Source organism: Lepidochelys olivacea, assembly GCF_965140295.1.
Source record: "Lepidochelys olivacea isolate rLepOli2 genome assembly, chromosome: 1".
Classification (NCBI taxonomy): domain Eukaryota; kingdom Metazoa; phylum Chordata; order Testudines; family Cheloniidae; genus Lepidochelys; species Lepidochelys olivacea.
Genome location: NC_140411.1, coordinates 12,813,648 through 13,073,207, shown reverse-complemented (window position 1 = coordinate 13,073,207; position 259,560 = coordinate 12,813,648). Strand labels below are relative to the sequence as shown.

General features: G+C 46.9%; 5 protein-coding genes and 2 long non-coding RNA genes across 14 annotated transcripts; 3 read left to right on the top strand and 4 right to left on the bottom strand.

Moving 5' to 3' along the window:
• Positions 1 to 5,318: 5,318 nt before the first annotated feature.
• On the bottom strand, positions 5,319 to 23,802 carry UCP3 (uncoupling protein 3). The gene is made up of 8 exons (XM_084647865.1): positions 23,726 to 23,802; positions 20,862 to 21,104; positions 19,217 to 19,427; positions 18,061 to 18,258; positions 11,159 to 11,260; positions 10,079 to 10,259; positions 7,707 to 8,246; positions 5,319 to 5,359 (listed from the first exon to the last, which is right to left on the bottom strand). Exons 2-7 carry the CDS (start codon positions 20,985 to 20,987, stop codon positions 8,132 to 8,134), a joined length of 933 nt encoding a protein of 310 aa, XP_084503991.1. The 5' UTR covers positions 20,988 to 21,104; positions 23,726 to 23,802; the 3' UTR covers positions 5,319 to 5,359; positions 7,707 to 8,131.
• Positions 23,803 to 32,340: 8,538 nt separating this feature from the next.
• On the bottom strand, positions 32,341 to 124,404 carry C2CD3 (C2 domain containing 3 centriole elongation regulator). 4 transcript variants are annotated; one of them, XM_084620152.1, is made up of 35 exons: positions 124,269 to 124,404; positions 122,961 to 123,038; positions 117,611 to 117,880; positions 114,795 to 114,952; positions 114,224 to 114,438; positions 113,254 to 113,489; positions 111,496 to 111,628; positions 110,536 to 110,664; positions 108,301 to 108,445; positions 107,736 to 107,914; positions 106,941 to 107,165; positions 100,651 to 100,763; positions 99,905 to 100,023; positions 98,720 to 98,842; positions 96,822 to 97,289; positions 95,611 to 95,762; positions 93,669 to 93,912; positions 90,518 to 90,701; positions 89,137 to 89,320; positions 87,659 to 87,831; positions 83,148 to 83,271; positions 81,584 to 81,852; positions 80,196 to 80,285; positions 78,467 to 79,087; positions 76,801 to 77,127; positions 71,133 to 71,271; positions 69,420 to 69,484; positions 69,025 to 69,090; positions 65,084 to 65,289; positions 64,206 to 64,336; positions 62,968 to 63,129; positions 62,143 to 62,360; positions 59,076 to 60,141; positions 56,747 to 56,855; positions 32,341 to 33,369 (listed from the first exon to the last, which is right to left on the bottom strand). In XM_084620152.1, the coding sequence occupies exons 1-35, from the start codon at positions 124,330 to 124,332 to the stop codon at positions 33,226 to 33,228; spliced, it is 7,329 nt and encodes a 2,442-aa protein (XP_084476278.1). In that variant the 5' UTR covers positions 124,333 to 124,404; the 3' UTR covers positions 32,341 to 33,225. The 4 variants fall into 4 exon arrangements, with proteins under 4 accessions (XP_084476278.1, XP_084476279.1, XP_084476280.1 ...); XM_084620153.1 differs by lacking the exon at positions 69,025 to 69,090 and having other exon boundaries at positions 62,968 to 63,132; XM_084620154.1 differs by lacking the exons at positions 69,025 to 69,090; positions 122,961 to 123,038 and having other exon boundaries at positions 62,968 to 63,132.
• Positions 124,405 to 124,659: 255 nt separating this feature from the next.
• PPME1 (protein phosphatase methylesterase 1) lies at positions 124,660 to 177,997 on the top strand. The gene is made up of 14 exons (XM_084611356.1): positions 124,660 to 124,816; positions 151,939 to 152,033; positions 155,518 to 155,609; positions 158,856 to 158,913; positions 159,575 to 159,626; positions 164,526 to 164,680; positions 165,381 to 165,471; positions 165,935 to 166,000; positions 166,794 to 166,929; positions 167,815 to 167,944; positions 168,626 to 168,670; positions 169,875 to 169,939; positions 171,006 to 171,073; positions 172,667 to 177,997. The coding sequence occupies exons 1-14, from the start codon at positions 124,719 to 124,721 to the stop codon at positions 172,683 to 172,685; spliced, it is 1,170 nt and encodes a 389-aa protein (XP_084467482.1). The 5' UTR covers positions 124,660 to 124,718; the 3' UTR covers positions 172,686 to 177,997.
• Positions 177,998 to 191,543: 13,546 nt separating this feature from the next.
• P4HA3 (prolyl 4-hydroxylase subunit alpha 3) lies at positions 191,544 to 224,829 on the bottom strand (the record flags this gene model as incomplete). Of its 4 annotated transcripts, none has more annotated exons than XM_084631282.1 (13): positions 191,544 to 193,377; positions 195,932 to 196,028; positions 199,614 to 199,682; positions 200,573 to 200,635; positions 202,519 to 202,753; positions 206,438 to 206,502; positions 208,001 to 208,177; positions 208,838 to 209,001; positions 210,719 to 210,766; positions 212,654 to 212,807; positions 216,940 to 217,163; positions 217,817 to 217,959; positions 224,651 to 224,829. In XM_084631282.1, 13 exons carry the CDS (start codon positions 224,827 to 224,829, stop codon positions 193,307 to 193,309), a joined length of 1,689 nt encoding a protein of 562 aa, XP_084487408.1. In that variant the 3' UTR covers positions 191,544 to 193,306. The 4 variants fall into 4 exon arrangements, 3 of the variants coding, with proteins under 3 accessions (XP_084487408.1, XP_084487409.1, XP_084487410.1); XM_084631283.1 differs by having other exon boundaries at positions 202,519 to 202,678; XR_014712081.1 differs by having other exon boundaries at positions 193,325 to 193,377; positions 195,932 to 196,257.
• Positions 224,830 to 224,997: 168 nt separating this feature from the next.
• On the top strand, positions 224,998 to 227,852 carry LOC311522228. Its single transcript, XR_014712084.1, has 3 exons — positions 224,998 to 225,133; positions 226,012 to 226,232; positions 227,264 to 227,852. It is a non-coding gene; the product is annotated as an uncharacterized lncRNA (long non-coding RNA).
• A 6,907-nt stretch (positions 227,853 to 234,759) lies between these two features.
• On the top strand, positions 234,760 to 243,293 carry LOC311528786. Its single transcript, XR_014713697.1, has 4 exons — positions 234,760 to 235,124; positions 238,822 to 238,942; positions 240,092 to 240,167; positions 243,102 to 243,293. It is a non-coding gene; the product is annotated as an uncharacterized lncRNA (long non-coding RNA).
• Positions 243,294 to 249,705: 6,412 nt separating this feature from the next.
• On the bottom strand, positions 249,706 to 258,821 carry LOC311517936 (sialidase-3-like). Of its 2 annotated transcripts, none has more exons than XM_084623260.1 (4): positions 257,530 to 258,821; positions 256,534 to 256,666; positions 255,873 to 256,103; positions 249,706 to 255,039 (listed from the first exon to the last, which is right to left on the bottom strand). In XM_084623260.1, the coding sequence occupies exons 3-4, from the start codon at positions 256,074 to 256,076 to the stop codon at positions 253,951 to 253,953; spliced, it is 1,293 nt and encodes a 430-aa protein (XP_084479386.1). In that variant the 5' UTR covers positions 256,077 to 256,103; positions 256,534 to 256,666; positions 257,530 to 258,821; the 3' UTR covers positions 249,706 to 253,950. The 2 variants fall into 2 exon arrangements, with proteins under 2 accessions (XP_084479386.1, XP_084479387.1); XM_084623261.1 differs by having other exon boundaries at positions 257,797 to 258,821.
• Positions 258,822 to 259,560: the final 739 nt, after the last annotated feature.

Here is a 259,560-nt window from a genome sequence, read left to right as displayed (position 1 = left end):
CCCTCGCGTTACCCCCCCCCACCGATCGCCCCACTCCCTGCCCTCGCGTTACCCCCCCCACCGATCGCCCCACTCCCTGCCCTCGCGTTACCCCCCCCACCGATCGCCCCACTCCCTGCCCTCGCGTTACCCCCCCCCACCGATCGCCCCACTCCCTGCCCTCGCGTTACCCCCCCCCACCGATCGCCCCACTCCCTGCCCTCGCGTTACCCCCCCCACCGATCGCCCCACTCCCTGCCCTCGCGTTACCCCCCCGACCGATCGCCCCACTCCCTGCCCTCGCGTTACCCCCCCCCACCGATCGCCCCACTCCCTGCCCTCGCGTTACCCCCCCACCGATCGCCCCACTCCCTGCCCTCGCGTTACCCCCCCCACCGATCGCCCCACTCCCTGCCCTCGCGTTACCCACACCCACTGCCCTAGCCAATGGGGGAGCCGTGCTAGGAAGGGATCCCCCCCTTGCTGGGAGCAGCAGGGGCGCTGATGAAGGTTAGGAGGCTGATGGCCCCTCCCTGGTGCGAGGTGGGGCGAGTGTTATCTGTCAGCACAGCTGAGTTGGCGATCAAAGGTTGCAGAGGGCGACCGGTCCCTGAGGCGAACAGGTGAACCAGCTGGAAGCAGTAAGTCCCTGGCAGGGAAAGGCCCTGCTCAGCTGCTCCCCTGGGCCCCCCCCTGCTGCTGCTGAAGTCAGAAACTAACTGACCCTGACACGGAGTGTGGCCTCTCTCTCTTTCTCGGTTCCTCATAGTCAGCGGGAGAGTTCAACCAACCAAGCAAAAATGAAAACATCCCGCAAAGAACCACAAAACAATGGTCAGGAACTTTTTGCCCTGGGGCTTGGCTGGCTCAGGGGGCTGCTAGTGGGACAATAAGTCTTTTGCTCTACAGCACTGGTGCAGATTTGGTGTAGATTGGTAGGCCCCCAAAGTTGCCACCATCTGATGGCTACTCAGTGGCCTATGCAGTGGACAAAGAACCCAAGGGACCATGAGAGGTCAGCTAGTCCTGTCCCTTGTAATGAGACAGGACCAAGTAAACCTAGACCTCACAGGTGTTTGTCCAAGCTATTCTTCAAAACCTCCAGTGATCGGGGCTATACAACTTCAGCTGGAGGCCCCAGCCAGATGGTGATACTAACCAAAAGGCTGAACAGACATGGGGGATAGATGCTCCTTTGAACCCCGGAAATGGTCCTTTCCAAGTCAGCTGTGGAGGTGGGAGGTGATGCTCCTGCAGGTGAAGCTTGCACTGCTGCTTCCCTTGGTCTATTGTTCAGTGGGGGACCCAGCACTTGTCAGGAACGTGGAATTCACTTGGAACCCCAAACAAAATGAAAAGGGAGGGGACAGAATGGAGATAAGGGACTGTGTAGCCGGCAGCCTCTAAATTCATATTTCCACTGTTATTCCAGATCCTCAGAGTACACTTCTGTTTCCTTGTGGATTGTCTCCTTGATACAAACGTGGCACCATAAACCAATGTCAACTAGAGTTCTGTGTGTAAAACGGGCACCAGAGGCAAAAAGACTAAAAATGACTAATAGTCTATGCTACGGAGACTTCCCAAATGTACCCTCCTTTCTATACAATTCATCCTTATGGGATAAGATCTCTCTGTTTTCCGTCAGTCTCTTCAATTATAAAACGCACCCACGCTGTTCTTATTTCTCGACTGTGCTTTTGGCTGAGCTTCTGTGGCTCAAATAACCCTTGGTCAAAACACAGTCCTAATCGGGTATCTTCCAAGTGGAGAGGATTTATTTGCTCACACACTTTCCCTGTTTAAGAGGTCTGGGAAAGATCGGTTTCCAGGGGATTGCTGTTACAGAATTGCCTGAAAAATGGAGGTAAGATTCTGTTAGCCATTTAAAATGATTTGTCTCATGCTACATGAGACACAGGCAAGAAGTGGAGGCTTATGTTCAACTAACTGCATCTTTCTAATCACCAGAAACAACCCCTGCTAAGACCAATCCCTGAAAAACAAAATGATTTTGAGACATCTGTGAACCTTTTCATTGAGCTTGGACCAAAATCAGCCCTGACATAAAGGTGGAAGACAATACGAACTGCATGCGTTCAGCACCTAGTTGCTTTTTTAGATGCCTAAGTATGGATTTGGGTGCCTCACTTTAGATGCCTCGCCCTGCTCTACATCCAGAAATGGCGCCAGTTTAACTAAATTGGTTTCTACATTCATTCACTTAAATCCATGCAAGTGAGGACACTGTTTAATCAGTTCGAGTGCCTTAGCTGCATTCACAAATTTGAGACTATTGGCCTTTCCACCCAGTCGTTAAGAACAGTAGCAATTGTTTTAATTACCTGAATCCTCAAAGGAATATTCAATCATTTGCATATTCCAATCAGTCTTATGAAATAGCCTGTCAAACGACTGCACCATCAGGACACGATAATGGGACAAAATGAGCTGGAGTTTCCTGGTCCATGGATCAGCATTGTCAAGGTGAACAAGGGCTCATGAAGTCTGAGGCTTGACAATGAACAGCCTTTTGGGTTGCATAAGGAGTGTTCTCATTTCTTTGTGCTGTTTCATTCTCTTTCCTGATCCCCTAAAAGGCAGTGGTTGCATTTGAAGGTTCCCTTTATAACCAGAAGGGCTGGACAACGTATAAGGTTTGATGCCGTAGAAACCAGGAGATTGAGTATTCTGGCTTCTTTTGCCTCTTCCTTTGAACTCAGGACTTTAGTAGCCTCTCTGCTGGGATTCGTTGAGGAATATTGGATTGGAAGGTTACTTCATCGTGCTTCAGCGCAGGCAAAGGACTAGCTGACCTCTTGACATCCTTTCCAGCCCCGCATTTCTCTGGTTCTGTGAAAGTTGGGCCTAAGCAGAGCTGGGATAAATTGCACAAGGAGCTTTGTGTTTTAAAAAGGGTGAATTAAAGAATGTGCATTGAAACACACCCAGCAGATTTCAGAGTAGCAGCCGTGTTAGTCTGTATTTGCAAAAAGAAAAGGAGGACTTGTGGCACCTTAGAGACTAACCAATTTATTAGAGCATAAGCTTTCGTGAGCTACAGCTCACTTCCTCAGATGCATATCGTGGAAACAGCAGAGTGCAGCAGAGTGCAGCAGCGTGAGGGATTTCAAAAAACAGGCGACACTTTAAAAAACGAGGGAATCTCATTCCACTTGAATTCCACAAATGGAGAAACTGAGGCACAGAGCAGGTGATTTGTCCAAAGTAACAGCATAGCACACTTGGGACTTTAACCCTTGCTGACCAGACTCTGGTTCCAGTCTCTGACCCAACCTCTGCCTCAGAATTAGTGTTCTGATTGGCTGGTTGGCTCCAACACCCAGAGGCTCACATCTGGGGACTGATCACTGAAAAGGGCCACAAATGAGCTGGGACTCACTAGTGCTTTGCTTAGCTTTAGCCAAAATATCCCCCCACTGCTACATTTTGAAGAAACCTTCTAAAAAGCATCACTTTGCTCCACAAGGAAAAGGGACCAGATCCCATCACATCTGTTAACTCCTCAATGCTTCTTTGAATGGTTTGATGCTATCTGTTATATTGCTTCCCACCGCTGCAGAAGAGGGCAGCAATAAAAGACACACTCTGGTGTGGCTTAATTCTTTAATGCTATAGTCATAGTCCAGTTAGAAGTAGAATTGAATGTTGATGTATCTGTGTTAGAGTTTTCTATTGTGCCCGTCACAGTAGTATCTAAGGTAGTGGTTCTCAACCAGGGGTACTCAGAGGTCTTCCAGGGGGTACAGCAACTCATCTACGTATTTGCCTAGTTTTAGAACATGCTAGATAAAAAGCACTAGCGAAGTCAGTACCAAGTAAAATTTCATACAATGACTTATATACGATACACTGAAATGTAAGCACAATATATTCCAATTGGTTTATTTTATAATTATATGGTAAAAATGCGAAAGTCGGCAATCGTTCAGTAACAGTGTGGCTGTGACACATGTATTTTTATGTCTGCTTGTGTAAGCAAGTAATTTTTAAGGTGAAATTTAGGGTAGGCAAGACAAATCAGACTCTTGAAAGGGGTACAGTACCCTGGAAAGGTTGAAAGCCACTGATCTAAGGCCTGGTCTGCCCTTGAAAGTTATATCAGCAGAGCTACATCAGTCAGGGGTATGAAGAAAACACCCCGACTGATGCCCACCTAACCCCCAGGGTTGATGCAGCTATGTCAACGGAAGAATGCTTCTGTTGACATAGCTAATGTCATGGTGGGAGGTGGTGTTCCTGCACCGACAGAAAAACTCCATCGTCGGGTAGGCTGTGTCTGCACCAGTGGGCTGTGCTGGGCTAATCTTTATGTGTTATGAATTTCAGTGCTTGCAAAGAGCATGGGGCTGTGGCTACAGAGCAGCTGTGCACGGAGGGCGAAATTCACCTCTGCGCAGCAAATCACCGCAGGGTATGCAGCATGTATCCCACTTGGCCTGGAGGGTGCATCCATCCCAGATGAGTGCTGCATAAACCTTGTACTGACTGCACAGGGATGCCCTGCTCTGGCTGCAAGCTCTGAGTTAGCGTTGCTATTAGGTGTAGCTCAAGCTGGTGATTCTGCTCTGCAAAGCCCTGTATCATTTGGGATGCCATTAACTGCTCCACCGGGACAGTTAAAGGTGACCTGTGAAGGGTGTTTTTAAAAGACTGACCGTGTGTCCCTTGTTGATCCTTTAGGATGTGAACCAAGGAAACTGGAAAGGGGCCGGTGCTGCTGGATGAGACTTCCCCAAATCACTCCTGTGAGCTCAGCACTGAAGGGGAAATTCAGCACAAGGTTTCTGCACCTGGACCGGGATAAATTCCACTCCACTGCTCGGGTGGGGGCCTGCCTGCTGTAGTTGCCATTGTCGTTCATTGACCAGAGCGATGCTGTTGCTTTGGTCTCAGATTAGTGCTTTCGGTGAAGCACGGGGGCTCATTCGTCCAGCTCAGAAAGATGCAGGGTGAGCTGATCCCACTCTGATTCAAGCACTGGGATCATTCTAGGTATTTCTAACCCGATGCTTAGATCCCTCAGCTGTCCCCTCTGGGTTTGCACCACAGACCTTTCAGCATGGGCCAGATCGGAAAAAGAGAGAAAGGACTAAATCTGCCAAAGAAAAGACAGGAGACCTGCAACGAGATCCCCAGGGGGCTGTCTGAGTCCTTTTATTAGCAATGGCTGCAAGGCAGCAATAACCATGACACAGTTTAATGGCCACTTGTCCCCTGTGACACAAGTGATCCAGGTGAGGCGGGCAATACTCCTCCAATAATTCCCTCTCAGTGCAGCTCCAGAACACTGACTAGTATGCACCGCAGGCAGCTCGGGCCGGTGTCCTGCTGCAGATCCATCTGTGGGCGGTCGGCTCTGTGGGAGGGAGAGAGGATCTAAAGTTACCTGTGTCTTGGTAGGCGTTTCTTTTGCATTATTTATCCCACTTCTGCTTCCCGGCACATCAGCTGGGCTGGTTGAATCATACAGAGACCAGAGATGGAAAAGACCTGGCAGGTCCCAGCTGGTTGGTCCTTTCACTGGGCTTGTTCCCTAAAGTCTATTAATCAGTGAATAATCCAATCTAAGGCCTTGGCTACATTGCAAAGGGTTTGCCAGTAGAGCTATGCCGGTAGACCAGCAAGAGAGTTCTTTTCCCAGTACACCTGATACCTGTTCTCCAAAGAAAATCAACTATACGAGCAACAGGACGTTTTTTGCTGGTAAAACTGTATCTGCGGTGGGGCTTTTGCTGGCCAGTGATTTAGCTGGGAGGAGAGCTGGGGGCACTGGAATAAGCTACGCTGCCAAGGCATAATTTTGCTGCCTCCACATTAAGAGCGCTTTGCTGATCTAGTACGCTGGTATACCTGTGCCGGTAAAGCCTTCCAGGTGTTGACTTGTGTCACAACTATAAAGGGAAGGGTAACCACCTTTCTGTCCACAGGGCTATAAAATCCCTCCTAGCCAGAGGCAAAACCCCTTCACCTGTAAAGGGTTAAGAAGCTAGGATAACCTCACTGGCACCTGACCAAAATGACCAATGAGGAGACAAGTTACTTTCAAAGCGGGGGGGGGGGGGGGAAAAGGGTCTGTCTGTCTGTGTGATGCTTTTGCCGGGAACAGATCAGAAATGCAAGCCTTCCAACTCCTGTTAAGTTAGTAAGTAATCTAGCTAGAAAATGCGTTAGATTTCCTTTTGTTTAATGGCTGGTAAAATAAGCTGTGCTGGAGGGAATGTATATTCCTGATTTTGTGTCTTTTTGTAACTTTAGGTTTTGCCTAGAGGGATTCTCTATGTTTTGAATCTGATTACCCTGTAAGGTATTTACCATCCTGATTTTACAGAGGTGATTCTTTTACCTTTTCTTTAATTAAAATTCATCTTTTAAGAACCTGATCGATTTTTCATTGTTCTTAAGATCCAAGGGTTTGGGTCTGTGTTCACCTGTACCAATTGATGAGGATTATTATCAAGCCTTCCCCAGGAAAGGGGGTGTAGGGCTTGGGGGGATATTTTGGCGGGAAGAAGTCTCCAAGTGGGCTCTTCCCCTGTTCTTTGTTTAAAACGCTTGGTGGTGGCAGCATACTGTTCAAGGACAAGGCAAAGTTTGTACCTTGGGGAAGTTTTTAACCTAAGCTAGTAAGAATAAGCTGAGGGGGTCTTTCATGCAGGTCCCCACATCTGTACCTTAGAATTCAGAGTGGGGAAGGAACCTTGACAACTTGGCTCTATTCAATATAATTAGGCTAGCAATATTTCTACGTGTAGACCAAGCCTACCTTTAAACAACTTGAAGGATGGGGCTTCCACCACTTGGGAGCCAATCTTGACCCTCACTGTTAGGAAACCTTCCCTGATTTTCCTCCTACGTTTTCCTTGGTTTAATTTCATCCCCTCACTCACAGTTACCTACTCCTCTCAGACCACCCTTACCAAATCATCCCCTTGATGGTGTTATCCAGCTCCCGGCCCCCAGCACAGTAACATCTGAGCACCTCACCACACCCCTGTGAGGCTCAGGAAGAATTATCCCTGCATCCGCAGCAGACCAGGGAATTGAACCCACCTTGAATCTCATTGGGGTATTTCTTTCTAGAGCTGTCAGGAAATGACTTTTTTCCACTAGAAGATTTTTAAGGTTTTTTTCCCCCAAAAAACTATTGTTTTGATAAAACCCACGATTTTTTTTGACAAAAACAATTGGTTTTTTTGCAAAAATTTCCATTTCTTCAAAAAGTTTGGATGAACATTTTTTGACTATTTATTTCTTCCCATGTCCCAAGTGTCTCTAAGTTCCTTTGAGTTATTGCTCTGATCTTGTGGCTTGCCAGAAAACTTAAAGAAATAAGCATAAATTTTTCTAAAAACCAGCGCAACTGGTGGGGGGCCAGGGCTAGAGAGCAGCATGGGGCAGGGTTTGTGTCATCAGGCTGGGCAGGGGGCAGAGCATGGACCATGCCGCGTGCGCCATGAAAATAAAAAGTCCAGAGAAAAAGTGGCGCCTAGAGTTAAGCAGAAAAACCCACTTGGGTAAAGAACCCACCAATCTGTAAAAAGCTAAGCCCCGATCACTTTCTTTAACTACATTGGCAATTTCCTCCCTATTTGCTATCACTCATGAAGGCTGTTTATTCCTTCTGAAGATAGTTAATAAGACTAAACCTAATCCTGACCCCTGTGCTTCCCCATCAAACTGCTCTCCCATCCGTCAGAGTGTACCTGGCCCTCTATCATCACCCTTGGATTATGCTCCAGTTTCCTGTCCACATGGCAGCACCTGGATCCAAGACGGTTCGAAGAGCTCAGAGGCCGTATCGAAAGCTTTACTAAAGTTTGGCTTCATTGATGGTTTTGTTTTTTCGAGTCCTTTTTTGTCACTTCAATATCGTGCATCCCTTGGGCATGTTTAAATAACGTAATTTACGTTGGCATCTCACCAATTGTGACAAGTGGGTTTTGAAAAGCCAGCTGTCTCCGGACAGTCCATCCAAAGCTGCATGCCCCCACCTCAGTGGCTGGGAGCGAATGTCCCAGTCAAAGTTCAGCAGCAAGAGCCAGCTCTGCAAGCTTTGCCTGGGAGAGGAGAATCCATGGGAGCCCCCATGCTGTCCTCTGTCGTCTCATCCCAGAGACCTCCCTGGGGCTTAGGATGGAGATGCCCACGTCTCCTGGGCCAGCATCATGGCGCGTTTCAGCTGCTCGTAGGTCACGAACATCACCACGTTCCAGGATCCCAGCCGCAGGAACGAGGGCATGAACCTGAGGGAGGGGACCATAGATATTAAGAGATCCAATAGCATAGAGGCTAAGGAATTTCCCCTTCATCCCCAACCAGGGTACTCCATGCCCCTGGCAACCAACAACAAGCTGTATCTCTTCCTGCCCTTGGCTGGTGGATCCCCCATCCACTAGCTCCCTCATGATCCCTGCTATCCATGGGTTCCCCTCTGTTCTCTCCTGCCTGGCATCACACACCTTCAGACAGCTCCCCCTGCCACTCCTATTCTTTAACAGTAGCCTTGATTCCTGCCTGACCTGACACGGCGCCCACCCCTGGCTGGAGACACCTTACCAGTTGCTCTGCGCACATATGGTGCTCTGTAAATAATGAGACCGAGTCAGGTGGGCTCGACTCTTTCCCGTGTTTCGCAAGCACAGCAGAATATGAAACCAGACTAATAATCTGTAATACTTAGCCCTGGTCTAGGCCCAGATTCGCAAAGGCACCAAACTCCCACTGATGTCAATGGAAGTCAGGCGCCTCTCTATACCTGTGAGCATCTGGGCCCTTGCGCCCATCAGCTGCAGATCTCAAAGAACTTTACGGAGGTGGGTAGGTATAATTCTCCCCATTTTACACACAGGGAAGTGGAGGAGCAGAGAGCTTCAGGCTCCCATGTTGTAAAGGCTTCTGGGCGTCTTGTGTTTCAGATGCCCGTGGTGAGAGCCTCACGCCTGCTCTGCAAAGGTACTAAGCATCCACCACAAGCCAGCTGAAGCCAACAGGTGCTTATGGGACAGACTGACAATGTCCTGGACCAACCTTGTGGAATGAAGATAAGTGGATAGCAGACTGGATGAGGGTTAATGCCTTTGGGGGCATTGTGTTAAAAAGGCAATGGTGTCTGTGGCACTGTGTGGTGCTCCTCGAGGAGGAGGAGGATGCTAACGTCATTCCTCCAGCTGGGTGTTTGGAGCTACCCCGGGGAAGTGGAGTTCAGATGGGATTCCCCAGGGACCCACAGACAAAGGAAGGGTTTGGGGATAAATAGCCTCTTACAAACCGGCTCAGGGCCGTCTTCCTGATCCAGCAAGCGGAGGCCCCAGTCCTTTGGGGAGGGTTGGGCCTACTGGGCGCTTGTTCTGAGGTAAAGCTGTGATGAACTTGAAACCCCAAGGAAACCCCATGGGTGGGGTGTTGCAGGACTGCTCCTGCCCGAGCCCATGCAAGGGCTGGGTTGATCTCTGATGAGGTTCTTAGCATGTGTGCAGGTTCTTCCCTTGTTTTTAATGTGTTTTCTCTGTAGTGCTTTTACCTCAAGAATAAAATAGACGTGCACAGAAAGAGCGGTGGGATATCTATAACCGGGGCCGTCACACTGTTAAGCATCTCTGAAGAGAAAGCAAGCAGGCCTGTTTGGGCAGGCTGGGAATAACACAGTGAAGGCAGGGAACAGCTCTGCCTGGCAGAAGGGAAAGAGATGCATCTCCGCCCAAGAGAGGGGACAGCCAGGGGAGCCGGAAGCCTCTGAGCGGGCCCTTGCGGGATCACTGAGGGGAACTAGCGGTGGAGTTGCCCTGCCCTGTGCTGCTTATCACCTTTGAAAATCGCAGGCTGAGGGGGCCACGGACCAAGCCACCCATCAGAGGCTGCTTTGGAAAAACTGGCCCGAAGTGACTTGCCCACGGCCACACGAGCTGGTAGTAGCGTGAGGATGAGAACCCAGGTCTCCTGACTCTCAGCCCAGTGCTCTGCCCCTGTCAGTCTCCTCTGTAGACTTGTCACCTGCGCTGCTCCTTGAATAGGCTATAGGCATGGTACAGGCCTGGACACAGATTTGTAGCTGTCTCAGTGCTTAAGCGCCGCTTACCCCTTGTAAAATGCTGTGGGTCCTTCCAGGATCACCATGGTGAGCATACAGTTCAAGGCATTTCTGTATTGGCCGGGGGTGGAATTCATGTATCTCGTCTTCACGACGTCGACGGGAGAAGCCACCACAGTGGCGCAGAACCCAGCTCCGAAAGCAGCGAGGAAATGGCAAGGAAAAGTGTCTGGGGGTGGAATATGGGTAATGGGTTTTGGGGTAGTGGAATTTTCCATTGCCAACGGGATGATTTCGCCTTTACGAGCCACTTGCAATTAGTCATCAGTGCCATGCCCAGCTAGAGCGCATGCCACCCAAGGACCTCAGTTCAATTTACAGACATCAGTAAACTGATCCTCTCCCCGAGAGAGTGGTAAGTATCTCCATTCCCCACATGGGGGAAACGGAGCCATGGGAGGTTTGCTACTAACTTTGGGACACATACCTTGAGACTCTTTGGGCTTGATTTTCAAAGCTACAGAGCCAGTTGTAATGCCAGCTGAAGTCCATGAGAGCTGCGAGGTCTCCGCACCCCTGAAAATCAGGCCCAAGATGCCCCAAGCTGGATGCCCCCAAACTGAAGTACGTAAAATCAATGAGTACTTCTGAAAATATGGGCCTAAGTGCCAGGTTCCCAAAGGGATTTAGGCATGTAGTGGGATTGCCTAAAGCGTGTAGGCACCTAACTCCCAATGGGGGTTTTTGGAAATCCAACTAGTTGCCCATCTGCACCCCTAGGTGCCTGAATCCCTTTGAAAATCTGGCCCTAAGTGACTTGCCCAAGGTCATGCAGGGAGTCTGTGGCAGAGCTGCGAATAGGTCTTATGTCTTCTAAGGTCTAGTGCTCTGTACTAGACCATCCTTACCACCATGCTGCTGAAACCTCCACCTGATGTCTGAAGCAGCATTGGTAGCTGGCTACAGCCCTCTTTGCAGAATGAGGATGACCCATTGTGGAAGGCCATCAGGGAAGGAGAAGCAATGGAGAGGGCTCAGTGAGACAGAGCTCTAACCACCAGGCTCCCCAGACGGAAAGGAAGAAGGAAGGACACCCTCACTCACTCAAGGCCTTGGTCCCCTCCTCACCTGTCATTAGATGATATTTCAGCAGCATCTCCTTGAGGAGGTCATAGGTAACCATCTCTCCGCAGTTCACGATGGCGTTGCGGGTGATGTTGGGTAACGTCCCTGAGGCAAAAGACGCAAAGGATGAATGGTTTAGAGAGTGACTCTGACCATACGAGATCACACTGCTCTTCTGAAAGCAGAGTAGGGCTGGTGATGACCATGACTATATTATTATTAATCGTGTTTATTACACCTGTGCCTAAAGGAGCTCTGTTAGGTAACAGGAGTTCTATGATACCAGGATTTTAAGGGATAATAAGAATAATACTTGCCATTACGTGGCATTATTTATCCACAGCGGTCAAAGCACTTTACAAAAGTGGCCAAGACTCATTATCCCCATTATACAGCTGGGGAGAGAGAAGTCCAGAGTTGCATAGCAATTCAATGGCAGAGCAAGCAATGGAACCTGAGAGCCCTTGACTCAGTGCTGGGCTCGGATAGTTGGATCACCATTCCATCTTGAGCACACAAGGAAATGGGGAGAGAGTAAGTGATGAGGCAAACCTGTTTATTGCAGGTCTGTGGGCTCGCCATGAACCTTACTTCTGTGATGCAAGAGGAAAAAGGACTGTTAGGATATAGATATTCAGGCCTGTCTGCAAAGGCCTGTACTCTAAGAATTTAGGTGTATTCTTATCACTTGGCTAGTTCTAGAGGTATAAAAGAAAGAATCAAAATCACTGTCTGCTGGTGTAAGGGCCTTCTCTTACTGTGACAGTCTGAGGCCCTGTTCTTAGGCTAAGGCCTCTGGCTAAGCAGCAGAGGCAGCCATAAGCTGGGAAGCGAACGGTCACATCCTCACATTCCAAACTAGTCACACTGAAATAAGGTGCTATTGGGCTGTTAGGCACTATCAGGACAGGATTGTATTCCTATCACCTCCAGAGAAAGGGAAGTGCCTAGAAAATGTAAAAGGAAACTTAGTTTGATAGCATCCTGTCTGGCAAGAACTCACTTATCAATAGCTGGGATGTGAAATCCTCACTTCTGTATTGTTTTGTCATTATAGTTCCACTTTGCTGTTGTTTGTCTGTATAATCTCTGTCTGGTTCTGTGATTGTTCCTGTCTGCTGTATAATTAACTTTGCTGGGTGTAAACTAATTGAGGTGGTGGGATATAATTGGTTACATAATCATGTTACAATATGTTAGGATTGGTTAGTTAAATTTCAGGAAAATGATTGGTTAAGGTATAGCTAAGCACAACTCAAGTTTTACTATATAATCTGTAGTCAATGAGGAAGTGATGGGGTGTGGGATGGGAACAGGGAATGGGGGTAAGAAAATTGGAATCATGTTTTGCTAAAGGGAGAGATGGGAACAGGGAATGGGGGTAAGAAAATTGGAATCATGTTTTGCTAAAGGGGGAGATGGGAACAGGGAATGGGGGTAAGAAAATTGGAATCATGTTTTGCTAAAGGGGGAAATGGGAACAGGGAATGGGAGTAAGGAAGTTGGAATCATGTTTGGCTAAGGGCAGGAATGGGAACAGGGACACAGGTGTAAGGCTTTGTGGTGTCAGAGCTGGGAAGGAGGATACTAAGGAAGGAAACTGGAATCATGCTTGCTGGAAGTTCACCCCAATAAACATCGAATTGTTTGCACCTTTGGACTTCGGGTATTGTTGCTCTCTGTTCATGTGAGAAGGACCAGGGAAGTAAGTGGGTGAAGGAATAAGCCCCCTAACATCTTGGTGCCGGTGACTCGGATGCATCGCATTGGATAGGTGAGTGGCAGCCTGTAAGTCCCCCTCCCCAACAGTCCTTGCAGCTGCTTGGAGTGATGGTAGTTGCGGGTTCTGGCAAGCCAGGGTAAAGGATTTTTTGGATAAATGGATAAGGGAGGACCAGGGCCCATACCAGGTACAGGGGTCAACCTGGGATAAGATTAAAAAGGAAATGGAGGAAGTGTTAGGGGGACCCAGAGGTATGGGGGGTGGCTGAGGAGCCCACCCTCCTTGGTATATGGGTAGGGGAAGAAGGTCCCTGCCCATCGGGACTGAATGCCTCCCAGGGAAAAGAGGCACTTCAGTCTGCTTGAGAGGTTTGAAGTAAGGGCAGCATTATGGGAAGCTGCCAGAAATCTTTCAAGTTTGGTGCTGCTTCAGCAAGGGCTGCTGAAGGGTTGTAAATTAGTTAGGGGTAGTGAAAGATGATTTGGCACAAAAGGGTTTAAGGTCAAAAGCAGAGTTAACAGACCACCTTTAGAGACTGGATCTGAGACTTGGTCCTGGGGGAGTGGAGGAAAAAAAAATAAAATAAAAGTTTCAAAGTGCAACCTGCCTTTCCACACTCTTTTGTTTTTCTGAAGTTTTAATGGAGGGTACTTTGGATACTTATGTGAGATGTCAAGAAGGAAGTTTTTGTTTAATGATAAAACCCAGTTATATACATGTAACTGTATGTGCAACTCTGTGCAGTCACATTGGATGGAAGCTTGGTAATTAAATTATCCAAGGGGGTCAGGTAGAGTGGCTACTATCACCACTATGCTTCTGTCCACAGAAGCCTTTATAGCTATTCTGAGGGAAAATGGGCCCTTTTCCCACAGAAATGGTCTATAAGGGACTGCTGCAGGCAGCAGGTAGAGAGAGAATCTGAGCAAAATTATTTGACTATTGGGTAATGTAATCAAAATCACTAAAGGATGGAAGAGGTTTCTTTTGGAACTTAACTTGGCTGCCCCTGGTTGTGTCTAGTTGTACAAGATGGAAGTGTAATCGGGGTACAGTTATGTAAAAAGAGTTATGTAAAAAGAGTAATTACAGTGCAAGGGATGTTAGGCAAAACAGAATTTTGTGTGTATGTGTGCACAGGTAAAAGAAAAGGAAAAGGGGAGGAATGATGGGAACACTGAACCTTGGGATGGCTCTGGGGGATCAGATTGTTGCTTTGGTGGGTTCTGCATGAAAACTCTGTAGGCATGGGGGAGGCAGTTATACCTTGTGTAAAATTAATTTGGCTAATATGATGTTATGGAGGTTAAACTATATGGAAGGAATTTGCATTTTCCCAGGACATGTGCAGTGTATATTGGAAAAGGAGTAAAAGAAATGCAAATAAAACATGGTACTTCAATAAATCCTAATAGGGCTCCAAAAGGAGCCACAATAGGTTGTGCTTTCTTTTTCAGATCGCTGTGTTTTGGAGCAGGAGATGAAAGTGGAAAGTAATCAGAACTCTGGTGGAAGTAAAATGCTTCCCTTTTAAGACAGTGTCTGAGCTGCTAACAGCTTTGGATCCAAAAGCAAGCTAGTAAGCCTCTGTGTGTAAATGCAAATTACCTAGCTGATGGGCACAAAGGAGCTGCAAATAATGAATACATCCAGTCAGCAAACAAGCTACTAGAAGACTCAGATTATGGCCCTTCAGGAAAGGGAGGTGAAAAAAAACAAGTCAAGCTTGAAAATAAGGGGGACAGGTTAACCTTAAGGGGTGTGTGTGTGTGTGTACAGTGCTAAAATCTGAAGCTGTGTCTCAGCTATTACCTGAGAATAAACTTAAAGCTTGGTACAGCAGAGAAACTATTGCAAACTTGGTCTGTTGTACAAGAGGGGAAACTGAGGTACACCATCTCATAAATTTCATAAATGACCAGTGAGTGAGGTAATTCACTAGCCTGACTATAGAACAAAATAAGGACAGTCTGGAGGTAATTCTTCTGTTTTTCCTGCAAGTAGCAAGGACATTTGTAAAAGAAAGTGGTATTATTATTAAGCAATAATCTGTCCCCACCATGGGGAAGGAAACTGTTTCTTTTGTTTTTCAGACACTCTACAAGCAAGCTGGCGCCAGCGGGAAAAATAACCCAGAATACCATGGATCTATGTTTTGTGTTGTTTGTCTGTGGTGTTTGTCTTGTTGCTAGCATTGTTGTGTTTTAATGAACAGAAAACCTCATGATGTGGGTGGGGGATGGCTTCCAAAGGCTGGCCTTGGGGGGGAAGATGTGTATGGGAATGCAAATTCTCAACTAGGAGGCCAGCACCTGTGTAATAGCTACCGTGATACCTGGAAATGGAATGGCAACTAAGGTGGCCCCCACAAGCCCTATGGAAATAATGAGAAGGGGAGGAGCTCACTGGAAATCAATGGGGGTGTGTGTAAAATAGTGTAAATTAATAGAAGATGTTTGGATGTGCCCCTCTCCTATGACTATAGAGGAGCGGGATCAATGGCCTATGCAAGGGGTGGACAATTGGGTGTACTGTGTATAAGGTGTTTTGCTGGGAATGTACATATTACTGGGGGCACAATTACACCAGCCCATAACCAAACTATACCCATCTACATGCTGCTATATGGACTTTGGTGCACAAATGGATCTGTGAATCTTATTGCTGTGAATAAGCCAGGGCTTACTGCCTGATTCCATACCAAGTGGTCAAGCTGGTTTGGACAATATCCCATTTCTCTGTGAACATTCAATGGACTTGTGATATGGACAAAAGCATACAAAACTTGAAGGAGCAGCTTGTTGCAACTGCCAGCAACTGGACACAAGATCGTGACCCCATCGAAGGAGGAGAGGCAGTATTTTGGGGGTGTCTCGGATGTTGGACCATACTGCAGTGGTCAGGACTCGGTGTTGCTGTGGATTTTGTATTGTTAACTGTACTTGTGCTACGTTGCATAGGGAGATACATTCCTAATAGGTTAATAAGCCCTCCAAACCCTGCAGTGTACTAGACAACCCAGACCCAACCTTCTCAGGCCCACTCTAATGGGAAGTCTGGAACACTAATTGGAATAGGTGTGGTATGCCCGTATGAGAGAAGGTGCAGGGCACAATACTACACAAGGGGCAGTGGGACAAATGGAATATCAACACCTTCCACCTTGATGCCTGGCCCTATCAGGAAATGTGTCGCCATATGTCCTAAGCTTTTCCAGGGATACCTGGGCAGGAGGATCCCAAAAGAAAAAGAGAAAAAAAAGGGGTGGACTGTTAGGATATAGATATTCAGGCCTGTCTGTAAAGGCCTGTACTCTAAGAATTTAGGTGTATTCTTATCACTTGGCTAGTTATAGAGGTATAAAAGAAAGAATCAAAATCACTGTCTGCCGGTGTAAGGGCCTTCTCTTACTGTGACAGTCTGAGGCCCTGTTCTTAGGCTAAGGCCTTTGGCTAAGCAGCAGAGGCAGCCATAAGCTGGGAAGCGACCGGTCACATCCTTACATTGGAAACTAGTCACATTGAAATAAGGTGCTATTGGGCTGTTAGGCACTATCAGGACAGGATTGTATTCCTATCACCTCCAGAGAAAGGGAAGTGCCTAGAAAATGTAAAAGGAAACTTAGTTTGATAGCATCCTGTCTGGCAAGAACTCACTTATCAATAGCTGGGATGTGAAATCCTCACTTCTGTATTGTTTTGTCATTATAGTTCCCACTTTGCTGTTGTTTGTCTGTATAATCTCTGTCTGGTTCTGTGATTGTTCCCGTCTGCTGTATAATTAATTTTGCTGGGTGTAAACTAATTGAGGTGGTGGGATATAATTGGTTACATAATCATGTTACAATATGTTAGGATTGGTTAGTTAAATTTCAGGAAAATGATTGGTTAAGGTATAGCTAAGCAGAACTCAAGTTTTACTATATAATCTGTAGTCAATGAGGAAGTGATGGGGTGGGGGTGGGTGTGTGAGATGGGAACAGGGAATGGGGGTAAGAAAATTGGAATCATGTTTTGCTAAAGGGGGAAATGGGAACAGGGAATGGGAGTAAGGAAATTGGAATCATGCTTGGCTAAGGGTAGGAATGGGAACAGGGACACAGGTGTAAGGCTCTGTGGTGTCAGAGCTGGGAAGGAGGATACTAAGGAAGGAAACTGGAATCATGCTTGCTGGAAGTTCACCCCAATAAACATCGAATTGTTTGCACCTTTGGACTTCGGGTATTGTTGCTCTCTGTTCATGCGAGAAGGACCAGGGAAGTAAGTGGGTGAAGGAATAAGCCCCCTAACAAGGACATTCACCCTTGCCCTGGATGGGATGTGTCCCCCATCCATCGCAGGTGAGTGGTGACGCTAATGATGATTTTATGTCAACATTGTTAATGATTTTATCTCTGATCATTTGGGCAGAAGCATCCCACTATTCTGGGGTCGGGGTGGAGTCGGGGGTTGTGAGCAGGGCCTGAATAGAGCACCTCAATTTCCTTTTTCTGACCAACCAGCCCCCACATTTGGGAGGGGGGTGGCATTTTGGTTTGGTTTGCTCTGGTCCATGATTGGTTGTGATCTGCCCTTTTGGGTCTAATAGTCAGTGTGTTTATTGTGGCTTATGCTGGGATGAGCCAGTCTGGGAAATGCATCCCTCTCTCTTGTCTCACTTTAAAAATACTACACAGTGGATTATACATGAAAGTCCCAGCCTGTGCCGAGCCAGGATGAGGGTTAGGTACCACTCAGGTCCTATTTTAAGCCCTTTTAGGGCTGCCCTAACCTGCACAGGGGCAGCCAGCCCCAGGATAGAGGAGCAGGCCTCCTCCCCACTGTGCTGGAGCAGAAATGAAGATCTGGGAAGCAGGGAAGGGAATGCTGTCTGGTCACATGGACCTGCTGCCAGAGCTGTCGCATGGCCACTCTAAAACCAGCTGGCCCTGTCCTCCAGGGATATCTGCAGAACCCGAGGGGCCAGAGCTGAATTCTGTTAGCTGGGCTTGCTCTGTTCACTAAGGGCCATGGGAATTAGGGGCCTACACACTTTTGAGGCGCTGGGCCCAGATTCTTAACTGGTGTAATTTGGCGCAGCTCCATTGACTTCCAGAGACTGACCTCAGTGGAGCCACCCTGCTTTACACCAGCGGGTGATTGGTCTGGGAGGCTCTCTTGCTCCACACAGATAAATCCTGTACCTTTCCAGAGGCCTCTGACCCCTTCCTCCTTGGCGATGGTTTTGTAGGCATCCACAGTCCCGCTGTATTTCTTGGTTCCCTCCGTCAGCCTCACTTGGGCTTGGAATCGCACCTTGACCACGTCGGTCGGCTGGGCACACGTGACTGCCATGGCTCCGGTGGTGCAGCCAGCCAGCAACCGGGTGAGAATACCGGCATCTGAATGGGAGCGAATAAACTGGGTAGCAATCTCTGGTTTGTCTCTAGGATCGACAGCTAAGTAGCAACGCACAGAGCTGAGTTTTTCTCAGCCTCCCCACTAAACCAGAGTGCCTTTCATCCCCCTTGCTAGGACTGGGCGCGAGCACGTCCCCTCTATCCAGCACTGAGGCCATAGGCGAAGGCCGACTCCCTGCATGGCCTTGGGGAAGTCACTTAGCCTAACTTTTCAGGTGGCCTCTAATTTGGGGGTTGGTCTTAGTTTTCTGGATGCCCAACTTTAAACTATCCTGGTCTGGTTTTTAGAGGTGCTGAGCAGCACCGGAAATAGCAACCATCAGGAGGTTGTGAGTAGGGTAAGAGAAGGCCCTGCTCACCTTGTCCCACTACACCGTCCCTTTGCACTCTGACAACACTGACCTAGGCCTCCCGCCCCCACGCTGATCCAGCTGCAGACTCTGGCTCCAAAGGGAGGGAACTGCTTGTCACACATTTGGTTCTAATATGTAGTTTTTAAATGGGAAGGACCACGCTCTTTAAACCTGGCCTGGATTTTTGGGCCTGCCATTGTTTGACGGGGCAGTGGCTGTCAACAAGACATTGAGGTGTCTGATCATGCCCCAAAGCAAGTGCTCAAACATCTAGTTTAGCTGTAGTCAGGGCACTGCAGGACCTGGATGAGACTGGGATCCTACGTGTAGCATGTATACCCCATTCGTCATTTGGGATCTCAGGTTATTCAGCTCACTCTAAAGACTGGTTGCCTGTAATTTTTTTTTTTAAGTGGCAACATCTAGGACAATGGGCCAGAGCCTCAGCTGGTGTGAATCAGCGTAGCTCCATTCATGTAGTTCATTGACTTCCATGAGCTGATTCATGCCAGCTGAGGATGTGGCTCGACGTTCTGAAATAGAGGCCGAGAACACCGCCCCTGGAAGCATGTGGTGCCGACACTCACTCTCCGATCCCGTGGAGGTGTAGAATTGTTTCACGGAGTCGTACAGCCCGATACGAATGGAAGCAAAGCTCATCTGACGCTGGAGCCCAGCCACCAGGCCATTGTAAAGGCTCTTGGGACCTTCCGTCTTCACCATGGTGGTGATTGTGCCAAAGACACCCTTATAGTGGATGGTCTTCATGCTCTTGCTAGGCTTGGACTCTCCCTGGATCTTCAAGACGGACAGACAGACATCATTATTAGCAGATGGCAATTCACCTCTAGTGCAGCCAGCTAGATCCTGCTCCTGAAACCTTTATTCATGTGAGTAGTTCAAGTAAAGTCATCCATGAGTAAGGGTTTGCAGAGATGGGCCCATTAGCTAGGAGAGTTCATAAGCAGTAAGCTCAGTTCATGGTAGTTTGGGGCATGTACTGAGCTAGGAAGGTATTAAATTGTCATTTATATATGCATTCAACCTGCAGTTGCGTTTTTGATCAGTGAACTAGTTGCAAGGCTATAATTGTCATACATTTACACATCAGATTCCATCCAGCTGGATACCAAAGCACTTTGCAAAAGGACTGTGCCAGCGATATACCATCGTCATCTCTTTGCTCACCACTGAAATGCAGCCACCTCTGGGGTAGAGTGTGGCAGCTGTTTATCAGTCTACAGCAACTTTACAGGCCAAATCAAGTCAGGAACTGGAGAGGCCTACCGTATCCAGCTGAAAATGGTGGAGCACATAAGTAGCCTAGATGTAATTATCAATGATGGAGTTTGGCCAGAATGCCAGAGTGATGGTGGGAGGCTAAATTAATTCATGTTCGTAAAGTGCTTTGAGATCAGATAGAAAATGTTCTCCAATATCAATGCAAAGAGGGTGAAATTCACCCTGGTGCAGGGGGACAACACAAGGCCTAGGTACCATTTCAGATCCACTTTGAGGGCTTGGGACAGATCCTCAGCTGGGGTAAACTCTCACAGGCTCATTGACTTCCAAGTGACAGTCTATGCCGGCTGAGGTTCTGCTCTCTTAAGTGCTCCCTAGCTCTTGTGCTGGGGCCTCTGCATGGGGTGGATTTCACTCAGAACTATAATCAAGTCATGTCTGTAAAAAAAGTTATCCCTGGTTTCCGTTAATCACATTACAGCAGAAAAACAACCTGGACTTGCTGAGAAGAATACTACTGAGACGTCTCTAGGCACCCACAGATCTGCAGGGTACACAACAAACATCATCTGAAATCAAACCAGATATGTTAGAGCCTGATCCAACTCCCGCTGATGTCTTTACATTAACTTCTAATGGGAATTGGATTGACCCTTAAAGGTAACAGATGGGAGGAAAAAAGACCTAGTCTGTTTCTCAGCAAGTGCTGGATTTGTCCAATGATTTAATATAAAATGCCTTTCACTCAATTTGAGAGACCACATGGGTCAGAGGATTGGGACTTGGATTGGGACTTGGGAGCGCTCGATTCTGTGCCCAGCTCTGCTGCTGACCTGCTATATGACTCAGAACAAATCTCTTTGTCTTGACTATTTCGACTGTTGTCTCTTTGGAGCAGGAACTGTCTCCCACTACGCATCTATACATTGTGCCTGACACAGCTGAGTCCCAGTATCCTTGTACTATAGTAATACCAACAAGAATGTTTACCTGCAGTCTGACTTTCGCAGTGTCCAGAGGGAAGGTGCAGAGATCTGCTATGCATGCTGCTGTCCCAGCACCCAGGAACTTAACAGTAGCAGTTGGAGGGATTTCTGTGGGCTTCAGTCCGACCATTGCTTCCCTGGGTTAGCAGGAATCACAGTTCAGCAAATAGATGCTCCTCTGGAAGCAGTGTTCAATCAGCAAGTGATGGACCAGCAGTGATATTCTCCTTGGAAGATATGAATGAAGCTGTAAATATATTAGGGCTGTCAAACGATTAATTGCAGTTTTAATTGCCCTGTTAAACAATAATAGGATACCATTTATTTAAATATTTTTGGATGTTTTCTACATTTTCAAATATCTTGATTCCAATTACAATGCAGAATACAAAATGTACAGAATGGCATGGTGGCCGAAGCATGAGGGGCGTACGAATGTTTAGCGTATCTGGCACGTAAATATTTTGCAATGCCAGCTACAAAAGTGCCATGTGAACATCTGTTTTCACTTTTAGGTGACATTGTAAATAAGACATGGGCAGCATTATCTCCTGCAAATGTAAACAAACCTGTGTATCTTAGCAATTGGCTGAACAAGAAGTAGGACTGGGTGGACTTGTAGGCTCTGAAGTTTGACTTTTTTTTTTTGAGTGCAGTTATATAACAAAGAAAATTCCTACATTTGTAAGTTGCACTTCCACAATACAGAGATTGTACTACAGTACTGGTATGAGGTGAACTGAAAAATATTATTTCTTTTGTTTATCTTTTTTACAGTGTAAATATTTGTAATTAAAAATAATATAAAGTGAGCACTGTACCCTTTGTATTCTGTGTTGTAACGGAAATCAATATATTTGAAAATGTAGAAAAACAACCAAAAATATTTATCAAAAATTTAAGTTGGTATTCTATTATTATTTAACAGTGGGATTAAAACTGATTAATCATGATGAATGTTTTTAATCATCATTAATTTTTTTAATCAAGTTAATTTCTTTTGAGTTAATTGCTTGAGTTAACTGCAGTTAATTTACAGCCCCAAAATATATATAATGCCTCTCTGGATCTCAGTCAAATGGATAATAATAGATGGATAAGGAGAGAAAATATTTTACACCCATTTATTTATTTAACAACAATGACTGATCGTCGCTTAACTCTGCATATAGGGGGAGCATCCTTTGGAGTTTTCTATCTCAGCTACCTACACACTGGATGGATTTGGACAAGTTACTACTGTCCCAGATACTATTGAGCTTAGGGACGTCTGTGGCCCCCATCACTATGGTATCTGAGCACCTCACAATCTTGATTGTATTTATCCTCACAGCCCAACATACCTGTGAGGCGAGGCAGGGCCGGGCTATTAACCCCATCGTGCTAACAGGGAACTGAGGCACAGAGAGGCTAGGTGCCATACCCAAGATCAGACAAGAAGTCTGTTGCAGAGCAGGGGATTGCACCCACGTCTCCCCAAACCACAGCTAGTGTCCTAAGCTCTGGACCATCCTTTTCCCTTCCTATGGTGCTCATTGAAGAATGGCATGAAGAAAGTAAACAAGGAGTGTTATTTACCCCTTCATGTATTACAAGAACCAGGGGTCACCCAATGAAATTAATAGGCAGCAGGTTAAAACAAACATAAGGAAATACTTCACACAATGCCCAGTCAACCTGTGGCACTTGTTGCCCGGGGATGATGTGAAGACCAGAAGTACAACGGGGTTTTAAAAAGAATTAGAGAAGTTCCTGGAGGATAGGTCCGTCAATGGCTATAAACCAAGATGGTCAGGGATGTAATCCCATGCTTTGGGTATCCCTAAGCCTCTGACTGCCAGAGGCTGGGACTAGACAGCAGAGGATGACTCACTCAATAATTTCTCTGTTCTGTTCATTCCCGCTAAAGCACCTGGTATTGGCCACAGTTGGAAGACTGGATGCTGAGCTAGGTGGACCATTGGTCTGATCCCGTGTGGCTGCTTTTATGTTCTTACGAAGCCAACGGGACTGCTCGTGAGAACAGATCCCCATCCACACTAGCAGTACCAGCTTGTTTTTATAACCACCCAGGCTATGAGACCCTCATCTGACCCGGTTACTGCAGCTACTCTTGCTCTTAGCCCTCTGGAGAGCCAGAGAAACCCTGCTCCAGATTCCCCACTGGTGGAAGCAGATGCAGCATTGGTGACTCTCGGCGGCAGGCCGGAGCAGTGAGATGTGAAGACTAATGCGGGTGTCGCCGAAGCCAGAGATGCACTCACTCCAAACGGGACAGACAGCATGAGGCTTCTCACACCTGGGTGCTTGGAGGGACGAGGTGTTTGGGGATGACAGAAAGGGAGCTGCATACAGCACAAACCCTAAGCCAGCCTCTGCCCTGCACGGTCACTCTTAGGACCTGGTCAAAAGCTCCTTCAAACCAATGGGCTCCTTCAAATCTCCATTGCCTTCAGGGGGCTTTGGAGCCGGCCCTTTCTGCAGTGGGGCTGCTGAGATGTAAATGGGGGCACTTATTTAGTCAGCCTTCACATAGGCAACGCTCTCATAGAATCATAGAAGATCAGGGTTGGAAGGGACCTCAGGAGGTCATCTAGTCCAACCCCTGCTCAGAGCAGGACCCATCCCCAATTTTTGCCCCAGATCCCTAAATGGCCCCCTCAAGGATTGAACTCACAACCCTGGGTTTAGCAGGCCAATGCTCCAACCACTGAGCTATCCCTCCCCCCCAATGGGACCGAGAGCAGCACCCGCACCTAGGTAGATAGATCCTGGTGGCAATGGGTGAGGAATGAGGACGCAGAGCAAGACCTGCAGGGTTCGACCCACTCATACTAACCCACAGCAACTGTGAACGCTTAGCCTTACCTTAGAGATGCAACAGGCTGAGTGCACGCCGCTCCTTGCCATCCTCTGTGAGCCGAGTGTCTTGGCTCCTGATTTATATATCCCTCGTGGGCTGCACTCTTCGCTGAATGGCAAAGGATAAGGACAGAGATCATTTACCATCAGCAAGTTCACAAGTACCAGCCTCCCTCCCGAGGTTTAAAATAGATCAGAGAAGAAAAGTCATGAGACCCTGGTGTTTTTCAGAAAGCCTCAGGCTGTCACACTAGTTCTGGACAGTGCCGCTCCACCGCTGGGAGGCAGCAACGGTGGTAGCCCTGGAGTGCGAGTGCAAGGCTAAAGTGAGAGACGTGATGGGGAAAGTGATCTGGAGGGGCCACAAGCAAGTGAAGAGAGCAGCACATTAGAGATATACGGTATATTTTTAAAAGCTCATGTACTCACTTGCTGCCCAGCCATCTCGTGTTGTGTTAAGGTGGGCTGCCTAGCGTACACGGTCTTTCCCAAGGATGATTTTGTGGTGAAAATCCTGGGCTGGGCCTCAGAAAATTGGCATTCAATTCTGCTTCATCACAGCCTGTGTGTGTGTGAGACCTTGGGCAAGTCACTGCAGTCCAGACCCACAAAGGTATTTAGGCTTCTTTCCATTGAAATTAGGGGAACTGGGAGCCTAAATACCTTTGTGGATCTTGGTGTTAGCCTCTCTGTGCCTCACTTCCCCTATCTGTATAATGGGGATATAACTTCCCTTTCCTTGCAGCAAAGCATGGCGCCGCCTCGCTCTCAGGGGTGGGTAAGCAGCACTCGCCCTGCTGCTGGGCTGGTGCAGTCACAGCTCCCCGGCCTGTGTCAGTCTACTGTAACCGCACCTTGCAACGGTGTTGTGAAGACAAGCTTGTCACTGTCTGTGAGGTGCTCAGGCACTAAGGTGTGGGCTATATAAGAACACATCCAAGCAACTCAGTGTAATTAGCTCCATTGGGAAGCTGAGTTAGCGGAATAGGCAGGGTGTATGGATCGAATTTATACCCCCTTATGCATCACTACTGACTTTGGCCCCTTGTCTTTGCCTGGCCAGAGAGCACCTCACGAGCTCATTGTGCTAAGCAGAATACAATGTCACTGCCATTTAAAAATATCAGGAAAACGTTTCCACAACTTTAGTTTTTGTACCTCTAGATATGGGGCCCAAAATGAGTCACAAGTGCCTGCTGTCCGGCAGCACAGTTAACCTCAAGCATTCAAAAATCACGAGTGAGGCCCCAGAAATCATGAGATTGTTTTAAATCTCAGGATTTTTAAACCTAAAATAACGTGGTGTGGTTTTTATTTTCCCTCTGGTTTTCAACCCTTTAGGATGCATTTGTGTCACATTTCCAAGTTCTCTCTGCAGGCATCAGGGCTAGAACATTGCCTTTTCTTTTAAATGATGGCTGAGGTTTTCATACAATCACATGATTCCAGGAGTTGGGGCTTTAAAGAAAACACTAAATAGTGTGAGATTCATGATAAAATCATGAGTTAGCAACACTCTTTAGGCTACAAATTCTGGTTTTGTGTATAATGCCCAACCACCCCTTCTTGCCCCCAAAAGTGAGGTTTTTAGCCAAACCTAAAATTATTAGACATCTGATGCCATTAAAAAACCAACAATAAAACATTTTTGTTTTGGTTTAAACTTTCTGCTGCTATCTTTGCAGCAGAAACATTGCAGCCTTGTAGTAGTGCATGAAACCCAGGAAGGGAAACTAACAACCAAAGGGAAACTGACCTGCCTCATTTCTCTGCCTGAGGTCAATGACACACACAAGGTAGACAAACAGCACAGCTTCTGATGCTGACAAACCTGAAGATCCAGCAGGGAACTGATTGCTCTCTATAAATACATGGGGGGGGGGGGGGCAACACCAGGGAGGGAGAAGAGCTATTGAGGCTAAAGGATAATGTTAGCACAAGAACAAATGGGGATAAACTGGCCACAAATAAATTGAGGTTGTCAATTAGAAGGTTCCTAACCATCAGAAGAATCAGGGTCTGGAACAGGGGAATTCCTCGCCCCCCGAAAGTAGCAGGAGGGAGGGGGCAAACAACCAAACTAGTTTTAAGATGGAACTTGATCAGTATATGAATTGGATGATATGATGGGATTGCCCGCAATAGCTGAGATTGGACTCAGTGACCCAAGCGGCCCCTTCCTGTCGTAGGTCCCTACGTAAAGCAGGGTAGTACATAGTCTCTGGTGGAACTAGCGTACAATGCAGCTGTTTCGGCTTTGCAAACCTTGGAGGGTTTGGGTTTACGTGAACCCTTGTGAATTTAACTCTCTGGTGACGACAGCTGGCTCGGAGCCTGAGTTGGAACGTCTACGTTGCATCTCTCCGTCTGCAGCTTGAAACCAGAGCGGCCTGACTGGGCTGGGGTAGCCTCTAGTTGTATGAAAATAGATACTTTTATAGCAAGTGAGCCTGGAGTTAAGCAAGGACTCACCCCAGCAACTGTTTCAGCTATTTGCAGAAGCTGTTTCTGTAAAGTGAGCTAAGAAGCCTACGGATGATGTGCTATCCAAAATGGATCAAGTGACCCCAACTCACAAGGGAGGGGGGAGAAACTGCAAAGGGCTACAAGTGTCAACAGGGATATGTGTGAACATTCACACCAGTCACCTGCTCTCCTGGCCTGGGGAGGGGACAGCTGGGGACACTTGAGCTTCCAACTAAAACACTGCAGGTAACTTAAAGGAACATAAATACTGCATCCCAGGGGCCAGCCAGCGTTCCATGTAATGCTAATGCAGCTCAGCTGCCCCTGCCTCAGTTTCCACATCTGTAAAATGGGAACATGCTTTGAGGTCTGCTGCTGAAAAGTGCTATATGAGAGCTAGGTGTTGTTATTATTACCCTATGCGTGTTGTGAAATTAACCGAAGCACATGTGGATGCTGATGTGGCATGCGAGCACACAGTACGGGGAAAGGTGGTCTTGTGCCTAAAGCACAGAGGAGAGGATGAGGAGAGCTGAGTTCTAATCCTGACTCTGCTGCTGACTTGCTATGTGATGTTGGGTGAGTTGTGGTTGTCCATCTGTGCCTCAGTTTCCCCATTTTTAAATTCGGGAGAATAATACTTGCCCACCTCACAGTGTGAGACTAAATTCACTGATGTTTGTAAAGCACTTTGATGGAAGTTGCTCTAGGCGCATGGGCTAGGGTACATCTGTACCACTGCCCTCAGATGGATTTATTATATGTTGCTCATCACTACAATATGAGAAGGAAAGTCACTCTCTGCCCCAAGAACTTACAGTCCAGAAGACAGACACATAGTATTCTAAATAGAAAAATGGCCTCTATGTTCTGGGGCAGGGACAGTTCTTTTATGTCTGTACAGCACCTAGCACTCTCTGGGCACTATCAATAACAAATACTAAAGTAACAGATATTTTACTGGGAAATCCAAGGGTGAAGATAACGTGGAATTTGATTTCTCCCTCTTTCCTGAAATGGTAATAAATTCACCACCTGTGATTACTGGAGAGAATCAGAATTGCATAATTGTGAGTCAATGCCCATATACTGCTAATGGAGATTCTCCTTTATGTCAAGTGGTAGGGGCCTAAGCTTTAGGAGGAGGAACTGGGTCCCATCCCTGCTGTCACTGCAACACACCAATTGGGGGTGTAGCTTAAGGACAATGATGAAGCTCATAGGTGACAATTAATTTCTTAGGATGTTGTTAGCAGCTAACCAGGCAGTCACGCACCTGTTTGCTCCTTTCATTGGTGCAAGAGGTTGAGGGATGTGTGATGTTGCACCCCATAATACTTTATAAAAATATGCGTATGAGTGTAAATATGACATAACTGGAATATGTTTTATGCTAGATATGCCATGTAACATATCTTTGCAAAGGTTATGATCTACTGAATATATTCATCCTATTTGTATGCATGTATCATTTTAATATTTGAAGTTATGAGCATTGGCTCTATACTTGTATTAAAAGTGTTTGCTGTAGGAAGCACATAAGGCTAATTTGGTCAACATAGCATGAAGGGGTTATTCAAGTAATTGGGAGTACTTAACTAACAATGGACACTGAGAGACTCCAATCCACATCTGAGCTTTCCTGGGAACATTCAAACTAACATGTAAACAATGGCGTTGGCCTGCAAAAAGCTGAATCATTCATAGACATAAAAAGAAAAGGAGGACTTGTGGCACCTTAGAGACTAACCAATTTATCTGAGCATGAGCTTTCATGAGCTACAGCTCACTTCATCGGATGCGTATGCGTGAGCTGTAGCTCACGAAAGCTCATGCTCAAATAAATTGGTTAGTCTCTAAGGTGCCACAAGTCCTCCTTTTCTTTTTGCGAATACAGACTAACACGGCTGTTACTCTGAAACCATTCATAGACATGTGACTTGCCCAGGTGGCTAGAGACTCCTGCTTGTGGCTGTGATGTTGCACCAGAGAAAGACTATATAAGGCCCTGGGAAATTCCTCCATTTTGTCTCTAGCTGGCTCAAAAGGTAACCTCTCCACCCCAAAGAGATGCCTGAAAGAACCTGCAACAAAGGACAGTAACTACAGGGGCGTGAGTGATTGCTGGACCCAGACTAGGAGGAAGTCTAGTCTGTAAAGCTTATTGGAACATCTCTGAGGGTGAGATTTACCTGCATTTAGTTTCCTACTGTATTAGGCTTAGACTTGCATATTTTATTTTATTTTGCATGGTAACTTCATTCTGTCTGTTATTACTTGGAACCACTTAAACCCTACTTTTTAATATTTAATAAAATCACTTTTTACTTATTAATTAACCCAGAGCAATTAATTAATTCCTGGGGGAGCAAACAGCTGTGTATATCTCTCTATCAGTGTTATAGAAGGCGAACAATTTATGAGTTTACCCTGTATAAACTTTATACAGAATAAAATGGATTTATTTGGGTTTGGATCCCATTAGGAGCTGGGCATCTGGGTGGTGGAGACAGGAACACTTCTTAAGCTGTTTTCAGTTAAGCCTGCAGCTTTTGGGGGAATGTGGTTCGGACCTGGGCCTGTGTTTGTAGCAGGCTAGTGTGTCTGGCTTAACAAGGTAAGGTACTGAAGTCCCAAGCTGCCAAGGAAAATGGACTCAGAAATAGTCCCAGCACATCAGGTAGCAGTCCCAAGGGGGTTTCTCTGACCCAACCCATCACAGGATGGAGCTAAGAGCCAAACCCCAGAGAAAGCAGACATGACAGACCACTTTGCCCCGCAGTGGGGAGCAGGGGCAGGGACAGCAAAGGAAATAGATGGCAAGACCAAACTGTCAGTGGGCCAGGGCAGCGAAAGGGCACTAGCAGTCTTGTGCCTGTGATGATGCAGACATGCAGCATGAAACCCACATGTCAAAGTCTGGCCACCTGTCCCAGTCCTAGGTTAACCCTGCTGTTTATTTATGGGAGGCTGCTTTGGGAGCTATTTCCCACATGGGCATGTGCAGATTTCAGCTCCTGGGTTCACGGGGAAGAACCACGATGATGTAATGTTCTCTCTGACCCCAGGTGTGGCCAGCTGTGCCAATCAGAAGGGGCGGGGGGTGGGAGGGTTTGTCAGGCTATAAGAGCATGCTCCTCTGCTGATTTCCAGCCCTGGTGGTGTATTCTCCCTCGAGCTTCTGTTTGGGAAAAATGAAAGGGCTCAGCTGGTTGGGGCTCTGTTGGTCACTACTCAGGGGAGGAAGCTGGTTTGAGAGGGAGCCCTCTTCGCTGCTGGGGGAAGGGCGGCAGGCAGTGAGAAGTCCCCGCTGCCCAATCTCTGTTCAAGTGCAGAAGATGGAGGGACAAGAGAACCCTCACTAGTCTCTGACCTGCCAAGGGCTTGGTGCTGGGAGGATCTAGGCCAGGAAAAACAACACTCCTCTCCCTCTGCCCATTCAAACAGAGCGGGTTAGAACAAGAATCCAGTTGGGACAGAAGGTCATGCCGCTGGAGGCTGGCCCCAGGCTTCCATTCAGGTGAATGAGAGCAGCAGCCTCTTCCTATGGCTTTGCTGCAGACAGCTCACTGCCGTGTATCACCTCAGCAATGCACACTGATTTAGTACAATGACAAGCCCTGGAGAATCATCAAGGAAACCAGAGAGATGTCTCACAAGTGGAACCTGATTGAGAGGAGCGCTTTTTATTCAGACAGCTTAACGTTTACGCAGCGATGCTGTTAACACCTACCTCTCACATGCAGGAGAAGCATTAGGGAGAAAAGACGTCATTGTTAAAGATTCAACACCCCAAAAAAACTAGCAGGGGAAACCCCCCCCACTTGTGTGTGTATGGTGGGAAATGGACTTTCTGGCTCTTTTTATACCCCTCAAGGGGCATTAACCCATTTATTCCCCTTTGCAGCTCACATTTAATAGGAGTTAGTCTACTTCTGTAGTGCAGAGACACTGGATCGCATTTGTGCCTGACGCCCCCGTCTCAGCCTGATGAGCACACACAGAGCTTTTCCTCACAAACGCTGCACGAACTGCAGCCCTCAGCCTCTCCAAGAGTAACGCATGCACCTGCCGTCAAGCAATTACCGGCTGCCTCCTGCGCTCGGTCCTGCTGCAGGTATTTCCGTGAATTTAGCTCAGGCAAGCAACAGGAACTGCTTGCTCTACAGGTTACAGCTGATGATATAAAGAGGAAGAACGTTTGTAACAGTGGCTACGGCAACACAGCCATCCTTGCACACACTGTCAACCTTCCTCTGGTCCTTTGCTCAGTGACGGTGCTCCTGTTCCAACTGGTATTTAGCAGCCTCTCAGGACACACACAGCCAACATTTGTCCAGCCAGCAGCTATTGAGTTGCTAGGTTCAGGACATTTAGTTCAGGGTAAGGAACGTCACTGGTTTACAGAACTCCACAATGCTCCATCTGGATTATTCACCTGTGTCCACAACAGCACCAAAGACATCCAAAAATGTAAACACAATTGCACCAAGCATGTTGCGTGAATGGGAGGCAGAGGCTCAGATCTCTGTGCACAACGTAGCCAGGTTTTCCTGGTGCTGCCCAGTGTTACAGGAGCTGAGCAAGAAGCTGTTGCATAGCTGTTGCTCTCATGGAGGAGGAGGAGGAGGAGAGGGTTGTGCGTATCAGATATTTACACAGCTATGCTCCCTCTTGACCTCCTACCCATTCATTGTGGCTGGTAATCTGGAAAATGGAAGTGTGTGTAGGACAGGGGATTGGAATGGTTGGGACTTGGAATTCATTTTACAAAGGACCAGGGCAAGGTTGGCTCAGAGTAGAAAGGCCAACCTGATGCACTGTGAAATAGGCATGTAAATTCCTCTCTGTGCTTGTTCTATTCATTGAACTCAGTGCTGATAAGAAGCGCTAGCCTTGAAGATTAAATGTCCTGACATTTCTCCATCGGAACAGGTACGATGTGGGGAGCAGCAATGCCAGCTCCCTACAAGCTCCCTTCCACATTGTGCCTAAACCACATCCTGCTAGGGTGCCTCCCCATGGGCCAAAATCATATTACACCTGTAACCATCCCCCAGTGGAAGAAGTAACGCAAACAGGCCACAGGTCACTAGTGACCGCTTACGGGGGTGCTGGAACAATTTTTATAATGCGGGTGCTGGGAGCCATTGAACCAAACTGTAAACCCTGTATGTAACGGAAACCACTTCAAGCCAAGGGGTTTGGCAGCGCCCCTAGTTCCAGCACCTATGACCGCTTAGGCTAAACCAGAGCAAACCTCAGCTGTAGACAAGAAAAAACACCGTTTGACTGGGGAAAGCTTGTCCCTGTGTGTAACATGGGTAAGTGTCACCAGTGCAAAACACGGCAGGTTTGCAGTAGTGCAGTTCCACTGGTTGCTAGCTGGCGATTGCAGAAATAGGGACTAAGTCCCAATAGAGCCGTGGTCTATTATCTAACCTGGAGACCTGAAACAGTGATGAATTACACAGCTGATTTTTCCTGGTGTAGACAAAGTGCTAGAGGTGAGGAGAGGGGATTCCTGCCTTTTTGGCCCGTTCAGTCCTTGGCCTCCTTACTGAGACTGCCAACAAGGGGGTCCTTCGTGGCAGTTCAGATTAGTTTGGAGACCTGGACATGTGTCCACTGGGAACTCTGAGGGTCACAGACTCATTCCTTGTAGACACCCAAACTTCATCATATAGTAGTTTTTGAATACTATGGACCTAAATTAGATTTCAAAGGAGTCGTCATTGCTTGTTTCCAAGCTAACCAGTTCCCTGGGGCTAAACATTTTCAGGGAAAGGCTCCCACCGACAGATGACTTTTACAAAATCCTCTCCCAGCAAAGTTACTAAGGCCCAGACCCTCAAAGGTATTCAGGCACCTAACTTCCATTGATTTCAATGCCCATGGGACTTAGGAGTCTTTAAGGTTCTGGGCTTAAAGGCACAATCCTGCACCACTGAAGTCAATGGGCATTTTATCACTGACTCCACTGGGAGGATCAGGCTCTAACTTTTTAACATGTGAACAATAACATTTCTAAAACAACATCTTAAACAGCAGGAAGGCATAAAAATACAAGTTTTATTTTATTGAAACAAACTTTATCATTCAAAATAAGTTAGCATGGTTTGTGTTTAGGTCAGTTATCCAGAGACACTTGAAACTTGTGATTTTTTTAAAATTAGAAATGACTACATAAATTAATAAAAATAATTTGTCCACAAAATTCCATACTTACTAGCAAAACAGTCTTGCATAGATAATTTATTTTACAGTATCTGTACATTTTACTTACAATCTACCCAACCCGTGTAAAAATAAGCCTTACTTCAGTATTCAAGGCAACAGATTTGTCTTACAAATCAACATGTTTTTTAAAAAGGTCATTAGCATACAAAACAGTGACTGTAGCTTCCCAAGTCTGGGTTGTCTGTGCACATTTGCATGGAGACTGCAATTGTGTGTCTTGTTGCAAAGGATTCTAATGCAGTTTCTCTCAGGGAAAAAAAATAAATGGATATTTCATTTTTCTTAAAACTGAAACAGCTTCTAACTTTCCCTCCGTGTGTCAAGAAAAAAGTAGTGTCCCCAAACAACTGGATGTTCCATTACCTAGCAGGCAAAAAAGGGTAATTAGACGAATTTCCCACAGATGAGATGACACTGTTCAGGTTACTAAAGTCTATCAGTGCCTTACTCCAGTGATCTGATCTTGCAAGATGCACAGCACCCTCAGCTTCCAACAGACCCAGGCGAATAGAGGATATTCTGCATTTAAGATTCCCTGTTTGACATGGGTAGTTAACTCCCATTTAAATGAGGGGCAATTACACACATTAAATCAATGAGAGTAGAATCTACTTCTCTTTTAGGAGAGTGGTTCTGTGCTGACATGGTGGGGGCGGGTAGGATGACATTTTTCTTTTGAAGTCAGGAGAGTTAAAGTAATTTCCTCTCCCCCTCCTATTGAAAGTGTCATAGTTTCCCCAAAATGTAGAGCATGAGCACTAAAGCAGTTCCTCTCTACACAGCTACTCTGGTTACTTCTGCTATTCTTTTTTGGACAATTGTGCAGAAAATATCCTGGCGATTCTTTTTGTTTCTTCTTCTGGCAGATCGGTTGATGTCAGGTTTGGTTTGTGACGGTTCTGTCTTCGATAGGGAATTCCCCCGGCTGCGGCACCATCTCCTGTCTAAGGAAAAGACAGTGACATAATATTAGACACCACTTAGAACTTACACTGAAATGCTTTACTGATCATGAGGAAGCACAGCAATGCGTCTGGGAAGTGCATGGCTGATACTTGGGAATCCAAAGAGATTACCTTTCCTGCTCTTCTTGCTTCCATGGAGGATATAACCTACTGGAAGTGCTGTATTTTCCATTGATCTCTCATTCTCCTTTAAATGATTTTCCTCACATTCCATACACCAACAAGCATAATGGCTCAGTATGGCGGACAGGAGCCCCAAGTTATCCATCTTCCTGTAGCTTCTAAAAAAGCTTTTAACACCTCCCTTTTCCCCTCCCCCACAAAAACGATTAACTTTAAAGGGACACTGCCAGGTTAAAAATATATTTTAAAGACATTTCCTAACTTTTGTTACTAACATCTTAGATTACAAAATCTGAAATTTTTTTAAAATTATAGTCATATTTTATCTATTGCTGTTGCTTGCTTACTTTCTGCATTTCTCGATGTTGCAGTTTAGTCAATGTCACTTTACGGTTCTCACATATTAACACAGTGCTGCACTATCTGGGTTGGAAACCATATCTGAGGAGTGGATAAGGGAATGTATTTGTTTTAAAAATGCTATAGACTTTGGGATTAAAAAGAAATGGAAACATTTCTATGATTTCTCAATAGGGGGCCAAACGTGAGCTGTCAGTGGCCCCCTTCAGTGGCTTGAGTTATTAGATTCTTTAGGACGATGGCTTAGCTCTAGTGTGTGTTAGTATCACATCCAGGTAGTGGTGGACGACTGGTCAGAAAACAAAACACCAAGGATTTTATGGTTGACAGCAACCCTGTAAGTGGGTGGAGGATCCACTATATGGGGGTTTATTAGGTCTTTCCCATCTCTAATTTCTAGGATTCTCAAAAATCCACTTGTTCTCCTTTCAGGGTTGCTGGAACAATTCGTATAGTGGGGGTGCTGAGAGCCACTGAACCAAACTATAAATTCTGTATATAATGGAAACCACTTCAAGCCAAGGGTTGCGGAAGCACCCCTAGTTCCAGCATCTATGTCTCCTTTGGAACTAATGCCACCTGTGAGCTGCATTCAAGCTGTCCACTCATGGATCCTAAGAACAAGTGTCCTCTCCAGATCTTGAACCCTTCTCAAAGTATTTGCTCTCTGAATGTCACACTTACAATAGTTGGTCTCCAAGCGCTACACTTGGTCCTCTCCATTATTCTAATAAAAGAAAAGGAGGACTTGTGGCACCTTAGAGACTATCCAATTTATTTGAGCATGAGCTTTCGTGAGCACTGTGGAAACTGCAGAAGACATTATATACACAGAGACTATGAAATATAATGTCTTCTGCAGTTTCCATAGTATGCATCCGATGAAGTGAGCTGTAGCTCACGAAAGCTTATGCTCAAATAAATTGGTTAGTCTCTAAGGTGCCACAAGTACTCCTTTTCTTTTTGCGAATATAGACTAACACGGCTGTTACTCTGAAACACTCTAATAAAACTCCTTACCCATCTTATTCTTTTCTCACTTGGGAAGCAATGGTCCCTCCATATTTTAAATAGTTAAAACTCAAATGGATAGTTTTTTTGTAAACATCTTCAGCTTATACAGCATCTCCACTTGCCAAATGTCCGCTTATCTCTGTGCACCAGCAACTGTTCATTTAGGTCAGCATAGGGTAACTCTATCTGGCAATTAACTGCTGTGGGGTTAGGGAGGACCCTCCGCCAAAGGCATATTTGTTTCTTAACCCAGTTTTTGAAAATTACTTCACAATGGAAGAGCCTATTTCTTCCTGCCCAAAATGATAAGAGTCTGAGCTACAAAATTCAGATATGGATTTTAACTCTCAGAAGTTTGTGGATGGCACATCTGTGGGTTCAGGTCTCTCTCTATGCAAACCCTCTGCTACTGAAGTCAGTGGAGTGAGGACAGATGGTCCAGACTGTAAAAACTAGCATTATAATCCCTAGACACACCTGCTATACTTCCTTTCCTGTAGTCAGACCTCTCCACACAAAAATTAGTCTAGTAACAGAGACCCTCAAAGTTTGAAGAAACCCTTTAGACATAAAATGCATATTCATTTAAATTATTTTAAAAAGCAGCGTACATTAAAACACACGATTAACATTGACCCCTCTGGGGCCTTCCTCCTTCACTCAGCCCCATTATACACACCGAAAAGCTGAACACTAGCAGAGGGACTTAGGGAAACTTTCTCTCTCCAATAAGTTCAGAACTAGACCAATTCTGGCAACCACAGAGATATTAAGAGATCAGAGTTTGTCCACTATTGAACATTAAGAATTGGAAGTAAAACTGAGTGCTTTAGGAGCACATAGCTTGGCATAAACTGCACTTCTCTTAACTCTGGTTGAAGATAGACTTATCATACTCTAAGCACAGACCAGCCTGTGACCTTTCACCCACATAGCTGGGCTCTTTCTCTTGAGGAAGGTTTTGCAGACTTAGGCTATGTCTACGCTACGAAATTAAGTCGAATTTACAGAAGTCGGTTTTGTAGAAAGCGTTTTTATACAGTAGATTGTGTGTGTCTCCACGCAAATGCTCTAAGTGCATTTAGTTGGCATTTAGTTGGCGGAGTGGTCCACAGTACCGAGGCAACTGCCGACTTCCAGAGCGTTGCACTGTGCGTAGCTATCCCACAGTTCCCACCGCCCATTTAAATTCTGGGTAGAAATCCCAATGCCTGATGGGACAAAAACATTGTCGCAGGTGGTTCTGGGTACATATCGTCAGGCACTCCCTTCCTTCCTTCCCTCCCTCCCTCCATGAAAGCAAGGGCAGACAATCGTTTCGCACCTTTTTTCCTGGGTTACCCGTGCAGACACCATACCACAGCAAGCATGGAGCCCACTCAACTCACCGTATGTCTCCTGGGTGCTGGCAGACGCGGTACTGCATTGCTACACAGCAGCAGCTCATTGTCTTTTGGCAGCGGACAGTGCAGTATGACTGGTAGCCATCGTCGCCGTACTCCAGGGTGCTCTTTTAGCCGACCTCGGTGAGGTCGGTCAGGGGCGGCTGGGCAAACATGGGAGTGACTCAGCCAGGTCATTTCCCTTTTAAGTTTCGTCTCATGGCGATTCAGTCCTGCCAGCAGTCCTACTGCACTGTCTTCTAATGAGCACCCAGGAGATGACGATGGCCAGCAGTCGTACTGCACCATCTGCTGCCAGCAAGATGTATAAAGATACATGAAGTGGACCAAAACAAGAAATAGACCAGATTTGTTTTGTGTTCATTTTCTCCTCCTTCCCTCTGTGAATTCAACAGCCTGCTAAACCCAAGTTTTGAGTTCTATCCTTGAGGGGGCCATTCTGTTTCTCCTTGATGCAAAGCCACCCCCTTCGTCGATTTTAATTCCCTGTAAGCCAACCCTGTAAGCCATGCTGTCAGTTGCCACACCCTCTGTCAGAGCAACGGCAGACAATCATTTTGCGTCTTTTTCCAGTGCAGACGCCATAGCACTGGGAACATGGAGCCCGCTCAGATCACCGTGGCAATTATGAGCATTATAAAGACCATGTGCGTTATCCAGCAGGATATGCAGAACCATAACCTGCAAGAAAAGCGAAACCAGGCGAGGAGGCGGCGACTGCAGCGTGGTGACGAGAGTGATGAGGACATGGACACAGACTTCTCACGAAGTACAGGCCCCTTCAATGTGCTCATCATGGTGTCAGTTGGGCAGGTTCATGGCGTGGAACGCCGATTCTGGGCCCGGGAAACAAGCACAGAGTGGTGGGACCGCATAGTGTTGCGGGTCTGGGACAATTCCTACTGGCTGTGAAACTTTCGCATGCGTAAGGGCACTTTCATGGAACTTTGTGACTTGCTTTCCCCTGCCCTGAAGCGCAAGAATACCAAGATAAGAGCAGCCCTCACAGTTGAGAGGCGAGTGGCAATAGCCCTGTGGAAGCTTGCAACGTCAGACAGCTACCGGTCAGTCGGGAATCAATTTGGAGTGGGCAAATCTACTGTGGGGGCTGCTGTGATGCAAGTAGGCAATGCTATCACGGAGCTGCTGATATCAAGGGTAGTGACTCTGGAAAATGTGCAGATCATGGTGGATGGTTTTGCTGCAATGGGATTCCCTAACTGTGGTGGGGCCATAGACGGAACCCATATCCCTATCTTGGCACCGGAGCACCAAGCCGCCGAGTACATAAACCGAAAGGGGTACCTTTCAATGGTGCTGCAAGCACTGGTGGATCACAAGGGACGTTTCACCAACATCCACATGGGGTGGCTGGGAAAGGTACATGATGCTCGCATCTTCAGGAACTCTGGTCTGTTTCAACAGCTGCAGCAAGGGACTTACTTTCCAGACCAGAAAATAACCGTTGGGGGATGTTGAAATGCCTATAGTTATCCTTGGGGACCCAGCCTACCCCTTAATGCCATGGCTCATGAAGCCATACTCAGGCACCCTGGACAGTAGTCAGGAGCTGTTCAACTAGGCTGAGCAAGTGCAGAATGGTGGTAGAATGTGCATTTGGACGTTTAAAGGCGCGCTGGCGCAGTTTACTGACTTGGTAAACTCAGCTAAATTATTATTCCTGCTTGCTGTGCGCTCCATAATATCTGTGAGAGTAAGGGGGAGACGTTTATGGCGGGGTGGCAGGTTGAGGCAAATAGCCTGGCTGCTGATTACGTGCCGCCAGACACCAGGGCTGTTAGAAGAGTACAGGAGGGCGCGGTGCACATCAGAGAAGCTTTGAAAACCAGTTTCAGGAATGGCCAGGCTATGATGTGAAAGTTCTGTTTGTTTCTCCTTGATGGACCCCCCCTCCCCCCAGCCCAGTTCATTCTATTTTCCTGTAAGCTAAGCACGCTCCCCTCCCTGCTTCAATCACCGATTGCAGAGGCAATGAAGTAATTGTTGCTTCACATTCATGCATTCTTTAGTTGTATGGTTAAAAAAAAAAAAAGCTGTTATGTGAACGCAAACTGAATTATTTTACTGCAACCAGTGAACATAAGAATGGCTATGCTGGGTCAGACCAATGCTCCATCTAGCCCAGTATCCTGTCTTCCAAGAGTGGCTCATGCCAGATGATTCGGTGGGAATTAACAGAACAGGGCAATATCGAGTGATGCATCCTCTGTCATCCAGTTCCAGCTTCTGAAAGCAGAAGCTTTAGAAACACCCGGAACATGGGGTTGTGTCCCTGACCATCTTGGCTAATAGTCATTGATGGACCTATCCTCCAGGAATTTATCTACTTCTTTTTTGACACAGTTAGACTTTTGGCTTTCACAATATCCCCTAGCAACAAGTTCCAAAGGCTGATGGTGCATTCTCTGAAGAAGTACTTCCTTATGTTTCTTTTAAACCTGCTGCCAATTAATTTCATTGGGTGACCCCTTAGTTCTTGTGTTATTGAAGATAAGTGTCAAGACTCAATTATAACATGATTGCACTTAAAGATTAGACATTTACCAAGTTATACTAGACCCTTGTGCCAATCACTATGTCATGGAGGACATGAAAATTGTCAAAATGCCCCCAAACTGTGATCTTTTAAACACTTTAAAAAAAAAAAAAAGGAAAATGTCTACAAAGTCTTTAATAGAAAATACCTACTCAATTTCAAGGACAGAATGAATTTTCATTCTGTTTTACTGTTACTTGTAAAATTAATTCTATGCAAACTCAATGAAATTCAATACTTTGCCATTTACACTGTCATTAATTTTCTGAAAGAAAATTGTGCTTTATACAGGGCCTTTGTTATAACACTGCAGCTTCCCAACTGTGTTGCACCAGATCAGAACATTTACTCTGAAGGGGACCAGTGTCAGGTAATAATGCTACAGCTCTGCAAAACCTTCAAATGATGTCCTCTTTAAACATACTGAAGAACAAATATTCAAAGGGGTGATAGATTATTTCTGCTAATACCATCCATATACAGCTTCCTGTCTGCTCTATGTCCCTCTCAAGGTTGCTCAAAGACCAAATCAGCAGCTTATTTGCCTCGCTCTCCTCCCCCTGCCAAGTGTCTGAGAAACAGCTGAAACATTAACACTGGCTGGAGAAACAGTAACCAGTTCAAACTGGCTCTGAGCTAACTCTTTTGACCTATGCACACGATTAGTAAGCAAGTTATCCTGAAAACGTAAAACGGAAAGCATAAGTGGTGCTGTTGCTCTGACTCCAGATTAATGTCTTACCACAAAAGTTACATATTTGAAAAGTGTTAAGTATCTTTCTCAAAAATAGCTTGTCAGGATGTCACCCTACCCGACTCCTATATAAATTAGTTTGATCCGTTCATACAGGTCCTTCAGCTATTATTAAAGAACCCATGGCAATCTGGGGTATTAACCCTACTGTTCTGGCCAAATTCCACCTTGGATAACTATGCTGTGCTTCCCTAAATTTCTTCTGTAGCTTCAAGTGGATGCAGTATTGTTCACTTCCTGTTCTAAATTGTAATGTTACTGTGGGCTGTTTGACAATTGGCCTGTTTCTAACCTAGAGGTGCCTGCATTTCAGGGGTGGGTTCCATCATCTTTTATATATTGTTTGTACATCACTTTACATTTTGAAGTGCTTATGGAACCTTAAGAATGAAAGGAACTAAATGTAAGAATATTGAAGAAGTGGATTTACACTATAATAATGGCAATGGGTTTTTCAAGTGAATTTTCAAGCCAAGGCTATGATTCCACATTTCTGAATATGTTGTGTGGTTGGAGATATAGGTAACAAATAAGTAAGATTTGAGTAGAGGCTTCATGAGAATATTTCTCTTTAAAACTTCTCAAATCTTACCCCATTTGTTCCTATATCGTCTCTAATTTATATTTTTTTTAAGAAGTGTCAGAATGGTAACAGTCCCATTTAATACTCTGTCATTCCACTTCTTATAATGAATTCAACATGAGCTGTCTGTGGATCTGGTATGTACAGAACTTCTATTTCTATTGCATTTACCTTTCTACTTTGGTATCTCCCCTCCCTTAAAATGCTGCAACTCCTCAGCCAGCATGCCTGCTCCTCCCAATGTATTCCTTTTATTAACTCCAAAGCTGCAAAAAGGGTGGTAATAATGCAACCAGATTAAGAGGGGATATGATCAGAGTTTACAGAATAATGAATAGTATAGAGAAGGTAGATTGGGAGCTTTTGTTCTCTCAGCAAAAAGAAAAAAAACTGCACTCAATGAAACTGAAAGATGGCAAATTCAAAACTGATGTTTCAAATGATGTGTGATTAGACTGTGGAACTCGTTGCCACTAGATGTTGAGGCCAAGAATGTAGCAAGATTCAAAGGAGGCCTGGACATTTATATCAATAACAAGAATATCCAGAGCTATAATAGTGCTAACGAAAATTTTGGAAGGGATGTCAAACCTCATGCTTCAGTACTTAAGCCAATCTAAATATTAGGGAACAGGAAGAGACCTTCATGGGGAACATGTTATCCTACGTTTGCCTGCTGTAGGGTTTCTGGAGTCTTAGAATCATAGAATATCAGGGTTGGAAGGGACCCCAGAAGGTCATATAGTCCAACCCCCTGCTCGAAGCAGGACCAATTCCCAGTTAGATCATCCTAGCCAGGGTTTTGTCAAGCCTGACCTTAAAAACCTCTAAGGAAGGAGATTCTACCACCTCCCTAGGTAATGCATTCCAGTGTTTCACCACCCTCTAGTGAAAAAGTTTTTCCTAATATCCAATCTAAACCTCCCCCACTGCAACTTGAGACCATTACTCCTCGTTCTGTCATCTGCTACCATTGAGAATAGTCTAGAGCCATCCTCTTTGGAACCCCCTTTCAGGTAGTTGAAAGCAGCAATCAAATCCCCCCTCATTCTTCTCTTCTGCAGGCTAAACAATCCCAGCTCCCTCAGCCTCTCCTCATAAGTCATGTGTTCCAGACCCCTAATCATTTTTGTTGCCCTTCGCTGGACTCTCTCCAATTTATCCACATCCTTCTTGAAGTGGGGGGCCCAAAACTGGACACAGTACTCCAGATGAGGCCTCACCAATGTCAAATAGAGGGGAACGATCACGTCCCTCGATCTGCTCGCTATGCCCCTACTTATACATCCCAAAATGCCATTGGTCTTCTTGGCAACAAGGGCACACTGCTGACTCATATCCAGCTTCTCGTCCACTGTCACCCCTAGGTCCTTTTCCGCAGAACTGCTGCCTAGCCATTCGGTCCCTAGTCTGTAGCGGTGCATTGGGTTCTTCCGTCCTAAGTGCAGGACCCTGCACTTATCCTTATTGAACCTCATCAGATTTCTTTTGGCCCAATCCTCCAATTTGTCTAGGTCCTTCTGTATCCTATCCCTCCCCTCCAGCGTATCTACCACTCCTCCCAGTTTAGTATCATCCGCAAATTTGCTGAGAGTGCAATCCACACCATCCTCCAGATCATTTATGAAGATACTGAACAAAACCGGCCCCAGGACCGACCCTGGGTCTTCTTCTGAAGTATCTGGTGTTGGCCATCATTGGAGACAAGATACTGGACTAGCTGAATTGTGAATTTCTGATCCAGTACAGAAACTCAGAGTCATAAAGTTTAATGTCAGAAGGGACTACCAGATCATCTAGTCTGACCTCCTGCATATCACAGGCCACTAAACACCACCCAGCATCTCTGCACCAAAACTGACAACCAGAATTATACCCAAGTATTGCAGCCCTCAAGAGACCAAACTATTGTGTGCCATAGGCAGAGAACAGGAGGAACCAAGGGACACCAATATCCGAAGACCCTGCAGTGGCAGGGAATGGATTAAATGAGATCTATGCAGATGTTCCCAGCAAGTGACTCGTGCCCCAGGTTGTAGAAGAAGGCAAAAAATCCTATGTTCCCTTCATGTAACCTGGGATCTGGCAGCAGGGGGCTGTGAAAATCTGCCTGTTCAAGAAGTCCTTGCATCCCCACTTAATGGAACATTTCTCCTCCCTGCACAAAGACCTCACCTCACTGTGCCCAAGTACGAGGAATCAGCTGAGCTCCCTGCAAAACTCAGTTAATACTGGTGGAACTTCAATGATGGGGAGCGGCTGAAGAGGGACTTTGACCTGGTCTTGGGGTTTTCCCACTTTTTGGCATACCTCACAAGACCGGACATAGGTAGAAACATCCTTGCCCATTCCCTCCAGTGGAATGACCTCCCCAAATGGTCTTTGGTCCTGTTCACCCCAGCATGGCGACTAGGATGATCATGGGCTAAGCTCAAGAGCTGGACCTGGTACTTAGTTGGAACTACCAACTGTCTCTGAGGATGCCAGTCTTTCTGGTGTCCACCAGAAAGAGTTTCCTTGTATAAAAGTCCTCTTTTGACAACAAACCTGGATCAATTAGAAGAGCTGAGAGATGGTGGGTTGCTCTGTGCCGCCGTCCAAGCTCTCTGGAGGCTTTCATCTGCTTCCTGTTCGGTTTCAAACGGTTTCCTTGATGCTGGAGACATCAGTTCCTCACTGGATTGTGGACCTATGCTTGGTCCTTCTGGAAGCGATGTAGGGGATGGGACTGTTTCCGTTGACTGTGAACCGCTCTCCGCTGGGGCACTATGTTGGGGTTCAGGCTCCAGCTGAGCCTCTTGTGTAGGGTTATCGGCTGCTGCCGGTTCAGGTTCGGTGGGGCTCTCTGGTGTTGGGGTTGCAAGTACTGGATTCAGTGCTGGCAATGGTCTGGTGCTAGTTGTTCCTCCGGTTCTGGGACTGGCTCTGTCTAGGTCTCTGGGACTGAATCCACTACTGCTGTTGCAGACATTGGCCTGGGGTCCGGGTCCATCACCTCTGACCGGGTCCTGGTAGAAGTTTCCGGAACAGAGCTAGGCCTCACGGCTTGTTTAGCCTGGCTGCGGGTGATCATTCCCACCCTCTTTGCTAGCTTCACCTGATTGGCCAAGTCTTCCCCCAACAGCATGGGGATGGGATAATCATCATGGACTGCAAAAGTCCACGTTCCTGACCAGCCCTTGTACTGGACAGGCAACTTGGCTGTAGGCAAATTGAAAGAGTTTGACTTGAAGGGTTGAATAGTCACTTGGATCTCTGGGTTGATTAAATTGGGGTCCACTAAGGAAGCATGGATAGCCAACACTTGTGCTCCGGTGTCCCTCCAAGCAGTGATCATCTTCCTGCCCACACTCACAGTTTCCCTTCGCTCCGAGGGTATCTGGGAGGTATCTGGGCCCGAGGACCTCTGGTGTGATTCTGGTACAATTAACTGTAATCTGTTGGGGTTCTTGGGGCAGTTGGCCTTCACATGCCCCGTCTCGTTACATTTAAAACATCGTCCAGCTGACGGGTCACTGGGGCGAGGTGGGTTGCTGGAGAACGGTGTGGTGGAACAATAAGGCGTCTGGAGGGTTCCTTGGGGCCTTGGGCTGCCCCTGGTAGTAGGGTGTGGTCTGAGGTTGTCCCTTCTGGTATCCGCTCTAACTGCGACCAGTTTTTTTCTTTTCTGCCACCTCCACCCATTTGGCTCCAATCTCCCCCGCCTCGATTACAGTTTTGGGCTTCCCATCTAGGATGTATCTTTCTATTTCCTCAGGAACACCCTCCAAGAACTGCTCCATTTGCATTAGAAAGGGCAAATCTTCTGGAGATTTAACACTCACTCCTGATATCCAGGCATCCCAATGTCTCACAGTGTGGTAGGCATGTCGGGTAAATGACACGTCTGATTTCCACCTTAGGGCTCTGAACCGCTGAAGGGAATGCTCGGGTGCTAGCCCCATTTTGACTCTCTCCTTGGTTTTAAACGGTTCATACTTGTTCATGTGTTCCTTAGGCATTTCAGCCGCCACCTCAGCTAAGGGTCCACTGAGCTGCGGCCTCAGCTCTACCATTCTTGGACTGTAGAGATGCTGTACCCAAGGCAGGCCCTTTCGAAGTTTTTTAAGAAGGCCTCGGTATCATTGCCTGGGATGTGAAGCGGTACCTGGAGAAGGATTGCTATTCTGCTGAGCCTTTGCCTTCTCCATCTCCAGTGCATGCTTCCTCTCTTTTTCCTTTTCCTCCAGTTCTTTTTCCCTTGCCTCCATAGCTCTCCTGTGAGCAGCCTCTTGGTTCTTTTCTACCTCCATAGCTCTCAGGTGGGCAGCCTCTTGATTTTTTTCTGCCTCTTTCGCTGCCTCTATATCTTTGTCCTTTGCCTCCATAGCTCTCCTGTGAGCAGCTTCTAGGGCTTTTTCTGCCTCTTTCGCTGCCTCCAGTCTGGTTAACTCCAATTTGTGTTGTGTCTTGGTTTCTGTCATGTTTGCCTCTCTGTTTTTAACTAACTTTACAACCGAGAGTTAGAAATAAAACGAACAAAAAAATTGGCTTGTAAAATTTTGCTGTGCTGTAACCGGATACCTATGATCTCTGATAGTGATTGTAAGCCTACAGAAAAATCCTTAAAAAAAACAACACAAAACCTAACACCTTTGTCTCCAGGCAAATAGACAGAAAACCCCTCTAGTTGCTCTTAGGAAAAGAAAAACTTCTTCAGGTCTGTGAAGACTTGTGAATTTCCCTGAAGGAGGTTAACTACCCTGCCTTTAGGTAGAGAAAACTCCAGCTCACAAAATGCAATTCCCTTTTGTCTCTGCTCTGGCCCCAAAGCAGAGACAAAAAAAAACTAACTGTTTTCAGCCGAAAACCTGCTTTCCAGCAGCCCAAAGGAAAAAAAAATTCCTTTTTAAAATCTGTGCTTCTTGTTAAAAAAATCAGAATCCTTAAAAAAAACAAAAACAAAAGACTAACACCTTTGTCTCCAGGCAAATAGCTCTTTATCAACAGAGGCCAATGCAGGACACTGTGAGGCTAACTCCAATTTGCTCCCAGAGCTGAACCTGCTTCTTAGCATCTGTGGCATTCCCAGTGAGCCATCAACCCATCCCCATGTCAAGTTCCAATGAAACAGTATTACTGTGTTAAAACAACGATTTTCATGATCGTTCTCCCTACAAATGTTAACTCTTGTCCATATTCTCTGTTGATCTAAATGGCAAGGCCTTCACAAATGCATTCCCTTACTCAGCTTTAGAACCTGTTCTGTAGCTGAAAGAGAACATCAGGTATATAGGCTCGGTCTTAAAAAAATATATATCGAGACTGGCTACAGAATTCCATCCACTTGGTGTTAAAGGATTTTTAGCTTTCTGCTGCGTTTGCCATTTTTGTGAGTACATTACAACTGACGCAGGTCAGTTTAGTGATCTCAAACATACAAACTCATATCTTGTACTTAAGCAACAACTACAGCCTGATCTCACTAAAGCCAAAAGGAATTTTGCCACTGACTCTGCTGAGAGCAGGATCTCACACTAAGACAGGATAGTAAACCTTGGGTGATATTATAAAGGCATAAAAGGATATGATTATCTTGAAATCGTTATCTGGAATGCTTCATTGCTATTATGCAATGGACTTTATACTTTTTAGACCTGTCCAAGAAATGAACATGACAGAAATGGCTGACTCAGAAATCACTAGCTGTGCCCAAAATTCTAAAGTCATTCCATTATTATAGATTTTATGATAGTGACAATTGTTACAATTATAGGGGGACTTTGTTGAGTATGTGAAAACAGGGTTGTAATCATTCTGAAAAACTCTCCTTTGGGGCTGAAGTTTTCCATGTTAGAGCTTAGCCCCGAAGTAATTTCTTTTTAGAAAGTGAAGCAAGTTTTTTAAATTCTTTGTTAAATTATTAAAGAGCGTAGAGAAAATTATTTAACGACTTTTTTTTTTGCTTAAAAGTAACCCAAAGACCACTGGAAAAACCTTATTCTGCATGCAAATAGACCTTAAAAGTTACCCTGTTATGCTGGCAGACCACTCATGAATGTGAGTGCCAACCTCAGGGCAGACTGTTACGTATCAGGGCACAAATCACTCCAGACAGCCCGACACATGCATCCAACATGTAGCCCAACACGTAACTGTTAGGTTTGCAACATCTGTGTGTCCTGAAGTGAAAGACATGTCACAAACAGCCGTTTCAACTGACATGTCATCACCTAGGAGAGGAAGCTGCCTCAGCAGAAAAATACAGTACAAGATGCGGCAGGTCTGCTGTTACGCATCACAAAAGACTGCTATTCTTGGTCATAGAATCATAGAATATCAGGGTTGGAAGGGACCTCAGGAGGTCATCTAGTCCAACCCCCTGCTCAAAGCAGGACCAATCCCCAATTAAATCATCCCAGCCAGGGCTTTGTCAAGCCTGACCTTAAAAACTTCTAAGGAAGGAGATTCTACCACCTCCCTAGGCAACGCATTCCAGTGTTTCACCAACCTCCTAGTGAAAAAGTTTTTCCTAATATCCAACCTAAACCTCCCCCACTGCAACTTGAGACCATTACTCCTTGTCCTGTCCTCTTCTACCACTGAGAACAGTCTAGAACCATCCTCTCTGGAACCACCTCTCAGGTAGTTGAAAGCAGCTATCAAATCCCCCCTCATTCTTCTCTTCTGCAGACTAAACAATCCCAGTTCCCTCAGCCTCTCCTCATAAGTCATGTGTTCCAGACCCCTAATCATTTTTGTTGCCCTTCGCTGGACTCTCTCCAATTTATCCACATCCTTCTTGTAGTGTGGGGCCCAAAACTGGACACAGTACTCCAGATGAGGCCTCACCAATGTCGAATAGAGGGGGACGATCACGTCCCTCGATCTGCTCGCTATGCCCCTACTTATACATCCCAAAATGCCATTGGCCTTCTTGGCAACAAGGGCACACTGCTGACTCATATCCAGCTTCTGTCACCCCTAGGTCCTTTTCCGCAGAACTGCTGCCTAGCCATTCGGTCCCTAGTCTGTAACTGTGCATTGGATTCTTCCGTCCTAAGTGCAGGACCCTGCACTTATCCTTATTGAACCTCATCAGATTTCTTTTGGCCCAATCCTCCAATTTGTCTAGGTCCCTCTGTATCCTATCCCTGCCCTCCAGCATATCTACCACTCCTCCCAGTTTAGTATCATCCGCAAATTTGCTGAGAGTGCAATCCACACCGTCCTCCAGATCATTTATGAAGATATTGAACAAAACTGGTCCCAGGACCGACCCCCACTTGACACCGGCTGCCAACTAGACATGGAGCCATTGATCACTACCCGTTGAGCCCGACAATCTAGCCAACTTTCTACCCACCTTATAGTGCATTCATCCAGCCCATACTTCTTTAACTTGCTGACAAGAATACTGTGGGAGACCGTGTCAAAAGCTTTGCTAAAGTCAAGAAACAATACATCCACTGCTTTCCCTTCATCCACAGAACCAGTAATCTCATCATAGAAGGCGATTAGATTAGTCAGACATGACCTTCCCTTGGTGAATCCATGCTGACTGTTCCTGATCACTTTCCTCTCATGTAAGTGCTTCAGGATTGATTCTTTGAGGACCTGCTCCATGATTTTTCCAGGGACTGAGGTGAGGCTGACTGGCCTGTAGTTCCCAGGATCCTCCTTCTTCCCTTTTTTAAAGATGGGCACTACATTAACCTTTTTCCAGTCATCTGGGACTTCCCCTGTTCGCCACGAGTTTTCAAAGATAATGGCCAATGGCTCTGCAATCACAGCCGCCAATTCCTTTAGCACTCTCGGATGCAACTCGTCCGGCCCCATGGACTTGTGCAAGTCAAGCTTTTCTAAATAGTCCCTAACCATCTCTTTCTCCACAGAGGGCTGGCCATCTATTCCCCATGTTGTGATGCCCAGCGCAGAGGTCTGGGAGCTGACCTTGTTAGTGAAGACAGAGGCAAAAAAAGCATTGAGTACATTAGCTTTTTCCACATCCTCTGTCACTAGGTTGCCTCCCTCATTCAGTAAGGGGCCCACACTTGCCTTGGCTTTCTTCTTGTTGCCAACATACCTGAAGAAACCCTTCTTGTTACTCTTGACATCTCTCGCTAGCTGCAGCTCCAGGTGCGATTTGGCCGTCCTGATTTCATTCCTACATGCCCGAGCAATATTTTTATACTCTTCCCTGGTCATATGTCCAACCTTCCACTTCTTGTAAGCTTCTTTTTTATGTTTAAGATCCGCTAGGATTTCACCGTTAAGCCAAGCTGGTCGCCTGCCATATTTACTATTCTTTCGACACATCGGGATGGTTTGTCCCTGTAACCTCAACAGGGATTCCTTGAAATACAGCCAGCTCTCCTGGACTCCTTTCTCCTTCATGTTAGTCCCTCAGGGGATCCTACCCATCCATTCCCTGAGGGAGTCGAAGTCTGCTTTTCTGAAGTCCAGGGTCCGTATCCTGCTGCTTACCTCTCTTCCCTGCGTCAGGATCCTGAACTCAACCAACTCATGGTCACTGCCTCCCAGATTCCCATACACTTTTGCTTCCCCTACTAATTCTTCCCAGTTTGTGAGCAGCAGGTCAAGAAAAGCTCCCCCCCTAGTTGGCTCCTCTAGCACTTGCACCAGGAAATTGTCCCCTACGCTTTCCAAAAACTTCCTGGATTGTCTGTGCACCGCTGTATTGCTCTCCCAGCAGATATCAGGAAAATTAAAGTCACCCATGAGAACCAGGGCGTGCGATCTAGTAGCTTCTGCGAGCTGCTGGAAGAAAGCCTCATCCACCTCATCCCCCTGGTCCGGTGGTCTATAGCAGACTACCACCACTACATCACTCTTGTTGCTCACACTTCTAAACTTAATCCAGAGACACTCAGGTTTTTCTGCAGTTTCGTACCGGAGCTCTGAGCAGTCATACTGCTCCCTTACATACAGTGCTACTCCCCCACCTTTTCTGCCCTGCCTGTCCTTCCTGAAGAGTTTATAACCATCCATGACAGTACTCCAGTCATGTGAGTTATCCCACCAAGTCTCTGTTATTCCAATCAGGTCATAATTCCTTGACATCACCAGGACCTCCAGTTCTCCCTGCTTGTTTCCAAGGCTTTGTGCATTCATATATAAGCACTTGAGATAACCTGCTGATCACCCCACATTCTCAGTATGAGGCAGGAGCCCTCCCCTCACAGACATTCCTGCCTGTGCTTCCTCCTGGTATCCCGCTTTCCCACTTACTTCAGGGCTTTGGTCTCCTTCCCCTGGTGAACCTAGTTTAAAGCCCTCCTCACTAGGTTAGCCAGCCTGCTCGCAAAGATGCTCTTCCCTCTCTTCGTAAGATGGAGCCCGTCTCTGCCCAGCACTCCTTCTTCATGGAACACCATCCCATGGTCAAAGAATCCAAAGCCTTCTCTCCGACACCACCTGCGTAGCCATTCGTTGACTTCCACGATTCGACGGTCCCTACCCAGGCCTTTTCCTTCCACGGGGAGGATGGACGAGAACACCACTTGCGCCTCAAACTCCTTTATCCTTCTTCCCAGAGCCACGTAGGTCACATTTAGGACAAGTCATTAATAGACGAAAATTGCCCAAAAGAGAACACAACTCAGATCTGAAGAATGATAGAAATCATATGTAGGCTGACCATTCCCTATTGGGCTATGTGGCGATTAACTTGTGTGTTTCTGAGAGTATATGGACTATATTATGCTTGTAAAACATGCCACTGATCTGTGAATATCAGAGAGATGTACGTAAATTACTGCTGGGTAAGTCATACTATGCCCCTTTTGAGATGTGTCAGATACATGTATCTGTACTAATGCACCTTTTGGAGGGCACACATCCTGCCATAGGTACAGTTGTGGTGCAGAGATGGCATCTTCTGAGATGAGGAAGTTCCATATTTGTTGCTATACATGTGCAGATCTGACTCAAACCCTGAGAAATGAAGGGCACAGTAAAGATGTTCTCAACTCACATAATATACTAGAAGTTTGAGTATTAGGTTAAGCAGGGTGGTTTATCTTCATTGTACTTTTGGGGATAAGCATATAGACAATGTATCTACTTTTATAGCTAGCTCTGCACAAAAACATTTACTGTTTAAAATACGTTAGTGCCTTGCAACGAGTACGCAACTTAGTGAAGCATACTGAACCAATGTGGCATTTTTATGATGCACCTTTGACATCAAAAATTGTGACTCCACTATAAAAACAATTTTAACCTCCTGCATAGTTTCCAGAGCACACACTTGAAACCACGCTATGTTTACTCCATTCCTGTCCAGAGAAACTGCCTGTGCCAGTTCAGTTCATGGCCTGAATGTTGGTTGACACCTGCTCTGGTTTCCTCTTTCTAGGTCTCTGAGCCAATAAAATCACACATGATCTGTGAATACCTGATGCACAGCCTTATTAGTGTACATCTTTAATCTGCAAAACAGTAAGAGGAAAGAGGCTCATGTATAAAAAGATCATGCTTTGATTTTCCTTTTATAGAAATGACCATGATTTTCCAGGACACTGCAGGCGAACTCAGGATTATGTAATGACGGTGTGCCAGGGATACCAGTAAAGTGACCACTCTTATGAATATTTTATTCAAATCTTGAGGCTCAGGCTGTTTAAATGTCAAAGAAGTCTGGATAATAGAGAGAACTTTGAAAACATTATGTACCTTGGTGCTGTGAGTTTGTTTGGCAGCCGATTTTATTCTTGCATTAGTAAAAGTGTGAAAACAGTTCTAGACTGCACAATTACATGTTCAGAAAAGTGACATTGCACATACTTTTGGTGCCTGTGCAGTAGAAGGTTTGCGTGAAGCCATGAGTCTTGGTGTGTGTTATGCCTTCTGAATTCAGATTGATTACAATAATCTGCATGGACTGTAGAGCAACCCTTTCTACTCTTTCTTTCTGGGCATCCTTTCCTTGGCAACAAGGGAAAGAATGTCAACATTTCTCTCCAATACACTATGATGACAATTTTGACAGTATAAGTCCCCTAGCCCAGGCTCTCTAAATATCTTGAGCATAGGAAAATAAGTCCCTAGTTGTATAGAATTGGGGGCAGGAAGTGGTAATTGGTATGGAAGCATTAAACTAGGAATAATCATAAGAGGCAAGAAAGGCTGATTATATTATTGCTAAGGAGTTCCATCCTTGTCATGAATAGGAATATAATATTTTGAGGGTCTGGTAAGAGACACAAGAGGCTGTGTTGCTTTGATGGTAAATGGGTTTAGAATATGAATGGAAAAGATATATTCTGGGTAGAATCCTGCTTTCAGTATAAATTACCTATCCCGTTGGGATATTCTTGGAGGCAAAAATAACAAAGCTTATTTAACTGTTCGGCTTTTAAAATATGTTTTCAATAAGGCCTCATACTGATGGGGTGATCAGTTAACTATGAAAGGAAGAGAACTTCAATTTGCATTTCATAGCTCAGATCCTATTCTGGAATCTCCTTACTTTTTATTATTCTATCACATCAGTGTCAAAAAAGCCACAGGGTGGTAGATGCTGCCAAAGCATATAGGAATGCATGATTCCTGTCTGGAAGAGTTTCTGATCCAACTTAAGAGAAGATGGAGCAAGCGAATGCAAGAAAGAAAAGGAGGGAAGGGAAGTCAAGAATAAATGTTTGTGTGGTTATGCAGACTGGATATGTGCAAAACTTAATGGTTCTGAGTCATTTAAAAAGTAGTTAAATGTTTAAAGTAAACAAATATCAGGCAACACTGGCTGTTGCTCAACTTGCAGGTCATCAGAAATGGTCTTGAGAAAGGATTTGAAGGAGAGCATATGACATAGATCAGTTCATACTATGTTGAGGCAGAGTGGAAGAAGGCATGGAGATGCAGAAGTTGACAAATGGGGGGTCAAAGCTGGCATTGTTGGTAGATCAGAGGGGCAGAGGATGAACTGGTAAGAGAAGACCAGAGAAGCATGGAGGAGAAGACTTGGGAAGGGCCTTGAAGACTGGAAGCTGGAGCCTGATGTGGTGAAAATCTGAATTCAGTGTTTTTTAAATTTTTTTATATGGCTCAGCAAAATTCAGACACCTGGCCCGTGATGCCAGGCTTCAGGCTGAAATCTGAGCTGCAGCCTCCATTCAGTAAAGATCACCAACCTGTCCTTGGACAGACTCCTCCTATAGTGCCTTTGCCTCCTTCCATGTTGACAGTCAAGTCCCTCTACCTGCTCATCTACTCTCTTATATCACCACCATTTTGGGCAGGAAGGCAAAAAGCAGCTCAATCAGGAGAATGGATGGTGGCAGAGGCACTTAAGAGGCTGGGTAGGGGGTATTTGCCAGCTGCCATGTGAGAAGCGGGGGGGGGGGGAAGAGAAGGAGGGGGGTGGTGTTGATCTTCAGTAGAAAGCCACACCTGCAGCTTATATTTGTGTCTCTGAAGTTTGATGAATTCTGAAAAAAGCCTAAAACAAAGCTAGAGTTCAAAACTGACATTCCGAATATCCTAATCAAGACCACACAAAAATGCAGAAACCCCATTGTTTCAAGCTCTGCAGTTCACCTTTATATGAATTCAATCTACATTTAGAAAAGTTTGGTTTTACCCATACTGGTCACAGGTGCTGAACTTGCACTGTAATTCCTATACTGTTAACTGAAAGGACCTTTATGTTTAAGGGCCCAAATTTGCTCCCACTGTAGTAAATGGCAAAGCTTTTGTAAACATTAGGGAGAAGGACTGGGTCAGAACTTTGAAAATCTGAAAAAAATACTAACCTTTTTTTCCCTCTTTATTTACAAACTTCAACCAATATCCTATGGTATAAAACTGACATCCTTCCTTGTTACAGAAGCTAATTTTGTCATTGGTTTACATACCCTATAGTTATGTTTTCATCCTTGCTAAATTCCAGTGGAGGAAGGAGAGGGATGATCTTGTGGTTAAGGCACTGGACTCAGGATAACTGGGTTCAATTCCCAGCTCCGCCACAGACTTTCTGTGTGACCCCTTTGCAAGTCACTTTCTCTTGGGCTCCATCCCCAATCTATAAAATGGGTACAATGCTTCTTTTCTGCAACCCTTTTGTCTGTCTTGTCCATTTAGATTGTAAGCTCTCTGGGGCAGGGACTTTCTGTTACTAAGTGCTTAGATAGTATATAGCACAATCGGGTGAGGCCTGCATGCTTACTGTAATATAGAAATACTACTGTTAATGCTAATAATAAAATACCCCTGGAATTAACCTTGTTTAAAGTGAGAAAAATGACTAATTCAACACTATTTGGTTAACACCCTTCCTTATTATTATTAGTCATTTCTAGAACTGTAGTGGCTGAAAGGACTCATTCAGGCTTGAGTTTTTATGTTCTAACTTTAACTACTCATTTAGTAGCTGGATAAAGAGGAGATTCAAACAGTATTTTATTATTTATGAAGCCAAAGTTGTGGATCTCTCTCTATGTATTTGTAAATCACCAAGAGCGTTCCCCTGAGGAATTTACTGCCTAAGGTCTGATCCTGTGAAGACAGGAATCCCCTCAGCCCTCACTGATTTGCACTGGTGTTGCAGATATTCAGCACTTCCCAGGGGTGCTCAGCATTAACCATTGATCCTTTCCCAGTGAATTGTGGGAGAACTTGTTTGTCCATCTGGGCACATCGTGGGATTTGTGGGAAGGCACTAGAGAACCACCAGCACTCAAATGATTTAGCCGACGTCCTTACTGCAAAATGATGGGTTACCAACAGGAGTGAAAGCTGCACCCCCAGCCGAACCAGCCAGCCTGAGTTTAAAGCAACATCAAACTGGGATGTGAGATCGTGTATGTGGACAGGAAGTGGGTTAGGGGCAACAGCTGAGTAGAGAGCAGTTCTTCAATTTCCATCCCACCATCAACCTCAGCCTGGACCAGTCCACAGAAAAGATCCACTTCCTGGACACTACGGTGCTAATAAGCGATCACATAAACACCACCCTATACCAGAAACCTACCAACCGCTATGCCTACCTACATGCCTCCAGCTTTCATCCAGACCACACCACACAATCCATTGTCCACAGCCAAGCTCTTCGGTACAACCGCATTTGCTCTAACCCCTCAGACAGAGACAAACACTTACAAGATCTCTATCAAGCATTCTTACAACTACAATACCCACCTGCTGAAGTGAAGAAACAGATTGACAGAGCCAGAAGAGTACCCAGAAGTTACCTACTACAGGACAGGCCCAACAAAGAAAATAACAGAACGCCACTAGCCATTACCTTCAGCCCCTAACTAAAACCTCTCCAACGCATCATCAAAGATCTACAACCTATCCTGAAGGATGACCCATCACTCTCACAGATCTTGGGAGACAGGCCAGTCCTTGCTTACAGACAGCCCCCCAACCTGAACCAAATACTCACCAGCAACCACACAACAGAACCACTAACCAAGGAACCTATCCCTGCAACAAAGCCGGTTGCCAGCTGTGTCTACATATCTATTCAGGGGACACCATCATAGGGCCTAATCACATCAGCCACACTATCAGAGGCTCGTTCACCTGCACATCTACCAATGTGATATGTGCCAGCAATGCCCCTCTGCCACGTACATTGGTCATACTGGACAGTCTCTACGTAAAAGAATAAATGGACACAAATTAGATGTTAAGAATTATAACATTCAAAAACCAGTCGGAGAACATTTCAATCTCTTTGGTCACTTGATTACAGACCTAAAAGTTGCAATTCTTCAACAAAAAAAGTTCAAAAACAGACTCCAACGAGAGACTGCTGAATTGGAATTAATTTGCAAATTGGATACAATTAACTTAGGCTTGAATAGAGACTGGGAGTGGATGGGTCATTACACAAAGTAAAACTATTTCCCCATGTTTATTCTCCCCCGCCCCCCCCCGCAACCCCGACTGTTCCTCAGATATTCTTGTCAACTGCTGGAAATGGCCCACCTTGATTATCACTACAAAAGGTTCCCCACCCCCACTCTCCTGCTGGTAATAGCTCACCTTACCGGATCACTCTCATTACAGTGTGTATCGTAACACCCATTGTTTCATGTTCTCTATGTATATAAATCTCCCCACTGTATTTTCCACTGAATGCATCCGATAAAGTGAGCTGTAGCTCATGAAAGCTTATGCTCAAATAAATTGGTTAGTCTCTAGGGTGCCAGAAGTACTCCTTTTCTTTTTGCGGATACAGACTAACACGGCTGCTACTCTGAAAACTGAATCAGAGATTAGCAACAGAAGCTAAGTGAAAGAGAGTTTCGGGGATGGATTCTGAGCAGAATATCATTAAGATTCTTCCAGATTTCATCCAGAATATACATAAACAACACAAAAAGTAATCTTGTTAAACAATAAGGGGAAATTCATGCCCACTCATTACAATCAAACTCTAAGTTTGAGTCCTTGAAGCATCCTATAACCGAGAGGCTTCTTTGATATTTATTTATATGACGATCAGGAATGAGTTACTCTGGAGAGTAAAAAGAGTGCTTAGCTGAATGCAAACAGCTTGCATTCAAGTCATTCATTAATTACAGAAATAGAAAGTCAAATCAAAGGATACCTGACCCTAAAAACTTCTGAAAGCTCCAGAGAAGGAGAATTTTTAATTACTTCAGGGAAACAATGTTTGTAACACTGGTAAAGAAAATTTTACTCCTAAAAATAGGCTAATACATGGAGAGCAAACTTCAGAAAAAATAAATACTCAAATCAGCAATCGCAGGTGTAGTGACAATACTGTAAACATGTTTGCCAATTTCAGGTAGTTTATTACTTCAGGTCCATTAGGTTCTGCCTGTTTTTGTTCTGTTTAGCTAAGCAAGATGTTCCTTGTTACGTAAACGTTCTGTTCCGCATTGGTTTCAAAGGGAGAGGAATGACCACATTACTTCTGCTGGAAGTGGTAGCAAATAGCCCATCTGTTGCAATACCAAGATCTGCACCAGTGAAACTAACACTGATTTCTTGTGTTCACTGCGAGATGCAAACAATATTTAGTCCCCATAAAAAAAAAAGAGACACCCTAAAAATTTCTGAAAATTATAATGCCCCTATTCCCTAACAAAGCAGAACATCGCAAGCAAATACGTTTTTGTGCATAGAATTTTGAAAACACAGCAAAAGCACCCAATTTTCAGAGCTAGGTATTTAAAGTTAGGCACCTAAATTCATACTAAGACACATAAGTAGGAATGGTCTGATTTTAAGAAGTGCTGAGCACCTGCAGATCTCAAACTTCAATGGAGTTATTTCTGGTTTGCCCCTAGGGGACAGGAGAATCAGATCCAGTGACTACATAGGCAAATACAGCAGCTATGATATATGCTAGAATACCATAACTAACACAGCCTTGAACACTGGAAACTGGTTTCACTGAGAGGGGAAATGTTCATCATGAACAACAAGGTTCGCACCTACCCTTTTTGAAAACTGCTATGGGATCTCTTATGTAAAACCTGAAAGCCAAAGAAGGAGGAAGGAACTTCCATTTAACATCTTCTCTGGGAGGAGGGCAGTCATTTAGATAGGACTGTAAAAGATTAAGAGTTCACCATACTTACTTTATTAGCTGTGGCAGATGGGCAAGAAGAAGAAATATTGAGCATTCTCATGGAGACTTCCAAATGTTGGGGTGGAAGAAAGAAGTTAGGAAGGACAATAGGATCTGGCCTGAACAGAGCTGTTAAGCAATAACATTTTGCAGTGTTTTACAATGATAGAAAACTCTGTAGTTATGCATTTAGATTCAGCATCATCACAGAAGCTGCTCTTAATGGATCCATGATTTTCTAAATAATCCTATTTATTTTTAATCTCTGAACGTTAGATAATTCAGATCACTCAGCTCTGCTGCATATTTCCACAGAGTACAGAACATTAACGTAATATGACACTCCTGTAGATCCTTATTCTGAAAAATCCAACATGCTTTACAAAAGGTGATATGTGAAATATAGGTATTACTTTGACCATTACTGAAATGTGGCAATTCTCTTTAATTAATTAAAACAATAAAGTTATCTAAGTCTCTTTTAAAATGGAATCATACAATCTGGGTTGGTGGGGACCTCAGGAGGTCATCTAGTCCAACCCCCTGCTCAAAGCAGGACCAATCCCCAATTAAATCATCCCAGCCAGGGCTTTGTCAAGCCGGGTCTTAAAAACCTCTAAGGAAGGAGATTCCACCACCTCCCGAGGTAACCCATTCCAGTGCTTCACCATCCTCCTAATGAAAAAGTTTTTCCTAATATCCAACCTAAACCTCCCACACTTCAACTTGAGACCATTACTCCTCGTTCTGTCATCTGGTACCACTGAGAACAGTCTAGATCCATCCTCTTTGGAACCCCCTTTCAGGTAGTTGAAAACAGCTATCAAATCCCCCCCTCATTCTTCTCTTCTGCAGACTAAATAATCCCAGTTCCCTCAGCCTCTCCTCATAAGTCATGTGCTCCAGCCCTCTAATCATTTTTGTTGCCCTCCACTGGACTCTTTCCAATTTTTCCACAACCTTTTTGTAATGTGGGGCCCAAAACTGGACAGAGTACGCCAGATGAGGCCTCACCAATGCCAAATAGAGGGGAATGATCACGTCCCTAGATCTGCTGGCAATGCCCCTACATATACAGCCCAAAATGTTGTTAGCTTTCTTGGCAACAAGGGCACACTGTTGACTCATATCCAGCTTCTCATCCACTGTAAGCCCTAGGTCCTTTTCTGCAGAACTGCTGCCTTTTCTGAAGAACTGCAGAAAGGAAACATGGCAAGCTGCAATAGTGCACACCAACATCACACAATTGTTGGCAAGAAGTGAAAAATAGCTTTCAGTTCAAGCTGTTCAGAAAAATGCACGTAGGCAGGATGTAATTAGCCAGACTGAAATGCGATTGAGACACTGTGATTAATACGCCTAATCCCTGCACAAAGTGTCATGGGAATTAATGGCCACAAATGGTCAGGAACCAATTACAGATCACTTGACTGATAGCAGAACAATGCTTCCTAATAACGCTGCTGGGCCATCAATTCTGGTTTAAGAGGGAAGAATGCTACATACTGAATCCCCACTTCCTACAGCCCCTAAGTATTCCCATTCAAATAATGGCCAGGTCCAAATTGTGAAGTCTCCTGGGATCACAACACAAGGTGGTACTGGCTTCAATAAAACTAAATTTGATAATTTTGACAATTCCAAAAGTAATACAAGTTAGGACTAAAACTGTGACCCTAATCCATTCAATTGTGCCCAAGTATTACAACACATGCAGTTTGTAAGATGACCCTTAATTGGGGGACTATTGCTAAACCTATGCACAACAGAGTTGTTCAAGACACAATTTTCCAGTTAAAGAAAGCTGCATCCAGTTTGCTCCATGTAGTGTTTGGGAAGATACCGGTGGAAGGGGGCAGGAAGGGGTGGAATTGATCATGTATTAATTGCCAACTGTAATTGAAAATTAAGTTTTTGATTAAAATGGACTAACCCTCTGGTTAACTAACACTAATTTGCTTACAAGTGACAGACCAACATGGGATCCCAGTGTTCGGGGATCCATCAGTTTCCATCCAGCTTTAACATTAATTTAAATTAATCAGAAAAAATGGAACAGTTTAAACAAGAAGCATTTTGCCAGACAATGGCTGAAACAAGAGCTTGAAAGTTCACACATAAAAATTGGTAAAACACACAATTGTGGTTAGGTTGAATCCTTGCCTGTTAAGTTTTACACCAGCAGATACTTTTACAATCCCCCCCGCAAAAAAAAAAGAGAGGTTTAAAAGGAAAATGTAACCCAGTCATAGTGGTGATCACCAATTATGTTCTAATAGAGCCACTCACTATTTCTTAGCGTGCAAACTGCACTTGATGAAAAAGACAAAAAAGGATACAACACAATACTAGATTTCACAGACTTTTCTGACTCTTCAGGCAGGTCCTCATGGCTCTCATCAGAGCAGTTCCCGCTATTTCTTGTAGACTCTGACTGCGCAGATAAATTCTGAATATGCATCCCTTCATCAGACTCATTTCCTTCCTCACCTTGATAGTCTGCATCTAAATACTCACTACTTTCCTCCTTTCTTTCTCTAGCAATGGTCTTGACCACACCAAAATCTCCACTGCCTGGTAAATCCAATGGTTCTCCAGATATTGCATGAAACTCTTGGTCTTGTTCTGCTTCTTGGGCTTCAATTGCTCCATTGTGATTGACATTCTCTTTTTCTAATGATCCAACATTTGCTTGATGCATTTTGGGTAAATGTGCAGGCTGAAACCTCTCTGAATCAGTTGCTTCAGTATCGCTATTTGGACCTTCAACGCTTTTTTTCATTACACATGCAGCATTCTCTTCAATATAGGGACTAGCATAGGATCTAGCAGTGCTGGGCATACTTGGGTGGCTGTTCTCTGGTATACTGGACAAAGAGCTACTTCTTATACTCTCTCCTTTTTGTAAATATTCAGTAGCCACTGAGTATTGGTTCTCATTTCTCAAGTCTATTGGCTGTCTGTCAGGACCCTGCTCCCCTTCAGATACAATGCTGGACCAGGGACTGGTTTTGTCAGTTACAGTAGTTATTTCATTCAGAGTCCTTGGTTCTATGACATCCTCTTCATACTCTTCATCGCTGTTGGACCGGATGACATGTGTATCCCCCTCTGTCTGGATGTGGTCCAATGACACAGGATGCTCATTTTCAGTGACTGCTTGGTCTAGAAATTCATAGAGCATACCTCTCCTAAATGCAGACCTTCCAAGAGAGAATACAGGTGGTGCATCTGTGTGGACATTTGGCGATTCCATTCTTGATTGGTCTTGGTGCATTTCAGTTCTCACTGCTCCATCCTTTTGATCTGATGCAACATGAAGGGCATGTTTAGTGCCTGAATTTCTGATATTGTCTTGAAGCACATTTGAAGATTCTTTGGTATTTTTCGTTATAGTCTGCAAATCTGATTGATGGTAAACAGCATCAGTACATACAAGAGATGAAGGCTTCAACTCTGATTGTTACTCTTTATAACTACAGTAGTGCTATAGCTGCACTACTTGTGAATAACCACATATGCAGTGAACGACTAAAAGAGCTAAATATGTAAAGCTTGGGTCAAATAAAAATGGGGACAACTGGAAGGGGATGGTGCTTGATAACAGTTCACAAATGTCAGAAGGGCGCAAACACTGAGAAGGGGAAGGAATTTGTTTAGGGTAGTGTAAGGCAGAATAATGAAAAGCATTGTGATGAAATTGAGGAAGAGAAAAGTTGACTATGAGGAAAAGTTTCTACACTTTTTTACTCACTGACTTTGAGGCCTTTTAGTGGAACAGTCCCCCAAGAGAAACTGAACAGCCTCCATTGCTGGGACATTTAAAACCAGTCTGGACAAAAACCACCAGCAACAAGGGAACAATCCTACATTGGACAGAAACAGGAGATGGGAACTAGATACTTTTTCTATCAGTAGCTTCGACAATCCTATGGAACAGGGCTAGAGGACATAGCTCTCACTGACACTCTTTAGTTTTGCATATCTGATGGTAATCTGCATGCTTCTATCTATTTCTATATTAAAAATCATATGAGAACCCACTTACATGATTGTCAAATATTTATACTAACTGAAAGGCACTAGAGAACACTGATTTGTTACAGTGCAATAGTTGCAAAATATATATATTTCAATATTAAAAATGAAGAGTTGCATGTGTCCTCTATATAAGGTAGGAAGCAGGGGAAAGGAAAGGTTGATTGGCCTAGGAGTCTAAATATAAATAGCCTCCTGTGATACAGCCATGTCTTGGCCATTTACGATTTATTTTAATAATAAGGAAATCTATTTTTAGTTTCTAGTTTCCAGTCAGATGTACCTTATTTCATCAAAATCCTTCAGGAATTAGGCCATTGGCATTTAGCTGAACTCACCATCAAGGTAAATGTCAAATTAGTGCTCTTGGAGACAAACAACAGGTTTAAAATAAGATGTAAAGAGGATGCAATAAGTGGCGGGGGTGGCGGCACTGGGAAAAAGGGTAAGAAGAGAGTTTCAGATAGATATGTGGAGGAGAGGGGGCAAGAGAAGCAAAGAAAATAGTACACTGAGGTGAGCAGGACAAAGATGGCAAAGTCTAGAGAACAGGAATAAGTGGCATCAGAATCAAGATGCTAATACTGTATACCAGAAGGAATGGCCCTGTACCATGGGAGATGGTGGCACAGTACGAATCCTAGAGGGCAGACAGAGGTAGATACTGCAGACAGCCTGCTTCATACTGATGACAGTCTCTCTTCTATCCACTACTTTATTATAAAAAGGCACAACAGACACTTGGGATTCCCAGCCAACTTGCTAATCACAATGTACTGGAGCTGGATCAGAATGGTCACAGACGACTAGTCTAATATGAAATTAACTGCAAACAGGCTAGTGCCAAGGAAGGGCAGTAAGTCGATAGGTGGTTTAAGGGGCAGGGTGGAATGAGGAGATGGAGACTTTAAAATCACCATGGGAAGCAAAGATATTTCACTTGATTCACTACTGCTACATATCCGCTTCTGTAGATAAATGTGGCACAAAATTTGTCAGTACTACTAGTGAAGAACAGATGCACGTGAAATTATGTAGGGAAATTTAGGTAGGCTAGCATATAATTAACAGGACAGAAACCAATCACTAACTACTATTTAATCTCATCTTCCTAATGTTATATTTAAATATACGTTACTTAATGGGCGTGTCAGGTAAGATTCCAACACTACCACTACAGAACTGGAGCAATCGCCTCTGGGACCAGCACAAATTAGTTGTCTGTTAGAGGTTGGTCTTCTTAAAATTAAAGATTGGGAAAAACTGTGTCAGGAGTTTTGGGGCTACTTTAAAGAGGGGATTTAAAACAAGGGATTACCTAGTGCCCGTGGCTCTTTGTAAAGTATTCCAAACAAGGTAACTTCTTACCATTGATCAGAGTGCTGACTTGAGAGATCAAGTGACTAGATTTTTCCAGAAGATGGTGTCCATCAGGATCTACCATTCTGGTCCCAAACTCTTGGCAATCCCCATCCTGCTGTTCCAGATTTCTCTTTAATGTGCTGCCATAGACATTGTCGGGGAACGAGCTGGTTAATTTCTGACTGAAGTATCTCTGAATCTCATCCAGCTCAGTCAAGTTGCTTCTGTAAGCCATGTAAGAGAACATAAAGATTCATAATATATAAATACCTGACTAATTAACCTTGGTTTTCCTAAGGTTTAGAACTAGGCTAAAAAACTATTATCCTGCCAAAAATTTAATCCATGAAATCCCAGCTTAGAAATGATTCTTTCTGAGCCAAACAGGAAAAAATAAAGGGAACCTCATGTAAATCAGTTAATGCTTTGAATTTTGTGAGAGATCAAAATGCTTACAGGGTTTGTTCATTTTCCTGTCTTAGCTCAGAGAGGTCTTTTGGTAACATAGAGTAAGTTAAGTTACAGGATGACAGAGATGGGTAGTGCTAAGTATTCAGTCTTAATTTGCAATCACTGCTGCTATCCAGTCCTGGGGCTTCTCACAGCTCTGCCAAAGCGGGACAAATCTAACCTGTAGCCACCCTCATTATTCCAGTCTTGTTTTAATATTGCTGTTAAGTTACACTACTATACCACTAACCCCCAGTTTCATAAGATTACTATATTAATTTTAGTTTATTTGAAAAGAGGATGTAAGAATTGCAAAATTTCAAGATTTACTTTGTGAACCTAAAGCCATATACCACACTGGTAGCCATGGGTTTGCTTTACCTGAGAGCAGTTAGAAGTGAAGTACGTGATGAATGTGACAGGGAATCTAATCTTCCAGCCCTTTGTGCATTCCCTTCCACCTGCTGCAAGGACTCATGAAATCTGCGGACATTTTGCATGTGCTCTTCATGACGAGGTGTCCATGTTTCTGTGGGACTAATTCTGCTAAAAATGGGTATATATTTATATACATGCACCAGCATATCTATGAAAAGATCTGCCAACATCTGTTAAAAATACTCCCTCTGCATCATTAAAGAAACATTAATGGATTAAGCCCAAAGCATGCAAAATTTGGCAAGAATGACATTAGTAATTCACAAAAAGCCTGAGAACTGCACCTAATTTGCATCATGATAGAATAGATTGCAGGCATCCTCCTTTTTAACACAGAAGTGCCCACAGACATAGGTGCCAGCGGTTGTTCAGATGAAGATGGACCACTATATGCTGGTGCTGGTACTCTTTGCAAACTTCAACAGACAGAGCTAATAAAACCTTGCCTGGCAGGCTGCTTCTAGGGTCTATGTAGAAGGATTGCCCTCCACATACTCTAAACAAGCAAGCCATGAATTAATCCTCTTTCTTACATGTCACTCACTGTGAGCTGCAGTTACTGCCAGTAACAGCTATGAACAAAAGGGATGTTCCCATAGCATCTGTTTTTAGCAAGAGTAAGCAGAAATTACTGCAGGGTTTCTATAAAAGCTGGTCTCAGGGATGTGCAATATGGGCATGCCTCTTCATCCCTTATTTGGTGACAACGAAAAGAAGTATGACAAAATACACAGAGATGTCACAGGCACACATCCCTACCCCACTTCCCACTAAGTAGGGCAGAGGAAAACAACAGCCTGTATTGGCAGTGGTACAGGGAGTGAAAGAAGCAGCTGGGTGCCTCTTTGGGGAGAGACCATGATGTTGTGGTAAGGAATCGGTACCAGGACATTAGGAGATTGGCATCTCTTGGGACATTCACTCAAAAGTATATTTCGCAGAAAATTGATTTGACAGTCTTACAATTAAATGCAAGTACCGCACAAAACTGTTTTGGTCCTTTAAATTGGAGGGGCGTGGATCTGGAGCGAGAGGCGTGGCACAGGTCTATTTCACCCTGGTCAGTAGACTTAGTATTTGGGCTGATAGGTGTCAGGTAAAATTTTCAAACTCTGGAAACAATAAATATTTACTTTTACTATTATTTTATTCCAAAGATATTCTTTTATCAGTTTTCTTACCGCTCCTGAGTAGTAAAATCAACATCCTTTGATGAAGTATTAAACAATTGTCCAGAGTGTCTTGTAACATAGCTGGGGAATGCAGTACACAAGGCCCTTGCCTGGAATGAAAAAGGACTGTGTGCAGGAATCTGCAACAGCAAGATTAAGGAGAAATAAAATGTGAGACTTCACTGAGCTAACCAATAGCATAAACTTAACTTTATATACTGCTTTACATTTTCAAAGCACTTTACAAAGACTGACCAACGGGACAAACCAACTTAAAATCTGGATTGTTTTATAGACTTTAGTTAAAAGTGAGACAGGTACTAGCACCAACAAGTCCTGCGGCCATTTTTTATGGTTTTACAATCATACCTTCAGAGTTAAAAAAATGACTCTCTCCCCTGCTGCTGTGTGAAAAGTTCCACACAAACAATAGGAGAAACTGACTAACCGACTATGCAGGGGAAACCGTAAATTGACTACATGCAGAGTGCTATCAAATATACCGGTAAAGAAACTGAAAATAGAGAAAAATTATGTTTTTAATTTATAGTCATCTTATATGTTACATGTAATAATTTCATACAGGTGTGTCTTTTCACTTAAATTTCAAGCTCTGTGGGGCAGGGATTTTCTCTGATATATGCTTGTACAACCCCTACAATAATGGGGCTCTGGCCTCCAGGTAAATTTATTGTAATATAAATAAATTTTTAAAATTGAGAATTCAGGACTTTCCAGCATTTGTAAAGCCATGCTCAATCCACTACACAATGCTGCCAATCTGCTGTATGTACAGTTAACTTTTCACTGTGTGAATCCAGAAAATTCACTGTTGGTTATTAGGAACTAAATCAGACTTGTGGATAGAAAGAAACTGGAGTACATACTGAAGAACCTGGTGCTCTGGTCCGAATCCTTGCCTGTCTTACTTCTTTGAGATGAATTATACTTTCCAGAGGGGAAATAGCTACTTTAATCTGCCCTCTGCATTGTCCACTGAAGTCTGTAATATTGTACCACCCACAGACTAACTGGAAGCCAGAAAGAAGGGGCGAGAGATCCACAGATGCAAATCCTATCACTCGTTCAACATCTGTGGGGAAAGAAGATTGTAAATCATGCAGTTAAAACTAAGGTGTGCAAGCGTAACATTTGCACATTTTAAAACAGTTACACAACCCTGAAACTTTACACAGCTTTACAGAGCAAACTTCAAAAAGCATATAGTAAGTAGAGAACACCTAAAAGGCAAAGGACAAGTTCAGGTAAAAAGGAAGTGGGGACTATGGAGTCTGAGAACAAAGTAGAAATGGCACCTGGAAGAAATGGGTTTTTAGGAGGGATTGAAGGAAGAGACAGGAGAAGAAGAGGAAAAAGGTTTCAAATGTAGGAGAGAATAGGAGTGTTGACATAAAACCAAGATGGTGAAGGAGGAAAAGAAGGAAGCTGTAAAGCAACAATATAGGGATGAATGGAGGGAGAAATGTCAGAGACATATGTGGTAGTAAGATTACATAAAGCCTTAAAGTTGAGGACAAGGAGCCTGAATATGATGTTCTTAAAAACAGAAGGACAAGGAAGGTGTGTGAGGAAGCAATGATGTGACTGGAGTGGTCAGGGAAAGAAGTAGACTTTTGGATAGAACACAAGAATGAGCAAATAAGCAGGGTGGTCATAAAGCAGGTTACAGTAATCAAAAAGAAAGTGACCCAGGCCCAGACAAGTGGTTTTAGTGGTGGGGACAGTGAGGAAAGGGCAGACTATGGTGATGAGGAGTAATGGGACCTAGTAAGAAATCAGTTATAAAGGGGGAGGAGAAGAGAGATGCCAAGATTAAATCAAAGCTGTGGAGCTGGTGACAGTGATAGAGAAGGCAGGCAAAAATCAGGGATTCAGTTCTGGAGAGATTGAGTTTGGGTTGAAGGGGGCACATCCAAGAGGAATAGTCAGAGAAGCATCTGAAGACTATAATAATTCTCTCCTTCTGTCTAGTTTAACATCACGTTAATTATTCTATTAAATATTTCCCTTGTTCAAAATAGCAGCAGTGTTAAAGAAATTAAAACAGATATGGTGAAGGACTCAATGCACTAAGGATTAAGTAATAAATGCTATCGCACTCACAAACCCTTTCCCTGCCTGGCAGAAAGTCTAGGTGAGGCTCAAGGGTCTTGCAGATTTAGTCCAAAAGAAAGTCCAGCTTTCCTACTCCATCCCAGGTTTCACTCTGTGGTGGGCTAACAGTGTCACACAGCATGCCACAGTTCCAAAACACCTATAAATGATTTGTTTACATAGAAGTGTATTAAGGCTGCAAGTAACATAGATGGTTAGTGATATGAGAGTTGTAGGCTGTCAAGGTTCCTCCCCCACTCTGAACTTTAGGGTACAGATGTGGGGACCTGCATGAAAACCTCCTAAGCTGACTTTTACCAGCTTAGGTTAAAACTTCCCCAAGGTACAAATTAATTTTACCCTTTGCCCTTGGAATTTCCACTGCCACCACCAAACTTTAACTTGGTTTACTGGGAAACGTAGTTTGGACAGGTCTTTCCCCCCAAAATCCTCCCAACCCTTGCACCCCACTTCCTGGGAAAGGTTTGGTAAAAATCCTCACCAATTTGCATAGGTGACCACAGACCCAAACCCTTGGATCTTAGAACAATGAAAAAGCATTCAGTTTTCTTACAAGAAGACTTTTAATAGAAGTAAAGGAATCACCTCTGTAAAATCAGGATGGTATATATCTTACAGGGTAATTAGATTCAAAACATAGAGAATCCCTCTAGGCAAAACCTTAAGTTACAAAAAAGACACACAGACAGGGATAGTCATTCTATTCAGCACAGTTCTTTTCTCAGCCATTTAAAGAAATCATAATCTAACACATACCTAGCTAGATTACTTACTAAAAGTTCTAAGACTCCATTCCTGTTCTGTCCCTGGCAAAAGCAGCATACAGACAGACACAGACCCTTTGTTTCTCTCCCTCCTCCCAGCTTTTGAAAGTATCTTGTCTCCTCATCGGTCATTTTGGTCAGGTGCCAGCGAGGTTACCTTTAGCTTCTTAACCCTTTACAGGTGAGAGGAGCTTTCCTCTGGCCAGGAGGGATTTCAAAGGGGTTTACCCTTCCCTTTATATTTATGACATAGGCCTGTGCTTTTCTACTTCACTTCAGGTAGGAACAGTTGGAATGATGCTGTGGGACACTTCAGCAGGCCACCAAGGAATCAGAAGCCAAAAACATAAGGAAATGAGCAGTGGTGCAGGCATAGGTTTGAAATACCAAATAACTATACACATTAACTTGAGCCCCATTGAAATTATTTTTAAAACAGACGTACCAGAAGCCATTCAAGATGTCTAATCATTAGTTAGAGACATGTTTAGACTTGAAAAATCCCAAATGCATTTTAAAACCAGTTCTTCCCTCTTTTCCTTAGCTGCCAAAACTCACTGTTGCTCTTGCAGTTGTTGATATTACCAGCACTTAGATCAGTGTAAGAATTTAAAGTAACTTGAAGGCCCGAACTCACGCTTTGGCAGGTACAATGCCTTCACTTCACCTCTGTTATTACATGAAGGGTTATACACTTATGAACTGAGACACCAGAAAGGCTAGTGATACAAGAGACATGGATAGCTTGAACAGATGGAGGGAAAAGTAAACACATTTCGAAAAAAACAGGGGAGTAAAGGAAAATGAGAGAGTTGGGGAAAAAAAACTTAAGACCAATCTGTGTAGCTCCATGACCTCCCTCTAGGATTTCTTTTGTTTCTATTTACCAACTCATATTCCCTTTTCAAAAAGCTTTTAAAATGCCTGTGTGTGATTATTGTTACACTGTTATGTTGATTGCAATAACTTGTCTGTTCTCTCCTGCACGTCAGCAGGTAGAGAGACAAACAATCCTACCAGCAAACACAAAAGAGAACATTGTTTGGGTTACTCCAGCAGTTCAAGTTATTTATTTATTTTTTTTTTTGAAAAAAACTTTTAGCAGAAATTGTGTCAATGGCTAATGGAGATTTTTTTTTAACAATAAGACAAAAGTCTATCAGACTTATACACTTATTGTAGACTCAAAATAAAAGTTTCTCTGGCAAAAATCAGCCAGCTAAAATTTAATACATTTTTAAAAATTAGTACTTTAAATCAGCACTGGAGAGAAAAATAATAAAATACAGCTATCTCCCCAACATCACAGCATATTTTGTTAACTTAAATTTGTTTTGTAGCAATTAAACATTGGAGGATCTAGTTTAACAATGACATGAGCAAACAGTAATATGGCGAATGAGTACCTTTACCATTGTAACAACAAACAGGAAGTGTGAATAGGTACGTTGCTAGGCATAAGGCCTACGGCCAAATGCTTCCAACTGTCCCAATAAATGTGAATATTGGCTATAACGTCATTTTTTAAAGTATGTTCATGCTGCTATAAAAGTATTTGGTTACATTTTGGTAATAATGGGCAAAGGACTCCAGCCCTGAGTAGCTGTGGCAGAGGATCAAAGTAGTTTACCTTCTGACAGAGCTGAAATCTTTATCTGTAAATCAGATTCTATTTTAAATAATGTCTGTAAGAAGTAAACCAGGGGAATCACAGAAACATCTCCTGTTAGAATTGCTTAGACTTGTAAGGATTTGTGGGCTGCTGGGTTAAAGGCTCTCAGGCTGATGAGATGAGCCTGGCACATATGGGAGCTGTAAGAACCTGGCCCTACATGCTTTCCAAAGGATTAGGGGAAGGCCCACGAAAAAGCCAAAAATGAGGCTCTGGAGAGAAACGGGACTGAGGCCATAAATTAGAAGGATGATACCTGCCTCTGCTGATAGCAGGAGACACTGGAGTTTGTAAGCCATTGCAGAACACTCTTCAGCTAACTCTGGAAGGAACAAATAGAAGGAAAAAGAGAAATAATAATCCATCTCCCCGCCCCAGGAAAATCTGACTTCTAAAATCCTGTCAATTTAAACTTGGTGAGAAGCAAGGTTTTAAACCTAAACTTAACTAAAACTAGCTAAAAGCGTCTCACAGTTGGAGGGACTTTGGAAAGACAGGAAATGAAGGGGACTGCTTAGCTAGTATAGCCCTCTCCTAGGGACAGGCCACTAATGTCGTTGAAATTCCTATCTCCATCTGTTGGAAGGAGCCAAATTACCCACTGTATACACTGAACCAGGGGCTTCTCTGCATTGCATCATGGTGGTTTACCTGCTTTATGCCATACTTTGAACACCAAGGTTTGTTGTGGATCCAACAGAAGTTCTTTGGATAGCCTATTAAGAATAAAATCATCATAATCTGTTATGCAGAACAATAATATTTGTCAGAAGCTAGCAAGGCAAAGTGTCTCTGGAATTTCAATAACATTTTGTCTACCTTATGAAAAGTATTATCTGAGTAATGGGGAAAAACAACAGTGTAGGTCCTTAAAAGTGCAATGTACATAATTACCACTACATAGGTTTGTTTTCTGCTTTTTTTTTTTTCTTTCTTATTCTAAAATATTTTTAAATTAGGGTAGTGAAAACAGCAGGGAAAAAGGGAGAGAGAGATAACAGTGAAAATACTATCAAGCACTATAGTAACAAACTTTTAATAAAGATTAAGATGGCCACCTGAAACACTGTAACCTAATTTCTGAAAAAACACCTCTCCAAAATAGTGATGAGACAAAATCCTTTACTTCCCCCAAAGCATTTTCAAGTCACTTGGCATATTTCTAGTATTCAAGATTGGCTCTGAGCACAAACAACCTTAGAGAAAAAAACTTGTAACTGCAGCTATCAGTGTCTGAATGATTGGTCTCTGCATTATAAGAACAACTGTCTAGCCAGCAAACCTGTCTCTGTGCAGTTACTGGTATAATTTCCAAGCAGTCTATGACTGACAAGTTAGTGCCGAACATGCTAAATACAGTTTATTTATTGAGAGACAATGTGGGAGAGATAACGTCTTTTATTGGACCAACTTCTGTTGGAGAGAGAGATGAGTTTATCCAGAGAGCTCTGTGTAAGCACCAAAGCTTGTCTCTCACACTAACAGAAGTTGGTCCAATACAAGAAATTACCTCACCCACCTTCTCTCTCTAATATTTTGGGACCAACTCAGTTACAACACCACTGTATACAACAATGGAAGATATTTTATTTACTGATTCACAGTGGTTGGTCCCTTTCAGTTTAGAAAATCCTAATGGCAACTGCTTTAGATTTAATTCAAACACCTGACTGCAAAACTTTGCAGAAACCATGAGATCCCCACCACAGACATACTAGTGTAAGTTATTTATTAATTGTTTTGTGGACCAAGAACCCCAGCCATGGACCAGGACCCCATTGTTCTGGACACCATACAAACTTAATAAAAAGACATCAAAGTGCAAAGAACTTCGCTAACATTAATGAATTAATCCTCACGACAGCCCTGTGAGGTAGAAAATGTTATCAGCTCCATTTTACAAGTGAGGAAACTGAAGCACAGAGATGTTAAATGTCTTGCCTAATATCACCTGAGAAGTCTATGGTACAGCCAGAAATACAGCACAGGTCTGACTCCTGGTCCTGTGTTTTAGCCCAGACCATACCTTCCCTCGTACAACTCAATCCAGACATTATAGGCACTAGAGCTACTGCAAGATATGCAAACACGGATTTTCAGCTGTGACAAGCTTAGCAAGGCTCCTACTGCTTTGGCCGGAGAAAGCCTCTCTCTGTTTACTTGGTTAAAGCTGCTGCTTCTAGACCACAAGGGGACTTGCATAAAACTGTGAGTGGTGATAAAATAACACGTAGGAATCATAACAGAACAGGTCCAGTTACTGGAGGACCACTTTGCTAAGTGCATCTATTCATTCAATGTCTGGCCACTGGCTGCCAGACACCATGGCTATGAAAGTGTCTGCCTCTGAAAGGCATTACGTACCTTGTTTGCCGCTGAAAGTCCCAAACTGGTGACTCAGCGTTTTCTATTATTGCAGTGGCTATTGGAGCATCTGCATCAGCAACCGCAAACGTCACATAGCTACTGGGTGCTGTCACTCCACGGTCAGTGAGAGGACTCCCTAAAATATAATGAATTGTGGTTAGAATAAGGCAGATGATTAATTATTTCATAAAAAAATTAAGTATTGTGTTACAACAGAACAAACCTATTAGCTACAGATAATAATGGTTTCACCTTGTGACAAAGATAAAACCTGTGCATCATGGCAAAGGCCAGCTCAGCCTGACAGCTGGTGGTTTCCTTAGGGTAGCAGAGCGAGCCCAGGAAGCTGCTGACATTCACTAGCTCCAGTCAGGATATGAGTGGAGTGCAAAATACTAGCGTGTACCTTTACTATGAAAGTGACTCTAAAAATGACATTGGGGTTCTGTGATTGTTGATTACATATAAAAATTTGCCCAGTTAAGGGTGTTTGTTTGTTTTTTTTAAATAAATATTATCTGCCTTGCAAACGTATTTCAGGATCCAAAAGTCAAACTGGGTTATTTCTGGCTCATCTCACCAGTAACCAGTGTTAAAAATTCCTCCTGACAAATTTTGCTTTCAGTTACACCTGAGCAACACCATTCTCATCAATAGGGTTTTGTAGGTATAATAGGGGCAGAACTGGTCACATAGTTAGAAATTAGACAGCAATTTTGTGGATAATGCACAACCCAAAATAGAACCTAACTCACTCTCCCAGATCTGGAATAGGTCCAGAGAAAGGCTGCCAGGATGATCAGAGAATGGAGAACCTACTGTACGAGAGGAGACTTAAGGAGCTTGTCTGTTTCGCCTGACTAAATGAAGGCTGAGAGGAGATATGATTGCTTTCTATAAATACATCAGAGGGATAAATACCAGAGAGGGAGAGGAGTTATTTAAATTAAGTTAAGGGCCAATGTTGGCAGAAGAACAAATGTATAAACTGTCCATCGATAAGTTTAGGCTTGAAATTAGACAAAGTTTTCTACCCATTAGAGGAGTGAAGATTGGAACAGCCTTCCAAGGGAGTAGTGGGGGCAAAAAACCTAACTTGTTTTAAGACTGAGCTGGGTAAGTTTATGGAGAAGATGGCACAATGAGATTGACTACAACTGCATATGGCCCATTCATGACTGCTGTTTGCAAACATCTCCAATTGACTGAGGGGGAGGGCTGTGACTACAGAGAACTCTTTCCCGGGTGTCTGGCTGGTGGGTCTTGCACATGCTCAGGGTGTAGTTGATCACCATATTTGGGTTCAGGAAGAAATTTTCCCCCAGGTCAGACTGGCAGAGACCCTGGCGGTTTTTTCGCCTTCCTCTGCAGCATGTGGCATGGGTCACTTGCTGGTTTGAACTAGAGTAAATGGTGGATTCTCTGTAACTTGAAGTCTTTAAATCAAGATCTGAGGACTTCAGTAACTCAGCCAGAAGTTGTGGGGGCCTATTGCAGGAGTAGGTGGGCGAGGTTCTGTGGCCTGCAGTGTATCGGGAGGTCAGACTAGATGATCATGATGGTCTCTTCTGGCCTTGAAGTCTATGAGATTTGTGTTGGCTCTGCAGGGCCCTCATACTGATCGGTGACTGAATACGTTCCTGTACCAAGCACAGCTATTTAGAATGATTACAACACAGGAACCCATCTCCTGTCAGGCTTGAAATAAGGAAATGTGCACCAACTTACAGACAAATGCAAGGTGCCAAAGATGTCCAAGGGTTAGTAAGTTTTTTTATGTAATGTCTCACAAACATTACATAACAGGGATTTAGGCTCAGAACATCCCTGTAAGGTATTAACCCCACGTATAGATAAAGAATTGAGGCAGAGAGAGAAATAAGCTCTGTCTATACTACACTCGCCCCCCAAAATAAACCTTCCCCCCACTTCTACCACCAGTCAGCTCCCATGGCAGCAATACGTGGGACTTCTTGACCTACTAAGGTGCTGGCAGCCTCTGGGGTTTTTGCCATAGTGTCATCTAGACATTCTCTGAGCAGGGATGAATATGGTGGTTAGAGCACTGGTGGCCACTGGCACCTCACCTGCACTTGTTCTCCCCCAGGTCCTATCACTGGCAGCACCAGTGGGAAATTTTAGGGGGAAAAAAAGTAATGCATAAAAGGCTTAAGTCACTGGCTCTCAAACCTTTGTATTGGTGACTCCTTTCACACAGCAAGCCTCTGAGCGTGACCCCCTCATAAATTGAAAACACATTTTTTTATATTTAAGACTATTATAAATGCTGGAGGCGAAGCGAGGCTCGGGGGTGGAGGCTGACAGCTCACGACCCTATATGTAATAACCTCATGACCCCTCGGAGTCACGTCCCACAGCTTGAGAACCCCTGAGCTAAGTGATTTGCTCGAGGAAATAGTCCACCCCACAGCAAAGAACAACTGATCTCCTGTGGCCCAGTCCCTTTTCTTAACCACAAGGCTATAGATAATGGACTCTGACTAGCCTTCCCTACAGTGGTTGTAAAATCGGATTCTAAAAGCTTTAGGAAACACTGTTTTTAGTACAAGTGCAGACAGAGGCTTAATAACAAGCTGAGCTACCACAGACGCCATACATTTTGCAACGCAGAGGAGAAAGCTTTGCAAGGCTTTTGTTACAAGCCGATTATTATGACTTGTATAAAAATAGTTCGGGACTGGAAACACAAACACTTCCCCCCAATTTTTTGTTTTCTAAAAACCTGGGAGAAGTCTTGTGAGAAAAAAGATAAAGTAATCAGTTAATTGGCTTGACCTAGTTTGGCTCCCCTGGCAGACAATGTGCATTCACAGTAACACAAGGTCATATCTAGGAATCTGGACACTTTCAAAAACTGGAAGACATGGAATATAAAGTACCTCAGAAAGCATTGGGTGCTATATATTCTGTGGCCATCTGCACTGAATTATATTGGAAAAATGAGGAGCTATGAGTCTGGCCTGATTTGTGCCCTTTGGGAGGGTCCTTCAACAGAGGATTCCCACCCCCCAATTTTCTCTCTGTTTTGCAATTCTTCTTCTTAGGTCGTGTCAACACTAGCAGCTTTGCAGCCATAATTCACTATGCTGTAGTTCTAACAGTGGTAGCAGCTGTAGTAGAAAGAGAATTTTGGTATTTTTACCACTGTGCTGTCTAATTGCCAGCGGAGCTGTTCCGGTGATGAATTACAGCTACGTGATTGTCTGGTAGGTGAGGCTTTAATCAAGGAGGTGGGGTGGACAGGACTCTCTCTGGAACCAGATACCACTCCTCTATCAGCCAGAGAGGTTGCTATTGATCACTTCCTCCAGTATGCTATTGGAGTGCCTCTGTGGGCTGCACTCCATATAAAAAAAATAAGGGTGGTTTAAGCAGCCTGCTGCATTTTACAAAAATTAGATGCAGCACTTGGGCTCCTGGCAAGTTCAGCAGGAAAAATACATTCAACTTTTCTTCCAGTGGACTGAACTGAAACCCTTACTGCAGGATTTCCAGTGAAGGATCAGAAAGAAGGCTCTGTGAGAAGCATCTCATTAGGATCCACTGACTATCATGGTAACAACAAGGTAAGCAGCTACTGCACTATGCCCCTGATTTTATTAAAGTGAAGAAAGTGATTTAAAATCAGGGGCATAGTGCAGTGGCTGCTTACCTTGTTGTTACCATGATAGTCAGTGGATCCTAATGAGATGCTTCTCACACAGCCCTCTTTCTGATCCTTCATTGGAAATCCTGCGGTAAGGGTTTCAGTTCAGTCCACTGGAAGAAAAGTTGAATGTATTTTTCCTGCTGAACTTGCAAGGAGCTATTATTGTTACAAGTGACAGCCAATATTATTGTAACTAAAATGATGTTCGAGAAAAAAAAAACTATTTTTTCCAGTTTACTTTGTGTTTGGTAGCACTTTATGTATAGTCAGTTTAACTGGTTCCCCCATTTTTAATTAAAATGGGAAAATGTGATTGTAAAACCACAAAAATTGGCAGGAGGCTCAGAGACAGGGTTACTACCTGCAGCTAGGTTTAGCTAATTTTTTGAAACTGACTAGCTATTAAGTTGACAATGTTTCATTAAAGTTCCAGAAAAAAATGTCATCCTTAATGTACTAGACAGTAACATTCATTCTACCCTTGTTATCTATAGTATCACAATGAACTTTTCCTTATTAAGATAAATATTGTTGCTGAAACAGGCATAAAATAGTTTCTCCAACTCTTTTCCATTTGCGAGCATCTCTCTCGGTATTCACAAACAATTCCATCTTAAAACTCACACAAAAGAAACATTGTTTATTGTGTTCCAAAATCCTTTTAGTAGCAAATAGTATTGCATCAAGTTCCTGAACACAGACTACGACCTTCAGAAGATTATAGAATCATTGTTCATTCAAAAAAACAAGTTGGACTCCGAGCGTACCAGCAGCACTTGTGCTTAAAGCACGGTTGGTCAATCATCATTTTATTCTTGCTTTTGCAATACCTCATGCCAGTAAACTCTGGTGGGCAATCATTTAAATTTATTCATCTACATTGTTACACAGTAGATTGTAACTGGACCATTTCTAGGAAAAACTTCAAAGCTTTAGCTAATCTGGGCCTTCCTGCACAGTCCTTCCTGGCAGTATTGCTTTTATTATTAATATTTATTGTTTGCATTCAGGTATTGCCTAGACCCTAAAGGCTCCAATCAGGATTAAGGGCCCACTGTGCTAAGTGCTAAACACACACATGCAAGGGGCCAAGATGTGGAGGAGTGAAGGTGCACTGGGATGTATGTGGAAATCTCAAGGGATTGATTCACTTCTTTTTCAACAAAAAGACCTTCATTTAGTACTGACTGCAGGTGGCAGGAATAGCAGACAGCTTAAAAAAAAATTAAAAAGCCAGCAAACGTGTCACCTTAGGAGCACACCAAGTGCTAAGTATAATCTCACTAAAATGGAATATTTTAAAATATGTTCAGAATTAACAGATTGGAAGATATATTAAAAAGTAATTATTGGTGCTCATCATCATGGTAACTGGGCATCTAAATATCATTCTCATTTAACAAAGTGGAAAACTGACACAAAATGACTTGCTCAAGGTTACCGTGAGTTCATTCTAATCTTTATAGATTCTTACATCACCCCTTATCACCACAGATTCTGGCAGTTCCCAGATTTCTAGTTTTGTGTCACTAGCTTAGTTCCAGAAATGAATAAGCTGAAAATTGCTAGTCTGAAAGAATGTCTTCTATTAACATTACCTAGAATTAAGGATGGGCAAATAGGCTGCTATTCGGATGAGCCTCTGACTCCAGAATTCAGTAGTCATTTCAACAAGTGTATTTTTTTAACATTACGCTGCTCGTTTACATTTTGCCCACGTCCATTGTGCATGGAGAATAGAAATAGAATGGGCAGGTTCACTTTCTGATGCTCATGAACTAACATGATGATGTAGTGGTATGGGGCTGCAGCTCTGCAGGGGAATATTTAAATCCAAATGAAAATTGTTCTGATTGAAATTCAAAACATAATGAAAACATTCCTGTTAATATTAAGTTTTGTAAAATCTCTTGGGAATTGCTTTTTTTAAAATTGCTGTAAAATAGCTGACAGTATCTTTTAAAAGAACATATATTTTGCAAGAAAATTTCTTACCTTTTAAACTTAAGTGCATTGCTCTTTCCACAAGGATAGTGACAGCAAATGTGTTTTCCAGATCCTTTGCGTTAATCTCCTCAGATGGTTTCACAACAGGGATTTCTGAGCTTGAGGAATTCAGTTTGTGATTGTTGCTTTTCAAGACTTGCTGGCCTGTGTCAGGAACCTTCTCTGTACCTTCATCTTCACTGTTACTGACATCTTCAGCACAGTCAAATCCATGAGCAGAATTAATATGAGCATGAGTAGAAGCAAGTGTAAGGTGAACTCGTACAGCAGCTCCTGACAGGTTTGAAGCATTGCGCCTGAACACTGGATAGATACCTGTAACAGGGTATTTACAAACAAAGAAAAGACAAAATTTAGTATCTTGGAAAGAGCGGTTATATTTCATGAAGACAAAAGTCTGTTTTCAGATCTGTGGGGTGGATCTCAAATCTGGTAATGTCATCTCTACACAAACAGATCCCCCAGGAGTTGTTAGTAACATCAGTCTGTAAAGGAAAAAAGCAATGGGCAACTCTAGAAAAGTTAATTTTTCATTTTCCCATGGACAGCTGAAATTAAGATATACTGAACTTTTCTCTCAACTTCATATGTGAATTGGAAACACTGCCTTTGGCATGATTTTGTGACCGTATCCAGGAAACAAAATTCAGATACAGCCTGTGCAGAGTTTTTATTCTGAGGGTTTTTTACCTGCAGTTTCTAGTTTTAACCACACCAGGTTCAAGCCTGGCCAAATGAGGATCAAATGACTTGTCTGGAACAGGGGTTCTCAACCTCTTTCTTTCTGAGCCCCCCCCCCCGCAACATGATAAAAAAACTCCCCGGCCCACCTGTGCCACAACAACTGGTTTTCTGCATATGAAAGCCAGGGCTGACATTAGGAGGTAGCAAGCAGGGAAATTGCCTGGGGCCCATGCCACAGGGGTCCCTGCGAATCTAAGTTGCTCAGGCTTTGGCTTCAGCCCCAGGTGGTGGGGCTCAGGGCCCCAGGTTTCAGCCTCATGCAGTGGGGCTTCGGCTTTCTGCCCTGGGCCCTAGCAAGTCTAACGCTGGCCCTGCTTGGAGGACCCCCTGAAACCTGCTCACGGGGGGCCTTGGACCCCTGGTTGAGAACCATTGGTCTAGAAGATCAGACTGCAAGTTGGTGGGTGACCTGGAATTGATATCATAGTGATGTATGAAATATAGAACCAGAACAGAATAGAATAGAAAACTCCAAGGGTTTTTCCAATTTTCTAGTCCTTTACTTTAACTACTAGCAGACAATACAGGTTTCTTGAGTGAACTCTAACCAGTGGCTCCTTTGCTGTGCTATTGTGCCTGATCATCATTAATACTAGTTCAGTGATTCAGATTCTAATGAGGAATCCTTCCTCAAGTCACTAACACTAATTCTTCACCCATTTATTGACCATCATTACCAAATTCTTCACCAGTATAACTCACTAAGCTTTGAACTTTGACGTAAGTGTTTTAACCTTGCTCATCTTTTCAAGAAAACAACATGAGCCAACAACACAGAAAGGACAAAACAAGGCTGCAACTGGTTTGCTTCAGACAACTACATATGGATGAGGTTAAACCAGCTAAAAAGTACATAAGGAAATGGAATAAAAGGAGGAATGAAGTGTAAGAATTTTCTTTATAGACTGACCACTGACTGTGAGTGTTCTCCTTGACCTCTGTCCAAGTGCTGCAAGGTCCACAAAAGCAGAGCCAATAAGGCGATCTGTATCAAGTGGTCTTTCAACGTTGTTTTCTTTCCCATAAGCCCGCCACACTTGGATTTCTAGCTTCTCCTCTCTGAAGTACCACAACAGTGCTTGGCTCCTTGTAAGTTCCATCTCTTTTGTTTTCTTAAACATCACTGTAACTTGTTTTTCATCTTCAGTTAATTTTGGCCTCTGAAGTAAAGTCAAAATAGCTTCCTGATCGTACAATTTATATCGGAGATAGCAGTAAGTGCTTTTATTTATGTGCATCTGGCCTGCAAGTAGCATGCAATGCACCGGTAACCACACTCTGGGGGTAGAAATGGTTACAGTGGCGGGATTTTTGCTCAGATGCCATTCGTCATCATCATCCATACTATCTTCATGGCTTTCCTCATGATTCCAGCCTAAAAGCTTAGCAGCCTCCAAAACTCGTTCTCTGTCACCATGATGAGCAAAAGTAATAGAAAGCTCCAGCCCTCCTACTATGTTTTCCATGATGTTTGTGCAATGAGAAAGCACCAAATCCTCAGGTAGGGTTACTGAGTACCATCCTGTAATACCTTCAACAGAACAACAGAGAGTAATCAGACTCAATCATTTCATTTTTGAGAAATGCAAATAGAAAAAGAGATTTTTTCCCTTCCGGATCACTGTTCCAGAACCAATACTTGGAAAAGTTTATTCCTCTTGAAAGCATTTGGTTCATATAAGTATTTGCCACCTGTCAAGGTTAAAAATGATCCGGCCTTAAAAATAATAATAAATAATAATAACAATAAAATAAAAAAAAATCACATGATCCGGATTACCATTTTACTTTATTTTCCACTTAATTAATGATATGGTTTTACAAGTGAATATCTCATGAAGATCTAGTCAATAAAGCTGGGATTCTTAACTTCCAGATGGAATATACAAACCAATTGTTTTTTAAACTCTTAAGGTTTGAGAAAGTGGTTGCTAAAATCATATTCAGACTGCAGTGTAAATAAACAAGATTATAATCATAATCTCTTGATTTCAAGGCCTGATAGTTTCCAACCTGTCAGTGCCAGAAGTGGTCATTTTACACTATGGAAATCTGGGAATCCAACCTGTTGTTTTCTCATTGTATGAGCGTTTGTTTATAGCTGTTGCATATCACATATCCCTGACTGAATATTGCAAGTTCTAGATTTTAGGCCAGTGTAGTTTTCAGTCCCTAGAATTGTTAATACATAGCACTTGCACCAAAAAATTCAGACAATTAATATTCACTGGGTCAGTTCACTGTAGGTGTGTATTTTTCCATTTTCTTCTTATGTCCTGCGCATACTTCTAGATAATAAGGGCTAATAGTGCACATCTGATGAGAAAGAAGCCAAAGAGCTGTGCAACACATATTCATAGTCTAATATAATAGCTATTCCCAACTTCAAGAATGAATCTCATTTTCACATGGGCTACCTCCTAGCAGATCATAGCATATCCCAGCAGATGATTTTCAATGAACTTCAGTTAAATGTGATTTTAATAAGGAATCTAATAAAAAAACCCTAATGCTTATGAGAGAACTTTGGCTTCAGAAAATAAGAAGCAAAACATGTAACCCACATAAGCAATACAGTATGTTACTACGGAAGTACTGTTTATATTGATAATGTCAGTAATATGGCATTTCCACTTTACCTGATCTTTTGATCAACAGGTCTTTGGTTGGCACCCTGACTGTTCCAAGCAGGTAGTCTCCTGATGTTTGAGTTTTCATTGAACCAGTGGCTATAGAATCAAAATCAAAGATATCCAGACACATCAAGCTGGGGTTGATTTAAAACATGCACAAGTAATTCATAAAACATTAATCTCCTAGTGAGAGCTATATCATTTTGTTAGAAGAGATCTAAGGTCATAACATTGGCATATACTTCCCTCCATGAAAAAAAGAAATGTGAAAGTCCACCGAGGAGGCACAACACATATTTGGTCAAACTCAGAGCGAAAAACGGTGGAGTAAATAACCACAGTTGTTGGAAATCCACAAGTAGTGCACTCTACTTATAGGATGTGTGCTCCAGCACTCTCGCGTTTTGGGAGCATTCTAAGGAGTACTTCCACTACCAACGTGCTCTAAAATAAGCATCAAAGAGCTATTGTACTGTCCACAGAGTAACTGAGTAGCTTACTCGTGCCAACAGTTGAGTTTTTTTGCCTATCACTGAAGACTGATATCTTTAATTAAATTGTATTATTAGAATATTCTACAACATAATGCTATAAAAAGCTTGAAGAGGTCTCCGCTGTCTATGGAGACAACAGGAAAAGTTGCCATCATAAAATTGCATGCTATTTTTGAGATACTAGTGCCTTAATGCAGTCGGAGGAAAACAATCAATTAATCCGTTTAAATAAGATGTAAACAATGACACTTAATACCACTTTCAAAACATATCTTCCATTTTTAGAAATAATCTGTAACCTTCTTTACAAAAAGTTACCATTTCAGGCTGTGATCTCATCACATTTCAATCTAAGCAAGGTCAGGCAATGTCATTAGTTCAGTGGAAGACCTCCAGGGGAAACCCAGGGGGCTGCAGGAAATAAAACTGATGTTTCAGGAGGAATGCGGTGTTGTTGTAGCTGTGTTGATCCCAGGATATTAGAGAGACACGGTGTGGGGGGGTAATATCATTGCGGGACTTTAAGCAAGTCACTTAATTTCCTTCTCTTGTTTCCTCATCTGTAAAATGCGGGTAACAAGGCTAACGTGCCTTTGTAATGGGTCCTGAAATCCTCATATGAAAGGTGCTATGTAAGTGCAGGCAGCATCACTACTCTATTACCTTCTTTTGGATGAGATGTAAAATTGACATCCCGACCACTTGTGGTCACTGAAAATCCCCTTGAAAACCAGCTGTAGCCCCAAGGGCTTGGCCAAAGTATAAGTGGAATAAATACATTTACCTAAACTTCAGTTACACAGTGAATATTCACTGTGTGTCCTATATCTGAGAAGTTAATGTCAATAACACCATTACCAATAGCCACCTAGGATTCCTACTCATTTGTGTTTTGCTTACCTGACTTGATGCTCTGGTGGTAGATGCAGAAGACTATCTGTGCAGATTGCAAGAGCTCCCCCAGACAACATGCTTCTCCGCTGCTTCTCTGGACGACGAGGTTACAAGGGAACTCAGTGTGGTGATCAAACTCCGGGCAGAAAGTCCGAGCCACAGCTCGGGTGGTACGCTTCTCCCCCTCAGGTAGGAAGGAGAGGTGCAGAGACACATAGGCATTAACTCCCACTTCTGCACTGGATTGAAGTGAAGGGTTCTTTTCGGCCACAGCTCTTCAAGTAATAAGGAAAAAAAAGAGAGGGAGACGCACCAGGTAATCTAGTTAGAAGTACATATGTATGCCACCAAAATGAATGGGTTTTTAACCCCTAGCTGAACAACGATAAGAACAAAACAGTGGATTCAATATGTGCTCTCAGGTCTTGTTTACACAGAGACTTTTTGGGAATCTCCCAGCCTTGATCTAGCACTGTAGCAACTCCATCAGTGCTAGTAAAGGCAGGAATTCTAGGGTAGACTGGCTGCTGATAATTTTCAGCTCTTTTTTATCTCGACCTACTATGATCAGTAATGAAATGGCGGCCAAAACTGCTGTGGCCTGTCTATACTAGTGCCCCTACCATTGTTCACACCAGTGACTACAGCAGGAATGTGGGTACTCAGTGCCTAAAATCAGGTCCACGAGCGCTACCAGAACATCCCCTTTTGTAAAGGGGGCAGCAGGAACACTCCTCAGAGCAGCTGCTCCAGAAGGAAGCAAAGAGCAAGACCAAAACTCTTTTTAGACTTTGATTAGCTGATCCAAAGCTCACTGAAGTCAAAGGGAGTCTGTCCAATGGCTTTGAATCAGGGCCTGATTGAGGAGCCCATCAGTGCTGCTCAGAGAACAGGCCAAAGGACATTGCTCAGGAATGCTGGGAACCACTCTTGTCCTTAAAGAGCTGACTACTCTGTTTTAACCCTTCCTTATATAATTCACTAAGACTGCTGAGACTAACCTTCAAGCAATTTAGTTCTCTTAAAGTAGCATTCCTTTAAAAAAGAATGTTCAGTTTACTAATTAATTTAGTTTATGTGCCGTCGTGCAAAATCCCAATCAACGAGAAGAGGATCCAAAGCACAAAGGTTGGCACAACCTCTTTTCCCTTTAATACAAAGTCTTTTATACTGGAAAAACCGTGGCTGAATTTAGCTCTGCTCAGTAAAATGAGGGGCCAAAAGGAATGGCTAGAGCCACATCTGTTATAGGCAGGTATTGTACAAGCTTCCTCCCTAGCCCAGCTTTGCTAATGCACCAAAGTCTTGAACTACACCACTGCCTGTTATTTCAGTTCCAGGCCTCTCTTAAGCAAACTGTACTAAACTCTCCAGTGGTTTGGTGGACAAAAATAGCCGCTGATGTTCTTTTCATAGTTATCTTCACTTCTGAACTGAACAAGATTTGAATCTAGATCTCCACAGATGAAAGGTTCACAAATGACAATTTGTTCCACCACCATGGCACGCTATCCCCCTCACCCCCAAAAGTTATGTTAAGAGAAAATCTTGTCTTAGAATTAGATATTACCTGGCTGCTGCTTGCAAACCAGCTGCTCTGTGTATTTGTACAGAAATAGAAATGGCTCGAGCAGCTATTACTCCCCCTGCTGTTTTTAGTGAATGTCTGTACCTCACACTCACATCAAGCAAGCCTGGATTTAAAAAAAAAAAAAGAAAAGAAAAGAAAGAAAAACATCCATCTATTTTTTTTTTTTAAATTACAGCCAAGGTTAACCAAGATTTATTCTATTAACGTAAATAATTTCATACCAAAAAAAATCTATGAAAAGGCAGCATTATTGTTGCATAGTTAAGAATGAAAATAAGTCAGGATTGAATGTCTAGATGCACTTTAGTTCAACCACCAGTTATTGCCTTGATACAGAAGTTACCGCATGAAATTCTACGGCCTGTGTTATGCAGGAGGTCCATCTAGATAATCCTAACGGCTCCTTCTGACCTTCCAATGTATGAATCTATAAAATGAAAGTTAAGGTTGCAGCTGCACAACCTTAACTCTGCCCTTTTGTGTGAATTCGTTATGATTCAGTCCTCACTTAGAATCACAGAATATCAGGGTTGGAAGGGACCTCAGGAGATCATCTAGTCCAAGCCCTGCTCAAAGCAGTACCAATCCCCAATTTTTGCCCCAGATCCCTAAATGGTCCCCTCAAGGGTTGAACTCGTAACCCTGGGTTTAGCAAGGCAATGCTCAAACCACTGAGCTATCCCTCCCCCACTACTTATATAATACCAAGATGTTGTGATTATATCAGACAGTTGCTTACAAACAGGGGGATGGGAGTAAAATGAAATATAAAATCCTCTGAAGATTTTAACATCTACAATACTCTCAAAGTTATCAGATTCCCTTTTGCCAATGCAAGTATATGTTCTACAAGAAGCTCACTCCGCCATACCAGCAAACGTCTGTTTTTTTTCTCCTTGGTCACTCCCTCCAAGAATCCCTCTCCTTTATTCTTGTGGTTTACTCCTCTCAGATTCCATGTCACAACTGTGACATTGCACTCCATATTCTTTATGGAAATATTCTTATGATGTGGACATGACATAACTGAGATGTACTTTATGCAAGATGGGTCTTGTAAGACATCATTGGAAAGGTTACAATTTACTGAATGTGATTATCCAATTTGTATGCATGTATCATTTCTGTATCTAAAGCTAGGAATCATAGGCGTGTGTACGAGGTGTGCCCTGGCACACCCTAATACAGGGGTTGGCAAGCTCTTCCTGCCTGGCCTGTCTGAGCTCCTGGCCAGGTAGGCTCCCACCCCCGGCCCCGCCTTCCCCCATCCCCCGCCGCCTCAGTGTGCCACGTCCAGGAGTGGCCCTGGACAGCGCTGCAGCGGCACGGCTCCGGCGGGACCTGAGCTCCTGCTGCCTGGAGCCATGTGGTAAGGGGGTGGGGCTGTGAGCTCTGGTGGGCCAAACGGCAGGAGCTCAGGTCCTGACGGAGCCATGCAGCTGCAGCGCTGTCCAGGGCTGCTCCTAGACACAGCGTGCCGAGACTCCAGAAGAGGGGGAGGCGGGGGTAAGCAGCATGGTAACGGGGGCTTGGATAAGGGGCAGGGAGCCCCGGAGATAGTCAGGGGACAGGGAGCAGGGGTGGATGGGGCAGAGGTTCGGGGGGGGGGGGGCGGTCAGGGGACGGGGAATGGGGGGTTGGATCGTGGGAGTTCCAGGGGTCTGTCAGGAGGCACGGGGATGGACAGGGCTTGGGGCAGTCATGGGACAGGGAGCGGGGGGGGGTTGGTAGGGGGTGGCATCCTGGGGTGGTGGTTGGGGGGATCTGGGGGGTGTGTGCGGTCAGGGGACAAGGAGCTGGATGGGTCGGGGATTCTGAGGGGGGCAGTCGGGGGGCAGGAAGTGGGTGGGGGTCAGATGGGGGCAGGGCCAAACTGTTTGGGGAAGCACAGCCTTCCCTACCTGGCCCTTCATACAATTTTGGAACCTCGATGTGGCCCTCAGGCCAAAAAGTTTGCCCATGCCTGCCCTAATGTCTCAAAAAAAAAAAAAAAAAAAAAAGTGGCTTTGCGTTTTAATTTAATCACATGATACACTCTACATAGAAAGCCCGCGCTCGCTCGCCACATGCATCCCCACTACTGCGGCACTGCATTACCATTGGTCCTCCCCTCCCCTCCCCTCCGACTACTATTCTGGAAAATTCTTTGACCTATATAAGCGACCGCATCAGGTGTGCCCAGCGTAGCGTCTACAGGGTTTGTAATCTTTGTCGCGTGTACTCTACTGAAATAGCATGACAAGCCCGTGGCTTTACGTTTTAATTCAATCGTATGATACCCCCTTTTAAAATATGGATCGGTTCGTTGTTAAGATAAGAAAAGGAGCAGACAAGCTGTTCATGTGAAAGAGCCTTTTCGAAACTAGCATATGTAAAAAACAATGTCCCAACAGCGCCTCGACTCACTCATGATTTTGTACATTGAACGAGAACTGGCTTCGTCAGTTAATTACAAGATGTGATTGAGGAATTTAAGTCCATAACACCTGGTGAGCGACATCTCATTCTCTAGGACAGGAAGATGAAGAAACCTTAATCTGTTTTGGTCAATTTGGGTTAGCTTATTATCTGGTTAAAGATAAAGATCATGAAAATTGACTGTATCTTTGTATATGCCTGGTTATCACTACAGCAAAAATTTGGTATTTTGTGTCTCATTTTTTAAGTAAAGTTTAGTTGTTAATTTAAAAAAAAATTAAGTTTAGTTAAGTTTTAGTTTCTTTAGTTTGTTTGATGAAAAAAAATAATGTCCTTTATGATTGAGTATTCAATAAATGTTCGCCTTTAAAAAAAAAAAATTCCCTGGGTGCACACCCTAAATGAAATGTGCTGCGCACGCCTATGCTAGGAATACGGACTGTGTAACAATCACAACTGGGTGTGTATTGGGAAGACACCCACCAGATGACAGGCCATCAAATTTGATGAGCCATCAGGAAGGGACAACAAAACCATGAAGATCTCTCTCCCTCCTGGGAAGTGTCCGGGGATGTAACTGTGACACTGGTAGGTCAGGTGGTCTTGTCACCAGATACTAAACATTATCTGGGACTTCTTGTAACTTCCCACTGGGCGAGAGGGAGAGACAGAGAGAGGAAAAAAAAAAAGTTTGGGAAACAATGGATTCCCGCCTTATGTAAATCCTATTTAAGGGTGGGGAAGAAGGCAAACAGGACTCCTCCTCTCCAGGGCCTGTCTGCCCAAGAAGAAAGACTGCTAAAGGCGAGGGGTCCATACTGAGACAGGGATCCAGTCTGAAGAGAAATATAACTGGAACTCTGAACCACAGAAACTTTGCAACTTGTCTAAAATAACATTTAGGATAAGAGATTACATTTTGTAACCTGTTTCTTAAGTATATTGAGCTTAGCTTGAGTATTCTGTTTTATTTGCTCAGTAATCTGCTTTGTTCTGTCTAGTATCAGACAGGTAGCTGTGTTAGTCTGTATCCACAAAAACAATGAGGAGTTTGGTGGCACCTTAAAGACTAACAGATTTATTTGGGCATAAGCTTTCATGGGTAAAAAGCCCATTTTTACCCACGAAATCTTTTGCCCAAATAAATCTGTTAGCCTTTAAGGTGCCACCGGACTCCACGTTGTTTTTGTTCTGTCTGTTATCTCTTATATTCACTTAAAATTCACCTTTAGTAGTTAATAAGCTTATTTCTTGTTTATAATATAACCCTGTGTGTATAATTCATAATTGAAGGGGGGGGATAAGAGGCTGTGCATACCTTCCTCCACACTGAGGGAGGAAGCGGATTTCACAATAAATCTTTGGGTCTGCACCCCAAGGGAGATGGACAGCTGAGTGTGGGGGCAAGACCCTTAAGCTGAGCCTTCACAGAACTTATCTCAGTGTTTCATTCTGCAGTTTGGTGTGGCCCTGTCTGTGTGCTGGAGGAGGCTTAATAGAATTGCTTGGCTCAGCAAGACAGGTAAAAAGGGTACCCAGGCTGGCATAATAGACAGGCTCAGTGGTATCTCAGAACATCAAGTGGAATCCTGAGGGGGGGCAACCCATCACAACAACCACTTTTGTTCTGACTGAAGATTCCTAAAAGGATTTCCCTAAAAGTCTCTTCAGTGCTACTTTTGCATCATCTAGAAGAACCTCTGCAGGGTAGACAGGCTCCTTCCTGCTCCGCAGGCTAAGCATGTTGCTTCAATTCTCTCCTCCCTTCTGGTCTGAGAAGTGGGAGACCAAACTGGAGACTCTCATGTGGCAGTGAGACGTGGTAGGCCCGAGGCTGGCTCATTCAAACAGTTTTCTAGTAAGTAAATACAATATAAGCCCAACCCTACACCCACTGAAGTCAGTGGAAGTTTTATCATTGATTTCCAACAGTGAGTTTTGACATCTTGGACTGGTAGGACCAACATGCTGGATTATTATTAGGCTTCAATCAAGGTGAGTTTCTCTTGTTCTCCTTGGCAGTGGATACACACACTTCACTTTTTAAAAGAAAAAAGACTGTCTTCACTTACCTGAGGATCGTGGACGAAGTTCTTCTGAGCATTCGGTTCTTGGGACTAAAGGAAGAGTAAAGGTCTGTATCCCTACTTCTTCACGGTGTTGCATTGTTACCATGGCACACAGGCGAGACAACGGCAAGATCCCTTTTGCAACCATCTGATCTCTAACATTAGGATAATAGTACCTGCAGAAGACACACAGATGCATCAACCATGACGTTTTGGACAAGCTGTAGTGATTACTGGCTCTCAAGATTGAATACTGGTCAGCTTTAATTCACACATCTTGAGATACTTTCCTACATTTATAGAAACCCACACAACGGCAATTTTCCAAAAAGGTGAATAGTCTGAATACTTCAGAGATGATCGTTCTACAGCTGTATTGATGTGACAGGTACAGAAGGTCACCTATCAATATTGCAACTAGAAACTGGCATCTAAAAGAAAACAAGGGAAGGGACTAGCACAAAATAGACCAAACAATAAAATGTAAATGTATGTAAATTACTAAGAGAGCCTGATGCAGGACAATGAAAAAGGATTTAAAAATCAGTAACAATACCATGAAGTTTATTCTCGGAGCACCGGTTTACCAACAATAAAGAAGATTTGAAAATAATGACTAGACAGTTCTTAACTGTGCTCTACAGCTATGAATTACAGTTTTAAAGCCAATGCATTCCATTTAGTGAATAATGATTAAATCAGGAGAAAGGTAACCACATACACACACTTAACTGTGCTTTCAGTGTGAGTAGGGCCTACCAAATTCATGGTCCACTTCGGTCAATTTCACAGTCATAGGATTTTAAAAATTATAAATTTCATGGATTTCAGCTATTTAAATCTGAAATTTCATGGTGGTGTAATTGTAGGGGTCCTTACCAAAAAAGGAGGTGTGGGGGGGATGGGGGAGGAGGGGTGCAAGGTTATTTTGGGGGGGTTGCGGTACTTGGCTCTAACACACACTCAGTTGGCTCACAAGAGACCTGAGTTTGCTGCAGCAAAGCTTATGTATTAGCCAAGCATTTTCTTCAGACTGTGATGAGCAGTAGAGGGTCATACAGCTTGTGAGATATACAGAAGACAAAACTCACCATATGCAAACATTCACACCATATTCTCCTAAAAACCAGTGGCTCACAGTGGAAAGAAACAATAAAATAGCAGCATAAAACACCACATACTGCCACTTTATTAAGAAATGGAACCTATGGACACATGGATTATTTAAACCCAACGAACAGATCATTAAACTAGTTATAAAGCGAAAGTAAAATTTCCCAGTGATGTCAAAGAGAGTCAGGTGATCTGTGTCTCTGGAAAAAAATCAGATAAAAAAATCTCTCTGTAAACAGGTTTCAGAGGAACAAAATGCATACGCCATAGAGACATCACTAACTTACTGCTTGACAAGAGAATTTCACTGTTTGTCACTCCTCTAGTTTGTTTTCTGAGCTGTGAGGAAATGGATCTTTATTCTGTACCTGCACCAGATTTCAAATTGGATTCCTCCTCCTCCTGCTAATCCTTGTGGAGAGAATGCACTGAGCAGGAGCCTCTGTACTGGGACATCAGCAGGTAACAACAGGGAATGATGATGCTCATCATTAAAAATGGGATCAGGGATGCACAAAGTAGTCGCTGAGCGGAAAGGCTTTAACCTAATTCCTACAAAGTCAAACAAAGCCAGTTAAATATTTGATCCCAACTTTATATATCCAAGGAACGAGATGGCAAGCACTCAGATTGTAATCTGAAAACAACCTCATGTGACTTTGCTTAAAAGCTCATTGTCCAAACTCTCTCCCCATGGAACTCTCAAAAGAAACACCTGAATGCTACAGAATGTAGTGCTGGTGATTCAAAAGTAGCACTGAACTAATTCCACAGCAATTGTTCTTCAGTGTGCTGCAGGAAGTGCTGTGTTTTGGATGAGATAGAAATCAGAGGTACAAAGCACTAATAACCCTAAACCTCTGACTGCCAGAAGCATTAGCCCATGGCTCTTTTAGCAAGAAAAAGAGAGATTAACCCAGGTATCCTGTCCCAATTTCCCCTTAAGGAATTATCTATACTTAAAATTCCCCTGCAGTTTCAACTGCATATATCATTCAGTCCTAAGACTTTGTATAGTGTTCCAGTTAAAGCAAGTGCCAGATTTCACTTCTGCAGCAGCTGAAATAAGCCCTATATAGTCTAAAGAAAAGGAGTACTTGTGGCACCTTCGAGACTAACCAATTTATTTGAGCATAAGCTTTCGTGAGCTACAGCTCACTTCATCGGATGCATATGCATCCGATGCATATGAGTATGCATCCGATGAAGTGAGCTGTAGCTCACGAAAGCTTATGCTCAAATAAATTGGTTAGTCTCTAAGGTGCCACAAGTACTCCTTTTCTTTTTGCGAATACAAACTAACACGGCTGTTACTCTGAAACCTATATAGTCTGTAAGTAAGTCAGCTTATGAACTGTTTCCTACAAAGTCTTATGCACGTGAAGTCTGGATTACTCACAGTGTGTAAAGTTAAGCATATGCTTATATCTTTGCAGGATTGAGGTCAAAATTTGTAAAGTGCTTTCGGATCTTTAGGTGAAAGGTGCTAAAATCAACGGACGTAGGACCCGATACCTTTTATTGAAAATCAATGGGAGTCTTACCATCTACCTCAAAGGGTGCAGCTTTTAGTTTGTTGAACTGACCCAAAGCTAGCTGTACATTGGCTTTCTGCTGTGTAAAGAAAGCACTAGTCATATCAGGGAAGCACAGAGATACAGACACTGTACCTAGGAAGCTAGAACAGAAATAAACAACACTTAGCTAAAGCAATGCTTTAAACAATGTCCTATCCCAAAGCAAACTTACCGTTTTCATATAATTCAGTCCCTTGTAACACACTGGAGTCAGGCTCCTGAACTGGAAAATAGTACTGCACGTAACAGTCAGCCTCTCCCCAGACTGTGGACTGTAGGGGAGTGAGCCCTTTAACATTCTCCACATGAATCTCAAATACATGCTCCATCAGTCCTTCCACTTCTCTCTCCAACTGCTAAATAAGATAAAGGGAATTTTTGTGAACAAGACCAGCACCTCTGGCGATAGAGTACAAGAGCTACATTCCTAAAGGAATGAAGATGAGGTTCATCACCCTGACACTGAAATTGCATTAAGTCATTTCCTCTATAATTTATATAAACATTTAAAACATGGTAGCAACTTTTGTTTAGAAAATGAGAAACACCCCTTCCTCCCAATTCTAACTGTTCATACAAGTCTTTCCCAAACTTGGGGCGAGTCCCCTGGGAGAATACCAGACTTGTGTTAGGTGCACATGGTGCAGAGGGTCAGGGCTTAGACATTATAATGATGGACAATATAGACAATTCTAATCTAGATGGAAGCAGTGGTGATGTAGGAGAGGGTCAGCACTGGTATGGGGGGAAGCTATATGACCCTGGATCTGCTCTGATTTCATGCTGTTGTGGGCAGCTTCTTTAAGTTCTCCTTCCCTCCCTGCTCCTGAGGCACATGGTCCATAAGACAGCTGGACAAAGCATCATACATAGAGGGCTACAGGCTCAAAATAGCAGGTCACCAGCCCAGGTTGCATGTGTCTCCTCTCAGAACACAGTTCAGCTGCAAGAGTCCATGACCAGGCCTTAGAGAACCACCAATGGACACAAAAATATGGTTTTCTGGTAGTGAGCGGGCTTGGCTTGTTTAGCCTAACTAAAAGAAGGTTGAGGGGAGATATGGATCATAGAATCATAGAATATCATGGAAGGGACCTCAGGAAGTCATCTAGGCCAACCCCCTGATCAAAGCAGGACCGATCCCCGACTAAATTATCCCAGGCAGGGCTTTGTCAAGCCTGACCTTAAAAACTTCTAGGGAAGGAGATTCCACCACCTCCCTAGGTAATGCATTCCAGTGTTTCACCACCCTCCTAGTGAAAAAGTTTTTCCTAATATCCAACCTAAATCTCCCCCACTGCAACTTGAGACCATTACTCCTTGTTCTGTCATCTGCTACCACTGAGAACAGTCTAGAGCCATCCTCTTTGGAACCCCCTTTCAGGTAGTGGAAAGCAGCTATCAAATCCCCCCTCATTCTTCTCTTCTGAAGACTAAACATCCCTAGTTCCCTCAGCCTCTCCTCATAAGTCATGTGTTCCAGACCCCTAATCATTTTTGTTGCCCTCCGCTGAACTCTTTCCAATTTTTCCACATCCTTCTTTTAGTGTGGGGCCCAAAACTGGACACAGTACTCCAGATGAGGCCTCACCAATGTCAAATAGAGGGGGGACGATCACGTCCCTCGATCTGCTCGCTATGCCCCTACTTATACATCCCAAAATGCCATTGGCCTTCTTGGCAACAAGGGCACACTGCTGACTCATATCCATCTTCTTGTCCACTGTAACCCCTAGGTCCTTTTCTGCAGAACTGCTGCCTAGCCATTCGGTCCCTAGTCTGTAGCGGTGCATTGGATTCTTCTGTCCTAAGTGCAGGACTCTGCACTTGTCCTTGTTGAACCTCATCAGATTTCTTTTGGCCCAATCCTCCAATTTGTCTAGGTCCCTCTGTATCCTATCCCTACCTTCCAGTGTACCTACCACTCCTCCCAGTTTAGTGACATCTGCAAACTTGCTTAGAGTGCAATCCACACCATCCTCCAGATCATTTATGAAGATATTGAACAAAACCGGCCCCAGGACCGACCCCTGTGGCACTCCTCTTGATACCGGCTGCCAGCTAGACATGGAGCCATTGATCACTACCCGTTGAGCCAGACAATCTAGCCAGCTTTCTATTCACGTTATAGTCCATTCATCCAGCCCATACTTCTTTAACTTGCTGGCAAGAATACTGTGGGAGACCGTGTCAAAAGCTTTGCTAAAGTCAAGGAACAACACGTCCACTGCTTTCCCTTCATCCACAGAGCCAGTTATCTCGTCATATGATTGCTCTCTATAAATATATCAGAGGGGTAAATACCGGAGAGGGAGAGGAATTATTTAAACTTAGTACCAAAGTGGACACAAGAACAAATGGATAAAAATATATAATCGGGAAGTTTAGACTTGAAATTAGACGAAGGTTTCTAACCATCAGAGGAGTGAAGTTTTTGAATAGCCTTCCAAGGGAAGCAGCGGGGGCAAATGACCTATCTGGCTTCAAGATTAAACTCAATAAGTTTATGGAGGAGAAGGTATGATGGGATAACATGATTTTGGCAATTAATTGACCTTTAAATATTCATGGGAAATAGGCCCAATGGTCTGTGATGGGATGTTAGATGGGGTGGGATCTGACTTACTGCAGAGAATTCTTTCCTGGGTATCTGGCTGGTGAATCTTGCCCATATGCTCAGGGTTCAGCTGATCGCCATATTTGGGGTCGGGAAGGAATTTTCCTCCAGGGCAGATTGGAAGAGGCCATGGAGGTTTTTCACCTTCCTCTGTAGCGTGGGGCATGGGTCACTAGCTGGAGGATTCTCTGCTCCTTGAAGTTTTTAAACCATGGTTTGAGGACTTCAATAAGCACAGACATAGGTGAGAGGTTTATTGCAGGAGTGGGTGGGTGAGATTCTGTGGCCTGCATTGTGCAGGAGGTCATACTAGATGATCATAATGGTTCCTTCTGACCTTAATATCTATGTATGTATCTATGTAACAATAAACTAAAACAAAGAAAAAAAGAGGGAAAAAAACAAGAGAATGGGATAAAAGGGAATGGAGACAAAAAGGGGAGGAGGGAAAGGATAGGGAAAAAAAAGTAGAGTATAGATAACAGCAATTGTGCCATTGTTTGGAATGAGGGGTGACAACCTACTGTAAGATGGGCTCTGACAAAAAAGAAAGATGAGGGACCCCTAGTTTATCAAAGATAAACTGAACAAGGTGAGATTGGCCCCTGCCGGAAGACAGGGCTAGATGGACCTTTGGTCTGACCCAGTATGGCCGTTCTTATGTAATGAGTCTCTAAAAGCTAAAACAGCAGTTATGGGAGCATACCATTGAGTGACTCACAGAGGGAGGATCCAGAGAGTGGGGAGGCCGCAGCATGATGGGAGGTACAGTTCCTTCTTCATTTTTTACTCTCTGCAGGGCCACTATTTGATCAGCTGAACCCATTGCTAGAATGACCCTCAGGCTCCCGTTTTTATTGCCTGTAAAAACATCCATCACAGACATATAGCTGTCCACTGCAACCACTGGATACTGAGCTTGAAGTAGCAGGCGAGAAATCTTGGGGTCTCTGGAGATGAAAAAACAGGTATCAGAACAAGCCACTAGGGTATCACATGTTTATACAACTCATTTCACCTGAAGCCCTCAATGCAACGAGACAAGCCAATCTATTACCCTTCAAAAAAACCAAAACAACAAAAATAAAAAAACTTTGGTCTTACAATTGCCCATCACAGATAAGGAGACACTGCTTCCCCCCCACCACAACCTTTGGACTTCACATCATACTGATGCCCCTTCTGGTGGATAGGAGAAACTACCTTCACCAGCTAGTGAGCAGTGGTCTCTGGGAAATTAGGTAAATGCTCTCAGCTACTGCCAGCCCAGCAAATGAACGATGAGAGCTAGGGATCTGTCCAAAGATCCCCATTTGGGAGCACAACATACTGCCACTAGACTACAAAAACAGCCATTGAGTGTATGATTTTACTAGTTAAAAACCATTGAAAAAGAACAAAAAGATGGGTGACAATGGACAGAAACATCAAGGCCTTTAGTGGTAGTAGTCGGAAGACATAGCAACATGTATTTACTTCTTGATAAATCCCAGTGTCTAATGTGCACTGAATTGAATAATAAAGCACCTTCCACATAACTGAGGCACTAACTGGATTTGCTCCTCTGTTTAATTTGACCGAAATGTCATGAACCAGTAACTTGAATTAAAAATAATATATTTTGTGGCCTTTATTTTGATCAATTTTAAATCACTTTAGGCAGGCATTGATTGAAAAAAGCTACCATTAAATTAAGGAAGGAAGGAAGGAAGGAATCAAAATCCTGAACAAAAGAGGAAAAAAGAAACGTTCAGGAAAGACCACCTGATAATGAGACAATTACAACTAAAAGTTGAGCTATTCAGACAATATTTTTATGTAAGAAGCACTAACCTGTGCTATGTAAACTGACAGTTCCATGGTAGTCTTACAGATAAGATCACCTGCTTATTTCAGTCACAGTTTGGGAAAGGACAGATTGAAACAAGTGGAAGGCACCGAATACTGTTTATAATGCACATACCAATTACTATGCTAATCCAATGTAACTAATGATAACCATGAAAGCCATGGCTTGCTATTTGAGAATGGTCAGGTTGATCTGCTACAGATATATTTTCTTACAAACAAGATAAGTTAAGTTGGTTTAGTTGGACAGCACTGCAGCGGTCTTCATTTCTATGGGCTCGTTTCTGCACAACAATGCTGTGCAAATGGTGGATTTAAAGTAGTGAAAGTCACACACTTCACATTAGTGAACATCAGTGGGACCACAGTTGCTTGTCTTGTAGATTTTCTTGTTATAAATCTAGGGCCTGACCTTGCAATTATCAGCTATGGCAGACTCCTGAACTCATGTATGGCCCCTTTAAAGTGGGCTCTGCACAGACTTCTGAATCCACCTCCAAGGATCTGATTGCAGGATCAGGGACTTAATGCCAATGCTACTTTAGCAAAGTTCCCATGGAGAATATAGGTTAACAATAATTTGGATCAGACATTTTGCACTGTTGACAAAGCCTTTCCAGTCTGACCAAGGACACGTGTTTTAGAGTCTGGCCCTCAATTCTTGCATCCTACAATGCAGAGCAGACTCACACTGTAAGCTGCTATAAGGACATACATTCTCATTCTTTCCCCTGCCACTGGTCAGTACATACTCCACACTCTGGTCAAAAACAGAACAAAAAGTTCAAGAGCCTGTTTACTTGAATGACATGTAAAACTGATGCAGAGGAAGCTTCACCAGTCCTAGTAGTCTGTCGCATCCAGGGGTTCGCATCTTGTTCCAAGCTTCAATAACCATTACATTGTTCTTGAGTCTCTCCAGATGTTTGGGAGTCAATGAAATAGGTATCACCTAGTATGGGAGAGAGTTTACTGCACAACTAGTAAATGAAGCAAACTGTATTAAAACAGAAGGGGAAGCTGTTTGTCAAATACAGAGTATTCTGTTTTAACAGAGGAAGATTTGCCGAGTACTATTAGTTGGAGACCCAAATAAAAAATTCAGTTCAGGCTTGTCTACCCAGTTTTGGTAGATTTGGAAAACATACCATACAAAAAAAAGTGTGATTGAGATGGCAAGAGATTTTTATTTAGATTGTTTTAAACTTTTTTATTGGGGGGGCAGGGGGGAGTAACACCTATTTATCATAAATACCAGTGAAGTGACTTGGGATAAAAATATGTTTTTGATACATCTTTCAGTGGAACAACACCTTCAATTAAGGCCTGAGGACCCCCACAATTCACATCTCTAAGACTCCCAATGAATCCTGCAATAAAACTGGGGAAAACAGATTTGACATTTTTTAAAGAAAAAACCCCAAGAAAAACAAAACAAAAAACAACAGACAACAACAACAAAAAAGGGATTTCTGCTATAACAATTTAGTCAAAATGATGTAAATACAACAGTATGTGAAACATGGATGAGTTTGTGTAACAACAGAAGTCAAAACTTTTGGAATTTCCTGGCTGAGTATTCTTCCCCTTAACATTGCATTAACTAGCTTTTGTGCTGACTAATGACTAATGTGAAGATAAAAAAATACAGGTTATAAAGAAATAAAGTCATCCCTCCAACCATACAGCATTGGACACAACATTCTAAGCATCTCTTTCCCTTCCCGCAAAGAGTAGTTGCCTTCTTTGCCTTGCTTTATTATATACGGGCTTCCCTGCCTACTTTCCTCTGGAATTTTAAAGGTCTTGTTTGGGCAATTCCAGGACCCACTGACCTGCATTTTTCATGGTTTGTGGTATGATCAAAGTAGTAATAAGAGCACTTTAATACATCAAAAAAAGATAGACAGAGAAGTCCTTATGGCTTGTATTAAGATAAAAACTTGGGCTTGGGAAAAAGTTTGCCCTCACAGGAATATGCAATTTAGACAGTATAACAGGAGTGACTTGCCTGAGAAAAGCTAAAGGCAGGTTGTGTTGTGCCCCACATGACAGCAGATCTTGTTGCCTCCTCTGTGCTGAACAGTTTGCAGTTTAAATACACATTACAGGAACCATGGATTCCAGAGTTTCCAGCAATAAAATCCTTTCCATCGGGCACCATTAACAATACATGCAATAATAATCCATCCTCTTCCGATGCACTGATTTCTGTCATCAAGTTACGGGATGCAGACAATGGAATGGATGGTGGTGACTGCAGCGCCCCTGTGCTGGGTACTTCTGTTCTCTTTGAGGTTTCCTGGTTGCTTTCTTTCAAAAGTCGAGGGCTTTTTGCATGTATAACATTTTTGTCAGCTTCTTGTAACTTAATCCCTGGACTTCTGATGGCATAAACTGGGGCTTGCTGGACAGTACTAGCTGACCTGGCATTGGCAATACTAAAGTCTTTGTTATCAGCTGCTAGCTCCAATGATACCTGCATTATATAACGAGAAAATATTTAATCAGAATATCTGCCCTCTATGAAGAACAGGCCCAGAAATATCAAGTCAGAAATATATAGCATACTTGGTTTAACAACTGCATTAATTTTCCTTCCAGAACCCTAAAAGCTCATTTATGGATATGTGTTGATCATGAATCTCAACCCTTACTGCAAGAAATCCTATAGAAAGATTTGCTAAATAAAACGATGCCTCTCTAATACGCCCCCCGCCCAGCCATGAAGAAAACCTGGACAATTTCAAACTTATGCAATAATACAGCTTGAAAAATGTACTTGATACCAACTAGCCAAGGGAAAAAATATTACCTCTCATTGGGCACTTTTTCTGGACATGTCTATATATTATTTTTGTCCACATTATATAGCATTATTTGATCACAATACTTTGGCATTGAATTCCTCCCTTTCATTTGTACTTCCTTCTCTCTTCCTATCTCTTCTCTTCATTTTTTCCTCTCCTGCTACGGTATTCTTTGTCTTTTCCTTCATCTTTCAATGACTATTCCAGTTTAATTTTTCTGTTTTGTAATATTTCCTTCCCTTTATTTCTTTCCCCCTTCATTTAAGCCACCTCTACACTCCTTCCTTTCCTCCTGTTCTCGGTCTCTTCCTCTTTCACCACTGATTTCCCCATTCATTTTACTTGTCTCCAAATCTCTCCCTCCTCAGGCTCCATTCCCTCTCTTTCCCGTCATTTGCACAATCCACTGCATTCCTCCCCCCGCCATTCTATTCCTCCTTTCTCATCCACCCTCCATTCTTCTCCTTTCTCACACTATCCCATTCCATTCTCCCCTGTAACCAACACAGTCATGCTTATCCTTCCATTCACTAACTCAGCCCATACACAATGGTCTCAATCTCTACACTGCTACTGAGTGGCAAGTAGATCAGTTCCCTGGCCACTCTGCTCCATAGCTTCCCCTGCTCTTGGGAGAAAGGAATCTGCCCACTCACCCTGGTCAGTGGGTTTTTCAAGTGTTATAATAGAAAAGACTTGCCACTCTGGTGGACTACAAAAGTAACTGAACCAACCTTTGCTTACATTCCCCAGGGATTCCCCAACTCTATAGGGCTGAAATTCCCAGGTAGACTCCTCCTCCTCCTCCTCCCCCTCCCCTTCACCTGAACTGGATGGTTCTACACTGTACTCAGAGGAACTACAATCAGAACTCCTGATTTTAAGACAGTTACAGGTGTCTCCCCAAAGCCTTTGTAAAATATAGATATCAGGGTTCTACTCTGCTGTAGCCACAAACCTCCAGCTTTAAGATGTGGCATCAAAGTTAAGAAGAAAAGAAAAAGAAAAAGAAAAAAAGAAAAAGAAAAAGAATATTCAGCCACCAAAATATAACCGTAAAAGATGATTTAACTCAAACATTGTACGGGAATTTATTTACCTTAATAGGTCCAAGCTGCATCTGACCTCCCTCTTCCTCCACAGGTAGTTCACAGCTGACAGTGAGCAATTCAGACTGAATAACCTTCCGCAGTGTAAGAGTTGCTGAGCCAATCACTACCGGCTGAGGACAGAAAAAAAATAAATTACTTCTAAGATTTCTGAAAGATTTTCTCATCAGGAAGAAACCCGGGAGTTATTGTGAAGTGACAACTTCTGAAGGAGCCTTCACACCACTGTTCTCCTTTTCAGCACAAAGTCTCAATGTTATATTAATACAAACCCAGCTTGTATAGAACTAAGGTTTCTATTAGTTCCTCATCCAGGCATCAGCACGGGATGATGGTAACGGAGAGATCTCAATTTCTGTGAGACTTTTGGATCACTGCAAGATAAGCATCCCAGATTCCAGGGATAGAATATGATTTTACACTTACCAAGGAGATAAATTATTCATCATTTTCCATTAGAAAATGATTATTAGGGCAAATGGAGAATGATATGTTTAATGTTATCGCCGATTATAACAATATCTGAACTGAGTTAAACCCACTCCCTGACTTTCTGTAGGCAGATTACGTGAATGTGATTACTTACATGTACTCATTTATCCAAAAGGAATATACATTTTATTTTTTTTCAGATGCACAGGTTACTCTAGTGTTTTCCAAGCTTTTGGCAGCTGAGCCCCTCCTTCAGGAAAATGAAACGAATCATGCCCCCTTTCAACCTTGCTGTGTTCTTAAAGGCCTACTCAACTTAATGTATACATCTTCCATGCAGTAGCACTGGGTTATGCTGGATTACTCATGTCTGTTTGATGGTTAATGCTTAAATCCACCCTCTACTCCTTAAACGGCAATACTGTGATTTTAGAGAAGGGTGAAGGAGAAACATATTTGGGCTTTTCAGTCTTGAACTGAGATAGCAAGATGAACACCATATTATTCCCCTAAAAGCAGCTGCACATACCTCAACCCCTTTTAAGTAATAAGTACTGAGATATTTTAAAGCAGCAGCCCATTTGGATGCCATCAATTTTGTCTGTCTTTCTCTTGTGATTGAGATTAGAGCAATTCCAATGCAGCACTGTAGATAATGTACAAAGGACATCAGATTGTACAAAAGTATTTGGGTGCCCAAACGCATAAAGTTTTGCTTACACTGATTAACTTGTGGCAAGTACCTTTTTCTGTGTGCTTTTTCTCATGTAGATTTTGAAAGCAAGATCAGAGTTCCACCAGTGCTCTATCATCATTCCACCAAAGTGAATAGGGAACACAGAACGCTGTTGAAATTTCACCACTGTAAGGAAGATTGACAGCTATGAGTCAAGTATGAGGGGGTAGCCGTGTTAGTCTGTATCCACAACAACAACAAGGAATCCGGTGGCATCTTAAAGAAGAAGTGTTTTTTTTACTCACAAAAGCTTATGCCCAAATAAATCTGTTAGTCTTTAAGGTGCCACCAGACTCCTTGTTGTTTTTGACAGCTATGATGGATGGAGTATGAGGATCTTGCTGGAACCTTAAAATAGACTATCTTGAGTTTTTAGCTATTCAATTCTGTTATAAGAGAAACTTACCTTTTTGGAGGAGTAACAAATGCTCAGCCATACCTGTGCGTTAAGAAAGTTTTCCGTTGGGGGCAAGTCTGCTATTGCCATCTCATTTATTCATTCATTCATTTTTAATATTAAACTCAATTATGTTTAGATCCCTTCTCCCTGCAGGAGAGCATTTCATCTCCAAAGCCCCTGTGGTCCTAGCACCGACCACCTATCCTGGGTCAGATGCAATCTATGCAAGTTCACGAGTGAATGTTTTGGGTCTTCCTTCCACAAAGCATAATAAAATATCAGAAAGAGCTAATAAATTTCTAAAAAGTATAGAATTCAATACAATTAAGATTAAGAAAAAATAAAAGTCTTACCTTCACCTGTGATTTTACTTGAAGCTATGCGAATCACTTCTGTTGTTAGGGAAATCTGTCCTGTTCCATTTTTGGAGACTCCCACTGGAAAGTGGTACTCAACAAAGAAAGTGCTACAAATGAAAAAGTGAATTAAAGATCCTAGGCTAACAATGGTGTAGTGCCCCTAATAAGGCCATACACAACAGGAGTAAACTTTGCAGCCACAGTGTCCACAAGCCCACGTTATTGGGCTCACAGGTCCTTCAATATTAGGGGACCACCTTTTTTTTTTATTGCATGTTTTATCCGAGCGCTGTTGCTACTGTGACTCGGTTAAAGAACTAAAGAGATGAAAAAGAATTTATTCTTCAATGTAATGCAATATTGTTACTTACACAATATCCAAGAACAACATTTGTTAAATTAGAGTTAAGATTGCTTAAATGCATTTTCTATCAAGGAAATAACCAATTAAGACAACTTTATTACCCAGACTAATCTCAATTCATATGCTTTACCCTGCAAACATCAGATTATCCAAATGCCCTCAGAGATTCTTCTTCTCCACAAACTTGCTTTCATTTCCAGGACGCAAACACCCACAATACACACATAGAGTTCCTCAAAACCATAGAGAAATACACAACCTGACCTTAAAATATCTTGATCTTGTTGAAGTCTATCAATGAGACAAGGTGGGTGAGGTAACTGAGACGTTTTGTACCTTGGGGGAGCACCCTGTAACCCCCCATATTCCTCATTTGTACATATTTGTGATATTACATATAAAGCATGCCTTGTAAAGTATCAGGGAAAATGTTATGATCTGCTGAAAGTCATTTACCTGTATATATATATATATAGATCATTAATGTATGTGAAGTTATAAGAATTGTGTTGTATGGTTGTTATTAAGGCCTTGTCTACGCTGGCAAGTTTTTGCGTTGTAACTCCCGAGGTGTACACACTGCCAAGCCACTTAATGCACAGAAACTGCGCAGTTGCAGTGCTGTAAAAAAAAAACAAACAATCAACCACCCTGACAAGAGCCGTAGAGCTTTCTGCACTGGCCGTGTAAACACCCTGGTCGATTACAGCACTGCGACTGGCCTCTGGGAGGTGTCCCACAATGCCTGTTCTCGCCTCTCTGGTAATCGGTTTTAACTCTACTTCCCTGCCCTCAGATGAGCAACCGTGAGCCCCACCCCTTAAATTCCTTGGGAATTTTGAAAGTCCCCTTCCTGTTTGCTCAGTGACGCATGCAGTGGTCTTGGTGCATCTTTCTAGGTGCCCACGCCTGCTCTATGCAATGCCAAGCTGCTGGACCTCATCAGCATTTGGGGAGAGGAGGCTGTCCATTCCCAGCTGCGCTCCAGCCATAAGAATGAGGATACCTACGGACAGATTTCACGATGCATGACAGAAAGGGGCCATGACCAGGATACGCTGCAGTGCGGGGTCAAAGGGAATGAGCTGTGGAACGCCTAACACAAGGGGCGGGAGGGAAACCACTGCTCCGGTGCTGCGACCACAAGCTGCTGGTTCTAAAAAGAGCCGGACACGATATTCGGTGGTGACTCCACCTTCACTGCAAAAGCCACTGTAGATACTTTGGTGGCTCGCGATGCCAATCGAGAGTGGACCGAGCCAGGAGGAGGAAATCTTGGACGAGGATGTGAGGGGGAGCAGAGGCAGAGGATGACTCGGAGGTCAGCGATGCATGCAGCCAGGAGCTCTTCTCTACCCCGGAGGAGGCTAGCCAGTCACAGCTGTCGGATCTTGGCGAAGCACAAACAGGAGAGGAGGCCCATGGTAAGTGGCTTTGATTTTGGGAATCACTGAAGCGAGTTGTTGGGGACAGGAGGGTTGCAGAAACCAGGCTTGTATCTATATGATGTGCATACACCACATGCCTAGTCTGAGCAACGGAACAGGGTGTTGATTGACTCCCTCACTTCACAGGAATCTGCTTTAGAGATCTCCAGGAAACTCTCATGGAGACACTGGGCAATCTGCTGCCGCAGGTTCTTTGGCAGACCTGCTTTGTTTCTTGCCCCATTAAGGGTAACTTCTCCACGCCACTCTGCCATCACTGGGGGAGGGGGAGGAAACCATTGCTGCACACAGACGAGCCGCAGAAGCCGCAGGGCAGAAGCCGCAGTCTTGGAGAAGACCCTCCCCTTGATTCCCTGCTCACCCTCAGCAGCAAAATATCTTCCATAATGAACACAGTCTGTGGAAAATGTGGGGACAGGAATGATTATAAGGCCCCCTCTACAGCACTGGCTCTTCCCAAGAGCCACGTGCCCAGTGTACAGTATGGTCCTGGAACACTGATTTCCCCTCCACTGCAATTACTCACCATTTTGGGGGTTTTCTAGCTCATGTGTGCTTGCCTAGGATCAGCCAGTTAGTGACAGGTATGTGAAAAGTGGCTGTGTTTTTAATCACTGAATCAGTGGTCTGTGTATTGCAAACAATGCTGCTTCTGTAAAATGTTGCATTTTGCCTTCACATATATGAACTTGGGAGCCCAGCCTCCCTCTCTGTTATTGCCGGCTGAACGGCAGCACAGACTTAGAAAGCGGCCATAAAGAATTAGAGGACTTTCTGCGTGATGCCATGATGCACTCCGCAGCTGAAAAACAAGAATTGAGGGAGTGAGGGGACAGTGAGAAGAAGGACTGAAAGGAGAACGCGGCACACTAGAACGAAGCCACAGAGCGGCTCTTAAATCTTATGGAGCGCCAAGTGGAGATGGTCCAGGCGCTACTAACGCTGCAAACCGAGCAGCTCCATGCCTGCCCTCCCCTGCAGCCGCTATCACAAAACTCTTTCCCATGCACTCCCCAGACACCACCAACACACTCTTATCAACCTCCTGACTCCAGTCTGTACCCGCGGCATTCCACTCCTGCCCTGTCACAATCCAGCCCTGCAGACTCCCAGTACCCACTGCACTCAATACACAATGAGCATTTTGACTTCCCCTACGGTGATCTTTTGATCTGGGAAGAAAGTCCCTGCTTGCAGCTTCCTGAACAGGTCAGTGTTCTGACAGATGCATGCGTCATGCACCTTTCCGAACCAGCTTGCGTTAATGTCCATGAAACACTCACGGTGATCCATAAGCTCCTGGAGAACCATTGAGAAATACCCCTTCCGATTAATGTACTCGGTGGCTAGATGGTCTGGTGCCAGAATTGGAATATGCATGCCATCTATCGCCCCTCGGCAGTTAGGGAAGACCATTTGTGCAAAGCCATCTAAACTGTCATGCACGTTGCCCAGAGTCACGGTCTTTCAGAGCAGGATGCAATTAATGGCCCTGCACACTTCTGTCAACATGAGTCCAACGGTCGACTTTCCCACTCCGAACTGGTTAGCAACCGATTGGTAGCAGTCTGGAGTAGCCAGCTTCCACAGTGCAATAGCCACAAGCTTCTGCAACAACAGGGCAGCTCTCATTCTTGTGTCCTTGCGCCGCATGGCTGGGGTGAGCTCCTCACACAGTTCCATGAATGTGGCTTTCCTCATCCGAAAGTTCTGCAGCCATTCCTTGACATCCCAGACATGCACGAGGATGTGATCCCACCACTCAGTGCTTGTTTCCCGAGCCCAAAAGTGGTATTCCACTGCGGTCAGCACCTCCGTGAATGCCACAAGCAATCTTGTGTAGTAGCTAGTACACATGGCGAGATCTATGCCGCACTCCTCTTGCCTTTGTAGTTTAAGGAATAACTCCACTACCCCGTGTTAGGGAGAGCAAGCAGCATAATGGTCAACCGTGCAAGATCTATCCCTGCAGATGGAAGGGGCAGAGCATGCAGCACACAAACCGTTGAAAGATGGCGCCAAATGCAGACGGAAGCACAGGGATTGCTGGGATGCGAACAAATGCATCATGGGGCATTGAGACAGGACTCAGGATGCCCTATGACCCCCTCCACCTTCCCACAACTCTTAGCGGCAGAAGAGGAATAGATGCTCTGTGGGACAGCTGTCCAGAGTGCACTGCTCCAAATACCGCTGCAAGTGTCGCAAGTGTGAACACGCTATTGCAAGGACAGCTGACAGTGTGAACACACAACAGCAGTTTCCCTTCAGCGCTCTCTGAGTGGCACTGTAACTGCCAGTACTGTAACTCTGCCAGTGTAGACATTCCCCAACTTACAGCATGTTTTTGGGTATCAGCCAGCTATTAGCTTCCCAGAGGCAACAGCTAGGAAAGTAACCAACGCCCGGGCGGGGTGTGAAACAACCCATCAACAGTGTATTGTCCAGTAAGGGGGCTACAATTCAATGACTCACCTGCATGAGGCCACACCAGGGGAATTGCTCAACTTTGCTTGGAGAGACTCAGCAATACCCCCAGACATGCCTGGACTTGTGTTTTCCAAGCACATGAACTGAGGGTATGAAACAGACAGAGTGGACACATTCTCGGCCTTTCTCCTTCACCCACCTACACTGCAAGCAACAAGGATGCTGAAGACTTGAAACTCCAACTGGGGGGACTGGACCAGATTTCAAAGGTGAAATCTGTATACTATGGGCTGCAATATCCAGTGGGTGAGGAAAAACTGCTTCTAGTTGCTGCCCAGTCTAATAGGGTGGAGAGTTTAGACTGCGTGCTTAGATTTTATTTCTTTTGGTAACTAACTCTGACTTTTTGCCTATCTTTTATAGTCCATAAATTCATTTAACTGTTTATCTTTACCAGTGAGTTGGTATGAAGTGTGAGGGCAAATCTGCTCAGGTTTGACAAAGGCTGGTGTATATCCCCTTTCTGTTGTTGAAGTGGTAAACCAATTAATAAATTAGACGGTACATTTCTGAAGGCTGGTGCCTTTCTGTGTGATTCCTGAGTGGCTCTGGGAGCATTCATGCAATATAGCCGGGTGTGGGGCTCCACATCCTGTTGTGCTGAGTGATCACAGCGCCTGGAGGGGCTTGCTGCTGGTCACTAGCAAGGCACTGTGAGAGACAGCCCAGGCTGGAGAGAGTTAAGGGGGCATAGCGGTCCCACAGTCTCAGGCTGCACCCTGGGGGGATCCCGTCACAGTAATACCTTTTATTTGACCAACTTCTGTTGGTGAGAGACACGCTATTTTGATTGTACCCAGCACTCCTCAACCACCTTGTCTCTCTAATATCCTGGGACCAACACGGCTACCACGCTGCGTATTTTATCACTGTATTTTGTTTAGAAGTCTATGATGTGTTACTTTTTAAGACAAGGAGAGGAGGAGGAAAGAACCTTAGGACCCTGTTGAAATAAGGTCAATTGAACAAAGCACCAGCATTCAGAGAACCCTGGTTCCAAAATCAAACAAAGGCATACAAAAAAAAAAAATTACAGGAGTACTTGTGGCACCTTAGAGATTAACAAATTTCTTAGAGCATAAGCTTTCATGAGCTACAGCTCACTTCATCGGATGCATAGAATGGAACATATAGTGTGATTATATACATATATATATATATACACACACACATAATCAGACTATGTACACACACACACACACAGGTAAGTTAGAAGTTACCATACAAACTGTGAGAGGCTAATTAGTTAAGATGAGCTATTATTAGCAGAAGAAAAAAAAAACTTTTGTAGTGATAATCAAGATGGCATCCGATGAAGTGAGCTGTAGCTCACAAAAGCTTATGCTCAAATAAATTTGTTAATCTCTAAGGTGCCACAAGTACTCCTTTTCTTTTTGCGAATACAGACTAACACGGCTGCTACTCTGAAACCTGCCATTTAGACAGTTGACAAGAAGGTGTGAGGATACTTAACTTAAGGAAATAGATTTAATATGTGTAATGACCCAGCCACTCCCAGTCTCTATTCAAACCCAAGTTAATGATATCTAGTTTGCATATTAATTCAAGCTCAGCAGTTTCTCATTGGAGTCTGTTTAGATGGGCCATCTTGACATCTAGATGTGACATATTGAATCTATTTCCTTAAGTTAAGTGTCCTCACACCTTCTTGTCAACTGTCTAAATGGGCCATCTTGATCATCACTACAAAAGTCTTTTTTTCCTGCTGATAATAGCTCATCTTAACTAATTAGCCTCTCACAGTTTGTATGGTAACTTCTAACTTATCTGTATCTATCTATCTATCTCTTACTATATGTTCCATTCTATGGATCCAATGAAGTGAGCTGTAGCTCATGAAATAAATAAATAATAAATTTGTTAGTCTCTAAGGTGCCACAAGTACTCCTGTTCTTTTTGCTGATACAGACTAACACGGCTGCTACTCTGGAAAAAAAAAAAATCCTAAAAATAATTCTTACCGCTTTTTAGCTAAAGCTGGTCTTGGTGGTTTCCCTGTAAAGCTTTTCTTGCCTGGTGTAGTCTGGGTGCTTTCAGGAGGAATTCTCAAGCTTTCAATTATGACTCTGGCTAAGTGTATTCGACCCAGCAAAGCCAGCCTATCCACATTTAAGGTTATGGCTTGACCTTCCTCTGTGTATTCTGTGGGAGCTTCAGAAAGTGGTAGCGGTCTAGCAGGAGAACAGCTGAAAAGGGTTAAAGCAGAGAATCCAGTTTAGACAAACATTCATTGCAGCAAAACTCTAAGGGAAAACTGTAGGCTGGCAGGAGGGTGGTTGTTTTATTTTTTTTAAATGACAGGTTTCAGAGTAACAGCCGTGTTAGTCTGTATTTGCAAAAAGAAAAGGAGTACTTGTGGCACCTTAGAGACTAACCAATTTATTTGAGCATAAGCTTTCGTGAGCTACAGCTCACTTCATCGGATGCATGGTTCACAATACGTGAATACGCACATTTGTTTTTTCACTGTACTGCACTTTTCATCACAAAAGTTTTTTACTCACCCTTTACAGTCAAAGTATGTAAATTGCAGATAATGAAGGTGGCTTCTAAATTAAAATGTGTTATTTACTTACAGTAAAGAAGGAAAAGTGCAGACGTTTTCTTTCCATGCAATTCTAACTGCATAAGACAGGATACCCTCCCAACTGAGCTCTGCAACAAGCCGTGGGTTGAGAACCACTGCATAACTATTGTTAATGGCAACTTATGATTGGCGGCTACTGCACAAAGGAGTCTGTAACTGAACTGTTCACCTGGGTTTCATTTCTGTTGCCTTTTCTTTCTGATCACAGATGCTAGAATCCAAAGTTTTTTGTGACCTCTGATGGTTTTCGTGGTCACCTTTCACAAGCTTTTTTGTCCTGATTACTTTTTTAGATGATATAACATCCTCATCATCACTGAGGAAGTCACTTAAACTGGTATCAGACTTCTAAAAAGATATCAGAAAAAATAAAAATTTATTATTATCAACGCCAACAAAAGGTACACAACAGCCACAATAAATGAGGGTGGGAAAAATAGCATGTGATCATGTAATCAGACTATCAAAAAGCATACTCACAAGGGAACAGAATTAACGTTGCATGGGCATTCTTTGTTCTGGCATTTCCCGATTTGAGTGCTTGACTGTCATCTTAATAATGTTCTTTTATCAGTTTTTAATGTAATTTTTAATATATTGGCAAACTTCTATAGGCTACATTACAAAAATGCCTTATAGATACTAAGACATCTATCTTCCTTCTCATCTGATGTCTTGATTTTCTTTTACTATAGAACTGTGGCCTAAGCATCTTCCCCTCGTCCCCCACTTACATGAGCTGTGTAAAACAAATTCTCCAGGAGACTCTGATCATAGTGAGGATCATTCAGCTCACTGTCATACACCTCACTTCCTGCAGAGAGAGATTCTGGAGGGGAACCTGTCCCATCCCAGATATGCACAGGGGATAAATCAGCACTGTGGACACAAGAGGAGGAAAAAATATCCCTCTTAATATAGCAGTTTCATATAAATTCTAATGGCATTGTTTATAGAACAGCCACCTTTATATCCAGATTTGAACTTAGTTGTGATGTTCAAACTAGCAACAGTGAAGATAGTGCTTGACAGTAATGAAGAGTCCAGGTAAGAGATATGGCACAGGCAGAAACAAAACAAGCTTCCCTCACAATGTGTCTCAAACCTGATCTGAATAGAACTCCTAAAGCCTCCTAAAGCAGGCTGAGGCTTGGGAGCCACAAATGTCTCTTTAATGTGTCTCCTGCAGCTTTTTGCAGCTCATGATATTAAAACACTGCATGATTTAATTATTAACTAATCTAACTTATTAACTAATCAGGATGCATTTGCTATGTTATTAACCAATTACAGAATAGTTGGTCAGTAATTTTGCTGTGAGATATAATAATTGTAAATGAAAGAATGAATCGACACTACTGTGGCTCTTTTGGGTAATGTTGATCGCTAATTTGATCCATTGAGGTCTGAGTATCACTGTCCTAAAGGGATTAATGGGTAGCCTGCTTTCCATTGGCCCTTGAGTCTTTGGCCTTGCTTCTAAAACTGTCAAAAGGGGGAAGGACTTAGGAGTGGCAAGTTGAATAAGTCACTGAATAGCTACCAGATAACAACAACTTTCAGTTACTACCAACCTGGCTGGATATCTGCTAGTGACCTACTGTAGAAGTGAAAGGCTTCATACCCCATTACCAATGCCCTGAATTAAAAAGCATCCCTTTTCCCCAAAAAACATTATTAATAACCTACTTTTTAAAAAGTTTTCACAAAGTGGTATTTTAAACCTGCCCCTTTTCTGAGATGAGCTGGTGAATGTCAGTCCAATTCCCATTAGGAAGTTCTCAATTTCAGCACACAACTTCACCACCACATCTGAACGTCAGGATAGCATTCAGACACCCAGATTTGCATGGGCATGGAGAGCCAACTCTCACATTGTTCATTGGGAACAGGGTAAAGGTACATTAGTGGAACACTTCTTGTGCTCCTAGCTTTGGAACAGAGCAACAACTGCATTTTCCAAGGCTGTCAATATGGTACCATTCACAAGCGTCAATCTAAAATCTGGATATTCCTCCAATACGTTAGACTGTTAAATAAAAAGAAGGGGAGTTTACAAAAAAAGTGAAAAGACAGATTTTCACTGATTTTGCTGGCACCAAAAAAAAAAAGTGAAAAAAAAAATTTAACTTTCCCTCAAAGCGGGAAAATACAAGAACACAATGGCAAGAAAACCAGAAAGGGAAACTGATTAGGATTCTGAATCTGCAAAGATTTAAGCACATTCTTAACTTTGTGTGAGCAAGTAGCTCCAGTGAAGTCAATGGCACCACTCATGTCTATTAAGTTTTTACTTAATTTAACTTCTAAGTTAGTAAATGTACTAAAATATATAAATCTTTGCAGGATGAGGGCCTAACTTGGCTTCACTATTTAACTGAAATGCAAAAAGGAAGCAATTATAAATGGGGAAAAGTAATTAAAAAAAAAAGTTAATTTAGGTTTCAACAACAGTTAAGGATGGTGTTTTAAAAATATATATATATTGTGTACATGTGTATATACCCTATCTTGAAAAGCCACATACAAACGTAAGCAACTCTTTGGATTAAGAGTGGAGAAGAGGCAAATTAATAATTGGGCAAAGGGTAAATATAACTAGTGCCATTCTCTATTTTGCTTAAAGTCTAGATTGTATATTTTTTGCCTAACATTTGCCTAGTATCTCTGCAGGCAAAACATAAGTAATAAGTAACTACAAATCAATTTGCACTAGAAACAGTGCTTAGTCTTCCAACAACATCAGCTATATTGCTTGAACAAAAAACCCTCACAAAAGTGGGCACAAACTCCAAGTGTAAAATATTTTCTCTTACCACCACCCGATAACCCCGTACTCCAAAATATTTCCAGCAATGATGGAGAGGATGCACTGACTCAACCAGTATCCCATATAATACAAGGAATAGATAACTGGGTCATTTTGGGAATGTTTACGACAACATCTCAATGCCTGCCATGGCACTCACCTGCCCAGTAGCAGTTGTATTGCTCTTTTTTCAGCATGGGAGTCAAATTCTTGAACTGTGTATTCAGATGCTAGGAGAAGTGGATCTTCAGCAGTGGATGTAACATCAGGGTCCAAGGTTTTAAGGCTCCTGGATGACAGTTATTCCAGTGAAGAGGGATCAGGAGGAGGAATAAGGATAATAAGTGTTTCTGGTTTGTTCCAGATTTTATTCATTTTAGCTATCAAATAAACAGATTTTCTCTCATTTAGCACAAATAAAAACCTATATACAGTGTGTTTCTATTTGCATTTTAACTCCCTAAGTACAAAAAGGACAAATTCTGTTGTACAGCACTAGGTAGATTTGACTTAAAGTTACAACTTTGGATCAAAAATTGTAAGTATAAGTTTATAATGTGCCAAAAGTGCAGCCCAATCCTGCAATATAAACATAGCAGCTGCAGGCTCTCTATGCTTTTTCTCATTCTTTCTCTTTTTATTTTTTTAAAGTGCTCATGAAAGGTGCCTGATCAACATTCCTGGGGAGACTGAAATCCTCTACTTATTTACAAATCAAATATAGCATAGGCAGCAGCGCGGAAACTGTCTCCCTACCAAACATGCTTCAAACTGTGGTATCTCTTTTAGGTCTGACTGGGTATCTCAGCCTCTAAACTCAGGTAACCTTTTGACTCTGCTTAAACTACCAGCAAGGTTGCCAATTGTGGATACCTGTACATCACGAAGAGACCTACTCACTCATATCAGACAGATCACTGAATGACCTTCAGATGGCACTGACGTTAAGTCATTACCAATATGGACTGCAACTGGTGAGGTGAAATACAGGCACTTATTTACAACTGTTTGAATAAGAATTCTGAAAGATGTGAGACAAATCACATCATTATAGGAAAATATGATAATGCCTTGAAATTTATGGCTTGGAAGTAAAACACACTCCCTCCTTCAAGCTCACTTTGCTGTTGCTTTGAAAGTGTCTCTCTTTACAGAAGGATGCACTTCATTCAACTCAACGTCAGTATCTGGGCTGGATTTCAATGCAGAAACAGCCATGGCATTGCGGAGTTTATTGCCTTGATCCAGAAGAGCTGGAAAATAAAGAATAAAAATTCAAAATTAAAATGTAATTTAAAACAGAAAAGCCATGTGCATACAAAGTAAATATGCCAGATGTAAATTTTATATCTATGTCTGTCATTATAAAGAGCCCTTGACATATTGGAGATTAAACTTGTTATATACCATAAAACATATAACACAACGGGGAGTTAGAGGGAGCCTACTTCAGTCTTGAGCACAGGGCAGTATGAGGCACAACTCATTTGTGCTAGATAGACTGAACCAGATGGTGGAGAGAGGGTATGGTAGCCAGATTAACCCATGGAAGGTTGGCTTGACATCCAAAGGTTCCTCACTAGCAGTCCAATTTCAAGATTTCTCAGTAAATACAATGGACAGCTCAGAAAATTGGCAATAGGATATGGGAAGTTTCCATTGCTAATTTACTCATCTAAATCCAGCTCAGGATGACAGTGAGCTAATAATACTAAAGCCTGACAGCTAATTTGGTGGCCTATAGCAACTAAGTTAGTGATCTAAGTCCAATTCTTATCAAACAAGTGCTGATTGCATAGAAAAAATCCCACTAACACAGTTTGCACTCTTGATAGCCATCTCAGCAGATAAAATCAAGGATTAAATAGGCTAGGAGACTGATATTCCCTTCTTGTTCCTCCAGGTCAGAGATGAGGCAGTATGAGGTAGGGCAGGATGAGGTAATTTGTACAGCTGCTGCCCATACTATACCTGTTCTATGGATAATCAGGCCACCTGCCTCCAGTCCCGAAGCCCGCCGGGGATATCAGTTGGCTGCTCCTTCACAGGGCCAGGAGCACGGGTGTGTACTTGGCATGGTTTACCCCGTCCCAGACACCTGCCCCTTTCTGCAGCGCGAGGGAGACCCTGGCGCATGTTTACCTGGAGTGCGCCAGGCTGCAGCCTCTATTCCAGCTCCTCACAGATATCCTGTTACGTTTCTGGCTGCACTTTTCCCCTCACCTCCTTATCTACGCACTCCCTATCCATGGCCCCACAGTCAAGGGACCATCTGGTCAACCTCCTCCTGGCCTTGGCTAAAGTGGCCATCTATAAAACCAGGGAGAGGAAGTTGGCCAACGGGGCCTCCTGTGACTGTGGGGCCTATTTCCGACCCTCTGTCCGTTCACATATCTGGGCAGAGTTCCTCTGGGCGGTGTCCACTGGCTCCCTTGACGCCTTCAAGGAGCAGTGGGCGCTGTCTGGGGTTCTCTGCTCGATGTCCCCGTCAGGTTCCCTTCGTTTTACCCTTTGACCACACTCCTGTCCCTGTTATTTCATTAGTTGTCCCCCAGAATCACTTGGCTTCCAGGTCCTGTGGATCCTCCCCGTAGGCTGAGGGGGGTCCTTTAGCAGTGGGTGGGCTTTCGCCCGCCCACTTCCTGGATCCCAATAGGACCAGCACTAAATTAAATCTTTATATATTAAATACAAAAAGTGTTTTGACTGTCAGTTTAAGTTCCAAATACTGTCTCTAGAACATTACAAGAAACACTTATCCTGAAGCCTTCAGTTTTACAAGAGCACCAACTTGTATCACATGTCAGCTAGCTGAAATATTAATGAGCTTGTACAGTTTCAAATGAAACCTAAACCCTGATGGCAAATATTTACAAACCTGAAAGGAGGTCTTTTGTAGTTGGGTTGTGCAAAGACAGCACATGTGCATTACTGTGGCTCCCCACAGGTGTTCCTGCTTGCAATTCAAGATCAGAACTGTTGGGAAATGATGCCTGTTTCTTTGGAGGATTCACTTTTAAATTTTCATCTGGTAAAATCAGACGATGCTGAGACCCAGAGAAACTGTTCTTTATGTTCTCAGAATTCTCTTGAAAGAGCAAGTGGTCTATTCCTCTATTTAAAAAGATAAAGTTTAGTAAAACCCAAAGTTGATTTGTAAATATAGTGCTCCTCAAACTCTTATGCACATTCCTTAATCAGAGTACTGTATCCCCCACCTCAAAGAAAAACAGGACATATTTGTATTTGGCTGCATAGAGAAAATCCTGACTTCCGTTCTTACATTCGAACTATGAAATATGCTGACTCAAATTATAATTAAAACATTATGGGCCACATCTTCAGCTTATGTAAACCACATAGCTCCAATGAAGTCAATGGGGCTTTGCAGATTTATATCAGCTGAGGATCTGGCCCTTTATTCTTTTCTTACATGCCTAATTACAACATGATTTAGACTACACATGGATGTACTTCTTAATCCATGAGTCATATATAAGGCTGTAAAAAAGTTTTGATTGTTTGGTTCAAAAATAGCAGCTGGTTTGTTAGAGTTGTGGTTGTGGGGTGGTCAGCACAAAAGACATGCCGTGTGTTCCCGCTCTGCTTTTGAAGGTAAGTGTGATGGAGGGTCAGTTGGTCCCAAATCTGAGTGAGCGGCGGTGTGACCTGGAGCATGGGGCACACCACCACTCAAATTTGTGGAAGCTTTATAAAGTTGCTATTTCCACAACAAAATTGCGGCCCATGATTTTCTTACAGCCTTAGTCATAAACACATTGCTGATGCTTAATAAAACATTTGAAATGAAAAGACATTCCTTTATTTTATCTGGAAAAAAAAGTTACCTTGGAGTAGCGGCCCTGCTACTGTTAACAGACTCTCTTCCAGCCATACCAGGTGGTCCATGCAGTTGTGCAGGAGCAAGAAACGGAGTCTTGCTGGATTCAGTCATTCCTCTGGTTCCCTGAGCAGAAGCAGCAATGTCTAAACTCACATCTGTGGTTGGGATGGAGCTGCTACTGTCATAGGTTTCAGACAAGGGCTCTAAGACTAGAGATACCTGAAAGACACAATGTAAGAAGAATGTGCTTTTTAATTAAATGTGCCAAACATTCTACAGTTGTTTTTCTTTCCGTATTACATAGCATGCTGCATTTCCCGTACAAGAGGCTATGTATTCAATACAGTTGTGTTAGATACTAGCTTAATCTCTGGAATATTTACAAGCAGTTAGTTCACATTACACATTTTCAATCAAAGGAATTAGTTTCTTCAAGGGAATATAGCCCCGAAGCAGGACTTTCAAAAACAAATACTTAAGGTTAAATATAGGTTTACAAGTCTAATTCTAGGCACCAATTTTTTAAAATCTTGGCTGGCTCAGGTGAGTTGTGGAGAAAGAGATTTCAGTACTACCTGCAGTTCTCCTAATTTCTCAGATGTTGGTGAAATAACAGTGAAAAATCCACTGATTGGGTGGCTTGGAGATAGTTGTGATAGTCCATTGATTTGAGCTCTACCAATTGGAAGATGGTCAGGTTTGGTCATTACCTCCAACAAAAGAACACCCATATCTACAGGAGACAGGAACAGCTAACTTAGATCTGGCATAAGACAACATATTAAAAAACCCTTTGTGAACAACAACAATATTGCAGTTAAAAATTAGGGCTGTCAATTAATCGCATTTACCTCATGAGATTAACTCAAAAAAATTAATCGTGATTAAAAAAATTAATTGCAGTTTTAATCGCAAGGCTAAACAACAGAATACCAATTGAAATTTATTAAATATTTTTGGATGCTTTTCTACATTTTCAAATATATTGATTTAAATTACAACACAGAATACAAAGTGTACAGTGCTCACTTTATATTATTACTTTGATTACAAATATTTGCACTGTAAAAATGATAAACAAAAATAGTATTTTACAAGTAGCGTAGTAGTGCAATCTCTTTATCATGAAAGTGCAATTTACAAATATAGATTTTTTGTTACATAACTGCACTCAAAAACAAAACAATATAAAACTTTAGAGTCTACAAGTTCACTCAGTCCTACTTCTTGTTCAGCCAATCGCTCAGACAAACAAGTTTGTTTACATTTACGGGAGATAATGCTGCCTGCTTCTTATTTACGTCACCTGAAAGCGAGAACAGGCATTCCCATGGCACTTTTGTACCTGGCATTGCAAGGTATTTATGTGCCAGATATGCTAAATATTTGTGTGCCCCTTCATGCTTTGGCCACTATTCCAGAGGACATGCTTCCATGCTGATGACGCTTGTTAAAAAAATAATGCGTTAATTAAATTTGTGACTGAATTCCTTAGGGGACAATTATATGTCTCCTACTCTGTTTTACACGCATTCTGCCATATATTTCACATTGTAGCAGTCTCGGATGATGACCAAGCACATGTTGTTCGTTTTAAGAACACTTTCACTGCAGATCTGACAAAACGCAAAGAAGGTACCAATGTGAGATTTCTAAAGATAGTTACAGCACTCGACCCAAGGTTTAAGAATCTGAAGTGCCTTCCAAAATCAGAGAGGGACAAGGGGCAGAGCATGCTTTCAGAAGTCTTAAAAGAGCAACACTCCGATGCAGAAACTATAGAACCTGAACCATCAAAAAAGAAAATCAACTGTCTGCTGGTGGCATTTGTCTCAGATGATGAAAATGAACACACATTAGTCTGCACTGCTTTGGATCATTATCGAGCAGAACCATCATCAGCGTGCATGCATGTCCTGTGGAATCATGAAAGCACATATGAATCTTTAGTGCATCTAGCACGTAAATATCTTGCGACACCAGCTACAACAGTGTATTGTGAATGCCTGCTCTCACTTTCAGATGACCTTGTAATCAGCATTATCTTCTGCAAATGTAAACAAACTTGTTTGTCTGAGTGATTGGCTGAACATGTAGGACTGAGTGGACTTGCAGGTTCTAAAGTTTTATATTGTTTTATTTTTGAATGCAGGTTTTTTTTGTACATAATTCTGCATTTGTAAGTTCAACTTTCATGATAAAGAGATTGCACTACAGTATGCGTCTGAGGTGAACTGAAAAATACTATTTCTTTTGTTTTTTACCGTGAAAATATTTGTAATAAAAAATAAATATAAAGTGATCACTGTACACTCTGTATTCTATGTTATAATTTAAATATATGTGAAAATGTAGAAAGCATCCAAATATATTTAAATAAATGGTATTCTATTATTAACTGCACGATTAATCACATGATTAATGGCAATTCATTTATTTAATCACACAATTGTGAATGTTTTAATTACTTGATAGCCCTAGTTAAAATATAATTAAAACTTCAAAATTAAAAACCAGAATGAAATGCGAAAAAACAAAACAAAAAAGCATAATTAAAATAGGGAGAGGGGGACTATATGCGAGACAATGAGGTCTAGTGGATGAAGCACTTGATAGTGATTCCGGGGACCTGGGTTTAATCCTTGGCTCTGGTTTGATGGGTGACAACAGGCAAGTCACTTTCCCCTGTATGCATCAGTTTCCCCATCTGTAAAATAGAGATGATACTTTGCCTCCTTTGTAAAGCACTGAGCTCTAGGGATGAAAAGCACTAGATAAAGAGTATTATTACTAGGACATGTAACAGGTAGAGAAATGTTATACTGCTAAGAAATTACTATAAATATGGTTTACATACTTACAAGTAATAATATCGCACAGAAGCACTTAAACTACTTAAGACCCCAATCCTCCAATAAAGGTTCATACAAGTGTAAGGTGATACAGAGCTTGCTGGAGGATTGGGGCCTTAAAGTTTTTGGTTTTTTTAAAAGGCACTTGATGGGATTGTTTTGTCTTCATGACATTTCAGCTGCAGAAACACAGGATGCTTATTGTGACAATTCTTTGGCCAGAAGACACAGAGCTGTCACTCTGTCTCTTGAATACTTTTGCCATGATCAATCTACAAGTATATTTAAGAACATCTAGTAGTATGGAATAGCTTTTTATTTTGATGATTCTCCTGAGGGTTATAAACATGCAATGCCCTTTGAAATATCAAACATAAGACACTACATAAAACCACCTTTTAGATTCAGTAAAAATAAAATTAAGTTATGTTTTATTACTTATTAATGCACTTCCCAATTCCTGCTAAAGTCTACTGAATAGTTGCCATATACAAACAATTTCAACTGCAAAATTAATACAGAGGATACAGCTGTTGTACCTGTCAGGTATGAGGCAAACTGTTTTGGCCCACAGCGAATTGCATAGCGGGTGGTGGTTTTCACTGCTTTTTGCTCAGTCTGTGAAGTATTCCTGGGATTAAACAGCGTACCATCTGATGTCTCCCCCCACCACCTCACCCGGATGAGAACAGAAGTAGGCAGTTTAGAGACCATCCATAAAATTTTACTGACTGTTAACTTGAGAAAACAACGCAACTGGCCTTCAACAAGAGGTGGTAAACTTGTAGAAGGGGAGATATCACTGACACCTGTGGAGATATAACACAGTATTATTTCTCGAAAATATAAATGTAAGTAGTATATTTGAGATGCAGATCACTTTACAGAGTTAAAAAAATACTTGGTGTTTATTCTGCAGATATGTCTATCATTCTATACTATACTTAGGGTTACCCTACAGATATTTAGAACATTATGGCCTACAACATTTGTGCATTGCAGATTCTTGGCATGACTGTAACACACCTGGTGTTCACATACAAAATTTGTTGCAACAATTAACATTCACACCACCACTGAGACTACGATTGTTCCGTGCAAAGCCACCCATTAGTGCCAATGAAGCCGGAAAGTGCTGCTGTTGCAACTGGTCTGTTCAATACTGCCCTGCAATGCGCCCCACCATCCTTCAGTGAATGACCTCCCTGGATGATAGAATGACATCCTCCAGATCCCTTCTGCATCACCAGGGTGCCCACCGTATGCATGGAGACTGTCTTGACCCAAGCATGCCCTTAGGGTACCTGTTGCTCCAATAAAGGTACTCCCTATTACCTAAGCCCTGGTCTACACTAGGACTTTAGGTCGAATTTAGCAGCGTTAAATCGATGTAAACCTGCACCCTTTTTTTCGACTTAAAGAGCTCTTAAAATCGATTTCCTTACTCCACCCCGACAAGTGGATTAGCTCTTAAATCGGCCTTGCCGGGTCGAATTTGGGGTACTGTGGACACAATTCAATGGCATTGGCCTCCGGGAGCTATCCCAGAGTGCTCCATTGTGACCGCTCTGGACAGCACTCTCAACTAAGATGCACTGGCCAGGTAGACAGGAAAAGAACCGCGAACTTTTGAATCTCATTTCCTGTTTGGCCAGCGTGGCAAGCTGCAGGTGACCATGCAGAGCTCATCAGCACAGGTGACCATGATGGAGTCCCAGAATCGCAAAAGAGCTCCAGCATGGACCGAACAGGAGGTACGGGATCTGATCGCTGTATGGGGAGAGGAATCCGTGCTATCAGAACTCTGTTCCAGTTTTCGAAATGCCAAAACCTTTGTCAAAATCTCCCAGGGCATGAAGGACAGAGGCCATAACAGGGACCCGAAGCAGTGCCGCATGAAACTGAAGGAGCTGAGGCAAGCCTATCAGAAAACCAGAGAGGCAAACGGCCGCTCCAGGTCAGAGCCCCAAACGTGCTGCTTCTATGATAAGCTGCATGCCATTTTAGGGGGTTCAGCCACCACTACCCCAGCCGTGTTGTTTGACTCCTTCAATGGAGATGGAGGCAACACGGAAACAGGTTTTAGGGACGAAGAAGAAGATGATGATGAGGTTGTAGATAGCTCACAGCACGCAAGCGGAGAAACCGGTTTTCCTGACAGCCAGGAACTGTTTCTCACCCTGGACCTGGAGCCAGTACCCCCCGAACCCAACCAAGGCTGCCTCCTGGACCCGACAGGCGGAGAAGGGACCTTCGGTGAGTGTACCTTTTAAAATACTATACATGGTTTAAAAGCAAGCATGTGAAAGGATTCATTTGCCCTGGCATTTGCGGCTCTCCTGGATGTACTCCCAAAGCCTTTGCAAAAGGTTTCTGGGGAGGGCAGCCTTATTGCATCCTCCATGGTAGGACATTTTACCACTCCAGGCCAGTAGCACGTACTCGGGAATCATTGTACAACAAAGCATTGCAGTGTATGTTTGCTGGCGTTCAAACAACATCCGTTCTTTATCTTTCTGTGTTATCCTCAAGAGAGTGAGATATCATTCATGGTCACCTGGTTGAAATAGGGTGCTTTTCTTCAGGGGACACTCAGAGGTGCCCGTTCCTGCTGGGCTGTTTGCCTGTGGCTGAACAGAAATGTTCCCCGCTGTTAGCCACGGGGAGAGCTGAGGGGATAGCCACGCGGTGGGGGGAGGCAAAATGCGACCTTGGAACGAAAGCACATGTGCTGTGTATGTAATGTTAAGAGCAAGGTTTACCCTGAAAGAGTGTAACCATTGTTTTATAAAATGTGTCTTTTTAAATACCGCTGTCTCTTTTTTTTCCTCCACCAGCTGCATGTGTTTCAATGATCATAGGATCTTCTCCTTCCCAGAGGCCAGTGACGATTAGAAAGAAAAAAAAAACGCACTCGTGATGAAATGTTCTCTGAGTTCATGCTGTCCTCCCACACTGACAGAGCACAGACGAATGCGTGGAAGCAAATAATGTCAGAGTGCAGGAAAGCACAAAATGACCTGGAGGAGAGGTGTCGGGCTGAAGAGAGTAAGTGGCGGGCTGAAGACAGGGCTGAAGCTCAAATGTGGCAGCAGCGTGATGAGAGGAGGCAGGATTCAATGCTCAGGCTGCTGGAGGATCAAACCAATATGCTCCAGTGTATGGTTGAGCTGCAGTAAAGACAGCTGGAGCACAGACTGCCGCTTCAGCCCCTGTGTAACCAACCACCCTCCTCCCCAAATTCCATAGCCTCCTCACCCAGACGCCCAAGAACGCAGTAGGGGGGCCTTCGGCCAACCAGCCACTCCACCACGGAGGATTGCCCAAAAAAAAGAAGGCTGGCATTCAATAAATTTTAAAGTTGTAAACTTTTAAAGTGCTGTGTGGCATTTTCCTTCCCTCCTCCACCACTCCTGGGCTACCTTGGTAGTCATCCCCCTATTTGTGTGATGAATAAATAAAGAATGCATGAATGTGAAGCAACAATGACTTTATTGCCTCTGCACGCGGTGATCGAAGGGAAGAGGGGAGGGTGGTTAGCTTACAGGGAAGTAGAGTGAACCAAGGGGTGGGGGGTTTCATCAAGGAGAAACAAACAGAACTTTCACATCGTAGCCTGTCCAGTCATGAAACTGGTTTTCAAAGCTTCTCTGATGTGTATTGTGCCCTCCTGTGCTCTTCTAATTGCCCTGGTGTCTGGGTGCGTGTAACCAGCAGCCAGGCGATTTGCCTCAACCTCCCACCGAGCCATAAACATCTCCCCCTTACTCTCACAGATATTGTGGAGCGCGCAGCAAGCAGTAATAACAGTGGGAATATTGGTTTCGCTAAGGTCTAAGTGAGTCAGTAAACTGCGCCAGCGCGCCTTTAAACATCCAAATGCACATTCTACCACCATTCTGCACTTGCTCAGCCTGTAGTTGAAGAGCTCCTGACTACTGTCCAGGCTGTCTGTGTACAGGTTCATGAGCCAGGGCATTAAGGGGTAGGCTGGGTCCCCAAGGATAACTATAGGCATTTCAACATCCCCAACAGTTATTTTCTGGTCTGGGAATAAAGTCCCTTCCTGCAGCTTTTGAAACAGACCAGAATTCCTGAAGATGCGAGCGTCATGTACCTTTCCCGGCCATCCCACGTTGATGTTGGTGAAACGTCCCTTGTGATCCACCAGAGCTTGCAACACTACTGAAAAGTACCCCTTGCGGTTTATGTACTCGCCGGCTCGGTGCTCCGGTGCCAAGACAGGGATATGGGTTCCGTCTATGACCCCACCACAGTTAGGGAATCCCATTGCAGCAAAGCCATCCACTATGACCTGCACATTTCCCAGGGTCACTACCCTTGGTAGCAGCAGATCTTTGATTGCGTGGGCTACTTGCATCACAGCAGCCCCCACAGTAGATTTGCCCACTCCAAATTGATTCCCAAATGACCGGTAGCTGTCTGGCGTTGCAAGCTTTCACAGGGCTATCGCCACTTGCTTCTCAACTGTGAAGGCTGCTCTCATCTTGGTATTCATGCGCTTCAGGGCAGGGGAAAGCAAGTCACAAAGTTCCATGAAAGTGCCCTTACACATGCGAAAGTTTCGCAGCCATTGGGAATCATCCCAGACCTGCAACACTATGCGGTCCCACCAGTCTGTGCTTGTTTCCCGAGCCCAGAATCGGCGTTCCACCGCATGAACCTGCCCCATTAGCACCATGATGCATGCATTGGCAGGGCCCATGTTTTCAGAGAAATCTGTGTCCATGTCCTGATCACTCACGTGACCATGCTGACGTTGCCTCCTCGCCTGGTATCGCTCTGCCAGTTTCTGGTGCTGGATATACTGCTGGATAATGCGTGTGGTGTTTAATGTGCTCCTAATTGCCAAAGTGAGCTGAGCGGCCTCCATGCTTGCCTTGGTATGGCGTCTGCACAGAAAAAAGGCGCGGAACGATTGTCTGCTGTTGCTCTGACGGAGGGAGGGGCGACTGACAACATGGCTTACAGGGAATTAAAATCAACAAAGGAGGTGGCTTTACATCAAGGAGTATTTCAGGCAGGACTTCACGGAAGGTTCCAATAAGAAATGGTGCACCTAAGTAATTGTTCTTATCAGAACAAGCAGGTTGGTCTGGCCTCTGATTGATACATGGCTAGATTTACCTCGCTGCACCTTCTCTGTGAGTGACTGCAGTGTGACCTAGAGGAATGAGACCCCCTAGACTGGGGGGAGGGGAGGGAAGCAAATGAGTACAAAACAAATCTGGTCTATTTCTTGTTTTGATCCACTTCTTCTATCTTTTACATCTTTGGCTGGCAGCAGACGGTGCAGAAGGACTGCAAGCCATCCATATCTCATGGCTGCTAGGCAGAAGATGGTACAATAGGACTGCTAGCAATCCGTATTGCCTGCCTGCTCGCCATAAGATGGTTCAATAGGACTGACTGCAGGACTAAAGAGAATGATCTGGTCAAGTCACTTCTAATGTAGTCCCTGCACCCATGTCTGCCAGGCACTCCTGGCCAACGCGGCCAGGAGCACCTCGGACATGACGATGACAGCTGCCAGTCCTATTGTACCGTCTGCTGCCACAAGGCAAGGGGTTGCTACTGCTGTGTAGCAATGCAGTACCACGTCTCCCAGCACCCAGGAGACATACGGTGACGGTTACCTGAGCGGGCTCCATGCTTGCCGTGGTATAGCATCTACACAGGTAACTCAAGAAAAAAGGCACGAAACGATTGTCTGCTGCTGCTTTCACGGAGGGAGGGAGGGAACAGGGGCCTGATGATACATACCCAGAACCACCCGTGACAATGTTTTAGCCCCATCAGGCATTGGGACCTCAACCCAGAATTCCAATGGGCGGCAGAGACTGCGGGAACTGTGGGATAGCTACTCACAGTGCAGCACTCCGGAAGTCGACGCTAGCCTCGGTACTGTGGAAGCACTCCGCCGAGTTAATGCACTTAGAGCATTTTCTGTGGGGGGACACACACTCGAATATATAAAAACGATTTCTAAAAAACCAACTTCTATAAATTCGACCTAATATCGTAGTGTAGACCTACCCTAAGTGTCTTTAAGTAATCACCAAGACCCATACGGGGCTCCCAGCCCTCCGTTGCACCTCAAGGGCACGACACACCACGTTATAATCCCCAAAGGCACCATACACTTACAGCACCAACACAGGCAACTACCACCTCCCGACAGGGTGCCCAAGGTACTGCCACCCCATGACCCCAATCCCACACAGTGCTTAGGGCGCGAATCATGCTATGGAGGGTGCTACCACCCCACCCCTTCAGATGCCCATCACAGGACCTGCTGCCTCTTATGGGCCCCTACTGCCACCAACTGCTACCAGATCCCTGCCCCAGGTATCTACAGGGTACCAAGCCCCGCCCCCCCCGCCCAGGCAGGGTATCTGCCCTGTCCCCCGGGTACTCCCGCCCCCCCCCGCCCGCAGCCAGGGTGTCTGCCCTGTCCCCCGGGTACTCCCGCCCCCCCGCAGCCAGGGTATCTGCCCTGTCCCCCGGGTACTCCCGCCCCCCCCCCGCCCGCAGCCAGGGTGTCTGCCCTGTCCCCCGGGTACTCCCGCCCCCCCGCAGCCAGGGTATCTGCCCTGTCCCCCGGGTACTCCCGCCCCCCCGCAGCCAGGGTATCTGCCCTGTCCCCCGGGTACTCCCGACCCCCCCCGCCCGCAGCCAGGGTGTCTGCCCTGTCCCCCGGGTACTCCCGCCCCCCCCCCGCCCGCAGCCAGGGTGTCTGCCCTGTCCCCCGGGTACTCCCGCCCCCCCCCCGCCCGCAGCCAGGGTATCTGCCCTGTCCCCCGGGTACTCCCGCCCCCCCCCGCCTGCCCGCCCGCAGCCAGGGTATCTGCCCTGTCCCCCGGGTACTCCCGCCCCCCCGCAGCCAGGGTATCTGCCCTGTCCCCCGGGTACTCCCGCCCCCCCCCGCCCGCAGCCAGGGTATCTGCCCTGTCCCCCGGGTACTCCCGCCCCCCCCCGCCCGCAGCCAGGGTGTCTGCCCTGTCCCCTGGGTACTCCCGCCCCCCGCCCGCAGCCAGGGTATCTGCCCTGTCCCCCGGGTACTCCCGCCCCCCCCGCCCGCAGCCAGGGTATCTGCCCTGTCCCCCGGGTACTCCCGCAGCCAGGGTATCTGCCCTGTCCCCCGGGGTACCGCTGGGCACTCCCCGGGGCTCTCACCTCGCCTCTTGCGGGCGCCGCCGCCCATCCTGGGAGCGGGGCCCTTCGGCCTCTTCTGCTTCATCCCTCCGCCGCTCCCCCGCGCCAGGCCCGGCTCTCCGCCACCGCCGCTGCCCGGCAACCGCCGCCGCCTCAGCTCGCCGCGGGGCCCCCTGGGACACGGCGGGAGAGTCAGCCAGCCCCGGGAGAGCCCCGCCCAGCCCGCCGAGATGAACTACAATTCCCAGGGGGCGCTGCGGCCCCGCTTCCGGCGAGGGCAGGCGGCGCGAGGGCAGACGCTTCCGGCAGAGGAGGCGCTCCCCCGCCCGTGAGTAGGAGTGGGGGTGGACTCTATTTCCCGTGGTGCAGCGCGGCGTGGCGCGGCAGGGGGTACTTCCGGCGGGGGGTGGGTGCAGTGCTGCTGGCTGGGCGGGGGCGGTACCTGCTGTTCTGCCTGGGCCTCTCCCCGTCATGTCGACCCTGGAGAAGCACCTGCACCTGGGCCGCCTGCCCCCCAGGCCCGCCGTGCCCGGCGGGGGCGGCCAGTCCGGCTCCAAGATGCGCATGGGGTAGGTGGGGGAGGGGAGCCGGGCATTTTACCGCGGGGACGTTGGGGATCGGCCGAGGGGGCCAGGGCGCCCGTTGCGGGGCAGGGGGCGGGGCGGGATCGGCCGAGGGGGCCAGGGCGCCCGTTGCGGGGCAGGGGGCGGGGCGGGATCGGCCGAGGGGGCCAGGGCGCCCGTTGCGGGGCAGGGGGCGGGGCGGGATCGGCCGAGGGGGCCAGGGCGCCCGTTGCGGGGCGGGGGGCGGGGCGGGATCGACGGGGGGGGGAGGCGAGGGGGGGCGGGGCGGGGCGGGGGGCCTCGACGGGGGAGGCGAGGGGGGGCTCGGCGGGGGAGGCGAGGGCGCCCGGGGGTGTTGGTGGTGGCAATAGTAATTGAAATTATTAATATTGATATGGGAAACCAGGAAACACTAATTAACCATAAATTCCTTTATTAAATCCAAGGGCCAAATGATATTTATACCATTGCTCTAAACATGCCTAAAAAGCCTAACTAATAAGTAAGTTACTACATCCAAACAGTAACAAAACATTTGTAAGCATTTGATCGAGATATTTACAAGTGGGCTAAACCCTGGGGTGCTGAGACACCTATTGGTCAGCTCCAAAGTGCTAAAACCTGTCTGACCAATGAACCCTTTTAAGGCTTGACTTTTATACCCTTTAACAAACAAGTGATGTCATCACCAATTACTGACTTCAGCTAAAAACCAATTTAAGACAATTCATCCTTATTTCCAATCTTAATCCAGTTAAGATTTACAGCCTCCTCCCTAAGGCCTTTGTTATCTTCTCCTTTCCCCACCATCCCTCCCCTCCCCTCCCCAGCAGAACAGAGGGAAGTTTTGAGCTTGTTTCTTTTAAGACAGTTTTTCTTTGTCTTCTTACTGTAGCTCTTTATTTTATTAGTTAAGTTTGAAACCATACATCCTTCCTGCACTACAAGTAATCCTACTTATTATTCTCACAGCCTTCTTTAATTTGCTGGCTGGGGCCTTCTTTACAACACACAAACACTTAACCAAACTGAAGCTAACTTTAATTCTTTAATTTTATACTTATCCTGTGGGGGGATTGGCAGAGGAGGCGTGGGTGCTGGTTGTGTGGTGGTGGTAGGGATTGGCAGCGGAGGTGAAGGTGCCCATTGCAGGGTGGGTGGGGATTGGCAGGAGAGGCAAGGGTGCCGGTTGTGGGCGAGAGGACATCTGGGACATTGGCCTCAGGCATGGGATGGGAATTCTAACATGTTAATTTGAGATGTATTTCAGCAGATTGAATAGTTTCTCTGGAGGGTTACTTTACGCAAATAATTTTGGTGTTTCTTGTGTGTTTTTGTTGCAAATTCAGTTTCGAATCAGGGCGTTCACAAATGCTTATGAGATGTGTCTGGACCTAACTTGTCAGACCATCTGTCTGTCTATATGAAGAGAACTAGACAGATGAACACCTATGTATGGTAAAGAGCATCTCCTTAGCCTGGCATAGACAGCTGATTTGACTCCTACTCAAAGAGATTCTATTAATTAATGCACATTGTCTAAGTGGGAGCTAGTGTTCCTTCTAACCAACTGACAATGATGACTTGAAATAGTCATAGTTTGAAACTGGTGCCTACCTGCTGCCTTTTCCTTTAACTCACTGGTCTAATTGAATACACTTTATTATTAAGATCTCTCAACATCCTTCTCTCATGAACAGAGCCTGGTGAAGATAAATATTTCAGGGCATCTCTTCGTTTTCAACTATGATTCTTCTCTGAAGCTGTGTTTATTTGTGCATGAAGAAATGCTCTTTTAACCGGTGCAAACTCTGTGCAAGTTTAGCTTAAATATTATTACACAGCAGGAGTCTGCGTGAAGCTGGGTGTTGTCGGTAGCTACCAGTGTGGTGCTCCGCTCTTGTTCGATGATAAATCGGCTGCGTGCGTGTTCCCTCTGCTCGCTGCTCCAGCTCTGCGCAGGTAGCTAACTCAGCAGACCCAGAGAGAACCCCCAAAAACCACAGACTCTAGTAAGGTACGAAGGAACCCAAGCCACGTTTATTGTCAAACGAAGCACAGTAATAGTTCCCTATAGACTCGACAGGGCATACTACGAATTTGTGCTCCCTGGCAATGGACACAGCTCAGTCAGTGGCGGGACACTCCGCTGCCCCCTAGGCTGGTTAAAGATATGCGCTCCGGGACCTACTTTTGTACCGTTGCAGGACAGATAATTCATCATAGTTCAAACGAATCTATCCATCATGTTGTCCTTTTGACCCTGTCTTTAAGATGCACCTGCCTGTTCCTGTTATGTCGATGGAGTGTCTTGCCGCTGTCTCGGCACAATTTCCTCTCATTAGCACTTGTGTGTGTGCACTTGCCTATAACAACCTTTTCTTGCCAACTTCTGTGAGTGGGACCTGCCTCTGGCTCACAGCCCAGCTTTGCTTATCGCTACCTGGAAGTACTTTGGTTCAGGCTTCAGGCCTTGGACGGGTCCTCTGATACAAGAATTTTTGTTTCAGGCCCTCCTCTTACTACACTGAGCAGTAGGTGAACTCAGCCAGGCGAGTAAGTCCTTGCTCCTGGGAAGTGATAATGTACCGTCTGGGATGGCAGAACACAGAGCAAACAGGTAGTGAGCTTTATAAACCAGTCTAAGTGTATCATTTGAGAGCAAAGGCCTGGTCAACACTTAACATTTAGAGCATCCTGGCTACCTCAGTCCTGAGTGAAAAATTCACCCCCTGAGCCCTATGGCTAAGCTGACCTAATTCCCAGGGTAGATACAGTTAGGTTGACAGAAGAATTCTTCTGTCAACTTAGCTGCTGCTCCTTAAGGAGGTGGTTTACCTACATCAATGGAAAAACCTTCCGTCAACACAAGAAGTGTCTACACTATGGAGATGCAGCTGTACTGCTGTAGTGTAGATGTGCCCTGAGAGAGAGAGAAAGATTGGCCAATGTTAATTGTGAGACTGTTCCAGGTGTAGGAGGAGGGATGAAAGAAAGGAAATGGCCAGGAAAGCAGCTTGGCAGGAGCATAGTGACAGAGGGGGAGGCGATGGGCTGGAGTTAAGGACAGTTTTGAAGGTGAGGAGAAGCAGCTTGAATTTTTATATGGTAGAAAAGGAGGCGTCCAAGGTAAGGAGATGATTATAGCGGTCACAGAGGAACGTGGTCTTGGCAGCGGGGTTCTGGATGACCTGGAGGGGAGAGATTATAGCTGTGCAGATTTGGAGAAGGGGAGGTTAGCAGTAATCACACCACTGCGCAGGCTGTATGTGGAGATGTTGTAAAGTAAAGCAGCAGAATTTGGTGAAGACCCAGATATGAAGGGCTGGAGACAAGGTTTGGGCGCGGGGGAGGACAGTGCTGGTAACAGTGACAGACTAATGGAAAAGTAGAGGGCTTATGGAAGGGTAATATGTTTGGGTGTGCACATTACTGGCTCAGATTCACCTCCAAACCAAAGAGGGTGCATGTTGCTTTCACTTAGGCCAAGGATGAATTTAGTTGGAATTTGAAATGATGGCACAAAATCGGGTAGAAAATGATGGTACAGAATGAAACCCAGAGTATGAGAAGTAGTGTTTTGTACTTCTCTACCATCTTTTCTCTAAAAAACTGGCAATGCTTTATGCAGATGGAAAGTACCATTATCGCAAGTTTTGCATATGGGGAAACCATAGCAGAGAGTAGTTAAATGGTAGGCCCATAGTCTTCTAGTGAGTTAATGACCGTCATAAATATAACACGGAGGTCCTGACAACCCTGGATCTAACCATTTCTTAGTGATCACTCACAATAACTTCAGCTTCTGCACCCATATTTTTGAATTTAGCTATTAGTCCCATGTTTAAGGTAACATTACATTCTTTAAAAGGATGTTAAATAGTGGTTAGCAAGGGGAGTGCAAAGGATCTAATCCTACTTTGGATGTAACTTGTAGTGATTCTTAATCCTGCAGCCTAGGTATTGTGGTGATGGACTGTTCAAAAGTACAGGTAGTGAGAGACTCTACCCTTTTCATATGCTAGTCAGATGAACAGAAAGATCCTTCACCCTGATGTGCACTAGCTGTTTCTATTGAAACAACTTTTACTAGTCTGAAAAAGTTTAACAGCATAACTGTTGAATGGAACTTGTTAGAAGGAGGTCTATTGCCACTCCTATAAAGTTCTGCCAAAGTCTTGTATATTTTTAGAAGCTTAAACTATGCTATAAAAATGTCCTCTCTGCAGGAGCTGGCATGTATCATCTCGGGGGGGAAAAAATTGTTGCTAACTCAAGAGTGTTAAATTTGGAGAAAAACCACTGGTTTTTAGGAATGTAAGACTTGCCACACTGAAAGAGATCAGGAGTACTTGTGGCATCTTAGAGACTAACCAATTTATTTGAGCATAAGCTTTCGCAAGCTACAGCTCACTTCATTGGATGCATACTGTGGAAAATACAGAAGATGTTTTTATACACGCAGACCATGAAAAAATGGGTGTTTATCACTACAAAAGGTTTTCTTTCCCCCCACCCCACTCTCCTGCTGGTAACAGCTTATCTAAAGTGATCACTCTCCTTACAATGTGTATGATAATCAAGGTGGGCCATTTCCAGCACAAATCCAGGGTTTAACAAGAAAGTCTGAGGAACAGTGGGGGGAGAGGGGGTGGATAAACATGGGGAAATAGAAAAGGAGGACTTGTGGCACCTTAGAGACTAACCAATTTATTAGAGCTTCAGAGTAGCAGCCGTGTTAGTCTGTATTCGCAAAAAGAAAAGGAGGACTTGTGGCACCTTAGAGACTAACCAATTTATTAGAGCATAAGCTTTCGTGAGCTACAGCTCACTTCCTCAGATGCATATCGTGGAAACTGCAGCAGGCTTTATATATACACAGAGAATATGAAACAATACCTATTCCCACCCCACTGTCCTGCTGGTAATAGCTTATCTAAAGTGATTTCCAGCACAAATCCAGGTTTTCTCACCCTCCACCCCCCCACACAAATTCACTCTCCTGCTGGTGATAGCCCATCCAAAGTGACAACTCTTTACACAATGTGCATGACAATCAAGCTGGGCTATTTCCTGCATAAATCCAGGTTCTCACATCCCCCCACCCCCATACACACACAAACTCACTCTCCTGCTGGTAATAGCTCATCCAAACTGACCACTCTTCAAGTTAAAATCCAAGTTAAACCAGAACATCTGGGGGGGGGGGTAGGAAAAAACAAGAGGAAACAGGCTACCTTGCATAATGACTTAGCCACTCCAAGTCTCTATTTAAGCCTAAATTAATAGTATCCAATAGTATCCAATAGTAATCCAGTCCTTGCCTACAGACAGCCCCGCAACCTGAAGCAAATACTCACCAACAACCACATACCACACAACAGAACCACTAACCCAGGAACTTATCCTTGCAACAAAGCCCGTTGCCAACTGTGCCCACATATCTATTCAGGGGACACCATCACAGGGCCTAATAACATCAGCCACGCTATCAGAGGCTCGTTCACCTGCACATCCACCAATGTGATATATGCCATCATGTGCCAGCAATGCCCCTCTGCCATGTACATTGGTCAAACTGGACAGTCTCTACGTAAAAGAATAAATGGACACAAATCAGATGTCAAGAATTGTAACGTTCATAAACCAGTCGGAGAACACTTCAATCTCTCTGGTCACGCGATCACAGACATGAAGGTCGCTATCTTAAAACAAAAAAACTTCAAATCCAGACTCCAGCGAGAAACTGCTGAATTGGAATTCATTTGCAAATTGGATACTATTAATTTAGGCTTAAATAGAGACTTGGAGTGGCTAAGTCATTATGCAAGGTAGCCTGTTTCCTCTTGTTTTTTCCTACCCCCCCCCCCCAGATGTTCTGGTTTAACTTGGATTTTAACTTGAAGAGTGGTCAGTTTGGATGAGCTATTACCAGCAGGAGAGTGAGTTTGTGTGTGTATGGGGGTGGGGGGATGTGAGAACCTGGATTTATGCAGGAAATAGCCCAGCTTGATTGTCATGCACATTGTGTAAAGAGTTGTCACTTTGGATGGGCTATCACCAGCAGGAGAGTGAATTTGTGTGGGGGGGTGGAGGGTGAGAAAACCTGGATTTGTGCTGGAAATCACTTTAGATAAGCTATTACCAGCAGGACAGTGGGGTGGGAATAGGTATTGTTTCATATTCTCTGTGTATATATAAAGCCTGCTGCAGTTTCCACGATATGCATCTGAGGAAGTGAGCTGTAGCTCACGAAAGCTTATGCTCTAATAAATTGGTTAGTCTCTAAGGTGCCACAAGTCCTCCTTTTCTTTTTGCGAATACAGACTAACACGGCTGCTACTCTGAAACCTGTCATTATGCATGGGGAAATAGGTTACTTTTTATAATGAATCAACCATTCCCAGTCTCTTTTCAAGCCCAGGTTAATTGTATCCAATTTGTAAATTAATTCCAATTCAGCAATCTCTCTTTGGAGTCTGTTTCTGAAGTTTTTCTGTTGTAATATCGCAACTTTCATGTCTGTAATCGAGTGACCAGAGAGATTGAAGTGTTCTCCAACTGGCTTTTGAATGTTGTAATTCTTGACATCTGATATGTGTCTATTTATTCTTTTACGTAGAGACTGTCCAGTTTGACCAATATACAAGGCAAAGGGGCATTGCTGGCACACGGCAGCACAGTGAGCTGAGGCTGCAGGGGAGGGGGATCAGCAGGGGAGGTGCCGGGGTCTAGCCTCCTGGGCCAGGAGTTCAGGGGTCGGGCAGGAGAGTGCCGCTGGCCGGATGTGGCCTGCGCGCCATAGTTTGCCCACCTCTGTGCTAGCATCATCAAATTGCGTAGACTTCAGTGTGAGTTGAGGGCATAGGTACAATGCCCAAGGCCTGATTCTGTGAGGTTCAATGCCATTTATTGGATGAAATATCTTATCAGACGAGTACAGGAAATCAGCTTTACCCTGAAGCATGAGATCAGATAACTTACAAAATTTAATTTTGTAAGCTGCTCCTCTGTGATATTAACCAAATTCTTTTGGCATCTGCAGGTGGAGGGAATGTTTAAGTGGATAGTTTGTTACTTCTTGAAAATTAGTATTTTTTTTTATTATTTTTACCTCTGCAGAAACTTTTCACATAGTTCTAAATGGCTCTGTAACTTTCAACTTATTCCATTTGATATAAATGAATGATGTGCAATAAAACTTACTCTAGATCTTAGTTACTTTGTTTTAAAAGTTTCAAATAAACAATAAGCTATATTCCTTGTTAATATTTTTTCATAATTCTTTTAAAAACTGAATTGCGTTGAAGTGTTTAATGACATGGCTTTGGACCTAAAGCAAGGAATATCAGAGTTAAGAATTACTTTCTACTTTTCACAGAAGTAGAAATGAGATAATGAAAAAAATCTATGGTACATTTTGTTTAGTTACTGCGGCGGTCTTAGGCCATTGAGCAATATGTCTTTGTATCAAATGTTCTACTGCAGCACAGAAGCACTGTGGAGTAAATTAAAAACTGCCACAACTTAACTAAACAAAAGTCTGAAAATGCAGTCCACCTATCAGAGAAGAGTTTGTATGTATCTGCTGTGAAATCATTTTGACAAGAGGTTTTAATAAAATTAGTAGAACTGAGTGACTTATCAGAGGAGGATATCTGTCTGGAGAGTGCACCTGGTTTTGAGAGCTCTCTCTCTCCTAGCTCGTGGTCAGGATTGCTGCGTTCTATGCTCGAACATTCCACGGAGTTGTAAGACTTTTGAGCAAGTCCCTTAACCACCAGTTTCCCATCTATAAAACAGAGCTGCTTACCTACTTCATAGGGATGTTCTGAGGATTAATGTTTATAACACTTAAACCCATTCCCACATCAACCTTTTATTTAGATTAATTATGGTAATTTGCTTTTTAAAAAAACCCACCCTAACATACACACTTCGCAAAAATGATCTTTCAGCCTTATTTTATGTAAACCTTCCCATTTCTTGTCCATCATCTCTTCTTGTATTTACATTAAATATAACTTGGAGTCTTGTCCTATACAGGACCTTGTATTGGGTCCACGTACTGTAAGCACTTTGGCAGGGAACCTGTCTTAATTATTTCAGTTAAAGCACTGTGCACACCTATGGCACTATAAACAAATGTTAAGTAGTCGCTCTGAGATACTCATAGAAAAGTGTGTCGTTAGTGCTGTTATCCTACTTTAGTATTTAAGTAACATATTTATACACCAATATTTTTCTGGAGTTAAGTCTGTCTTAAAAGCAGGATGGAAATCAATTTGCAATCCTATGTTGGTCTGTTGTGCTGTCAGTGTCCACTTCTGTCATGTGGTTCCTGAAGGCAGGTGGCTCCAAAATGTTTCTTTTTAATGAACATAATATTCAGAAACATTTTCCTTCATACATGGGGTGATATATGCTTGATGTCATGGGACCTTTCAGCCCACAGACCAAAGTGGCTACAATTTCTTTTGATAACAATTTCCTTGAGTTCTTTTGCAAAATACTGGTACATTGTGTGATGTATCCTTTACATCAGTACAACAGATTCCTAAATACCCAACTTACTGACCCTTTTTAAAAATTTTTGACTTGGAACAATACACAAAATGAAAGCCTAGTAAGTTCTGGTCGCTTCTTATCCTCTAGTTGATGTCATGTTGGCTTTGTTAGTGTTTCTTGCTTCACTTCATTCATCACAGATTAGCAGAGATCAAAATTGCAATGAATATATCTAGTAATTTCAGATGGATTGAAAATACTTGCTGTTTGTTCCTGGTTAAGTTTTGCAGTTAGATAATATAGATGGAGTGCTTCTTAGTAATAATACTGCTTAGCACTTCTTCCCATCTTCAAAGAGCTTTCAAATCTCCTCTGTATATGCTCTGGCTAGTGGAACAGTAAACATTTTGAAGCTGTAAAATGTGTAGAGTTACCAACACCCCCTGCCAGTTTTTAAGATTTCACAGTCACAATTTGCTGTTGCGTTTTTCTGTCTCCTGTTGCTGTGTGAAAGGCCCACGCAAACAAGGAGAAAACGACTGACCACACAGGGAAATAGTAAAACTGACTATAAATAAAAATATGCGTCAGTGCAAGGGGCTGGATTTGATGACCTCTTGAGGTCCCTTCCAGCCCTATATTTCTATGATTCTATTATACTACCTCACCCATCTCGTCTCTCTAATATCCTGTGGCCAACATAATATCCTGTGGCAACAACTAAACTGCATAAAGAAAGTGCTGTCAGATGTGCAAAGTAAATCTAAAGAAACATTTTTCTCTAATGTTTTGTTTATAATCATCTTAGATATTACTTGGAACAAAAAATAGACAGGAATGTGTTTTTTTTTTTTTTTTTTTTTTTTTAAATTCTAAGTTGATATGATATCTTCTTCCATCATGTTCATGCATCTGTTCACCTGGAGAAGAGTTGGGTTTAATTTTTTCAGACTTGGGAATAGGCCCAATGGAATCTGATTAGACTTAGTAGCTTAAAATCATAGAATCATAGAATATCAGGGTTGGAAGGGACCCCAGAAGGTCATCTAGTCCAACCCCCTGCTCAAAGCAGGACCAATTCCCAGTTAAATCATCCCAGCCAGGGCTTTGTCAAGCCTGACCTTAAAAACCTCTAAGGAAGGAGATTCTACCACCTCCCTAGGTAACGCATTCCAGTGTTTCACCACCCTCTTAGTGAAAAAGTTTTTCCTAATATCCAATCTAAACCTCCCCCACTGCAACTTGAGACCATTACTCCTCGTTGTGTCATCTGCTACCATTGAGAACAGTCTAGAGCCATCCTCTTTGGAACCTCCTTTCAGGTAGTTGAAAGCAGCTATCAAATCCCCCCTCATTCTTCTCTTCTGCAGGCTAAACAATCCCAGCTCCCTCAGCCTCTCCTCATAACTCATGTGTTCCAGTCCCCTAATCATTTTTGTTGCCCTTCGCTGGACTCTCTCCAATTTATCCACATCCTTCTTGAAGTGTGGGGCCCAAAACTGGACACAGTACTCCAGATGAGGCCTCACCAATGTCGAATAGAGGGGAACGATCACGTCCCTCGATCTGCTCGCTATGCCCCTACTTATACATCCCAAAATGCCATTGGCCTTCTTGGCAACAAGGGCACACTGCTGACTCATATCCAGCTTCTCGTCCACTGTCACCCCTAGGTCCTTTTCTGCAGAACTGCTGCCTAGCCATTCGGTCCCTAGTCTGTAGCTGTGCATTGGGTTCTTCCGTCCTAAGTGCAGGACCCTGCACTTATCCTTATTGAACCTCATCAGATTCCTTTTGGCCCAATCTTCCAATTGGTCTAGGTCCTTCTGTATCCTATCCCTCCCCTCCAGCGTATCTACCACTCCTCCCAGTTTAGTATCATCCGCAAATTTGCTGAGAGTGCAATCCACACCATCCTCCAGATCATTTATGAAGATATGGAATAAAACCGGCCCCAGGACCGACCCTTGGGGCACTCCACTTGATACCGGCTGCCAACTAGACATGGAGCCATTGATCACTACCCGTTGAGCCCGACAATTTAGCCAGCTTTCTACCCACCTTATAGTGCATTCATCCAGCCCATACTTCCTTAACTTGCTGGCAAGAATACTATGGGAGACCGTGTCAAAAGCTTTGCTAAAGTCAAGAAACAATACATCCACTGCTTTCCCTTCATCCACAGAACCAGTAATCTCATCATAAAAGGCGATTAGATTAGTCAGGCATGACCTTCCCTTGGTGAATCCATGCTGGCTGTTCCTGATCACTTTCCTCTCATGCAAGTGCTTCAGGATTGATTCTTTGAGGACCTGCTCCATGATTTTTCCAGGGACTGAGGTGAGGCTGACTGGCCTGTAGTTCCCAGGATCTTCCTTCTTCCCTTTTTTAAAGATTGGCACTACATTCGCCTTTTTCCAGTCATCCGGGACTTCCCCGGTTCGCCACGAGTTTTCAAAGATAATGGCCAGTGGCTCTGCAATCACAGCCGCCAATTCCTTCAGCACTCTCGGATGCAACTCGTCCGGCCCCATGGACTTGTGCACGTCCAGCTTTTCTAAATAGTCCCTAACCGCCTCTATCTCCACAGAGGGCTGGCCATCTCTTCCGCATTTTGTGATGCCCAGCGCAGCAGTCTGGGAGCTGACCTTGTTAGTGAAAACAGAGGCAAAAAAAGCATTGAGTACATTAGCTTTTTCCACATCCTCTGTCACTAGGTTGCCTCCCTCATTCAGTAAGGGGCCCACACATTCCTTGGCTTTCTTCTTGTTGCCAACATACCTGAAGAAACCCTTCTTGTTACTCTTGACATCTCTGGCTAGCTGCAGCTCCAGGTGCGATTTGGCCCTCCTGATAACATTCCTACATGCCCGAGCAATATTTTTATACTCTTCCCTGGTCATATGTCCAACCTTCCACTTCTTGTAAGCTTCTTTTTTATGTTTAAGATCCGCTAGGATTTCACCATTAAGCCAAGTTGGTCGCCTGCCATATTTACTATTCTTTCGACTCATCGGGATGGTTTGTCCCTGTAACCTCAACAGGGATTCCTTGAAATACAGCCAGCTCTCCTGGACTCCTTTCCCCTTCAAGTTAGTCCCCCAGGGGATCCTGGCCATCCGTTCCCTGAGGGAGTCGAAGTCTGCTTTCCTGAAGTCCAGGGTCCGTATCCTGCTTCTTACCTTTGTTCCCTGCGTCAGGATCCTGAACTCAACCAACTCATGGTCACTGCCTCCCAGATTCCCATCCACTTTTGCTTCCCCCACTAATTCTACCCGGTTTGTGAGCAGCAGGTCAAGAAAAGCACCCCCCCAGTTGGCTCCTCTAGCACTTGCGCCAGGAAATTGTCCCCTACGCTTTCCAAAAACTTCCTGGATTGTCTATGCACCGCTGTATTGCTCTCCCAGCAGATATCAGGAAAATTAAAGTCACCCATGAGAATCAGGGCATGCGATCTAGTAGCTTCCGTGAGCTGCCGGAAGAAAGCCTCATCCACCTCATCCCCCTGGTCCGGTGGTCTATAGCAGACTCCCACCACTACATCACTCTTGTTGCACACACTTCTAAACTTAATCCAGAGACACTCAGGTTTTTCTGCAGTTTCGTACCGGAGCTCTGAGCAGTCATACTGCTCCCTTACATACAGTGCTACTCCCCCACCTTTTCTGCCCTGCCTGTCCTTCCTGAACAGTTTATAACCATCCATGACAGTACTCCAGTCATGTGAGTTATACCACCAAGTTTCTGTTATTCCGATCACGTCATAGTTCCTTGACATCACCAGGACCTCCAGTTCTCCCTGCTTGTTTCCAAGGCTTTGTGCATTTGTATATAAGCACTTGAGATAACCTGTTGATCGCCCCTCACTCCCAGTATGAGGCAGGAGCCCTCCCCTCACAGACATTCCTGCCTGTGCTTCCTCCCGGTATCCTGCTTTCCCACTTACCTCAGGGCTTTGGTCTCCTTCCCCCGGTGAACCTAGTTTAAAGCCCTCCTCACTAGGTTAGCCAGAATGTTAGCACAGAGGTGGGCAAGCTACGGCCCATGGGCCACATCCGGTCCGCAGAACCCTCCTGCCGGGCCCCTGAGTGCCCGACCCGGGAGGCTAGCCCCCGTCCCCTCCCCCGCTGTCCCTCTCCCCCGTAGCCTCTGCGCCATGCTGCCGGTGTAGTGTATTAAACTGCTCCATGTAGGAATGTGCTACAATTTATTACACTACACCGGCGCAATGCTCTGGGCAGCGAGGCTGTAGTGCCGTCAGCCACAGGTGCTCTGCTGTGCAGTAAGGGGGCGGGAGGGGGGGGTTGGATAGAGGGCAGGGGCGTTCGGGGTGGTGGTCAGGGCTGTCAGAGGGCGGGGGGGGTTGGATAGGGGCAGGGGTTCCGGGGGGGGGGCAGTCAGGAAGGAGGGGGGCTTGGATGGGGTGAGGGGGAGCAGTCGGGGGTGGACAGGGAACAGGGGGGGTTGTATGGGGCAGGGGTCCTGGGGGGACTGTCAGGGAACGGGGGGGTTGGATGGGGCAGGAGTCCCGGGTGGGGAGGAGGGGCGGCGGATAGGGGGCAGGGGCACAGCCTCCCCTAACCGGCCCTCCATACAATTTCCGAAACCCAATGTGGCCCTCAGGCCAAAAAGTTTGCCTGTCCCTGTGTTAGCAGACCAATTTCCTCCCAGTAACCCCTCTGGATTGCTCCCACTAGACCTTAGACAAGTCAGCACTCCCTCGTCAATCATTAGTCACCCAGTCTGAGCAGATCATGGGAGGTAGAAGTGGAGTGACTTGGATCACTCCAAGCAAATAGAAAGATGATTTACAAGGGAACTGAGATTTCTAAATCAGCCGCCCTTTAAATAGTGTTCGGATGCTTTCTTCGTAACATCTTCCTCTGACTCTGACGTTATGCATCCTGGGAAGGAGTTGTTGCTGCCATTTGTACGGATGATTTCTCAGGCAAGGAGGACAGTAAAGCCTTTTTATGAGGCGTCTCAGTGGGTTGTGTGTAATGTGATGTTACAGTGTATCTGAATTCAGGGAGACTGAGGGTATGTCTACACTATGAAATTAGGTCGAATTTATAGAAGTCGGTTTTTTTGAAATCGGTTTTATATATTCGAGTGTGTGTGTCCCCACAGAAAATGCTCTAAGTGCATTAAGTGCATTAACTCGGCGGAGCGCTTCCACAGTACCGAGGCAAGCGTCGACTTCCGGAGCGTTGCACTGTGGGTAGCTATCCCACAGTTCCCGCAGTCTCCGCTGCCCATTGGAATTCTGGGTTGATATCCCAATGCCTGATGGGGCTAAAACATTGTCGCGGGTGGTTCTGGGTACATATCGTCAGGAACCCGTTCCCACCCTCCCTCCCCCCGTGAAAGCAAGGGCAGACAATCATTTCGCGCCTTTTTTGTCTGCTGCCAGCCAAAGATGTAAAGGATAGACGGAGTGGGTCAGAACAAGAAATAGACCAGATTTGTTTTGTACTCATTTTCCTCCTCCCCTGTCTAGATCACACTGCAGTCAGTCACAGAGAAGGCGCAGCGAGGTTAATCTAGCCATGTATCAATCAGAGGCCAGGCTAACCTCCTTGTTCCAATAACAACGATAACTTTGGTGCACCATTTCTTATCGGAACCCTCCGTGCAGTCCTGCCTGAAATACTCCTTGATGTACAGGCACACCCTTTGTTGATTTTAGCTCCCTGTAAGCCGTGTCGTCAGTCGCCCCTCCCTCCGTCAGAGCAACGGCAGACAATCGTTCCGCGCCTTTTTTCTGTGCGGACGCCATACCAAGGCAAGCATGGAGGCCGCTGAGCTCATTTTGGCAATTAGGAGCACATCAACCACCACACGCATTATCCAGCAGTATATGCAGCACCAGAACATGGCAACGCGATACCGGGCGAGGAGGCGACGTCAGCGCGGTCCCGTGAGTGATCAGGACATGGACACAGATTTCTCTGAAAGCATGGGCCCTGCCAATGCATGCATCATGGTGCTAATGGGGCAGGTTCATGCTGTGGAATGCCGATTCTGGGCTCGGGAAACAAGCACAGACTGGTGGGACCGCATAGTGTTGCAGGTCTGGGACGATTCCCAGTGGCTGCGAAACTTTCGCATGCGTAAGGGCACTTTCATGGAACTTTGTGACTTGCTTTCCCCTGCCCTGAAGCGCATGAATACCAGGATGAGAGCAGCCCTCATAGTTGAGAAGCGAGTGGCGATAGCCCTGTGGAAGCTTGCAACGCCAGACAGCTACCGGTCAGTTGGGAATCAATTTGGAGTGGGCAAATCTACTGTGGGGGCTGCTGTGATGCAAGTAGCTCACGCAATCAAAGATCTGCTGATATCAAGGGTAGTGACCCTGGGAAATGTGCAGGTCATAGTGGATGGCTTTGCTGCAATGGGATTCCCTAACTGTGGTGGGGCTATAGACGGAACCCATATCCCTATCTTGGCACCAGAGCACCAAGCCGCCGAGTACATAAACCGCAAGGGGTACTTTTCGATAGTGCTGCAAGCTCTGGTGGATCACAAGGGACGTTTCACCAACATCAACGTGGGATGGCCGGGAAAGGTGCATGACGCTCGCATCTTCAGGAACTCTGGTCTGTTTCAAAAGCTGCAGGAAGGGACTTTCTTCCCAGACCAGAAAATAACTGTTGGGGATGTTGAAATGCCTATATGTATCCTTGGGGACCCAGCCTACCCCTTAATGCCATGGCTCATGAAGCCGTACACAGGCAGCCTGGACAGTGGTCAGGAGCTGTTCAACTACAGGCTGAGCAAGTGCAGAATGGTGGTAGAATGTGCATTTGGACGTTTAAAGGCGCGCTGGCGCAGTTTACTGACTCGCTTAGACCTCAGTGAAACCAATATTCCCACTTATTACTGCTTGCTGTGTGCTCCACAATATCTGTGAGAGTAAGGGGGAGACGTTTATGGTGGGGTGGGAGGCTGAGGCAAATCGCCTAGCTGCTGGTTACGCGCAGCCAGACACCAGGGCGGTTAGAAGAGCTCAGGAGGGCGCGGTACGCATCAGAGAAGCTTTGAAAACCAGTTTCATGACTGGCCAGTCTACAGTGTGAAAGTTCTGTTTGTTTCTCCTTGATGAAACCCCCCGCCCCTTGGTTCACTCTACTTCCCTGTAAGCTAACCACCCTCCCCTCCTCCCTTTAATCACCGCTTGCAGAGGCAATAAAGTCATTGCTGCTTCACAGTCATGCATTCGTTATTCATTCATCACACAAATAGGGAGATGACTACCAAGGTATCCCAGGAGGGGTGGTGGAGGAGGGAAGGAAAATGCCGCACAGCACTTTAAAAGTTTACAACTTTAAAATTTATTGAATGCCAGCCTTCTTTTTTTTGGGCAATCCTCTGTTGTGGAGTGGCTGGTTGGCCGGAGGCCCCCCCACCGCGTTCTTGGGCGTCTGGGTGTGGAGGCTATGGAACTTGGGGAGGAGGGCGGTTGGTTACAGAGGGGCAGCAGTGGCAGTCTGTGCTCCAGCTGCCTTTGCTGCAGCTCAACCATACACTGGAGCATTCTGGTTTGGTCCTGCAGCAGCCTCAGCATTGAATCCTGCCTCCTCTCATCACGCTGCCGCCACATTTGAGCTTCAGCCCTCTCTTCAGCCCGCCACTTACTCTCTTCAGCCCGACACCTCTCCTCCCGGTCATTTTGTGCTTTCCTGCACTCTGACATTATTTGCCTCCACGCATTCGTCTGTGCTCTGTCAGTGTGGGAGGACAGCATGAGCTCGGAGAACATTTCATCGCGAGTGCGTTTCTTTTTCTTTCTAAGCTTCACTAGCCTCTGGGAAGGAGAAGATCCTGTGATCATTGAAACACATGCAGCTGGTGGAGAAAAAAAAAGGGACAGCGGTATTTAAAAAGACACATTTTATAAAACAGTCGCTACAGTCTTTCAGGGTAAACCTTGCTGTTAACATTACATACATAGCACATGTGCTTTCGTTACAAGGTCGCATTTTGCCTCCTCCCACCGCGTGACTACCCCCTCAACCTTCCCCCCTCCCTGTGGCTAACAGCGGGGAACATTTCTGTTCAGCCACAGGCAAACAGCCCAGCAGGAATGGGCTATACTGAGTGTCCCTGAAGAAAAGCACCCTATTTCAACCAGGTGACCATGAATTATATCTCACTCTCCTGAGGATAACACAGAGAGAGAGAGAACGGATTTTGGTTGAATGCCAGCAAACATACACTGCAATGCTTTGTTCTACAGTGATTCCCGAGTATGTGTTACTGGCCTGGAGTGATAAAGTGTCCTACCATGAAGGACGAAATAAGGCTGCCCTCCCCAGAAACCTTTTGCAAAGGCTTTAGGACTACATCTAGGAGAACCGCAAATGCCAGGGCAAAGTAATCCTTTCACATGCTTGCTTTTAAACCATGTATAGCATTTTAAAAGGTACACTCACCAGAGGTCCCTTCTCCGCCTGCTGGGTCCAGGAGGCAGCCTTGGGTGGGTTCGGGGGGTACTGGCTCCAGGTCTAGGGTGAGAAACAGTTCCTGGCTGTCGGGAAAACCGGTTTCTCCGCTTGCTTGCTGTGAGCTATCTACAACCACCTCCTCCTCCTCATCTTCTTCGTCCCCAAAACCTGCTTCCGTATTGCCTCCATCTCCATTGAAGGAGTCAAACAACACGGCTGGGGTAGTGGTGGCTGAACCCCCTAAAATGGCATGCAGCTCATCATAGAAGCGGCATGTTTGGGGCTCTGACCCAGAGCGGCTGTTCGCCTCTCTGGTTTTCTGGTAGGCTTGCCTCAGCTCCTTCAGTTTCACGCGGCACTGCTTCGGGTCCCTGTTATGGCCTCTGTCCTTCATGCCCTGGGAGATTTTCACAAAGGTTTTGGCATTTCGAAAACTGGAACGGAGTTCTGATAGCACGGATTCCTCTCCCCAAACAGCGATCAGATCCCGTACCTCCCGTTCGGTCCATGCTGGAGCTCTTTTGCGATTCTGGGACTCCATCATGGTCACCTGTGCTGATGAGCTCTGCATGGTCACCTGCAGCTTGCCACGCTGGCCAAACAGGAAATGAGATTCAAAAGTTCGCGGTTCTTTTCCTGTTTACCTGGACAGTGCATCTGAGTTGAGAGTGCTGTCCAGAGCGGTCAGAATGGAGCACTCTGGGATAGCTCCCGGAGGCCAATACCATCAAATTGTGTCCACAGTACCCCAAATTCGAGCTGGGAACGTCGATTTAAGCGCTAATCCACTTGTCAGGGGTGGAGTAAGGAAATCGATTTTAAGAGCCCTTTAAGTCGAAATAAAGGGCTTCACTGTGTGGACGGGTGCAGGTTTAAATCGATTTAACGTTGCTAAATTTGACCTGAAGTCCTAGTGTAGACCAGGGCTAAGAGAACAGTCAGGAAATAGGTTTGCTTGTATTGCTATGCTGTGTTCCAGCATGATGGCGCCCTCGTGTTGCCTAGCACATGATATTCAGAGTGGTAGGGAAAGGAAAACCATGGTGCTGTATCCACATGTGATGCCACATGAGGCTGAATTCTGCTGTGCGACAGAAGTGTAAATCTAACAACTCAGCAGGTGTCGGTGGAGTTACTCCAAATTTACAGCAGTGTCATAAGAACAGTATTTGGCCCTGTGAGACTACAAATGAGCACAGCCATGTAGCAGGAATGAAATGAATCTTTGATCTGTACTTTAATTTATGAATAATGCTCGTGTTAGTATTTTAAATAATAACCTGAGCACTGAAAGGTTAAAATGGCTGCTGCAACATAGTGCTGGCTGGCTTTAACAGAGCTAGAAGATGTACATTTGATTTTTCTCACATCTTAGCAGAAAGATGCAGTGCACTCTAACTAGCTCCTTCCAGAGACAGACCCCTTGTTCTAGTTAACCTCCTCCCCACCACTATTTGTATTTTAAGTATTCACTGAACACTCAGATCCGTTATTTCATAGCAAGTTTAATACTGAAAACAAGGATTTGTCACATGCTTTTTATTAACTGAATCAAACTATTTCCAGGACCATTTATCATCTTTTGTCACAACAGGATTTGACTGTAGGTGGTGCATATTTGACTAGCACACTGTGTTCCTTTTAACATGTATCCTAGGATTTGTCAAAAAGGAGGTGGATGCTTCTTGCTGGGGAATGGAGTATTGCGTAGGAATAGAAGTAACTCCTGTTATGTCTGCTGCTTCACTCGTGGTACGTGCACATGTTCATTATACAATGGCGAGGATAAGCCACACAGTAGGTTAAAATTAGCTGTCGAAAGTGCCCAGAACTAGTTCTTTGATTCTGATTTAATTCATAGCATGTGTTAGTTGGCTTCGTTTATTGTTTGAGTTCTCAGATCAATCTACAGATGTTATTACACTGGATCCATTTTTATTTACTGTTTTAGTTTGTTGGACATGTTAAAAAGCAGTAATTAGTTATTCTCCATCACAGTTTAACTATTTGGCCAGAAAAATTCTGTTTCAACATGAAAAGGTGCAAAATCACAGCTGTTGTTGGGCTTGCATCTGATTTTTGGATGCCTGCTTGATATGTCACTAAGGAAAATAGAGAAGGAAAAGACGTATTGGATTCTATCGAGTATATTCCTTCAGAGACCAGTGGAGATTAATTCTCTGCTGCATGTTCTCCATTGCTTTTGTGCAGTCCATTTTGTAAAATATTTGCTTGTTTGCTCCATCTCGCCGATACATCTTCCTTCTGTGTAATACACAAGTGTTCGCTTGAAATAAGATATTTTTCAGCCTTCTGCAGGCCCCAGCCATCTTGTGAAAAATTTCATACTTCTTCTCACTCCTAGTAAGAGAGCCCAGTGTCAGATCTTAATCCTGCTATAATATTGTTTTAACAAATCTTTTTTTAATAAAAGTAAGTAAGCTGCAGATATATATCTTCGTTAGAGATGGAAGGACCTATTAACTCCTAGGACATCTACTCTTTTCTGTCCCATTCCCCCTGCTAATATAGGATTGCTAGAATATGTTGTCCCATCACATTTTAAATGTCTCAAACGGTGGGGCTTCCACTACTTCCCTAGGAAAACTCTCTATCTAAAGTTAACATTTTAAAAAGCTCACCTAGTCAGAGGCAGTTGCAAAAGATGAGGTGACCCCCTCCAGTGAGATGCAGGGCAACTTCCTGGCGAAGAGCCCAGTCCTAAAGTCAAAGTAATAGGTTTCCTACCATACTGTTCTCCCTGGGTCCTACTCAGATGTTCAGTCTTTCATATTAGCCTCTGGTTAATAGGCATCTGGAAAAATCTGAAGGCCCACCTCCCTTGATTGTTAGAAGGAAGGAAGGAAGAAGGAACTTTCTCTTTTGCTAGCTTAAATTGCACTGTCTTCTGATTGCTGCCTGCAGCAGGTTTGGGGTTGGGAAGGAAGTATCGCTATCCCTTCCTCCTGACCTTGATTTCTTTGATCCTCTTTTCCTCATGAAAAGCTCCAGTTCTCCTTGCTCATAGTTGAGAATATAAGAGCAGCCATATCGGGTCAGACCAAAGATCCATCTAGCGCAGTATCCTGTCTTCCAACAGTGGCCAATGCCAGGTGATTCAGAGGAAATGAACAGAACAGGGTAATCATCAAGTGATCCATCCCTTGTCGCCCATTCTCAGCTTCTGGCGAAGAGGCTAGAGACACCACCACCAGTTTTCCCAAGCAGACACTGTGAAAATTGGGCTGTTTCAGTGTTATTTATAGGTTGTAAATAGCAGGCATGAAACTGACTCGAGTTTTTTGTAAATTGCAACCTGGCCCTGCTTGAGAAAGCTCATAGTAGCTGGACAGAAGGTGGTGCTTTTTGTCTGCAGATTCCAGGAGATGGGACTGCATCAGGTCACTCCAGAAGGGTTTTCTTTGCTACCATAATTGTTAGAGATGTCTCTTTTTAAAATTTTTATTAAATCCTACAGTTATAAATATTAATTAAAAGGACTGATAGCATCAGTCACACACAGGATTCTCTATTGACCAAAAATATCCAATCCAGCCAAAGAAAGTGCACAGTAGAAAATGCCATAGAGACGGCAAAAAAAAACAACCAACCATTTTTTAGCTAAGATTTATCAAAAACCATTTAGGAGTTCTTGGCATGTAAAAAACCCCCACAAATATAAAGTCAACTTCATAAAATCGTCTTACTAGTCAAGAATCAATGATTTATCCGGAATATGTATTTGTAGATATAAGGCCAAAAGGGACTATTCTGATCATCTAGTCTGATCTGCAGTATAATGCACACCAGAGGACTTCTCTGAATTAATTTGAACGAGAGCAGATCTTTTAGAAAAAACATTCAGTCCCGATGTTTAAAATTTCCAGTCATGGAGAATCCACCACAACCTTTGGTAAAATTATTCCAGTGGTTAATTATCTGAACTGTTAAACATTTGTGCCTTAATGCTAGACCAATGGTTCCCAAACTTTAACAACCTGTGAACCCCTTTCACTAAAATGTCAAGTCTTGCAAACCCCCTCCTAAAAATAAATATTTCTGGGGATGTTTCTCCTTTACCTGAATATAAATTATAAAAGCAGTGATCTTGGAAATATAACATTTGTTTTTATGACATGCTTATTACATACTACTTATTACTAATTTGATCATTACAGTATTTTTATTACATTATGAAAACAGCAATGCTCTTCCAAGATCTCGCATTCGTAGCTTGTATCACTTTGAATAAGCCTGTTATAAGACAAGGCTCTTATGTTTCATCAAGGAGTATCAGATGTGAAACAGCATATAGGTATTTAAGAAGCCAACTCCAAGAGTTCCTCCTACACCAGCATTCGGGTCTTGAACAGTCCAGGCAAACAACGCATGTTACAACAAAGCTTAAACTTGTTCTTCGTAATAATTTTAAAAACAAAACTAGCTGCCTATTTAATTTTAAAAGCAGCAAAAAATATCCACCTCCCTTTCCATCTCTTATGAGAAGTCTTGAAGTTTAAATCTCCCCAGTGTGGTAGATATGCTTGCTTTGATCTGCGTAGCTCTTGGAAGTCCAGGGGCTCTGGGCTGCTGGCCCCGTGCTGCCTGGGGACCCTAGGGACAGCTCTGTCCACCATTAGGGAATTTTTCCCTGAGAACCCCCTGTAACATTTCACAAACCCCCAGGTTTCTAGACTGAATTCATCTAGCTTCCACTTCCAGTCGCTGAATCTTCTTATGCCATTGTCTGCTAGATTGACGAGCCGAACCCTCTATTATCAAATTGATGTTGTGTAGATACTTATAGACTATCACCCCTTAACCATCTCTTTGATATCAGATCTTGTCAAGCTAACTTTATTTTCCATAAACCCATGTTGATTGGCATTCATTATACTATCCTCCTGTAATTCTTTATTAAGAGCTCCATGACGGCTGTTCCATTATTTTGCCCTGGATTGATGGCTGGCTGGCAGATTTATATTACCCACCTCACCTTGTTTATCCTTTTGAAGTATTGGCATAACATTACCTTTCTTCCAGTCTTCTGGAACTTCCCAAGTGTTCCAAGACTTATAGAAAATCAACATTAATGGTCCAGAGAGCTCCGTGGCTATTTCTTTTAAAACTCTTGAATGCAAGTTATCCAGACTTCCTGGTTTAAAAATGTCTAGCTTTAGTAGCTGCTGTTTGACATCTTTCTTAGTTACTGTTGAAATTGAATGTTTTTCCATCCTCCTAATCATACGATATGAATACATCATTGGACTTTTTTCCAAATGTAGAACAGACACTTTTATTGAACGCTTCTGTCTTTTTTGCATTATTGACAATGGTGTAATTTCCATCTAGTAACAGACTAATATCATTGTTAGGATTCCTTTTGTTCCTAATGTACTTTAAAAAACTCTTATTCTCCTTAATCTTGGTGACCATAGATTTCTCCTTGTGTCCTTTTTTGCTTTCCTTATCAGTTTTCTACAGTTCCTAGCTTTTGATTTATACTCATTACTATGAACTTCCAATTCCTTCTGTTTGTTAGCCAGGCTCCTATTATTGGTGTATAAGCAAGTAAATAATTAATTTTCGTCACATCCTTTTGTATCTTATTGTTTTTGTTCACATCATAATAATTTTGTGCTAAATGAATGCTCATTTGTTCCCTCTTTTCACCCTCTTTTGTTCTTGGCTAGACCAGTCAGAGCTTTAAACCCTCTGGAAGATTGGTTCCCCTTCCACTGAGATGGAAGCCAGACAAACTGTACAGAAAGTAGACCAATGTTCCACAAAATCCAAACCACCTTATGCCACTTACCTAGGCAGCAATTCACTTCCAAAATCTTCTGCCTTCTGTTATCTTTCGCTTGTGAGACAAGAAGGGTTTCTGTGATGATCACTTAGCCATTCTTCTCCTTCAGAGTTCCCTAAAGTCATCTATAATCTGTCAAGTATCCCATAAAGCAATGTCATTAGTGCTGATATGCACTGAGACCAGCGGGTCCTTGTCTGCTTATTGCTTTTGCAGAATTTTCTTTCAAAGCACCAGGGAACTTTTAGCACATAGCAGCAGGGTACACCTAGACTGAGTTAGCACTCCTACATGCTATGAACTGTAGATTTGCACCCTACCTTGCCGTGCACTAACTCATCGTTTAGACATGCCCTTGGTGTAGAGTCCCCAAAAAGGATAGTCTTTCTTCCTTGGATGAATGGAGATCTTTATGGGCTCACCTGACTTTTTTACAGGTTGGGCTGAGCAGTTATCCACAGATGTGTGGTGTGCGCCTCTCTGCTTCATTCAGCCAGCTGGATCCTCAACATCAGCATTCAAATCTCGTTTTCCACATTCAGAAAATGAGAGGAAGCTGAGATAACAGGATTTCTCATTATCGTAAAAATAGGTGTGTGATTGTATCCTCTCTTGATTGACGCTTGACAGCAAATAATACTGAAGCCTGGAAATCCAGAGAAATACATCTAGAAATAGAATGAAAAATAGATTTTATTTTTACAAAACCTCAAGTTGCCTCTCCAGGTCTTTTTCATTTAAAAAACAAAACCAAAAAAAAGTTAAAATTGTGTAGAAATGTCCCACATTCACCAGGGAAGATTTCCTTCTAAATGTGGGAAGTGGATGTTTCAAGCCCTGTTGTTAATGTTCTCTGCTGATTACCCTTCCCAGAATAGAAGCGGGGGAAAAAAGACAGTTAAAAATGGTCGTCTTGTACTCCTCCTCTCTGTTGCTTTTGTTTTTGCGAAAGCAAAGCCTTGTTGGTCCTGTTGAATGAGTTTAACGCTGAGAGAGATTTTTGTCTTGTGCATAATCAACAGAATTGTCAGCAAAATTTCCTTTCTAGGTTCTCTTATTCGTAATGGTGATGTAAGGGTGAGAGAGACCGAGAAAGGCCTTGAGCTCAGCTGGATTTCTAGTTTCGTGGTTGAGTTTTCTGTTATGGCAGTTGTGGGGGGGGGATCCTCTTCAGATTTGTAAACTGGGCATTACTGTGCTGTGTAACGTTCCCGCAGTGTCTCTTTTACAGCTTCATACTCAGAATAGGCTGCATTTTGAGTAGCAGCTCGGCACCTCACAGTGTATTGTTACCAATTTCAGATCACAAAGTGTAGTTCTTACTCAGTGCAATTGCTAGTTCTTGCTGCTTGCTATTCCTAGTGATATACCTGTCAATAAGCAGGGCTGGAGGCTAGATCCTTGTTATAAGGGGGGGAAGTAAGTCTGCTTGCTCTAATATTGTGTTGTTCCCTCTAGGGAATAAAGGACAATATTCACATTTTGAAAAAGTGCAGTATTGCAAAAGAGCAAGCTTTGCTTTATTGCCTGTGTTCAGGCTTCAGTCTCCAGGGCTGTTCAGTGCTGAGTAGGAAGTCACCAACTGGCCACATAAAGTTGCACCAACTGAGAGCCATGATTGAGTGGGCAGCAAAAGGGACTGTGCATGGTGGACAGGAACGAAAATGCATACATTAGAAGGGAGCTGTAGTACCTCCCAACACCTTTGCCTCTTGAGTGCTATGTACTGAATGCTCCAGAGAGATGGCGGCATTTCGTATTTAATGTTTTGGTGTGAATATAATGCTGAATAGCCCAAGTGATCAAGTCTTTTCTAGCGACAGAGAGGATTCCACAGAGGCATCAGCAGTACACAGTGCCTTGCTAACATGCCTTATCTCCCTCACCATAGAAAAAAACACCAAAGGAGTCAGTTACTTACAAAGTTGACTGGCACTTTAATAATACGTAAGGTCTCTATGGACCTGATGGAACAGACGATTTCCTGTATACATCATCTGAATCTGTTCAATCCAGCCATTGATGTCTGGGCTTCTGTTCTTAGTCCACTGTTAGAGAATAGCTTTCTAAGCCAATAGTGTTAGCATGAAGAGACCCTTTCTTGTTCCCTGTACCGATGACCGCTCCCTTATGAATCTCTCAGGTATACGTAGTGCCGGTTACACAGTACAATGCTCTTTCATGGAGTACTTTCGCAATGATTGCAGATATCTAATTGTGAAACCATCTGTTTTCTGGGCTATATTTCTCCCATGTGTGCTATTAAATATCTAGGAATATTCAGCCAACTGGATCACTCAGTTGGCCATTCAATTTTTTGGTGAAGCTAGAACTGAGTTTCTCAAGCAGTGGGTCTTGACCTCCAGGGGATTCACAAAAGGTAATCCAGGGGCTTGCAAGACATTTAAAACTCTATTAAAATCTAAAACAAAAACTTGCTTCGACATTCCCTTGCCCTTCAACGTCAAATATTCTTTCAGCCTCTCGAAACACACACTAATTATATTGGCTTAGCATTGATACTCTTCCGTATATTTTTTTATTCTTTTATGTGAGTCATGAAGATTTTTTTTTTTTTTTTTTTTTTTTACTTCGAATAATCTGAAAAGGTTGAGGAACACTTTTAGAGTAATATCCTTCCTAATGGTATGTTGTATTATGGAATGTTCTATTTGTCAACCAGGGGAAACCCAATTATTTGAAAAATAAAGTTTTGGTATTTTCCATTAGTACAGAGTGCCCCTGTAATATCTCTTTGCCTAAACAATCTAGGCAAGATGTTGACAGCTTGATTTTTATCTCACTATTCGTTTCATCCATGCTGCTCCTGTGATAACACTCCAATAACAGGCAAAGAAGCAGTTGGGAGAGCACTTACTAACACACTGATCAAATTCTCACAGTCCAAAGGCTCAGCAGGACAATATATAAGTGGAAACATAGACTCTGAATTTGCTGGCTCTTGTGGAGTTAATCATATTTTACTTCAGTATAACTTTTGGTAATGCTGCAGTACATACAGCATTTAGATATTCGACCTGTGTACGTACATGTTTGTTTTATGTGATTTATAATAGATTCCAGAGAATTTTTTTTTATTAAAACTCTCTCTTGTGTCATAGGCCCTGACTTTCCCTCTTTTTCCAGTAAGTGCTCGGCCCCCCTCCCCCCAGCCCCAACTCCACCCCGTCTCCCCCCGGAACATGCTAATGCTGCCAAGCGGGGGGTAAGAGGAGCTTGGCTGCCAGTGGATGCAGAGCACCCACAAATTTTTCCCTGTGGGTGCTCCAGCGCCTATGTCTTGTGTAAACTTCCAGCCTGGGATTTAGCTGTTCTATTCCCATTAATGTTAATAGGCATTAAATAGGTAAATCCCCATATACCTCACTAGATTTAACTTTTCATTCCATAGTTTCTGCACTATCTTGTCAGCCACAGTGAAATTTGCATCCTCTTTTTAGATTATCTTCATTGGTACTAACTACACTGTATAACAAGAGGAGACTGTTGTTGGCACAATTCTGATATCATCACAAACGCTGATTTATCAGATGTAGAATATTTTTATTTAGATCGGGGTTCTCAAGCTGGGGGTTGGGACCCCTCAGGGGGGTGAGAGGTTATTACATGGGGGGGTCACGAGCTGTCAGCCACCACCCCAAACCCTGCTTTGCATCCAGCATTTATAATGGTGTTAAATATATTAAAAAGTGTTTTTAATTTATAAGGGGGTGGGGGTTGCACTCAGAGGCTTGTTATTTGAAGGGGGTCATCAATACAAAAGTTTGAGAACCGCTGATTTAGATGCCATGCTAGATTAAAGACCACCCTTGCTAAGTGGCTGACTCTTTACTGTTCAAGCCAAAAGCATCAAGATGGTTTTTGTAGATGGCCAAATTCCATTTTTAATTATGGTCCTTGGGCTGAAGCATAAAATTAGGACTGTATGCTACTCTCGATCAAAGTGGAACTCCTGATGTTAGTGGAACTTTGCACAAAGATCAAGGATAGACTCTGACCTCTCTGTAGTAACCTTTTCATTATCCTAAGAAGTCTTGTTCAGTATCACTTAGTGGGAAAGCATTCTCACCTTCACAGCTTCCCCTATTTCTGTCCTTTGTTTCTCTCTGATTTGCTTCAAAGAAACCTAATGGGAGGTAAATGTGATTGGCTAATAACTATAAAACTGTTAATACTGTATGAGGGAACTACAGGCAAAGTATCCTTCACTTTCTATCCTAACCCTCTGTCTAGTGTTGCTGTGACATGTATATTGTTAAAACATGCAGTTTCATCAGCTTATGGCAATTTCGAAGTGAAGCATTATAAAATACTTATACTCTTGCAAACATTTTGTTTTGCAGTCCTGGAAGGAAACGAGACTTTTCCCCAGTCCCTTGGAGCCAGTACTTTGAATCTATGGAAGATGTTGTGGTTGAAAATGAAAATGGCAAGGATATATCCTTTTATTTTATTCCCAGACTGAATTCTTCCTGATCTCGAGTGACTGGTGGGATTGTGTATCTTGGAGGTTATCAGGGATTCTTTTACATTTTTTTAATTGTTCCCTCTATTACCCATCTTTTCCTTTGTGCTAATCAATGCTACTGCCCCAGGCAACATCTGTGTGCCAACAATTAGGTTGCAGAAGGAAAATATCTAGAAAAGTTAGCTTCTTGGTATTGCTTTCTCGCCTCAGTTAATGTTTGGTCATTCAAAACAGTGTCCATGGGACCTAAGTAATAGTGTTAATGCTCTAGCCTTTCTCCTCTGAAGATGTGAGATCAAATTCTAATACACGCACACACAATGAGTTGACTGTTGGGTTAGTTCAAGTTCCTGGGATGGCCACTCTTCTAGTGCGGGTTTGTCAACATCGCACAAGAACCTTGCAGTTTTTAGTACAATCATCATTCTGTTGAGTCCAAGGACAAGGATGACACGATGAGGTGCAGGTCAGGATTGAGGTGCATTGGCACAGCTGTGTGGGAGAGGTTTACACTATGTATCTGTACTGGGATGAGAGCGAGCCAGGCATCTGGAGACACTGTTTCACTAGCACCAAATTCACCAGGGGAAAACCTCTCTCTTCCGTAAAAGATGCTTAACTCCTCTTACGCTTCACCATGTTCATTCAGCCTGTGGATGAGTGATGCCCTTTAGCAATGTACCACTGGCTGCATGCTAATTGGGAATGGGGGAGGAACTTACTTTCCACAGAGAGGAGATCTGTAGCTAGGTTGAGAGCTTCTCTGGTGCTACCTCATCCTTCTCCTAGAACGAAGACACCTTTAAATTCTGCCCAGGATTCTGAAAAACCTTGCCAGTAGAGACTGCCTGAGAGCTGCTCTGAAACAGTACATTTCCTGAGTGCCTTCTCTTACTCTGCCCACTCTGGTTGTCCATTGGGAGCCAAGTGATGAATCTGTCCAACTGCCAAGGAAATCCCTTGGACCATTCACTTTCAGGAGCAAGGGGAACAAAAAGAAGGCTAATGCACAGGAATAAGGAGCTCTGAGTTCTTTACCTGGCTCTGCCACAGATGCGCTGAATGACCTTAGCCAAGCTATTTCTCTCTCTACCCCAGGTTCCCCATTTATAAAATGGGAACAACACCTGCCGGTCAGGACTCTTGTGAACCTTACTTATTGTTCATAAAGTGCTTTGAGATCCTTGAATAAGACGTGCTGGAGACCTGCAAAGTAGCATTTCTATAGGTTAGACTTTGTACAAATTAGTATAACTTAAACAGGTCTCAACTGCGAAGTGAGACAGGAAAAGTAAATCCTTTCCAGGCTGATAGGAAGCCAAATTACAATCCAAAGCCAAGAGCCATTATTTCTATAGGTCTGGAAGTGTGTGTGGTGCATTAGATGATTAAAAGAAAAGGAGGACTTGTGGCACCTTAGAGACTAACCAATTTATTTGAGCATAAGCTTTCGTGAGCTACAGCTCACTTCATCGGATGCATAAAAGTGGAAAATGCAGTGATGATGTGTTTATACACACAGACCGTGAAAAAATGGGTGTTTATCACTTCAAAAGGTTTTCTTTCCCCCCACCCCACTCTCCTGCTGGTAATAGCTTATCTAAAGTGATCACTCTCCTTACAATGTGTGGGCCATTTCCAGCACAAATCCAGGGTGATTAAAGGCACTATGGAAGCAACCTGAGTAATATTCCTTACTTACTTCATTTGTCACTACTGTCCATTGTTTTCTCTTGAATCGTGTTCTGCATAGATTAGGCAGCTCTCCCAGGTTTCAGAGTTCCTACTGACTTATTTGTATTAGAGTAGCACCTACAGCCCCTAACCAAAATTGGAGCCCTGTTACACTAGGCAGAGCACAAAAACATAGTAAACGCAGTCCCTGGCCTGCAGGTGGCGTTCTAAATAGATGAGACATTCAAAGGGTAGAAGGGAAAAGAGCAGAGGTGAAATGTAGAGCTGGCTGGAAATTTTTTGACAGAATATGCCAATTCATTGAAATTGGAACATTCCAGTGGTAATCTCCCCAACTCCTCAGCAGCTGGGAGTCTGGGAGCCTCTCAAACTGGAGCTCTCATGGTTGTCAGGCTCCCTGCCATGCAGCCAGGAGCCAGGGCTGTCAGATTCTAGCTCCCTACTCTCTGGAAGGTCCCTGGGAGTCAGGTGCTGCTGGCTGCTCCATTTTATTTTTTATTTCTACTTTTTGTTCCAATCGCCCCCAAAAAACTTTTTCAAAATGTCAGGATTTCTCTTGAAACAGAAATTTTGTATTTTAGCCAGCTCTAGTGACGTGACTTGTCCAATCAATCTGGGGCAGAGCTGGGTATTAGAGCCCAGAGCTCCTGACTCCCAGTCCAGTGTCCTATCCCTGGCGCACACTACCTCGAGATCGGTGGGTTTTAACCTTTTTTTTTTTTTTTTTTCCCATTTGCGGACCCCTACACAATTTTGAATGGAGGTGTGGATCCCTTTGGAAATCTTAGAAGTAGTCTGTGGGACCCCCTAGGGTCCGCAGACCACAGGTTGAAAACCGCTGCTCTTGTGATTGATGCCTTTTTAGCTGGCTTTCCAGCATATGCAGATAGGCTGTAGGGAGACATCAGCTACCTTAACGAAGACACTATACTAACTCATGGATTCACAAGGGTAGTTTTATTGCCCAGAGTGACATGTATAGGTTTGTCTGTTTCCTCTGACAAGTGATGGGAGAGTGTAGTAGACAAAATGCCAGTTTGTGGTCCCCAACAGTATCCTGAGCATTCCAAGCTTTTAACTTCATTTTTTCCTGTTGATTTGCTTTCTTTGATACACATTACGTACAGTTACTATTTTCATGGAGAAGAGGGGGTGTGATGAGGAGGTAAGGAATATAATAGAGTATGGGATGATAGGGAGGTAGGCAGTGAAGGTAGGTGGATAGCATGGGCTAAACTTTGCCCCTACTTGTAGCTTGAGCTATAGATTATGTATTAATCTGATTACTTAAGAATTCCCAGTTATCACTCTGAGATGTGACAGTTTCTTGTCCCAAGATCAGGCCCAGTATTAAAATTACTGTTCAGTTGTGAACCCTGATGTGCACAGTTGCAACACTCGCACTGTAGGAACCCTTCTGTATTTACAGTAGTTTATTAATACATTTAGCAAACATTCTAACCCAGCCAGGTAGATGACGATAACACAGAATGTACATCTGAACATCCATATACTCACACCATCCCTTGTTGAACAACCTGAAATGTTAGCAATTATCTTCCTCATCACCATCACCTTCCTCCTCCTCATCAGTGGCCATCATTCTGTACAAACCTATTGAAGTTGAACCGAGGGCAGAATTGAGGCTTTCTTATGTCCGTGAGTAATAATAAAGTGGTGGCAACCTTGTATGTGCTGTTAACGGTCTAACTCGGTAGTTTGTTTCAGGTAAGAAACATTGTCCTTAACTGTTCATACACTTTTCGAATTTATAAAAGTGGATCGGAGGGCCCTGTCTTACTTCTGTTGCATGGCGGAGGCCATTCTGCTCTTTCCTGGGCTGTGTTCAATGTAAGTAAATTGATATACACAAATGTTGCGTCTTCCATCTATGAATGACATGAAAATATGAAGCCCTGCTAAGCATGGGATAGATAATTCAGAAAGGTCCTTTTAATCTGCCTGTCTAACTAATGCATTTGGACTCTTTATCACAAGCAGTAAATATATTTTATGAACAAAACGCATCAAAGGCCGAGCATCTGCCAACAATTAGGATGTGGAGCTTCATCAAAGCAACAGCAGTCTCCGTGCCTCTGACCTGTTTTAATCTGAGATGCCAGGATCTTGCTCGTCACAATTAAACCAACCTTTTTTCCCCAGATTGACTTCCCACAGATAACCGGAAGATGATATTGACAACCTTTAATGGAGAGGAATAAGTTTTAAGCTATCTTACTTTTTACCTTGACAGTACTGGTGTGGCAATGATGAAGCCACATTATGACCAGGTTGAATGGTAATTCAGAAAGCCTCAATGCTTGAGAATCACTGAAACCCAACCTGATGATGTGTCAGTGCGAGCAAGTTTCATGGCTTAACTCTTTCCCTTCCAACAAATTTTTTATATATATAAAGCCTACAGGTTATAAACCCAACCAGTAGCAGCGTGTGTGGCTGTACTTGGGACCCTGACCTTTAACCCAGCCACTCTAATTGTAGACCTTGGGTCCGGTAGGTGGGTCTCTCTCCATCTCTTGATCTAGTCTGTCTAAGGTTTTTCTAGGGCAACTTTTAGTGAAGTATCTGTGAACTTTATAAAAACCTTAAACAGATCAGATACACGCCAGTCACGTGCAGTTTTCACCGTGATATTGGTCCTCGTGCAGTTAGGCCGGTACAAAGTGACACTCTAGACACTATGAATAAAGGCCCACACAACTAATGGGAATGAACAGCTTGCAAGCATTTCAGAGTCCCAAGATGATTGCCACTGAATAAAACAGAGGTTGTACACCTCGCCATGAATCATGTTATAGTCATCAGTTAAGAGGTGGGGTGTTAAAATTCTGATATATGTGGGGTATTGGGTCAAGGTGCCTCACGATGATTTGACAGGCTAGGTTAGTTCTTTTGCATGTATAGGCTGAGTTGACCCACATCTTGTCAACTGAAGTTTGACCTCCAATGTGGGGCAAGTGTTTTTTCAAATCAGCACTTTCTCATTGAATTCTATAAAAACAACGAGGAGTCCAGTGGCACCTTAAAGACTAACAGATTTATTTGGGCATAAGCTTTCGTGGATTAAAAAAACCCACTTCTTCAGGTGCATGGAGTGAAATCCATGCATCTGAAGAAGTGGGGGTTTTTTACCCACAAAAGCTTATGCCCAAATAAATTTGTTAGTCTCTAAGGTGCCACAAGTACTCAGTCTTTTTTTTTTTTTTGTGAATACAAACAGGGCAGCTACTCTGAAACCTTCCATCCTTTCTAAAATTCTACTTCTGATCGGTTTAAATACTACTATCTGTTACACCATGATGCACAGCAAATCTGGAGTTACCCCACTAAATTCAGTAGAAGAAACTCCAGAGTTATACCATTGTAACTTCTAGTATGACAATTATCTATGCAGTTTCTGGACTTGGCAGTTAAATAGTGTATAGTATGCATGTCATTTGACTTTGCCCTAGACTCACAAAAACTGTAACTGGAGAAAACTACAAAGACAGTTAGTCCATTCCATTCTGCTGTCAGTATCCACTTGTTCCCTGTGTATATTTTTTTTAATGAAAGTTTGCTCATATGTTAACTGTTTAGGATGATGGGGGGGGGAATTTAAAAATAATTGTATGGGTAAAGACTAAATAAAATTACTACAAGCAGAATCTACCCATCTTTCTCTCTCTGCTCATTGGTCTAACAACTTATTGGTAAACGTAATGGTCATGGATGTATTTGTTCTTGTCTCACCAAAGCAGTTCTGTTCTGGTAAGTCAAGGTCATGAGAGAACTTCCCTTACTATCACATTCAGATTACTCTCTTACATTGTGATTTTTTAGCAGATGACCTCACAAACTGCTCGTTAAATTAATGCTTCGTTTTTTACCATTGGCAAACCGGGGTTCCAAGTTGATTTTTAAATGGTCTAAAATCGTTTCTGGCTGTAGTTGTTCTCTAGATTGTGGCTGCCACAATTATTTTAGAATTGGGAAAAGGAAACCCATTGGAAAAAGTAATCTGAAAGACACCGTTTTAATGGCCAATATCTCATGACATGCTGGGTCAGAAATGAATGTTCTACATCAATGACAGAAAGGGATTCTCATATCTGAATGGTATAAAGCATTCATTTCTAGCCCTACTGGTTATGAGATACCGTCTTTAGTCCCTTGGTCCAGCAGTGTATTTTCCCTGGACTTGAATACAGTAAGTTCTGAAACATCGGGTCAGTGTAACTGTCAGTCTGTGCCTATCAAGTGGATGGTGCTCTCTTGCTCTTCCTTCTGTTAAGAGCCTTTTAACAGATTTCACCACTACCACTGGGACACGATTTCAGCGATTGATTTCACAACACACAATCCTATTTTTGAAGCCTTTTATTCAGCACAGAATGCCACTTAATCACCATGGTGCGTGAAATAACTTATGTAAATTTAGATGGCAGGAACAAATAATGAGACGTGATCTTATTGCAGCCTGGTGTTACTTTAAAAAGCATCATAATTTGTTAGTAACCCAGAGGAGGACAAGAACACTCCGTTTGGTATATTTCAGTGTTACTGTAAAATTCCATTCTTTGAGAGCGAATCGAGTCTGTGCTGTAAAGCAGCTGCTATATCTTCTTGCCTACTGTGGAGGCAGTGCTAATTTTGGAACATGTGGGGGCTTGGAAGGGAACGTATCACTTCCATGTGTATAATGGTATTGCTGCACTTCAGTTTTCAGAGGTGTTGTAGAGATTGAAACTTTTATCCTAAGAAATTTGAATACTCATTTGTCTGAGATATGGAATGTAGTGGGGGCTGGGGGAATATCCTTGGTAATCAATTGACTGATGGTGAAAAGGGTGGTGCTTTTTTATTTAGTAATTAAAGATCACTTATACTAAAGATTCTTGCTTCAACTTTAATTTCATGGCTACTCTGTGCCCCATGTCCAATCTTGCTTCAGCACGGTCACTGACAATTGAGTTTCTTTTTGACACACCATCTTGGCTTTTGCTTCTGTTGCATTGATTCATATAATATTGTGATCCCCTTTCTTAAATGAGGTTTGGCAGTTTTCAAACTGTATATCTTTGTCTCCTCTTGCAGTCTGCAATCATTAACAGGATTCAGTGTAGGACTGTGGCTTTAGATCTCAGAAGTCATGGTAAGTAATTAGACTTACAATCAAATTCATGTTCCAGTATATTTCAATTTACTAGTTATTTTTTACATTTGTGTTTAAATTAGATTTAACTGAATTACGCCATCAAAAAACTGAGTTTATAGACTACCTATGAAATAATCAAAGCATTGCTACATTATAACTAAGGTAGGGATGAAAAGAATGTGGCCCATGTAATACCACAATAAAGCTAGTGTTTGCTGTTATATAGAAATAGAGATTCCACATGCCTGCATATGATGCTCCACCTTGATTCCCCATACATACTGGGATCAATAGTCCTGGTGAGCCCAACGACCATGTAAAAGATGACTGTGTAGGTAGTCCATTTCGTAGGAACCTAGGGATGATCCACAGTCTTAAATTGCCAATATATGACCTTTATTTGGGCATAGTTTCCCACCTCTGAACTACAACGTAATAAAGTGCCAAGCATTTTTATGAATCTTTGTAGTTTTAATTATCCAAGATGACGGTGAAGAGATGATGCAAACACAGTTGTGATTATCGAGTAAATATATACAGAAAAACTATTATCTGGGCTTATAGTTGCTCCTATTTAAATCCTGAGGATTCTGAAGATTTTTAATCTGCTTTAATAGTGTCTTTTTTGAATTGATGTGTCCTGTTTTTTGCTTTGCAGGTGAAACAAAAGTTAGGAATCCTGAAGATCTGTCCGCAGAAACTATGTCAAAGTATGGAAGTTTACAATCTCTTTAGCCATTTCAGACTTTCCCAAATCCTTATCTTCTCAATTCTTTGTTCTTTCATTCTTATCAACTTTTTACCCACCTTCAGTTTTCCTTCTATGAAGACATCATACATGCCAGTGATGTAAGGGGGCACTAGAACTTAAGCTGAGTTCTACTTTTCAGTGTAGTTGAAGTTGGTGTATCTTAGGTCAACTTACCTGGCTGTGAAGATGGCGGCGAGTCGACCGCTGCCGCTCCCTCGTCAACTCCGCTTCCGCCTCTTGCGAGCTGGAGTTCCAGAGTCGACGGGGAGCGTGTTCGGGGATCGATTTATCATGTCTCGTCTAGACGCGATTGATCGATCACTGTCTGGCGGGTACTGAAGACCTGCCCTTAGTTCATCATAACTTTCCTTCCTGTTTGGAAAGTTTGAGCAACATCAGGTTAGGCGCAAGTTGAAATCATAACTCCAACAGTCGAAGCTAGATATTTCAGACCTGATTTGTTCTGTAGATCTCAGTGAAAGGTAAATCTGGTGAGGAAATTCCCCTTTGTGATTTAAAAGTTATGAACATTTAAAGTTGGTAATGCTGTGGACCCACATCAGAATTTTTCTCCCCTTTTTAGTCTTTTTTTTTTTTAAAAGAACTCCCTCAGTTAAAAGCCATCTGCAATTAAGCTTTTAAAAAAATTCTCCAACTCTTTCCATAAAAAAATTAATGTAACATCAAAGCTAACTGCTGAATTTGAGTTTTTACTGCAGTGTTCACTCAGCCACTTTTGTTCACATGTAGTGTGGTATTCTTTACGTTTTTCTCTGTTAAATGCAAATTTTGATGGAGAGCTATTTGTTACTGTACTATCATGTTCTGCACTGTGAGAGATTTAACGCTGCAGGAATGCACTGATCTTCTGGAATGTCATGGTTTTGGGGGGGGGGGGAATTTAATTTTTCATCCTAAATGTGGCATTTACACTATTTCTTAGTATTTGATGTTTGTAAAGACAGAAGTGAGCGTGATTTCTCCACTTGCACAGCAGCTCCCACACCAATCTTACTCCCCTGTGACTGTCTCCATCCCCAGCTCCACCTTCTCCACTGCACTTCAGCCTGTGCTTCCCACTCCCATGATTGTCTGTTCTAAGCCCTAGCCCCCAGCCTTGACCTTCCCGTGGACTCATTTTGTTGCTTTTAAATGCCTCTGAGAAAAGAACAGCAAGCATATAGACTTCCTTCATTCCACCCTTGCTTCTCCTGATCTTCTGTTTTGCCTCCAACCCTGTCTTCTCAACTTTCCTCTCTGCCCAATAGCTTTACCAATTTTGTCAGGAAGAGACAGTTATTCATATTCTCCTTTATTCATTGTTCCTGGAAGAGGTCACAATACACACGATTAGGGTCAGATGGAAAGCTGGTGTAAATGGGTGTAGTTCCACTGAAGCCACACTGATTTACACCAGCTCAGGGTCTGGTTCTTGTATTACTCTACTCATTGTAGTATCTGGGTGCACCGTGCAGGGCATAAATACAGGGAAACCCCCTTTCCATTTTTATTTCAGCCTGTATTTCAAATAACACTCTTATCCATCCTGATGTGGGTCAGCTTTCTTTCCCTTAAAAGATTCCTTTTCTATACCTATCCTTCACCCTTGGGTGAAGGTGAAGTGTGACTCATGCCCAGTTTGGAACCACTACATCGAGAAAACATGTCCTGCACAGAATGAGACTTAATCAAATTGCGGTGACCTGCTTCTGAATGCAAACCCTTCTTTTGTGACAAGCTGTGAGAGAAGCAATTACCTTCCACTAGAAATACTATATAATGCCCACATTTAGTGCAGAGAGATTCTCCTGAAGGTTATAGTCCTTCATACTAACAGACCTGCTTGGTTTGCTCCAGGGAGGCCATCTGTGAAATAGATTTTGACTTACTGTGTACCTTATTGCTGTTTCTCACATCCTGTCAGCTCCTGATGTGCGTGTTGGTGTCCTGAGGAGCTGCCATATGCAATGATCGTTTTTCAGATCTCGAGCAGCTCTAATATGGGACCAAACAAATAGGCAGCCTTTCATTTTAAACCTTCCTACCCTCCTAGTGATAGATTTGAAAGCTATTTCCAATTTGTCTTTAAACTGGAGTTTTAAACTGTCACTAACTTTTCAGATTTTTAAATCCTCCTGCATTTTCAAAGGAAATAGTTAACAAAAAAAAAAATCAGATATTTAAGTAATTTTTTTACCTGTTAATACCTTAAATTATTCTTCATCACTGATGCTATATGTGCTTGCTTTTCTAGTCTCTCGGCTTGAACAGAGAAAACAAGCTAGTCAGACTTGCTTTGTGACTGTCATGCACTAGGCACAATGCTCTTTGTGTTCCTAACACATAAGAACATAAGAATGGCCATACTGGGTCGGACCAAAGGTCCATCTAGTCCAGTATCCTGTCTTCCCCCTGTGCCCCAAAGGAAATGAACAGAACAGATAATTATCATCCCCTGTCACCCATTCCCAATACATATGGTGAATTCATAGATTCATAGATATTTAGGTCAGAAGGGACCATTATGATCATCTAGTCTGACCTCCTGCACAACGCAGGCCACAGAATTTCACCCACCACTCCTACAAAAAAAACCTCACACCTATATCTGTGCTATTGAAGTCCTCAAATCGTAGTTTAAAGACTTCAAGGAGCAGAGAATTCTCCAGCAAGTGACCTGTGCCCCATGCTACAGAGGAAGGCGAAAAACCTCCAGGGCCTCTTCCAATCTGCCCTGGAGGAAAATTCCTTCCCGACCCCAAATATGGCAGTCAGTTAAACCCTGAGCATATGGGCAAGATTCATCAGCCAGATACCCAGGAAAGAATTTTCTGTAGTAACTCGGATCTCACCCCATCTAATAGCCTATCACAGGCCACTGGGCCTATTTATGAATATTTAATTACCAAAACTATGTTATCCCATCATACCATCTCCTCCATAAACTTATCGAGTTTAATCTTAAAGCCAGATAGATCTTTTGCCCCCACTGCTTCCCTTGGAAGGCTATTCCAAAACTTCACTCCTCTGATGCTTCGTCTAATTTCTAGTCTAAATTTCCTAGTGGCCAGTTTATATCCATTTGTTCTTGTGTCCACATTGGTAGTGAGTTTAAATAATTCCTCTCCCTCTCCGGTATTTATCCCTCTGATATATTTATAGAGAGCAATCATATCTCCCCTCAACCTTCTTTTAGTTAGGCTAAACAAGCCAAGCTCCCTGAGTCTCCTTTCATAAGACAAGTTTTCCATTCCTCGGATCATCCTAGTAGCCCTTCTCTGTACCTGTTCCAGTTTGAATTCATCCTTCTTAAACATGGAAGACCAGAACTGCACAGTATTCCGGGTGAGGTCTCACCAGTGCCTTGTATAACGGTACTAAAACCTCCTTATCCCTACTGGAAATACCTCTCCTGATGCATGCCAAGACCGCATTAGCTTTTTTCACAGCCATATCACATTGGCGGCTCATAGTCATCCTGTGATCAGCCAATACTCCAAGGTCCTTTTCCTCCTCCGTTACTTCTAATAGATGCGTCCCTAGCTTATAACTAAAATTCTTGTTATTAATCCCTAAATGCATGACCTTACACTTCTCACTATTAAATTTCATCCTATTACTATTACTCCAGTTTACAAGGTCATCCAGATCCTTCTGTAGGGTATCCCTGTCCTTCTCTAAATTGGCAATACCTCCCAGCTTTGTATCATCTGCAAACTTTATTAGCACACTCCCACTTTTTGTGCCAAGGTCAGTAATAAAAAGATTGGTCCCAAAACCGATCCTTGAGGAACTTCACTGGTAACCTCCCTCCAACCTGACAGTTCACCTTTCAGTAGGACCCGTTGTAGTCTCCCCTTTAACCAATTCCTTATCCACCTTTCAATTTTCCTATTGATCCCCATCTTATCCAATTTAACTAATAATTCCCCATGTGGCACGGTATCAAATGCCTTACTAAAATCTAGGTAAATTAGATCCACTGCGTTTCCTTTGTCTAAAAAATCTGTTACTTTCTCAAAGAAGGAGATCAGGTTGGTTTGGCACGATCTACCTTTTGTAAAACCATGTTGTATTTTGTCCCATTTACCATTGACTTCAGTGTCCTTAACTACCTTCTCCTTCAAAATTTTTGTTACAGCCAAGAAAGCCTGTATGCATTTTTTTATTTGTGTCCCTTAAACTATTTACTATGCTCTTTCCAAAAGGTGCTCAGATACTGCAGTGACAAGTGTTATAAGAACCTGAATATAACAATATGCTTGGTACTTTGGCTTCATACTGGTTCATAGGGTCCCTGCCCCAAAGAGCTTATCTTCCACAGAGAGAGAGAGAGAACACGTTTTGCTTCTGTTCTATATGCCCAACCTCTTGCAATCCTGGTGGCTGGTGTTTGTTTAGGTTCTCAATGATTAGGGCTGAGAAAGCAGGAGAATTGATTAGTTTCCTCACCTCGCCTGTAGTTTGTTTTGTGCTCCACAGACCTGGGGCGGGGTGGTCTAGTCTCCCACTTTAGACAGCATCTCCTGTTAACAGAAATGGGAATTACATCCTTATATCCCTGATTCAGGAAAGCACTTGTTTAATGTTAAGCATGTGCTTTGAGGGCTTTCATGAATCCCTGGCCATTGATAAGAGACTAGACTTCCATATCTATTACCATTGGGGCAGATGATCTAACTTAAAAGGCAAATGTGCAAAGAAACTCCGTATTAGGGAAGAGTAGGAAATAAAAGCAGAGGGTTCAGTGTAAGTTTTTCATATTGAATTTTTCAATTCCCCTGCTGGTGTGTTTTTACAAATCTGCTTCAGAAACACATTGGGAAAGAATGCCAACCTGTCTCTCTTCCTTTACCAGAGATGTTGGAAACGTGGTTGAAGCTATGTACGGGGACCTCCCACCTCCAATCATGCTGATTGGGCACAGTATGGGTGGGGCTATTGCAGTGCACACAGCAGCATCCAATTTGGTACCCAGTTTATTGGGTCTTTGCATGATTGATGTCGTGGAAGGTAAGTTGTTGTTGTTTTTGTTATCTCCTTGGACAGTATCATCTGTTATGTTCTGTCTTCCTCTCTCCTTCCCTATTAACTTTGTTGGGCCTGGGAGGTCTTTCTCAGTTGTGTTAACCGTATGAAGCTTTCTCTTCTCTTATGCCAGCTATTGTATGGCATAGTTAGCATCACCTTAGCCTTTTGTTTTGGAATTTTCCATTTGATTTTGTTTATCATGATTGCTGTGCACCACCCATTCTTATAACGAGGACCACGATTGCTGGGGAGTGTCTTACTGAACCATATAGTGTCACCACTGCTCTCTGCCTAAAATATCAGACCTGTTCACCCTCTAATGGCAGCAGTGTACAAAACTATACAAGCCCTGATACTGTTACAGCTACCGGAGGTTTTGCTGATAGATTTATTGTAATGATAGAATACCTGTAAGAGCTGTTAACGTGGATGCGGGAAGCAAAGAACTTAGAGTTGCAGACCTGGAAACCAGTTTTTTGGAAAAACTGTGTGAAAGCTGGTTTGGAGCAGCTGTGTATAGTTCATGACTATAACTCTGTTAATCAACTTATCTTATATCATGAAATTTGCCTCAGTTCTCTCCCTCACATAGTTCACACTGTCATATGCCAAGACCTTTGAGAACTGGTGCAAGGATGTTGTCAGATGTTGGGTTCATTTAAGTCAAAACGTTTGTTTTTAGGCACAGCCATGGACGCGTTGAACAGCATGCAGAATTTCTTACGGGGTCGTCCCAAAACGTTCAAGTCAATTGAGAATGCAATTGAGTGGAGGTAATGTGCAAGTTTGTATACTCTTCAGAAATCTTCATTGTACTGTTAATTCTGCAATTGATCTTGGAAGAAGGATGGTCTTGTGGTTAAGGCATTGGATTGGCGCACCAGAGGCCTGAGTTCTGTTTCTGACTACCAATGCAATTCTCCCATCTTCAGAGTGGGCATTATACTTCACTGCCCTGCAAGGGCATTGTGAAGATAGTCATTAATGTTTATGAGATGCTCGATCACAGTGATGTGAGAGCCATATAAACATCTCGATAATCATAGCATGCTGGGAACTCCAGTGTTTGTATGCCACATCTCTGTATTCGAGATGAGTGCTCACAGGGTGAACTTGGGAGTGCTCCTATTATTACTGGACCTATTAAATATTGAATGATACTAGATTAATGTATGCAATTGACCCTTGATGTTTGACCATTTTGATTCCCCCTTTTCCCTTTTTTTTTTTTTCTAGTTTAAAAAGTGGACAGATAAGAAATCTCGAATCAGCCAGAGTTTCTATGGTTGGCCAAATCAAACAGTAGGTTTTGTTTTCTAAAACCTTCTTAAATGTTTTAAGATCCCAAATCGGTAACAGAGCATAAGTGTACTTTAAAAAAAAATCAAATCCATCTTCTAGCAGATATCCGGTCCTCCTTGAACTTACCTGCCAAGGCTGACCACAGAGGGTGAGGAAAGTAGTACTAAACCATTTACAACCATCCACGTTCCTATGGTTAGGAATGTCAGTCAAAATTTCACTAGGGTAGAATGTAATTACCCATCAAGGATACTTTTTTTTTTACTGTGCAAAAGCCATTTGTACATGCAAATGATAGAGCGCAAAACAATGGGTGTGCAATGGCCCATGCAAAGATTTGCTCACACCAGTAGACTAGCTGGATGTGCCTTCAGAAATTTGGCCCCTAAATTCCTCCTGACAATTCAACTGAATATGGTATTTTTCACTTGCTGTCCTCCTGCTGCTGTGCACTGTTAAATAGCTGTCCATTACACTCCAAAGGTGGTGGAGTTGAGTGGTGATGAAAGTAATCTGTGTATTGCACCGTAATCCTATACAACACATGATGCTTGCCAGCAGCATCAGGTGTTTCTATTGTTTATATTCCAGTATTGTCATAAAAAAAACTAATTTTGCTCATTTGACCTGGACACTTCCTTTCTTTCTCCTTGATGTGGTAGAGCCTCAGATCAGCCAGTCTCTCTGAGAAAGCCAATTCTATCCTTTTAGGTGCAGGTGGTCTCTCCTAGAATCGTTAAGATGTTGCTTTTCACAATGGAAAAGGAATCAATTTCCAGTCCTATTTTACCAGGTGTGAAGATGCTGCTAGTCCTGAGGTCCCTAAAGCTATAGTAGAAGGGATTATTGAGGAGGAGGAGGAGGAAGAGGAAGAAGACTATGAAGGAAGAGGATCTGTTAACAAAAGGAAGAAGGAAGATGATACAGAGGTGGGGAGTTTTCACTGTGTTCTGCTGGAACTAATGTCTTCACTAGCCTCTTCCTCTCTAGGGTATCTGGCGATCTATAGGGAGCAAGAAGGCAACCATGCAGCCAGCAAAGGAGATGCTTCCATGGAGCTAGGTGCCTATGGGACATGTAAAAGTTCTCCAAAGAAGGAGCAGTGAGCAATTGTTCAGCTCTCATTCAGGGCCTCAGTGTAAACAGGAGTAACTCCTGCGACCTCATTGCTTGCTCCAGGTCTGAGTTTGGGCCTTGGTCTTGGACTGCTGGCTACATTGTGAGTTACCACTTGAAAGTGTTTCTAGATGTTCATGAACGTGGCCATTGTACATGGTCTAGAAAGGAACTACTTTCTTGTCCAGTAAGTCACTATGTGCTGGGTCCTGACTCTATTTCATCATATTATAAAGGCTCATCGGTTTCTGCTGCGTGGTGTAGACCATATGACCTAACAGTCTTATTCCCACATGTAAAGCTATTCGTGCATGGTGCTGCAAAACTGTGTCTTGCCCAGGCTTCATGGAAGGACAGGTCCAGGTGTCTTTCTGCGTGAATTTTTAGTTCCGGTGAAAGAGGGCAGACTGACAGTCTGGAAATGGAAGGCCTCTCTTGCTCAACGCCCCAGGTACACCATGTGCAGCCCCGTTAACTTACTGTGACATGGAGCGAGCACGTTCAGGGTTAAGAGGGTGATCCGGTCTTTGTGAGCAAGGTTGCCTAGTTAGGGCAACACATGGGGGGCAAACTGACGTTAGTCGCATCCGCATTTGACTCTGTGCTTTTACTTTGTCTTCCAAGTGGCGCTTTGCTGAGGTTCATTCTACGCTCGTTTCAGTTGAATACTAATGCTGAGCTCTTTGTCCCCCCTGTAGACGAAGAAAGAACATCTGTATACATGGCGAATCGAACTGTCGAAAACCGAAAAGTACTGGGAGGGGTGGTTCAGGGGCTTATCGAACCTCTTCCTCAGTTGTTCTACTCCAAAGCTGCTGCTTTTAGCGGGTAGGTGTTTCCTTTTTCTCCTTAGTTCGAGCTGTCATTCACTTTGATTACATTCAGCCTGTGTTTTAGAGGAGGGAAGGGAAAAACTGTGGCTAAGATACTGGTCTGGATTCTATCCTGGCCCTTCTATGTACTTTGAGAGACTGGGCAAGTCATTTTAGTCTCTCTGCAACATGCACATGGGAATTGTGGGATTAGATATGCGTATTGTGATACTGTGCCTCAGCTGTCTGGCAGGTGTTGCAGTTGTAGAATTGAGCTAATGTTCTGCTAGGAACAGGACTGAGACCCAAGCCAACCCACGGGAGTAATCACTTAATTACTGCAGTCCTGGGCTGGATTTGAACTCGTGACCTGAAGGTGAAAGGATCAGTATTCCAAGACCAATCCCTATCACCCTCCAGTCCCCTGTGATAGGGAACACTGAGTCTCCCATAGTTGAGTGCCATTTAAAGATGTCTGGGAAGATGGATGGATGAATGTTCCTTCAAGTTTTTGGCAGCGATCCTCTCCTGTCGCTGTATGCTCCTGATGTGCAGCAGGGAAACAGTCTAGTGAGTGTCGAGATGCTGTTTCTATTCCATTTTTTCACACCAAACATCTTTTGCAAAGTCTTAGCAGGACCTGACTAGACGCGCTCTCCCTGGCTTCTCCCCAACACATCCGTTTGCTTTATTCCAGGTGTTGACAGGCTGGATAAAGATCTAACAATTGGACAGATGCAAGGTAAATATTTAATACTGCTAGCTATAATGCTCTTTCAGGGGATAGTTTATGTTGCAGAGAGTGAAAGAGAGCTGGAGAAGAAGGCTGAAATGGTCCTGGCCAGGGCAATCTGTATTGAGACAAACCAGCATTAAAAAATGTAGTTAATCCCCAGAGTAACAGTGTGATCCCTTGTCTATGATTCTCTGTAATGGAAGCTAGAGGAGTTATTAGATCTTGCCAATCACCCTGGTGCTGATGCAGGGCTGTGATATTGCTTTTGTTCAGTCTGGTATTAAATATTCAAGTGATGGGGCTTTGTCATGTCTCGTGGGGATCATTCTGTGATTTTCAGTTTTGCCATTAGGAAGCTTTTCCTGATTTTCAGTCTGTTTTCTTTTAATTCCATCCCATTGTGCCTAGTTGCACCACCTGGTGCCACCTGAAACCATCTCTCTTTCTGGTGCTGGCAGACTTCTACTAATGCTTGAGAGACATGGCAGGGGAGGTAATATCTTTTACTGGACCAGCTTCCGAGCTTATGACCTGAAGAAGAGTTCTGTGTAAGCACGAAAGCTTGTCTCTCTCCAACAGAAGTTGGTCCAATAAACAATATTCCCTCACCCCTTGTCTGTATAATGTAGCCGTGCTGGTCCCAGGACAACCACCTCTAATAATGCTTGACAGTTACATTAGCATCTTTCCCCGTCCAATCCCCATCACTGTTTTCTTTGGAAATTGGATATTGGAAGGGAAAATGGATGATTGGATAAAGGTCCTGGTGTGGTAGGTTTGACAGCTACATTCATGTCACAAAGATGGGATAGCATTTAATACAAAGCTCTTGGGAATTAAGGATTAAGAAGATAGTGAGTGAACATGGTTGTAGTTAATTCAGAGCTCCTGCACAAGTAAGAAGGCAGGTTCTTGCCTCCTGCAGAAGCTTTGTGTTCTCCATATGCTGCTGTTTGACATCTGGTGTCAAACATAGCTTCTTGAGTCCTCATCTGCTAGATACGACAGTGGGGCTAACTTGTAAAGAGTTTGAGATCTCTAGTAGAAATGCCCATAAAAGCGCAGAATATTTTTGCACCTTAAGTTCGGTCCCTGCCTTTAGCCTTTATAGGGGTTGGCTTCTGCGGTTGCATGTAACACATGCCTGAGTCATTGCCAGGGAGGGATACGTTCACTCTAAAAGTAGCTGCAATGACTGTTTGGTCTGCAGGAAAGTTCCAGATGCAAGTCCTCCCTCAGTGTGGCCATGCAGTCCACGAAGATGCTCCAGACAAGGTGAGCCGCAAAGCTTTGGTAGCAGTCCGTTTACGAGTTACATGCAAAATGGGTCCATCGCTAATACAAAACCGAGGGCAAACCTCATAGGCCTTACGTGCACCACACCTATAAGGAGACCTGGTTACTGATGGAGCAGATGGGACTAAATCATATCCGTGAAGCTGCCTTGAGAGCCTGACTGGCCAAGACTTTAGTCTGCTTGTGGGGAGACAGGTCCCACCTGCATTACAGCTTTACCTGTGTCGGGGGCCAGTGGTGGTGTATAACTGACTCAATGATACAGTACTTAAAATGCAGCATGGGATTTTCCATCCTTAACTTCTCTTGGGTTAGCTCAGCTTTTCCCTTCCCCCTCCAGCCTTCAGTGCAGGTGGCTGCTTTCGTAGAGGGATAATGTCTTATTAAAACTAAGTAGTTTAAAATTTAGAAAACGTCGTATAAACATTACTGTAGCAGTTTATGTACTGACAAACAGTGACACTTTAGTATTTCACTCACGCTAGTGTGCCAGTAAATAGAATGGTGGTGTGGACTGAGCACGTCTGGAAATGAACATCGGAGTTCTTATCTCGGCTCTACTATTGACTGTTTGTGTGGCTTTGAGTCACTTAACCACTCTGTGCCTCACCCTTGTAAAATGGGGATATTTTTACCTATCTTCATGAGATGTTTGGAAGAAAAGTTATTTGTAAAGCGTGATACAAGTAATTTGCTGCTCTGAGCTAATCCTTAAAGGGACACCAACTTAAATCACAATTGTCTCTTTTTTACCTACTATAGTACATGCCTAAATTACTGTAATTGAAGAAGATGGTGAAAAAAACATTTTTTTTTTTCAGTTGTGCACTTGATGCATGGTCGGTTTCACTGGGTCCTTGGTAGTATATAGACATTTATCCCTTTTGTGAGATGTTTCATACAGAGGTGGGAGGGTGGGGGAACAGTTTAAAATAATGGGAGGAAGATGTAGTACTTTGAACTACTTTAAATTTTGAAACTGACCAGGCTTCAAGTTGACTGTGTCCCTTTAAACTCTGATTCCTTCCCCCCTACCTCCCTTCAGGTTGCTGAAGCTGTTGCAACTTTCTTGATCCGTCACCGGTTTACAGAACCAATTGGTGGATTTCAGTGGTAAGGATCTCTGAGTCCTCGGGCTGCATGATTCTCTTCCTGACCCCTGCGGGAAGCCTTGCATTCCTTGTGTGCATCCAGGGTGGGGAGAGATGAGTATAACAAGTGGTTGGGTGGAAAGGGAAGTAAGGATCAACTTGGAGCTTTAATGTAACATTAAAAGCAGCATGTCAGTATGCAGCCTAGATCACAGGCAGTATTGTGTTTCATGTTCAGTGTGTAAAGCTGTCACCGTCTCTAAACGTCTCATATTTGAACTTACTAATTGTGATAATAAAACACTCAGACTTGGAGGGAGGAGAAGACGTGGGCCTGACCTAGCTGATTTATTTCTTTGTGGTGGAAATCCTTGTCCCTGATGGGGCAAAACTAGCAATTGCATTGAATTTTGTTAAACAGACCCAGTCACTGTAAATAGTTTAGGACCCAAGAATGACCTGCATAATGTGGTGGAGAAGATCTTCCAATTTCTAAGAATCGCTATGGCTGTTCTTGTAATCTGGATCTCTGTCATGGAAAAATGCAATTTCCAGCATGTTTCCTCCTGCTAAGAAACATTAGCAAGAACATACATTTAAAGCTTAAAGCTGCATACTTTGCTTCTCAAATCTCACGGCTGTGTCACCCACAATATCTAAAGTAGTCTCCCATCATAATGAACTTCTCCTGGCAGTGCGGTTGATGAGCCGAGATAACGTAGAAGAAACACTGAAGGTGAATGAACTCTGCAGGCTGCTGCATGTTGACTCCCAGTATCTCCTAATCGTATTTACAACAGGCAATACTGACCTGTTGGGAGGGGGCATTGAGCTGCTGAAGGGACAACATTCAGATGAGGTGTGAAACAGTGTTGTTCTGGCCACCTGTCATTACAGATCTGTAAGAAAAGGCAGGTTAACCCACATGTCATGGGCAATAATTCCTCTGTCCCAAAATTCCTCCTGAAGATTTAATGAAGAAAAACTTTGGTTCAGAGTTACGAGGCCACAAAAGTTAACATGTTCCATCCCCGAAGTGACTGTGTTTTTAGGGGAAGTGGTATCGATGAGCGGGTGAACCCATCCCAGGCTCTTCAGGGTGAAAGGCGGGAGGAGTGTAGAACGATTAACAATATGAATCGGAAGCCTGAGGAAAGGGTACAGGGTGTTGGGTATGTTTTAAAGCAATGGAAGCGGGAGAAGTCGCCAGGGCAACATTATGCTGCGTCTGAGCCTGTAGCAGGCTTTGGCAAGTTATTGCTGAAGATTATAAGGCATTAGCTTGCTGATGCTGCTATCCTGGTTGTACTTGACAGCGGCTTCAAGAGAGGTGCATCTGAGGGATGGGCAGTTTGTTGTACCTACTGCAGTCTGCTGCTTTAAGCCATAGAGAGCAGGATAAAACTAGTAATAGTGAGAGCTGTGTATCTAGAATTGCTATTCTATCTGCATGCACCTAACTGGGATATTGCCCATGAAGACTTAACCTACATTTTAGATCCTTTAAGTTTCAGCTTCATTAGCATTAGCGAGTTACCTTGGGTGGTGTGGATTTGAATTTTACGGAGGATCCTTGAGATTTAATGTACGGTGATATTCTTCTCTCCCCTGCCAGTGTGTTTCCTGCTTGTTAATATCCTGATGTTCTCCAGCACTGAGTTCCATTGTAAATAAACTGCACCAGAGGCCACTGTGATGTATCCATATCCTTCTCATCTACCCAGTTCAGCAATGACAAGAAATTGGCAGGAGATCAGTCCTGTAGAGCTGGTTTCTAGGAATTTCCTTGCCAGCAGACAGCTCGTATCGGAGTCCTTGTGAAGCTCGTCGGTCTCTTGGACATGGGCTCCTCTCCGCTGCCGCAAGGAAAGACAGCCTGAAACCCCGAGTAGTAGAACATCTCTCTTATCTCTGCGAATCCTCAGGCTTTGTTGGACACAATCACTAAGGGACTTCAGGCAGATCGGATTCCCCAAGGGGCATTGCAGCAAATCTGAAGGCGTCAGGATTTCTTCGTGGAACTATATGGGAAAGGCCCCACAAGAGCTTTTGCTTTTTTTTAAAGCCTGAGGAACCGGCTTCTTTTGAGTTTTTCGTCTCCCCAGGGCTGGCTGCATGATTTTTAGGGCCTGTAAATTGTGGGGGAGAGAACCGACTGCACTATGAATTACCTTCCCTTCCAGTTCCACTAAGGGCAGGACTGGGAAAATGGGACCATGAGCTCCTGTGCGGGGTCCTGCTGCTTCCTTGACAAGTTCACTCCTGGGGTCTCCGGCCTCAGCACTTCACTCTATGGCAGGCACTCAGTGGCCTGGGGCTCTACATTTAAAGGGGAAACCACAATATCACCAGTAACATCATGATCTGTCAGAAACAGGCCAGTGGCTATTCTCTGCTTGTGGAGTTTCTGCCTACCTGGTTCTGCACCTCTTGTCACCGCACACAAGTGAGTGGAGATTGGCACCTCAGGCAGTTTTTAGGAGGCAAGTAGACAGACCGGGCAGTGGATGGAATGCTGAGCTAGCCAGCAGTAGGGAGAGATAGGGACTTGGGGGGAAATCCCACCAGCAGTCTGACCCTGGCCTAAGCAGTTGCTTGCCATGCTTGCCATGTGAGGCCCTGCTCAGTGTATTGTGGGAAAGTCACTGTTCTGTATTCGATGTTTAGCACTGATCATGTTCAGGTCTTTTATTAATGCGGTTACTATGAGAGAGAGTTTCTTCAGGGCACAGGCCAGCCCGGGATAATTTGTTAGATCCTTTTCACCTCCTATGAAATCCCCCACGGGAGCAATAGAACAGTTGCACTTGGAGCTATTTGCAACAATATCCTGATGTTCTTGAACTAATAAAAATGAGGCTTTATTCTTTGACCGTTTCATGCCAAGTGATGATGTGACTCTGCTAGTTGAAGCACAGCTCTGTTACTCGCCTGGTCTTGGAGATGTAATGGTGGCGGGTGTATCCTATGACAGTCCTAGTAAATCCTTTACGTTTGTGCTGTGCTGGTAGGGATGAGGGGGAAATGGCACAAATAGCAGGTAAAGCCCAGTCAAGCATAATGTTTACCATGAGGGAGAACTATTGTTCTCTTCTATCTGATTCACACACACATTAAGGGCTTGTCTACACTACCCACCGGATTGGCGGACTGCGATCGATCCAGCGAGGGTTGATTTATCGCGTCTAGTCTAGACGTGATAAATCGACGGCTGAGCACTCTCCCGTTGACTCTGGTACTCTACCAGAACGAAAAGTGCAAGCGGAGTTGACGGGAGAGCGTCAGCCATCGACTTACCGCAGTGAAGACACCGCAGGAAGTAGATTTAAGTACGTCGACTTCAGTGACATTATTCCCTTAGCTGAAGTTGTGTATCTTAGATCGACCCCGCGCGGTTGTGTAGACAAGCCCTCAGTGGTGGACTTTTCAGCTGTGGCCTGGCTGCATATTTTACCCGCACCACCACCAGAGTCTGAAACCGCTGGATTAGAAATGAGAATTTGCAATTCCAGGTGAGTTCTGTGTCCAATGCGACACTTAGGCAACTGATGCTGAGGTACTAAACAAGCGATTTTTGGCTCCTTGTATAGCCCTCCCTATCAGTCACAATCTGGCATTGCTTCACCATGTGATTCTGCTCACTGACCAATATGGAACCTGGACTAAGTCCATTCCAGTTTGTCTGCTGATTAGTTTAATGGCTTCCGATAATTGAAAAGTCAGTTTATAATTGGAAAACCCAACAAAAAACTCCACTTCCCCCACTGCATATCTTGGCAGTCTTGCAAGGTTCTTGACCCTTTTCAGATTACTCTGGTTGTCAAACTGTTTGTAGGGGCGGGAACCAAAGCAGTGGTAATGCAGCGTTAACCAAGGCCCTCGTTGTTTAATTTCAAGCATGTGAATAGTCTACTTAGAGACAAATTCTGTCATGTGCTTAAATCTCCTGTGGGTTACTACATTAGATAGCGCCCCATGTTCACCTCTTCTGCTGTCCTCTCCCTTTCTAGAGAAGGGAACTGGTTTATCAGATGGCCCCACAAAGAGTAAAATACCTTCTATTTCAGCCTTTGCTATCACACCACAAGGGGGGTGAGGGGCTACATTTCCATGCACTGTGCCATTGGCTCCCTGGAAATGTTTTTTGGTTGTTACACCTTGGCAACTATGACCTTGTTTTATGAAAAATAAATATTTCACAACCTCTTCTGGTGTGGCTATGTTTTACGCCAAGCTCTCCAAGTCCTGGCTTGTAGCAGAGAATGGATGTTCTTTGCAAGGATCCAACTAGCTTTAGGTTTGTGAAAAGCAGATTCAAAGGGCAGGGGAGAAAATTGTGTGCAGGGGTGACTACTTTGGTTGAACTACATCAACCTTTGTGAGTCTAACACACCTGCAGCATTTTCTTAGTGACATTTTTAATGCCCCTGTGTAAAAGGCAAACATTACAGGGGAGGAAGGGGACATTAATGAAAAGGGGTACCATTTCTATATTGCATCCTTAACTATTTAGAGATCTCTCTTGCCTCTGTTCAGGTTGCATTAGATTAAGGATCAATGGAGCCTTTAACCATGGAAAAAATCTCGTGTCTTAACTAACACAAGACACAATTTGTTTATTTGAGAGTCTGGTTTATTTAAGGTTGGGGGTTTTTTAAATCGGACTTAATGCAGGAGTAGTCTTGCTAAAAGCCCAGGGTTATCTGAACCAAATATAGGAGCCTTGAGGACCACAGAAGTTTTGTTTGTTAAAAACCCAAACCTCTCTGGTATTCCAGGAATGTGCAGCCCTGCTTTGTTCCTGGGAATAGAGCTGCATGCTGCTCATTTACACATACTTCTATCTTAATGGAAGTTACACTAGTCTGGTGTTAGGGAACACTGTAGTCTGGAGGAGTGCGCAGCTGAAAATCAAAGGGCTGTCTCTTTACATTAACACGCTTGCTGACTTGGGCTGTTGTCTGGAGCTGGATTTTCTTTTAAGGCTTGTCTTTTTTCCTTTTCCTCTCAACCTGGCCTTGTCTCACACACTTTCAAAACCGCAGTGGGCTGGAGATTAGACCAAAGCCAACTAAATATTTTGTCCACCCTAAATGGAAGCAACTGTTCTGAATAATAAGACCCCTCCAGTAAAAATCCCAAACCCTACAGCATTACATTAAGGTTGTGACCTGTCATTAGTATTGAGGAGTAGAATCCCTGAAGCTAGTCGTGTTTATCAGAATACACCAGCTGGGTAAAAAGCAGGGGAATAAGTGGATAGCTCAGTGGTGGGAGCACAGACCCTACTCAATTGCCCAATGGAGCCAATAGTAGTGGTGACAAAGTTCCTGTCTGCTGGCTGTGAAACGTTTGTGGTCTTGCACCTGTTCTTAAAAAACTTCTCTGTATCACATAGCAAGTTGGCTCCCTTGTTGATACTGTGTCAGTACTGGGCTAAGACTTGAACTGGGGCATTGCAGAATGACCTACCCTCTTGCCTCCGAAAGATCGCTCAAGGGCAGGGGGGAGACTTGCGCTTGCATTACTCCATATGCCATATCCATTCGGGGACTAGACAGCTTCCGTCTCCAGGCCAGCCAGGTGATTGTGCTGTGCTCGGCAGAAATTCAGTACAAACCTACGTTGTGACTTGGTACTTTCTGGTTCAATGAAGACGTTCTGGGAATGCATCATCCTGTGACATCACAACGGCTGTGGCTTGGATGAGTTGCAGTGGGACAGTGGTGTTTGTGATCTCACGTTCAGGGCTATCGTCACTGAACCAGGGAAGTTCTGTGTGGATTTCACAGAGCAGGTGCATGGTGGAAAAGGAAGTAACAAGTGTTTGTGCTGACTAGTGGGGCCATCCAGCACAGAGAGCTTCGCTCTGCTCCATTGCCACTTTTAGGTTCACTTAAAAATAGTGTGAAGCTCCAGAGGCCAGATTTTCACAAATGTTCAGCATCCAGCTGCAAACACTGTTCTCAGTGGGAACTGAGCCCCTGAAAATCTGGCCGTAGACCCTCACATAAGGCCGAAATAAATCTCACTTCACAAACCTACCATGAGTGCGTTAGGTACGGTACTGCCCCTTTAAATGATTTTTTTGGCCCTGGTATAGTCCCAAAGCCTGGTGCCCTGCTGATGAGCAGCAATTGCCAGTTTGTGCTGCCCGTTGTCCCTCGACTGTGCACACGTCTGCCTCTTTCTCCTGGCTGTATGGTCTGCCCTGGTCTGGTTTGTTCATTGTTCCTCCGGATGGTTTACACTGCACGTCTAGCACCCAGGCCTGCAAGCCTGTATGAGCCTGCAGGAGGGTGGTAGGTGCTTGGCCTTTTGACTATTTGGAACAAGCCTTATTGGGTGTATAGCCATTGGAGCTCAGACTTGGGAGCTAATCAAGTTACATTCAGTTCTAGCTGGGGGGGCGAGGGGGGAGAGCTTTGTGACCTCTTATCGTTTACCTTTTTCCTTTTAAAAAATGGCAGTGTCTATCTGCTAACTTCCTGAGAAGTTCCTGAATGCCCTCTGTGTCCTATAGTTTGTATGAGCTTCATTCTGTTTGTATCCTGTTCAGTGTCCCATTACTCTTGTGTACAAACAATAAAGCATTGTGAAAAGCCTCCATTTAAAAACCTCCCTTGTTTCCATTCACTTGTGGTATGTTTGCTTCTTTTCTTTAACTGCCTAAAGAGGATGGATGTGTGTCTTGCCTGCCTTCAAATCACTCTCATTACTTGTCAGACTTAGTTATTTTCTAGTAACTCATGGAAGTCTCTTGTGTTTGTAAATGTTCTGAGTTTCCTTCTCTATCCATGATCCAATGTGACAGGGATGTATCAAGGGAGAAATAATTCTCCACATAATTTGTGCTTTTCTTCCACTCCCCTGATTGGTTATCCCCATCTGTATAGAAACATCTGAAAGTAATAAATGTGGCTCTCTGGCTGTTAAGTTACCTGTACTGTGGTGTGTTGGCTTGTGTCTCTCTCAACACCCTATGCACTTGCATTGCGCCGTCTCTCTGAGGGTCTTGAGAACATTATAGACAGTACTGAGTTCAGGTTGGGAAGAGTTAACCCCATTTTACAGGAAGGGGAAAGGGAGGCACAGAGGTTGAGCGACTCACATGTGGTCCCTGAATGAGTCTGTGGAAGAACTGGGAGTAGAGTCTATATTTCGTGATTTCAGTCCTGTGCTCAAACCACTTGGCCTGTTCTGTTATCCTACAGAATTCTTCAGCACTACTCACTGTAAGTACTGTAGAACAATAAAGATGTAGCACTAAACACAAGGAGAATCCAAACTTTGCCCCACTGCCACTCCAGTCACATTGGTAACTCGCCAGCAATTTAGGGTGTATCTTCACTGCGGAATTAAATGAGCACCCAGGTCAGCCTCAGCTGGATGTGGGAAGCCACACTGCAAACCCACTCGAGCTATTGTGTCGTCTGGTGCACTCACCCGTGTGTTGCTAGGACAATTTGGAATTACCCCTCCCCTAAGAGAGCAATGAATGAAGTGAGCTGTAGCTCACGAAAGCTTATGCTCAAATAAATTGGTTAGTCTCTAAGGTGCCACAAGTACTCCTTTTCTTTCTAAGAGAGCAAGCAGCTACAGGCTACATCTTCTCATTCTCCCTGCCTGTGCTGGACAGCCAGACTCTGTAGAAGTCTAAGCAAAATCCGCTGTGGGGACATGCTATATTGGGTAGGTTGTTTGTAACTGGCGACGTTTCAGTTTCTGTGATAATGGGGAGAGTTCCAATTCTTGGTTGCCATTGAATCCAGAATGACAGCTGTATTCCAAGAGTAATGAGGTGGCTTCTACCTTTTGACCTGCAGTCCAGTGTCCTATGCACTAGACCTTGCTTGTTGTACAGCATGTAGGGAATCCTCAAAAAAGTGTCTGTAAAAACAGGCCCCACTGCCTCAATAGCCCGGCGTGTTGGGTATACCCAGTTGGAGCAGCTGCTGGGTGCTTCAGTGAGTGACATAAGGTGTTGGCCTGCAGAACCAACGTGGCATGGGGAAAAGGAGCTAGATTTTCTTCTGGTTCCCACCTCCACCGCATTGTTCGCTAAGTTCTGGTTGCAGGATCTGCATCCTTAGTGATGCACAGCCAAGTAGCCCCTAGCCTGCCTTTCCTATCGCAGGTTTAGTGTGCTTGGGCTGCCAGTTAGAAAGCACATCACTGCACATCTAAATGCAGCAAACAGGGCCGACCTCTGCCCTTGTTAGTGTTACTTTCCAGCCCGCAACCATGATTTAAAACTAGCTTTGACAAAGCATTACAAACATCTGGCAGAGCCTTCTGCATTCAGAGCAGTTGGATTAGAATGGGATCTTAAACTTTCTCCATAGCATGAACCACTGTGTCCCTCTGAAGGGGGTGTCAGGGGGTGAGTGCTACCCCAAGCTTAATGAGGATAGAGATCATGGAGCATCTCTGCTATTCATAACTGTACAGACCCCGTCTTTCTTCCCATTTATGAGTGAATGGGCCTCACTTCCCCTCCTGCCATTCACCATCGTAGGGACCACCTGCCCACCCCCTTTACAAATATACAATGGGCCTGCTGCTGCAACAGCAGCTGTTCCTTACAGGGAAAAGTCAAATCAAGGGGGGGGGAAATGTGTGGTAAACAGCTGTAAATAAGGAAAACCACAATCATGGCACCATCCAACTCTCCATCATCCACAGATCACAGCACCATGGGCCCAGCCAGCTCTCCACCCATAGATCATAGCTGGGACCTTCCTCTTGTCACGTAGATGAACTTAGACATTTCTTCCTTTCGCTAACATATGTAATGTGGCCACAAGGTGGCACTACCCTCCTGCTTGTTAGACTTCTCGTTGCAATTGATGTGTTGGCTCAGTTCAGGTTGGCAGGCAAGATGCATTGAATAACCCAGATTTCCTAGCTGTAAACATGGAGATAATTAGTTTGTTTTGGCAACATTTTAAATAAAAGGACTATTGATTCTCCATTAACTACTGAACCGCCACTGTGAAAGAGTAAGAACAAAAGAACGGCCATACTGGGTCAGACCAATGGTCCATCTAGCCCAGTATCCTGTCTTCCAACAGTGGCTAATGCCAGGTGCTTCAGAGAGAATGAACAGAACAGGGCAATTATCAAGTGATCCATCCTTTGTCATCCAGTCGCAACTTCTGGCAGTCAGAGGTTAAGGGACACCCAGAGCACAGGACTGCATCCTTGACCATCTTGGCTAATAGCCAAGTAGCTGGCTCATTTATGTTTGTGTAGTGCCTAGCGTGATCGGGCACCGATCTTGGTTGGCCTCTTTGCACTCCCATGATATGAACACTGAATAATAAGAGATGAGATAGGTTAGGTCCAATGGGCATGTTTTTCAGGGCGTGCTTTTTTTCCAGCGACTTTCCACATCTCCTAGTTTACCTCACTGTCACACGCTGATCTAATCCATAGGGACCCGCACTCCGATTCTCCCAAATGGAGGCTCTGAAGTCTGGATTTAGGCACCTCGGAGAAGTGAGCTGATTATTTTTTTCCAGAGGTGCTCAGCACGCCTCGATCGCATTGCAGCCAAACAGGAGCTGGGGATGCTCACCAGCGCTTGTAAAACCCAGTCACGGCTGTTGTGTTGCCTAAATACGGACTCTAGGAGCCACCTCCTAGGCACCCAGTTTGCAAAGCTTTTGCCCTGGTTTCTAACAGTGCTGAGTACGTCTAGCTCACATTGATTTCTAGGGGGAGTGGTGGGTGCTAGTCCCCCTGAAAATCAGCCCAGGTGGCTATAGCCGTTATACATCCCATACTATCTTAGGAGGACATAAGGTCTGGTAGTTGCTTCCAACAGTAGCCTAGGTTGGGAGCAGACCGAACCCGCCCCCGGCCAATGGTGCAGTACTATGGATAGGGGTGCTGGTGGAAGCCCTGCACTGATCAGCTGGTGCCGCGGAGGATGGCCTGCGCTCCCCATCTCTTCGCAGGTCTAACAACACTGCTCTGCCGTCGCTCCTGCCTGTTACAGTGTGGGTCACTTGGCACAAGTGATTTTTATAGGAAAAACCTATAAAGGAGGGAAAATGACATCATCACTGGTCCTCATTTGCTTCACAACTCATCCCCTGGAAGCACTGGCTGGAGGACGAATATTTGGTGGTCCAGGCTGGAAAGGAGAACCTCAGCCTGTGAATGAAGGAACAATACCATCAGGGTGAGATACTGCTCGATTCAAATCCTGTCGAGTTTATAGAACTCAGAGTGCAAGTCCTTTCTTTCTTAGGTGACCAACTTTGATCTGTTTGCTTACTACTTATAATCTCTTAAAATTTATCTTTCTGTAGTAAATAAATCTGTTTTATATTTTACCTAAAGCAGTGGGTTTTGCTTGACATGCTTGGGAAGTCTGCTCAGGAACAAGAGCTGGTGCATGTCCTCTCTACATTGAGGGAGGGGCGGACTGGGTAATAAACTTACACTGGTCAGGCTTCTGACCAGGACAAGACGGTACAGCCCTGGGGTCCTAGGCTGGGAAGCTGCGGGGAATTGGCTGAAGCCTCTCCATTGTTGGTTCAGGGGTGGATGGTGAAAGCATTCCAGTAACTCAGCTGGGTAACCCTGTCTGTGTAAGTGCAGTTCCTGGAGAGGTTTGCAGCTTGCCACAGCATCGCAGTGTGAGAGGGAGCTCAGGTTGCTAAGACAGAGGGCTCAGTGGTACCCCAGTTCCAGGTTGCATCCCGGGGAACCCGTCACAGATGTTTACTGACATTTACTGGCAAAACTTGAATCCTTCCAAGCCTACATGTAAGTAATAGGGCAAGCGCATCGTACAAGCCTGAATGCAACGGGGCCCATCCACAGTGAGACACATGATCTGTGCAATGAAAGGTCCAGGCTGAGCCGCTGTTTGCTGTGATCAGTAAAGCTACAGCAGGCTCGGGTATAAATTAATTCTTGTAAAAATATCTGCATGGGAAGCAACATGGCCTGGTGGACAGAGAACGGGCCTGGGAGATCTGGGTTCCAAAACCAGTGTTCTTGTCTATTAGACCCGAGTCCAGTGCCTCAGTTTCCCTTTCTCGCCCTTTCCCCTGAGTGCAGGGCCGCAGCAGAACAAATACCCACGTGCTTGGAGGGGGACGGGCTGCTCTGCTCCTGGCTCACCGCTGTGGTCAGACTGCAGCAGGCATGGGGTCCAGCCCACCTCTGAGGTGCAGGCACCGGGCCCAGCTCACTGGTAGCGGAGTCAAGCTGCCTGACCAAGGGAAATAGAGACCCCCTAAAGAACAGGCCAACCCCCTCCTGGTTTCTAGGCCAGTCCTGCGTGGAGAAGTGACTCTGTGAGACCTTGAGGGAGGGGGAGGAAAAGCTGGGAGCAGTAGCGAAAGCTCAGGGAGCCTATGGGCAAATGGGTTAATTAAGGCCAGGCCCTCCGAGGAACTGGGCAAGGGAGGGTACCTGGCAGGAGGGGAGGATTTAGCAGAGCAGGGGAATGGGACTAGGAGGAAAGGGAAGACTGGAGAGAAACATGGGGGTGGGGGGAAGGGGGAGAGAGGCAGCAGACAGACGGAGGTGGAGAGAGGAAGTCTGGCTGCTCCGCAACTTTGAAAATCAGGCCCCTTGACTAGGTGTCTAAATGTGCAATGAGGAGCCACAGCGCGAGCTCTGGCGTCTGAAAATCATAGCCGAAGTGACTTGCCCAAGGTCCCGCAGCGAGTCGGTGGCAGAGCTGGGGGCAGAAACCTGCTCTTCTCAGTCCCCCACTCTCATAATAAAAACGTTAACGGAGCCTCTTAGCAGCTGCCAATTTCCAGCTGCTGGGGGCAGAGACAGGTTAGCCCATTGCTGCCTCTGCTGGGGGATCTTCTGGCGCTGGTTGCTGGTGGCGACCGCTTGGCTGGACTAGATGAACCAGACCCCGCGTAGCTGCTCCTCTGGGGCTGCAGAGAGATCCCAGGCAGGAGGCCAGATCCGGTGATCAGAGTGGTACCTTCTGGCCTTGATATCTATTGAGCGGGCCACAGCAGGCCCTGTCACAGCGTCTGTGGTACAGCGCGATTGTAGCAGCCTGGCTGGGAATGCTGAGGAACACGGATTCTCTGACTCTCGTGGAGCAGAGACTCGGGCCTATGCCATTGCGTCCACTGACCCATTGCAAACCTGGGCCAAGGGTCAGCATGAGCTTTAAGCTGTGCTACGGGGCTTTGACTGTCGCGATCAAGCGGTGAGCGGGATTCGCTGGCCTCTCTGTGCGTGATGAGAAACTTGTAGCTTTTCCAGCTCCCTTGCTTCAGTGCCCTCTAGCATTTCCAAGTGTGCATTGTGCTTGATCCCGTCAGCTCTCTTCGATTGACCCCGGACACACCACTTCAGGCGATGGCTCGTTTATCTGAACTGGGACCGGTTGCTGACCGCCCACAGCTCCCCTTTCATTCTAATGCAGCGGTAGTTGCCTGTCACCTTTGCAAAAACAGGTCCACCGAGTCTGGAAAAACAGGGGGTAGTGAGGTGCTCCCAGCCCCTCTCATCAGCTGGGAGCCAGCACCGCTTGGCCCGAGTGGTCAATATGCTTGTTGATCCGGCTTGGAGCTCTGTGCTGCAGTGTGCCTGGCTCCCCGGTTTTAGGAGAGGACAGCCCAGCCCCAGTGAGGGTTGACAGGCCTTCTGGGAGTGCGAGCAATGCAGGACGGGGCTCTTAGGAATCTTCTGCATTACAGCCAGTTTCCTTGCCTAGTCACCAGATGCTGCTGGGGAACCAGCCTCGTGGCCTGCCTCCCCGCTGAAGGCTCCTTTACCTTCCAGTCACACAGCCACAGGTGCTGCAGCGGTGACCAGAGAAAGGGATCTTGTATCTGGTGCCCCGTGGGAGCTCGACTCTCACACAGGCAGCGTTGAATTCCTCTCCAGGCAGGCACAGAGCCAAGAGAGCCCACGCCGCTGGAATGCAGGAGGAGGCAAGAGCCTGTCTGCTCCATGGAGCGGCTCTGTTTCCTGATCTCTGTCTCTCTCTCTTTCTCTCTCACACACACACACAGCCAGGCCCAGGGCCAGCCTGGCTGCACAGCGGACATGATGTTCCCCTTCCCCTTGTGAGCTGCTTTGTGAGAAGCTGTTCTGTGCAGGCTGTCTGATAAAGGCTGCTTGTCATGGCTGGCGTGAGGGGCTAAGCCAACCCTACCCCCAGAACAAACACAAATTTCCTGCTCCAGCACAAGGCATTAGGTTAGAGCCCAGGGCGCTGGTCTTCCTGGCTCTGCCACTGCTCTGCTGGGTGACCTTGGGCAAGTCACTTCACCTCTCCATGCCTGTTTCCTCCCCGGCCCTTTGGCTGTCTTGTCTATTTGGAGTGTAAACTCTTTGGGGTGGGACCTGCCTCTTACTATGTGTCTGTACAGTGCCCACCACAGTGGGGCCCCAATCTCCCTCAGGCCCTTTTTCAGACAGCGCACCAAGAACTGGCCGTTGCTCAGTGAGGACAAATGACGGGGCTGGCTGGACAGTGGGGCTTGGGCTTGACCCAGCAGGTCTCTTCCAGTCCATTAGGAGGTTCTTATGGAGCATTATTATGTATATTACGGTAACACCTGCAGGCCCAGTCCAGGGCACGAGTGCTTACCCTGTGGCCCTAAAGCTCCGTGCCTACTCCAAGCTCCGATAGGCTCCATAGGTCTGATTGCACAGCCTTGTTCTCCGCTTGGCCTTAGAGCCCCAGCTTGCTGCCAGCAGCCAGGCAGTGTGTTGGCACAGAGAGGAGACAGTGGGGCACAGAGTCCCAGGGAGGAATGCTTGTGACCCAAGGGCCTGAGGCTGGGTTGCAATAAATTTGCACATGGTGTACAGGGCATGAGTGGGAGGGATCTTAGTACCTACACCAGACAGTCCCCTACCAGCTCTGGGGTTACGGCAGCCACACACAGTGGTATCTAGCTGCTTTGATGAAGGACAGGCCCTGGGCCAATAGTCTGAGCACAGGATATAGGATTCCCCTGTAAGCGCTTTCTGCTTGAGCTGCCCAGCTGTAAGTTAGGGATGATAATTACCACTCATCTGTCTCTCAGTGGACACCTGAGGCTAGCTGGGCTTCATAAAGCCCTATGTCTCTGGAGCGTGTTATGTAGCAGCCCAATTTAGGTAGTTATTTTACAGCTCTGTGTCCCACTCTTTGCCACTAATGGTAAGTTTTGGAGTAGCCTGTGGCCATATCAAGCCAGCTCCCCGGCACTTCACAGATTGTCCCCTCAGCCTCTGCAGAGTCATTAGAACGTTCATTAGAAAGGGCCAGTAAGCATCTAGCCCTTCTGACTGTGAAGAATACCTGAATGCAGTCCAAGGCCATGCTCTCTTGCTGAGTCTGCAAACAGCCTATGCAAACTGCCCCCATTCATCTCAAGATGTTAACTCTGGATCCTACTGATTGGTGTTGAAATGCATCCTTAACTATTTCAGTGCTGATCCTTTTAGCTGACACACACAGCTATTCTGGGGCTGAGTGGGAAGATTTGGGGATCATGGGTGGAGCTTGAGTAAAGTACTGCCTGCCTCTTTCTTTTTACAATCTGAGCCCTGACACCGAACGCATTCCATTACTCTCTCATGTACCATGTGTTGGGTAATAACAGAATCACAGAAGTAGAGGACTGGAAGGGACCTCTATAGATCATCTAGTCCAGTCCCCTCCACTCAAGACAGGACTAAGTAGTAACTAGACCATTCCTGACAAGTGTTTGTCTAACCTGTTCTTAAAAACCTCCAATTATGGAGACTCCACAACATGCGAGGACTCCATGTTTCTAACTGGCTCTTTACTAAAGCCTGGTTTACACTAGAGAGTTAGGTTGACATAAGGCAGCTTACAACGCCCTACCTCTGTAAGCGTTTACACTACAATGTTGCTCCCGCCCACGTAAGTCACCCACTACAGACATCTAATAACTCCACCTCCGTGAGAGGCATAGCACTTAGGTCAATGTAATTAGGGCAACACAGCATCCATGTAGACATGGGGCTGACCCTTAGGGCCCGAGACAATATGTGAAACAATAGCAGCTGTGAAACTGACAAGAATGTCAATTTCACTGCTGGTAGGATCCCTGCTGTGAAATTTAGCCTTTGCTGGGCTCACAGCTCAGGCTGTCAGCTCCAGGGCAGGGGGGGGGGCTCCAGCTGTGAGCCCGTGCAGCTGTCAGTGCCCCACAATGTCCCACTTCAATCAGCACAAGTGCTCCTGGTGAGGATGTGCACCCCACCGGCAGAAGGAGGGTAGTGTGGACACCAAAAGTTGATTTAGTTGCTGTAGGTCAACCTAACTTAAGTCAACCTAATTTTGTAGTGTAGACAAGCCCCTAAGAGAACTATTTACAGAGCAGCTGAAAATGCAGCTAACATTCTAGCCATGTGTACACAGACTGACTTTCCAGTGCTGTGCCCTTCCCTACAAGTTCCAGGTTGGTTGTTACAATTAATATGGTGGTGGGTATGCTGCAGAAAGCTGAGCTAAATAATGGTAAAAGCTGGTGCTGGACTGTCTGGTGTAGTTATTGAAGGTCCTACTTATGCACTGGGCAGGACTTGAGGCTCTCTGAAAATCTTTTCGGCTACAGCGCAAAACAATCCCACTGAGCCACTTGTCTACCAGCTCAGCAGCTGCTATGGTGCCAGCTGTTCAGTTCTTTCCAAGGCTACTCATGAAGCAGCTTTTGCAGCACAGGCTCAGCCATCAGTGCATTCGAGGCTTCCAGAACAACCAATACCTTCTCCTGTGATTGCGGCCAGAAAAAAACCCTGGCGTGTTATTATGCTGGGAAAGGGGGTGGAGGAGGGAAATCCAGCTCTGTGCTGGTTAACCACAATGGCCATTCCTCAAATATTAACTCAGTTGATTTTACACTGTCAGGGAGGTGGGCGTGTGACCCACAGCTCCAAGGGAAATGCTGCTTTCTTTTCCTCTTCTGTGGCCATCTGGCTGCCAGGGCGGAGTGCCAGAAAGATGCAAGACCCGAGCTCTAGGAAGGGCAGCTATGGAACTGGAGAACCAGGGGTGGCCTATTGTGGCTTTGGATGGGGCTGATGTTAACGAGTGGAGGCAGTTAGGAGGAATGGGATGAAGCCGAGTGAAGAGAGGTATTCTGTTCAGGTTCCTATACTGAGCCCATCCCCAGGGTATCTGAGGGCCCATCCTAGGCTGCAGAGCAGGGGAGGTGAAAGCTGAGAGACTGTGTGAGAGCCTCCCAATGGCTCGAGATGGGAGCCCAGGCAAATGAGTCATTAATGAGAGCGGGCAGAAGACTGGAGGACATGCTATAGGGAATAGACCTCCTGGGTCTTGGGGCATGGACTGACTGAGTGGCCTGGTAGTGAGTTTCCCACTCCAGTGGAAGCGTCTGCCTAGATGGGCCCCTGATTACTCTGGAGGCAGAGACACAGGGCAGAGGAAAACAGTGGGAGCACAGAAAGTTGCATGACCCCAGCTCTATTCTCCTCCCTGCAATGTGCTCCCAGGGCTCCAGGATAGAAGGGGCTTCTGGAAATCTACCTGCCTGCTGTCCCCCCCCCACTCAGTTCCAAGAAAACCACCATAGAAGCAGCTGTAGGCTCAGGTGGAAACCCCACAATGCAAAGCTTCTCTCTGCTCATTACAGCACTGAGCTAAATGCGATCAGCCTCATGGAGGCTCCCATAGACACTAACACCCCTCCTCCCCCCACGGCATGCGGCTTTCTGCTGGCGGGGACCAGGGCCGGGGAGCCGTGGAACAGGAAAGCCAAACAGACCCGAGAGCAGCGATTAGCAGAGACAGAGGATGAGAAGGAGAGAAGAAAAGAAGCAGAAAAGGAAGGACAGGATAGAGAAAATGGAACAGAAAACCAAGCTGTTACATAGCACTTTTCATCCCTAGAGCTCAAAGTAAGTCAGTGTCATTATCCCCATTTTACAGATGGGGAAACCAAGGCATGGAGAGATGAAGTGACTTGCCCAAGGGCACCCTGCAGAGCCAGGAATAGAATGTAGCCCAATCCTGCGCTCTAACCACTAAGCCACCTGCTAACGCTGGGCCAGGGCCTGGTATCAGGAGCCCAGTACCAGGAGCCCACGTGGAGCCTGCACAGGAGATGGGTGGGAGCCGCTGGTCTAGGAGGGCTGTTCCATTGTGGAGGCCTCTGATTTTCCAGCCCAAAGCTCGCTAGCGACCAGTAATAGTGCATCTGAGTGGAGCAGACTGGGGCCGTCAATCTAAATATGGGGCCGGGGAGAGGATGGCTGGACAGGAAACTTCTTCAGCTAGAGAGTGATCTGGTAGCCTGTGCATGGGGTGGGGAAGCAGGAACTCCTGAGTCCAAATCCCAGCATTGAGAGTGATTGGCTGGGTGGCCTTGGCTAAATAATGTCACCTCCGGCTCTAGGCATCAGTGTGCCTAGCTATCCAAGGGGATTGTAATCCTTCTCTGTCTCACAGGGCTGAGGTGAGTTGACTATAGAGCATTACACAATATACTAAGCTGATTGGCTAGTCAGTGTGAGTCCGCTGTCCTCTGCTGGATTGAATATGAACTGCTCTCCTATGTGTCATAGACCCTGCAGTGCTAATGGTGATTCTCCTCTAGCTCAGCTCACTGGGGTCTGTGGTTTGGGAGCAGTAGGATCTGAGTTCAAGCCCTGCTGCCACTTTAAAGTTCCATCTGGCTGGGGTGTGCAGCATAGTCGCAGCCTAACCAGCTGTGGGTTTTATTGCTTTATTATTGTTATACCCAGACCAGTATGTTTAAAGGAAGACTCTTGGGGCTGTCCATACTGCAGCTGGGAGCTCTGCTAAGCTAGCACATTAAAAATAGCAGTGTGGATGGTGCTGCATGGGAGCTGCCTGGACTCAGGTGGGCTTGGATTTGGGTTGCTAGCCGGAGCCACCGCCCGGGACAAACGGCCACATGGCTACTTTTAGCAAACTACATCAAGCAGAGGTAGCGTGTGTCTCTCTAACTGGGCTGGGAGTCACACCTCCCAGCTGCAGCAGAGACATGCCTGATGGAACCAGAAAACTGGCTAAGAGAGGAAGACATTTATACAGACCTTAGAGTATTTGTCCTAGAGCAGGGGTGGACAAACTTTTTGGCCTGAGGGCCACATCTGGTTTCGGAAATTGTATGGAGGGCCGGTTCAGGGAGGCTGTGCCTCCCAAAACAGCCAGGTGTGGCCAGGCCCCCTTCCCCTCTCCACTCCCCACCCCCTGCTTCTTGCCCCACCCCGGACCTCTGCCCTATCCGCCCCCCCACACACTTCCTGGCCCCTGACTGCCCCCGGAACCCCTGCACCTGACTGCCCCCCACCACCCCCTCAAGCCCCCGCTCCTTCCTGACTGCCTCCCCAGGACCCCTGCCCCCATTCAACCCACCTGTTCCCCGCCCTCTGACCGCCACGACCCCATCCACACCCCCACATCCCCTGACCACCACCCCCGAACTCTCCTGCCCTCTAGCCAACCCCCCCGCTCCCTGACCCCTTACCGCGCTGCCTGGAGCACCGGTGGCTGGTGGCTCTGCAGCCGCGCCGTGCGGCTGGAGCCAGCCATGCCCTGTGCAGCTCAGAGCACCGGGGCAGGCTGGGCTCTGCAGATGCCCTGCCCCAGGAGCTCGCAGCCCCAGTGCCCAGAGCATGGTGCTGGCGGCATGGTGCACTGAGGCTGTGGGGGTGGGCGAACAGGAGGGGAGGGGCCGGGGGCCAGCCTCCCGGGCCAGGAGCTCAGGGGCCAGGCAGGAGGGGCCCGCGGGCCACAGTTTGCCCACCTCTGTCCTAGAGAGACAGCTAATTACTCCCAGTTCCACAGCGTTCACTGTTCAAGTTGCAGTGGGGGAGGTTTAGATTGGATATTAGGAAAAACTTTTTCACTAAGAGGGTGGTGAAACACTGGAATGCGTTACCTAGGGAGGTGGTAGAATCTCCTTCCTTAGAGGTTTTTAAGGTCAGGCTTGACAAAGCCCTGGCTTGGATGATTTAACTGGGAATTGGTCCTGCTTTGAGCAGGGGGTTGGACTAGATGACCTTCTGGGGTCCCTTCCAACCCTGATATTCTATGATTCTATGATTCTATGATTCGCTGGGTAGCTCCTCACTGCCACTTATCGCCCCGCAGCTCTTTGCAGCACAGAATTGAACACGTACTGTGCACCGCTCTACAGCAGGGGGCAGAATTTCAGCAGCGAGCAAAGAACTGTTCAACAGGCAAAGCGGCAGGGAAAACAGGACCTCGACATTAGTCAGTATCCCACTGGGCACGGGGTTTAAAAGGCTACTATGCTAGCTGCCCGTGAGGTTGTAGAGGTGGAGACAGCGGACCCTAGGCAAAGGGGAAAGGAGGGAATAAAAGGAGACTAGTGAATGGAAAAGTCACTGGGCGCGTTTTTTAAAACTATGCCGAGCTCAACCATAAGATAGGGGCTGGATGCAGGAATTGCTGGGTGAGGTTTTCTGGCCTGGGCTATGCAGGGGGTCAGACTAGATGAACGCAATGGTGCTTTCAGGCCTTACAAGCAATGAAGCTCTGTCTGACAAGCGAGGAAGAAACACCATTGTGAGGCAAAGGAATGCAACCATGAAGCTCTTAAGAAAGCAGCAGGGTAATACAGGATGTAAACGAAAGCTGCACAAATCACAAGGTTTGAGATCCCCTTCCAAAGTTCCCCAGGAGTTGCGGATTAGACTCGCTTGACATTTTTACAAATGAAGAGCTGGGAGGCGGGTTGCAAAATCTTTCGTTGCGAAAAAATGGCCGCCATGGTTTGGTTTTCGTGAAAATATTTGTGACTTTCGTAAGCTTAAGTTTTACTGAAAAAAATGCATTTCGCTTCTCAAAACCAGCAGGTTTTAAATGAAAACCGTCAGAACTGTTTTCTGTACAAGCTTTGATTACGAAATGTATTAAAAACAAACTAACGGCTAATGGATGCAAACGCCACCAAGATGTCAAACTTCTGGAGAAAACCAGTTTCCTACAAGCTCTCTTGCTGGTGACGCTTCCCCTTTAAGGCAGGCAGCTTCCCTGGGACCTGCTGGTTCTGCTGGTCCACTGGATCCTTTGAATGCTGGCCTGGTGCTGGGATACAACCAACACAGGTGACATTAGCACCTTCCTCTCCTCCTGGGCTGCGCTTCTTGCCAGATTTACATTTCAGACCCATCATTGCAACAAGGGAACGGAGCACAGCCTTGGGACTGGGAGCCAGCCCAAAGCTGGCTTACAGGTAGCTGTCTGGTTGCTGTAAATTGAGGGACTGCCAGCGGACACAGCAAATCAGCATCATTCAGCGCCCTGCGACAGCAGTGTTATTAGCAATGATTTGCTCTTCTATGCATTTAAATCTACTGCTGAACAGACAGCAGCCTCGGGGGGGCAATACAGTAAGACATCAACATTCCTCCTTAGCTGGCTATGTTATTGGAGGGTCAGCCTCCTTTCGCGAGGCTGTTTGACTAGGCAGAGCTACAGACTGGTCTTCAGAAACAATGAGGAGTCCTTGTGGCACCGTAGAGACTAATAAATTTATTTGGGCATAAGCTGTTGTGGGCTAAAACCCACTTCATCAGATGCATGGAGTGGAACATACAGTAGGGAGGTATAAATACACAGCATATGAAAAGATGGGCGTTGCCTTACCAAGGGGGGGAGGTCAGTGTGAATGAGCCAATTCAATTAAGATGGAAGTGGGCTATTCTCAACAGTTGACAAGAAGGGGTGGAAATCACTTTTGTAGTGCTAATGAGGCCAATGTAATCAAGGTGGCTCATTTCAAACAATTAACAAGAAGGTGTGAGTAACAGACTCCAACAAGAAACGGCAGCACCGGAATTAATTTGCAAACTGGACACCATCAAATTAGGCCTGAATAAAGACTGGGAGTGGATAGGTCACTACAAAAACTAATTTCCCCCTGCTGATAATCCCAGCGCCTCCCGCCCGCAGCAAACAGCTGTTTTGTGGTTTGCAGGAGGCTGGGAGGGAGGTGAAGGGGGGAGGAGCGAGGACGCGATGCGCTCAGAGGAGGAGGTGGTCCTGACAGGAAGAAGTGGGGCCAGGGTGGAGCAGGGGCGGGAAGAGGTGAGGCTCTGTTTGTCGTCTCTGCCAATGGACCTTGCCCTTCTGAAGCAAAGAACATTCTTGATTCAACTGATGAAGGTGCCTTTCCATTTGAAACTGTAAGACTCCGGAGCTCAGCTGTCTTGAAGGCAACATTCAGAAAAGTGGGACTTGGTGATTTCTGGACTCCATATGCTGCCCAGTTTCAGAATAGCCAGAATCCAGCCATCTATCTTTTAATAATGTTCGGATCAATGTACCTCTGCGAATCTGGGTTTTCTACTATGACCTTTATAAAAAAACCAACCCTGCAGTTGCCTGACAGATGAGCATCTTCACCAGTGCATGCGCCTTGCCCTGATCTCCTACAAACCACTCCTCACCAAGCCTGCCAGAGTCATCGATCTCACCTCTCCCAGTAGAGATTGCCACAAACACAGGGAATAATGGTGATTTGTAGACTTGGTTAAAAGATAGAAACACTAATATTTGTGTTGCAGTCAAGGTCTTTATTTGTTGGCAGCTGAAATTATTCTTTGTTTTTAATTTTGTCAGCCTTCTGCGCAAATGGCCCGCCTTGGGTCATAAAATTCTCCAGATCTAATTGAGTATTGCTGCCTTACCCTCGCCCAATGCAACACTGATTCCTCCAGCATACTGTGCAGGCCAGAGTCACCCCGTTAGGGGGTTGCCCTGGCTATTCAGTCTCCCTTTGCTTTATTTTCCCCGATAGACCAAACTCTGCTTTAAATGACACTGGTGCCAACCTAGGGTTGAAGTCAGTGAATAAGTCCAGACTTAACATGGTCAGCGTAACTGAAATCAGACTCTGGCCCTCGGACTAGTTCCTCCCCCTTGGCCCATGGGAACTTCCTAGGAATGGCATCACGCCCTTTCTGCTGTTCTTGTTCCCTAGCTGAGCCAGCCCCGGCGCATCCAGCTGCCTCTTTCTCTCCTTACAAGTGCCCTGCTCCCCTCCCACTGTGACTTTTGTTCCATTCCCCCCTCCCAGCCCCTCCTGGATCCTTAGACTCAATATGCAGCAGAGGAAGCCTTGCTGAGACGTGCCTTGGCAGCAGGCCATATTCCCTTGCAGCCAACCAGCTGGCTTTTCCAGGTGGTCCCTGCTTCTGGCTCTGATGGTGGTGAGTTTCCATCCTGCACCTCTTTCCATGCCTTTGGATTGGGTGGAGTGGTCACGCTCTGCTCCGGCCCTTAGTCGTTGGGGTCAGGGCCGCACTGCCTTCGGAACTCCTGCCCGTGTTCGTGGATCCATTTGTTTGCCACTGTAAGAGACGGGGGCGATGCACACTGAGAGAGGGCGGCACTGGGTGTCCGCACGGGTTCAACACGAGAGTCTCAGAGGCTGAGGTGGAGGAGAAGCTCAGGCGTTCAGCCCATCTGCCTGCTGCTGGGGGATCATGCCCTGCAGCATACAGGGAGCAGGGAGCAGTCAGGACTAAGAGCCAGGGGTTCGTTCCTAGTCCTGGCTCAGACACGGACTCAAGTCAAGCATCCCAAATTGCTCGGGGCCAGATATTCAAGGGCTCTGCCCCCACCCCCAGCGGTCTGAGTTGTGTTTGAAAATCCGGCCACTTATTTGGGTGACTCCATAGAGGCTGAACATTCTGGTGTGAAGTGCTCCCTGCCTCAGTTTCCCTAAAGTTCTAAAATGGAGAGAGTAACAGAGATGCCAGGAAGGGATACAGACACTCCTGAGTCAGCCACCCACTGACTGAAGAGGCCAGAGGGAGAACTCCCCGATGAGCTGGTAATTCTGCCATCACCCACCTCCTAGGCCTTTCTTACCTCTTCTCCTGCAGTTAGCTCTGGCCACTGTCAGAGATGGGATGATTGAGTGTAAAGCCACTAATGCTTGGAAAGCCCGTGGAGAGCCTCAGGTGGGAGGCGTTCTCGAAGGTCAAAGGGAGAGTGTGCGTTGCCGGAGCCTGGGGCAACTGACTGGGGCTCACGGGCTCGGGCTACAAATGGCCACGTAGCCGTTGTGGCTCGGGCTCTGCAGTCTGGGGAGGCGGGTGGGCTTCGGAGCCCAAGCTCCAGCCTGCGGGGCTATTCTTAGGGCGGTCGCCCAAGCCGCGCGAGCCCCAGTCCGTCGAGCCGGGCTGCTCCTTGCGTAGAGACACCGAGTCGGATCGCTCTGGGAGGGAGCTGGCAGCGTGGCGCTCACTCCCTGGGCAGTGCCAAGCTGCTGCAGCCACAGGTGCTGGGGAACCCGGCGGGCAACGCGCTCGGTGGCTGTAGAAAGTGGAGCCGGAGCTGCAGCTCCCTCCCTGCGACAATGCAGGACGGCTCCCTAACCGGAAAGCACGGCCCGTAGGATGGGAAGGAACCTTCTGGGTCACTGACACCAGTCCCCTGCTAGCGCAGGCAGCCCCGGCCCATCCTCCCCGTCAGAAACTGCTCAAGACTAAGGGAAGGTGCAAAGCAGGCTGAACTGAAGCCGGAGCAAGCTCCGTGCCGGGGTGCTGGGAAGACGCGGGCCCCAAACTCTGGGCTGGCTGCCATCTTCACGGGGAGGGAGCTAGTTCAGCTTTTATTTACACCCCAGACTAGCTTTATTTTTAAAGCCTCCCTCCCCTTTTGAAGGATTCTCATTACTATGGCAACAGAAACTGTCCCAGGGCTGGGCAGAGCAGGCTAGCATGATGAGAAGTAGTAACCCCCGGTGCTTTCCTAGCACGTGCCATTGGGCCTTCGCCAAGCACTGAATGAACCATGCATGAACCCTCGGACAGCCCCTCTGTCCCAAGGCAGCATTAGCTCTGCAGCTGGGGAAACTGAGGTATAGCGGGGACGTGAAAGGACTCAGACACAGTGGGGACTAGACCCCCAGGAGCCCTGACTCCCTGGCCCCTCTGTTCTAATCACTAGACATTGCTGCCAACTGGCATAAAGGTCATTTCTGTGATTGTTTGTAATTTAAACCATCCCACTTTTGCACGTGATATACATTTGCTTGTTAGACACCACCCAAACAGGCAGCTAGGAAAGGCTGATTCCCCACTGTGTCTGAGTCCCTTCATCTCCCCGCGGTACCTCAGTTTCCCCAGCTGTGTTTATTTTAATGTGGTCTCTGTGTGTTGTGAGCCTCTCAGCTCTCAGAAGCTAAGCAGGGTCATGATGGCTTAACACATGCACGGGAGACCTCCACAAAGAGCTAGAGCAGAGATGCGGCAATCCAGCAGGGGGTGCTCTGGTGCTAGAGGCACACGGTCTTCCTGGAGGTTTTGGCATTTGGAGGAGATGGAAAACTAAGCTCCTGACCACTTGTGGCTGTTAAAGGTCTCGAGTCACTTTTCACAAGCGTCAGGGCGTGCTGGCCAAATTCTACTTCTGGACCTTACACCGTGGTTCCCTAAATTCTCCCCATAGTGTCAGTCAGATACAGTATTCTCCACTTCCTGTCCTAAACTGTCATGCAGCACTGCTGTGAACAGTTAAACAGCTGCCAGGCTTCACCCCAGAGGTGGCTGCATTTCAGAAGGGGTGAAGTGGTATTTAAGTATCCCGCACCTAGACATCATTTTTTGCAAAGTGCTTGGAACTCCTGTTGCAGAGGATTATTAGTGTTTCAAAGGTGTCTCTCATCTGCTGCCCAGTCCCTCTGTCCCATGGCTATTTTGACATTGCAGCACCATCTCATCCCTACTTCCTGCTTGTACTAGCATGCCCATCCTGGGCAGACAGAGTGACTAGCTTGTTGCCCTCTGTCAGGCCATCCTTTCTCCGGGTTTCACTGCACCAGGGTTTCAAACAAAAGAACACCTGATCAGGGAGGCTAGCGGGCTGTGCATTGTGATGATCTCCGGCGTCTCTTACCCCACTTGTCTCCTGCGAGGACTGGGCAGCCGGCGTGGAGGGTGTCCCCGTTCCCAGCTCCGTTCCTGTGAAGGTTCCACCAGAACAGAGCTGCATTCTGGAAATGAGACAAGATGCGTGATGGCTGGAGGGGGCTCCCTCAGCAGCACGCGGCGCCCACTGGTGAGCGAGTCGGGTTCTGTCGCGGCTCATTCACAGCAGATCGGAGTCTGTTGCAGTCCCTTCTTGGGAGGTGTAGTGTTTTTAGCTCTGGCGTTCCCCAGTTCCATCCCCCAGCGCGGCGGCTGTCCCACACACATCCGTGCACTGGAATGACCTGTCTGTGTCTGTGGTGCCCAAGGGACATGCTAGTTTCATTGCTCAGGAAGAAAAGCTGAAGGAGGAGCAGTTTACTGTATAGAAACACTTGTTATTCGGCCTGCTCCCAGCCTTCCCATTAAACTGGAGGGGTCCGAGACAATTGCTTTGCAAAGGCTGCAAACTGCTGCTGCTGCTTAGCACTCCCTGGGGAAGGAGACCCCACAGCACAATGCGGGCAACAGCTGTCTTGTGGCTACAGCACTGAACCATGGGTCAGGAAATCTGGCTTCTGTTCCTGGCTCGGCCACTCCCGACAGTGTAAAGGGGCTTTCGGGGGCCCATGTATCAGTAAGCCGCTGGTGCCACTGCAAATCTTCTGCCTTGCTCAGATTACAACGCTTCACAGTCTGAGTCCAAAATTAGATTCACCTTGTAACGATTCCATCCCCTGTGGGGACAGGCACCACCCTCTGAATTGGGCAATCAGACATATTTGGGTCTGAGCACAGGCCCAGGAGCCAGGATATGAGGGTTCTAATCCCAGTGCTCATCCTGTGCTCTTGGGCAAATCAACCTCGGTGTGCCTCAGTTTCCCCATGTGTAAAATGGTGATAATAATGCTACTTCCTAGGCGTTTCGAGGCTTAACTTGTAAAAGATTTTGAGATCCTGTAGTGAAAGAGGCAATAGCAGGGCAATGTATTATTTAACCATTACCTAAGCCACACACCAGCTCTAGAAGGGAAGAATTATCATCTCCCTTTCACAGGTGAGGCAGAGATTAAATGCAATTCAGATGAAATTCTTCCTAGGGTACTTAACAAACTAGCTGAAGCAATCTCAGAACCATTAGCAATTGTCTTCAAGAACACATGGAGGATGGGTGAGGTTTCAAAGGACTGGAGGAGGGCAAACCTAGCTCTTATCTTTAAAAAGGGGAACAAGGAGGCCCTGGGGAATTATGGACAGTCATCTTAACTTCAATCCCTGGAAAGATACTGTAACAAATTAGTAAACAATCCGTTTGTTAGCACCTGGAGGATAACAGGGTTATATGAATAACCAGCATGGATTTGTCAAGAACAAATCGCACCAATGAGCCCAATTTTCTCTTTGACAGGGTTACTGGCCGGGTGGCTAGGAGGCAAGCAGAAGACATGCTATATCTTGATTTCAGTAAGGCCTTTGACACAATTCCACATGACATTCTCAGAAGCAAACTAGGGAAATTTGGTCAACATGAAATTACTAGAAGGTGGGTGCACAAGTGGTTGAAAGTCTGTATTCAAAGATAACGAGGAGTCCTTGTGGCACCTTAGAGACTAACAAACAAATTTATTTGGGAATAAGCTTTCCTGGGTAGTAGATATCAATAATTACTGTCAAACTGGAAGGGCAAATCTAGGGTGTGTCCAGCAGGGGTCAGTCCTGGGTGTAGTACATTTCAATATTTCCATTCATGACTTGGATAATGAAGTACGTGTATAAAATTTGCAGGTGACGCCAAGCTGGGAAAGGCTGCAAGCATGCCGGAGGACAGGATTCGAATTCAAAACGACCTTGACAAATTAGAAAATTCGTCTGAAATCAACACTGGTGAGCCCCCAGCTGGAGTACTGTCTGGGCACCACACTTTAGGAAAGATGTGGCTAAGTTGGAGAGAGTCAGAGAAGAGCAAAAAAATGATCAAAGGTTCAGAAACCCTGACCTAGGAGGAAAGGTTGAAAACCTGGGCATGTTTAGTGTTGAGTAAAGCAGACTGATCGGAGGACCTGATAACCGTCTTCAGCTCTGTTCTAGAGAGGACGGGGATCAATCGTTCGCCACGTCCACTGAAGGGAGGACAAGAACTAGTGGGCTTAGTCTGCAACAACGGAGATTTATGTCCGGGGTTCTCAAACTTCATTGCACCATGACTCCCTTCTGACAGCAACAATCACTACAGGACCCCAGGAGTGGGGGGCCAAAGCCCGAGCTGCACTGCCCCAGGTGTGGGGGCCAAAGCTGAAATTCAAGGGCTTCAGCCCCAGGCAGGGGGCTTAGATATTAGGAAAAGCTTTCTGTCTCTATGAGTAGTTAGACTCTGGACTAGTATTCTAAGGGAGACTGTGAAATCCCCATCACTGGATGTTTTTAAGGAAAAGGCTGAACAAACACCTGTCAGGGATCGTCTAGTCTAGCGCAGGGGGCTGGACTTGGTGACCTCTCAAGGTCCCTTCCAGCCTGACATTTCTCTGATTCTGTGATTAAGTGATTTGCTCGAAGCCCTAGGACACTGGTGGTAGCACTGGAATTAGACCCCCCAGATCCTGGCTGCCAGGCCTGTGCTCAGACCACACTTCTCCCCCCCCCCAAATATGTCTGATTACCCAGTTCAGAGTCCCTCCAGAATTGACCTCATCCTGCTTCCTCCCCAACAGGTTACACTTAGTGGGAACTGTCCCTACAAGACAGTGATGGGAAGAGGATGGTGCCTGTTCCCACAGGGGATGGAATCATTACAAGGTGAATCTAATTTTGGACTCAGACTGTGAAGCGTTGTATTTTGAGCAAGGCAGAAGGTTTGCAATGGGCCAGTGGCTCACTGACACATGGGCCCCGAAGGCCCCTTTGCACTGTCAGGAGTGGGGAAAAGGGGCTCAGTGGAAATGAGGATCAGGCCCAATCAAGCCCCAAACTGTGAGAAACTCACCTGGTTTGCAGCTTCTCAGCCCAGGTTCAAGCAAAGACCTCCAGAGTGCAAGCCTGAACCCCCCTCTCCCCCAAATCTCCAGGAAAGACCAGTTCCAGAGTGGAACCTTGCAGCTCACCCCTAGCTATGCAATGGGCTGAACCAAACCCCCAGATCCAGCCACTCCCGAACTCCAGAGAAGTCTGGATCTGGACTGTCATGGCTCCTGCCTGGAATGGGACGGGTGTTTGGAGAGAGCGTCCCTGTGTGTATGGGGGGGGGAGGGAGACTTAGCCAAACTCAAACACACTTTGCAGGATGCCAAACATTTGCACAAGCCAAAGCTGCACCCAGCTCCGTGCGTAATGGGGACACACAAGGAGCTGGCACCTGTCCCGTGGGAACAGCCTGCTTGGCACATTCCAGCCCTGAGACGTGACCGCGGTTCCTGTTGTCCAGCCAGAGCAGCTTCACGGCCAGCTGAGCACTGACTAGCGGGTTCTGTGGTCTAACCGTGAATGTCCCCAGAGAGGGAGCTTCCACCGCGGCCCCTGGGAGAGGTTTCCACTTGGGAGGTGTTACTCATGGAACAGATGAGGAAATGGCAGACTGGAGTTAATGGTCCAGGTACCTCGTGGGGTGGCTGTCCCTTCCCAGCTGTGCTGGAGAGACTATATTTCTAGAGATCATGCAAGAAAAAACTCCCACTCACCTTGACCACTGGCACACTGAGGTTTGCATAGATAAAGGCAGTGGATCCTCCGGCTTCTACTGAGCTCAGCTGGAAAACAAGGGCAGCACTCAGTGTAACACTGTGTGTTTGCAAAGCCTCTTTCACAGGGGGCGCTTTACCGAGGAGGCTGCTTTGCACGTGGGGAAACTGAGGCACAGAGTGACGCTTTGATTGGCTTGAGATCACACGGCCTTCAAGGCCCTGCACAATTCTGCCCCTCCCTGCTTGTCTGTTCTTGTCTTTTATCACCTTGCTCCCTTGAGCTGCCAATGCTGCCTTGAAGCCAATTTGTTGGCTTCTCTCATAGACTTCTCTGTATTTTTTTAACACTGCCTGGAATGTCCTACCTGAGCTAACTCATGCCACGGTGCACATAATGAACACCCACAAGGGAAGAGCTAGGCTGGTGTTAGCTACTGACTGGCTCATTGTACCAACGCTGTGCCGAGGTTCTGTAGAATCTGAGCTTTCATTTGAAACCATATGTCTAGCCCTAGTAATGGGAAGAAAACCTCCTGCCTGTGACATGATGGGGGGGGGGCTGTAACCCAGAGCTCAGAGAAGTGTTGGGTGCCTTAATCCATCTCAATTGGGTGTTGACCCTGAACCCTACTGACACCCTGAAACATTCTTAACTCTTTCCCTGTTGATCCTTTTAATCAGAAACATCCAGCTGGTCTGGGATTGCAGACAGAGCTTGTATAGAGCACATTCGCTCCTAGTCCAACCCCTGCAGCTGGGAATAGAAACCAGGAGGCTCCCTGCTCTAACCACTAGCCCACAACACATCTCATTGCCTGACTTGGTTGCAGGCTGCAATTCAGCTTAGCGTGATCGAGGCTCCCTTCGAATGATATCCCTAGACATCTTTTAACCACCCTTCACACTCACTAAGAAACAAAAGCCTGCCCAGGCCCCAGCTGGCAGGGAATACTCACATAGATCATGACTGTGGCCAGTCTGTTACCCGACTTCATTCTGTAAAGGGGGCTCTTTCTTGACTGCATCAAAAGAGAACAGTTGTTCATTCACGGACCCAGCACTGCTGCACTATTCATAACAGAGCTTAATGTTACCAGTGCTATGGGACATGGCCCTGCGTTCAAAGGAAGCAGTTCAGGCCAAAAGCCCGATCTACCTTAATAAGATCCACTGTGCCCAGTTGCCTGCAATGTTGAGACAGAAATTAGAAATTAACAACAGGAAAGGCCAATGGACAAGGTCACCTATGCCAATTTGCATCTGCCACCTCAGGGCCAGTAAGCAAATAATCTTGTAGCAGATTCCTAAACATGACTGCTATTCGAAGCATATGCACTGAATTCTGCCATATTTACCACCCCTTACATCAAGGCCTGCAAATCTTTACTAGGATGGAAGCAATGAACACTGGGCAGATTCTGATCTAAGTTACACTCACGCTAATCAGGAGTCACTCTACTGAAATCAGGTGTCACCCAGGTGTAAACAGGTGCAAGGGAGAGCAGAACTCAGCTTATGGTATAATATGTGTAGAACTGGCTTTAAAATGCCAATAAGTTTTCACTGGAAATGTGAACTTTTTTCATTATTTCAAAATGTCCCGTGGAAATGTTTTGTGTTTTCATTGAACTATCCCAAACCAAAACCGGGAGATTTTCCTGTAAAATGTTTCCATTTAAAAACGCTGATTTTTTTTTAACCCCATCTTTGGCCATCTTCTCTGTCCCAGGGAGACAGCAGCCCTTGGGGTTCCAGAAAGGAAGTATTTTTTAAGTCAGGTGGAAAGGATCATGCGAAAGAATCCTGTGATAAATGAAAGGGGGGGTGGGGAATAGCTCCCTTTTATGGACCCAGTCAGCCAGTAAGCTATAAAATCCCTCTTCGTAGCTGTTCTCTACTTGCTTTACCTGTAAAGGGTTAAAAAGTCTGACTGCTTGCACAGGTAAAAGGAAGGGAGTGGGCACCTGGCCAAAAGAGCCAATGGGAAGGCCAGAACTTTTTAAAGTTGAGGAAAAAACTTCCCCTTTGTCTGTCTGTGTTGTTCTCCGGAGCAGTGATGCTGTAAAAACTTTGGACCAGGTATGAAAAATCATCAGATCATACCTAGAAAGTATTCATTTAAAACCCCAGATATGTAAGTAGATCAGGAAATGTCTAGGAAGACGAGAATAGATTTATCTCTGTTTATTTCTTTATGGCTTGTGGACTCCTCTGTGCTAACTCCAAATGCTTTTGTTTTGCTTGTAACCTTTAAGCTGGACCTCAAGAAGGTTATTCTTGATCCTTAATTTTTGTAAGTGGGTTCTTTAAATCTAGCAATAGTCTGAGTTTCCAGATGTATTTTCTTTCTTTTTTTTGTTCTTAATAAAATTTACCTTTTTTAAGAACAGGATTGAATTTTTGTGTCCTCAGAGGTTTGTGCATATGTTGTTTAATTACCTGGTGGCAACAGCTGATTTCCTTTGTTTTCCTCTTCAGCTCTTCCCCGGAGGGGGGCTGAAAGGGCTTGAGGGTGCCCCACAGGGAGGAATTCCCAAGTGCACCTTCCTGGACTCTCAAAGGGGTTTTTGAACTTGGGTGGTGGCAGCATCTACCCATCCAAGGTCAGAGAGAAGCTGTAACCATGGGAGTTTAATACTAGGCTGCAGTGGCAGTGTTAATGTTTAGAATCCTTGCGGACCCCCATGAAGTGCTGGAGTGGGGAATCAGCCCTGACACACCCCAGGAAATAGACTGATCAGCACCACAGCCCTGGGGCGGTACTGAAACACAGGACACTGCTGCATGGCACGGTGCCAACAGACGCCAATGGGAGGCCTCCCGTAGACTTCAGTGATCATTGGCTCAGGCCCTGTGTGAAGATGACCCATTGTGATCCAGTCTCACGGGCTTTGTTACTCACTGTGGCATGGTCAAAATGAGGCTCATAGTGTCCACCTATGCCATAATTCACCACCTGTAGGTACTCCGCATACGGTGGCCGAATGTTCAAGCCAGTCAGGGCTGCAATCCTCTGATCGAGCGACACGATCACAGGGTCGACCGTGTCCTTCAGCCAGGCGCTAGAATGCACAGCAGACAAGCTCAGAGGGGTCGCCCAGAACAGCTGGCAGAAGGATCCCCAGGTGGAATCTGTTCTAAATGCCCAACGAGCCAGAGTCAATCGAGTTCCACCAGGGAAGAGCTCCCCAGGGACGAATCTGGCCCCATGTGCAGTAGGCTCAGGGTTATTGTCCTTATTGGACGGATAGGGGAAACTGAGGCACAGAGAGACAAAGGGCCAGATTTTTTAAAAGGGAAAATCCACTTCATAGAATTATAGAATATCAGGGTTGGAAGGGACCTCAGGAGGTCATCTAGTCCAACCCGCTGCTCAAAGCAGGACCAATCCCCAATTTTTGCCCCAGATCCCTAAATGGCCCCCTCAAGGATTGAACTCACAACCCTGGGTTTAGCAGGCCAATGCTCAAACCACTGAGCTACCCCTCCCCCCAAACTCACCCAGTGAGTCTGTGGCAGAGCCAGGACCCCGCCCCAGGTCTCCTGTTTCTGAAACAAAATCAGCTTTTCTCCTGCCTCTAACATGCTGCCAGTGGCTGAATGCCTCACTCAGAGCAGAGGCCATTCCAAACAGAGACGGGGGCATGGCAGCTGCTGTCTGAAGGTTGGCAGGTAAAATGTGTCCAGTGAAGGGATCTTTACTTTCCTGGAGCTGGTTTCACTGTGCGCAGCCCTGGAAGCTTCTTGATGTACCCGGACTATTTATGTCAAAGGCCTTTGCCTTTGTAATCGTCCTGGAGGCAGTGTGTTTTGGATCAGTGCATGGAAACCGTATTCTTCTACCAGATCTGTTTGCTGACATTGGCGCTGCTGTGGGCCAGCCTTTCAGAGTGTTCCAGAATCTAATCATCTGCCAGATTCTGTTCTCCACTTCAGCTAGAAATAGACTAGAACCAGCACGCTGGAGCCAAACAGAACGGGGTGGGATTGGGGGTACGAAATCTAAACCCAACACTAAATTCCATGAACGGCACCTATTTTACTATTCTTCTTCTTCTTCTATGACATTTGTACCTAGAGGCCTCAAGCACAGTCAGTGGCTCATTGCGCTAGGTGCTGTACACACACACATAGTCAGACAGGTCCAGATCCTCAAAGCCACTTAGGCACCTAATTCCCTTTGATTTCAATGGGTGCCCAAATACCTTTGAGGATCTGGGCCATAGTCCCTGCCCCAAAGAGCTTACAATAGAGAAGACAGACAGAAGGTGGGGACAGGGAAGAGGTATTGTAGCCCCATTTTACGGAAGGACAACTGAGGCTCAGAGAGGTTCGGGTATATCTATACTGCGATAAAGACCCAGGGCACGACCGCGGCCGGCCCAGGTTGGCTGACTCAAGGGGGGAGGGGCTCAGACATCCGTGAGCTAGAGCGATCCTGCCAGTCCAAAGAGAGAATATTGCAAAGGTGCAAAAGCCACCCTGCTCCCCACCACCCACCCTGTCGGTGCCAAGGACTCAGTGCCAACGTTGTCAGTGAGAACCCAGAATGGCACCCGCTGGCGGAAGAGTGGCCACACTGGGGCTGGCACCAGTCTAGCTAAATTGCAAATTCTGTGTGCGGACCGAGCCTCGGGCTGAGCTACATAAACACGGAGGATCCTGCCTTAAGCTGCTGCTGCATCCACTTGGGGGTTTCCCGGAATGTGCAGAAAGGCGGGGGGACGGGCCCAACAATCCTGAGAGGGCAGGAAAGAAAATCAGCTCTTTCATCTCAACGGCCGCCTCTTGCCAATGGCCATGAACTGCTGTCCGCATGGTGGAGTCACATTCCGCAGCGCGGGAGAGTCATCGGAGCAGAATGTAGCCCGCAGAGCCCCATAAGGAACAAATCATCTGCTGGCTAACAAATAACTGAATCCCACCCAGACGTACGTCTGAAGCGCCTCATTTGTTCCGTTGTTTTTCAGCCAGAGGGATTTTCAGTGTCATTACAAGGTCTGTGGAGAATCCAGGTTCACACCCAGAACATTAAACCTGGAGACAATGCCGGTCTTGCTTTTTATATTGTACCTCGATAGTGACTACTGGGGTCTGCTGGTTCGAGTAGGGGCTTAGGCATTAGTACGGCTGGATTCGGTCTTCCCTCTGCCACTGACTTACTGTGTCGCCTTGGACAAAGTCTCTGTGCCTCAGTTTACCCCACCTGTACGACAGCAGTCATTATACTAACAGGTACCTCATTACAGAGGCAGTAGCTAGAATTAATGACTGAATATGAAGGGCTTTCAGCTGCTCAGCGGGGAAGTGCTGTGCGTAGACTGGGTTTCTCTATCAGATGCTATGCACATTGGAGATGAGTTCGTCTGGTTAGGGGATCTAGGTCTTCGTCTTTTAAATTAATTTATCTAGTTATCATTTCCTTCTCCCCACGGTTTAATTCCCCCCTCCTTTTTCTGGGTCCTGTCATGACAAACACCTTCTCACTGGCAATGGGGTGACCTCTGCCAATGCCCCTTCTGCCTTCTTTAGCAGCCCCCTGGAGCTGCAGGGGTTAAAAGTTACTCTCCCCATCTGGCTCTGGGCCTGGGAATAGAATTCCATTCAACGGGGCGTCTGGGGATGAGGCTGGGAGGCTGAGCCTGGAAATATTTTACTGGGATCACTATCCCGTGCCTGGATTCTGGATTTAACTCTTTCCTCCTCTGCAGGGAGCCAGGATAACTGTCCTCTCTGTCTCAGCGAAGTTTCCCCAGCAAGCGACCGTCTGAGTTCCAGCCATACATTCTCTTCCCGCGGCACTGAAAAGCCTGTCACTGCAGGGGAACTCAGAGACCAGGAATGGGATCTGCAGCCCCTCACTCCGGCGATACTGGTTGAAACCCAGCCTAAGGTGAGAATGGTCTAATGTCCCTCCCATCGGAAATTGGTCAGTATCACTCCCATCTCACAGCTGTTTGCTCACCTCGCTTTGCGTCATCACGGGACCGTGGACACTGGAGCCAGAGGTGCAGTTTCCCGCTGGAGCGACCTTACCTGCGCTAGCTCTGATTGAGCTAGTGTGCTAAAAATAGAAGCGGCCGCCCGGGATATGGACCCAGGGTCTCAGATGGGCTCCTACTCGAGGCAGCCGGTCCGTCCCACTGCTTGCACAGCCAGACTCTATTTTTATTGCGCTAGCTCGATTGGCGCAAGTGCAGGCCCTCCCCTCAAGCTGGGAATTGCCCCCCCAGCTCCGGTGGAGACGCACCCTGGGACACAGAAGTTCCCAGCTCCTAGTGAGAGGTGATTGCAGAGGCCTCAGTACTGTTCATTGTTTCCTGTCAGGGAGTCCTTGGCCATCCCACTCTGCCCCAGATGGTCTAAGTCTGGCCCCCTCAAGGATTGAACTCACAACCCTGGGTTTAGCAGGCCAATGCTCAAACCACTGAGCTATCCCTCTCCCACAACTGGAGTTGTCACTTGGGTACCAATAGCAGTGAAGCCAAGGCAGCACAGACTAGCCACCCCAGTACAAGCTCTCCAGGGAGCCTGGGTACATAATCGGGCAGCAAGCTCGTGCTGCTGCAGCTTCATTGCTATTGGGACCGGAGCTAGCTCAGCCAGGTCCACACGTGCTGCAATCCCCCCATTGCAGTGTAGACGTACGCGGTGTGTTTGTACAGCACCTAGCACAATGGGACGCTGCTCTAGTCGGGGGCCCTCTAGGTACTGCTGTAATATGATTAACAATAAGACGGGGCAGACAGGGCATGAAATTCCAGCTGTGAGAACCCTGGCGCCCAAATGTTGTGGGGGAGGGGGGTCGAGGGGTTAATTACCTCTTACTTATCCGGTACTCGGCTTTCTGCTGCTTCTCTTCTGAGGCAACCACTGATCTCTGCAGCTGAGCACCAGGGAGACGAGAGCACACGAGATAGTCAGGGGACGTAACAAATATGGGACCTGCAGTCGCATGGGGAGGCCGACAGGCACCTACACTCCCAGGTGGATTGAGGCAGGAGCTATGGATCCGTGCATTCAGGCTTTGCGCCGGGATGGGGCCCACAAAGTGGGGATCCAAGCTGGGGTGCTATTAGCCAGCCAGTGAGAGCCAGGCACCGAGCCGCCTGCTGCTGCACCGCTGGCTGGCATCGCCGGCCCGGCAAGTTCTCTCCCCGCTGAGGCTCAGGTGTAGCCGTGGCCGTGGGAGGAGGGGATGGAAGGCTGGCCACCAGCTGAGCTGCAACCCGCACAGTCCTCCCTGTAACGGGGCAGGCCCCGCGAGTGCCGCGATGAGCCACTCAGCACATACCAGACAGTGGGAGAGAGAGGAGAGCTGGGCCCAGCAAGAGGCTGAGCTTGGGTGGCTCTCGTACAGTCCCAGGCCTACAGCACTGACGACTTGTCAGTCCTGGATTCAGTTATTAATTTCCCCGTGGGCTGCTTTGCTCCAGTACCAAGGCACCAGGTCTTCCTCCGGGAGCCCAGAGAGGCAGCTAAAGGCATGCGGTTTACTTCAGAACAAACCGTTTAAATGCGGGGCTGAGGAGCGGATGGTTCCGTCCCTCTCTTTTTGTTACCTCAGGATAGCAGCGTCTTCCTCGCGTTCCTCTGGCTGGGAGACAATTCACCACTAGCTCCCTGCCCTCCTAAAGAACGAGCCGCCCGACAATCTCACGCTGCTGTACGATCCCTAGTGAATTTCGTCCCTGTTCCAAGTGGTGAGCTGGCAATCGGTGCAGGCAGCCAGGCCGTGAACATGCCCACCAGAATATTAAGCCAGACAGTTGTTCATGTTTCTAAGATGGCTTCTGTGTTGAGGAACTTAGATTCTAAGGCCACCACTGAGCTCTGTGGAGCTGAAAAGCTTGTCTCTTCCACCCACAGAACTTGGGCCAATAAAAGATATGACCTGACCCCCAGTGTCTCTCTCATATCCTGGGGCCAACACGGCTACAACAACTCTGCACAGCACAGGCCAGAGAACTTCCCTGTCGCAATACCTGGCTAAACTAAAGCAGATCTTCTAGAAACACACCCAGTCCTGAAAAACGCTTCACCCGGCTCTCGGCTGCAGTGCGGCTCGGACCCACGTCCTTCGGCATGGAAGGAACAAGCCCCTACCACTTAAGGCTAAAATCCCATTACCGGGTGCAGGTATAGGTGTAGCTGGGGGCTGGAGTCATGAAGGCCTGACTGAGTGCCGAACTATCTCGTGGGTTTCTTTGCATGTGTGGATGGGGTTCAGACCCACCTCTAGCCGTCCAGACGCTCCCATTTGACTGCATTCAGATGACATCCCCTCCCCGCTTGCCATGGAAAGGTGTTTCTCTTCCCCACAGAGCTGTATGAGGACATGTGTGTGCATTAGGTCTGCAAGGAGCCTTGTTTGATGAACTCACCCAGGGAGCTGCAAGCCCCTTGATCTTCTCCGCCTCCAGGTCGCTAACGAAGTCGTGGTACAGGGCTACGTACGGCTGCAGCCGGAGCAGCTCTCTTTTCACCGGTTGGAGGATCAGGTAGGGGCTGTCGTTCGTCTCGTATGAGCAATGGAGGGCTGGGATCTGATACTGGGTTGGCTGAAAGGGAACCAGCCCAGGGAATGTGTGAGGAGACGGCTGGAGACTCCAGCTTACACGGGACTGAACCTCATCTAGTGCTGGGGAGAGGGGCAGCTTCAGGTGCCCTGGAGCCACATGCTCCCTCTTTCCCAGCAGGATGGTGCTTAGAATTGACAAGGTCTGCAAAGCCTTCACCTGCAGTGCGGACGAGGCAGGAGCTAGAATCCCAGGGGCTGAGAATGGGTCACAGAGCCAGGCAGCTCAGGGATATCGGCTCAAACCTGGCCTAGGCTGACAGTGACCCAAAGCGGCTATTATGTGATGGCTACTGGGGGCCTGCTGGGCCTCCCTCCGGTTCTCGCCTGACGGCCACCAGCCGCAGCCAGGCTAACTACAGAGACGGAGCAGGGGACCTGCAGCACTCAAAGGCCTGAGTCTAGAGCCAGGCTCCAGCGCTGGGGGCTGGACCAGCCCCAAACCCTTGGGAGAGAGGCACGGAGGTGGGCACACAACAAACACCGACCCGCGGGTTACAACACAGATGTGTCACAACACCCTCAGCCAGGACTGTCTGGGCAGGTGTGAGGCACACACCGGGGCCGTCCTGGGCAAGAGGACGTGAGTGGGTCTCGTTCACCATCACCCCCTAGCCCCACAGGAAGGCTCAAGGCTCCATACCTGTGACCCCAGAGTCTGGCACAGCTCTTCATAGAGGTCTCTAGTCTGCAGGTGAGTCACATTCGGCCTCTGCAGGCCCACCTCGGCCGTGGTGCGCTCTGGACTTTTCACCAAGAACCTTTCATACTTAAGGACGTTCCTAGCGATTCTTTTGTTGCTGGGATCTGTGGGGAACAGCATAGGCACATTACCCTGGCCCTCGGCAGCTGGCTTTGGTAGTGCTTCGATGCTCCATGGACACGGGCACCACTGACGGAGTTCATCTGTCGGCTTTCATAGCGTTTTAACAGCTATTCCTTGGTCTGCTCTGTCCCTATTTGCTGAAATACAAGTAAAATCACTCAGCGTCGTTGTAGCCGTGTCAGTCCCAGGATATTAGAGAGACAAGGCGGGTGAGGTCGTATCTTTCAATGGACCAGCTTCTGCTGATGAGAGAGAGACAAGCTCGAAAGCTCAAAACTTTGTCTCTCTCACCAAATAACACCAGAGGAGAGTGTAACTCATTCCACTGGAACAATTTACCAAGGATCGTGGTGGATCCTCCATCACTTGCGGCCTTAAAGTCACGACTGGCTGTCTTTCTTAAAGGCACAGGCTAGTTCAGACCCAGGTTATGGGCTTGACCCAGGAATGACTGGGTGATGTCCTCTGGCCTGTGCTATGCAGGAGATCAGATTAGATAAGTGTTCGCAAACATTTTATGTTGGCGACCCTTTCACACAGCAAGCCTCCAAGTGCAACCCTCCTTATAAATTAAAAACACATTTTTTATATTAAACACTAGTTTAAATGCTGGAGGTGGAGCAGGGCTGGGGGTGGAGCTGGGTGAGAGGGGCTCCGGCTCTTCATCATGAATGGGGCTGACAGCCAGAGCCCCACCAGGTGTGGGGCTGACAGCTCACGACCCCCAACATAATAACCTTGCAACCCGCAGTTTGAGAACCCCTGGATTCGATGATCACAACAGTCCCTTCTGTCCTTAATTAAAATCTATAATCCACAGTCACTAAGAGATTTCCTGGTTGTCAACAATGCCATGCTGTGTCCCATGGCCAAACTGAATTTCATGGGGAGAGTGAGGACAGAACTCAGATCCTTCTGCTCTAAAAGCCCTACCCTGGGCCACTTGAGCTAAAGCGGGGCCTCTATCACCTGACTCTACAGGATACCATGGAGCAGTTGTAATTCTAGCTAGTAGAGGTCAGTGGTGCACACACACACTGGCCGGTTGGTTATGAAGTTTACCAACGCTGGTAACAATTTTCAGGCACTTAGAAAAGCGTCTAGCAGCTAGATACGCAAGAGAGACCAATAAATCCTTGGGCCTGATCTGCAGCCTGAGTTAAGGTTGTTAAGTGAGTTAAGTGCCACTCCAGTGGCGCAAAGAGAATGAATGCTGCCTTCATCAGGCAGCGGTGGATTGCCTGGGGACTAGGCCAGAACCTGGACCATACACTGCAGCCAGGCTGGTGTGACAGAACGGTGCAGGCTGCCTAGGTTAAAGCAACCCTGGGGCTGCTCTAACTTGCATCTGAAGCCAGTTTGGCCTTGGCTACCCCAGACTTGGGGCAGGGGTGAATTGCCTCCTCACACCTCAGTTGCGGTGAGCATGAGCTCAGCGCAGCTGGTCTATAAACCTGGTGCTCATTTAGCTCAGCAATTTTGGAGTTTTACAGCCTGCCGTGTAGGAAAGAGCTGCTCTCCTGGACCCGCCCTTTCCAGCCCTCCCCCCTGTGCTTCCTTGCCAGCCCATTATATACTGCACAGCATGGGGAAGGGGCTCCATGGGCCACCGCTGGAGAACCCCTGGTTTCAATGAAAAGCAGTTTTTCACCCAGAGCGGAGGGAAAAGTCACTGATTTCCCGCTGACAATCACATACCATAGTGAAGAAACTCTCTGGAGAGGCTTAAGGCATGAGAAACATTTCCTGCCTAGGAGAGAGAGAGAGAGGAAACATGGGTGTCCCTGGTGCAATGGGCGTCCCGTCTGCATTTGCTCAAGCCAGGATCCCCTGCCCCCTGCTCCTATTCGGCTCCCACCATGCACCAGAGAAACGGGCACAAACCTCAGGCACAAACAAAGCCAGATCAGCTGTAGGAATCACTGGTGTCGTCAGTGCCAGGGGATGCGTACGAGCGCGCTCCGAGTTCTGATTCTGATCCGAGCATCACGGCTCAGGCTGATTCAGAGTCTTAACGGCGACGAGTCTGAACCAAAGCACCACTGAAATAAATGTGGGGGCGGGGGGGGGGGGGGTCTGTTGGCTTCATCGGGCTTTGGATCGGGCCCTGCGTGCACATGCACCCGGTGCCCTGGGCAGGGTGGGGAAGACGCTTCCCCTAAGGATCCCACCAGCTTTGATCAGCGATTGGGTGCCATTAGAAGCTGCCTGGTGGAGGCTGGCACAGGGGCATTCTGGCCATACCCCCTCTCCAGCCAGCACCACCCACTTCTGGAGCAGTGTGGCTTGGCTGCGGGTCCATCCAGAGAGCAGGCCATGCTGACACCTTGCATCATCACCACCGTCTGCCATCACTGGGGGCCCAAGCCCTGCATCACACCAGCTTATCCGGGCCTGAATCAAGCAGAGCAGATTAGCGACAGCCAGACAGCCAAGCTGCTGCTCGCGGTAGCTGGAAGTGGGACGAGGGAGGGAGGCTGCCCCTGGACAGAGTATTTGAGGCTGAGTCATTCTGGCTGGCCAGGGTGAGATTCCCCCAGTGCCAGCAGCTTGCTGCCGGACATTCAGTCAATTGCAGTCACTGGAGCAGGGCTGGGGAGGGATTTGGGGAGTTAGTGGCTTAGAGGCTCAGAGACAGCGTCCATGCTGGCTGCAGGGGCAGATAGGATGCCAGCAGAAGGGGCTTCCTACCACGCACGGTAACACACTGCTCAGCCAGCAGGAGGCGCCTGAGCAAACCAGCCGCAGTCCCAGAGCAGGCAGGGAAATGAATGAGATGAAACAAGAGTTTTGTTATTCGAGGAAATGGGGGGAGGGGAGTTGGCCGGCAGACAAAGGGCACAAGCTCTGGCTGCCTGCAGGGTAGCTTGTTACTGAGTGGGATGAGGGGGCCAGTGTGGGTGGGGAGGTGAACTTGGGACTGATGCACAAATAAGCAAAGCCACCAGAGATGGGTCTGTGCTGCAGCGTTCAGCTCCGCTGTGGCCCCCAAACCCCGCACAGTCTGGGGAGGGCAGATCCGGCTTTCATTTCACCCTGCTATAAAGATAGGAGCCAGCTACAAAATTCAGAGCCAGATCCGGGTTTGGAATCCCAGTGACCCAAATCCCTGAAGGCCAGACCCTCTCCTGGGCTGCAGCTGCTGTACGCTTGGCTGCTGGTACAAAATGTCCTGATCCTGGGGTAGTCAGCCCTGCGGGGTGGGGTGGGGTCAGCCCAGCATAGGGGGATCTCCTGGGCATACAGCCAGGACCTCCTCCCATGTGCTGGAATAGAAGGTGTGGCCAGGAAAAAGGAGGCGTGGCCAGCGAGTCCTGGTGATCACTGACTTGTGCACAGGTGGCCCAGGATTAGGAGACCACAGAGGTGGTTTAAAGACATGACTGAACCCCCCCCCCAAACACACACACTCCCAGTCTGTGTGCTCCCTAGTCAGAGTCCAGGAGCTGGACCCAGGTGTTTGGATCTGGGGTGTTGGTTCAGGTCTTGTTTCCATACGCACCCAATGGAGAGCCCCTCACGTTACCCAACAGAAACAGCACGACAGGCTTTTGCTGCCAGCTGCCCGTGTTTCTAGCTCAGTGAGATCTGGAACGCAGCCCTGCCAGGCAGGTGAAGGCTGGCCCCACGGACTCGCCTTGAAATAGGAAAAAGCCAGATGGTCCAGCGCGTCCTCGAGGCTGCCCTCGTCCTCTGTGTTCCACTCCCCGTAGGAGACGCGGAAGAGGCTGACGGCTTCCTCCAGCCACGCAATGGAGTGGTAGTAATCCTCCATGTCGTACGCCACCTGCAAGGTATCAGACGAGATGCCGCGTCCACCCTGAGGGCTGGAGCGGGGCATGGAGTGGTGGGGCAGGGAGGAGGGGAAGGAAACGCATCCATGGGCTGGGTTATAACACAGCTTGGTCTCAGTGCGGCAGCTCAGCAAAGCTCACACAGAAATCAGTGGGTCAAATGCACCCCTGATCTGACTCCATGCTAGTTATCTTATTGTTATTTGTTCTCCAGTTGCGAGCAGGGCCCCGTTGTGCAATGTGCTGTACAGACCCATAGTAAGAGGCAGCCCTTGCCCTGTAGAGCTTGCAATCTACATAGGCAAGACAGACACAGGACATATTGTTACTTCCTGCGAGGCAGCGTGGCCTAGTGAATAGAGCATTGGGCTGGGACTCAGGAGAGCTGACTTTTATTTGCCGCTCTGCCGCGGGCCTGGTGTGCAAGTCACGTCATTGCTCTGTGCCTCGGTTTCTCCAGGCATAAAAAGGGGTTGATGATTCTGCTCTCCTTTGCAAAACACTTTGAGATCTACAGAGGAAGAGTGCTGGATAAGAATTAGGATTTTTCCATATTTTATACATTCCTTTTATACATAGGGGAACCGGGAGGTTAAGTGACTTGCCCAGTATTACACAGGAAACCTGTGGCCCAGCTGAGACCTGAACCCACATATCCTGAGTACCTGTTTAGTGCCTTATCCCCATGACCAGCTTTCTCTCCCCAGTGATAGTTTTGCCTGTCCCTGAGCATCTTAGCACCACTGCTTACAAGGGGGCTAGTGGCTCAGTCAGACATGCAGGGTGGGACCCCAAATAATTCCTTGCCTGGGAGTGTGGGCCCCCTTTCCCATTAGGGCATAGCTCATGTTACGTTGCTGCTGGGGCTAATCCAGTTAGCGATAATTGCCCGTAGTGACCTTTCCATCCAGGTTAAGGACTATCAGAGGCTAAGCATGGATTGCTGTAAATTCAGCTACTTAAAATGCTACAGTGGAACAGCTGGAGTGCTTCAGAGTAGACACTACCTGCGCTGACAGGAGGGGTTCTCCGGCTGGCGCAGGTAATCCACCTCCCTGGGAGGCAGTCGCTGGGCTGACGGAAGAATTCTTCCGTCACCCTAGCGCTGTCTACACTGGGGGCTAGTGGCATGGCTCCGTCTCCCGAAAAATCCACACCCCTTATGGGAGGTAGCTATGCCAATGTCAGCGCAGACCAGCCCTTAGTCTTCCTCCCGTTATTTTCCCCCTGCTCCTTTGCTGTCTCGCCAACTGCATTTTTTAAAGTATTTGGGGGGGTGGGGTGTAGTTGAGATTTGAACCATTTGCCGTGTTCAAAACAACACAGAACATTTTCAGAAGTGGCGACTGGGGGGTTTGGACAGTATCTGGTCTGGCCAGCCCCACAAAATGGTGAGTCTGGCTGCAAAAAATCATGAGATAATCTCAAAAATAATAAGATTTGAACCACAATACACTTGGGATCCCTTTTTATGGGCCTTCTGGGTTTTGACCTGTTAGGGGGTCATGTTTCCAACCTCTCCTTGGCAAACGTGAGGGCTAGAAACTTACTTTGTTCAACGAAAGCTGAAATTTTTCACTTGACACCACAGGACTGCTGGAGCTGGGGCTCATAAATATGCAAGAACAGGCAACTGTGTTTGAGATTCATTATCCAAACAAGTGATAGTTTTGCAGTGACATTACAATGATTGCTCTTCACCAGCGTAAATGTATTTGTCCAGCACTTTATTTGTGTTTTCTATGCTGATAGTTCATGTATAGTCTAGTGGTTAGAGCGAGGGCCTGGGCTCAGGTCCTCAAGGTTCTTTTAGTTCTGCCAATGACTTGCGGTGTGTCTTTGGGCTAGTCACTTAATTTCTCTATGACTCAGTTGCATCCTTTGTAAATGGGGACAAGTGATACTTAACCTAATTCCCAAGGGCATTGTTATTAATTATGATTATTTTGTATTTTCATAGCATGTAGGAGCCCCAGTCATAGCCCATTGTTCCAGATGCTTTACAAACACAGGCCAAAAAGTCAATCACTGCTCCAAAGAGCTCACAACCTAAGTATAAGTCAAGAAGAGACAACAGGTAAATACAGACAGCCTGGGGAATACACAGAAACAGTGAGACAGTATTGGCCATCATGACAGGCAGTGGTCTCAGCACATCCACAGTATACTTGTTTTCAGGTTGTGGGGCTTAATTAATTGATTAGCACTTTGTAACAGCTGAACGATCGCCTGTGTGCCCTAGATCTACTGAAGGGAATGTGGAGTTCTCCTAAAAGGTGAGGGGAAAAAGAAATCAGGAAATCTGAGTTACGGTCTCTGCTGTCCCAGCTCTTCCTTTCCTATAGCCCCAGGCAGTGAGAAAACCTGTTCTCCGGGCTATAACTGAACTCCCAGAATGTTGTAATTAATCACAGTCAGAGATCGGGACCAGGCGTCTCCTTCCCTGGTGTGACTGCATGAAACAGGATCGCAGAGCTTGCTGTCACTGTCTGCCAGGAATGTCTAAGAGATGAGTCAGAAAGGGTCTCGCTTGCAATATTTGAGGAAAGAAATATCCAGTGTAATTTCTTATCACTGTAACTTCATAATTTCCCCCTGAACGATCACGGTCACATACATCTGAAGAAGGTTTTTTTTTTACCCACGAAAGCTTAGGCCCAAATAAATCTGTTAGTCTTGAAGGTGCCACCTGACTCCTCGTTGTTTTTGTGGCTACAGACTAACACGGCTACCCCTCTCATATTTGTGCACTTTACAACATCCAGGGACTGTCACCCTGGCAAGGCAAGTCTGATTGTTCCCATTTCAGAGCTGGACAGACGGAGGCACAGTGGGGTGAAGTGCCTCACCCGAGTTCACATGGCAGGGCTGAGACTAGAACCCAGGTCTCCTGATACTGCGGCTGGTGCTCCCTCGGGGTAAAGAAATTCTGGGCTAGAACAGAGAGAGTCCCAGCTCTTTCTGACAGAGGCATTCAGCACTCGCTTCCAGCTTGAGCGCCTGAGTTCAGGGCCCGCAGCTCTGTCTGGGGGAGCTCAGATGGGAACCTAGCTTAGCTCTCACCGCTGGGACTGGGGCTCCCTGGGGTGCCGGTGCTGCTGTATTTGGTTCAAAGGGCGATACTTGCTCCGGGCCAACAGGCCCCAGAGAAGGCGGTGTACGCTGTGTATGGCAGGCCCTTTATTTAAATCACATGTGGAGCCTTTCGTAGCAAAGCGAGCTCTGAATTTGTGACAGCGTGACATGAACACAGCGGCGTCAGAGCACCGTATCCGGCCTGGCATACTGACGAGGGACGTAACTCCCTTCTGGTCACAGCATTCACATTCTGGTCCCAGCACCTGCCCTGTGTGGCTTATATTAGGCTGACTCCTGCTAATGCTGCATCTCCTGGTACCAGCCCCTGATGCTCAGTGGGGTGTGCTCCAGGGGGACTTCCATCGTTTGTCGGGATTCCCGACAGTGCTGCTCTGTGCCTGCTGGAGGCATCAGCCTTTTCCTAGTGGGGGAGGAGGCCTGAGGTGGGCCTTAGCCCCCTTCACCACGAGGCCCCGCCCCCTACTGCTCCTCTTCTCCCTGAGGTCCTGCCCCTGGCCAGGCCAAAAGCCAGAGCCAGGCAGTAGCAAGAACCCCGCACTCTCCACCTGCCCTGGGCAGCATGCCCCAGAGGGTGGGGACACGGGCCAAAAGCTGCTCTTGGGCACCCCAGCCCCCGGGCAGCTCTTACAACGGCCTGGCTCCAACTTCCAGCCCGGCCAAGGGCTGGAGCCCCTGCATGTGGACTAGCTACCCGTCATTTCACTGGTGTCTTCCGTGGCTGCCCTGAGTAGGGATCAGGTGGGCAGGTCCTGTCCCATCAGCTGAGGAGGGGCAGGGCATTGATGGACCTGGATGCTCTTACTAACCCACAGGGACTTCAAGCCACTGCAGTCAGTGCCCCCACCAGCCTTCATGAGATACGTGCAACCCACGTTAAAGCAGCTTGGCTCTTTGTCCCCCTCTAGTGGCTAGAGTTTGTCCCCGCAGACGGTTCCATAGGAGATGCTTTTACGCACAGGTTGAGTGACAGCCTGGTAACCCTCTTGCCCATGCCCCTGGAGTGCTGGCCCCACGGCTCCCCCTCACCTTGCCGACGAGGAAGCAGTCATCAGCGGAGAGCGGGAAGAGCTGCCCGGGACTGTAGATGTCAGGGAGGTGGGTGCCGCTGGCTCTCTGGAACACACCTTTCACCAGCCCCTTCACACTCAGAGCATAGACATCCTGCAGCCTCATCAATGCCCGCGCTGCTCCCTCTAAGTCCTCGAACTCGGGCAGGTCCTTCTCCACCTGCGTGTAGCCATTCTTGAGCGCTGTAATGTCAGTGACGGGGGGGAGCGTCAGCTGGGCGGCGGCGAACGGCTCGCCAGTGCCCAGCTAAGTGCTTCCGTTGGCTGGAGCCAAGGAGGGATTCATGGAGAAGGGGCTTCCCCTGAAACGCCATCCGAAAGCATTTCAGTGCCGAACAAATGGGAACTTCCCCTTGTTTGCCCATCCATGGGTACGCAGCCTGCCCGAGCTTGTGCCCCTTGCTCTTACTCCTCTCTGTCCCCCATAACTGACCCCCCACATTGTCTCCTGTTATTCCCTTCCCATTTCCTCTCCTCGCCTTGTTCTCCTTCCTGGCCATCACCTTCCTCCCGCTGCCAATTTCCCCTCCTCCCTCATTCCCTCCCACTTTCAATCCCTCCCTTGAGCATCCCCCTCATTATCTCTACATGGGGGAGATGGATCCAGGCCCGGTGACACCAGCTGAACCTCTAGCCCCAAGCCCCAGCTCCTCTGGACACATGGTGAGAGATTCACAAAGGCATGTAGGTGCCTAACTTCCATTGGGATCCATGGGAATTAGGCACTTGAATACCTCTGTGAATCCCACCCATTGCGCTCATCTGCTGACTCGAAGCAGGTCAAGCGCTGTGGGTACGTGGCAGCTGTGGGTTCGGCACAGGCCCCTCTCCGGTACCTTGGGTGTTCTCGCTGGCCTCCAGGCTGTGCACCACATTCAGCCAATCAGACTGCAGCCTCTTGATCAGCGTGTAGGCGAGTAATGGGTTTGCCGCAGAGCCCCCGGCTCCTTGGTGCAAATCCTGCACCTTGTTGTAAAACCTGGAAGGCATGAGCAGGGCAATCCCTCAGAGACACTGGAACCAGCCAGCACGGCCCATTGCAGCAGGCTGGGCGACGGGCCGGGGAGCACGGAGCTGGGGAAACTCCTCAGCAGTGAGATCTGGAAAGACTGAGGGATGGTGGCTCGCGGGAAGCGCCATCAGTTGAAACTAGACAGGACAAAGCAGGGGTCAGATGGGCAGGTCCTGCCCCCTCAGCTGCAGGAAGGGCGGTGCTCTGGTGGATCTGGGTATCTCTCTTTTGATAACAAGAACAGAGCTTGCTCTTACTAAGCCCTGGAGGACACCGTGTGTAGCAGGAACGAGCAGGATGGGGATAAGCTAACATCTCTAACAACTTTCATTCCCCCAGCTCCCCTCTGCTTGAGTTCAGATCAAACCCACTCAGAAATGCAAGGGATGGGAGGGGTCACTTCCTGCTGCTCAAGTGAGCTTGCAGTGCCTGGTACTTTGTCTTTTCCATGGGCATATCAGCAGTTGCAATGGCCAGCCCCATTGTCCAGCTCACAGATACCCAAGCCCCAGATCCCTGCTTTGACTTCAGCTTGGATCTAACTTTAGATTTTCTGTTGTGCTCAGCAGAGCAGGGGGAAAAGCCATAAAATGGCACCTAGAGCTTGAGTCATTCCAGATGTTAGTCATGTGACCCATCCTCATAAAAAGGTATTTTCCACTGCCCTCATTATTAGACTCCTGAGCTCAAACCTGATCCTGAGATTGACTCCCTGCAGTAAATGCCTCTGTGTCAGGAGTCACATGTTGAACCTGCAGCCTGACTCCTCCATGAGCAATGATGACTGGAGTGTGTCACCTGGCCAGTCAGAGGGGCCAGAAGGAACCCCCCAGGTCTGCACACCATTCAGCTTTGGGCTGGTACAAAATTTGAACCTGGAACTGGGTATATTACAAATGGCCCCTTTCATTATACTGGGATGAACCAAAGCCCCAGAGCCAAACTCCCTTTGTGATTGAAATCTAGATCCATAGATTGTGCCCATCTCCAGTCAAATGCAAAGGATACTCCTGAGGAAATTCTACGCCAGAAAATTAGAAATTCTGTGCACAATATTTTAAAATTCTGCAAATTTTATTTGTCCGATAAATGTGGAGGCTCCAGCCTGGCATTGGGGAGCACAGGCCACTGGTTCTACAGTGGTGGGAAATCACTGTGCAGCTCCCCCCCGGGACATGGACTCAGCGGTGAGGCTGCACCCAACCTTGACACAGCAATACCATAGCATACCAAGGTTTCCCGTTCCCAGCCAATGGGAGCTGTGGGGGAATGACCCACAGGTGAGGGCAGCCCGTGGAGCCCTCTGCCCCTGCTCCTTCAGGGGCCGCAGGGAGCCTAACCTGGCCCCAGTGCACGCCGCTGCCACCGGAGCCCGCACCCTGAACCTCTCCTGCACCCCACACCCCAACCCCCTGCCCTGAACCCCCTGCTGCACCCCAACCCCCTGAGCCCCCTGCTGCACCTCACACCCCTCCTGCACCCCAAACCCTGCAGCACCCCACACCTCTCTTTCACCCCAACCCCCTGCCCTGAGCCCCCTCCTGCACCCCAATCCCCTTCCCTGAGCCCCCTCGTACATCCCGCACCCCTCACCTGCCCCAATCCCTTGTCCTGAGCCCCTTCCTGCACACTGCACCCCGCACTCCCTTCTGCACCCCAACCCCCTGCCCCAGCCCTCCCTTTATGGCTCTGCATGCAATTTCCCCACCCAGATGTGGCCCTCTGGCCAAAAAGTTTGCCACCCCTGGACTAGATGATCGCAATGGTCCATTCTGGCCTTGGAATCTATGACTCACAGAACCCATTCAACTTGCCAACTCTCATGATTTGATCCCCCATCTCACACTGTGTGGGGTTTGTCTCAAAGCCCCAGCTCCCGGTGTCATGGGATCATGAGAGATGCCTTTTATTTTAATGTAACTTTCTAGCTCTCATGATATCAGAGCAAAGCTTGAAAACATGGCCAATAAAGGCTCAAATGAAATGACGCAAAATGTATTGTTTTGAGTCTCATGATTATTTTGCAGGGGAGGAGGAGAGGCTGATTCATGAGTTTTGAATGATTGGGGTTGGCAATTAGGGAGCTGGGAAAATCTCCAGGAGCACAGGAATATTCTGTCTCCGACAGTGGCCAACATCAGATTCTTGAGGAAGGGGTAAAAACCCCACACCAGGAGGAGCTGTGGGACAATTTGCCTCATTGGCTTATGCACAGAAGCATGAGGTTTAATATCCCTCCCACCACATTTCTGTAAGCGTGAATTAGGATAACGCTAGATACCCATGTTATCCCCCTGCCTGGGGCTGCAGATCTGACCCTGCTGCCAATCTGACCAAGTCCCACTTTGTTATTTCACACGTTAGAGCAACAATTCTGAGGGATTTAGTCATGTTTGTTATTGGTGGAAAAGCTGGTGTATTTGGGGGCCAGGTTCCGCAGACATGCATATGACCCGCTCCGTGTCTGTTACAAATAAGGCCACAAGGTTCATTGGTAAAGAAATAAATCATTCCCGATACGTGCTTTTGTTTCCAGACATTTAACTGCTCCATGCAGGAAACCGCAGAACAGCTGAATGCTCCATTGTTGGGATGGAAGGCTTTCCACCACGCAGCCTCTGGCTGATGGAGCTGATGTGGGATGGGGGACTCCTTCTTAGTTAGCAAAGAAAGGAAAGGATTATTGCACAATGCTCAGACTCTGGGTTTCCTGGGCAAAGATTTCTTCTGCACTACGGATGACTTGGGAAGTTTTTAGTCCTGATTCTCCTCTTGCTTACATCAGTTTTACCTCGGCGTAACTCTAGTGACTTCATTGGAGTCATTCTACATTTACACCAGTGTAAACAAGACCAGGGGCCACCCCAGCAGGTCCTTCAGCACAGCTTCACCCCTGATTGCAGTGGCATGGCCCTGCTTGCACCAGGAATAGGCTTGGACCTTTGCATGTATAGCCTCTCACCCCCATTGTTACCCACAGTAGCAATGAGCAATGTAAGTGCCCTGCTGCTGACTCCTGTCCGGCCCAGCTCGGTCAGCGCAGATGCATGGTAAGACGGAGCAACAAACACGGCAGCTCTGACAGCGAGTTTGTCCAGTGAGCCTGGTAGTCCACGTACACACACACACACAGGGTCAGTCACATGCACACCCCTACATATGCATGCTGCACACCCCCTGATGCTAACATATATACATCCCCATTCACTTGCACAAACACAGAAGCAGGTACCCATTCATCCACGTACTCACTGGCACACTCACATGGGACACTCATATGCACGCATGTACTGTACATACAAACATGGACAAACACACTTAAGCACTGTCAGACCGGCGATCATGAGTCCTAAGCCCTGTGTAAGGTAAAACAAGGGCTTCCCCTTTATTCCAGTTAACAGCCGACACAAAGAAAAATTCCAGCACCGGGCTCGGTGAGGCACCTGGCAGGCCCCCAACGCACAAGGCGTGTCCACACGGCAGCTGGGGGGGAGCCGGGGTGGACGCTGACAGACACGTGCTCGCTGGATTAGAATGCGGCTGGACGAGTGTGGCTGTTGCCGCACGGGGGCTTGGGCTTGCCGCCCGAGCACAAGCCCACCTGACCCCCTGGGTCTGTATTCTGGGGCTGCCACCTGTCTCTCGGTTTCAGTTACTCCTGGGGGGATTCCGCGCACCCGCACAAAATGCCCCCTGCAGAATTTCCGCATTTCCCTGCAGAAAACGCCAGGGGAGCTGCGCGGGGGCGCGACCATATGCACGGTTTTTGGTGGGGGGGACTGCCCCTCAAACAGAGGTGAGGCATACGGAGGCACACGGGGTTACGTGTCACTGCCCCCCTCCCGATTTCTGCAAGTGCAGGTTGTTGCTCCCTTCTGTGTGCAGGGAGCCTTCCTGTTTTCTGTGCAACAGAGCGTGCCCATGGTGGGTAAGGGATGTGGGGGAAGTGAGGGAAGCGGGGGAGGGGGTGGGGGAAGGGGCAGTGGGGAAGGAAGGGGTGGTGGAATAGGGCAGGGGGAGGGGAATGTGGGAGTGAGGGGAGGGGGATGGAGAAGAAAAGGGGATTGGGGAATCACAGGGGGAGCCCAGCATGGGGCATCCCCACAGCAGCAGCTGGGGCTCCGCCGTTAAGCATGCCCATTGAATCCTCATTCTGACAAGCCCTACCCCCCTACACCTGGGCCTCTCTGACAAGCCCCCCACACCAGACCCCCATCCCTCTGAGCCCGAACAAGCTGCACCTGGACCCCCACCCCCATCAAGCCCCACTGCCCCAGCACCCACACCTCCCCACTGAGCCCCACATACCCAGACCCCCCTGCCAAGCCCCATCTCCCCACACTCAGACCCCCCCTCTGAGCCCAACCACCATCACCTGGATCCCCTGCAGAGTCCCATTGCCCCTACACCCGGAAGCCCCCAACGAGCCCCCGTGCACCCAGATCTCCCACTGAGCCGCCCACGCCCAGATTGCCCCACACAGAAACCCCTCACCCCACACCCGGATCCCCCCACATTAAGCCTCTCCACACTTGGATCCTGCTGGGTTGAGCCTGCCCAGCCACACCTGGTGCACCTGGCACAGAGGGGCAGGGCCCCGGGGTGTTTCTGGGGCAGGCCCAGGCCTTGCACTGCGTCAGGGTCAGGTGCAGCTTCACTGCCGAGTCCCGGTACTGCAGGGGGTGGGGGCTTCAGGGTGATCGTCCACCTCAATGCCGCCAGTGGCCTGTGCTCCCCTCTGCCACGCTCGAGCCACATTTCTTTATTGACAAATAAAACTTGCAGAATTTTAAAATATTGAGGCACCATTTTTAATTTTTTGGCGCAGAATTCCCGCAGGAGTATTTCAGGGCTCAAGCAGCGCGAGGGTGTGTTTGTCTACCCTGGCTGGGAGGCACATCTCCAGCTGCAGTGTAGACGGACAGGTCTCCCTCGATTAATAATACAACCTGAATCCCTTCAATAACAGGGGGGTTTTCACCTTCCCCTGCAGAATGCCGGGTGGTTCACCTGCTGGGATCGTTTAGGCATAGTTCACCTAATCCATTCCCTGCTACCGCAGGGGTCTGGGACATCGGTAGCACCTCGGTCACTCCCTGTGGCACTCAGTTTAGTCTCCTGGGGGCTGAAATGCTTTAGTCTGATTAAAGTCCTGGGTGTACCACGAGCGGATCGGTGTGAAATTGAACAGCCTGTGACAGACAGGAGGTGAGAGGATCTAATGGTCCCTTCCGGCCTTCAACTCTGTGAAAACACACTCACTCGCACACATGTATTGTTACACACACACGGTCCTGGGCACACACTTGCTCACATGTATTGTTACACATCCATGGTTCTGGCCACACACACTCACTCACTTGCTCACATGTACTGTTACACACACAGAGTCCTGGCCACACACACTCACTCACCTGCTCACATGTACTGTTACACACACAGTCCTGGCCACACACACTCACTCACACACATGTGCTGCCATACACACATGATCCTGGTTGCACATGCTTGCTCACTTGCACACATGGACTGTTACCCACACACACAGTCCTGGGCATGCACATTTCATTCACACGCACTCACATGCCCTCCCTGCATGGGAACCCTCGGACTGCGAGCAGGGACCATCTTTCTCAAGTGTCTGGAAAGGACCTGGCACACAGCGGCTGCTACTGCAAACTAGCATTAATAATAACAACAAGCTCATCTGCATCCATGCCTTCACTCCCCACACATGCCCTTTGCTAGCACATCCCTGGCTGGGTCCTCCCGTGTTTGGTTTGCGAACTGACCAGCCCTAGGTGAGACACAGCCATCATTCTACAAAGCCCATCTCCTGTGGTGTCTGGTACTCTCTCTTCTGTCTTTTATCGATTTATTTAAAACTTGTCTCTCCTGATGCTCCAGGCACTTGCACACCGAGGAACAGACGCAAACCAAACACAAAATGCTCTCAGGTTCCTTGCTAACCAGCGTGGCCTAAAGGCCAGGATCACCAACAAGCCTGAGGGAGTTAGGTGCCTGCGTTCAGTGGGAGTTGGGCTTTTGATAATCCCACCCCTCAAATTACGCTGTTTGAGGCAGGGACCCTCTTCCATTCTGTTTGTACAGTCCCTAGCACCATGGGGTCCTGCTCCAGGCCTGGACCCCTCCCGGTGCGGAGTGCGCCGCCTTCTGAAATACCCAGGGTCTGCGGCTCCGCTGGATCCGCCGTCCTGCCATGGAAGTGAATGGAGCAGCACCGGAGCAATAGGGATGGGGCGGGCAGGCAGGGTGGGTCCCTTCTGCAAGGAGAGGGATTTTGCCCAGCCAAGTGCTTTCGCCAGGGGCCAGAGGGGACCCCACTGGGGCAGCTGAGCACTGGGAAAGTTCACGGCTCCGGGTCCTGGCTGCAGACCGGGGGGCTCTCTGACCCAGCTGCCTGCCCCTCCCGTGTCTGAATGGCCAGGCTGATCCGGACTCTGCTGGGAGCTGGTCCCGAGGCAGAGCCAGGCTGCGGGGTGCAAGGTCCGGGGGTGGATCGGGCTGCGGACCCCGCCGGATGTGGGGGTGTCTGGATCAGGGTCAGCCTGGGAGGGCAGGGCGCCGGGAAAGCCAAAGGGTCCAGGGTCAGTTCGGGCCCCTCTCCGGGTGCTGCGCGCCGGGCTGGCCCACTTACCTCTGCAGGTCCTTCAGCCGGTGGGTCTCCGCCTCCAGGTAGGCCCCCAGGTGCCGCAGCAGCCGCCGCTCGGTGGCCAGCGCCTGCCGGACGCTCAGCATGGAGCTGAAGGTCTCGCCCGGCGCCCGGCGCAGCCAGCCCAGCCACAGACCCAGCGCAGCCACCGCCGCCAGGCGCATCGCTGCGGCGCCGCGGGGGAGGCTCCGGCCGCCCCCCAGCTGCCCTGCGCAGGGCCCCGGCTCCGGGATCTTCCCCTCCCAGCGCCCGGACAGCGGCGTGTGCGCCCCCGGCCGGCAGGAGCGGGGCCCGGCTGCGGGCGCTCCGCCGTGGCCAGTGGCAGGGAGAGGCACCGGGGGCGGGGAAGCTCCGGACGCGAAGGGGAGAGGAAAGCTGCGGCGGGGGCCGGCAGCCGGCACCGACCAAGGGGGCGCCCAGGCAGGATCGCACCAGCGGCGCCTTTCGGGGGCGCAGGGGTTTGGCCCGGTGAGTCTCGCTCGTGGGCAGGAGGCAGCTCTCCCGGGGGAGGGGGATTGATCACCCCGCCCCCTGGGGGCTTCCTGCAGCGTCCCCCGGCGCAGCGAGTCAGCCGGTGAGAGAGACACGGGCGGGGTCACTTGGCCCTGGAGAGAGGAATGACCAGCCTGGTGATGTGTGGCTCCAGGCCAGGAGCTCAGCCAGCCAGCGGGCCGGGATCCCAGTGATCCCTGCGAGCGACTGCCTGGCGGCACAGACCTACGGGCAGGGCTAGGGTCCTCCTTAGACGCATTAGGTCGAATTTATAATGTGTGCGTCTACACTACCCAGCCCTTTCTGCCGACTTAAAGGGCTCTTAAAACCCACACCTGTCCCCCACCTGGAGGAAAGGAGTAGCGCCAGAGTCGACCTTCCCGGGTCCAATTAGGGGTAGTGTAGACACAGCACAGTGTAATTCCAGGGGTTTGGCCTCCTGGAGCTATCCCAGAGTGCTCCAATGTGACCGCTCTGGACAGCACTTTCAACTCCACTGCACTTCAGCCAGGTACACAGGGCCCTTTTGCATTCCATTTCCTGTTTGATCAGCCTGGGGAGCTCACCATCGCCCCTGACCATGGCTGCCCAGGGCCGCAGACGTGCTCCAGCCTTTAGCGTTCAGGAGACACTGGATCTGATTGCCCTGTGGGGAGAAGAGCCTGGGCAGGCAGAGCGCTATGCCCAAATCGCACAGCGCATGGGGGGGAAAGGCTACACCAGGGACTCACAGCAGTGCCGTGTGAAAATCAAGGCCCTTGTGCGAGCGTACCTGAAGACAAGGATGGCAAATAGTCGCCCTGGGGCTGAGCCACAGACATGCCACTTCTATGAGCAGCTGCATGCGATTCTAGACAGGGACTTCACCGGTGCGCCAATATTGGTCGCGGATAGCTCCCAGGCGGCCACGGGGAACAGCGAGGAGGACACTGTTGATGAGGAAGAGGAGGAGGAGGAGGAGAATGTGTAGCAGGCAAGCAGAGGATCCATTCTCCCCAACAACCAGGACCTCGGGTGCCAGCCCCCTCCCAGGACCCACTGTTGCAGGACTGTGATGGTGGGGAAGGCACCTCTGGTGAGTGCATATTTGCAGTAACACTACAGGGGTTCAATGCAATTGTGGTTAATGTTTAATTGGAGGTGAACAATTGGGGGGGGGCCAGTCCAGCTGTGCAAAGGGGGCTCCCTGGAAAAGCCTGTTTATGTGCCAAGAGTTTCCACACCAAAAAAATGTCTCCGGGCCTGCTCTGCCACCGCCTACCCTTTCCTGTGTGCTTACCACGCCTGCCTGCAAACCAAGATCAGCTGCCCAGCACTCTGCCAGGTGTTGTACCTCACTGGCAGGCTCTTCTTTTAGAAGACTAGGCCCTGGACTACTCTACGAGTTGAGGTTGAATTTAGCAGCGTTAGATCGATTTAACCCTGCACCAGGAAAGAGGATTTGGGGGACGAGGAGAGTGATATCATTCATGGTCACCTGGTTGAAATAGGGGAATTTTATTCAGGGGACATTCAGAGATGCCCGTTCCTGCTGGGCTGTTTGCCTGTGACTGAAAAGAAATCATCCCCGCTGTTAGCCACGCGGTGGCGGGAGGCGAGGGCGGGGCCGGGGTTCATGCTGAGCTGTTTGCGTTTGGCTCGCAGGGATCTTCCCTGATACTGGTCACATGGTGGAGGGAAGGGTGAAGCGATCTTCCCAGAGAACTGGGGGGCGTGCGTGTGGGGGGTGTTCATTGGGTTTGTGCTGCACGTTAACCCGAAAACCGCAGCCCCTCCTTTTAAATGGCCAACCCAACGGGTGCTTGGCATGGGAAAGGAGGGCACTGCTGTTTGAAACCATTCCCACATGTGATGAAGGTTGAAGAAGCCGAAAGACTGTGGCTTACCATGGCTGCCTGCAAGCCGAATTCTGTTGCCCCGCCCTGCGTGTGTGATCTCTCACACCAAACCGGCAGGCCCTCAATATAAGAGGCAAAATGCGACCGTGTACCGAAACATTACATAGCACATGTGCTTAACAGCTTGGATCACCATGAAAGAGTCTAGCCATTGTTCTCTAAAATGTGTCTTTTTAACTACCACTCTCCCTTTTTCCCCCTCCCACAGCTGCAAATGTTTCAACGCTCCCCCTATCATCTCTGTCCCAGAGGCTAGCATGGATAAAAAGGCAAAAAAACTGCACCCGCGATGAAATGTTCTCTGAGCTCATGCAGGCCTCCCGTGCTGCAAGAGCTCAGCAGAATGCGTGGAGGCAGACAATGGCAGAGTCCCTGAAAGCAGAAAACGAATGCCAGAAGAGGTGGCGGGAGCGCGTTGAGAGGAGGCAGGATGCAATGCTGAGGCTAATGGGGGAGCAAACTGACATACTTCGGCGTCTGGTGGAGCTGCAGGAAAGGCAGCAGGAGCACAGACCGCCGCTGCGGCCCCTGTGTAACCACCCGCCCTCCTCCCCAAGTTCCATAGCCTCCTCACCCTGACGCCCAAGAACGTGGCGGGGGGCCCCCCTCCGGGCACCCAGCCACTCCACCCCAGAGGATTGCCCAAGCAACAGAAGGCTAGCATTCAAATACATTTTGAAGTGCAGTGTGGCCTTGTCCTTCCCTCATCCCCCACCCCACCTTGTGCTTCCTTCCTCCCCCACCCCTCCCAGGCTACCTGGGCAGTTCTCCCCCTATTTGTGTGATGAATTAATAAAGAAGGCATGATTCTGAAACAACAATGACTTTATTGCCTCTGCAAGCGGTGATCGAAGTGAGGAGGGTGGTTGGCTTACAGAGAAGTAGAGTGAACCAAGGGGGGTGGGTTTTCATTAAGGAGAAACAAATAGAAGGTCACATGGTAGCCTGGGCAGTCATGAAACTGGTTTTCAAAGCTTCTCTGATGCGCAGCATGCCCTCCTGTGCTCTTCTAATTGCCCTGGTATCTGGCTGCGCTTAACCAGTGGCCAGGCGATTTGCCTCAACCTCCCACCCCCATAAAAGTCTCCACTTCATTCACACGCACTCACATGCCCTCCCTGCATGGGAACCCTCGGACTGCGAGCAGGGACCATCCTTCTCAAGTGTCTGGAAAGGACCTGGCACACAGCGGCTGCTACTGCAAACTAGCATTAATAATAACAACAAGCTCATCTGCATCCATGCCTTCACTCCCCACACATGCCCTCTGCTAGCACATCCCTGGCTGGGTCCTCCCGTGTTTGGTTTGCGAACTGACCAGCCCTAGGTGAGACACAGCCATCATTCTACAAAGCCCATCTCCTGTGGTGTCTGGTACTCTCTCTTCTGTCTTTTATCGATTTATTTAAAACTTGTCTCTCCTGGCGCTCCAGGCGCTTGCACACTGAGGAACACAGACGCAAACCAAACACAAAATGCTCTCAGGTTCCTTGCTAACCAGCGTGGCCTGAAGGCCAGGATCACCAACAAGCCTGAGGGAGTTAGGTGCCTGCGTTCAGTGGGAGTTGGGCTTTTGATAATCCCAGCCCATTACGCTGTTTGAGGCAGGGACCCTCTTCCATTCTGTTTGTACAGCCCCTAGCACCATGGGGTCCTGCTCCAGGCCTGGACCCCTCCCGGTGCGGGGTGCGCCGCCTTCTGAAATACCCAGGGTCTGCGGCTCCGCTGGATCCGCCGTCCTGCCATGGAAGTGAATGGAGCAGCACCGGAGCGATAGGGATGGGGCGGGCAGGCAGGGTGGGTCCCTTCTGCAAGGAGAGGGATTTTGCCCAGCCAAGTGCTTTCGCCAGGGGCCGGAGGGGACCCCACTGGGGCAGCTGAGCACTGGGAAAGTTCACGGCTCCGGGTCCTGGCTGCAGACCGGGGGGCTCTCTGACCTAGCTGCCTGCCCCTCCCGTGTCTGAATGGCCAGGCTGATCCGGACTCTGCTGGGAGCTGGTCCCGAGGCAGAGCCAGGCTGCAAGATGCAAGATCTGGGGGTGGATCGGGCTGCGGACCGCGCCGGATGTGGGGGTGTCTGGATCAGGGTCAGCCTGGGAGGGCAGGGCGCCGGGAAAGCCAAAGGGTCCAGGGTCAGTTCGGGCCCCTATCTGGGTGCTGCGCGCCGGGCTGGCCCACTTACCTCTGCAGGTCCTTCAGCCGGTGGGTCTCCGCCTCCAGGTAGGCCCCCAGGTGCCGCAGCAGCCGCTGCTCGGTGGCCCTTCCAGCGCCCGGACAGCGGCGTGTGCGCCCCCGGCCGGCAGGAGCGGGGCCCGACTTCTATAATATCGACCTAATTTCCTAGTGTAGACATACCCCAAAAAATGTGGCCATGTACCTCTGGGAATGTATTTCCTGCTGTGAATTGTTTCATTCATTGCAACTTTTTGTTTTCCACTATGTATGTTTTTCCTTGCAGCTGCAACATTGTCTCTGGGTGCTTCCTCCACTCCAGCACAAAGGCTGTCCCAGATTAGAAGGCGAAAAAAGCAGACATGGGAAGACATGTTCTGTGATTTGATGCATTCCTCCGAGGCTGACAGGGCCCAGCTGAATGCACGGAGGCTTACACTGTCAGAGAGCAGGAAAGCATGCAGGGAACAAGCGTGCAACAAGCAAGAGGAGATGTTGCAGCCTATACAGGAGCAAACAGACCTATTGAGGCGTGTGGTTGAGGTGCAGGAAAGGCAGCTAGACCTTAGAGTCCCGCAGCACCCAGTGATGAACCAGCTGCCCTCCTCACCAAGTTCCATATCCTCCTCTCCCTGACGTCCTATGGTGGGGGGAAGCTCCGTTATCCCTTGACCTCAACTCCAGGGGATGGTTCACGGAGCAGAAAGCTCTCATTCCCACAGCTTTGATTGCTAGACAGTGCAATTGTAACAAGTGCCGCGTCCCTGCCCCTGCCCCGCTGTGTTATCAGGCCCTTCGACCCGGGCTATCATTGCTATTCATTGCTGTCTCTGGTCAGTGTTTGTTAGCATAATAAAAATGCATGAATTGAGGACAAGAGGCTCTTTAGTCACTGTGCACACTGTGGTTGGTGGGCAGTACATGTGACAAAGGGGCAGGTTGGTAAGGAACAACACACAGAACGGTCACATCCGTGTTGGATCATTCATGAAACTGGTTTTCAAAGCCTCTCGGAGACACGGTGCATCTCGATGTGCTCTTCTTATTGCCCTGGTCTCTGGCGGCTCCTAACGGGCAGCCAGGCAATCTACCTCAATCCCCCACCCTGCCAGAAGCTTTTTTTTGTATATAGTTTTGTATAAAGCCACAATCTGTGGACAATGTTATGATTATTACCACAAATTGGACAATGTCAAGATTATTGCCACAATCACTGGAAAAGGCTTCCTGCTCCTCACACTGTATCCTGTTGTCTTTTCCTCCCAGAAAATGTATTTCTTAAATGCCCATGTATTTATTCCTGAAACCTGTTGCTTTACACGTTTAGAAAGGCTTCAGCGCCTTTGCAGGGATAATGATTCCCTGCTTCTTTTAATTATCCTCTGAGTGTGCACAGTAATTTGCTACCACTTTTTTTTGGGGGGGCTGTCATCACAGCCTGAAATATTTTCAAAGGGGGACCCAGCAAGAAAAGTTTGAGAACCCCTGAATTGCAGGGAACAATCCTCCAGCAGCAGAGGGATGGACTTGCTGATCTAGCTGGTCTTTTCCAGCTCTGAATAAAGTGCTATCCGATGTGCTGTATAAAAGCTATAGATTATTATGAGTCCAGTCCTCTTGTTCCCTGTCAGGGGCTGAGAAAATGCCAACTGACTGAGCAGATCCACACCCAGGGGGAGAGGGGCCAGATTTGCAGCTCCAAGCACAGAGCCTTCCCTTCCCCATGGCTGGTGCCCATGCAATGATCTCTCCAGCAGTCTGCTTGCTCTGGCCCAGCTGCAGTTGCATCATATACAGGGCTTAAATTCTCACAGAGTATTTCCCAGAGCCTCCCAAGCCATGCCCCCCCCCCCCGCCCCCAACGTGCTAGAAAAACTCCAGGGGGCCTTGAAAATATTTACCAGAGCTGTGTTCTGGGCAGCTCTGGCTGAATTTAAGCCCTGATCATACATGAAGCGGGCTACAGGGCCAAATCTCCTGTGAAGTGCAGCGCACCCCAACCTCCTATTGCAGTGGGAGCTGCGGGGGGCCGGGGGAGAGGGCACTCTGCACATGTCAGGATCTGGCCCATCACTTTGCGTGGAAGTTGCAGGTGCAACATGTTCCTCAGGGTTTGGCCCTAGAGAGGCCATGCTCTATGCTTCACTGGGGGTTCAGTGCCCCCAGGGGCTCTGCGTTAACGCTCAAGAAGACCGATGTGCCCATCTAGTGGACAGTGAGCAAACAACCACCACAACTGCCAGGGGAATCCGACTTCAGAGCTCCCTCACAGCTGCACGGTTTGCTGACATTGAGAGCGGGGCAGGATGCAGGTGAGGGGATCGTCACATGGGTCTAGACTCTAGTGACCCGGCTCCTCAAAGGTATTTAGGCACCTAACTACGCCCATTGATCTAATGGGAATGAGGCACCTTTGAGGAGCTAGCCATGTTGTGATAAGTGGGCTGACAAATTGACTCTGGTTGTGAGCTCAATGGTAAAATGTACGGGAAAGTTCACAAGTTGTCACACTAACCTACGCTAACAAATGTTGATGGGAAAAGATACAATGAGACAGTTCTCTGAAGACGTCCACGCAGCCTGCAGCGGCAGTCAAAAAAGCAAACAGGATGTTGGGAATCATTAAAAAGGGATAGAGAATAAGACAGAGAATATCTTATGGCCCTTATATAAATCCATGGATTTATACTGAATACTGCGTACAGATGTGGTCCCCTCATCTCAAAAAAGATATCCTGGCATTAGAAAAGGTTCAGAAAAGGGCAACTAAAATGATTTGGGGTTTGGAACGGGTCCCATATGAGGAGAGATTAAAGAGGCTAGGACTTTTCAGCTTGGAAAAGAGGAGACTAAGGGGGGATATGATAGAGGTCTAAAAGATCATGAGGGGTGTGGAGAAAGTGAATAAGGAAAAGTTATTTACTTGTTCCCATAATATAAGAACTAGGGGCCACCAAATGAAATTAATGGGCAGCAGGTTTAAAACAAATAAAAGGAAGTTCTTCACTCAGCGCACAGTCAACCTGTGGAACTCCTCGCCTGAGGAGGTTGTGAAGGCTAGGACTATAATAGGGTTTAAAAGAGAACTGGATAAATTCATGGAGGTTAAGTCCATTAATGGCTATTAGCCAGGATGGGTAAGGAATGGTGTCCCTAGCCTCTGTGTGTCAGAAGGTGGAGATGGATGGCAGGAGAGAGATCACTGATCATTACCTGTTAGGGTCACTCCTGCTGGGGCACCTGGCATTGGCCACTGTTGGAGTACAGGATACTGGGCTGGATGGACCTTTGGTCCGACCCAGTATGGCCGTTCTTATGTTCTTATGTTCTTATGTTCTAAGGCTAGTAGGGCAGATGCCCTGGGACCCAGAAAGGGTCAGTCCCTTCCATACCTCCTTTGCTTTATCTGAGGCTAAGGCAGGGTGGCCCAGCAGGGCAGGAGAGTAGAGGGTTGCATTGTGTCTGTTAATGGGTTAACTGCCCCCACCCCTCCTGGTCTCTTTGAGTGCACCTCATGGGGTCTCAAGCCACCACCTCTCTCATGGTTCTCCACTCTTAGACCAGGCCCTTGGCTGCAGTCCCCTGGGAGGAGCCGGATTTAAAGGCAGATGACCCAGGTGGCCATCTGAGGTGTTAGGCTCGGGGTGCTGTTTTTGTTATTAGCGACAAAAGGGAAAAGAGAATGTTTGAATTAACCTGTTTCGGTTATTCCGCACGTGGACTCATTTTTCACTAACCTCCTAGAATGTTCTGGGCCTTTGTAGAATCTCATGGAACCTTCCAGACTTTCTGAGAACTACATTTTCCTCGAAGCTCCTAGAATGTCGTCAGCCATGTGGGGACAGCTTGGAAGATCCTGCTCACGCTGCCAGCCACAGGCACGAGTGGGCAGTGCAGCTTTTGGCAGCTCAGGCTCATTAAAACGTATCTTTGATCGACGATGGCCGACGAGAGACTACGATTGCTGGCTATTTTGTCACTTGGAAATGCCATTGGCCGGGCTTTGGATCTCGCTGATGCTGTGCCTCAGTTCGCGAGGGTAAAGGCGAGAAAAGGGCCTTTTCGACGAAAGGACTGGGGTTAACTTTCTAAGGTTGTCACCTACTGTAACGCTAATATTGGTCCACCCAATGTTGGTGCACAGGTCAATTTCTTGATGTTAGTACGTTTCAGTTATTCTTCAAATTTAAAAGTTTCCATAAGCTTCGAGGAAATGATTTGATTTTATTTGCTTATATATGGCACGAATAAATACAGATTTACAGATCCTACCATGCAATTTTATCGTCTTATATGACAGGGATAAATCATGCCTGCAAATCGTGCAACAAAGTCATGAAATGGGCTGCAAATGCAACAAAAAATAAGGTATCCACAAGTTTAAGAAATGCAGGGGGCAGCAAAGGTGCCCCTTGCCTGGGGTGCTATTTGGTCGAGGGCCGACGCTGCCCCTGGGATCTACTGGGATGACCTCACCAGGCCTGAATTAGCTTCAGTGCCTGAAGTTCTGCCCCCCCTAGGAGCAATGACAGAGCAAAAATCAGTGGCCAAACAGCCTCCTTAGTGCAAAGTATTTAGAACCAAAGCACTTAAGAGAAAATAGCTCTTAAACTATCTACATGCCTGCCTGCCTCTCCCTACCGCTTGCCATTCCCTGGACAAGGAAAGGGACAACTCCTTCAGGCTTCCCTTTGCAGAGCTTGTCCCCCTGGATAGCTCCTGGCAAATCACCCTTTCCTCTCCTGAGTGGAGCTTTCTAGCTGTTTAGAGCCCTTTGATCTGTTAGTTCCCAGCATTAGCAGGACAGCAGGGTCATATTAGCCTGGAAGTAGATTATTGTCCTGTAATTGACCCCCTCCCCCCCCCCGATGTTTGCTCATCTACAGCTATTGTGTGAAAAGAAAAGGAGGACTTGTGGCACCTTAGAGACTAACCAATTTAGTCTCTAAGGTGCCACAAGTCCTCCTTTTCTTTTTGCGAATACAGACTAACACGGCTGCTACTCTGAAACCTATTGTGTGGTTTTCCTGTTTGCTCTCCCCACCACCCCCACTCAAGCTTTGTCAATGCATTCGTACAGGAAAGACTTATAACGCAACATACAGTAACTTCCCCTCACTGCCTAGTCCCATACAGTGTTCAGAACACTATTACAGCAGTGTTCCTGGATTATTACACAGCACCTCCTCACCCATCGCACTGTGTCATTGAGATCACGTGCTGGTCCCACTGCCCCGGACGGATGCTGACAAAGTGGAGGGAGTTTAGAGAACAGCACTGAAAATGGGGAGGAGACTGGAGGGATTGGGTTCTGAGGACAGACTGAAGACGCCATATACATATGTGTATGGCACCCATGGGTGTGCAGTGCCCTGAACAGACATGATGAGTCAAACGAGTCTGCAGTCTAACGCGGGTTGATCTAACATAGCAGGGACTCCATTCTCCCCACGCTTACCCCAGTGTCAAGCAGGAATAATTCCGCTGAAGTCACTGCTGTAAAACTAAAGGAGTACTTGTGGCATCTTAGAGACTAACGAACGGAAGCTCAAGGTCTCCCCCTCCTCTGCTGATTTCCCTCCTAGCAGAGTAGGTCTCTTGGCTCTGGATTTCCAAAGGATTTCCAGCCAATATTTAAACCGAAGGAGCTTAGTGACTCTTAAGGGTGATGTCTAACCTACCTCCCAAATCAAGGCCCGGATCATGACACAGCTGCTCTTAGCCCTTTGCTAGTGCTCCCATGCCAAACTCCACCCCTCTGCTGTCAGGCACTGAACTGATAAATACAGGCTAGCTGGTTAGAATCAACAGAAAATCAACATCCCGAAAGCCAAGCACCATCATGAATGCCCTGGGCCTAGGGTTTCTCCTGCTTCTGGCACTGACAGGAACCATCAGTAAGTACTCCTTCAAAAGAGATGGGTCCCTCCTCACTTTAAACTATTCAAACTGCTACCGTCTCTGAAGTTCCTGGCATGTTAAGGGCATGAGCTAACTGTGTGTGCATGGAAGAATCCAAAGCTAAAGGACTACACAGAGTTGTAACACTATCACAGCCTCTGGGTCTTTGGCTAGCACTGTCCAGGGGAGGACGCCTGCCTTTGTGAAAGCAGCTAGGGTGATCAGACTCAGAAATCTGGAGGAAGACCATTAGGATCGGTTTGTTTTGCATGCGGCAGGAAAATTGCTCAAGACTTTTGAGGCAGGGAGATCGTTCCACTGGGTCAAATTCTGCTCTTGTTCCCACCTATGTAAATCCACTGAAGTTCAGGGGAGTTACTCAGAACTTACGCCAGTACAACTGAGAGCAGAATATGGCCCATTTATGAACAGCATCTCCTGGGAGCACCAGCAACCCCAGACCAGGGTGCCTTCACTAAATTGGGATCTCACAGAGACACGCTCCACATGGTCCGGCACTAGAAACAAATGGGCCCAAATTCATCCCTGGGGTCACTCCACTGAGCAGTGAAGTCGGGGGGCACTGCTGAAGTTGTCCCTGGAGTTCTCCTCTCTCCTGGCCTATACAGTGCTTATAAACTCCCAGGGGAGGATACCCAAGTGCCCTGATTATAGCAGCAGGCCGGGGCCCGGGGAAAAATGACAAGTCACCATTCAGCCCCTGGCAAACAGCAGCAGAGAAGGCCATGGGCATTGTGTGCTAATCACTGGGCTTGGACTGGAGTAACCCAGCATCAGCTGAGGCAGAGAGACACTGAGCTAGTCCACCCCCCTTTCCATGATGCTCACGTTTGCAACTGCAGCTTGCGGAGGAGGGGAAGGCACCAGAGATGCTGCTCCCAGGGAGTTCACGGCAGCTCCCCGGGATCTGAGTCTTTCTGTCTATCCAGTCTATTTATGAACCCAAAAGAGTCAGGAAACTCTCCAGCTTGTGAGATCACACCCTTGGTTTTGGAACATTCCAGGTTCCCAAATAGCTTGTCCTGCTCGCCTCAGACTTTCCAGAAAACCCAGGCGTAAGATCACCCTGTGGAATGTCAGACAGACTGCTCTAGTTTTGGTGACATCTGTGTGCATGTCAAAATCAGGTTTGTAATCTGAGCCAGACACTACTGGCCCAAGCCAGGGCCCCAGCTCCTGGAGTCAGAATCTCTGCCTTTTAAAATGTCCTTGCGGATGCACAGAAAAGGTTGAAACTGTGAGCCAAGCGTAACTGGCCCCCGCCTGAGTATGCAGGCTGCTTGAAATAGTAGCTCCAGGAGGTGTGACCTGCCCCATTCGTCTTATTGCTGAAATCTTCTGCCACCTTCCCAAGAAGGGGTGAGGCCATGGCATGGCCATGGGGTGGGGGACATGATGGAGGGGCAGGCATGGGGCCATGGCAGACCCACATGGGATGTGTCTTGGATTGCTTTAATTCAGCCCTGTTTATAATGGAAGGGTAGATTCAACCTCTTTTGCTGAAAATTGCTCTGTTCTATTCATTCCCTCTGGTGCATCTGTCACCGGCCACCATCAGAGACAAGATACTGGGCTAGATGAACCATTGGTCTGACCCAGCATGAGCGTTCTTATGCTCTTATGTGGAGGTACGTTTCTCCAGTTTAACCATGTAGACAGGACCTCTTGCCACCATATAGCTCCTGAAGGAGAAGAGTGCGGATGAAGCTGTGAGTGTAAGTGATGGGAAGGCAAAGACCTTTGGTTATGGGACTGACAATTGAGAGGGTTTATAGTGCATTTTGTTAGTAGATCTCAAAGCACTTTACAAAGGAGGTCAGGCTCATTAGTTCCGTTGTGCAGATGGGGAAACTGAGGCACAGAGCACTGACATGACTTGATCAAGGTTACCAGCAAGTGAGTGTGAGCCGGAATGAGAAACAGAGGCCAGGCCTAGGAAAGGAAGGATTATTTGGTGGTTACAGCACTAGACTGGGATTTAGGTGACCTGGGTTTAGTTCCTAGCTCTGCCACAGATCCTGTGTGTGACCTTGGGCAAATCACTTAAACTCTCAGATCCTCAGTGCCCCAGCTGTAAAATAAGAATAATAAAACTTCCTTCCTTCCACCATCTGTCTGCCTTGGCAGGGCTACCTAGAAAGGCACTCTGTCTGTGTGTCTACTCTCTACAGACGTGGCACATGGGGCCATGAACATGGTTGGACCTGCTAGGTTTTACTAGAACACAAAGAATGGGAATTGGTTGGGAATTTTGCAGTGTCATGGGTATTCATCAGAAAATGCTGATGAGCTGAAACGGAAACTCTGCAGAAAAGGGTCAGTTTCGAACAATTTTTTGACTTGAAAAAAATGTGGAAGAACGTTTGGAAATTGTCAGAGTCTTTTGTTCTGACCTCTTCCAAACAACAAGTTCTGGTTTTCCACTGCAAAGTGACTTTTCATTTTGAAACGTGAGCTATAGTTAAAAAAAAAAAATTAAAATGGCCAAACCAAACCGTTTAATCTTTTTCAGATCACAACATTTTTCCCGATTTCAACTTTTTACCCTGATTCAGGACGGGAAATTTTTTTCAATTGTCATGGGACAAGAAACCCATTTGCCACCCAGCTCTACAAATTACAGCCCAGTTCTCCAGGCACTGCACCCCTCTGTCTTAAAGGTTTAGGCTACATCTGTTGAAGAGGCCAGCTGTCCTCAGTTAGGGGCTGATCCAAAACCCACTGAAGTCAGTGGGTGACTTTCCACTGAGCAGACCCGAGGTGCATCCCAACCACTGGACGTTAAGAGTCCCGTAATATGGCAGATGCCACCTCAGTTCCCCCTTGTGGCCAAGGGTCGCTCTGTGGCACCCTGCCTCTATTTCCCCCCCTCTTTGCTGGGAACCAAAGACCGACCTCACTCCCTTGTTCCAGGAACCCACCACCGGACATAGCTCCACTCATCTGTGGTCCCTCTCTCCCCAGGCACAGCCTGCCCCGATCCCTCCTCTCATAGAATCATAGAATATCAGGGTTTGAAGGGACCTCAGGAGGTCATCTAGTCCAACCCCCTGCTCAAAGCAGGACCAATCCCCAACTAAATCATCCCAGCCAGGGCTTTGTCAAGCCGGGCCTTAAAAATATCTAAGGAAGGAGATTCCACCACCTCCCTAGGTAACGCATTCCAGTGTTTCACCACCCTCCTAGTGAAAAAGTTTTTCCTAATATCCAACCTAAACCTCCCCCACTGCAACTTGAGACCATTACTCCTCGTTCTGTCATCTGGTACCACTGAGAACAGCCTAGATCCATCCTCTTTGGAACCCCCTTTCAGGTAGTTGAAAGCAGCTATCAAATCCCCCCTCATTCGTCTCTTCTGCAGACTAAGCAATCCCAGTTCCCTCAGCCTCTCCTCATAACTCGTGCACACAGACCTTTATAGCCTCGGGTGTAGCCCTGCCCCTTTTAATTGGCTCACACGGGCCCAGCTGTTCTGATGCAGCGGCACTGGCCCCGGTCTACTCAAAGGGACCAGCCCCCATTGGTGCGCGTGTCCAGCAGCAGGACAGAAGGGCAGCGTGTTGTCTTACGAATTCATCCCCCATCCCATGGGGTTCCCAGGCAGTGCAGCATGGGTACGGGCTCTGGGCCCTCCGGCGTGTTTTCTTCAGCTGCTGCTTTCTCCCTGCCCAGGTGCCCAGGCGGTCGCTCCCGTGAGCACCTGGACCTGCGCGAACCGGAGAGGGTACTGCCGCCGCTTCTGCCTTGCCCACGAGGTACACATAGGCCACTATGGTTGCCCGCGGCGATACAGGTAAGACGGGGCTGCGTGGCCCAGCTTCTCCTGGCGTGGGAGCGGCCCCCTGCTGTGTGTGAGGAGGAAGAAATACACCGGTAGGGAAGGGACGAATGGCTTTTCACTGCCTGTGCCCGGGGTCACTATTGGCCCAATGGCCTCGGAGAGCACATGTTATGGCCACCGTCTTGGCTGGCACACCGGGAGTTGAACCAGGTACCTCTACAAGAAAAAGCATGAAGTGCTCCTGCTTGAGCTAGAGAGCCAGCCTTCCACAGCTGCCGGCTGTAAGAGATTCATACCCTCTGCAGATCAGCAGCCAGCAAGTGTCACGGTTTCAGGGTACCTCCCCCCTCTGTGGTCCACTCCAGGAGGGCCAAGTGAGGTCTCAGGCCTCCAGCTGTCACCTGTCTCTGGGCAGGGCCCCTCCTGACTGTGGGGTGTAAGGCTGCACATCCCCCTGCCCTACTCTGTGATACTCCCAGCAAGCCAATCTGCCTAAAGGCCAACATCTGGGCTGTACTGTCTCTCCAAGCTATGACCCCCTATATGCCAGTAGTTACAAGTTACCACTCTTTCTCAGCAGAGTACATTTATTCTTCAGGTAAAAGCATCCCAGAAAAAACATAAAAAACAATCAGTTCCTACATGCTTAGTGAACATGCCAGAAGTCACCCAGCAATCTTATGGGGCCCTATAGACCACAGACTTTCCAACCCTTCAGCCAGGGTCAGGAGTCCCCGGAGGACCAAAGATCCTGTCGATTTGCTAAATCCAAAGGAAGGCCCCTGAGTCTGTTTAAATCAGCCCTTTATACCCAAAGATTTGCTTTGTCTCCCAGCCTCCTGCAAACAGGTAAAATCAGGCCCTCTCCTTGTCCCCTAGGCTGTCACACTTCAAAGCCATCATGGGGATTTGCATTACTTGCCCCAGACTGATTCCAGGAACGCACAATACACATCACCTGTACTGGCACAAAGGGCCAAGGATATTCTACAGCTGACCCAGCTCAATCTAATGGCTTTTTGAGGTTTTTATGCTCTCAGTGTTAAAAACATAACGGTCCCCAAAACTACTGCAGGGGGTTGCCATATTTGTCACCGGGGGGACCCAGAAAACACAATCACCAGTGGGCTACATAGGCAAGGCCTGTTCTTTTATTTACAGGTGCTGCGTGCCAAAGATCTATCTTGTGGAATGGACCAAGCCCAGAAGTGCCAGATCCATATCAACTCCCCCCTAGGTGTGTATCATGTTTCCCCCCATTCTCTGGTTTGGCTTGTGCTTCAGCCTTTTAGCAAGTGACATTTGACACTGTAGCTGGGCTACCTTGCCAGTCTCAATCAGTCGATTCAGGCCTGATTCAACTCCCATTCAACCTACGTCTTTCCATTTCCTTGACTTTAGCAAAGCTTTTGACACGGTCTCCCACAGTATTCTTGCCACGTTAAAGAAGTATGGGCTGGATGAATGGACTATAAAGTGGATAGAAAGTTGGCTAGATTGTCGGGCTCAATGGGTAGTGATCAAGGGCTCCATGTCTAGTTGGCAGCCGGTATCAAGTGGAGTGCCCAAGGGTCAGTCCTGGGGCCGGTTTTGTTCACTATCTTCATTAATGATCTGGAGGATGGTGTGCATTGCACCCTTAGCAAGTTTGCAGATGACACTAAACTGGGAGGAGAGGTAGATACGCTGGAGGGTAGGGATAGGATACAGAGGGACCTAGACAAATTAGAGGATTGGGCCAAAAGAAATCTGATGAGGTTCAACAAGGACAAGTGCAGAGTCCTGCATTTAGGATGGAAGAATCCAATGCACCGCTACAGACTAGGGACCGAATGGCTCGGCAGCAGTTCTGCAGAAAAGGACCTAGGGGTTACAGTGGACGAGAAGTTGGATATGAGTCAACAGTGTGCCCTTGTTGCCAAGAAGGCCAATGGCATTTTGGGATGTATAACTAGGAGCATTGCCAGCAGATCGAGGGACGAGATCATTTCCCTCTATTTGACATTGGTGAGGCCTCATCTGGAGTACTGTGTCCAGTTTTGGGCCCCACACTACAAGAAGGATGTGGAAAAATTGGAAAGCATCCAGCAGAGGGCAATAAAAATGATTAGGGGTCTGGAACACATGACTTATGAGGAGAGGCTGAAGGAACTGGGATTGTTTCGTCTGCAGAAGAGAAGAATGAGGGGGGATTTGATAGCTGCTTTTAACTCCCTGAAAGAGGGTTCCAAAGAGGATGGATCTAGACTGTTCTCAGTGGTAGCAGATGACAGAACGAGGAGTAATGGTCTCAAGTTGCAGTGGGGGAGGTTTAGGTTGGATAGTAGGAAAAACTTTTTCACTAGGAGGGTGGTAAAATACTGGAATCGATTACCTAGGGAGGTGGTGGAATCTCCTTCCTTTGAGGTTTTTAAGGTCAGGTTTGACGAAGCCCTGGCTGGGATGATTTAGTTGGGAATTGGTCCTGCTTTGAGCAGGGGGTTGGACTAGATGACCTCCTGAGGTCCCTTCCAACCCTGATATTCTATGATTCATTGACTTGAATGGGAGTCGGATCATGCCCAGGAGTTTGATTCTTCCACCCTTACTCCCTGGGGGCTGCCTCATTCACTGCTAAGTATGGGAGTATGGCTGGGCCATACAGGGACTTCAATTTTTAGTCGACTCCTCACTGATTTCAATTAGGACCCAGATCAAGGCCCAATTGTGCTAGGCACTGTACACACAAACAGTGACAGTCCCTGCCCCAAAGATCTGATAGTCTTTTGCTTCAAGACAGATGGTACCACAAGGGCCTGTTTTATTAGCACTAGGTTAATCAGTTTAGTCAGAGATGGCTCACTGTATATTTTCCACTTTCCTTGCAGAGGGTAAGAGACATGAGACAGAAGAGTCACACTTTGTCCTGATCATCGATCACTCACACAACTTTTAGGAAAAAGATTCATGATGTAGATTTGGGCTGAGATTCTGATTTGGTATAAATCTGGAGTAACTCCACTGAAGACTGCATTTACACAGGGGTGGGTGAGATCAGATGCTTCTGGCCCTTCAGACATACACAGAAAACAAATCTGAGAGATGTAGATGTGGCAGAGCAGAAAATACTGTAAAAAAACAAACCAAAACATGGCTGATAGGAAACCAGTTAGTATCGGGAGAGAAGGGAACCAGGAAGGAGTCTGGTGCCATCATCCATCAGTACAGATGGAAAGAGGAGAAGAGTCTGGGTAATGGGTAGATATGATTGTCAAAGGACTGCAAAATACTCCCTACAGGAGAATTTTGATTAAATTTGGGGATTTTCCCATTGATTTGAAACACACATTTTACATCTTACGTTGACATGTCAAAACATTTCATTTCAATCAAAAATCCCCATGTTTTTCATTTAGATTTTTCCAAATCAATTTTAACTTTTCATTCCACAACACTTTCAAGAGTTCAACTTTCTGTCCCAAATCGGGATAAACACAAACAGCAAAATATCAGAATTTCCCATGGCAGGAGATTCCGTTTTCCAAATAGCTTTTGCCACAACATGGGCTCTGTCCACACAACTAGAACTGAGCCATCACAAGGCTAAAAGTTGTAACGTCACCGGAACACGCCCCCCATTACCGATTCAGCGCCATGAACTGTCCAGAATTGTAATAAATTTTGTGCCATTTCATGGGCCTGGGGCACCAATGTACTTCCGTCCCTCTTGTTCTCTGCCTATGGCACACCGTATTAGGCTCTTGACGGTTGTAATGCTTTGGTCTAATTCTGGCTGTTGGGTTTGGGCTTGGCTGGAGTGTTGATCCTGCTCTTATTTATCCCCTAGCATAATCCCCATCAAAGTCAATAGGGGTTGTAAAGGCTTGGATGCTGATTGGGCCAACACATATGTATGGTTTGTTTTGTGTCAGATCCTGGTCTCAGGTACACTGGTGTATATCAGGGGTAACACCACTGATGTCCATGGAGCGACTGCAGGGTAAATCCAGAGTCCGGGCGCGCAGAATCTAGCCCTGCGTGGCTTGTAAAACTGCTTCAGATTGGCACGCTGGGGCTTGCTGCCATGGACTCCCATAGCAGCAGAATCGCTCCCACTGCCTCCGGGTGTATTTTGCCTCCCACACATGCACACTCACAACTCTCTTCTTTTGTCTGTTTGCTTGGTTTGCAGCCAGAATGCTGACACAGCACTGAAGCCATTCTCAGCTGAAAGCATGTCTGACCTGGCTTAATGGGGCGAGGGGCTGTGCAGTGGGTGGCTGCCGTCTATTCTGCTGAGCTTGGATGACTGTCTAAAAACAATATACACCAGCACAGCCAAACTGGGTTCGAACTAGCACAGACCTCAAAATAAAAAATCAAGCTAAGGGAGGGTGTGTTTGTTTGTTTCATTGCTCTCCTAGGAGCGTAAGTATGTGGCATGATTTCCATTTCAGAGGGAAATTAAGCCTGGAAATGAGCTTTCAAAAATCAGCACTTTTTTTTGTTTGTTTTTTGTAGCAACGGAGTTAAAGATGTGGGGACAAAGAGTTAGAGCATTAAATGAAGTTAAGTGGGGACTAGAACTCACAGCCTCCTGCTCCAAAAGCTCAACACCCTACCATCAAGCTAAAGAAAAACCTGTTAACAACACAGACTGACATAGTTGAACAATTCCTATTCCATCCATTAGCAGGCAATAGTGATATACACACACATACTATCCAGCTCACTACACTCCTAATACCTTGCACGTAACATCTCCCATCTGAGGCGCTCATAGCAATTTACAAGCTTGAATGAATTCAATCTCACACCTACCACCCCCAGAATGCAGCAGGTAAGTAGTATTAGCCTTATTTTACAGATAAGGCAGAAAGGATTAGAAATATCAGGATGCTGCTTTTGCTGGAGAACTCTTTGGAGGTCTGAGATGTGGACTGAGATCTTCCCAAGTCCTTAACTGAAAGGGCAGAGTGCTGAATCTTTAACAAAGAGAACTTTTCTCCTCCATGGATCTCGGGCATTTGAGTTAACTGGTTATTAACAAAACCAAACAGGCTGAATAAAAATCATTGCCCCTCTCAATCTCTTTTATGCCACTGTGATGGCAGGAACCTAGTAGGTTCTCCAGTTGTCCATAGTAGTTTACCCCACCATAGCTAGGATGGTCTGGGGAGTTTGGGTTGGATGGAAACAGCGAGATTGTAGCTGTTCAGCTGGAAGGCCCAAATGTCTGACTCAGTGTGGGGAGGGGGTCATCAAATTTATTTGAACCACCCTGAAGTACTTACAGTAACTCCTCGCTTAACGTAGTAGTTATGTTCCTGAAAAATGCGACTTTAAGTGAAATTATGTTAAGCAAATCCAATTTCCCCATAAAAATTAATGTAAATGGGGGGGTTAGGTTCCAGGGGAAAAATTTCACCAGACAAAAGACTATATTTTACACACACACACACACACACACACACACACACACACACACACACACACACACAGAGTATACGTTTTAAACAAACAATTTAATACTGTAGACAGCTATGATGACTGTGAAGCTTGGTTGAGGTGGTGAAGTCAGAGAATGGAAGAGGGGGGGATATTTCCCAGCGAATGCCTTACTGCTAAATGATGAACTAGCACTTGGCTGAGCCCTCAAGGGTTAACACATTGTTAATGTAGCCTCACGCTCTGCAAGGCAGCATGAACGGAGGAAGGGGAGACAGCATGGCAGAGATAGACAGAGATACACACTGTGTGTGAGAGAGAGAGACACGCATTGCCCCTTTAAGTACACTGACCTCACTCTAAGTACATTGCCTTTTTAAGTAGATCAGCAAGTTGAGACAGCAGGTGCTGCCAACCAGGGCCGGTGCAAGGATGCTTTGCGCCCTAGGCGAAACTTCCACCTTGCACCCCCCCACAGCCCTGAGGCGCCCCCCATGGCAGCTCCCGGCCTCCCTGAGCCGCCCCCTCTGCAGCAGCCCCCTCTCCCCTCGGGGAGCCATGAGGCAACTCCCCTCGGCCCGGGGAGCCGCGCGGCAACTCCCCACCCCAGCTCACTTCTGCTCCGCCTCCTCCCTGAGCATGCCGCTGCCACCGCTTCTCCCGCCTCCCAGGCTTGTGGCGCCAATCAGCAGTTTGGTGCCGCAAGCCTGGGAGGGAGAGAGCAGAACGGGGCGGCGTGCTCAGAGGAGGCGGCGGAGCAGAGGTGAGCTGGGGCAGGGAGCGGCTCCCCTGTGCACAGCCCCCTCCCCCCCGTTACTTGCTGCAGGCGGCCCTCCCCACACCCCGCTGCCCCAGCTCACCTCCGCTCCACCACCTCCCCGGAGCGTGCTTTTGGCGGCCCCCAACCACTTGCCGCCCTAGGCAGCCACCTAGTTCACCTAGTGGTTGCACCGGCCCTGCTGCCAACAAGCTCCCTCCGTCCTGAGCCCTGTCGTGTCCTCCTCTGCTCTGTGGCGATGGGGGGGGCAGGAGGGGAACACTCTGTCATTAGCACCCCTCTCCGCCCACCCACCCCCACCTTGCCCAGCCAGCAGGAGTCTCGGGGAGCAGCCTGAACTGCCTGGCACTTGATAGCCTGCTGGGTGGCTACCGCACAGGGAACTTAGGGGAGCGGGCAGCTGATAGGGGGGCTGCCGGCCCACTCTGGTTCCAAGCCCCCACCAGCTAATGGGTTGCTCTTCCTGCAAGCAGTGGACAAAGCAGGCGGCTGCCAAATGACCAGTTGTCACGGCATGTGGGGGAGTCCAGGCCCTGCATCCCTCTTCCTGGGATTCACTGAGACTCTCAGCCAGCCAGTGAAGCAGAAGGTTTATTGGACAACAGGAACACAGTCCAAAACAGAGGTTGTGGGTACAACCAGGACCCCTCAGTCAAGTGCTTCTGGGGGAGCAGGGAGCTTAGACCCCAGCCCTGAGGTTCCCTGCATTCCTCCACCCAGCCCCAAACTGAAACTAAACCCCCGCAGCAGGCTCCCTGCTGCAGCCTGTCTTCACATTCCTGGGCCAAGGTGTTACCTCTTCTTCCCCCCCCCCTCCGGCTCAGGTCTCCCATCCCCAGGGCACATTCCCAGGTCAACACTCCCCTCTCCCTGCTGCGTCACATCTCTTCCCCCTTCGAGACTGAACTGAGTGGGGTCACACTGACCAGTGACCTGGGGACGTTCGGGGCCCCCTCTCCGGGACAGCGCGTCCGCTATCATGTTGGCACTTCCCTTCACGTGGACCACATCCATGTCGTAATCCTGCAGGAGCAGGCTCCATCTCAGGAGTTTGGCGTTGGTTCCTTTCATCTGGTGCAGCCAGGTCAGGGGAGAGTGGTCGGTGTACATGGTGAAGTGTCGCCCGAAGAGCTAGGGCTCTAGTTTCTTGAGGGCCCTCACCTTGGCCAGGCACTCTTTCTCGATGGCCACGTAGTGTTGCTCCCAGGCTCAGGTACATGATGGGGTGTCTCTCCCCCTTTTCATCCTCCTGCATTAACACCGCCCCCAGTCCCGTGTCAGAGGCGTCGGTGAACACCACAAAGGGCTTGTCAAAGTCTGGGTTTGCCAGAACTGGGCCACTGATCAGAGCCTCCTTCAGCGCCCGGAAAGCCTCCTGGCACTGCTCGGTCCAGACCACCTTGTCTGGCTTCCCCTTCTTGCATAGCTCAGTGATGGGCGTGGCTATGGCGCTAAAGTGGGGCACAAATCTTCGGTAGTATCCAGCCATCCCAAAAAAGGCTTGGACCTGCTTTTTGGTGTGGGGAGCGGGCCAGTCTCTGATCACTTCCACCTTGGCTGGTTCCGGCTTTAGGCAGCCGCTCCCCACCCGATGGCCCAGGTAAGATACTTCAGCCATCCCCACCTTGCACTTCTCCACTTTTACAGTCAGCCCAGCCCCCTGTAGTCGGTTCAGCACTTGTCTAACCTGGGACACATGGTCCTCCCAGGTCTGGCTAAAGACACAGATGTCATCAATATACGCCCCGGCAAAACTCTCCATCCCCCTCAGTAGCTGGTCCACTAGGCGCTGGAAGGTGGCCGGCGCTCCCTTGGGGCCGAAAGGCAGGGTCAGGAACTCATAGAGCCCCAGAGGGGTGATAAAGGCCGATTTCAGCCGGGCATCTGCACCCAGCGGCACTTGCCAGTAGCCCTTTGTAAGGTCCATGGTGGTAAGGTACCGAGCTCCTCCCAGCTTGCCTAGGAGCTCGTCCAGCCTGGGCATGGGGTAGGCATCAGATACAGTGATGGCATTGAGCTTCCGATAGTCCACACAGAACCGGACCGACCCATCCTTTTTGGGGACCAGCACCACCGGCGAGGCCCAAGGGCTGGCAGATAGCTGGATCACCCCCAAAGCCAGCATGTCCCGGACCTCTCTTTCCAGGTCCTGAGCAGTTTTCCCTGTGACTCAGAAGGGGGAGCATCTTATCGGCGGGTGCGACCCTGTCTGCACCCGGTGGACAGTCAGATTAGTGCGTCCAGGCTGGCTGGAAAACAGCTGTCGGTACGGATGCAGCACCCCCCTGACCTCAGCTTGCTGGGCAGGGGTTAGCCGATCCGAGAGGGGAATTGTTTCCAGGGGGCAACCAGCTCTGGTCCCAGGGAATAGATCTACTAAAGGGTCATCTCCCTGCTCCTCCCACTGTCCACACACGGCCAACACATTCCCCCTGGCATAATATGGCTTCATCATATTCACATGGTACACCCAGCGGTGGTGCGCCCGGTTCGACAGCTCCACCACATAGTTTACCTCATTGAGCTGCTTGACAACCTTGAAAGGGCCCTCCCAGGTGGCCTGTAGTTTGTTCTTTCTCACGGGGATGAGAACCATCACCTGATCCCCGGTGGCGTAGGCACGGGCCCTCGCCGTGCAGTCATACCAGACCTTCTGCTTCCTCTGGGCTCTGGCCAGATTCTCCCTGGCCAGGCCCATGAGTTCAGCCAGTCTCTCTCGGAAGATCAGGACATACTCCACCACTGACTCTCCATCGGGAGTGGCCTTCCCCTCCCACTCATCTCTCATCAGGTCCAGGGGGCCCCTCACCCTCCTTCCATATAACAGTTCGAAAGGCGAAAATCCGGTAGACTCCTGGGGCACCTCCCTGTACGCGAACAGCAGGTGAGGTAAGTACTTGTCCCAATCCTGCGGGGGCTGGTTCATAAAGGTTTTCAGCATCATCTTTAGCGTCCCGTTAAACCTCTCCACCAGCCCATTGGACTGGGGGTGATAAGCTGAGGCCTAGTCGTGCCAGACCCCACATTTCTCCCACAAGCACCGGAGCAGGGCCGACATGAAGTTGGACCCTTGGTCTGTCAAGGCTTCCTTGGGGAACCCCACTCGGCTGAAAATGGTCACGAGCGCATCTGCCACGGTGTCTGCTTCAATGGAAGCTAAGGGCACTGCCTCGGGGTAGCGGGTGGCGAAATCTACCACCACCAGAATGTGTTTCTTCCCCGACCGGGTCGTCTTGCTGAGAGGCCCCACGATGTCCATGGCCACCTTCTGGAAAGGCTCCTCTATGATGGGCAAAGGTCTCAAAGCCGCTTTCCCCTTGTCCCAGGCCTTCCCCACCCTCTGACAGGGGTCACTGGATCGGCAATACTGCTGGACCGTGGTAATGACCCCGGGCCAGTAAAAGTTCTGTAGCAACCTCTGCCAGGTGTGCCAGATTCCCTGGTGCCCTGAGAGGGAGATGTCATGGGCCAGGTACAGTAGCTTGTGGCGATACTTCTGGGGGACCACCAGCTGCCTCCTGATCCCACAGGACTCCACTTCCCCTGGGGGAGCCCATTCTCGGTACAGGAACCCCTTCTCCCACAGGAACCTCTCCTGGCAGCCTCTCCTCATGGTCCGTCCCACACTGAGGTCGGCCAGGTCCCTGAGCTTCCGCAAGGAGGGATCTTTCCTCAACTCGGCCTGGAACTCAGCGGCTGGGGAAGGGATGGGGCCCGGTTCCCCCGCAGTGGCCAGGTCTGAGGCCTCCGCCTCTCTGAGCCGTGCCCCTCGGCTCTCCCTCCCCACCAGGATAGCATCCTGCGCCTCCGGTGTGGTACCCTCCCCAAGGTCAGGGCGCAGTGCCCATCGCCGGCTCTGGCTGCGGGTCACAACCAGGGCAGTCTGGGGCTTGCTTGGCCAGTCCTCTAGGTCTCCCCCCATCAAAACCTCAGTGGGCAAATGGTGGTGTACATCTCGGGGGCCAGCCCAAACTCACGGAGCAGGGCCTGTTTGAACAGTTCATAGTCCCCTGCCTCCGCCACGTCACACGTTAGAAGGGAGCATTGCGCAACTTTAAACGAGCATGTTCCCTAATTGTTCAGCAACGTAAGGTTAACCAGGACACGGTTAAATGAGGAGTTTCTGTACTTAGTCCTTAATCATCTACTGCTGGGTTAGAGGTTGTAAGTTTCAGCCCTTAAATACATACCTGCTAAGGCCCCATTTCTGGTAGGGTACATCTGATTTCATCCCCTGGGTGGTCTGGCTGAGTCTCCCCGTCCCTCTGCTCTGCCGTGTTGGGAACAGGAGACAAGCAGAAGGACTGAGAAACCAGCACAGTTGGCTCACCCAACCAGCAGCTCCAGCTCGAGATGCCTTGCTCCAGGTGCAATTATCACAGCCCGTTCTCAGTTCCACGCAGCCCAACTTCCGCAGCGAATCAGCTGAAGAGCCAGAATTAGAGCCCAGGCCTCCTGCCTTCCCATCCCACGCTCTGACCCCAGGACAACTCAGCCTCCGAACTGAACGTAGCTGCTGCCACCCTGCAGCAGTTACACAAGCAGGACCACCCCATGAGGGATACAGGCATTAGTGGAGAGCTTTATTAATACCCACTCTTTTGGAGATCAGTGGTGTAACTGTATCGTATGTAAGGCCTTTTGTTTTAGACAGTTACAGGCTCAAGCAATATCTTTGCATGACGCAGAAAAGCATTCAGACAGACCCCGAGCCCTCATTTGAGAGAGAGGCCAGTTTTTGGCACAAATCAAGGCGTGCTTTAATAGAAGAACATCTGTTAATACTGCTGTGCAGCCCCAGCCTGCAGCCACTGTGTTCAGTGGGGTTGGGAATCATGTGTTGCTTTCATCTGCTAACATCCAGCTCAGATTACACCATCCCTCCTCCTCTTTTGCAAGGGAGGGCTCGACCCTGCATTCGCTCGAGCAGGCATTCAAAGCACCAGGGGCCTGACGCCAACAACCCTCTTTGTGGAGACGAATATAAAATATGGGCCTTGTTCTCACTTTAGGTGCAAAGAGGCTGCACATTCCGTTTGTTAAAGGAGACGAGGAATAAATAAAACAAGCACAGCCAACACAGACCCATGCAGAGAAAGATCCTTACTAATGAACCATGGCCACGTACAGATAGAGGCGCCAGGGGCTACCATTGTGCATCAGATCTGGATGCACCAGCAGCAACCACGCACCCTGGCCTCATCAGCAGAGAGGATTTAACGCCTTGTGACTCTAGGTGAATAGCTGTGATAGTTGCTGGGACCAACCACTGGAGGGAGACATGGTTACATCCTCTCAGCCAGTGGATGGACAGTCAGCAGTTTGAGTTTCTAAAATTAAAGCTCCGTTCAATGTATACAAATAGGTTTTGCGTGCTGCTACCCAGCACAGGAACAGCTGAGGCTGGGAGCAGGGCCATGGCTCTGGGTGGGGGGACATGGATGGGGTAAGGAGGCTGAACCACAGCTGGGGGTGAAGCCCCAGGCTCAGGGCCCGGAGAGGACCCCGAATGTGGGGCTGGAAGCAGAGCCCCGAGGCACGGGGCTGGCAGCCAGGACGCCGGGCGCAGGGCCAGAAGTGGAGCTCCATGTAAAACTTGGGGGTGCTACAGCACCCCCTAGTTCCTGCACCTATGAATTGATGTGATTCTAACCAGCTGGGGGCAGTGGTGGCCATTAAGCATTTCCATTGGAAGGGCATAAGAATTTTAGCACAGGCCCATGGCGCACCCACCCTGACAAAACAGTTGTCACGACGCCGCGGAAATTATTACACTCGGTCGTTGAGCCAGCATCTGCTCATTACTGACTTAACCAGTGTTACGAATTACACCTGGTAGGACACGCACACAAGTGCTGCGAATTACACCTGGTAGGTCACGCACAGTCCGAATCTAGGCTGAGGCACAGAAATAAAGTCCACAACTGCAGAGTTCCCAAAAAACACTAAACTTATTACGCTCGAGCGTGGTGCCCCCCTGCTAGCCAGGAGGGGACCCTGAATGCAGATTATACAAAGGTTATATACCTTTTAGCAAAGCATGTTGCCCTCATGCATCCGGAACCTTAGCCAATAAACAAACCCTTGTCTTATCTACCACCTATCCCTGCTTGGTGCATTCCTCGTGCTATACCAGTTATGTTAATTACACAGCATGGTCCTAAAGCCATGCATCAGTAACTTTTATTATCAGGATGGGAGGCCTCACATCAAGGCCAAGAGACAGGGAGTTAGAGACTGACAAAAACCAGATACTGGGAGTCAAGGCAGGCTGGAGACAAGGAGGAGGATTTTCACAGGGATTCAGTATTTAAGGATTGCTCCTCCTGGTGTATGATGTGCTGGCATTTAAACAATGGTGGGCCCCAAACCAAAATGGAGTCACATGTGCTAACTTTTCCTTAACACCAGACATCACTGGGTCAAGCAGACTCGGGGGCCAGATTCACCGACACTCTCCAGCTGTCCTGGGCTGCCGGAGACATGCAAATTGGCCAGTGGGGAATGAGTGAATCTAGCCCTTTACATTCCGTAGTCACTCTCTTGCTGAAGGTGTTTCATGGCAAGGGACCCAGACAATGCAGTGAGCGATCAGTGCCATTACAGAACTGGTGGCAGTTGCTACAAACAGAGAACCGATAAAAAAAAATAAGAAACAAAAGCCAATTCATCATCAGGTGATTAAAGGGATTTTCACAGGGCAGCAAAGATCCTGCAGGGACGGATTTCAAAATAATTGGCCTGATTTTCATCTCGCTTATGCCTGGGATTTCCATCAGCTTCTATGAAACTGTCATTTACACCAGAGCAAGTGAGATCAGAATCAGGCCTGCTAGCTCACCAAGAAAGATTTGGGGCTAGATCCTAGAAACACAGGTAGCTTTACTTGTGTGAGGAGTCCCATTGAAGTCAATGGCACTTACTCATGTGAGTAGAGTTAAGCAGGTGGATGAGTGTTTGCAGGTTCTGCCTCTGTAAAGGCTAGATATGTACTGCTTGGCTAAGTGCTGACTAAGGGTGAGGGGGGGAGAAGAAATAAGGTAGCTGCTTATAAATATGTAATACTATTACTTACTGATTTTCCAGTAGCATCAAGAGGCCCTAACTGAGATCAGGGCCCCATTTGTTATACAGACACATGGTAAGAGACAGGCTGTGCTCCAAAGAGCTGACAGTTTAAACAGACATGACAAAGGGTGGGAGGGAAACTGAGTCAAAGAGAAGCAAAGTGACCTGACCAAGGTCACCCAGGAGTTCAGCAACAGAGCCAGGAACAGACTTCAGGTCCCCCAAGTCTCAGTCCAGCACCATAGATGCTACACCACAGGGCTTTCTATAACTATTTTCAGGAGGGAGAGCCACAGGCTAACCTGGGGTCTCTGGCACACCAGTAACACAGCAGAGATGCTGCACAGCTTGGGGCTGACGTGCACAGACATGATGGGGAGTAGCGTTGGCGTCTGCCTCCAAGCTGGTGCCTGCTTGCTCCCCAGGGCAGAAGCGACACTGTGGTGTTGATTTATGAAGGGAGGGATGTGCATGCTCCTGGAGCAGTTTACAGAGCAAATGAACAAACAGCTCACTCGCCCACACATCAGGTACATCGGGACTCGCCCAAGGAGAGGAAATACTTGAACAACTTCTCCAGCTGACACTGCAAAGCATGCTTTAAGGAAGCTGCTTGGATTGTTCCCTGAACTGAGAAATGGCCAAGATGCTAAACTACTACTCCTGCAAACATGGGATCTTCAGTGACCACGTGTGGTCACGTTCTTAGTATCTCCTTTAATAAGACAGCACCGGTGTTCTCTCTAACTTTTCCCACCCATGTGTGGAATGAATTTTGTCATGTGTCACACATCACCTCCATATTGGTGCACATAACAAAATTCATGTGGTGGAGGTGGGCCGAGGGGTTCAGAGTGTAGAAGGGGGCTCAGGGCTGGGGCAGAGGGTCGGGGTGCAGGGACGCCAGATGGGGGTGCGGCTTCTGGGATGGGGCCAGGGGTGAGGGGTTTGGGGTACAGGCTGCCCTGGGGCTACAGTGGGGAGAGAGGACTCCCCCTAGCTCTCTCTCCTCACAGCAGCACCTGGGCTGGGGAGAGAGGTGCCTCTCCCCACTGCAGCAGGTCTGGGGCTGGGTTGGGTCTGGGAGAAGGGCATCCCTCCCACCAGCCACGGCAAGTCCGGGCTGAGTTGGGGCCAGAGGAGGGGTGGCCCGGCCACGGCAGGTCCCAGCCGGGCGAGATCCACGAGTGCCTGTGGGACACTCAACAGGCTGCTGCACGGCTGCGCAGCTAACGGGGAACTTAGGACAGCACCCCCAGCAGCAAAGCACATTTCTCCCTCCCCTTCCCTGCACCCAGAGTGAGTTCTCTTTTGTTGTAGTACAATTCTTAATGGACGGGCAGTCTCAGCAGAGGGACCAAGGATCGACAGGTCTGTGGAGTACGGACTGAGCAGTCCTCTCTCTGGGCCAGACCCTCAGTTGGTGTAACCTGTGGAGCTGATTTACACCAGCAGGCGTTCTGGCCCCTGGCGGTGGTGCATCTGGCTCAGGGTGCTGGTACATCAGTAGGACGGCACCGGAGAGGCTGGCAGGGCTGCCCGGGCTGTGGCCAAGTTCTCAATCTCAGATGGAGCGACGGATGCTTTGCTCCTCTACAAACCAGGCCCCGGACCTTGAAGTCCTGGACCTTGAACCAGAGACACCCGAAAGAAGAGGCTGCTTTCGGAAGCCCACGCCTCATGGGGTGGGGATCTTCCGGGGGGAGTGAGCATGTGTCTCTCCCGCTTACTCCCCCGGAGGACACCGCTAGCTGGATTTTTGCTTTGTGTTAGGCTGCTGCTCTAGGGAGCGGGGGGAGCCTCTGCCCTTCTGGAGATCCTCAAAGCAGAAGAGCTGGAAGGCGATCTCCTCACATGCGTAATTCAACCCGCACTCAAACAAGCAGCCAAACAAGAGCACTGCTGGGACTTCCTGGCACACGGCCAGGTCCGAGTAACCACACGGCCCTTGGTACAGGAGCCAGGGGTGTCCCCACTTGGCCTCATTCAATGGGGAGCGGTTGAGGTAGATGCCCAGGTCAACCCGCTTGCATTTACCCGTCGGGTGGGAGTAAAGCAGCCATGACATGGTCCGTCTGCAGATATCGGAGGCGGCATTCCCGCTGTTCAATGGGCAGGTCATCTCGTGGGCTGGGGCGTCTAGCCCTTCTGCGCCATCCGCCTCCAGAAGCCCCGGTGTCGGTGTGAAGCTCACTACGCTGCCCTGGCAGCCGTCAGGCGGCTCACACAGCTTCTTGCATGAGGAGGGGCTCTCGAATGTCAGCCCCTGGTCTGTGCTGAGCGCAGCCACCCGGCATCGGTACGGGGTGCGGGCGTTGCAGTACAGGACGGGGTCACAGGCCTGGCCTGCCACCTCGGCCACCTGGCACTCCAACGTCTTCATGCCCTTAATCAGCTCGCCCTTGTGCCACAACTGCCCGCCGTCATCACTATAAAAGACCAAGGACCGGGGCTGGGTCCAGCAGGGCAGCGGCAGGCGGCAGCAGCGAGCGGTAATGTGGTAGACGTAAGCAGGGATCACCAGCCGCCCGGATCGGAGCTGCACCCCGTGCCCCGGCCCCACCGCAAACGTGGCCCAGTCCTTCAAGTCTTCCCCAATCACCTGCTCCGTCAGGTCCGTTACCGAGCTCCAGGTCCGGCCGGCGTCTCCGCTGCAGACGTAGCACAGCCGGGCGGCGTTCTGTCCAGTGCGGATCTGCCGTTGCTCTGAGATGCGCTGCCTCACGCAGATGAAGAACAGGAAGACGGTCTGACTCTTCTGCTCGTACACCGGGCAGGGGTTCATCGGGCGGTGAGCCGGTAACACTGCGCTCGTCAAGGGCTCCGTGGGCCCCCACTGCAGCGGGAGAGAGGGGGCAAGAACAGGTAGGTCAGAGGGGTAAGTGAGCAGGGTCCACTCCTCAGTACATCAGGATGACCATTCTGTACTGCCGCCTCAGGACTGGATGGGCCATGGAGCTCACACTTCGCCCCACCGCCACGGGGAGCTGATGAGTCCTCAGCACTTCTGAAAACCAAGCAGGTGCCAAAAAGGGGCTCTCAGAGCCTCATTTTAGGCTGTTGGTTCTGCCTTCCCCTAAGGGAGCAGGGGCTGGGCTGCAGCAGCTCCCCTGAGGGCTGCACTGGCTTCTGCTTTAGTGGCTTGGCTCTGCTTTTCCTCCCTGTGTGGATCCAGCCAGACACAAGCTGGCTGCAATTAGAGACAAGACACATGCCAAACACACAGTTGCTAGCTCCGTGGGACAGGGACTGTCACAATCCCAGCCAGTTCCCCGGGCTGGCCCGGCCCACCCTCCCTCTCCTGAGCTGCTCTCTTGGACGTTTACACTCCATTTGGAGCAAGCCTCCCAGCCCAGGTCAGCAGTAGGGTTGCCAGGCATCTTCCCCAATCATATTCCTTAGGGGTGCGATCCTGCAAGGTGGTGAGCAGCCTCAACTCCCTCCTCACTTCAAAATGCAGGTAAAGGCCCCCGGTACCTCATCGGAGCGCTCTGCCCCTCACAGGACCTAGCCCTGCCCGGTATCATTAGATACTGGGGGGTGAATAGCCTGGAGTGCAGATATCCAGGGAGAGGCAGCACCCCGGGAAGCGCTAATGCTGAGACACCTTGGGCTAAGAGCGGCAGCAAGCAAGGGGGGTCTCCAGGGAAACAACGCACAAGGAATTACCTCGACCGAAGTCCCTGTCTTCCGACCTTGTCTCAGCACCAGGTACTCAGCGTCCTCATCCTTGGCAGAGGAGCGCTTCTCCGTGAACGCCAGGAGCGTGTCTGTGGGGATATACAGCAGTGCGGGGACCCGATAGGTGACCCCACTCTGCGGATCCCGCTGGAAGAGAGTCACCTTCCCAGAGCTCATCGAAGCCTTGATCATGATGTCTCGACGTACCAGACACCTCAGCTGGGAGAGAAAAGGCATCAAGGGGGTTAAACCAATGCTAGCTCCAGAGTGTCTCTCAGCCGCAGAGCTACACCCACCTGCTCAGATAGGAAACATTACTGGGCTCCTTCTTTCCCCATCCCTGCCATAGACTCACTGCATCAGGCAACCAGCTCAGGGATCAGTGCTGCAAGGGGCTCAGTGCAGACTTAGCTCCTAATGATTTCAATGAGAACCAGATCCGGTCCTGATCCGCGAGGGGGGGCTAGGACACTGAGTTAGGGCCAAATTCTGCTCATTTATGCCAGAGAAATTTCTGGCTCTGGGTTTACATGAGCGTGACAGAGATCAGAACCCGGCCCCCACTGCCTCCAAGTGACAAACAGGGGCCTTCCTCCAAGCCCAGATTTTCCCAGCACCAGCCCAGCAGTAATGCAGTGCAGTAATTTACCGTCAGCAGGTGCCTGCCCCGCTGGAGGGGATCCCCGCAGCGCTGTCTCCAATGCAGACCGGCTCTGGAGTCTCCCTCCTGGCCTGGCTTTCTGCTCTTTCCAACGGGGAAGGGGGCAAACTAGACCAAGGAACTAGAAACAGCAAGAGAAGTGAAAGTAGAAGCTCTAACCTTGGCAGGGATTCAAGCCCTACTGAGCCGAGCTCAGCCCGTCCCCACCCCTGCAGACACTGCTTGGCCCAGGATTACTGCTAAAGAGACGTGCTACAGTGCCCCAACCCTCAAAAGGCCTCCACACTGTCTCCAGTCATGGCGAGTCCCCCCAACAGACCTGGCCCCCCGCCAGTCCCCATTGCGCGGAGTCCCGCCCCGCCCCATCAGACCTGCCCCCCCACTCCTCCATTGCGCCGCGTCCCCCCCGCCCCATCAGACCTGACCCCCCACTCCTCCATTGCGCCGCGTCCCCCCCCGCCCCATCAGACCTGCCCCCCCCACTCCTCCATTGCGCCGCGTCCCCCCCGCCCCATCAGACCTGCCCCCCACTCCTCCATTGCGCCGAGTCCCCCCCGCCCCATCAGACCTGCCCCCCCACTCCTCCATTGCGCCGCGTCCCCCCCGCCCCATCAGACCTGCCCCCCCACTCCTCCATTGCGCCGCGTCCCCCCCCGCCCCATCAGACCTGCCCCCCCACTCCTCCATTGCGCCGAGTCCCCCCCGCCCCATCAGACCTGCCCCCCCACTCCTCTATTGCGCCGAGTCCCCTCCCGCCCCATCAGACCTGCCCCCCACTCCTCCATTGCGCCGAGTCCCCCCCCGCCCCATCAGACCTGCCCCCCCACTCCTCCATTGCGCCGAGTCCCCCCCCGCCCCATCAGACCTGCCCCCCACTCCTCCATTGCGCCGCGTCCCCTCCCGCCCCATCAGACCTGCCCCCCCCACTCCTCCATTGCGCCGAGTCCCCCCCGCCCCATCAGACCTGCCCCCGCCGCCCCTCACCGCAGACTCTGCTCCGCACTCACGGCTCCGCGGGGCTCGGGCACCGCAGGGCGCGGGGAGCAGCAGGGCTCGGTCCCTGCCTGTCCCCGGCTCCCTCCGGCTCCCTCCTCCCACGGCCGGTGTGCAGCTGAATCGCTTCCCTCGGCACCGGAGGTAAAACCTAAGGTGCTCCCGTTAACTGCCCAGATCCTGGCTGGTGTAAAGCCCCGTGAACCGCGCGGTCCCAGGGGTGACCCCGGGCCAGTGCTCGGGCTCAGCCCTTCTCACCCAGCGAGCCCCAGCCCGGTCCCAGGCCAGCAAGGACCGCTGTGATCATGGAGCATGGCCTCCGCCGTCGGCCCGTTACCCTCCCTATTCGATATTTCCAGCTCTCACGGGGCTTCACAGCAGGGGTCAATCTCCTGGCCCTTCCCTGGGAGATCGATAGGAAAACGGAAGCAGGGAGCGGAACCGTGACCTGCCCCAGGTCTGGCAGTGAGTCAGGGGCAGAGCCCGGAATAGAACTCAGTCCTGGGGCTTGTGCTCTAACCATTAGCCCATACTGTTTCCAATCCCGTGTGCTGGATTTTCACGCATGGGCTTGGCCTCTCAGCTGCACAGAGAAAGCCCCAGCGCTGCTCTCCCCAGACAGGCAGGCTCCCACCGGCAGGCCACCACTTCTCTTCCCCCCATTATCCTGTAGCACCTCTCATTTCCACCCCTCAGTCTGTCCCTCCCTGATTCCCCGGCATCTGGCAGTCTTGCTCCGCCACCTAGTGGACCTTCTTCATGTTGAAGCACTTGGAGGAGAGGAAGGTGATCAGGAACAGTCAACATGGATTCACCAAGGGCAAGTCATGCCTGACCATCCTGATTGCCTTCTGTCACGGAGTCATCGGGCAATGCTCTGGAACTGCTCCATACGAAGCCAGTAAGGACTCTGGGGGAACGTGTTTCCTCTGGGAGCAGACTGTCTCCAGGGCAAGAAGCTTACACAGCTTTGACCTTCCTGAGTCTGACCTCGGAGCATTCAGCATCCCCTTCCACACTGTACACTTCCCACAGCGAGTCCGCACAGGCGGGGCTCCCGGGGAAGCCCGTGTGGGCCCTGCACCTCAACTCTGCAGTCAGATGTGACTCTCAGCCAACCAGTAAAACAGAAGGTTTATTAGACAACCGGAACACAGTCCAAAACACAGACCCAGGTCTGGTCCACACTCCCAAAGCTGCAGGCTTTAACCAAAAGCGACGGGGAACCAGCTGAGCAGTGGGGGACAGCAGAGCAGCAAACAGCAGGAGTTTGCCTGGGATCTGTGCTGGTGAGTATCTGGGTATCTGAGTGTGTGTTTGGTGAGAGGATCGGAGTGTTTGTAGTGAGGGCAGCTTGAAAGTTTGAGTGAGTGCTTGATTGGTTGGCTGAAAAGGGCGGGAATTGGGAGTGTTTGTTTCAGGTGAGCCTGGCTGTTTAAAAAAAGCTGGCGCTCCACAAACGGGTAGGGATAGGATACAGAGGGACCTAGACAAATTGGAGAATTGGGCCAAAAGAAATCTGATGAGGTTCAACAAGGACAAGTGCAGAGTCCTGCACTTAGGACGGAAGAATCCCATGCACCACTACAGACTAGGGACCGAATGGCTCGGCAGCAGTTCTGCAGAGAAGGACCTAGGGGTGACAGTGGACAAGAAGCTGGATATGAGTCAACAGTGTGCCCTTGTTGCCAAGAAGGCCAATGGCATTTTGGGGTGTATAAGTAGGGGCATTGCCAGCAGATCGAGGGACGTGATCGTTCCCCTCTATTCAACATTGGTGAGGCCTCATCTGGAGTACTGTATCCAGTTTTGAGTCCCACACTACAAGAAGGATGTGGAGAAATTGGAGAGTCCAGCGAAGGGCAACAAAAATTATTAGGGGACTGGAACACATGAGTTATGAAGAGAGGCTGAGGGAACTGGGATTGTTTAGTCTACGGAAGAGAAGAATGAGGGGGGATTTGATAGCTGCTTTTAACTACCTGAAAGGGTGGATCCAAAGAGGATGGATCTAGACTATTC

Bases quoted from the DNA above. Each gene is read 5' to 3' on its own strand.
- UCP3 (XM_084647865.1), bottom strand. From the start codon at position 20,987: ATGGTCGGACTGAAGCCCACAGAAATCCCTCCAACTGCTACTGTTAAG. The intron at 19,428-20,861 runs GTAAACATTCTT...TCCGTCTTGAAG, and splicing joins CTGCGAAAGTCAGACTGCAG to ATCCAGGGAGAGTCCAAGCC. The intron at 10,260-11,158 runs GTGAGGAGGGGA...TTCCACCCCCAG, and splicing joins GAAATATCATCTAATGACAG to ACACTTTTCCTTGCCATTTC.
- C2CD3 (XM_084620152.1), bottom strand. From the start codon at position 124,332: ATGAAGCAGAAGAGGCCGAAGGGCCCCGCTCCCAGGATGGGCGGCGGC. The intron at 110,665-111,495 runs GTGAGCTTGAAG...ACTGTCATCCAG, and splicing joins ACTTTCAAAGCAACAGCAAA to GAGCCTTAAAACCTTGGACC. The intron at 98,843-99,904 runs GTACTTGCCACA...TTCTGTCCTCAG, and splicing joins GAAAAAGCACACAGAAAAAG to CCGGTAGTGATTGGCTCAGC.
- PPME1 (XM_084611356.1), top strand. From the start codon at position 124,719: ATGTCGACCCTGGAGAAGCACCTGCACCTGGGCCGCCTGCCCCCCAGG. The intron at 124,817-151,938 runs GTAGGTGGGGGA...TTTGTTTTGCAG, and splicing joins GGCTCCAAGATGCGCATGGG to TCCTGGAAGGAAACGAGACT. The intron at 167,945-168,625 runs GTAGGTGTTTCC...GCTTTATTCCAG, and splicing joins AAAGCTGCTGCTTTTAGCGG to GTGTTGACAGGCTGGATAAA.
- LOC311517936 (XM_084623260.1), bottom strand. From the start codon at position 256,076: ATGATCAAGGCTTCGATGAGCTCTGGGAAGGTGACTCTCTTCCAGCGG. The intron at 255,040-255,872 runs GTAATTCCTTGT...CTCCCGCTGCAG, and splicing joins AGACAGGGACTTCGGTCGAG to TGGGGGCCCACGGAGCCCTT.